The sequence below is a fragment of the Scardinius erythrophthalmus genome, assembly GCF_964197995.2.
Source record: "Scardinius erythrophthalmus genome assembly, chromosome: 6".
Lineage (NCBI taxonomy): Eukaryota > Metazoa > Chordata > Actinopteri > Cypriniformes > Leuciscidae > Scardinius > Scardinius erythrophthalmus.
This window is the reverse complement of record NC_138226.1, coordinates 37,311,166-37,599,523: the sequence shown is the minus strand read 5'-3', so window position 1 is coordinate 37,599,523 and position 288,358 is coordinate 37,311,166. Positions and strand designations below refer to the sequence as shown.

The 288,358-nt window shown below is 40.8% G+C and overlaps 1 protein-coding gene across 1 annotated transcript; it reads left to right on the top strand.

Moving 5' to 3' along the window:
• The first annotated feature begins 113,818 nt into the window (after positions 1-113,818).
• mylka (myosin, light chain kinase a) lies at positions 113,819-280,893 on the top strand. The gene is made up of 32 exons (XM_081367970.1): positions 113,819-113,947; positions 140,651-140,807; positions 173,789-173,996; positions 175,050-175,095; positions 175,578-175,743; positions 175,833-175,998; positions 176,488-176,509; positions 178,256-178,743; positions 179,457-179,660; positions 184,036-184,170; positions 193,817-193,969; positions 214,152-214,289; positions 215,195-215,392; positions 215,522-215,768; positions 216,389-216,472; positions 216,813-217,600; positions 218,554-218,670; positions 223,322-223,384; positions 245,772-245,819; positions 248,049-248,176; positions 248,527-248,680; positions 250,380-250,685; positions 250,805-250,840; positions 254,516-254,603; positions 254,717-254,920; positions 257,405-257,622; positions 257,882-258,005; positions 271,025-271,177; positions 271,441-271,564; positions 271,745-271,835; positions 275,979-276,101; positions 279,392-280,893. The coding sequence occupies exons 2-32, from the start codon at positions 140,652-140,654 to the stop codon at positions 279,640-279,642; spliced, it is 5,427 nt and encodes a 1,808-aa protein (XP_081224096.1). The 5' UTR covers positions 113,819-113,947; position 140,651; the 3' UTR covers positions 279,643-280,893.
• Positions 280,894-288,358: the final 7,465 nt, after the last annotated feature.

Below are 288,358 nucleotides of genomic sequence, written 5' to 3'. Positions count from 1 at the left end.
ACAAGGCTCACCCAGAGACTCATATGCTCGGGTGATAGCATCCACTAACCAGTGGGCTAACCTCTGCTTGGAGACAGCCTTCCCCTTCTGCTGGCCTCCGTAACAGACAAAGAGCTGATCTGAGGTTCTGAAGCTTTGCGTTCTGTCAATATAAACCCGCAGGGCGCGGACGGAACAGAGAAAGCTAGGGCTGGGTCTGCCTCCTCCTGGGGCAGCGCTTGCAGGTTCACTACCTGGTCCACGAAGGGAGTGGTAGGAACCTTGGGCACATATCCAAACCGGGGTCTCAATACAACATGAGAAAGGCCCGGCCCGAACTCCAGGCACGATTCGTCGACCGAAAATGCTTGCAGATTCCCGACCCCCTTGAAAGAGGCCAATGCTAACAGGAGCGCTGTCTTAATGGACAGGATATTAAGCTCTACTGTCAGCAAAGGCTCAAAGGGAGGACTTTGAAGAGCTCTAAGAACCAAAGCTAGGTCCCAAGAGGGTACAGAGTGCAACACACGAGGTGGATTTAACCTCCTAGCACCCTTAAGGAATCTGATGATCAGGTCGTGCTTCCCCAAGGACTTACCTTCTACTGCATCGTGATGTGCTGCTATTGTAGTGACATACACTTTGAAGGTGGAGGGAGAGAGCCTTCGCTCCAACCCATCTTGCAGGAAAGAAGTTTCCCTCGGGACTCTATCGTGAAGCCAGCGCTGAAGCGGTCTCATATGTAACAAGCCGAGCGGCGTTATTGCGGCTGCAGCTGCCATATGCCCCAGGAGCCTCTGAAATTGTTTCAGTGGAACCGCTGTCCTGCCTCGAAAGGACTTGAGGAAGGTGAGCACTGACTGGACGCACTCCTCTGTGAGGCGCGCAGTCTGGGCGACCGAGTCCAGTTCCATACTGAGATAAGAGATCCTCTGCACGGGGCAGAGTTTGTTCTTGTCCCAGTTGACCTGAAGCCCCAACCGACTGAGGTGCCGGAGCACCATGTCCCTGTGATCGCACAACACATCTCGCGAGAATGAGCCAGTCGTCGAGATGGTTGAGAATGCGAACGCCTTGTTCTCTCATGGGAACAATGGCCGCCTCCGCGACTTGCGTGAAGACACGAGGCGACAGGGCCAGCCCAAAGGGTTGGACTTTGTACTGATACGCACGACCCTCGAACGCAAACCATAGAAACGGTCTGTGTCGAGGAAGAATCGAGACGTGAAAGTACGCGTCCTTCAGGTCGATCGCTGCAAACCAATCCTGGGGACGGATGCATTCGAAAATTCGCTTCTGCGTGAGCATTTTGAACGGGAGTTTGTGCAGGGCCCGATTCGAAACTTGCAGGTCCAGGATTGGCCATAACCCACCGTCTTTCTTGGGTACAATGAACCCGGACCTCATCTCGGCAGGAGGGACCGGCTCGATCGCGCCCTTCGCCAGCAGGACATCGATCTCTTTCCGCAAGACAGGGGCACCTACTGACTGCACACGGGTGCAGTGGACGCCCCTGAACTTGGGAGGCCGGTGTGCAAACTGAATTGCATAGCCGAACCGAATGGTGCGGATGAGCCATCGGGACGGACCCGGAAGCGCTAGCCAGGCTTCCAGATACTGTCCCAACAAACCCACCCGAACCACCGGCGTACCCACGGAGGGGCAGCGAGGTGGAAGACAGGGACCCGGCTCTGGTGGCATTGTAGCGACCGAGAGCGGGGTCTGGGCGTTTTAACTTGACACCAACCTGCTTCCACCTGTGGGCAGACGGCAGAGAAGGCCCGTGGGCATTCTGCTGCGGGCTGCCCGGTGGCGAGGGGAGGGGGAGAGACTAGGAACGAGGCCCTGACTCCTCGTGACCTGGTCTCTGCACCTCTGGGCCCAGCTGCAGACAGGAGCGATGCAGCCGAGGCTGTCACTGCTATCCACGAGCTGGAGAGAGGGAAACGAGAGTGGCGCCGATCGTGGGCGGCGCGCACTGCCATTCGCATCTAATCGCACGACTAGAGCGATCCCTCACTGTCACCCATTTGCCTTGCTGCACAGGCACTAATTCAGCCGGAACCGAATCATGTAAAGAGTTCACTATGCTAGGCATATCCAAAACAGTATCTAAAGTATCTAACTCTTACTATCCTCAATTAAAGTATGGATGCGTGTCTCTAGTTCTGAAATCTTCTCCGTCAGCCTGACTGTCTCCTTGAATTTATCACATATAAATCCTGTATTGCCGACAGAGAATGCTATGCTAAACATGTGACATGAAGTGCAGGTGACAATAACAGTAAGACATTACTCACCGTGTTTGTTGACTGATTCTTACTCACCTGAGCTTTTTATGAACTCAAAGGCGCGGGCGTGCAAGAAAAAAATAAATAAATAACTGAGCGCACAGGTGGCACGTTAACAGACTAGCGAATTACTAGCGTGTTGTGCTAATAATAACGGAAGCTAGCGATGTCAGGTTAATCTGAGATGTTGGGTAAGCTGTATTTAGTAGTATAAACAACTAGAAATGATAGTAAATGATGGTTCAAAAGAGAAAGAAAGACGAGGTTAAGACAAAGCTTACAGCACCGAAGCAAACAAACTCACAGCAGGCAGCGAGGCAGACAGAAGCAATCGATCAGCGATCCAGTGACACTGGAGACTCAAGCAGCAGTCAGTTCTCAGCTCCACACACACAAGAACCCAGACCAACCTCTCCCACAACCAATAACCTTCTCTCCTCCTTCTCTCCACTAACTGATGAAGTATCTAAACTTATCCTCTCCAGTCATCCTACCATCTGCCCTCTAGACCCTATCCCCTCATACCTTCTACAAGCCATCTCTCCCACACTTCTACCAGCACTCACACACATCATCAACTCATCCCTCCATACTGGCACTTTCCCTACTGCATTCAAGCAGGCTCTGGTAACTCCACTGCTTAAAAAACAACATTAAACACATCATTTGTAGAGTATTACAGACCTGTCTCTCTCCCACCATTCATTGCGAAAACACTTGAATGAGCTGTTTTCAACCAGGTAACATCCTTCTTGTCTCTGAACAACCAGCTGGATGTCAAACAATCCGGCTTCAAGCAAGGGCATTCAACAGAGACTGCATTACTATCGGTCACAGAAGCCCTATGGTTCACAAAAGCTGCTTCCATATCTTCAGTTCTCATTCTCCTCGATCTGTCTGCTGCCTTCAACACTGTGAATCATCAGATCCTTGTGTCCACCCTCTCATCACTGAGCATCACATGAAATTCCCTCCACTGGTTTGAATCCTATCTCACAGGTAGGTCCTTCAGGGTTGCATGGAGAGGCGAGGTATCCAGAGCACATCAACTGATTCTCAGGGTTCAGTTCTTTGACCCCTCCTCTTCTCCATCTACGCCACATCACTGGGACACATCATACAGACACATGGTTTCTCTTACCATTGCTATGCTGATGACACACAGCTCTTCCACTCATTTCAACCAGATGATCCCACAATAGCTCCACGGATCTCAAGTTGTCTGGCGGACATCTCGGCATGGATGAAGGAACATGCATACACCTGCAGCTCAACCTGGCAAAGACTGAGCTTGCCAATCCGTCTCTACAGCACGACTTCACTATCCAGCTAGATTCATCATCAATCACCCCATCAAGGTCGGTCAGAAATCTTGGAGTAATATTGGATGACCAGCTGAACTTCACAGACCACAGTCTCTATATGATTTCCCAGTTGGGACTGCCAGTGGCGTCAGTACTTATTAGTGATAATAACTGTCCTCAGATCAGTTTTACCCTTCGAAGACTTCACCTGAGAGCACCACGCCGCGACACACTGTTTTTGCTGCGCCCGGTGTGAGGAGCTAGATGACGGCTGGGACTGCTCCTGCCCAGCAGTCCCAGGAACATGAACTCTTAGTGGGAGGTATTTCTGGAACACCGCCGCCTGCTTTTTTTCTTCTGGGAACCTATCGATGACGAAATTTACTGAGTCACCAAATTGGCCTGTAGTGGTAAAATGGGCGTCCAGGAGAAAGGACTTTTCTCTCTCTTTCATGCCAGATAAACGTGCACGTTTCATGCACGTGGCACGGAGAGAAAGATCTGCTGCGAAAGATCTGCTGCCTGACGTAATTTGCGAATTACATCAGAGTTAACCTCCTCACTTTCGCTCATGTCTTTCAGAAGGTCAGCCTGGTATGCCTGCAGGATAGACATCCTGTGCAGGCATGCCGCGGCCTGACCCGCCGCCGAATATGCTTACCCACCAAAGACGAGGTGTTTCTAAGCGGCTTGGTGGGTAACGCCGGTGCCTTGAGGAGCAATACCGATTCAGGAGAGAGATGGCTGGCAAGTGTCTATTCAGCCTTAGGCATCGCCACATACCCATACTGACTAGCCTCAGCTATATTACAATATGTGGAGGTCTGAGGACTAAAAATACGGGAAGATACCGGACTTTTCCGAGACTTCGACACCTCGGGGTGTGGAGGTCTGGAAAGAATGGAAGGCACCGGCGTGGAGGCTGCATTCGAGAAGGCAGAAAGTGTTCATATAGTTTACTTCTTTGTCTAGACTCCTGCCTATCTGCTGGCCAATCAATACTCAATTTTTGTACCGCTCGAGTGAGCACCTCCATTAACTCCTCACTTGCAGGAGACCGAGGTGACGAGTCCTCAGTATCTCCTGTTCCAATACTGACAACATCCAGCTCCTCAGAACTGGATAATTGCAATATTGGGGCCTCAGCCTGGGCGGAAGAAACTGCAGCGCATGCTTCCAGACCCGGGATAGAGGCACTGGATCTGACAGGTGAAGGCTGAGATAAGGCTGGGCCCGTCTCAAACCCCTCTGTCAGATCCATTTGCAAACCCCACGACAGAAGTCGCCGCTGTGCCTCGACAGAAGCGGGACCCGAGCCGCGGGGAGCGCGAACCGAACCACTCTCCTCGAAGAGTGATGGGCGGGAGCGCAGCGTTCTTAGTGGTATATGCTCGCAATGCTCACAGTCAGCCCCCTCGAGAGCTGACTGGGCATGCTGCACTCCCAAACAAACAACACATAGTTGGTGTGTATCCCCACCCGTAATATAACGAGTGCAGGGATGAACACACTTCCTATACTGTTGTTTGCTCGCCATAATATAGTTTTTTATATATATATATGTGATAAAACTCCTGCCTAGTGAAACTAAGGACAGACAAAAACACTTTGAGACAATGATTCACAGAGCGCTTGCTGAAGGCACAGAAGCTAGCGCTGTTGTGATTCAGGGGTGCTTAATAGTTTCCTGGTCAGTAGGCGCGTTTCCATTACAGATTTGCGCAAAACTTTTGCGATTTTTTCTAAATGTCGACAAAAAACTATTGCTTAATGATGGCGTTTCCATTAACCGATGTTATGCGACTAAAGCTTAATTTTGTCCTCTCGCGATAAGTCATTCCAAAAATCATGGCAATGGACGTTGGTAGGTTTATGTACTACATCTCAGCCACTGCACTGGCCATTATTATTAATCAAAGGAGATGTATGTGTGTTTCCAAGCATTAATGGTAAGAAACGACTCTTATTATACTTGAGAGTGGCACATATGAGGAGTTTCTGGGTGTTTCTCCCTCAGATCTGCTTCGAGGTCTTTGATTGTGGCATTTATTTGAGGTTTAGAATCCATGATTCCTGTAATTCTTTCGTCTTATATGAATTTAATAAAGAACTCTGTCTCGTATTCTGTCCAAACACACCGCATCGTCTACGCCAGGTGACCTGTAAATGCGCAAAAACTGTTTCCATTGCAGTTTTGCTAAATATTTCTTTTTCGAATTGCCTGAAAAACCATCTCATGCGAGCGGAAAAACTCTTTTGCGATAAATGAGAGTTTTTGCGAAAATTACATGTTTCCATTAAGCGTATTTTCAATTCGCAATTTCAATTTGCACAATTTGAAGGGTAATGGAAACGCGGCTAATGACGTCACCCGCCTATGACGTTCTGTCTCACCATTGGACTGATTCCATATGTGCCTCATGATGCACTCACGCAGGGGCGTTCCCGCAGCGTTTCGACACAGCTCGAGTTCCCTTGAAAGTGACATTTATTTTACCCCAGAAAAAAAGGAATTGCTAGCCCACCCCAAAACTTACACTCAATAATAATGATAAATGCTGGCCAATACTTAATTATGTTACCTTTGTTTTACTGAAAATTATATAATTTAATAAAACAAGCAAAATGTAATTTGTTTTGTCATATGACAGAGCTATGCATGAATACACTCTAGATGAATGCAGTGAAAACATTTAAATTTTCAGTCAAGCAATGAATTAATGCATTAATTAAATAATTATATTTTATTTACTGGCAACAATAAGAAACATGAATAAATTAGTAAAAGAACAAATAAAAGTAACCATCAATAAACAAATGCATATACAAGTCAACAACACATGAAACTTTATTCAAACTGCAATCATGTATTTACAGGCGGTGAACCTAGGCGGGAAGGAAGTCGACCGGCCGCTTGCCACCATCTTGTAGCAGAACTTCACCTGCAGTTAGCATCCCACTGACTCCCATACATTTTGGCGTCACTTTGATAGCGAATAACTTTACATCTGAGGCGTTTGAAGACTCCATTTGTCCATTATTTATTTCTAAAGAAACACGACAATGTATAAAATGCTCCATTACCTTGTAACTTATGTTATGGCCCCGTAGAAGCAGTTTTTGTAAAAAGTAGGCTAACGACTGCGTCATAACCACGCGACTCTCTGTCGCACAGTAGAGAGATTACCGTATGTACGGGAGGAGAAGCTCGCGGGCAATCGGGGGGACGTGGAGCCAAAATGACAATATAATTAATCAGAATACCTAGCAAAAGTTGCTCCTGCTCCAAGCTCATGGACAGCTCCTACTCACACTCTCCGTCTCTGCAAGATTCGGAAGAGAATGATTCAGATTTCTCTTGGCACAGCTACTAGAAGACAGACGGGTTGCTCACGTGGTCCGTGTAACGCTTTGCTCGGTTTGAGTCTGCGCGTCAGGAAAGGAAGTTCTAAGAAATCGCTAAAAATGGGCTTCACTTGTCTCAATTGAGATCCAATGAGATGGCTCTGTCCACTTCTTATACTGTCTATGGGTGAACCCCACATCCTACTGCCATCTCAACACAGCGGTTCCCATTCTGCGGCTTTATTCTGATCACCAGAGGTGACCCGTGCCTTTGTGCCGGAGGTTGTTGCGTGCTGCGCTGTGCTTCACAATCGGAGGAAATAAGAGCAGGTGGAGGGATGGAGGGTCTCATAAGGGCCAGTGGAGTGATGGAGGGACTCATCCATGGCACCATCTCCAGGATTCAGCTCTAAACTCCTCTTCCTCGGTGCTCACACCAGTCTGCAGAGATTTCAGATCCTACAAAAATACACAAACATAATACAAAAGCAGTTATTTTAAAAGCACAATGTCATTTTATTGTATTAGAAGTAACAAAATGATCTTACTTTATATTTTAGTAAGATACCCAAAAATACCCGTTTCCCCCCCACAAATGCCGCCATCAACTTTCCTTGCAGGTCTTGCTCCACCACAAAAGATCTGCAGCAAATGCACAGAAATCAAGAATCAGAAGTGTCGTAATAGCTCTGTTTGAAATTACTCTGTTACAAATTGTTGTTATTCATTTCTGTAGTATACTCACTCAAAGCCTTAATCAGCCACTCTCCACCAGATATACCAATGCATTCTCATCCTTGGGCGTCATATACTGACGCTTTTGACATTTCGTCTACATCGAATGCACATGACACCCTTTAGCGTCAATATGACACGCACAGAGCTTTGTTCGGTTATGGGTAGGTTTAGGTCTGGGGTAGGGATAGGGTTAGACCGCTAGGAGGCGCCTTCTGGCCCATTTCTATCTGCGCCTCATATTGATGCTAAAGGGTGCCATGTGCGTTCCATGTAGACGAAATGTCAAAAGCGTCAATATATGACGCCCTAGGATGAGAACGGGCTGGATATACACACATCTGTTCATTTGTCCCTGTAACATCCAGACAATATTAACATTAACTGTGACGTATACCCTCTGTGATTTATGAGGTTGTTGCTGATGTGTTAACTCACTTTTTATTAGTGGTGGGCCGTTATCGGCGAGACTCTTATCGCGCGATAAAAAAAATATCGCCGTTAATCTATTCTCCAAGTTGGGTTGGGAGCTGGCTCAAGCTACACAAGCTATGATGACGCAATCTACCCGCGGCCGCGAGGAAGACACGGCTGCAACGCATCATATTCGTCGTCATCTTAAGTAAACACGGCTGAAAGTTAAAGCTGGTGTAAAAGATCGGTGCAACATCCATTATTTGGACTTGGTTCGGATTTAAGCCGTCCGACGTAGACTGTGTGGTGTAACAGTTCGGTAAGTTAACACACGACTAATCCGTTCTACCACCTCAAATTCAAAACGAAACATATCACTGAATACCAGCGCGCGCGTATTATTCCCAATATATCTGAGTGGTGTAGAACATAATCTCTGTCTGCGCCCGATTTAAAGAATCGTTGTTGTGTTTCTTTTTAACTGAAAAGACATCAGTTAGAATATTCTAATTTTAAATTTGGGGTTTCATAAGCTCCAAGCCATAATAAACATTAGACCTACTCAAGTCTCTGCAGCTAGTGTACTTAAATTTTATTTATCTGCAAAATGATGTTGTATACTTACAGTTTTGCACAATATATGTTCTCAAAACTACATGCACCCTTTAAAAAAAAAAAAAAAAAAAAAAAAACATTTTGCAGTTGTTTAGCAGGGTCTGTGTAACCTGTTCTGAAATGGTTTTATTATAATATCGTTATCGCAAGAGGCTGCAATGTATATCACAATATGGATTTTAGGCCATATCGCCCATCCCTAATTGATAGCCTATAGTAGTTGATAATAACATAGGCCTACCTAATGTTGCCTACGGACGGTAACAGTACAGTAGTAACTTTTTACAGTCTATGAGTAGAACAGCTTTCTCAAGCAGTTTGTGATGCATTTTGGAAACAGGAGATGAGCCCCTGGTCTAATGCGCCACCTGGCTTGAGAAACCCGTTCTCAAAGACTTACTTTTATAGTCATTATTTGGGTAGCACACATATTCTGAATGCCTTCGGCAGAATTCAAATGAGCCATTTTAATCTAGATTAATCTAGATTAATTTCAAAATGAATCTAGATTAATCTAGATTAAAAAAATTAATCTATGCCCACCTCTACTTTTTATCCAACATAAATGTTCCTCATTTATCAACAGTACAAATGGACAAATAAAATATATAACTTATGTTTAGTTACTTTATAGATGTGTTTATTTACTATACTTACAGCACTTTTGTCTAATGTAAACAGTGTTGACAACAGTGAATTATCTTACATAATAGCACACGTTCATCACTCAGATATCTATTTCATGTTGTGATGTGCTCATCTGCAATACTTATAGAAGATTTTCCTGTCAGATGTAAATAGACATTTAAAATGAGCGTCTTTAAGATGTATATGGTTTATGTAAATCCACTTTGGAGATGCAAGTGTGCTTACTGGAGCTCCACTGATAGCTATACATAATAAAACATGTTTTTACAGCAAAATCACAGCTATACTACTGTCTAACTCCTTTACACCTTCAACAATTCAATAGTATACTCTACATTAGTTCAACACATGTGATTTTAACACAAGGAACAGTGTTTACTCACATTTGAAAGCACCTGTGTCACTGATCTCCGTGATGTTCGATTATGACGTATCCTCTCATGTGGCCTCATGGGATAGAAAAGTATCCATCGGTTGAGCACTCGAAAATCTGTCCAGAAGTAGTAGATCATCTGGGAACTTCTCGCCTACTCTTTTGTGAATACTGATGTTTCGAACATACTACTCCTTACACGTTTCTCCTACTCCTACTGTTTTAGTAGGTAAGTAGGAATATTCGAACGCACTTTAACCCTCTGAGGTTGAACTGGATTTTCTTCACATTGTAGCACTATAAACTTAAATTACTCCGTCATTTATGTTCATACAGAAAAAAGAAATATAAAAAAAAGAATCTGTGATATTTTTACTTTTGTATGTGTCCACTTACAATCAAATCAAAAAATTGTGCTTTTGTAAAATAAAGAAATAAACAGGGTGTGCGTTCTGCCTCTCCGTCGTGGTGAACTTTTTTTTCTTGAGCACATCTATAAACTGAAGAAAAACTCAGCGAATACTTGTCACACATTTATGAGCCATATACCTTTATAAACATTTAAGTGTGTACTTTTAAATGATCGGATTCAAACTGAAAACAAATATTCTCTGTTTAAGTAATTTGTATAAAACCAACAAGATGTCCAGCTTCTCAAACGCTTCCTAATTATTTTTAATTTGAACACGCCCACTCGTGCAAAAGATATTCACATGCAAATCTCCACATGGAATGCGATCGCGCTCATTAACTCAAAAACCAAACACCAAAACACTTCACAAGTCTCTGCTTTTCGTCGAGTTTGAAAGGCGCACCGTGAGCTTACATTGGATTTAGGCTACCTCAGAAGAAGAAGAACGCGATTTGAAGACAAGAAAGATGTAAGGTAAGAAATTCTTAGTTTGTTATTGTTGCATACATTTCACATTGCAGTTGAACTGTTGCTAGATATATGGTGAATATTATAGTACCCGTGTTTACTGTTACCGTGTTTGTGGATATCTGCTCATATGTATATATGTATATGGTAACCATAATGTTTTATATTTGAGCGCAATCGCGTTTGAATGTATCATATTTTGGAACGCGATCGCGTTTGAATGTATCATATTTTGGATCGCGATCGCGTTTGAAAAGCACCAAACGGCTTCATGTTTTTACAATTATCTCATTTCATATCATCATAACGAATGGAAACATTTGAAGTAACATGATAATCAATATATTTTTCTCTAGCTTAGTTGTTACTAAAATATTTTGGAAGATTTATAGGCTGCTATTGTTATTATTATTTTGTGCAGCACTGCGCATAGCCTATGCCTACAAGGCACAACAAACCTGGTGTTCATTATATTATATATTGTTGGAAACATTTATGTGTGTGTGTGTGTGTATTCTGTGAATTTTAAAAAGCTATTTTAACCAGAAAAATCTCAAATTTATTCCCAAAATCGTGCAGGCCTTTAAGTATGTTCACTTTTTTTTTTTCAGGGCCCAGATGCCACTGAGTCCTGCCGACTTCAACATTCACATTAGTCTCTGTACATGAACATGGTAAAGTGAAAATCAAACACCTTGGAAATGAAAGGTATGTACAATGTTTTTAGGAATGGCACAAAGGTCTCTGTCTTTGGATAATTGTTTTCAATGAGTGTTTTTTTTTGTCATTTGTTGTGTATCTTTGGATTATGTTGTGTTGTAAATAAATCCAAAAAATCTAAAAGCCATTCTGTTTTAAATCTCCTCATTCTTTGTGCAAGGTTGCTCAGAATGATAGGGCCTGATAGCTCCTAATAGGGCCGTTAGAGGAGGGTCATAAAGCTTTTTCACACAAAACACGTCGTAAAAATTACATTTTTATCAATATATTGTCTTATCTGAATGAGCAGTCAGGGTGATTTTCACATAGTTTTAGAGCAAATATTCTAGGCTACGCGATACAATTTTCAAAAGTCTTGTGAATAAATAATCAATTTGGGTTTCATGACCTTATTTCAGTGAGAATTTTTTTTTTTGTATATTCACAAACCATGCATAAATGTCATTATCTCAAAACAACAAACTTTTACACACATGCTGCTGATATATTATTGTAGCAGAGTTTGTGCTGAATACAGTGTAATTAGACTTTAGCCATGAAAATGTCACAAGTAACAGAAATAAGCACAAATGTCAGAGCATGTCAGAGCACCTCCAGGGCCCAGAAAACAGCTCAGACCCCAGAGGGTTAAATATACGTACGTCCGAATCTAACAAGAATTAGTACGTCACCCAGGTAATTCTCGCCTACTCTTTTGTGAATACTAAGGATTTATATATACTTTTTTGCTCGCCTACTGCTTTACCCCTACTATACAGTATGGAAGAATGCGGTTTCGAACGCAGCATCAGTGTTTTTTCCCTCACCGCACCTGCACGAAAACAGAAGTTTAACCATTTCATCTGCAGCAAAAAAAAAAAAAAGAAGAAAAAAAAAAGAAAAAAAGAGGGAGATCTTTAATTTCTGTAGTTCAAACTAGCTACACATTACTGATGCTTACCTCCAGTTCGTGTTGCAAAATGGATTAACCATTACCCACGTCTTCCAAGCCTCCTGCGATGTACACTTTGCCTCTTTTATTAATTTGTTAAACAATGTTTTTGAAATAAAGCTGTTTTTAATTTTCATTAATTATTGTTGCAGTGTTCGAACATATTATAGACTGTTAATAATTAATTATATGCCTATAATTCATTGTAATCAACCTAAATGTTTTTAGACAATTTTCAATTAGAAGGAAGCTTCTATGTAATATTTTATAATCCTCACAGCGCGTTGGTTATTCGGTGATGCACTATGAAATTATTGCGTGGCACTTTAATTATAATAGCCTATCAATTTAATAATAAAAGTAGACTAGGCCTTCCCTAATAATAATAATAATAACAATAATAATAATACAATAATACTAATAATAATTTAATACATAAACTAGAAATGCTAAATCATCTTGATATTGATAGCTGATGCTTATTTTGACAGTATCTCTGGATACATGATATTGTCTATAGGCGCAACCTGGCACAAGGGTTTATCGCGCTGATTCGCGCAAATTTCACACGTATAGTGTGAGGAGTGAAGTCGCAGCCCGACGTTCGGACCGTATAGTGTGAGCACATAAATCCTGAGCTTTGGCTTTACATCGCATATAATCTACTCTTTCAGTGTGAGTAGGTACCTTGCTGAAATCGCACAGACATCGCACAGAGTATGCCCGCCTTAATTTTGTATTTGTTTATTTATTTTACTAAAATCTGTTTGAATGTTCGCCGGTTCCCGCCTCCTTATTCCCATAACATCTAACCTCGTTACAAACATCTGTTTAACTTATAACATGAAAGTAAGGTTAATGATATAACTTGCAGAACACAATTTTCAGTTTTACTCAAATTAGGGTGATGCAAAAATGAGTACATCCCACTGAAAGTGTCTGGAGCAAAGCTACATTTTAGACTACAAATGTCTAATTTAACAAGAATTTAACCACATATGAATCTAATTATTCATTATACAGGTGTCCAGCAGACAATTGACTATAAAAGGGTGTTACTTCCCATTTCATGCTGTCAGCAATGGCATCACATGGAAGAGAAATGTCACAAGACCTGAGAAAGAAAATAATTTCTTTACATCAGAAAGGTGAAGGCTATTAGAAGATCAGCAAAGCTTTACTTATCAGTCAGAATACTTTAGCAAAAGTGGTACAACAATTTTAAAAAGATGGAACTGCAACCATCTCGCGGAGACGTCCAGGTCGTCTCGTCGGAAGTTAACACCTCGACAGGAGCGTCTTCTGATGAGAAGGGTTGAAGAAAATCGGCAAGAAAGACAAACTGGGGTGACTATTTCCCGTGACACAATACAGCTTTCACTGAGGAATGGCATGCATGGCTGCCGTCCACAAAAAAAAAAAAAAAGCCTCTCCTAAAGGCCAGGCACAAAAAAAACAGCCTAGAGTTTAACAGGTCCCATGCTGACAAAGATGAAGCTTACTGGGACTCTATACTCTGGAGTTTTGAGACCAAGATAAATGTTTTTGGAACTGATGGCTTCAAAACTGTATGGCGTCGCAAAGGTGAGGAATACAAAGAAAAATGCATGGTGCCTACAGTGAAACATGGTGGTGGCAGTGTCCTTATGTGGGGCTGCATGAGTGCTGCTGGTGTCGGGGAGCTGCCTTTCATTGATGGCATCATGAATTCACAGATGTACTGCTCTATACTGGAAGAGAAGATGCTACCATCACTCCATGCCCTTGGTCGGCGTGCACTTTTCCAACATGACAATGATCCTAAATGCACATTTAAGGCCACTGTTGGATTTCTGAAGAAGAACAGGGTGAAAGTGATTCAGTGGCCAAGTATGTCTCCTGATCTGAACCCAATCGAACACCTATGGGGAATTCTGAAGAGACAAGATGAGCATCACTCTCCATCCAGCATCCAGATGTTGCAAAATGTCACCAACTTGTTCATTCCATGCCTATAAGACTTGGTGCTGTCATTAAAAATCATGGAGGCCATACAAAGTACTAGGGCTGGGTAAAAAATATTGATTTCTCGATTTTAATCGATTCTCAGTTTTACGAAACAATATCGATTCTTAAATCCCAAGAATCGATTAGTCAGTCTGTTTTCAGTTGATGGATGAATGGAACATTGTTTCGCGCATCCCATCCAATAAATCGCAGTAATCTTTGTGCTTTGTTACTACTGATATGAAACAAAGTCTCAGATTTCAAATTACGTCTATTTTCTTTAAATTCAAAAACATAATTACCGTTTTGGCGCTGTGGCGTGAGATCGCTCTGGCGCAGCTCTGAGCTCAGTAGCAGCAGAGAATGTCTAATATGGCGAGAAGTTTCACTCTCACTACACTTCCGGCTTCTGAACTGGTTGCAGTTTCATTCTGATTCCATATGAGGGCGCTCACAGGACGAGTGCAGAATGAATGGAGGTCAATGGCGGTATACCCCTCAAAATCCACTTTTCTCAGGATATAATTTTTTGTCTAGTAATTTTAATGTTGCGCACGTGACCTTCTCTTCCGCCTTAATAATACCAGTTACAGCGCGAAATAAACATGAATGAGCATCTGAAAGTGTGTTAAAAGGTAGAGTACAACTTATGGAAGTCCGTATCAGGTCACATGTAATCGCTCAATCAGTGTTTCAACCGTGGAAAGACGTTAGTAAACAATGTCATGTAACGTCACATTTACCTCAGAAAAAACATCCAGTGACCATAAACTCGTTAGTCCGCAAGAAAAATTAACTCTAGAGAGAAGCATTTTGTTAAATATATGCACCATATTACATATTCATTATAATTTTTAATGTTCTTCAATATTTAATGCATGTTTGAATAAAAAAACTGGAAATTTTTTTTTATGACAGCCACCATTTACATTTTTATATAATTTCATATAACTTTATTATCATAAAAATAAATAAAAGTGTATTTTAAGTGTTTCTATACAAATCAGTTAATTTTTACCTATAGTAGGCTAATGAAACCAATAGGCTACATCTGACTCCCATAGTTTACAATAATAGTTAAGAGATTTGTTTTCCTTGAGAAAATTTGCAATGTATTGTACCTGATATCCAAAATAATCGATATTGAATCGAATCGAATTGTAATCGAAATCGAATCGAATTGCAAGCTTGTGAATCGAAATCGAATCGAATTGTGAAATTTATGTCAATACCCAGCCCTACAAAGCACTAGATGTAGTCTACTTGTTGTGGGGTGTAATCATTTTTGCATCACCCTAATTTGAGTTAAACTGAAAAATGTGTATTCTAAGTTATATTATTAACCTTACTTTCATGTTATAAGTTAAACAGATGTTATATTAAACGTAGTCTTGTCAACATTTTGGAAATTGTTTTTGTGTTCATTGAGATATTGTTTAAAATGTTACTTTTCAAAGGGGGTGTACTCATGTACGGTGAGCACTGTACATATATATGGGGTGTAATGGTATACAGAAGTTAAGGTTCGATTACTGTATGTTCCTCAGGTTTGGGGTCACAGTTCTATACAAGTTTGGTACATTTACATGTCCAGCCCTCCAGATTATTGGTTGTTTAAAATAAAAAAAAATGAAGAAATTGTTGATTTGTTACTCTTAGTGATATATTTACCAATGCTGTGCAGTAAAATGCAAACGTACTCGGTTACTAATGTAACCTCGGTTCTCTCTAGAAGAGGGAACGAGTATTGCGTAAGGTTAGCTTACGCATCGGGAAAGTCTTCTTTCTTCGAGATCTGAAGCCAAAAAATTATCCTTAATTTTGTATACATTGTCAACGCAGTGCAGCAGCCGACAGACCTAGGCAGGCTGTATAAGCGTGCTCATTGGCTGCTCGGCGGCAACTGCTTAAGCCTATCGGTGAGCGCTCTGAACGCGGCAACCAATGAGGGCGCTTCGCGCCCTCCACACCCTTCTAACCGTCAGAAAGGGTGTGGCCAGCGTGTATATATTCAGCGCTCATAGGCTAAAATTCTGGTTTTCGCAGTCTGAAGCGCAAAAGCTCGTGGCGCGACACGGCAGGTTACGCAATACTCGTTCCCTCTTCTAGAGAGAACCGAGGTTACATTAGTAACCGAGTACGTTCTCTTACGAGAGGTCTCTCGTATTGCGTAAGGTTAGCTTACGCATCGGGAACCCTTTGTCAACGCCGTGTGCGCCGAGCATCCAGCCCATGAATCCCAGGGAAACCGGGGAAAACACTCTGCTGGGAAATGTGGCCGGTCAGAGAGACGGGCCAGCGCAGTACAGGCACTTCATGCAGCATATGAAATAGAGCGGCGCGGCCGGTCTATAAACATATAACAGTACAAATAGTAGGGCCGGCAGAGCGAGCCCATACAGTACATAAGCACTCATAAGGGTAGGAGAAAAACGACATAGTCGGTCTCACATGAAGGGAAAAATTCCCGCGCGACAGAGAATAATACGGGTGGCCAGCAGCGCGGGCCAGCACCGACAACAGCGCGTAACGGGAAATAGGAAACAGAGCGGATCAGCCGGTCTAAGTCAAACACTTCACCCTGAGTATAGTACCAGAATAGCGCCAGCATATGAACGTAGTCTGCACACGAGAAATGGGCAGAGCATACATGTCACTTATGCTGGCAGTATTTTTGCCTGTAGGGCAGGAACTTCCAGGTTATAAAACCTCACGAATGTTGATGGGGAGGCCCAGCCCGCCGCCATACAAATACCGTGATTAGAAATTCCGCTGGACCAGGCCCACGACGAGGCCATGCCTCTAGTGGAGTGGGCTCTGAAGCCCAGAGGGCACTGCAGGTGTCTGGAGGCATAAGCTGCTGCTATCGCGTCCACTATCCACCTGGACAAGCTCTGTTTCGAGGCGGCAAGACCCTTGGTGCGTCCGCCGAAGGAAACAAAGAGCTGCTCTGAACGCCTGAAAGCGGCAGAGCGCGTGATGTAAACTCTCAGCGCCCGGACAGGGCATAGGAGGTTATCACTGTCCCCACTGTCGGATGCTGGCAGAGCCGAGAGGGACATAACTTGTGCCCTAAACGGGGTTCCAATCGCTTTGGGGATGTAACCGTGTCTTGGTCTGAGAATGACTTTCGAGTCATTCGGCCCGAACTCAAGACATGCAGGGCTAACAGATAGCGCGTGCAAATCACCCACTCGTTTGACTTAAGACAGAGCTATCAGAAAAACGGTTTTAAGCGACAGATACTTTAGATCCGCGGATTCAAGCGGTTCAAAGGGAAAAGCCTCTAGGGCCGCTAGGACCAAGGACAGATCCCACGAGGGAACCGAGGGGGGCCGCGGGGGATTCATCCGTCTAGCTCCTCTGAGGAAGCGGATAATGAGCTCATTCCTTCCCATTACCCGGCCGCGCGTCGTCTCAGCGAACGCTGCAATAGCGGCCACATATACTTTGAGCGTGGAAGGGGATCTGCCCTTTTTCCAACAGCTCTTGTAAGAAGGAGAGCACCCGCGGGACCCCGCATGCGCGCGGATCCAAGTTTTTAGTAGCGCACCATTTAGAAAACACCGACCATTTAGACGCGTAGAGCCGTCTCGTGGAGGGGGCTCTCGACTGTGTGATCGTGTTCACGACCCCTTCTGACAGGTCAACGGGTATCCGTTGATCACCCATGCATGCAGCGACCAGCGCTCTGGATGGGGATGCCAGATCGATCCACCGGCTTGGGAGAGGAGATCCTTTCTCACCGGGATCGGCCATGGGGGTGAGTGCGACAGCCTCACTAGCTCTGGGTACCAAGTTTGGTTTTCCCATCGCGGGGCTATAAGCAGCACTGAGTGGTGCGTTTCTCTGATCCTCGAAATGACCTGTGGCAACAGGGAGATCGGAGGAAAAGCATACAGCGGGAGGCTGGGCCATGTCTGGGACAGCGCGTCCTCGCTCTTCGAATAAAACTTCGGGCATTGAGCATTGTCTTTCAACGCAAAGAGGTCGATTTCCGCTCTGCCGAATAGGCGCCAGAGAAACTGGACTGTCTGGGGGTGCAGAGACCATTCTCCCGGGGGAATGTTGTCCCTGGACAGTCTGTCTGGACCGACATTCAGGTGGCCCGGCACGTGCGCGGCTCTCAGCGAGCGCAGCGAGTGGTAAGCCCACACGAGAAGGCGTTCTGTCAGCCTGCACAGATTCCTGGATCTGACACCGCCCTGTCGGTTCACATAGGATACCACGGACGTGTTGTCCGAGCGGACTAGCCCATGGTGATCCCGTATGAATGGGAGGAAGCGCCTGAGCGCGTTCTCGACCGCTATCATCTCCAAACAGTTTATGTGGAGGCATTTTTCCCGTTCTGACCACAGGCCAAAAGCCGGTTTGCCCTCGAACAGAGCGCCCCAGCCTGAGGTGGAAGCGTCCGTCGAGATAACTTTGCGGTGTGAGATAGCTCCCATTGTCACTCCCCGCTGGTACCAGTCGGCCGCTAACCAGGGCTTCAGAGCTGAAACGCAGCTCTGAGTCACTCTGATGCGGATACCGCCGGAAGCCCATGCTCTGTGAGGCACTCGGGCATTCAGCCAGCGTTGTAGCGGGCGCATTCGTAAAAGACCCAGCCGAAGCACTGCTGCGGCTGAGGCCATACAACCTAGTAACCTCTGAAATGTTTTGAGAGGTACGGTGCTGCCCGGCCGAAGGGACGCGGCCAGGCGTCGAATGCAGCGCGCGCGCTGTGTCGACAGGCGGGCCGTGTACTGATATACCTGACCGTCAAAGGCGAATCTCAAGAATGGCCTGTGAAGGGGTATTATCAGGATCTGAAAGCACGCGTCTTTTAGATCGAGAGATATAAACCAGTCCCTCGGGCGAATTTGCGCGAGAATTTGTCTGGTTGTGAGCATTTTGAACGGTCTTCTCATAAGAGCCTCGTTCAAACGTCTCAGATCCAAAATTGGTCTGAGAGCTCCGTCCTTCTTGGGAACGAGGAAATAACGGCTGTAAAAGCCCGACTCGCTCATGGAAAGGGAAACCGGTTCTATAGCCCTTTTGCACAGAAGTGTAGCTATTTCTGCTCGAAGTAGATGTGCTACTTCCCCATTCACTCTGGTCTCGATACGCACTTGAAAGCGCGGAGGGCGGCGAGCGAACTGCAGAGTATAGCCCTGTTTTACTGTGCTTAGCACCCGTTCTGATGCGCCTGGAATAGTTTCCCACGCTTTTGCGTGTGCAGCCAGGGGCAGAATGGCCTCCGGGCTCCGATCGCCGCGCATCGCGGGCTCGAGAGCTCGAAACGGAGGGGCGGGCGCGGCGCGCGCGCTCTTGGTGCTTAGATACGGCGGATCGCACGCAGCAATAGCTGGCCGTTTTACACACAGTGTCCCGGTGGCTTTAGACGGGGAACATAAAGTGTGAGGCGCGACGCGCGATGGCGGCGTCGGGGGCAAAAATGTTCGTTAGTATGTGTGAGCGCTCGAGGGCGGGCACAGGAGTTAGATTCAGGGGCGGGCGCGGCGCGCGCGCTCTTGGTGGTTAGATACGGCGGATCGCACGTAGCGATAGCTGGCCGTTTTACACACAGTGTCCCGGTGGCTTTGGACGGGGAACATATAGTGTGAGGCGCGAAAATGTAGTTAGTATGTGTGAGCGCTCGAGGGCGGGCACAGGACTCACATTTAAAACATGACCGGTCGTGCGAGGCCGTGTGACAGAGCGGGCAGTGAGTAGGTGTGGGCACGGAGAAGTGGACACGTGACCTACTTTTAACACTAAAGCGGCTTTTGCCTGCTTCATGAGAGTGGGCTCTGTGAGACACGGGATGTATAGTGCTTGTGTACAGGGGTGAGCACAGAACGTGGGCACATTCACTGTACTAGAAACACATACGGCGTCAGCCGTGCAACCAGACATTATGCTCTTTTGAAATTTGTCTGGGTTGCCGTGAGAACGGCGGATGCGCGCAGGCGAGCGGGTAGATACCGGCTCGTTGACTGCGGGGTAAACAGCTGCAGTAGCCGTGGCAACGGGGACTGACAGAGCGTTAAGCTTCGACGGTGGTCCAGCCGCAGGGCTGCGGGATTTAACCGTCTTTTCTTCTCTCGTGTTTAGACGCTCAAAAATACTCGAGCACCCTGAGAAGGTGTGGTGCGAGAGGCGGGTTCGCTTTCTGTAAGTAAGAAAGACTGGCCACGAGCTCGGAGAAGCAAGCAGCATAAATTTTATTTTCCCCGAGAGCTGGGATCGAACGCGGATCTCTCGCATGAAAGCGTATGATTCTGCCACTGAGCCACAGGGGAAACATATAGCGCGAGCATATAAAAAGCGACCTCATGTGTCGCGTCGGCGTTTGTTTGCAGGCGAGCGTGTGTTTAAAACAGGCTCGTTTACTGCAATAGTAATATTTCCAGTCGCCTGAACTTAAGAGGGGACTGAGAAATGTGTGAGGATTGGTGGTTGTCCAGCCGTAGCGAGACTAACACACTCTCTTCTCTTTTCGCCGGTGAGTGAGGCGCGCACGCTGAACGTTGCTCGTGACCGTCCGCTTTGTCATCCCTTGAACGGCGCAATCTGCGCGGCCCAACGAGGGAGAGAGCGGGCTTGTTTTCTGTATGTAAGAAAAACTGGCCGCGAGCTCGGAGAAGCGAACAGCATAAACTTTAACTGCCGCGAGAGCGGGGACCGAACCCGGGTCTCTAGCTTGACAGTCTAGGATTCCGCCACTGAGCCACAGTGAGAATACATTAGTATCATGTCTTGTGACGGCGTTTGCTTGCAGGCGAGCGTGTATTTATAACAGGCTCGTGTACTGCAATAGTAACAATTTCAGTCGCCTGAACTTAAGAGGGGACTGAGAAATGTGTGAGAATGGAGGTTATAGTCCAGGCCACGGCGGGACGAAAACACTCTGTTCCCCTTTCACCGGTGACGCGCGAGGACGGAGTAGCTTTCTTGTAACGTAAAGAGAGCTCAGACCGTCCGCTCCTGCCATCCCTTGTGAGCGGCGCAGTTTGCGCGGCTCGAACAGAGGGAGAGGAAACTCGCTCCGAGACCGTCCGCTCCTGCCATCCCTCGTGAGCGGCGTATTGCACGGCTCGAACAGAGGGAGAGGAAACTCGCTCCGAGACCGTCCGCTTCTGCCATCCCTCGTGAGCGGCTCAGTTTGCGCGGCTCGAACAGAGGGAGAGGAAACTCGCTCCGAGACCGTCCGCTTCTGCCATCCCTTGTGAGCGGCGTATTGCACGGCTCGAACAGAGGGAGAGTACGGGTATCTATCACATTCGCCTCATCTCCTGACGCGGCGGCGGCGCGGGCAGAGCCGGCGGTTGAGCGGCTGGGAGGGAGAGGGCGAGAGAGAGCTCGAGGGAGAGGTTAAGGCGAGCTCCTCAGTCACAACAGTCTCCGGTGGTCGCTGCGAGCGGCGCTTCTTATTGCGCGGCCCGGCAGGGACAGGCGGAGCGACAGCTTGGTCGAAAGCTTCAAGTCGAGCCCGCAGGGTCGACATTGAAAGCTCTTCGCACTCGGAGAGTGCGGTGGCGGCGTGCCCGCGGCCCAGGCGGAGAGCGCAGAGAGGTGGCGGTCTCCGTTGCTGAGCGGGGCGCGGCACGAGCCGCAAAAACGAGGTTTTTACAAAAACGCCTCGTGCTCTTTTAGAGTACACACAGAAACAGTAATAATGTAAAGGATATGTCGCCGGATAGCGTAGCAGGCACGGATGGCTGAAGGCGGCGAAGACGGCCGGCTTCCTCAGGCGCTGTCCTAAGCTTGCTGGTCGCTGGTTTCAACGGCGGCGGCTCTCAAGATCCAGCGATGCGAAGAGCGTCGCTGAAGACAAGAAAATCAGAATTTTAGCCTATGAGCGCTGAATATATACACGCTGGCCACACCCATTCTGACGGTTAGAAGGGTGTGGAGGGCGCGAAGCGCCCTCATTGGTTGCCGCGTTCAGAGCGCTCACCGATAGGCTTAAGCAGTTGCCGCCGAGCAGCCAATGAGCACGCTTATACAGCCTGCCTAGGTCTGTCGGCTGCTGCACTGCGTTGACAATGTATACAAAATTAAGGATAATTTTTTGGCTTCAGATCTCGAAGAAAGAAGACTTTCCCGATGCGTAAGCTAACCTTACGCAATACGAGAGACCTCTCGTAAGAGAACTTACTGTTTTCAAAAGTATTAATTTGATTAACCTTCCTATGCTGTAATTTTCTTTGCACGTGAGAGTTCAATAACATGCAATTACAATGGCAGATGCAAAGTCAATATTACGCCTTTTCCAGAAATCAGGGAATGATGAGAGTGGAGAAAAAGTGCCATCTACATCTGAGCCTACTTCACCTTTCCACAAGGAGACAGCGAGTGAAGCGGCACCTGAGGCTTCCCATTAAAAGGACACGCATATTTCTTCACTGGACTGTAGTAGTGAGAATTTCACGAGTCACAAATCAGCACAATGCCAAAGGATTTTGTCTCATAACAGTGGAAACAACTTAAAATACTTCATCATTTATGGTCATACAGAAGACATCATTCATAACTGTAAAGGGTCTGTTTTTATTTGTGTAAACTCATGATCAAAACAAATCATCGTGCTTTTGAAAAATAAAGAAAACAAACAGGATGTAAAACTGACAAATTAACCATTTGATGTCATTTGTGAGCCAAGCTGATTTAAAAGAATTGGCGCTAAATATTTGCTCACCAGATTCAAACTTAAGTACTAATTTTAGCAAAATACCCTTTTAGATTAAATTACTATTAAAACAATCTGAATGTCAAATTATTTTTAAGTGCAATATTTTGTAAAGCATGGATCTCTTCCCACATTAAGAGCACTGGTCCGGTTTCTCTCCAGTAAGATTTATCTCATGAGCTTTCAGGGTTCCTGACTGAGTGAAACTCTTTCCACAGTGTGAGCACTTGTGCAATTTCTCTCCAGTATGAATTATCTGGTGTTGTTTTAAGTTGCTGAAGTGAAGGTCTTTCCATAGACAAAGAACATGAGCACAAAGAAACCATCGCAACCCTTCACAAATCGTATAAAGTATTAATTTTCTGGTATTTTTTAAGGCACTATACATAGTGAAGGTCTATCAGACAGAGTGAACATGAGTTCTCACACCAGTATGAATACTCTCATGCTCTTTTAAATACTTCAGTAGAGAAAAACTCTTTCCACATAAAGAACACAAGTATGGCTTTACACCAGTATGAATTTTAAGGTGCGTTTTTAAGCTTGATGCCAAAACAAATGTTTTATCACACTGATCACAGCTGTATGATCTCACTCCAGAGTGACAGGGCAGATGATCTTTGAGAACTTTTTTGGATGTGAAACTCTTTCCACACTGAGTGCATGTGAACGGTTTTTCTCCAGTGTGAATTATTTTGTGCATATTAAATTGTCCCTTCTGAATGAAACTCTTTCCACACTGAGTGCATTTGAATGGTCTTTCTCCAGTGTGAATTCTCGTATGTCTTATAAGGTTTGATTTGTGTCAATAATAAATAATAAACTCCAAAAAAAATGTAATAAAAAATATATGAAGAAAAAGCCAAGGGGGCTTTATTAGATCGAGAAAGAAGTGGTTAGAGATTTGAGAAAAAAATAGTAAATATTTCTTTAGTCTTGAAAAAAATAATAAAAAATGATGGTGCTGTCTGTGAGGATACAACTCTTATCTCATCCCATATAACAAATGTTTTTAGTAAATTGTATGAAAAGGATTCTAATGCTATAGACCCTTTTCCTATTCTAAATTCTATTACTTCAATAAAAACTGTTAGTACTGATTTTAATTCTATATGTTCAAAAAATATATAATTGGAAGAAGTTAAAGAGGGGATTAATAACTTGAAAAATAACAAGTGATGGGTTGACTTCAGAGCTATATAAAACTTTTTGTGACCCTTTATCTAAATTTTTATTGGCAGTGTATGAAGAACATTTGTCAATGGATGCCTTCCTCCATCAATGAGAGAGGGTGTTATTACTCTAATACCAAAATCCCATAAAGACACTCTTTTGATTGATAACTGGCGCCCAATAACATTATTAAATAACGACTATAAAATGTTGGCATCTGTTCTGGCAAAATGACTAAAACTTGGCCAGGATGATCTGATTGATTATCGTTATTTGGTTTTGGATCCTGCTCTAATTATGTTTTTAGACTTCCAAAAAGCCTTCGATACAGTTAGCCATAATTTCATTTTTAGTGTATTACACTTCTTTGACTTTAATAATTATTTTATCAATGCAGTGAGAACATTATATGTAAGAGGAAGTAGTTGTGTTAAACTTTTTTTTCTGGAACAACACCTAAATTTCCTATTCACAGAGGAATAAGAGAGGGTTGCCCTATCTCACCCTTTCTTTTTTTGATAGTTACTTAGATTTTAAATTTAATGGTCAACCAGAATAATATGATTAAAGGTATTAGAATTCATGATAAAGAAATACAAATTTCCCAATTTGCAGACGACACCACAGTTTTCCTAAAAGATCAAACGAAAGTTCCTAAAGCATTGGAGACCATTCAATCATTTTCTCAGATCTCTGACCTCTCTCTCTCAACATTTCAAAATGTGAAATATTGTCTTTAAAAAATATTGATAAAACAGCGATCTGTGGAATTCAAATTAAAGATATAGTCAATTATTTGGGAGTAAAAGTATCCTTGAATTCAAATATGGTTATAACAGAAATGAATTTAAACCATATTAAAGATGTAATTAAAAAGAAATTCAATTCTTGGTTGGCAAGAGATTTGTCTCATACTGGTCGAGTTTTATTATCAAAGGCAGAGGGTCTATCAAGAGTTTCTTATCTCTTTTCTGTAATGGATTGTCCCAAGTCACTATGTTCCTTATTAGATAAATTATTTCGTAATTTCATATGGAAAAATAAATCACACAAAATTAAAAAGGAGGTTCTAAGAAATAGGATTAGTGATGGAGATCTTGGAGTTGTTGACTTTACCCTATTTAACCATGTGTTAAAAGTAAATGGGTTAAAAAGATTTGTTAAAAACAGACTCTAGATGGAATGTATTTCCTAATTTTGTTTTTAAGAAAATTGGAGGTATTGAATTTGTGTTACAGTGCCCCTTCTCACTTGGTAAACTACCCACTAAACTAGCAAAACTTCACCAACAGGTTTTATTATCATTGTTACTGGTTTACAAACATAATTTTCACCTCACCGTTGTTTTATTTGGAATAATCAGAATATTATTTACAGAAATAAATCATTGTTTTTTGAGAGATGGTATTTAAATAACATATATATTGTTAATCAGCTAATGGATGACAATGGTCAGTTTTATTCATCTCCAGAATTCTCCAGAAAATTTGTTTTTGGCTTTGTTAAAGGAATATAATATTGTATTCAACGCTATTCCTAGTGGTATAAAAACTCTCTTGAAAGTAGAGCAAACTTATAGTCCTATATCTTTGTATAACACTTTTATTTCAATTGAAGGGATTTTGATTACTGATGACAAATTCAATAACCATTTTGTTCGTAATCTTATGAACAGAAAATCTATTCCAGCATCATCTTTCAAGTGGATGGCGTTATACAATATTAATTGGAGAGTGGTCTGGTCTCTTCCACTCAAATATTTGTTAACAAAATAAAAGAAGTTACATTTAAAATATTACATAAATGTTACCCCTGTTATAGTGTACTCAATAAGTATATCCAAAACGCAGAAGATAAATGCACTTTCTGTGATGTTGAAGAGACAATTGTACATCTTTTTTGTGAATGTGTTTGTGTTAAAGTTTTTTGGAATGAGTTATGTACCTATCTCTCAGAAAAAAAACAAATGCCAAAATATGTATTAACACCTTTAGTATTATTTTTCTTTATCATAATCCAAATTCTCATATTCAGTACATTGTTAATTTGTTTATGATTTTTGGTTAAAAAAAATTCATAAATGCAATTTTTTGGGCAAGATCCCGCTGCTGTCTATTTTTCTAGTAGACTATAATTCCTATGTTTTAACTTTGATGGGCATAAAAAACAAAAAGTCAAAGATTGCTTTTAATGTTTAACCTTGTATAATTTTGTTTGTATATTTTTCGTGATCTATGTCTTGTTTTTATTATTATTATTATTATTATTATTATTATTGTTGTTCCTGTTGTTATGTACTTGTTACATTTTCATTTTTGGCATTAAATAAAAAAATCGCCTACCCTGCCTTGAAGTGTTTTGCTCAAACAACTGTTTAGAAACAATTCAATTTCTCTAGCTGATTTTAGCTTTATGTTGCTCTTACATTAAATATGATTTACATGCATTACTGACTCTGTTTACCAGTTTTAATTTGTCCACAACATAAAATTAAAACAACTTATAATCTTAACAAACTTTATTGTGAAACAACACCAGTCGGCACTGAGCTTAAGTTTCACAAGTTTTCACGAGTAATGTACAAGCGGCAACATTCTGATCTGAAAAATGAAGCCTACCCGGAAGTGCGAAAAACTGCAATAAATCGAAAATCCGCTAGGGCGAGGTCCCAAAAGGGAGCAAATGTCCATAGCCCCCATGTTAAAATGTCCGTTTTCACAGCACAAATTCATGTTTTTAAAGGTTGGTCCCATGGACTTTTATTGTATTTTTCGATAGCTTTCGAGTGCCTGACAACTGTGAGGGGGGTGAATTTTTTTCTAGCTCGTTAGTTTAGATCGTATTTAGATATAAAATGTATGACAATAAGGGGTGGTAAACTTTGATTGACAGCTTGATTGACAGCTGACAAGGCAGCGCCACGGAGAATGACAACATAAGAAGCGCCATTTTTTAATACAGTTGACATATAATACTACTGTTTCTGTATCATAAAATGTAGTTTTAAGAGTTTTTCAGGCGAGAATGTAGTTGTTTAAAGCTCAAATCTGTGGTTTATTTAAAGATTTATGAAAATTTTATCCAGTTGATCCAGCGATGACCGGGCGCTCGGCGTTCATGTACCCCGCCTGGAGCAACCTTTCCTCGGCTAGACATTCTGAGGTTTGCCGCCAATGCCGCGGACTCTGGCGTCTCTGTAGTGGTTAAACATGAGATATAATTCGTCTTGTGTATATCTAATGGGCGATTTTTGGTCTCGTGAATCTATAATTTTTTCCCTGGGCAATCGTTTTGGCTGAGGGGAAGTTTCATACTTTTATAAGCTATTTAACTTTACCGATGTATGGTTAGACTAGAGCGCTGACTTTGTATGTTTGACTGAATTGTTTGCTTTATTTGTATAGCTTCTTATACCTTTTACTTATACTTTTATAATGGCTAATACTGATAAAACTGAAATTTAACAAAAAGAGACTGGGTTGAGTTTTGTCATTTTAAATTTTAATACAACGAAGATGATCTGTAATGTTGTTTACTGCAAAATCTGTTGTTTAGTACAAATGCACATATTGCCTGGACCATAAAATGTTTAATATTTTTATATTATATTTAAAATGAAAAGAGGCAGGTTCGTGTTTCATATTTAGTTTTTTCAAATAGGCAAACGTTATGTGCAGTGAATATAATCAATACGCGTTGCCTGAACCACATTTGTGTGGCTATAATGTTTAAGATTTCTTTAAATGAAAACGAAAAGAGTTAGTATGGTGTTTTATAACATATTTCGTTGCCTAAAATATACACAGAGATAACCGGAGTAGCAGAGCGAGCTGAGTGACGCGCGCTGCGTTAGAAGGTGGGCGGAGTTACGGTACGTTCACACGGGGCGTCAGCGTCAACGCTTCCCGTTGACTTTGAATGGGTGACGTCAAGCGTTGCCGAAAAGAATTGTGGATCCGTCGGCATAATGAGAAATGAGAAATGAAAATGAGAATTTTTCAACTTCTGCCGCGAGCAACGCCAGTAAAGCGCCGCAGACGGAAGCGTCAGCCAATCAGGATCACTCTATGCAAATACAGTAGCCAGGCGGCAGCCAATCACGTTCATCCTGTTCAAGAGCAGCAAACTGAGGATGAATTTGAGTTCCTGTCTAATTTCATTGGCTGACGCTGCTATGACCATGGCGTCAGTGCCAAACTTCAGCCACGCCTTCCGTCAAGCGTTGACGCTGACGCCCCGTGTGACCGTACCTAGGATTTCCCAAAATCCTGTTCAGCCATGGCTCTTCAAGATCCGGAGGAGTAGCGATATGTTTCATTAACTTTCCTGGAGATGTTATCACACATCGGACTGATACAGAAGGACATTGGTTGACAGCTGTGGTGAAAATTGAAGGTTCTTTTATAATATTGTTTAACGTATATGGGTATAATAATGATAAACAAAATAAGTCAATGCTAGATGATATAACAAAGGTGATTTCTGAGCTTAAAGGCCGATATCCTACAGATTATATTTTATGTGGAGGGGATTGGAACATGACTCCAAATGAGTGGCTTGATAGGTGGCCAGCTAGAGTTGGAAAACCCCAATATAATATCCTAATTAATAACTTTATGGCTAATAATAATTTTAGTGACATTTGGAGAAAAATATACCCAGGAATAACAGGTTTTTCATGGTTTAGACCAAATGGTAGTTGTAAATCTAGGAACTGAGATATTTTTATTGGAAGTGTTCATGCATCATACTAAGTTGATTCAACAAATTCGTTACTTAAATGATGAAAACGTACAATGTTTTGTTGTTCAAACTAAATCGTTTTAGTTTTCATTGAAGTCCGCGTTTTTTGTTAGCGCGTGCGCAGTTTGAACCCTGAACGCATGCGCAGTGTGAGACTCGGCGGTTAGGTCTCTGTCTGCAGCTGGCGGTGAGAAGCATAGACGGTTGAGAAGTCGGTAGCGAAGTGCTGCCTTCAGTTCAGCGTTTCTGCAGAATCACTGGTATGTATTAATCATTTTTATAATCGACTGTATGTTATTTGTCATATATGATGTTTTGTGCTCTTCCCAAACTGATGGCCTGATGTAATTCACCATCACTGTTACAGGCCGCTATTACATCACTACCAACTCTGACCAACTAACGTTAATACTGGAAGAGGCCATTGCTGATGTTATCCTGCCTATTCAATCCAGCGTTTCCAAAGAGTCACAGGTATGTATTAACGACACACTGACGGGAATATTGCTCTTTGTTTTGTTTACTGTTACCGCCGGCGCTCTCTGGAAGACTACATTACCCATCACTGCCTAGAACTACAGCAAACTACGGCAGCTCAAATAGCTCAAAATACACAGCACGTTTAGTTTTTTTCTCTTGGTGACTCTCCCTGCATTCCAAATGGAATAATGTTATGTATTTTTAAAATAATATTTTTTTATTGTGAATAATTTTTTTATTTTAAACTAATTCATTAATGATTTAACTGAATGTTTTGTCATATCAAATGAGATGTTTGCTCATTATGTATTTACACTAGTTGAGGAGTTCAGAGAGAGATAGCCTGCCACCTGCACTTTTTCTAAAGGATGAGGTAAACCATTTAATAGCAACTGTCAATATTATCATTTTAATTATTATTTCTAAAGATTTTTATTAATTATTATTTCTTTAGAACATTTTAGGAATACTTATAGTAGTAAGTACTATAAGTAAGTACTATTTGTAAGTACTATAGTAGTAGTAAGTACTATAAGTAAGTACTATTTGTGGTGACTCCAACTGACTCGTTTTTTACAGATCTCCATGGAGTTTTCGTGTATCTGTAACGTCGACCATGATAATCTACTTTGAATGAACACATATAGAGAGGAAAATAGTAAGTAAATAACTTTATAATATCAGTTATCAATATCATAAACTTAATTATGACATCAGTCTGTTTTTCATGCAGTTGTCAATTAGGAAATTGTGCATGTTTTATTGACAAATTTTATGATTTTACATCTTTTTTGATTCCACTGTATGTAAAAGAGCAATCTGTACATTCTTTAAAAAAAACTTTGTTATGGACCAAGTCATATGTATTTGGAATTACATGAGGAAGAGAAAAAGATGACAGATTATCATTTTTGGGTGTGCTGTATACATTTAACTCCCAAAGCAGATCCCTATGTTAAATTATTAAGAGTTAAGGTCATAGTGCATCTGCAGATTCAAATATTTTTTTTTTTAATTTTTTTTTAGGTGAGTGACATTACCACACGTCAGAAAACAACAGATCTTGAGGGATTGACACTTTTCCAGCATGAAAACTCTACAAGTTTACCCAGGATGCGTCTGGTAAATTACCATTTTCATTTTCATTTCTTGGTCATTTTTTTTTTATCTATTTATGTTATACATGTATTCAGGTTATATACACAACAACATAAATAATAATAATGTTGTTGTTGTTATTATTTTTAAATTTACACTTCAATTAATACCCCTATCTCATGAATTATTCTCCCAGGATACTGATCCTTTAGACCACGGCACCAAAGATGTAGAGATCGGAATCCTTACTGTGGCCGAAGATGCCGCTGTTACATCACTACCAACTCTGACCAACTAATACTGGAAGAGGCCATTGTTCTTGAGGACATTACAGATCTACCAGCAGTATACGCTTGTTCGGACTCATGAATGCACTGAATATGGATTATCCAAAAGAACTGAAGTATACTTTCAAAGTAATTCAGAAGATTTTCATGGATCTTGGAGGTACCTTCTCTGCAATACAAAGCCATTTTGCAAATGTCATGGGAAAATTTGTGTGACATTTCTCCACTGGACACTGGTTCTTTTATAGTTAATGACAAAAAAAAAATAAACACTGCTCTGGCAATGTATTGATTAATGTTACGTATTAATTGGTTTCAACCTTAGCTTTAAAGGGATAGTTCATCCAAAGATGAAAATTCTGTCATCATTTACTCACCCTCATGTTGTTCGAAACATGAATGAGTTTATTTCTTCTGCTGAACACAAAAGATGATATTGTGAAGAATGTTACTACCAAATATTTGATAGTAGCCATTGACTGCCGCAGTATTTTAAGGCTACTGTCAACTGTTTAGTTACCAGCGTTCTTCAGAATATCTTCATTTTAATTTCAATTTCAATTTAAGGGTGAATCAATGATGACTGACTTTTCATTTTTGGGTGAACTGAACCTACAGGCTAATGTTCTTTAACATGCATTGGTAAGTACCATGCATTGAGTTAACAAATTCAAGACTTGCTACGATAATGTCATTGTTGTGCATCAGACACAAACTGTTTAAATTAAAAAAAAGTTTATCTGACTCATGTTATGGTCTGTCTCTTATTTAATGAAACTATTTAAATAATATATAATTAATCAATATAGGCCTATAAGATAATAGGCCCATTTGTGTTCAGCCAACTAAAAATACTTTGTTCTGTTATTCATTAGCTAAACATGACTATTTATGTTGAAGCAACTTATGATTTTAACGTAATATTTTTAGTTGCGTGGACTTCAGTCCCCGTTTGTGGAGTTTACTCAAAAAAGAGCTTGCGATAAGTTGCCTTATTTTTTTAAGTTGACCCAACTTTTTTTTTTTACAGTGTAACTTCACAACACACAATACACCAATTTGGAATAATAGGTATATATTGGTAAATAGAAAATCTCTTTTTATTTCAGAATGGTTCTCTAAAGGTGTCTGGGCTATTTCCCACTTCATGAATGGGGAAGGAAATGTTTTACAACATGTTGAATTCTGTGACAAATTCCAAATTAGTTGTACCCAAAAGAAGTTTAAACAGATCATGAAAGCTCTCCCAGTATCACTTGTAGCTATGATTAAGCAGGATATAATGTATTCAAAAGTCACTCCTACCTTAAGACAACTTTACATTAATGGTATTAATTTTCAGAATTACAAATGTAACAACAAATTTATAAGAAACAGTTTACTTAACTGCCAAACAAGCTCTCTCAAAAGAGATTATATTCTCAAAGACTTTGGAAAGAAGATAATAAAAAAGATTAGATGTAAATACTTAAAATTCCCAGTTCCACCAAAAACGAAAGAAATGCAGTTTAAAATTATAAACAGGATTTATCCAACTAATGATTTCTTAAAACAGAGATTTAAAATGGATGTAGGAAACTGTAGCTTTTGTGAAGATGAACCCGAAGATTTGGATCACCTTTTTTGTTTGTGTGAAGTTGTACAAAGGTTTTGGCAGGACCTTCAACAATTGTTCATCTCCAAAGGAATTGAGATGATGAATCTAACAATTAATGATATAAAATTTGGTATTTTTCGCAATGATCACAATGATTTTGGTATTAATAATGTCATTTTGTTAAGTAAACATTTCATACATAAATGTCGATTTTTCAAGATAAATCCTAACATTACGCAGTGGAGGAATGAGTTGAAACTTTATTATAATTCTTTATTATTGATTAATAACAAGAATGCAGTGAAACTGGGTTCTTTTATAAACAATCTTATTGAATAATTGCCCTTTTAATTAATTTTCTTTTGAATATGTAAATGCCATTTTTGTCATTTATAATATGCTCCCTGTTCTTTTATGTATTTGTTTTCTAAGATGTGCACAGGTTGTAGTAAGACTTTTACATTGTACCTGATTTGTTTGTATTTGCTTTGTTAAAAAAAAAAAAAAAAAAACGTTAGGATTTCCCAAGATTTTCCAAGATGGCGCCGCCCATACCCCCCATAAAGCTGGTAAGTCCCGCCCCTTCCGCAAAACCCCGCTGGACCTCAAAGTTGAAAAACCGTCAATGCAAGTGAATGGGAGAAAATAATTATTTTCTGGTCCAGTTTGAATTGTGCCATGAATGTGAACATATGTTGTCTGTGAATTTTTTATATAACTTTTCGTGTAAAGAATGATACAATTTAGCGGGTAGAAGTTTGATACGGTTAGACTTTTTGTGAGAGCACTTTGTGGACTACAACTCTCGACGCGTTTGAAACGTCAACACACTAGCACACGGCTCTAGCTCACGGATCCCGCTAAACATGGCTGTGTCTTTGGTGCACTTCACCGCCTTCTTTCAGGGAGAGGACAAAATCGTTGAGGTTGGTGAAAACCACGGGTTAGTCAACTTTATGGGGTGACGTCACATAGGCGACATGTAGTCTTTCTCGTTATGTCTTTTCCACAACTGCTAGCTGAAGAATCATACCATATACTGTCAAACTCGTAACATGGAGAGTTATATAAAAAATTCACAGACAACATATGTTCACATTCATGGCACAATTAAAACGGGATCAGAAAATAATTATTTTCTCCCATTCACTTGCATTGACGGTTTTTCAACTTTGAGGTCCAGCGGGGTTTTACGGAAGGGGCGGGACTTACCAGCTCTATAAAGAGACATATCCAGCTGCAGACCCGCAGCACCATAGATATCATATAAAGGCTAGATGGCTCGTCCGCGCTGCTGGCCAATGGAGCTCGACATCCGCACACGGCGGCCATCTTACGACAGGGTGCTCGCTCACTCATAACATGGTGCATGTACTTTTAAATAACCATAACTTGCTCAATTTTCTACCGATTTTCAAACGGTTTGGTTTGTTATAAACGTCAGAGATGTAGCTATTATACTGCATACATATGAATAATTATGTTCAAAATGTTTAAGCATTCAGAATTATAGCCACGCTAATAACGTTTGTAAGAAACCAAACCGTTTGTAAATCCGTCCAGATTTCAGCGAGATAAGAGGATTTGTGTGCGTGCTGCTCACTCACCTTAATTCACAGAGCCCTGTCCTAAGATGGCCGCTGGTTATGCCGGAAGTGACTCCGCCTTGAGCCATCTAGCCTTTATATGATATCTATGCGCAGCACCACCAGTTTCAGAACCCCAGCGCCAGGACCGGAAGTGAGGGCGGAGTTATATATGAGAGAGAGCGAGAGAGAGCGAGAGAGAGAGAGAGAGAGAGAGAGAGAGAGAGAGAGAGAGAGAGAGAGAGAGAGAGAGAGAGAGAGAGAGAGAGTGAGTGAAGTGAGTGTGAGAGAGAGAGAGAGAGAGAGAGAGAGAGAGAGAGAGAGAGATAGAGTGAGTGAGTGAGTGAGTGTGAGAGAGAGAGAGAGAGAGAGAGAGAGAGTGAGTGAGTGAGTGAGTGAGAGAGAGAGAGAGAGAGAGAGGAAGAGAGAGCGAGAGAGCACGAAAGAGAGCGAGCAACGACGACACAGGCATGGCGGGAAGCACGGTGAGGAGTTGTCTAATGTTTTAGACATAATGTGGTGAAAAAGTATCGCATATTAAGTTCAGCGTTTATCTGCTAAATATTTCATTTGTGCTTGGCTTTATCATCTTATTGAAGCTTGAATATGTTGTAATACTTTATTGTATTAACCATTTTTTTTCTACGGATGGTTCGATTAATTTTTGTGTGTTGTAAATGGGCCTTGCGGTGACGTTTTAACCCTTGTCACGTTATGGTGTTGGGGTCTGTAGGACCCGTTTTCATTTTTCATCAAAAGAAAAATTGTACGATCAATTATTTTTTCATACACAGACTCATAGAGACAGAGCGCAACGCGTCATAATCTGAAGACCACGCCCACCCAGGGGGAAAACAAACCAACCGTCTCCATTGACTTTGCATTGCGAGAGGCTGCCTCCTTGTCATTTCTTGCTTCTAACAAAAGACAGAAAAATGCCTAAAAGCTGATGTGTGACAAGGTGTACAGCAAACAAGCTAAGGAACCCAGAAATAAGTTTTCATAATCTGTCGACCCCAAAAAACGAGCGTTTGAGGACATAAAAGTGGATACAGGCTGGAACAAATGGGTAAATTGTGGGATCCTGACACTCAGTATGCACTAAAAATACACTACGTGTGCAGTAAGTTAAACATTTGGTCACTGGTGAGTCAAATATCCAAATGTCTGTTTTATATATTATATTTCTGTAAGATAAACTATCCTGTGTTGCCGATTACGGTCTCCTCCAGCGGGCATACGTTAGTTCTCTTTCAAACATTCGCTCGGTATCTCACTATGGGAAACGCCTCTGGGCGTGACAGATCTGGAAGTACCAATTACACCACGTCTGTCAGTTGACAGACCAATCACGACAGTGATGCGGGAGTCCCCTACCCACATATAAACCACTGTAGTGGTCCCTACTTCATTCTTCGATCTCTTCCCCGTGAAGATCAAATTGGAAGCTATCTTTTCAGTAGGACCTGTCTCGAAATAGTTGTTTAACGGTTCTGAGACGAGCCGTCAAGGTACGTCGCTGAACGCAGCTATTTTTGTGAGCGGGTTTTTCTTTCCACTGTAACGGTGTTATTAATCTGGTATACTTAAGAGAATTAACGCGTTACGGCGAATTCTTTTAGATATTCCCTTATTCTGAGTTGCACGTGTCGGTGAACTTAGATAATACTATTATGGCTACTTCAAAGTCTGCAAACGGCGGACCGAAAGCAGAAACTTCTCGCCCGTGTGCGTGCGGCTCGATGATATCGGGCAAGGATCCTCATCCTTTATGCATCGCATGCCTGGGGGTGAGACACGCACAGGCAGCCCTCGCTAATCCCGAGGGCTGTCCTCACTGTTCTCTCTTCCCGTCAAGGGTGTTAGAGAGAAGAGTGCGTGTCGCGGCCACTAACAAGGGTGATCCCTGCTTTTCTCCGCCACCCGCGGAGGAGGCTAAACAGCCTCCGGCGTCCTGCAGCTGGGGCGAATACATGGACGAATTCTCCCCGCAACTACCTCCCCTCTTCGGATCCGTAGGGCTTACGGATGTGAGAGAGGAGGATGACGAGGACGACGAGGCCATCGCTCGTTTGTTAGAGGACGATGGTGAGGATGATGACGAAGATGCGATCCTCCCGCCAAATCCACCCCGGCCGGACAGCGCGTTAAGCGAGGGTTCACCCTTCCCGGCTCAGGCGGAGCTCGACCTGCTCGAAATGTGCCGGAGGGCGGCGGCAAAACTCTCCATAGACTGGCCATCACAGCAGTCGGGCCAGGGGGCAGAGAGAGATCTCTATGACGGCAAGAGACTGCCGTCACGTGCCCCACCAGCTAAGCAGCTCATTCCAGCGGTCCCCGCGTGCGTTTCGGAGATGAAACGTTTCTGGGATAAGCCATTTTCTCACAGAGTTCCCGTAAAGGGATTTTCTAGGCTGGATGTGGATAAAATGGAGGAGTTAGGGATGTCCAATTCCCCTCCTGTCGAGCTGTCGGTTGCACACCATCTCCACCCTAACCGCAAGACAGCTTTTTCCTCGGCTTCAGCCTCACTGCCAGGACGCACTGATCGTCTAACGGCCTCAGTGTTTCAGAAAATTTATCGCTCTTCTGCACTGGCAGTGAGAGCTCTTAATGCCACCTCTCTCCTCACTGCTTATCAGGCAGAGCTAATGGAAGAGATGGGGAGGCAAATGGATGCTGGGTCTCCAAACCCAGCCCTCTGGGAAGAGATTTGTGTTATTGCAGATCTCAACCTGAGAACTTCCAGAGGTGCGGTCCAGAGCTGCGGCCGCAGCATGGGCTTGGCAGTGGTCGGCGAGCGAGCTCTCTGGCTGGGGCTGTCAGGGCTGTCAGACAGAGAGAAAGCAGACTTCTTGGATGCTCCAGTTGAGCCCAAAGCCCTTTTCGGGGCATCGGTCACTGCAATGAGAGAACGGTGCGATCAAAAGAAGCAGGAGGGTGAGGCTTTCCAGACCTGCCTCCCTCGCAGATCCACCGTTAGGGTTTCTCATCCACCACGGCCTAGGTTTGAAGCCCCACAAGGGGGTGGTCGGCCAGATTTTAGAAACCCCAGACCTTCTCAGCCTCAGCGTTCTGAGCCACAGTCAAAGCCAGCTCAGCCGAGGGGTAAACCTTCCTTCGCGGCGGCTGCAGCCAGACACCGTCCGGCAAACCCTCAGGGAGGGAAGAAACGGCGGGCAACCTAGTATTTCGTCAGGTTCAGAACGAAGGGATGAGCAACAGCACTCACGGAGTATCTGTTGCTATCCTCCCTCGAAGAGAACGGTCATTTTCTCCCCCTCCAGCCAAGAGAAGGCGTCGGACAGGGAAATTGTTCACAAGTTCTATAATGACCAGTTCAGATGTGAAGTTGGCACCAGTTCCCCCAGTGCCTCACAGAAAAGTTTCCCTCCCTCCACCCACGGGGTTACAACAGAGGGCAGAGGGCTGTTTTCCAAAAGACATGTGTGCTATGGAAATAATAAACACGTTCCCTGTGCATCCAGGCAGTGTGCCGAGGGCACAGCTATGTTTGAAAATAAAAACACACACAAAAACAAAATTGTCAAAATCAGAGCTGCAGTCCCCAGCTCCACCACTAGTGGGCGCCGCCGCGTCACTAGTGGACGAGAGCTGCTGCGGTCCGCTCGCTGCTCAGGCGGAGAGCTGGCGCGCATGCGCAGTACACCCCTGGGTTTTATCCACAATAAGCCGGGGTTATCGTCTGCAATTTGCTGTAAAACCTCCACTTTTCAACAGTGTGTTAATGTCAGCAGCAGAGGGGGAGTCAGCTCAGGTTGTGGAGGAAGAAATAGCCTCTTTATTGAGCAAAAGAGCTATTCGAGTTGTGCCGCCGGAGGACAGCCATCAGGGCTTTTACTCCCGGTACTTCGTTATTCCCAAGAGAGGGGGAGGTCTCCGTCCTATTTTGGATTTACGGAACCTCAACAAACACCTCAGGAAATACAAGTTCAAAATGTTGACCTTAAAAACGTTATCTCAAACTATTCGTCCCAAGGACTGGCTTACGTCAGTCGATCTGAAAGATGCATATTTTCACATAAGCATCTACCCAGCACACAGGAAATTCCTCAGGTTTGCCTATCGAGACACAGCCTACGAGTTTTTGACAGTTCCCTTCGGCTTGTCTCTAGCGCCCAGGGTATTCAGCAAATGTGTGGAAGCAGCGCTCACACCGCTGAGAGTGATGGGTCTCAGAGTGTCAGCATATTTGGACGATCTGCTGCTGTGCGCGCCGTCATGGCAACAGGCAGAGAGAGAGACAACAATGCTCGTGTCTCATTTGCAGAACTTAGGTTTCAAGATAAACAAAACGAAAAGCTGCTTGGTGCCTACACAAGAGATAATTTACCTGGGTCTCAGACTAAACTCAGACCTGTATCGAGCTTCTCTGTCCGAGGAGCGCGTCAGGTCTATTCGCGGCTGTCTATCCCTTTTTCAGAAAGGAAACAGAGTGTCATTCAGACTGTGTTTACGTCTTCTAGGTCTGATGGCCTCGACAGTTTCTGTCATTCCCCTGGGACTGCTGCGAATGAGAGAGTTTCAGAATTGGACGGCGGCGCAGGGCTTGTGTCCAAAACGTCACCTCAACCGCAGAGTGATAGTGACGTCACGCTGCATGCACGCTCTCCGTCAATGGAGAGATCGGTCCTTTCTCGAGTCAGGGACTCCGCTGGGAACAGTTTCTCTGAGAAAGGTGGTTACGACGGATGCGTCGCTCACAGGTTGGGGTGCAGTGTGCGAGGGCAGGATAGCGAAGGGGAAATGGCCCGTCTCGCTACAAAACGCACACATAAACTTCCTGGAACTGTTAACAGTTTTTCTGGCTCTGAATCATTTTGTGCGGTTCTTAAGGAACCACCACATTTTGATCAGGTCGGACAACACAACGACGGTGGCATACATAAACCGCCAGGGAGGCACACGTTCCCACCGGCTTCACAGTCTAGCACAGAAAATAATCTTGTGGGGCGTGAAGCATTTTCATTCACTACGGGCAACCCACGTCCCGGGAATAATGAATGTGGGGGCGGATCTCTTGTCCAGGGGGAATCCTCTGTATGGAGAATGGACTCTCCACCCTCAGGTAGTAAGCCAGTTGTGGGAGAGGTTCGGCCGGGCTGCCGTAGGTCTCTTCGCCTCGCACGAAAACACTCAGTGTCCTATGTTCTTCTCTCTGGCGAGAAGCGGTGCGCCTGTGGGTGTGGATGCTCTGGCGCACCCGTGGCCAAACGCGCTACTGTACGCGTTTCCTCCACTGAGTCTGATCTTTCCAACTTTAAGAAGGGTAAGAGAGTTCGGTCACTCGGTTATAATGATTGCCCCGAACTGGCCAGGGAAGTTGTGGTTGACGGAGATAATACAGCTCCTTTACGCACAGCCCTGGCCCCTCCCGTTGCGCAGGGACCTTCTCTCGCAAGCGCGCGGGGAGATATTTCACCCAGCCCCAGACAAAGTGGCTCTTTGGGCCTGGCCCGTGAGAGGTTAAACTTGAGTGTAACACGTTTGCCTCCTAGGGTGATTGAAACAATTCAGAACGCGCGAGCAGCTTCAACGCGCTCGGCATATGATCGGAAATGGGCTGTGTTTGAGCGATGGTGCGCACACAGACATATTGTTCCTTTTCTCTGTTCTGTCGCGGATACGTTGTGTTTTCTGCAGGAGCTTTTGGATAAAGGCAGAGCCTTTTCAACTGTTAAGGTTTATCTTGCCGCAATTTCGGCGTGTCATGTGGGGGTTGACAGAAACACTGTAGGTCAACACCCGCTTGTATGCAGGTTTATGAGAGGTGCACGGCGTTTGAACAGGGTTTCAAAGCCACTGATTCCGCCGTGGGATCTGTCGGTGGTCCTTAACGCACTATCTCAGCCCCCTTTTGAACCTATAGAGAGTGTTGAATTAAAGCTCCTTTCGCTAAAGGCTGCTTTGTTATTGGCTCTTTCGACCGCTAAGCGGGTGAGTGAACTTCACGCATTTTCGGTGCATAACTCCTGTATGCAGTTCGCTATGGACTACTCGAGAGTAACTCTCAAAAGTAATCCAGCGTTTGTCCCTAAAGTTAGCGAGTCAGCTCTCTCCTATAAACAGGTGGATTTACTGGCTTTTCATCCACAGCCTTTTCTCTCGTCAGAGGATGCGCGGCTTCATTGCTTGTGCCCTGTCCGTGCGTTGCGTCACTATGTGGACAGAACAAGAGCGCTAAGGAAGAGTAATCAGTTGTTTGTTTCATGGGCTGATTCTCATAAGGGGAAACCTATTTCGCGTCAGCGCCTGTCCCACTGGGTAGTGGAAGCTATTATATTAGGTTATAATAGCAGTGGTCTCTGTCCTCCGGAAGGGCTGAGGGCTCATTCTACCAGAGGTCTGTCTACCTCATGGGCACTGTTTAAGGGCGTTTCAGTTCAGGACATATGTGCTGCAGCAAGCTGGGCTTCGCCTCACACATTTGTTCGATTTTATAGAATGGATGTCACTGAGCCATCTCTGGCTCATTCCGTCTTAAGTGTATAAAAAAAAAAAAAAAAAAAACCTCTTCGGGGATTGTTATGTTACATACATCACAGTTGGTTGACAGGCCTGCTTCAGACAGCATATCTGCAATACGGGAGTTGTCTATATCCCATAGTGAGATACCGAGCGAATGTTTGAAAGAGAACTTTAGGTTACTCACGTAACCCCGGTTCTCTGATAACATGAGTGAGGTATCTCACCACACGTCCCTCCTTGCAGTGCACGGAGAAGAGATATGCAGAGAATGAAGTAGGGACCACTACAGTGGTTTATATGTGGGTAGGGGACTCCCGCATCACTGTCGTGATTGGTCTGTCAAATGACAGACGTGGTGTAATTGGTACTTCCAGATCTGTCACGCCCAGAGGCGTTTCCCATAGTGAGATACCTCACTCATGTTATCAGAGAACCGGGGTTACGTGAGTAACCTAAAGTTCTCAGAGTAATGAGACACGTGACGCTCTGTCTCAACTGCCTGTATCCACTTTTATGTCCTAAACACTCGTTTTTTGGGGTCGACAGCTTATGAAAACTTATTTCTGGGTTCCTTAGCTTGTTTGCTGTACACCTTGTCACACAGCAGCTTTTAGGCATTTTTCTGTCTCTTGTTAGAAGCAAGAAATGACAAGGAGGCAGCCTCTCGCAATGCAAAGTCAATGGGGACGGTTGGTTTGTTTTCCCCCTGGGTGTGGGCGTGGCCTAAATGCGCTCTGTCTCTATAGGACTTGGAATTTTCTGTGAAGAATAACCTATCAGAACACATTTTTAATGACCACGCCCTTCACATTTACATTACACACAGGATGTTTTGTGTTTGTGTTCATGTATATGGTTTATGAGGACACAAATGTGCATAATCACATCGCTATTACAACGTAAACATGGTTTATGAGGACATCCGTGTCCTCATAAACCAAACGGCTTGAAAAAAACATAATAAACGGTGTCGTGTGTGTGTGCGCGCGCGTGCGTGCATGTGAGAGAGATTTTGTCTAAGTGTGAGAGAGAGTTTGAGTGCAAGAGTGGGTTTTGTGTTTTTACCCCTGCCGTTCCCACAAAAGGTTGCAACTTGCAATTCTTAAATGTGATCTATCAAAGGTAAAAAGAAAATATTAACCATATATGCTGTTTATATTGCTTGTAATTGGGATGAAGTAAACATTATATAGTATAGTATTTTAAAATACATTTTTTGATTGTGTTGAATTAAAAACACTGGCTGAATGTCAAAAATATGAACACCACACAAGGGTTAAAGTAGTTTATCTTGTGAAGGTGTTAAAGTGTTTGCTCCACGTTCCTCTGTTGTATTGTTTGTGAGTTACTGTTACCTTATAGTTTTTAAATATTAAACCCCATTTGTCAATGTTGAGATAATTGTGTGTTGTTTTCATCTCTTGTAGAAACATATAACGATTCAGAGAGGTGATTCATTACCTGAGCTGCAGCAGTGCAACAAGTGTTGCAGCTATTACCACTGCCCTTTTTGCTCGGCCAGTGTATTTAAGCCAGCCAAACTAGTCAAATTAGGGCCAATCTCATTTCTCTGTCTTACCCCTTCCCCTTCCCCTACCCCTTTGTCTGCGTCTTTCCCTTGCCCTTCGATACCGAGTGAAGGAGGGTAGGGGGAAGAACGTTTCTCTAAGAAATGAGACACCACTCGATTACCGTTTGCGTCATCTTCCCTTTCCGCTAGCTGGCTGCTACGTCAACAGAGGTGATACGCGTTGACATAAACAAACGAAGATGCCGTCGTCTCGGGTTGTGATATCGATTGCCTGGTCTCCCTTTATCTTTGCACGCTTGTGTGCCATCAGTCAAAGACATTGTTTCATTGTATTTAACGGCGGCGCCGGTGACACCATAAGCAAAACATTAGCAAACGGCAAATAGCGCATAGCTGCTAGCTAGCGGTTAACTAGTGATTCAAAACAAAAACATTACAATTAAAACCGCTTGAACGTTTAATTAAAGGTATCATAAAACACGAGTGTCATTAAACTGCTGAAAATACATACATTTGTGCGACTCACTTCTGAGAAATTCCTACCCCTCTCTTTCAAGTGTGGTCCTCCGCAGACTTCGTTTCAAGGGCTATGTAGCCCTACGCCTTGGCCCTAGCCCTTAGTCAAAATGAGAATTGGGACACCACTTCCCCTCACATGAACGCGCAAAACCGAGGGGAAGGGGTAAGAGTAAGGGGTAAGACAGAGAAATGAGACGCAGCCTTAAAAAGTCATGTTCAAATCCACTTCAACAAGGCAGTTGTCTATGGAGGTATGAATATCTTGAGTTATTTATTTAACATAAGTACACCCAATATATTAGCATAACAGTTTACCAGTATACTCATTTTTTTTAGGCTTCACTATAGTCAGATGTGGACTGGGATGTAGAACAGCACTGCATCACCACTGCCCATACTGTGATACCACAGTTTTAAGGAGAAGGGATTTTGAGACGCACGTTCAGGTTTGCAAAAAAAAAAAAACACTTTCAACTTCAGCCACAATTTATCTCCAGCCACTGCAGCGCTGAGCACACCATCTCCAGCCACTGCAGCGCTGAGCACACCATCTCCAGCCACTGCAGCGCTGAGCACACCATCTCCAGCCACTCCTCCAGCCATTGCAGCGCTGAGCACACCATCTCCAGCCACAGCAGCGCTGAGCACACCATCTCCAGCCACTCCTCCAGCCATTACAGCGCTGAGCACACCATCTCCAGCCACTGCAGCGCTGAGCACACCATCTCCAGCCACTCCTCCAGCCATTGCAGCGCTGAGCACACCATCTCCAGCCACAGCAGCGCTGAGCACACCATCTCCAGCCACTCCTCCAGCCATTACAGCGCTGAGCACACCATCTCCAGCCACTGCAGCGCTGAGCCCACCATCTCCAGCCACTCCTCCAGCCACTGCAGCGCTGAGCACACCATCTCCAGACATTCCTCCAGCCACTGCAGCGCTGAGCACACCATCTCCAGCCACTCCTCCAGCCACTGCAGCGCTGAGCACACCATCTCCAGCCACTCCTCCAGCCACTGCAGCGCTGAGCACACCATCTCCAGCCACTGCAGCGCTGAGCCCACCATCTCCAGCCACTCCTCCAGCCACTGCAGCGCTGAGCACACCATCTCCAGCCACTCCTCCAGCCACTGCAGCGCTGAGCACACCATCTCCAGCCACTGCAGCGCTGAGCACACCATCTCCAGTCACTGCAGCGCTGAGCACACCATCTCCAGCCACTGCAGCGCTGAGCACACCATCTCCAGCCACTGCAGCGCTGAGCACACCATCTCCAGCCACTGCAGCGCTGAGCACACCATCTCCAGCCACTGCAGCGCTGAGCACACCATCTCCAGCCACTCCTCCAGCCATTGCAGCGCTGAGCACACCATCTCCAGCCACTGCAGCGCTGAGCACACCATCTCCAGCCACTCCTCCAGCCATTCCAGCGCTGAGCACACCATCTCCAGCCACTGCAGCACTGAGCACACCATCTCCAGCCACAGCAGCGCTGAGCACACCATCTCCAGCCACTCCTCCAGCCACTGCAGCGCTGAGCACACCATCTCCAGCCACTCCTCCAGCCATTCCAGCGCTGAGCACACCATCTCCAGCCACTGCAGCGCTGAGCACACCATCTCCAGCCACTGCAGCGCTGAGCACACCATCTCCAGCCACTCCTCCAGCCACTGCAGCGCTGAGCACACCATCTCCAGCCACTCCTCCAGCCATTCCAGCGCTGAGCACACCATCTCCAGCCACTGCAGCGCTGAGCACACCATCTCCAGCCACTGCAGCGCTGAGCACACCATCTCCAGCCACAGCAGCGCTGAGCACACCATCTCCAGCCACTCCTCCAGCCACTGCAGCGCTGAGCACACCATCTCCAGCCACAGCAGCGCTGAGCACACCATCTCCAGCCACAGCAGCGCTGAGCACACCATCTCCAGCCACTGCAGCGCTGAGCACACCATCTCCAGCCACTGCAGCGCTGAGCACACCATCTCCAGCCACTCCTCCAGCCACTGCAGCGCTGAGCACACCATCTCCAGCCACTGCAGCGCTGAGCACACCATCTCCAGCCACTGCAACGCTGAGCACACCATCTCCAGCCACTGCAGCGCTGAGCACACCATCTCCAGCCACTGCAGCGCTGAGCACACCATCTCCAGCCACTGCAGCGCTGAGCACACCATCTCCAGCCACTCCTCCAGCCACTGCAGCGCTGAGCACACCATCTCCAGCCACTGCAGCGCTGAGCACACCATCTCCAGCCACTGCAGCGCTGAGCACACCATCTCCAGCCACTCCTCCAGCCATTCCAGCGCTGAGCACACCATCTCCAGCCACTGCAGCGCTGAGCACACCATCTCCAGCCACTCCTCCAGCCACTGCAGCGCTGAGCACACCATCTCCAGCCACTGCAGCGCTGAGCACACCATCTCCAGCCACTGCAACGCTGAGCACACCATCTCCAGCCACTGCAGCGCTGAGCACACCATCTCCAGCCACTGCAGCGCTGAGCACACCATCTCCAGCCACTGCAGCGCTGAGCACACCATCTCCAGCCACTCCTCCAGCCACTGCAGCGCTGAGCACACCATCTCCAGCCACTGCAGCGCTGAGCACACCATCTCCAGCCACTGCAGCGCTGAGCACACCATCTCCAGCCACTGCAATGCTGAGCACACCATCTCCAGCCACTACAGCACTGAGCACACCATCTCCAGCCACTGCAGCGCTGAGCACACCATCTCCAGCCACTACAACATTCTCCTCAGGAAGGGTTCGTGTGCAGCCTGTGATAAAAAAAAAAATGCCCAGTTTGCAATATCCTCATTAATAGAAAAAACTTAAACACATTGACCGCAAACACACAGAACAGCCAATACAGGACATTAATGCCACATTCCATCTTGCTAGCCAGTGCATTGACAAGACAAATGGCGTATTTACAGTCCTTAAAGTTACCAAGGGCCACAGTGTTCCTCTTCATATTCAGCTCAAGACTTGGGGAGAACACCATAAGGTCATCTGTGAATCACATGAATGTCAGGTCAACATGGAAGTTGCACAGAGGAGTGGCCTGTCATCATATCAGTGCAAACACATCCGCTCTGTAACTTACTGCACATCTTCTGCAGAATTAGTCTCCCTAAAAGAGGAGATTTTAACCGAGATGGTAGAAGCAAAGTGGTTTAGTAATGAAAAGAAGAAGATATGCCTTACTCGGCAGCAGCTTGCCAACAGCAATTGCATTCCACACTCTGTTCAAACTTCGATTGGCACCCCTGAAACAAAGAAGTTAATTTCAGTATTTGAACCCAGTGTCTCCTATTACAGCCGGTTGGGACGTGTAATGGTTGTGTATGACTCAAAATTAAACACTTGGCATTGTCCCTGTGCCAAATTACGGCGTTCATGTGTGCACAAATGTATTGCAAAATGGCACCTTTTTCAGACACAACGTGAGTTATTTCGAACAGTCTTCAGCAGAGAAGAATCACCACACAAAGAGCCACATGCACAGTCTGAGGAGAAGGATTTCAGAGAAGACAGTCCTGTTTATCCTCCAAAAGATCTGGGGCTAAATAATATGGTATGTTACATTCTTCAGCACAAGAAGATACCTGTTGATCTACCAGACGATGTGCATGTACCATCACCAGAAAAAGACTACCCAAGAAACCTTTGTCCAGATGAAAGCATCTGTTGTCCAGGTGTCGTTCCCCTCAGTGACCCCATCCTGATTACAAAGACGGCTAAAATACTCACAAACTGGTCCATTATTGAAGGTATGATTTGGTGTTATGTAATTTTGTGTGTGATATTCAGCTAGATTGTCCTCTGATGTATTACTTGTTTACATTTTAGACGTTGCCACCTACTGTAAGCAGTGCCCACTTTGTGGAATGTTCTACCGTTACCAGGAGTGGAAAGACTACTTGCATAACTTCAATGACCACATCATCCTTGCCATACCCTTATGACTAACTTTGAGAAGCCTTCTCCAGGTAACTTTTAATTTAACACTATGGTGTAGGTATATATGTATTAGGGGTGTCGCAATATACCAATATATATGTTGACGATAATTGTGATATTCAAAGCATGAAATATCGACATCGTGTTAATTTAGCGTGTGACAATATATACCGGTATTGGCGATAACCACAATGTTTAAAATTAAAAGGACTCTTATGATAACATGACACGTAAATACACCAGCGCCAGTACCTGGTTGACCTCTCAGGTGGCTGTATTGCATCCGCTGACACCTATCAAATAAGAAGATGCAGCGCTTATAATTTTATATTAAATTTATATTATATTTGTCTCAAATCATCGTTAATGACTTCATCCTGTGCTGCAATATACATTAAATTACATTCATTCACAGAAATCAGCTACTTGAATGAGAATTGCTGATGTTATCGGATTTTCGGGTGAGATTCTCAATTCATTTAGTTAACGGATGCTCTGAGGTTAAAGGGATACTCCACCGTATTTTCATATTAAACTATGTTATTCCCTTAACTAAGACAAGTTGATACATACCTCTCTCGTCTCAGTGCGTGCACTAAATCGCTTTGTCTTGCGGCGAAACTTTGTTAGCACTTAGCTTAGCCCAGTTCATTCAATAGGTGCCAAGCAGAGAAGCAACAAAACACCTTGACGTTTTCCCCATTTAAATACAGTTACTCGAGTAGTGTAACTCGACCTAGGACGGTGACACAAAACAAAACGTTGCGCTTTTCTAAGCGTGTAAAATGGATAACTATATTGTATGGCGGAATACCATAGCAAGTGCTTGTAAGCACTTCGACTTGGCGCAGTAATATCTTCACTCGTGAAAAATCCTCTCACCGGCCCCCGCTCCCTCTTGTGAAGAGATTACTCCGCCAAGTCGAAGTGCTTACAAGCACTTGCTATGGTATTCCGCCATACAATATAGTTATCCATTTTACACGCTTAGAAAAGTGCAACGTTTTGTTTTGTGTCACCGTCCTAGGTCGAGTTACACTACTCGAGTAACTGTATTTAAATGGGGAAAACGTCAAGGTGTTTTGTTGCTTCTCTGCTTGGCACCTATTGAATGAACTGGGCTAAGCTAAGTGCTAACAAAGTTTCGCGCAAGACAGAGCGATTTAGTGCACGCACTGGCCCTCATTTATCCTTCTTGCGTAGAAACGGGCGTATATATTGGCGTAAGATTATGCTTACACTCCTCTCATCGCCTGATTTATGAAGCTGTGCGTACCTTTGAAATCCAGGTGTACGCAATACCTGACCTTGATAAATGCCGCGGCTGAAAACGATCGTCATTAGAATAACACGCCCCTATATATTCAAGTCTCCGCTCCCCCCACACCCTCATTTTACGCCATGGACACACGGAAGACGGCAAAGAAGAGAAACTTCTTTGAGAAAGAGAAAGCGAAACCAGGGAAGTGGAAAGAAACAAATTTGATTTCTAGATTTTTATTATTAATGAGGCTTATTGTTATTTAGAAGAAGAATGTCGTTATTATTATTATTTGTATTATTATTATTATTATTATTTAAAAGAAGAAGAATGCCATTTTTATTATTTTGTCAGTCTGAATTATTTTTTTGGTCATTGAAAGCCTTTCATTACTAAACCCAGTCCGTGCACATCTGCCGGGCCTAACCCTGGCCTAACCATCGTTTCAAAGAATAGTACAACGGCGAGCGCGTCGAGTATAAATGCCTCGTCCGTTTGGGGAGGTGCGCGGGCAGTCCGCGGAGACTCGCGCTGTGGAGCGAGGTGGAAGTATAAACAAGGCTTGAAACGTCAGGTAAAGCGCACAGGCTCGCAACTTAAGGAATACATATGCCTACAAATCAAATGCTTTGGTAAAATCACACAAATTAAACATTGAAGTCTATGTTGCACAAAAATAAACTGAAGTTTATGTTTACTATGTTGTTGTTTTTTTACAGTGGGTCATAATATATAATATCTTTTAGTTTGTCCGTGCGTTTTGTGGTGTTAGGAATTGTTTTTCTGCGCATTCCTGCACTCAAAACGTCCGTACACCACCTCCTGAGCTGGCGTAGGATTTGAGCGTGCCGTACGCCAACGTCCATATTGATAAATCTCAAAGTCACCGTGGTTTTGGGTGTACGCCAGGTGTACGCTGGAAATTTGGTGTACGCACTTTTGATAAATGAGGGCCACTGAGACGAGAGAGGTATGTATCAACTCGTCTTAGTTAAGGGAATAACATAGTTTAATATGAAAATACGGTGGAGTATCCCTTTAAGTGTTCAGATCGCAGACTCAGCAACTATTGTATTTATTTGTACAGTACAGTCATAACATAGTACAGACAGACATTATCGACATATATCTTGCGTGTCCGGTGTGCGATACCTCGAGTTGTCCAAGATGCGTCGTAGCCACCAACCTTTTTAACCCATCTCCGTGTCCATCACTCTGGGGATTACGCCATTTTACAGAGAGTAAATTGTGATTTATTTTACTAGTCATGGAATGGGAAAGGTGACATTAACCTGTTAACAGTGGTTTGCTGGGGATATTTAATTTAATCAATCAATAATACTATTGATCAGCCTTACCAAACGTGGACGTTTTTTCCACTAGAAACAAACCTTGTTGTGTTATTTTGATTTAATACTTTGAAGCTGCTTTGATACAATCTGTATTGTGAAAAGCGCTATACAAATATACTTGACTTGACGCCAGCGCAACAGGTTTAAGAGCTTTTCAGTTCTTCAGGAAACATTCAGAGAGTGTTTCGCTTCAGTTTGAAACCAGATAAACTTTATAAGCTTGTCTTCCTTCATAAAAAATTGCCATAGACGGAGTATACAAGAAGTAATGCATGTGCCTTGTGTTTATCAGTTTCGCGATATGTCAATATCGTGAAATCTTTTGGCCAAAATAACCGTGGTGTGAAAAATCTAACATCGTGACAGCCCTAATATGCATGTTACTTAAAACAGATTTTGTTAATTCCAGGTGCATACTTCTGTGAGCAGAGCCGTTGATTTTTTGCAAGATTTGACCGGTTTAAAGTTTCCGTCAGCAGACACCGTGCTGCATGCCTATTTACACTTTGAGGCACTTACAAAACATGAGTACAATTATTCATGCGTTACCTGTGGTGATTATCCCCCTGTTGTAATAATGGATCTACACAGAAAGGGTGTTTTCCAGTTTTCTGGTATGTTTATTGTAATAATATTCATTTCCAAGTTTGTTTTATTTATTTTCTATTTATTTTTTTCTTCATGTTATTGTCATATAGTGACTTTTTGTACACTTTTGTTTTCTTCCAGTAAGTGACATAGAGGAACCTCCAGAAAACTTTCAAGGGGAAGTCAATCTGGAAACATTCTGGGAGGCATTGTCCAAAGAGATGATATGTCGTGGATTTGTTACAAGTATGTGCAAACATAGTTTTTTTTCACTATATTGCAAAGAAATTAAAAGAATCACACAGCTTAAGTTTTAAATGCTGCTTTTGTAGGTGGTGCACAAAATCCATTTGTTGTTAAACCAATGTATCACTTCTGGGCTCCGTGGATTGGCAAGAACACACGCCGTTCAGATAGTGTGCTAAATACAGAGTATGAAAAACTTCATTCTTCAAAGTCTACCTCAGAGACTGCAGAAATTACGGTGACAGAGGAGAGGCTGAAGGAAGAACTTCAAAAGCAAAAGGTTTGTTTGTAAAAGTACTACTGTTTTTTCCAATATACTACACTATATTCAAATATATATATTTTTTGTAGGTTAATGTTATTCGTAAACTATGCAAAGAATGTGGTCTGGACTCCACTGGATCTCGGAGTGACCTCCTCCTCAGATTGTCTAATGAAATGAAATCAAGGCAAACATATGACAAAATCTTTGAAAAAATCTGGGGTGCCTCTGGTGAGCTTAATTTCTAATAATGTTTTGTCTGGTGTAACAAATAGGGCTTGACATTAACTTTTTTGCTCACTAGCCAATGTAAAACCATGTATTATGTATTATATGTCGCCACATAGTTCCACCGGCATACGACGTAACTCCAGCAGGGCATCTAACTTAGCTGTCTCTCAGTTTCTGTGTTGTCGGTCACTAGCGCGCAAGCGCAAGACAACACTGTGTGCATAAATAATACTTATTAGGGCTGTCAAAATTGTTCAAAAATGACGTTCGAATATTCCCTCTAAAAAAACATATAGCCTATACAGTATTTGAACTATTCGAACATATACTGTATGGTTGCACATTTTGTCAATGACACGCATTACGTCAATAACAGGACATATTTGACAACGTATTACCTACACAAAAACAAGTTTTTTTTTTTTTCGTTTTTTTTCCTGTCGAGGGACAATATTACTTCACATCTTAACAATTTCAGAATTGTCAATCATTAGTTCTTATGCTTCACTGCCTTTGTATTTTCTAAGTAAATTTTTTTATACATTTTATTGAATTGAACAATCGTGTTACATAATTTTCGCACAATGTCCAAAGAGTTCCATAAATTGATCCCAATTACAAGAAACCCTTTTTGTTTTTGTGATGTGCGTGAATATGGTACACAAAAATTGCCTTTTCTATTATTACTTTCTGTGATTAGCATGAATTTGTTTTGAATATGTATTGGCAACAAATTATTTTTCACTCTCCATTTTGTGGTCTCGTAAACCTTTGTAAGTCACAATTCTTATCACTTTCTTCTGAAGTAAGAACAGCCTTTCTGTATAACTGGTGCATGCATTACTCCACACTTCGATACAGTATGTTAAATATGGAACAATTAAGGTTAAGTATAGAAGCTGTAATGAAGCTTCATCCAATGTGTGTTTTTAACGTTATAAAGAAAACCAATATTTTTACTAACTTTACCTTTAATATGCTCGATATGAGGCTTCCAGCTAAGTTTGCTGTCTAGGATAAGCATTATTAACATCCTTTACAAAAACTTTACTCCAATCTTGGTTAATCAGATCCTTCCTAAATGAGCTTATTTCCTTATCTGTCCGAATTCGAGTGTATTTAACTTTATCAACATCACTAATAATGTTAAGTCAGTGTAAAGACACGTTTAAACGCGTCTGGAGGTCTTGCGGCGCGAATGGGGTGTCACGTTCTCTGCGCATAACGGTTTAAATGAACAACAACAAAGCAAATGTTGAGTGCTGATCAAGAGTTTTGTGCAAGCAATTTAAGGACGCGACTCTTATAGCAGGCTTCATTCAGTGATTGAAACAAATATTATTAACATTAATTTAAGTTTTACTAAATATAGAACCGATAATGAACGCTCAGAGCGAGCTGTGCTGTGGTAAACGTATGGAACCTTTCTTTGACATGAAACGGATAAATAATCAAACCAGTGAAAGCCTGCAATGCATGAAACTGCCTTATCTAACCTACCTTATTCATGCAATATATTCAGTCAGTACAGTAGCCTACACTTTAGTAATGTTTCTGTTTAGCGTTAATGTTTCTTCCTGTTACCTGTCCCTGATCCCTCAGGCAGCGCGCCCACTTGCAAAGCAGACAGCCACGCCTCTGCGGGCATTTTTCCACATTCGAATATTAATTTTCGCCTTAGAAATTCTGTTTTTTATAACTATTCGAATATATATTCGAATTTAGAATATTTGTTGACAGCCCTAATACTCAAGGGAGTTGTAGTGTCACACTTATTTCAGATGCCTTTTGAAAAGACTACAATTATTCAACCCGCCAAAGTGGCTAGTTGGATTGACTGTTACCCGCCACGAGCAAAATCCACCCGCATTTGGCGGGTTGGCGGGTTTTAATGTCAAGCCCTGGTTACAAATATAACCTTTGATTATCACAGTCGATATAGTGGCAATACATTCATGTTTAAAAAAAAAAAAAAAAAAGAAGAATTTTTTTGAAGAATGTCTTTTTTGTGTTATACTAGGAGGCTGGGGAGTCATCATGTGCCCATGTGGCATAGTTTACAGTCTAAAATGCAATCTTCGAGCAGAAAGCCCTCGCGATTTTGCTGATCTTCTGTTCTCATGGAAGCATCTGCCGAACATCATTATTTATGACTTTGCACATGGTTTAGCAACACATGCCAATCTAAGGGCACCAGAAAGCATACCTATTCGTCCATATGAAGGACGCTTAGCAGAACCCAATGAAAAAAACATTAAACTTGCCAAATCTGGAAATCTGAAAGTGTCCCTCCCTTGGCTGGAAGAAAAAATGAGTGTGAGCAATCCTCAAGGACACCCAGTGACAGGGTCTTCGGATCATTACATATTGTCTGACCGTTTTCACGAGAGCAATACCAAAGACAGTAGAGATGTTCTGAGGAAGATCAATATTGTGCCTCAACTAGCTGGCAAAATAAATAGCCAGGTTGCGGAGCAACTGTTCGCAAAGATGAGAAAAAATAACTATTTTTTGAACATGTCTCAGCCATCAACACATCTGTTTCAAATGAGGACCATCATTCACCACTACAACGAAAACAAGAACAACAAAGTGAGAACTAAATTAATGAAGACTTTTGGATCAAAGTTGGTGAAGAATATGCATGGACAGGCTGTGCTGGGTAAATTAAAATATCTTTATCTTTATCTATATATGTATGTATGTATGAATGAATTAATTAGTGGAAATGCTAGGCCACCATTCAGTGTGTGTGTGTTTAAAGGAAATAGCTCTTGTTGGCTGTTTTAATTGTTATAGAAAATTCTGACATCACTGCGGAGCCAGTCCCCATAGATACTGAGATGGAGGACATAGACACTGAGATGGAGGACATAGACACTGAGATGGAGGACATAGACATTGAGTTGGAGGACATAGACATTGAGATGGAAGACATAGACAGTGAGATGGAGGACATAGACTTTGAGATGGCGGACACAATCTCGACCTCAATGATGGTCCCAACCAGTAGTAAGTGTTAATATATCTTGTATTAAGTCTTAATATATCCTGATGCAAGTTGTATGTAATTATACACTTTTACTATTACAGCAGAAAATGAAATTGTGTGTAACATCAAACACCTCTCTGCCAGTAGAGTGTGTTGGGATTGTCTGCCAAGTCATAGGCAATCAGCAATGGTATGTGAATGACAGTTTTCAGTGCAGAAATGCAGAATGCAAAATCTTTTAATATATACTATGCAATTTCTTCTCTCATTTGTGTTTAAGCTTGAATGGGCTTTGGGGACAGACAACCCAGATGAGACAATTGCCAAAGTTGGAAACTTGGTTCTGAAAAGGAAAGATTTCTGTACTCTAGGTCTCAATGAGCTGTTGGAGGCAACAGTGAGTTGACTTACAAGAACATACAATAACAATAAGAAATGTTTGTGACCGTTAACAGTTCTCTTTTTAAAATTGCAGATTGCAAACAGTTGTCTTGAGGTAATCACATTGGTGGCTAAGGAACGAGTACGTTTTTGTAAAGCTGCAAATCTCAAATAGTCAGAGACATAGCTTGTGTCAGTCTTTAATTGGTATGTTATGTTGTAGGGGATGGATGTGTGGACAGCCAACGCATATGTTGTGGTGACCTGGTTGCCTCCAAATAATTTGGACCCATCCTTGTCATTTCCAGTGAGGCCACAAAGTTACATAACATTCACAGCAGTGACCAATTTTATTTTAAATATTTTATATGAATTTCTTTTGAATTTCATTTAATGATTTTTTTTTTTTTTGATCATCTATAGGATTGCATTGCACTGAAAGATTGCATTGTCTTCCCTGCTTGGAAGCCAGCACACTGGATGTTGTGTGTAAGTTATTTGTAATCTGGCTATTTAATGTAACTTTGCAGTGTTGTCTGAAAATTGCCTGCTTTTGTCTCATAATTCAGAAATACCATTTCATGATTCAAGTCAAGTCAAGTCATCTTCATTTAGATAGCGCTTTTAACAACGTAGATTGTTTCAAAGCAGCTTCACAGAGATAAGCGTATAATTTAAGGTAACAGATATTGTTTTGGCTTTATAGCAGAGTTAAGTTATTTTCCATCTAAAGTTAGTATTGATTGATTTGCTTCCGTCGCAACGATAATTTGTTATTAAATTAGGGGCCGCTAAGACGACACCATTCCCTCTACACAGACTTTAAATGCGAACCTGTGAGAAACGCTGATGGCGTTCACATGCGCATTTAGAATTGGTTCTATAGTTATGTGCATTTGAAAATACGCAGGTTTGGAATTCTCTACAAGCCAAGCCTAAACAAGTACTTGTCTTTCCTTATAAATTTTGATAGAGAATTTTATTTTATTTTGTTGATTTGGGGTAGGAACGCGAAACGAAATTTTCCCAACAACGCCTTATCTGTATAGTGGTAGTGGGATCCTCCATAGGGAGAGACTAGTTGGCACTTCAGCACTGCGTTGTCATCGGTCCAGGCGAAGGTCCTTCGTCAGATCTGGATACGGCCTGGATCCGGCAGGCTGCAGGAAAACCACGGGATAAACACAGACACTAAAATTAGCGTAGATGCCATTCTTCTCATGATGTAACGAGTACATCAGGATTTATGGGAAGTGTTCCTGGTTCTGGCTGACCTAATCTATGCAGCCTAACACTGAATTATAGAAGTCTATAATGTATTATGTGAATGCTAGGTCAAAGAGATGTGTCTTTAATCTGGCTTTGAACTGACAGAGTGTGTCTGCTTCCCGGACAATGGTAGGAAGACTGTTCCAGAGTTTTGGTGCTAAATAGGAAAAGGATCTACCGCCAGCAGTCGATTTTGATATTCTAGGTATTAGTAACTGGCCGGAATTTTGAGATCGCAATAGACGTGACGGACTATAATGCGTTAAGAGCTCGCTCAAGTACTGCGGAGCTAAACCATTTAGTACTTTGTAAGTAATCAGCAATATTTTGAAATTTATGCGATGTTTAATAGGGAGCCAGTGCAGTTTTGACAGAACTGGGCTAATATGGTCATACTTCCTGGTTCTGGTAAGAACTCGAGCTGCTGCGTTTTGGACCAGCTGTAGTTTGTTTATTAAGCGTGCAGTGCAACCACCCAGTAGAGCATTACAATAATCTAGCCTTGAGGTCATGAACGCATGAACTAATTGTTCCGCATTTGTCAATGAGAGCATATGGCGTAATTTAGATATATTTTTAAGATGGAAAAATGCAGTTTTACAGATACTAGACACGTGACTTTCAAATGAAAGATTGGTATCAAAGAGCACACCCAGGTTCCTAACCGACGACGAAGACTTAACAGAGCAGCCATCGAGTGTTAGACAGTGTTCTAGGTTATTACGTGAGGAAGTTTTTTGTCCAATAATTAGAAACTCTGTTTTTTCAGAATTTAGAAGTAGGAAATTACGAGTCATCCAATTTTTTTATATCCGCTATGCATTCCGTTAATTTAGTGAATTGATAAGTTTCGTTAGGTTTTGAAGAAATATAGAGCTGAGTATCGTCGGCATAACAGTGAAAGCTAATTCCATGTTTCCTAATGATATCTCCTCAGTGTTTCCCCTAGGTTTACAGCTTTGGGGGGGGGAGCGGGGGGGGGGGAGCGGGGGGTGGGTTGGAAATCAAACACTTAAAGGAATCATGGTGTTCATTTGTTTCTTTTAATGGCAGCAGTGAATATATTAACTGAACAATTATTTGAATTACATTAAACTAAAAATTGGAAGATTTATTTTTATGTAATTTATCCACAAAGTGTGCAGCTTTTGTCACTGCAGTGTATCTTTCTGGGCTTCTGGAAGAACATTTCCAGAGCCTCTTGATATGGGAAGTCAGAAATGTCTGGCCCATTTATTGAGATCCGCATGCATGCTGCAAGATGGTCTCCTTGCAGCCTATTGCGGATGTTTGTCTTGACCTGCAAATGCATTAACTGTTAAATGTGATAGCTTAACATATAGCTAAAAGCAGCAAATCCTATTGTGAAAAGTTTGTATTACCCTGTTCATGGTTGAAAGTCCCTTTCACAGTTTACACTACTGACTGGGACCGTCAGAGCAATAGAAGCCAGCAGGCTCATTGTTGGGTACAGGGCACCAAACTCCTCATATTTTGAAGACAGTTCAGACAATATTGCCAGCTGTGTCTTGTTCTAAAAAAAGGTTCAAAATGACATCAGTAACACAGTGTAGTGTTCAAGATAATGTCATGTAAAAATGTCACATTTGTAAGTTACCTTAAGTGGACCTGAGACCACTTGCTCCTTGAAAGAAGCCCATTCTTCAAGGACTGTTCCAAAATCGACACAGGAACAAAACTTCTCTACCAGTATCCTCAGTTTTGTGTGTGCAGTGTCATCAGGGAGTGTAGCTGCTTGTGGACCGAGTATTCCAAATGCAGCCACAACTCCAACCTCACAGAAACGTCTCTCGAGATGGGCAATGAGGCCATCAAAATATGGATCCATCACCTAATCAAACACATGAAACATGTTAGAAAACTATTAGGATAAATAAAACTGTGCAGCAGCTATATTTAATTTAGATCAATAAAGTCAGACAAAAGCCACATAATCATAACCTGTGATTGAAATCGTTGCCAGTACTGCTGTCTGTCTCCTGCATTACCCCCTCTTCTCCCTCTTTCCTGTTCAGCAGAGATGCAGAATGCACCCAGTCCTGAAGGGTCTTCCAAATTTTGGGTCAACTTACTCAGGTGTGAGCCAGGTTGATGACCACCAGAATCTTTTATGCCCTTTATTAAGGCCAGGGTGACTGGTACCTGGAAAAAATAAGCATATTGACTTAAGCATAAAGAATAATTGTGGTACCCTATAAATAAAAATAAATAAATAAGATAAAACATTGAGCTGAGTTATTTAAATTACCTGCTCTTTGATTGCCAGGAACATGACATCCTCCTTTTGAAAGAGTTTAGAGAGGCGTGCCAGGTGAGGGAGCACATCAGCTTGCAGATGAAGGGCGGCAATGAAGCGATAGGTGGCAAGGAATGAATAAAGTCCCTTAGCAGTAGGACATTTGCGGGTCTCTACTTCGTCTGCCAAGGCACCCAGTACAGCAGTTATGTTCCTTAGGAGGTTTTTTACTGCTTCATGTTGGGAGAGCCACCGTGTGTCCTTTACTTGCTAGTCAATGACAGAAAAAAAAAAAACAGTTTAAAAAATGAATATAAATGCAAGTAAAGTATTCATATGTCATTTTCTTTTAGGCATAACTTATTTACCTTCACTTTCAGCTCACACACACCGAGAATCTCTGCAGCGGCTTTCAGAGAAGCAGAGCGGTTTGCACTGTTTCTGAAGTACAGGTGTAACTGTTCCAAATGGTCTCTAAATGTAGCCATGTAAGGCACCTCTTCAGATGCATCCTTACAGGCTAGAGCTAGCCTATGTGCAGCACAGTGGACACTTAGGAGCTGTGGCCATTCCTCTGATAACTGTTTTGCTACTCCATTTTGTCTTCCTATTAAATACATTTGTTTATTAATTTAACAAGGAACAAAATATTGAAAACAGTTTAATTATTTATAAAAAGAAGGTGACACCTGTCATTACAGCAGCACCATCGGTTCCAAGGCCAAAGATTAGGTGTGTCGGTATGCCCTTCGTGTGAACAATATTTTTTAGTGCTGCCACTATTGAATCTGCTTTCCCGTCAGTAAGGCAAATCAGATCCAGGAATTGGCAGAAGACCTTACCCGCATTGTCCAAGTATCTATATGTAAAAAATTATACATTTTTTACTTTTCAATGATCTGTTATTTAAATTTTATTGGTCAATGAAATGTTGTTACACTTTGAGTAGATCTACCTCACATGAATGTCAAGCTGTCTGCACACAGATGCATCTGTGGTCTCATCAATCTCCAAGCCTATGGCTCGTGACTGAGAAATATCTCTCAATATTGGCTTTTCAATGACATTTGCCAGAATTTCAAGCATTTCATCAATTATTCTGTGTGATCTATAGTTGGTGCTTTTGCCAATCTAAAAAAGTGAAAAGATGTTTGACAAGTAAATGCAGTATGAATTCTTTAACTAATTTTATGTAAGAAACGTCCAATTACTTGTCCATAGGGATCACATAAGACAAATAAGAAATATGGTAAACATTTACAAAAGAAACTTACATTGAGCTTGTCAAAATAGGTGCAGCCCAACAGATTAGCTAGTTGCAGCAAGGCTGGATAGTTGGTGTGGTGGGCTATTTCATGCTTTATTAGCCAGTACAAGCACTTGAATGCCCCCACCACAGCTTCATGTTCCAGGACAACTGTGGGCTCAAATGATGCAAGGACAGTGTTGCCTGAAATTATATGCATCATTTGTAATAAAGAATCAAACATATTATTGATCGAATCATAATAAAATAAAATTACCTGCTATCAAACTTGACTGGCGCTGACAGGCTGTTCTGTGATGCTCAGATGCCATATGTTTGTCAAGTTTGTCCTTTCTGTAGGACTGGCAGGGAGACTCTATAAATGGCCGGGTCTGGTTTCCTCTCACAACCGCTTGTTTATGCTGTCTACATATTCGACAGAACATTCCTAAAACCAAAAAGAAATAATTTCATTTTCATTCTTTATGTGCTATCTATCTATCTATCTATCTATCTATCTATCTATCTATCTATCTATCTATCTATCTATCTATCTATCTATCTATCTATCTATCTATCTATCTATCTATCTATCTATCTATCTATCTATCTATCTATCTCATAAATTGGTTGTCTGGGAGCGTAGCTTCGTAAACGTTAAAAATGGTAACATAAGATATCTCTTTAAAAAAAATAAATTAAACGTATTTAAATATTTTTTAAAATTGACTTTTGCAAATAACCTTTGTTAAATTTATAGAAGTATTTGTAAATATTAATGGACCAGAGCTTAAATAGTTTTATTTTTTAACTAACAACTAAAAAAAGATTTATAAATACTCATTCATTGTTCGTTAAGTAAGGGATATGTATAGCAACGCAGCTGTTATAGCAAATAACAACCCCGACATCTCTATAACAACCGCCTCGCTATACAGTACATTATCCCCCTTATTACATGGCCACCTACAAAATAAAAAAATAATTTGACACAAATGATTGATTTAAAAAGGAGTTTATTGATTTAAAAATGATTGTATTGCTTCCGCTAAAGAAAATAGTCCGTTCCGTGTCCATAGCGCTCTGTTTTTCATGGCAACGGTGTGTTCTCTTACGAGAGGTTCTCTCGTATTGCGTAAGTAGCTTACGCATCGGGAAAGTCTTCTTTCTTCGAGATCTGAAGCCAAAAAATTATCCTTAATTTTGTATTCATTGTCAACGCAGTGCAGCAGCCGACAGACCTAGGCAGGCTGTATAAGCGTGCTCATTGGCTGCTCGGCTGCAACTGCTTAAGCCTATCGGTGAGCGCTATGAACGCGGCAACCAATGAGGGCGCTTCGCGCCCTCCGCGCCCTTCTAACCGTCAGAATGGGCGTGGCCAGCGTGTATATATTCAGCGCTCACAGGCTAAAATTCTGATTTTCTTGTCTTCAGCGACGCTCTTCGCATCGCTGGATCTTGAGAGCCGCCGCCGTTGAAACCAGCGACCAGCAAGCTTAGGACAGCGCCTGAGGAAGCCGGCCGTCTTCGCCGCCTTCAGCCATCCGTGCCTGCTACGCTATCCGGCGACATATCCTTTACATTATTACTGTTTCTGTGTGTACTCTAAAAGAGCACGAGGCGTTTTTGTAAAAACGCCTCGTTTTTGCGGCTCGTGCCGCGCCCCGCTCAGCAACAGAGACCGCCACCTCTCTGCGCTCTCCGACTGGGCCGCGGGCACGCCGCCACCGCACTCTCCGAGTGCGAAGAGCTTTCAATGTCGACCCTGCGGGCTCGACTTGAAGCTTTCGACCAAGCTGTCGCTCCGCCTGTCCCTGCCGGGCCGCGCAATAAGAAGCGCCGCTCGCAGCGACCACCGGAGACTGTTGTGACTGAGGAGCTCGCCGGAACCTCTCCCTCGAGCTCTCTCTCGCCCTCTCCCTCCCGGCCGCTCAACCGCCGGCTCTGCCCGCGCCGCCGCCGCGTCAGGAGATGAGGTGAATGTGATAGATACCCGTACTCTCCCTCTGTTCGAGCCGTGCAATACGCCGCTCACAAGGGATGGCAGAAGCGGACGGTCTCGGAGCGAGTTTCCTCTCCCTCTGTTCGAGCCGCGCAAACTGAGCCGCTCACGAGGGATGGCAGAAGCGGACGGTCTCGGAGCGAGTTTCCTCTCCCTCTGTTCGAGCCGTGCAATACGCCGCTCACAAGGGATGGCAGAAGCGGACGGTCTCGGAGCGAGTTTCCTCTCCCTCTGTTCGAGCCGTGCAATACGCCGCTCACGAGGGATGGCAGGAGCGGACGGTCTCGGAGCGAGTTTCCTCTCCCTCTGTTCGAGCCGCGCAAACTGCGCCGCTCACAAGGGATGGCAGGAGCGGACGGTCTGAGCTTTCTTTACGTTACAAGAAAGCTATCCGTCCTCGCGCGTCACTGGTGAAAGGGGAACAGAGTGTTTTCGTCCCGCCGTGGCCTGGACTATAACCTCCATCCTCACACATTTCTCAGTCCCCTCTTAAGTTCAGGCGACTGGAATTGTTACTATTGCAGTATACGAGCCTGTTATAAATACACGCTCGCCTGCAGGCAAACGCTGTCACAAGACATGATGACGCTAACCGCGTACTAATGTATTCTCCCCTGTGGCTCAGTGGCGGAATCCTAGACTGTCAAGCTAGAGACCCGGGTTCGATCCCCGCTCTCGCGGCAGTTAAAGTTTATGCTGTTCGCTTCTCCGAGCTCGCGGCCAGTTTTTCTTACATACAGAAAACAAGCCCGCTCTCTCCCTCGTTGGGCCGTGCAGATTGCGCCGTTCAAGGGATGACAAAGCGGACGGTCACGAGCAGCGTTCAGCGTGCGCGCCTCACTCACCGGCGAAAAGAGAAGAGAGTGTGTTAGTCTCGCTACGGCTGGACAACCGCCAATCCTCACACATTTCTCAGTCCCCTCTTAAGTTCAGGCGACTGGAAATATTACTATTGCAGTAAACGAGCCTGTTTTAAACACACGCTCGCCTGCAAACGAACGCCGACGCGACACAAGAGGTCGCTTTTTATATGCTCGCGCTAACTGAAAGCCTATGTGATTCCCCTGTGGCTCAGTGGCAGAATCATACGCTTTCATGCGAGAGACCCGCGTTCGATCCCAGCTCTCGGGGAAAATAAAATTTTATGCTGCTTGCTTCTCCGAGCTCGCGGCCAGTCTTTCTTTCTTACAGAAAGCGAACCCGCCCCTCGCACCACACCTTCTCAGGGTGCTCGAGTATTTTTTGAGCGTCTAAACACGAGAGAAGAAAAGACGGTTAAATCCCGCAGCCCTGCGGCTGGACCACCGTCGAAGCTTAACGCTCTGTCAGTCCCCGTTGCCACGGCTACTGCAGCTGTTTACCCCGCAGTCAACGAGCCGGTATCTACTCGCTCGCCTGCGCGCATCCGCCGTTCTCACGGCAACCCAGAAAATGTCAAAAGAGCATAATGTCTGGTTGCACGGCTGACGCCGTATGTGTTTCTAGTACAGTGAATGTGCCCACGTTCTGTGCTCACCCCTGTACACAAGCACTATACATCCCGTGTCTCTCACAGAGCCCACTCTCATGAAGCAGGCAAAAGCCGCTTTAGTGTTAGAAGTAGGTCACGTGTCCACTTCTCCGTGCCCACACCTACTCACTGCCCGCTCTGTCACACGGCCTTGCACGACCGGTCATGTTTTAAATGTGAGTCCTGTGCCCGCCCTCGAGCGCTCACACATACATTTTCGCGCCTCACACTATATGTTCCCCGTCCAAAGCCACCGGGACACTGTGTGTAAAACGGCCAGCTATCGCTACGTGCGATCCGCCGTATCTAACCACCAAGAGCGCGCGCGCCGCGCCCGCCCCTGAATGTAACTCCTGTGCCCGCCCTCGAGCGCTCACACATACTAACGAACATTTTCGCCCCGACGCCGCCATCGCGCGTCGCGCCTCACACTTTATGTTCCCCGTCTAAAGCCACCGGGACACTGTGTGTAAAACGGCCAGCTATCGCTGCGTGCGATCTGCCGTATCTAAGCACCAAGAGCGCGCGCGCCGCGCGCGCCCCTCCGTTTCGAGCTCTCGAGCCCGCGATGCGCGGCGATCGGAGCCCGGAGGCCATTCTGCCCCTGGCTGCACACGCAAAAGCGTGGGAAACTATTCCAGGCGCATCAGAACGGGTGCTAAGCACAGTAAAACAGGGCTATACTCTGCAGTTCGCTCGCCGCCCTCCGCGCTTTCAAGCGCGTATCGAGACCAGAGTGAATGGGGAAGTAGCACATCTACTTCGAGCAGAAATACACTTCTGTGCAAAAGGGCTATGGAACCGGTTTCCCCTTCCATGAGCGAGTCGGGCTTTTACAGCCGTTATTTCCTCGTTCCCAAGAAGGACGGAGCACTCAGACCAATTTTGGATCTGAGACGTTTGAATGAGGCTCTTATGAGAAGACCGTTCAAAATGCTCACAACCAGACAAATTCTCGCGCAAATTCGCCCGAGGGACTGGTTTATATCTCTCGATCTGAAAGACGCGTGCTTTTCAGATCCTGATAATACCCCGTCACAGGCCATTCTTGAGATTCGCCTTCGACGGTCAGGTATATCAGTACACGGCCCGCCTGTCGACACAGCGCGCGCGCTGCATTCGACGCCTGGCCGCGTCTCTCCGGCCGGGCAGCACCGTACCTCTCAAAACATTTCAGAGGCTACTGGGTTGCATGGCCTTAGCCGCAGCAGTGCTTCGGCTGGGTCTTTTACGAATGCGCCCGCTACAACGTTGGCTGAATGCCCGAGTGCCTCACAGAGCATGGGCTTCCGGCGGTATTCGCATCAGAGTGACTCAGAGCTGCGTTTCAGCTCTGAAGCCCTGGTTAGCGGCCGACTGGTACCAGCGGGGAGTGACAATGGGAGCTATCTCACACCGCATAGTTATCTCGACGGACGCTTCCACCTCAGGCTGGGGCGCTCTGTTCGAGGGCAAACCGGCTTTTGGCCTATGGTCAGACCGGGAAAGATGCCTCCACATAAACTGTTTGGAGATGATAGCGGTCGAGAACGCGCTCAGGCGCTTCCTCCCATTCATACGGGATCACCATGTGCTAGTCCGCTCGGACAACATGTCCGTGGTATCCTATGTGAACCGACAGGGCGGTGTCAGATCCAGGAACCTGTGCAGGCTGACAGAACGCCTCCTCGTGTGGGCTTACCGCTCGCTGCGCTCGCTGAGAGCCGCGCACGTGCCGGGCCACCTGAATGTCGGTCCAGACAGACTGTCCAGGGACAACATTCCCCCGGGAGAATGGTCTCTGCACCCCCAGACAGTCCAGTTTCTCTGGCGCCTATTCGGCAGAGCGGAAATCGACCTCTTTGCGTCGAAAGACTATGCTCAATGCCCGAAGTTTTACTCGAAGAGCGAGGACGCGCTGTCCCAGACATGGCCCAGCCTCCCGCTGTATGCTTTTCCTCCAATCTCCCTGTTGCCACAGGTCATTTCGAGGATCAGAGAAACGCACCACTCAGTGCTGCTTATAGCCCCGCGATGGGAAAACCAAACTTGGTACCCAGAGCTAGTGAGGCTGTCGCACTCACCCCCATGGCCGATCCCGGTGAGAAAGGATCTCCTCTCCCAAGCCGCTGGATCGATCTGGCATCCCCATCCAGAGCGCTGGTCGCTGCATGCATGGGTGATCAACGGATACCCGTTGACCTGTCAGAAGGGGTCGTGAACACGATCACGCAGTCTAGAGCCCCCTCCACGAGACGGCTCTACGCGTCTAAATGGTCGGTGTTTTCTAAATGGTGCGCTACTCAAAACCTGGATCCGCGCGCATGCGGGGTTCCGCGGGTGCTCTCCTTCTTGCAAGAGCTGTCGGAAAAGGGCAGATCCCCTTCCACGCTCAAAGTATATGTGGCCGCTATTACAGCGTTCGCTGAGACGACGCTCGGCCGGGCAATGGGAAGGAATGAGCTCATTATCCGCTTCCTCAGAGGAGCTAAACGGATGAACCCCCCGCGGCCCCCCTCGGTTCCCTCGTGGGATCTGTCCTTGGTCCTGGCGGCCCTAAAGGCTTTTCCCTTTGAACCGCTTGAATCCGCGGATCTAAGGTATCTGTCGCTTAAAACCGTTTTTCTGATAGCTTTGTCTTCAGTCAAACGAGTGGGTGATTTGCACGCGCTATCTGTTAGCCCTGCATGTCTCGAGTTCGGGCCGAATGACTCGAAAGTCATTCTCAGACCGAGGCACGGTTACATCCCCAAAGCGATTGGAACCCCGTTTAGGGCACAAGTTATTTCCCTCTCGGCTCTGCCAGCATCCGATGGTGGGGACAGTGATAACCTCCTATGCCCTGTCCGGGCGCTGAGAGTTTACATCACGCGCTCCGCCGCTTTCAGGCGTTCAGAGCAGCTCTTTGTTTCCTTCGGCGGACGCACCAAGGGTCTTGCCGCCTCGAAGCAGAGCTTGTCCAGGTGGATAGTGGACGCGATAGCAGCAGCTTATGCCTCCAAACACCTGCAGTGCCCTCTGGGCATCAGAGCCCATTCCACTAGAGGCATGGCCTCGTCGTGGGCCTGGTCCAGCGGAATTTCTATCCACGACATTTGTATGGCGGCGGGCTGGGCCTCCCCGTCTACATTCGTGAGGTTTTATAACCTGGAAGTTCCTGCCCTACAGGCAAAAATATTGTCAGTATAAGTGACATGTATGCTCTGCCCAGCTCCCGTGTGCAGACTACGTTCATATGCTGGCGCTATTCTGGTAACTACTCAGGGTGAAGTGTTTGACTCAGACCGGCTGATCCGTTCTGTTTCCTATTTCCCGTTACGCGCTGTTATCGGTGCTGGCCCGCGCTGCTGGCCGCCCCCATTATTCTCTGCTGCGTGGGAATTTTTCTCTTCATGTGAGACCGACTATGTCGTTTTCTCCTACCCTTATGAGTGCTTATGTACTGTTTGGGCTCGCTCCGCCAGCCCTACTGTTGTACTGCTATGTTTATAGACCGGCCGCGCCGCTCTATTTCATATGCTGCATGAAGTGCATGTACTACGCTGGCCCGTCTCTCGACCGGCCACATTTTCCAGCAGAGTGTTTTCCCCGGTTCCCCTGGGATTCATGGGCTGGATGCTCGGCGCACACGGCGTTGACAAAGGGTTCCCGATGCGTAAGCTACTTACGCAATACGAGAGAACCTCTCGTAAGAGAACGTACTCGGTTACTAACGTAACCTCGGTTCTCTCTAGAAGAGGGAACGAGTATTGCGTAACCTGCCGTGTCGCGCCACGAGCTTTTGCGCTTCAGACTGCGAAAACCAGAATTTTAGCCTGTGAGCGCTGAATATATACACGCTGGCCACGCCCATTCTGACGGTTAGAAGGGCGCGGAGGGCGCGAAGCGCCCTCATTGGTTGCCGCGTTCATAGCGCTCACCGATAGGCTTAAGCAGTTGCAGCCGAGCAGCCAATGAGCACGCTTATACAGCCTGCCTAGGTCTGTCGGCTGCTGCACTGCGTTGACAATGAATACAAAATTAAGGATAATTTTTTGGCTTCAGATCTCGAAGAAAGAAGACTTTCCCGATGCGTAAGCTACTTACGCAATACTCGTTCCCTCTTCTAGAGAGAACCGAGGTTACGTTAGTAACCGAGTACGTTATACTTCGCAGCGGTCTGTTATCAAGAAATAACAGACCGCATTCTATATTGGAATTCAACCAAGCCATGTAATAATGTTAGTTAATACATTTATATGATAAACAGATTTTAACTGGGCTTTTTTTTTAGAAGTTTTCTTTTCTATGATGCAGCATATTGGAGAGAATAATCCTGTCAGACGCAGCACTGCTGTGAACGCGCGCTGTTCTGAACGTCATCACGTGCGCAGGACATTCCCATACATTACAACACAGAGCGGCCTGCAAAGCGTATTAAATATCTCTTGTCTTATTTAATCAGCAGATTTACAATGTCCTGACTAAAAACATTTTAAACACACAAATGTAAATAGCAAGCGGCATGTAATTCATTAATATAAATTTTATTGTTAATGAAATTACAGGTTTCAGTTACCCATCATGTATTACCACAATATATTATGAATAAGTTAATTGGCAAGTCATGTGTTAGATGAGAACCCTGCTGTCACATTTATATGTATGTATGTATTTAGTTAGTTACTTACCAAGATCAGTCTTGTACAGCCAAGGGGAGTATTTCCCCTCTGACAGCCAAGCTGGGTCAAAACCTGTCATCCGGTGATGATGACTGGACTTTTGATGATTGTCAGGGGCAGCAGGATGCGCAGCACTTAGACTTGGACTGCTACTCGCAGTAGAGCGAGTGTTGCCATCTTTAAAAAACGCAAATATTTTTGTCTGGTGGTTTAAATCTGGCTGACGCGACATATTTCCCGCCGCGCTGTCCGCTAGTGCTCATCTGTATGTGACGCAAGTGTTTGTTTGTTTGTTTGTGTGTGAGTGAGCGCGCGTGTGTGAGTGAGCGCGCGTGCGAACTAACTCGGATAACTGTAAACGCGCAAAAACAGACAGAAAAGACATAGGCCTACCATCGTGGAAATAAGATAAATAACATATTACTTAAGGGCTATTTAGTTTGTTTAATAAAATAAATTGTAATCTGGCGCTATAAAGAAAATCAAATCAAATTTACTTGACCTTCAAGGGGGGCGGGGCGCCCCCCCTATATAATGGTAGGGGAAACCCTGCTCCTAATGGTAGCATGTACAGAGTGAACAGCAGCGGTCCTAGTACTGAGCCTTGTGGTACGCCATACTGAACTTGTGATCGATGAGACATCTCATCATTTACTGCTACAAACTGATAACGGTCAGATAAGTATGATTTAAACCATGCTAGTGCATTTCCCGTAATGCCAACATAATGTTCTAATCTATTTAAAAGAACGTTGTGGTCAATGGTGTCAAATGCAGCACTAAGATCGAGTAACACTAATAGCGAGATACTACCACGATCGGATGATAAGAGCAAATCATTTGTGACTCTAACGAGAGCTGTCTCGGTACTATGGTACGGTCTAAATCCGGACTGGAAATCCTCACAGATATCATTTCTTTCCAGAAAGGAACACAGTTGTGAAGATACTGCCTTTTCTAATATCTTTGACATAAAAGGTAGATTCGAGATCGTCCTGTAATTGACTAATTCTGAAGGATCAAGTTGCGTTTTTTAACAAGCGGTTTAATCATAGCCAGCTTAAAGTTTTTTGGTACGTATCCTAGAGACAAAGACGAATTAATGATATTAAGAAGAGGATCTATGACCTCTGGAAGCATCTCTTTCAGTAGCTTAGTCGGTATAGGGTCTAACATACATGTTGTAGATTTAGATGATTTAACAAGTTTAGTAAATTCTTCCTCTCCTATAGCAACGAATGAATCAAATTGTTCCTCAGGGAGACTACAATGCACTGCCTGATGCAATACTGTAGTAGACGGTTGCATAGTTATAATTTTGTCCCTGATATTATCAATCTTATAAGTGAAGAAGTTCATAAAATCATTACTGCTGTGTTGCTTGGAAAATTCTGGGCTTGAAGCTTTATTTTTCGTTAGTTTAGCCACTGTTTCAAATAAATACCTAGGATTATGTTTATTTTCTTCTAATAGGGTTGAAAAATAAGCAGATCTAGCAGCTTTTAAGGCCTCTCTGTAAGCAATCGAGCTCTCTTTCCATGAAATGCGAAATACCTCTAGTTTTGTTTTCTTCCAGTTGCGCTCCATTTTTCTGGCTGTGTGCTCGTTGTACCACGGCGTTGGACTATTTTCTTTAATCTTCTTTAAGCGCAAAGGAGCAACTGTGTCTAAAGTGCTGGAAAAGAGAGAGTTAAAAGTTTCTGTTGTAATATCGAGTTCTTCTAAGCTATCCGGGATGCTGAGATGATGAAACTGATCAGGAAGATTATTAATAAAGCAATCTTTAGTAGCAGAAGTGATAGGTCTCACATATTTGTAACACGGAGTCGGCTTTGCAGCCTTGGCTAAATGCAAATTACACAAGACTAGATAATGATCTGAGATGTCATCGCTCTGCTGCAGAATTTCAACGGCATCAACATTTATTCCGTGTGATAATATTAGATCTAGAGTATGATTACGACGATGAGTAGGTCCTGACACGTGTTGTCTAACTCCAATTGAATTTACAATGTCTTTAAATGCCAATCCCAATGCATCTTTTTCATTATCGATGTGTATATTAAAATCACCAACAATTAGTACTTTATCTGCAGTCAATATTATTTCTGATAGAAAGTCCGCAAATTCTTTGATAAAGTCTGTATGGTGCCCTGGTGGCCTGTATACAGTAGCCAGCACAAATCTCAAACGTGATTTATCGTTTACACTATATTTTACATTAAGCACCAATGCTTCAAAAGAATTATATTAAAAACTTGATTTCTTAGTGGTTTTGAAACTATTACTATAAATTACAGCAACACCACCCCCTTTGCGTATAAGACGAGGCTCATGTTTATAACAGTAATCTTGCGGGGTGGACTCATTTAAAGTAATGTAATCGTTTGGTTTTAGCCAGGTTTCTGTCAAACACAGCACATCTAGGTTATTATCTGAAATCATATCATTAACAACGAGTGCTTTTGAAGTAAGCGATCGAATATTCAGCAACCCAAGCTTTAGTATTTGCTCATCTGTATTATAGCTGTTTTTTATTTGTTGAACATCAATTAAATTTTTAACCTTAGATGGGTTAAAACGTTTTTTTGGATTTCCAAATTCGGGGAACAGACACAGTCTCTATATGATGATAGCTAGGTGAAAGAGGCTCTATGTGATGGGATTTATCTGACCTGGGTGACGCGAGGCCGCTAGCAGACGGTCGGTTAAGCCAGTCTGTCTGCTTCCTGACCTGAGCCCCAGATTGTCATGTTTGAGCTCTAAGACTATGAGCCATATTACTTCAGAAGTACTAACACTATTTTTTTGCAGGTCATGAAGCCAAAAGATAGGCACATGTACTTCCTAGATTCAACCAATCCATATGGGTTGGGTGATGAGAGATATGTGAAAGTTTTCAGGTTGCAAAAATAAATATAGAAAATGTTCATGGTTCTCAGTTCAGATTTGCTTTTCAAGGTTCACTGTTCAATATGTGTGTTCCAAGTTCAATGTGTGTGTTCCAAGTTCAATGTGTGTGTTCCAAGTTCAATGTGTGTGTTCCAAGTTTTGCCATTCAGAGTGTCCCGTTCAAGAGTTTATTAAGTTAGGGATAATGTAGAGCGAGGCGGTTGTTATAGCGAATACAACCCCGACAGGCTGATCAGCATCTTGAATCAGCCTAATGGGGTTGTTTTCGTTATAACAACCGCCTCAGTCTACATTATCATGCTTATTACGTGGCTACCTACCAAATAAATCAGTAATTTGACACAAAATATTAATTTAAAAAGAAGTTTATTGATTTAAAAACGGTTGTATTGCTTCCGCTAAACAAAACAGTCTGTTCCGTTTCTACGGTTAGAATCCTGCGTTCATAGCAACTCTCTGCTTTGCATGGCAACGGTGTGTTATACTTAGTAGCGGTCTGTTATCAAGAAATAACAGACCGCATTCTACATTAGAATTCAACCAAGCCATGTAATAAACTTGCTTAATGGTTACTTGCATGATGTTCTGATTCTGTATGCTGTGACAGTTTCTACAAAAAAATATATTCAGAGCTTTAAACTGTATGTGCTGCATATTGACAAATCTGTTTTATTATTTGTGTTTATTTTTTGTTGCAGTAAACTGACAGCCAAAATTTCACCTGGCAAATGGGTGCTACTGAAAAACAAGGTTGGTTATAAAGAAGTCGGCTAAAGTTGGGACTGAAGTTTCAAACCGTTAATAACCTCATGCTTCTCCTTTTTTTTTTTTAGGATATCCCACAACAGATTGGTGGTGTAGACTGTGGAGTCTTCATGTTGATGGTGAGATAATTATGTTTTGATATAAATCTTTTTGTTTTGTTTTTTAAGTTGTTAAATAAGGAACATGAATTTTTTTTTTTCATTTGACGATAATGTTCCTTAACTTTTCCTGTTTTCCAGTACGCTCTACATCTTGTCACAGGAGCACCCTTTGATTTTACATCTGTAAGTAATTACCAGGTCAAGTAATTGACCTTTACGATGTAGTAGCAGTTGAAATACCAAGATTTATCTATTTTTGTCTTCCAGTGCGACTTTCCAAACATACGGAGATGGTGGGCTCTTATTCTTCTGGAAAACTTTGGAGTTTTTTCTGAAAGGTAGATACTGGACATTTACTCCAGCCCACTGTTACATTTTTACCCGCTTCTGATCAGTGTTAAATTAACCAAGATATGTATATTCCAGTGCAGAAACCTCTACAAGAGTCAAAAGAGAACAAGCTATGCTTAGCAGCAGCAGTGAGGCAGTGTGTATACATATTTATATAATTATAATTAATATTTATAATTATAATATATCTTAACATACATTTATAAGAAATATTAAAGTCACATTTTCCTTTAATATTCTGTAATGAAGGAGCTCCCAATAATCTGGCACATGAAAGAAGCTGTGCAATGGCTCCATTCCAACAGCCATCTGCTTAAGGGTCCAGTGGAGGAGCCTCTTTTCATTCGAATGGATGAAGAAGATAGGAAAAAGGCCGTCAACAATCTCCGGGGACAGTCAGAAGCTTCCAGAGAGCCCTTTGTATTTCGTTTTGTGCTCAGGGATGACATGGAGGTTTTTTTGCAAGAATGTAAGGACAAAATGGGCCTGAGAGTGAATTCCTCATTTGAAAGATTTTGAAGTTTATTTACATTTTTGTTTCTTTTAAAACTATGCTTCTTTTTTTTTCAATTTCTTTTTTTAGATTTTTGACATGTTTTAGTTTACGTAAAGAGAAGTGTAAAAGTGTTACAGAGCCACCTCTTCATCACCGGAGGGAATATTAACTTTACCCATTGAACTCCACTTCCCATAATAGTACCGATAACCTGGGACTGATTGTGTTACACACCTGCACTTCATTTACACACACTCACATAAACCACTTCCACACACACATCCAACACACATTCCCTTGTTTGATTTTTGTTATTGACCTTGGATTGTTTATCGTTTCTGATTCTCTGCTGCCTGCCCTGACCTGGATTGTTTATTGATTCCTGATTCTTGCTGCCTGCCTCGACCCTTGCCTGTTCACCTGGTTTGTCTCTGCATAGCCTGCTTTGCCCTGTCTGCTGTGTTTGACCCTGCCTGTCTTGACTACTCTATAATAAAGCTGCAAATGGATCCCACTGTCTTTTCCTCATCACAACAAAAAGTCACATGTTCTTGTGAAATAAAAGATATTTTATATAAATTACCCATAAGTTTCAAGCATTATTTTTTCAACATAGTGATCAGGAAGCAACTCATAATACAATGAAACGGTTATAATACCGTTTATTATAGTTATAATACTATAACTATAGAATTATATTACACAAGATTAATGTTTTAAAATGCTTATTGTACTGTAAATGTATCATTATAAAACGTATAAAGAATGACGTTTCGTGTGTGTAATAAAAGCTAATTAGGCTCCAAAACCTTAAGTGGCGCTACTCGCTACTCGGCGGTAAACTCCGCCCTCACTTCCGGTTCTGGCGCTGGGGTTCTGAAACTGGTGGTGATGCGGGTCTGCAGCTGGATACTTCAACCCATAGGCTTCAACCCCGTTCTTCAGAAAGTCTATGGGTGACGTCACAGACGCTTTGTCCATATTTTTCACAGTCTATGGTAATGTACAACATCAGTCGATTCATTTCGATTCATTTCTGAGTGAATCACTCAATGAACTGTCTCGTTTATAGCTTGAATTTAGATTTCTCCTAATAAATAATAAAATGAATGTACTAATAGTCTGAAAAACATTAGATTTAGAGCAGAATGAACGGCTGTGTTAAACTTTACGTTCCCTTCCCTCGCTCACTTCCCAGACAGCAAGCCAACATTGAATAAACATTGTTTTTCCATCTGAATCATCATTATGGTTGATATTGAAATTTCAATGTAAAATAAATGTTGAATCACCATTACCATATCGATGAAAACCTGATGTTATTAATGTTGATGGCAACAATATTGGAACAACATTGATCTATAGTTATCTTTATGATTGATTAAGCATTGATATTTGGTTTACCGGGCGATCGCTGAATGTGTTGAAAAGTCATTGATTTATAGTTGACCGGGAAACGACGCATTGTTGAAAAGTCATCGACATATAGTTGACCGGGAAATATGATTGAAAATGCATCGATATATAGTTGACCGGGAAATGTGATCGAAAATCTATCGATTTTTGGTTGACCGAGAGATCAACACCAACGTACAGCACTGGACACCTCATTTCTGGACCCTTGGCACAAGCGCACAGGTAAGCTTGCTTAATGTTCGATATGAATGAATTGTACCTAATCAAATACTGTTAAAGGGTAACTAAACCCTAAACCAACTTTTTTTAGTTAATGATCTGTAAGAATGGGGCTTTATTAGTGCTGTTCATTGATTTGAGTAACTTTTTTGACATTTGGGTATAAAGTGTTTTAATTCTAAAATATATGGTGTAAAAACGTCTGAGTGCTGCCCTCTTCAGGTTGAACGGTGGCTACTGCAGTTGAATTTTCCTATTGGATGTTGCGGAACTGCGTGACGTAAGCGGTACTGCGTGACGTAAGCAGGTTCCAGCTCACCACGCCCTCCCTTGGTACGAGCTCACCACGCCCTTGGATGAGCTAGCATAGATTTATCTGTATTTAGTACAGTGGTAGGTGTAGTGTTGCTAGTGGCAACAGCACTGCTGGACTGCATAGCTTTCCAGCAGACTTGGAAATTAGGCGCCAGTGGTTGCATGCACTTGGCCTGGAAGACCGTGAGTGTGAAACCTGCATTTAATGCGGGAATGCTTCTCCAACGCAATAGAGGTGGAAATGGGCTTCTCCACACAGCTCGCGCTGAAAAGCGACACAGTGCCAAACGCTGCTCCTCCTGCATGGACTCCACCACTGCAGCGGCGTCTTGATGTGAGTGATCATATATATTTTAATCACAATTTATGGTTAGGCTAAAGTTAATCCTCTGGGGTCGACAAACGCGTCAGCGCATTTTACTGGATTTTTTCACATAGCGGCAAAATATGAATATGCCTACAGAGAGCGCGCGCTATTGACATCAACTCGATAAAACTCATCAGATGCATGTACTTTACGTCGTCTTGCGACCCTGTGAGTCACTCTCCATTTTAGAGAGTCTGACAGCGGGTCTCAGGTGCACGCCCCCCCCCCGCTCACGGTTCGTCCCCTCTATCTCCGCTGGGGTCTGCCCACTTTTCTAGCATTTTTCAAATATTGCCAGTGGGTGGAGTCAGGCTCTGACCAGGGGTTTAGTTACCCTTTAAGGCTGATCGTTAACATGATGGTGTAGTAACCGACGCAGTGCTGCTCACTGAAATAGATTTTTGTTTCACCATGTGTCAAAATCTGCCAAACGTAGGCTACTTTGTGGTTCTCTTCTAGGTTATAAAGTTAGCAAAACCTCCGAGTCCAGTCTAATTTTGTGATAGCTCAAAATACATGTCTGTACCCATTGCTAGTGTCGTGAAATCTATTAACACAGCACCGCCACGAAATGCCGATTAGACCATCTCGTTGTAATACAAATACAAAATATTAATAATCCTCGAGCAGGGCTGCGATATGCGTGCGATACAGTTCTCTTACGAGAGGTCTCTCGTATTGCGTAAGGTTAGCTTACGCATCGGGAAAGTCTTCTTTCTTCGAGATCTGAAGCCAAAAAATTATCCTTAATTTTGTATACATTGTCAACGCAGTGCAGCAGCCGACAGACCTAGGCAGGCTGTATAAGCGTGCTCATTGGCTGCTCGGCGGCAACTGCTTAAGCCTATCGGTGAGCGCTCTGAACGCGGCAACCAATGAGGGCGCTTCGCGCCCTCCACACCCTTCTAACCGTCAGAATGGGTGTGGCCAGCGTGTATATATTCAGCGCTCATAGGCTAAAATTCTGATTTTCTTGTCTTCAGCGACGCTCTTCGCATCGCTGGATCTTGAGAGCCGCCGCCGTTGAAACCAGCGACCAGCAAGCTTAGGACAGCGCCTGAGGAAGCCGGCCGTCTTCGCCGCCTTCAGCCATCCGTGCCTGCTACGCTATCCGGCGACATATCCTTTACATTATTACTGTTTCTGTGTGTACTCTAAAAGAGCACGAGGCGTTTTTGTAAAAACCTCGTTTTTGCGGCTCGTGCCGCGCCCCGCTCAGCAACGGAGACCGCCACCTCTCTGCGCTCTCCGCCTGGGCCGCGGGCACGCCGCCACCGCACTATCCGAGTGCGAAGAGCTTTCAATGTCGACCCTGCGGGCTCGACTTGAAGCTTTCGACCAAGCTGTCGCTCCGCCTGTCCCTGCCGGGCCGCGCAATAAGAAGCGCCGCTCGCAGCGACCACCGGAGACTGTTGTGACTGAGGAGCTCGCCGGAACCTCTCCCTCGAGCTCTCTCTCGCCCTCTCCCTCCCGGCCGCTCAACCGCCGGCTCTGCCCGCGCCGCCGCCGCGTCAGGAGATGAGGCGAATGTGATAGATACCCGTACACTCCCTCTGTTCGAGCCGTGCAATACGCCGCTCACAAGGGATGGCAGAAGCGGACGGTCTCGGAGCGAGTTTCCTCTCCCTCTGTTCGAGCCGCGCAAACTGAGCCGCTCACGAGGGATGGCAGAAGCGGACGGTCTCGGAGCGAGTTTCCTCTCCCTCTGTTCGAGCCGTGCAATACGCCGCTCACGAGGGATGGCAGGAGCGGACGGTCTCGGAGCGAGTTTCCTCTCCCTCTGTTTGAGCCGCGCAAACTGCGCCGCTCACAAGGGATGGCAGGAGCGGACGGTCTGAGCTCTCTTTACGTTACAAGAAAGCTACTCCGTCCTCGCGCGTCACCGGTGAAAGGGGAACAGAGTGTTTTCGTCCCGCCGTGGCCTGGACTATAACCTCCATTCTCACACATTTCTCAGTCCCCTCTTAAGTTCAGGCGACTGGAATTGTTACTATTGCAGTATACGAGCCTGTTATAAATACACGCTCGCCTGCAAGCATACGCCGTCACAAGACATGATACTAATGTATTCTCCCCTGTGGCTCAGTGGCGGAATCCTAGACTGTCAAGCTAGAGACCGGGGTTCGGTCCCCGCTCTCGCGGCAGTTAAAGTTTATGCTGTTCGCTTCTCCGAGCTCGCGGCCAGTTTTTCTTACATACAGAAAACAAGCCCGCTCTCTCCCTCGTTGGGCCGCGCAGATTGCGCCGTTCAAGGGATGACAAAGCGGACGGTCACGAGCAGCGTTCAGCGTGCGCGCCTCACTCACCGACGAAAAGAGAAGAGAGTGTGTTAGTCTCGCTACGGCTGGACAACCGCCAATCCTCACACATTTCTCAGTCCCCTCTTAAGTTCAGGCGACTGGAAATATTACTATTGCAGTAAACGAGCCTGTTTTAAACACACGCTCGCCTGCAAACAAACGCCGACGCGACACATGAGGTCGCTTTTTATATGCTCGCGCTAACTGAAAGCTTATGTGTTTCCCCTGTGGCTCAGTGGCAGAATCATACGCTTTCATGCGAGAGATCCGCGTTCGATCCCAGCTCTCGGGGAAAATAAAATTTATGCTGCTTGCTTCTCCGAGCTCGCGGCCAGTCTTTCTTACTTACAGAAAGCGAACCCGCCTCTCGCACCACACCTTCTCAGGGTGCTCGAGTATTTTTGAGCGTCTAAACACGAGAGAAGAAAAGACGGTTAAATCCCGCAGCCCTGCGGCTGGACCACCGTCGAAGCTTAACGCTCTGTCAGTCCCCGTTGCCACGGCTACTGCAGCTGTTTACCCCGCAGTCAACGAGCCGGTATCTACCCGCTCGCCTGCGCGCATCCGCCGTTCTCACGGCAACCCAGACAAATTTCAAAAGAGCATAATGTCTGGTTGCACGGCTGACGCCGTATGTGTTTCTAGTACAGTGAATGTGCCCACGTTCTGTGCTCACCCCTGTACACAAGCACTATACATCCCGTGTCTCACAGAGCCCACTCTCATGAAGCAGGCAAAAGCCGCTTTAGTGTTAAAAGTAGGTCACGTGTCCACTTCTCCGTGCCCACACCTACTCACTGCCCGCTCTGTCACACGGCCTCGCACGACCGGTCATGTTTTAAATGTGAGTCCTGTGCCCGCCCTCGAGCGCTCACACATACTAACTACATTTTCGCGCCTCACACTATATGTTCCCCGTCCAAAGCCACCGGGACACTGTGTGTAAAACGGCCAGCTATCGCTACGTGCGATCCGCCGTATCTAACCACCAAGAGCGCGCGCGCCGCGCCCGCCCCTGAATGTAACTCCTGTGCCCGCCCTCGAGCGCTCACACATACTAACGAACATTTTCGCCCCCGACGCCGCCATCGCGCGTCGCGCCTCACACTTTATGTTCCCCGTCTAAAGCCACCGGGACACTGTGTGTAAAACGGCCAGCTATCGCTGCGTGCGATCCGCCGTATCTAAGCACCAAGAGCGCGCGCGCCGCGCCCGCCCCTCCGTTTCGAGCTCTCGAGCCCGCGATGCGCGGCGATCGGAGCCCGGAGGCCATTCTGCCCCTGGCTGCACACGCAAAAGCGTGGGAAACTATTCCAGGCGCATCAGAACGGGTGCTAAGCACAGTAAAACAGGGCTATACTCTGCAGTTCGCTCGCCACCCTCCGCGCTTTCAAGCGCGTATCGAGACCAGAGTGAATGGGGAAGTAGCACATCTACTTCGAGCAGAAATAGCTACACTTCTGTGCAAAAGGGCTATAGAACCAGTTTCCCCTTCCATGAGCGAGTCGGGCTTTTACAGCCGTTATTTCCTCGTTCCCAAGAAGGACGGAGCTCTCAGACCAATTTTGGATCTGAGACGTTTGAACGAGGCTCTTATGAGAAGACCGTTCAAAATGCTCACAACCAGACAAATTCTCGCGCAAATTCGCCCGAGGGACTGGTTTATATCTCTCGATCTAAAAGACGCGTGCTTTTCAGATCCTGATAATACCCCGTCACAGGCCATTCTTGAGATTCGCCTTCGACGGTCAGGTATATCAGTACACGGCCCGCCTGTCGACACAGCGCGCGCGCTGCATTCGACGCCTGGCCGCGTCCCTTCGGCCGGGCAGCACCGTACCTCTCAAAACATTTCAGAGGTTACTAGGTTGTATGGCCTCAGCCGCAGCAGTGCTTCGGCTGGGTCTTTTACGAATGCGCCCGCTACAATGCTGGCTGAATGCCCGAGTGCCTCACAGAGCATGGGCTTCCGGCGGTATCCGCATCAGAGTGACTCAGAGCTGCGTTTCAGCTCTGAAGCCCTGGTTAGCGGCTGACTGGTACCAGCGGGGAGTGACAATGGGAGCTATCTCACACCGCAAAGTTATCTCGACAGACGCTTCCACCTCAGGCTGGGGCGCTCTGTTCGAGGGCAAACCGGCTTTTGGCCTGTGGTCAGACCGGGAAAAATGCCTCCACATAAACTGTTTGGAGATGATAGCGGTCGAGAACGCGCTCAGGCGCTTCCTCCCATTCATACGGGATCACCAAGTCAAGTCAAGTCAAGTCATCTTCATTTATATAGCGCTTTTAACAATGTAGATTGTCTCAAAGCAGCTTTACAGAGATAAGCGTATAATTTAAGGTAACAGAGATTGTTTCGGCTTTACAGCAGAGTTAAGTTATTTCCATCTAAAGTTAGTTTTAATTGATTTGGTTCCGTCGCAATGATCATTTGTTATTAAATTAGGGGCCGCTAAGACGACACCATTCTCTCTACACAGACTTTAAACGCGAACCTGTGAGAAACGCTGATGGCGGTCACATGCGCATTTAGAATGGGTTCTATAGTTATGTGCGTTAGAATATACGCAGGTTTGGAATTCCCTACAAGCCAAGCCTAAACAAAATACTTGTCTTTCCTTATAAATTTTGATAAGGAATTTTATTTTATTTGTTGCTTTGGGGTAGGACCGCAAGACGAATTTTCCCGACAACGCCTTATCTGTAGAGTGGTAGTGGGATCCTCCATAGGGAGAGACTAGTTGGCACTTCAGCACTGCGTTGTCATCGGTCCAGGTGAAGGTCCTTCGTCAGATCTGGATACGGCCTGGATCCGGCAGGCTGCAGGAAAAACCTTGGGATAAACACAGACACTAAAATTAGCGTAGATGCCATTCTTCTCGTGATGTAACGAGTACATCAGGATTTTTGGAAAGTGTTCCCGGTTCCGGCTGACCTAATCTATGCAGCATAACATTAAATTATAGAAGTCTATAATGTATTATGTGAAAGCTAGGTCAAAGAGATGTGTCTTTAATCTGGCTTTGAACTGACAGAGTGTGTCTGCTCCCCGGACAATGGTAGGAAGACTGTTCCAGAGTTTTGGTGCTAAATAGGAAAAGGATCTACCGCCAGCAGTCGATTTTGATATTCTAGGTATAATCAACTGGCCGGAATTTTGAGATCGTAATAGACGTGACGGACTATAATGAGTTAAGAGCTCGCTCAAGTACTGCGGAGCTAAACCATTCAGTGCTTTGTAAGTAATCAGCAATATTTTAAAATTTATGCGATGTTTAATAGGGAGCCAGTGCAGTTTTGACAGAACCGGGCTAATATGGTCATACTTCCTGGTTCTGGTAAGAACTCGAGCTGCTGCGTTTTGGACCAGCTGTAGTTTGTTTATTAAGCGTGCAGGGCAACCACCCAGTAGAGCATTACAATAATCTAGCCTTGAGGTCATGAACGCATGAACTAATTGTTCCGCATTTGTCAATGAGAGCATATGACGTAATTTAGATATATTTTTAAGATGGAAAAATGCAGTTTTACAGATACTAGACACGTGACTTTCAAATGAAAGATTGGTATCAAAGAGCACACCCAGGTTCCTAACCGACGACGAAGACTTAACAGAGCAGCCATCAAGTGTTAGACAGTATTCTAGATTTTTACGTGAGGAAGTTTTTTGTCCAATAATTAGAAACTCTGTTTTTTCAGAATTTAGAAGTAGGAAATTACAAGTCATCCAATTTTTTATATCCGCTATGCATTCCGTTAATTTTGTGAATTGATAAGTTTCGTTAGGTTTTGAAGAAATATAGAGCTGAGTATCGTCAGCATAACAGTGAAAGCTAATTCCATGTTTCCTAATGATATCTCCTAAGGGTAGCATGTACAGAGTGAACAGCAGCGGTCCTAATACTGAGCCTTGTGGTACGCCATACTTAACCTGTGATCGATGAGACATCTCATCATTTACTGCTACAAACTGATAACGGTCAGATAAGTATGATTTAAACCATGCTAGTGCATTTCCTGTAATGCCAACATAATGTTCTAATCTATTTAAAAGAACGTTGTGGTCGATGGTGTCAAATGCAGCGCTAAGATCGAGTAACACTAATAGAGAGATACAACCACGATCGGATGATAAGAGCAAATCATTTGTGACTCTAACGAGAGCTGTTTCGGTACTATGGTACGGTCTAAATCCGGACTGGAAATCCTCGCAGATATCATTTCTTTCAAGAAAGGAACACAGTTGTGAGGATACTGCCTTTTCTAATATCTTTGACAGAAAAGGTAGATTCGAGATCGGCCTGTAATTGACTAATTCTGAAGGATCAAGTTGCGTTTTTTTAACAAGCGGTTTAATCAAAGCCAGCTTAAAGTTTTTTGGTACGTATCCTAGAGACAAAGACGAATTAATGATATTAAGAAGAGGATCTATGACCTCTGGAAGTATTTCTTTCAGTAGCTTAGTCGGTATAGGGTCTAACATACATGTTGTAGATTTAGATGATTTAATGAGTTTAGTAAATTCTTCCTCTCCTATAGCAACGAATGAATCAAATTTTTCCTCAGGGAGACTACAATGCACTGCCTGATGCGATACTGTAGTAGACGGTTGCATAGTTATAATTTTGTCCCTGATATTATCAATCTTATAAGTGAAGAAGTTCATAAAGTCATTACTGCTGTGTTGCTTGGAAACTTCGGTGCTTGAAGCTTTATTTTTCGTTAGTTTAGCCACCGTTTCAAATAAATACCTAGGATTATGTTTATTTTCTTCTAATAGGGTTGAAAAATAAGCAGATCTAGCAGCTTTTAAAGCACCTAGCACCATGTGCTAGTCCGCTCAGACAACACGTCCGTGGTATCCTATGTGAACCGACAGGGCGGTGTCAGATCCAGGAATCTGTGCAGGCTGACAGAACGCCTTCTCGTGTGGGCTTACCGCTCGCTGCGCTCGCTGAGAGCCGCGCACGTGCCGGGCCACCTGAATGTCGGTCCAGACAGACTGTCCAGGGACAACATTCCCCCGGGAGAATGGTCTCTGCACCCCCAGACAGTCCAGTTTCTCTGGCGCCTATTCGGCAGAGCGGAAATCGACCTCTTTGCGTCGAAAGACAATGCTCAATGCCCGAAGTTTTATTCGAAGAGCGAGGACGCGCTGTCCCAGACATGGCCCAGCCTCCCGCTGTATGCTTTTCCTCCGATCTCCCTGTTGCCACAGGTCATTTCGAGGATCAGAGAAACGCACCACTCAATGCTGCTTATAGCCCCGCGATGGGAAAACCAAACTTGGTACCCAGAGCTAGTGAGGCCGTCGCACTCACCCCCATGGCCGATCCCGGTGAGAAAGGATCTCCTCTCCCAAGCCGGTGGATCGATCTGGCATCCCCATCCAGAGCGCTGGTCGCTGCATGCATGGGTGATCAACGGATACCCGTTGACCTGTCAGAAGGGGTCGTGAACACGATCACACAGTCGAGAGCCCCCTCCACGAGACGGCTCTAAATGGCTCTTAATATTAAAAACTTGGATCCGCGCGCATGCGGGGTCCCGCGGGTGCTCTCCTTCTTACAAGAGCTGTTGGAAAAGGGCAGATCCCCTTCCACGCTCAAAGTATATGTGGCCGCTATTGCAGCGTTCGCTGAGACGACGCGCGGCCGGGCAATGGGAAGGAATGAGCTCATTATCCGCTTCCTCAGAGGAGCTAGACGGATGAATCCCCCGCGGCCCCCCTCGGTTCCCTCGTGGGATCTGTCCTTGGTCCTAGCGGCCCTAGAGGCTTTTCCCTTTGAACCGCTTGAATCCGCGGATCTAAAGTATCTGTCGCTTAAAACCGTTTTTCTGATAGCTCTGTCTTCAGTCAAACGAGTGGGTGATTTGCACGCGCTATCTGTTAGCCCTGCATGTCTTGAGTTCGGGCCGAATGACTCGAAAGTCATTCTCAGACCGAGACATGGTTACATCCCCAAAGCGATTGGAACCCCGTTTAGGGCACAAGTTATGTCCCTCTCGGCTCTGCCAGCATCCGACAGTGGGGACAGTGATAGCCTCCTATGCCCTGTCCGGGCGCTGAGAGTTTACATCACGCGCTCCGCCGCTTTCAGGCGTTCATAGCAGCTCTTTGTTTCCTTCGGCGGACGCACCGAGGGTCTTGCCGCCTCGAAACAGAGCTTGTCCAGGTGGATAGTGGACGCGATAGCAGCAGCTTATGCCTCCAGACACCTGCAGTGCCCTCTGGGCTTCAGAGCCCACTCCACTAGAGGCATGGCCTCGTCGTGGGCCTGGTCCAGCGGAATTTCTAATCACGGTATTTGTATGGCGGCGGGCTGGGCCTCCCCATCAACATTCGTGAGGTTTTATAACCTGGAAGTTCCTGCCCTACAGGCAAAAATACTGTCAGCATAAGTGACATGTATGCTCTGCCCATTTCTCGTGTGCAGACTACGTTCATATGCTGGCGCTATTCTGGTACTATACTCAGGGTGAAGTGTTTGACTCAGACCGGCTGATCCGCTCTGTTTCCTATTTCCCGTTACGCGCTGTTGTCGGTGCTGGCCCGCGCTGCTGGCCGCCCGTATTATTCTCTGTCGCGCGGGAATTTTTCCCTTCATGTGAGACCGACTATGTCGTTTTTCTCCTACCCTTATGAGTGCTTATGTACTGTATGGGCTCGCTCTGCCGGCCCTACTATTTGTACTGTTATATGTTTATAGACCGGCCGCGCCGCTCTATTTCATATGCTGCATGAAGTGCCTGTACTGCGCTGGCCCGTCTCTCCGACCGGCCACATTTCCCAGCAGAGTGTTTTCCCCGGTTTCACTGGGATTCATGGTCTGGATGCTCGGCGCACACGGCGTTGACAAAGGGTTCCCGATGCGTAAGCTAACCTTACGCAATACGAGAGACCTCTCGTAAGAGAACGTACTCGGTTACTAATGTAACCTCGGTTCTCTCTAGAAAAGGGAACGAGTATTGCGTAACCTGCCGTGTCGCGCCACGAGCTTTTGCGCTTCAGACTGCGAAAACCAGAATTTTAGCCTATGAGCGCTGAATATATACACGCTGGCCACACCCATTCTGACGGTTAGAAGGTTGCCGCGTTCAGAGCGCTCACCGATAGGCTTAAGCAGTTGCCGCCGAGCAGCCAATGAGCAAGCTTATACAGCCTGCCTAGGTCTGTCGGCTGCTGCACTGCGTTGACAATGTATACAAAATTAAGGATAATTTTTTGGCTTCAGATCTCGAAGAAAGAAGACTTTCCCGATGCGTAAGCTAACCTTACGCAATACTCGTTCCCTCTTCTAGAGAGAACCGAGGTTACATTAGTAACCGAGTACGTTTTGTAACTCCATTGTGTTTGTTTTCAGAAATGATAACAGTCGTTTTATACTAGTGCTTATGCGATATCACGATTTTTGATGATCTTCTCCAAGATCTGCTTTTGAGGAAAACATTTCATTGGCGTTCTGTTCTGACATGCACCTTTTCTGAGTGCCGGGAAGCGCGCGCGCACTGTCAGCGCCTGACAACCAGACCTGGCATCAAGGGGGGACTTAGCCCCACATAGCCTACTTCATATAGAAACAATTAAAATGCCTCGTTAATTTTAAAGACATAGCCTATTTATTATTATTAGCCTGTTTTTGCCTGAGATTTGCGGTGAGATTTACGCATGTGCTCGGGCGTATGCTATATTCCTAAAAACGATTGAAATTCCATTGAAATCACGTTGATCCTTAGTTTAGTTGAAATTTCAACATTCCCAGTGGGCATTTGATGTCAATTTAACATCAATATGACATCAAATTGATGTCAAAATTAGGTCACGAAATAGATCAAAAATGAAAGTCATATTGACGTCAAAGTGTTGATGTCAATTTGACGTCAAGAGTTTGACCTCTATCAAGAGTTTGATAAGTAATTTTGCCAAACAAAAAGGTGAAACGCATGGCCGTACACTTATTACCAGCTTCACTTACTCTAACCAGATTTACTTTATTTAATTTCCGGTTTAATGAAATCATATTTTGCATTTTAAAGTCACCATGATGGTGGTTAGCGTTTGCTTTAGTTGTACTCTTGACCCTTGACTTCTTAATATTAAATTTTCTCTGGCTGCTATAATTTTGTGTGTATAACGCTCTGTTGTTATAGCTAAAAAAGCCATGAGAAAATGAGATCAGGTGATGTTTGCTGTTTATTGATGATGATGATATCATCATGTAAATGCCTGAAGCCCTGATCTTATTTAGTGTCTTATGTTCTGATTATATAGGACTTGCGGTTTCAAAACTGTTTTATTCATAACAGAAGTCATTTGATTCTACAGCATGTCTAGCAGTTTTGTTTCTCAAATAAGGTACTTGGTTTTAAAAAACTATTTAGTGCACAAAACCCTGTCATCTATGGCATTACTTAGACACACACAGACATCAAGAAACAGCGTATGAATCTCAACAATGGTGACAATCGAACAAAATATCCAGATAATCAGATCAACTCCAGCTGCATAATTTATTAATGCTGCAATGCATGCTGGGAGATTTTGGTGAGTTTTGATTGGTGGTACCCAGCATGCACTGCGGCATGAAGCATTTCATTGATTGTCACCATTGTTGAGAGTCATACACTGATTCTTGATGGCTAAGTAATAATGTAGAGGAAAATGTTTAATGCACTAATTGTTTTTAAAATCCATTATAGTCTTCGATAAACAAAATTGCTCTAATGCTGTAAAATTAAATAGATTCTATTGTAATACATCATAAAAACCATAAATGCTATATAATCAAAACATTTGACACTGAACACGATTAGGTAATCAGGCATTTACATGATGGTATTGTCATCATCATCTAAAACTGCCAACATCACCTGACCTTATCTTCTCATGACTATTTTACCTATAACAAGTATAGCAGCCAAAGAACTTTTATATTAAAGAGTGAAGGGTCAAGAACACAATAAAGCAAACGCTAACCACCATCATGGTGACTTTAAAATACAAAATTTTAATGATTTCATAAAAATGTAAATTATATAAAGTAAATCTGGTTAGTTTTTAGTGAAGCTGGTAATAAGTGTACGGCCATGCGTTTCACCTTTTTGTTTGGCAAAATGACATCAGCAGAGGTCAAACTCTTGACGTCAAATTGACATCAACACTTTGACGTCAATATGACTTTCATTTTTGACCTATTTCTTGACCTAATTTTGACATCAAGGTGCCCGCTGGGAAGTTATCAATGAACTCATCTTATTATAACCGGGTGATGACGCTAAACGCACATGATCATTGTCTTAAAACTACTACTATTACTTATAAATAGGCTTGTTTGAGATGCGCCTTGCCTCGCCTGAAATGTATCCAAAAGTAGACGGCTGTGGTGAGAGGAGGAGTGAAAAAAGCGCAGGCAAGCCGGACAGATCTCTCTTCTCGTAGTGGATCTGACACCTGCGAGATCAAAGATGGATATCGCGGGATTCACGCTCGTGCACAGTGTTGCTAATAAACTGGATGTAATTCAAGCTCTGTTGCTTTTATATGAAAATAAATCCAATGAACAAGACACCCAAAGTACTTGTTATTTAATTCCATTCCAAATACATGTTTATCAATAATTTTTTCTTTAATACAGACATTTGTGTTTTTATTTTTTATTTTTTTTTTTATAAAAATTTAATTGCATAACCCAAAGGGATCGCACTGTCAGATAGTTTGGGAATATTCACACATAACATATACACATAAAACATGATATTAGAGTTTTAAATTCAAACATTTGTAGCGTTTACGACTCTATGAATTAGCTCAAGAATATGGGGAATTTTGGGAATATTAATATTTATGACTCATGGTCATAATTCATAAGTCGCATGTACATTTATTTTATCAATTATCGAGATTACCTTGTTCTGTAACTGGTCTGACCAACATTTAATTCGTCCAGCGAAACAAATGTAAAATCATTACAGTTAAGAAGAGATATTCACAAACTTCGAGAGAGTTTATGTTCTGGCCACGGACATCAAACTTTCTCAGTTTATTAATTTAAACTACTGAATGTAGTCTAATATCGAGCTTGTAGCTTAGATCTTTTAGATTCATTGACTTATAAGGTGGATTTTTCAAACACATTTTATTTAATAAATGCAAAAACTAGAGGTTATATGAGCTACGAATATAAACGTACGTAAAAATGCAAACAATAAACAAACAAACATATAACCAAACAATAACATAAGTGATCAGAATGAAATGAAATGAAATAAAGAAATAAAAGAGAAGAGGAAGAAGGGTAACTTAATTCACAGACCTAAGAGATAGACACCAGGAAATCAGCTTTTAGGTTGAGAGATAGTACTTGCGAGCTGTTGTACTCTTTCAGGGCGATGCTGGAAAAGGGGACGCGCGCGTGCGCGTGTCCGGCTGGTTCGCGTCTAGCTTCGTCTTCTGGGTCGTTTCGCAAGACGATGTAAAGGCTTACTTGAATTTAAGTTACCGAGAAAGTTAGATCATTTCCCTTTTTGAGGGGAAAGGCACGGATGAGCTTAGTTGCAAAGGCAAGGCAGCTACTCGAACATGTGTTGGTCCGAGGAGAAGGCCCAAAGCTTTCCCAGAGGTTCCTGGAGAAGCGTTGCCGGGGAGGAGAGGAGGAGGTCAGAGCGATCGAAGAGAGAAGAGAGAGAAGAGTGGGGGTCTCGTCCTTTTAACAGACATCTGTTTTACGCCCTGTTTTGTGACAGAGCGAATCAAAACTTCTGATCTGTAGCGGGAAGATGTCTTCTTTGTGTGAAGAAAAACACGCCCCCCTTGACCATATGTCTTCTGAGCGAAATAATTAATATTTCCTCTTAAGATTATACATACAGAATAATACATCTTACGGTAATACTATGTGCAGGACTGGTTGAATTAACACAGGACGGTCAGACAGATACCAAGAATTACAGGTAGATATTGGACACACATAACATTACGTTCATATGCATCATTACACACAAATAAAGCTTGATTAAACACACAATAAAATTGACAGTGTTTCCGTTATGGCAAACGACGACACTTTGAGAAACATAGGAATACATATCAACATTTAGTGACTTGTTATGTGGGGGAAATATCTGTTTCAAAGTCCAGAGTGTGTGTTCTGGAATGTCTTACGAACGTAAAGTTTTATGGTCTGAGGTAGGGTTACCACAAGACACTATTGAGGAACTTCTTTCAGTGAACATTTAGAATTAAAGATTTTACTCTTAGCAACCCACATCTCTATTATAAAGCAAAGCTAATCACACACATACATATCGGAAGGTATACACTCAAGAGCCATATTTCTACATGTAATTGTACTCAAAGGAGGTTTTGTGTGTGGGGGTGTGTGTGTGTGTGTGTGTGTGTGTGTGGGTCATGAGGTTGTAAAGTCACAGGGAGTCCATGCTGAACTGGGAGGTTTTACAAGGGATTCTTAAAACAGGGTCCTCTTTTATGGCTCAAATGTCAAATGTCTCAAAAATCATACGTCAGCATGACATCAGAGCAAGATCGGACACATTTCTAACTGGCATGCATCTCGCGCTGATCACTGGTGATCGGTTCTGCACAGATTTTGCTCATCTCAAACAAGCCTAATGGCAGAATCTGCAACTGCAATATGGTGGAATAGCCCCGCCTTCTAAAGTAAAAGAGCCAATCACTGATTGGTAAAGTAACTATGTAACTGAAGCTCCGGTGCCCATAGAAACCTGAGAATCGCACTTAGGACTGCACATGTACATAGGCTCATCTAGCCTGAAAAAATAAGATTTTTAACGCTATTTGAGCATAAGAAACAACATTTATGGGACAGTTCATGTCAGATTTTGTTGCTGATTTGAAAAAAGCTATTTAATTGTGAGTTCGGCAAGCAGTTTTTGAGATGCCCGAAATTGCTGCCCGGAGACATTCCAAATATGGTGGCCGAGTGAACAGACTTACCTTGGTCTTTGATACAGCTCAACATATAGCAAGAGTTTGGGGCGTGGCTACTGTAGCAGACGGAGCCATAGGAAAATAAATTCAGCTTTAGTTACAGAAGTGAAAGCCGAAATTCACTGCATTTACACCTTCAAAGATTAAACAGGTCATGAACATGTCATAGTGAACAGAGCATTGTTGCTATGCGCTACAAAGCATGCTTCAATACCATATAGAATCATCATGGACAGGGCTCTCAAGTTTTACCAAAAGCTTGGAGTGAGATCACATGCGGTTAGGGGAGGAGCCCTAATGAAGCCCCGCCCCCACTTGTCCCCGCCCCCCCAATTTTACCCATTGTTCATAATTAACCAGCCCAAATTGAAATTATAACAATTGGTAAATCTGATAAATGACAGAGCAATTCATCACATCAAATATACTCTTTAATGTTATATTTCAAAATTACAAATAAGTTATACAAAAATTACAAAAATTACAAAAATATAACAAATTGCTCCAAACAGTTTGGAAAAACAAATCTTTTTGCATTTCGAATGTGTCTAGTCAAAATGGTATAATTATTTATTGTGTGGTGCATGGGACATTGTGAACAAATGACATATTAGAGTATTATTAAGGTGTGTGTGTGTGTGTGTGTGTGTGTGTGTGTGTGTGTGTGTGTGTGTGTGTGTACACAAGAGTACACACTCCAGCTTATGAAATGTGTTTTGTGTTTGAAAAATAAAAATGCAATGACAATGATTAATGTATGTTTTGACAGGATATAAAATATTACCCAGAGCACTCTGCTTTAATACATGTAGGCCTTAATGTAACTAGAAAGACTATTAATACAGTATAATATATAATTTAAAATAAAATAAAATAAACAAATTTAAATGTATTTAAAATAAAATGAAGAAATACATCTTCATTCCTTCCCATATACCCACTAACATTCCCTTAGTTTAAGAAAACATAAGCTAGCCAAACTGAGCCAAAGCTTCTGGCCTGGTTGCAGAGTAGTTGTAGAGTTTTTGACTGCATCAATAATAATGTAAACGATGGGCTATATATTAAAATTTCTAGCCTAAAAATGTTAGACGAGCTTTCTTCCAACTTACCTTCTCCATCACGAGTCACGACGCGATGTTGTTGGTTACCTAGTAACGAACGTACGGTGGCCGAGAATGTTCCCTCAACTTCCGTGTGTTCGCGCATCTATGTTGCCCATTAATGAACGCAATCTGGCCGAGATACGTGCTGGCGGCAGGAAACTTCACTTTGTGTGCCCGCGCCTCGTATACAACGTTATATATAAAGCTTGCAGGACAACTTGGTTGGCATTGCCTTTTCAGCGTGAGAAATACACGGTGTGGCGTGTGAGCGTGTGAACTGGTTGAATTGCGTGTGTCTCACGCCCAATGCGTGAGACTTGAGAGCCCTGATCATGGACATTTTCATAAAGACAAATGCAACTGCTAAAAGTATTCCTAATATGTTGGACCTGAAAGATGCCTTCACAAGAACCAGTAAGAGCTGCGTTTGTGATGTTTGAGTTGGTGAAAAAAGATGTGATGAACGAAAGGGGTATTTGCAAGGTTTTTTGAAAATATGCTTTATTTTGTCATTCCGCTTGGTGCCACTAGTGGCGCAGAAACTACATACTTCACTTTAAAAGTAAAGATAAGGAAAATTATATATTAAATTAATCATGTTTTAGATTATGTTTTCATAGATGCAGAGTTACATGGTCATTGTAACGAGTAGATCTATTATGTGATGAGTACTGAGTTATTCCAGCAGGTGGCAGTAATGTGTTGTATAAGATGAATTGCATTTGCTAAGGAAGAGAGTTGTTGTAATGTATGCTGAGTGTTCCACGTGGAATAAAGACGCCAATATCAGTCATTCCTTTTCTCTTTATTTGATGTCTCTTGAACAATACATGGTACCAGGAGTGGGGTCAGAAAAGCGCAATGGATGCCATTAAACCACCGGGGTCATTGAAGTTGTGTGGAAATGTTGATGCAAATTGGAGGACTTTCAAACAGCAGTTCGAGTTGTTGCTGTTGGACAAGGAGCTTCTGTGAATGAAAGAAAGATTGCCTTGTTACTTACCATTGCTGGAGCTGAGGCCGTGGAGGTCTATAACACCTTTAATTTTGAGGAAGAGGTAGACAAGAAGAAACTGGATAAGGTATTGGAAAAATGTGATTCTCATTGTTTGTCAAGGAAGAACGAGACATATGAACGATATGTATTCAGAACGTGAATGCAGCATGAAGGAGAGGCTTTTGATTACTTTCTTACAGATCTCAAGACAAAGGCAAATGTCACCGCTAGGGCCAAGGACAACCACCACTCCGGAGGAGCTACACCAAGAACACCAAGAGACATACAACGACGTGATATAAAAGCTTGATTCTTTTTATTAGGTATAAAAACACTTGGAAGAAATGTCTCTGCCACAAATCTCTTCGTACAGGCCACTCGTCTAACAGGGCTTCTGCGGGGAAAGGCTCCAATCGGCCACCAGCTATTCTCCTACTTGCTCGGAGTAATACAGAAGGGAGGGGAGGGATGCGAAGCAGAGGCCTCCCTTTAAGCAGCAGTGAGGACTGGGCAGCTCTTCTCCAGAACCACGATAGAAGGAGGGGAGAGTGAGGGGAAGGGCAGGAGGCAGATGTGGTCCAGAGGCCAGGACCGATAGATGGTAGGCAGCAAACCAACCGGAGTGTTAGGCAGGGCCCTGGAGGAACACAGGTAAGAGCCAGCGGACGGGGGGGGGGGGGTTTCTCTTCTCACAGGACAGCATCAGATACTGAGTGTCACCTCTCTTGCACAGGACAACGGGGATGGGACGGGAGACCAGGACCCTCTTCGGTGGAACCCAGGAAGTGGTAGATAACGGGCAGGGCACAGGAGGCCACAGGTAAGGATCAGCAAGCGGTAAGGTTTCTCTTCTCACAGGACACGGGGATGGGGCGGGAGACCAGGACCTCCTTTCGGTAGGGAGCAGCGAATAGTGGGTAACGAGCAGAGCACGGGAGGGCAGCAGGTGGGTGGCGGCAGACGATGGGCTTTCCCTTTCCACAGTACAGCAATGGCTGTATGCACACAGAACAGTGATGGCAGGCAGCAGTGGCAGTTAGCAATTTCTCTTTGTTCACAGAACAGCAATGGTGAGTTCAGAATCCGGCAGTTACAACTGTGTTTTCTTCCCACAGGACAGCAATGGCAGCATGCAATGGCGGGTAGCAGTTTCTCTATGTTCACAGAACAACAGTAGTGAGTACAGAATCCAGCAGTTACAACTGAGTCTTCTTACCACAGTACGGTGGTGGCAGGCGGCAGTGGCAGTTAGCAGTTTCTCTTTGTTCACAGAACAGCAATGATGAGTTCAGAATCCAGCAGTTACAACTGTGTCTTCTTCCCACAGGACAGCAATGGCAGCATGCAATGGCGGATAGCAGTTTCTCTATGTTCACAGAACAACAGTAGTGAGTACAGAATACAACAGTTACAACTGAGTCTTCTTACCACAGTACAGTGATGGCAGGCGGCGGTGGCAGTTAGCAGTTTCTCTTTGTTCACAGAACAGCAATGGTGAGTTTAGAATCCAGCAGTTACAACTGTGTTTTCTTCCCACAGGACAGCAATGGCAGCATGCAATGGCGGATAGCAGTTTCTCTATGTTTACAGAACAACAGTAGTGAGTACAGAATCCAACAGTTACAACTGAGTCTTCTTACCACAGTACAGTGATGGCAGGCGGCGGTGGCAGTTAGCAGTTTCTCTTTGCGATAATTCGTAGCTCTCCACCGGGCTGGACAGTCTCCCACCGAGCTTTAGAGTGTTGGCAACATCAGGCTTCCAAATATTCGTGCATGTATCAAACCACTTAAAATCTTCACACGTGCTCACTTTAATCGTCAGACACTGCAATACACACCACTTAAAATGTGAGAAGGATGCCTTCACCTCAACTCGTCAGGCCGGCAGATCCACTATGATAACAAGTTTGAAGGAATCATCGGGTTCGATCAACAATCCATAATTCACAGGACACTTGTGCCTTCAAACTGCCGTTTCTCTCCTCTCAATCCGCCACAATACTGCACTTTTAGACCGCCGCACACACTTAGCTCAACCGCCCCACACACTGAACACTGAATGCTGCACGCCGAGCATTGAAATAGCCACTTGATGACTCTCTGCAGCTGCTGCTCATCAACAAGGGCGGCCATGACGGGCCACCGGAACCGGCCTGGTGTCCCGCCGGAACCGCTTCCCCAAGGGAACTCGTTCCGGTTCAAAGTTCAAAGTTCCGGTTTGTCACTCCGTGACACAAAGACTTGTAATTTTAATGAATTGAGAGATTCAATGATTCGTGATCAGATTGTTTTGGTATCTATGATAAGAAACTGAGAGAAAGATTGTTACAAGAATCAGAACTCACCTTGGATTGTGCTGTCAAATTGTGCCAGTCCAGTGAAATAGCGAGACAGCAAGTGAAGCAGTTTGATGGGGCTAATTCGTCAGCAATGTCATTTCAGAGCGCAGCTGTAGACGCCATTTCATTCAGAGACAAGAAAAGAGGTAACTCAAGAAGTTTCAGAGATAATGACAATGAAACATTCTCTTGCAAGCGTTCTGGGACCAAACACAAGTTCAGACAGTGCCCAGCTATCAGTAAAAGGTGTTCGAAGTGTAATGGCCCGAACCACTTTGCAAAAATGTGCTTTTCAAAAGACATAGAGAGGGAAAATAAAGTGCATGTAGTGGAGGAGGCAGATGACAGTGACTCCTTGAGTGATTCATTTTATGTGAACATGGTTTCCGAAGAGAATACAAATCAGGATGCTGTAACGTGTATCCAGTGAGGATTCAGTGAAGTCTTCGAAGTGGATTGTTCCTCTTGTGGCTAATGGGACCATAGCGCCTTTTAAATTAGACATGGGTGCAAAAGTTTATTTAATTAACATCAGAGATGTGAAAGCATTGAAATAAAAACCTCTAATTAAAATACGTACAGTTCCCCTTAAAGCCTACAATGGACAAAATGAGTATGTAGATTAAAACTACAAGTAAAAGGAAAGATGGAAAGTTTGATGTTTGTTGTAGTTCCCAATGGCCATGAATCTCTAAGAGATAAAGCTTGTGAAGACCTTAATTTGGTTAAAAGAGTGTATCGAGTCAACAGGGAAACTGCAGTCTTACAGATTGTCTGTGACAATGTAACTGACATTGTCAAACAATTTCCAGTTGTTTTTGAAGGTAAGGGCACATTGCCATTTACCTATAAAATACAACTGAAAGATGATGCTACACCAGTTATGCATGCTCCTCGGCGGGTCGCTGCACCTCTGCGAGGTCCCTTGAAGCAGGAATTGGATCGCATTACCCAATCAGGAGTCATACAACGGATTGAACAACCTACAGATTGGGTGAACTCCATAACTGAAGAAGCCTAATGGTGACTTAAGTGTGTGCTTAGACCCTAAAGACCTCAATGATAGCATCAAAAGAGAACATTACCAGATGCCCACCCGTGAAGAGATCATTAGTGAAATGTCGGGTGCTAAGTTTTTTAGTAAATTAGAGCATCTCAATAGTTCTGGCAGATCCGATTGGATTCTGAGATTAGCAAGTATTGTACATTTAATACTCCCTTTGGAAGATTTTGTTTTCTTCGACTTCCATTTGGGATCAAGTCCCAAAGATTTTTCATCGAGCCATGTCTCAGATGAGATGTCAAGACTCATTGCGGACGCTGAACTACAGAGGGTTATTGCACATCTTCGTCATGGATGGATCAAAGGCAAGTGTCCACAGTATTTTCCATTAAGGGCAGAACTGAGTGAGGTTGAGGGCATGCTGTTGAGAAAAAACAGAATTATCATTCCAGTGTCAATACGCCAAGATATGCTTTGTCGAATTCATGAGGGGCATCTTGGCATTGAAAAATGCAAGAGAAGAACTAGACAAGCTGTTTTTGTTTTTTTTGGCCAGGAATTAATGTGCACATTGAGAAATTCAGTATAAGTAAAATCAGTATAATAGTCGTGAATTCAGGCTGTTTGCAGAAAAGTATGGCTTTAAGCATACTACTTCAAGCCCCCTTTATCCAAAGGCAAATGGTAAAGCAGAAAAAGGGGTACAAATTGTAAAAAGAGTTTTGAAAAAAGCGGCAGCAAGCAATTCTGATGAAAATCTGTCTCTGTTGAGTTACCGTTCCTCTCCACTCAGTTGTGGATTATCTCCTGCTGAGTTATTGATGAATCGTAAACTGCATGACACACTGCCAAAATCATCCCTGAAAAAAGAAAACAACAGTTTGTCATTGAAAGAGATTCAACATCTTAAAGAGAAGCAGAAAGAATACTATGACAAGGGAGCTCGGCAACTGAAACCTCTTTCTGAATGAGATGTAGTTAGAGTTGAGGAGCCTAGGCTACTGGATGGAGAAAGAAAGCTACAGTCCTAAAAGAGGTAAACCCAAGATCATATCTTGTTCAAACAGAAGATGGGCAGACCTTATGGAGAAATTGACAGAGTTTGCTTAAGACTTCAGAGAAATGTCCTTTGAATGAGCCAACCTTGGAGCTGCTGTCTCCAGAAATGCAGTCTCCAGAAATGCCCTCTGTTGATCTGCAATGTCCTGAAATGCTATCTTCGGATACGCTTTACTCTGCAGGCCAAATTCCTGAACTTGATTTATCTGTGCCAAAGACTGACATTCCCGTCTTACGGAGATCTAATTGAGTTCAAAAACCACCTGTTCGAATGGACTTATAGTTTGAATGAAAAAATTTGTTTGCTGATTTTGTTTACGGTTGGGCTGGTGTGAATTGTTGGTAATTATGTGATACTAATATGTAGAATTGTGTGAAAAAAAAAAAAAAAAAAAGACAAGACAAGGAAAAGAGACGTAATGAGTAGATCTATTATGTGATGAGCACTGAGTTACTCCAGCAGGTGGCAGTAATGTATTGTATAAGATGATTTGTGCATTTGCTAAGGAAGAGAGTTGTTGTAATGTATGCTGAGTGTTCCACGTGGAATAAAGACGCCAGTATCAGTCATTCCTTTTCTCTTTATTTGATGTCTCTTGAACAATACAGTCATGACTAACCAGCTCTCTCTTATTAAAATTTAAGTTCAGAATGCAGTGATCTGATTAGCCAGTGTCTAGCCTGGGATTCAACGAAACGGCGGACATTAGAGCAGATGTTACAACATAAATGGATTAGAAATTATCTACTGTAGATTGGAGAAGTTCAGTAGATTCACTTGATCAGTGATTTCAGGTGTGATGAAGTGTAACAGACAGAGTAGGATTATTATAATTTGTCTTCAATTCTGGATTATTTGTAGTGAGATTTAAAAAAAAAATTTTGTTCATTGTAATGTTCTTGTTTGGAATGTTCTTGTTGTCAATTAACTGTGTTAATGCACATAAAAAATGTGTTTGTCATGGTAATCTTTAATCAAATTCTGAAAATGTACTTCCACTCTGGAATGGCGTTCTTTCTCTGATGACGTCAGTTTGATGGCTTGGTTTGAATATCCACTCACCTCCAGCCATCATCAGTCTGCTATGAGCGAGGGCTAAAATAAAACCCTATTCAATATTAGGGAAATACGTCACAACTGTAGCGTATGTGTAGGAAACTCAGAAGCGAAGACCAGGAGACTTGGTTGTATCTTCAGCAGGATTCTTTATTGAGAACACAAGCTGTCGGTAGCTGTCATCAAGTCTAACTAAGGCAGTGTACATTGTAGTTTATATACATTTAGAGGGTAGTGCTTAGATATGGAGACAAAGTATCTGGGTGACGACCTTAAACAAAGCATGCAAATGAAGTATACAGGTTTAGGAACCCGCCCTAGACTCTAGAGTGTTACCAATCCTAATTAAATCAGCATAACTATTCAAAGACTGGGACAGGGGCTCCAAGAGCTATTAAAGACAAAGGGTGAGAGTCTCAGTAATCTGACTCATTTAACTTACAATAGAGAGAACAGGACTGGCAGGAATCTCTTGCTGGAAAATTGGAATAACAGCTGATATTATCATCATAACCTTAAATGCTAAATTCAATGTGCTCTATAGTTTTTCATGTTATGTTATGTAAGGACATAAGATCAGCAGATCTTACACAGATAAATTTGTAACTCCACAGTCCCCCCTTTGAGAGTTTTAATAACTCTCACATAATACAAATTTAAACCTTCATAAATTCATTCTGTAGCTTATGTTTGTTAGCATCATGATCTTCCAATCATTTAACTTGAAAAAAAGTTACAGGCACAAATCACTTATTCTGTGTTGTGTCCTAGTTTTACATAAGTGTAGTTCTTTTACTAAGTAAACTCCTGACACATGTATACGACGCAGGGTGTTAAAGGGTTAGTTCACCCAAAAATGAAAATTATGTCATTAATGACTCAACCTCATGTCGTTCCAAGCCCGTAAGACCTCCGTTCATCTTCTGAACACAGTTTAAGATATTTTAGATTTTGTTCGAGAGCTTTCTGTTCCTCAATTGAAAGTCAATGGACGGCATACTGTTCACGTCCAGAAAGGCAATCATCAAAGTAGTCCGTGTGACATCAGTGGCTCAATCTTAAGTTTATCAAGCACAGAGAGAAGGAAATTAATAGTGGCATAAAGTCGTTATTTTTGTTTACTTTTTGCGCACAAAAAGTATTTTCATCGCTTGATAAATTTAAGATTGAGCCACTGATGTCACATGGACTACTTTGATGATGTCTGTATTGCCTTTCTGGACATGGACAGTATGCCATCCATTGACTTTCAATGGAGGAACAGAAAGCTCTCGAACAAAATCTAAAATATCTTAAACTGTGTTCCGAAAATGAACGGAGGTCTTACGGGCTTGGAACGACATGAGGGTGAGTCATTAATGACATAATTTTCATTTTTGGGTGAACTAACCCTTTAACATGTCGTATGAACTACATGAGAACACAGAAATCCATGTAGTGGAAGTCTTGAAAATCCATGTCGCCTGAATAGCTGTGAAGTCTGTTTCCTGTAGAGTCCATTTCCCACGTAGAGTCGCTCCGATGACTCGTCCCTCATGAGGCTTGTTCATGGATATCTGAGGTGATGCTTTATGCCAGGTTGCCTCTTGTGAAGACATCACGGCATATACATATACCTGAAACACAAGAAAACAAAGAAACGGCAGACCAGAAGTATTCATGCATGGACTTCATTCTTCCATATGTCTGTTGATCGAATTGTGGTTTTAAGTCTAACTCTTATCAAAGTAAGCTTCTGGTGATCGTATAGTTTTCACATATAACCGTATTACATTAAAAATTGTGATCGTATAGTGTTTTTCCTTAACCTAGTCTTAATTGAGTTGACATCTATGGAACAGTAAGGTGGGAATAAACTACTGAGAGGGGGAAACCTATGAGGAAGTCTTTACCACAGGGTTGCCCCCCGAGGCCTGTTGCACTTCGGTTCTTCCCTGGGCTCCTCTGTCCCTGTAGGTGATTTGCAAACTTTACTGTGCAACATCTCCATCTCCCAATGAAAACATCAGTCATAGCAGACATCATAACCCATAGAGGATGGATAAGTGAATGGCCTGTGCTGTAGCATAAGATTTAAGGCTGTGAGTGTACTTAACCAGTGTCCCCCAAAGGGCGGCTGAGACAGTCACTTTCCTTTTGTTCTATTTAAAAAAAAAATAAGTCTTTCATCTTTGTTTTAATTGGGGAAATTAAGTACTCACAGCCCAAATGGTTAACAATGTTACGTGTTGAGGTGTTAACTTCATTGTTAACAACTGCCCTCTCTCTTTGGATATTTGCGTTTCTATTGATTCTCTGTGTTGACCTTAAAGGATGCCGCTGCAATTTTTACTCTTGCCTTGACATCAGAGTCGCTTTCCCAAGTAGCTAACCTGTCCAAGTTGTTTTGCAGGGTTCTAGTGGACCATGTGAAGTCTAAGAAAGGGAATGCCTTTCTATGTTTTGACAAAAGACCATCAAACCATGTGCGAACTAGGGGACCATTATCATCAAGTACCTTGGTTGTCGGCTATCCCACTGTATGCTGCAGCTGACTGACAAAATCTGTCAGTGTACTCACACACATTTTCATCCTTTTTCTGTACACAATTGTTTTTTTTGTTTTTTTTTTTTACACAACTGATCTTTGACCAGTCCATGTTTGGTCCAACAGTGTTCTTTAACACTCTCAGAACTCCCTCCCTCAATTAATCTTTTCTGGCATGTTGTAAATCAGAATTGTTTACAGCACTTTCTGAATTCTGACTCAGTCAAGATATGTGATATGACTTCAGCTAGAGACATATCATAGAGCCACATTTTTCTGGACAACTCTCTCCTAAACTCAGAAAAATGTATATGCACTGATGGCAAACTCTCAGCAAGTCTCTCTATGGCTTCAGGACCTAAAGTTGTATTGACTGCAGTATGGGGGTTGTAACTGCAGTATGGGGGTTGCAGATGGAACTGTATCAACCCCTTTTCCCCTACTCTTGGCGCTTTTCCACTGCATGGTATGGCTCGGTTCAGCTCGGTACGGTTCGACTCGGCGCGGAACGGTTTGGCTCGCTTCGCTTTTCCACTGCGTGGTACGACTCGACTCGTTACGGCACGGTTCGGCTCGCTTTAGCTCGTTTGCTTTTCCACTGCAGTTAGTACCGCTTCAAAGTGAGTGGGACTGATCGTTATATAGTTGCCGTCTCTACTACCATGACATCATATTAAATGCAAATTTTTCATTCTGTGTTTCCCCATCCACTCCTCGGCAACTTACGAGAGGAACGTCTGCACCCTGTCCACTGACCACGATTCAGCCATTTCTTTTTTTGAAGTTTATACTTTTTTTTTCGAAGCAAATACTTTTAAAACAGGTTGGATGTTGTCTACTGGCTATTTAAATCTAGCGGGTCTAGTGTCTCGTGTTGTAAATACAATGACGCTGGTAGAGATGATTCTGTCTGACCAATGACAATCCCTGAAAACACTGCAATGATCTGCAGTGTTTTCACGTCACATTTTAGTATCGGTACGGTACGCTTGGAACCTCAACAGAGGTGGTACCATTTAAAGCAAGCCGAAGCGAGCCGTACCGTATCGTACCATGCAATGGAAATGCGCCATAAGTGAGCCGTACTGAACCGAGCCGTACCATACCATGCAGGGGAAATGCGCCAAAGCGTGCCGTAACAAACCGAGCCGTACCGTACCATGCAGTGGAAAAACGCCATCTGAGCCTTTTGTCTTGCTCCACACACTTCAACTGCATTTACATCTTTATTCATCAATCCAGCATTGACATTGTTCTGTATTCTATAGAAATGTTGTAAGTCAACTTATATCTGACTGTTGGTCTTCTGAGTCACATTTGGTTGAGGCCTTGTTATGGCCCACCTTTTTTTTATGAGACAAGACACTTGAGTGTGCAATTGTTTGTTCTGTTCTTTTAACTTACCAATACACAGAGCTTGTTCTTGTGCAATGGATAAGCTAAATTCTCTGTGGCAGCAGATAATGCCTTTTATGTTTTTTCTTCCTGATACATGCACCCAACAACTTCTTGCAATCTTCAATAGACCATACTTTTTCTGGGTGAATATCAAATTTCTTTGTCAAATCCAATCTGACTGACTCAGTCACTATGGAGTCCATGTGCTCTCCTAACAATGACTTGAACTTACTGTCTGTCCATAAAGGGGTCACCAGTCCACCTTTCTCAGTTGTTGGAACCAGCCTAGCATTCCTTCTAACCATTTTGTGATGTTTTCCTGACACGGTACTTCCCTGACAAAACAGAGGATAAACCAATAACTTCTCTGACAAAGCAAAGGATAGCTAGTTATGAATACTCATCATAATGTATTCAACCTTCCCTGGCAAGCAGAGGAGAACTAATTTGCTAACACACTTTTAACAGTTGTTAAACTTTCCTGATTAAACAGAGGATGAACATTCTTCTCAAGCAAAGTAGAGGACAAACTACTGTTAACACATTTTAACTGTTGTTAAACTTCCCTGGATGAACAGAGGATTAATCTTCTATGACTGTACAGAGGATATATCACCTTCCCTGGTAAAGCAGAGGATAACTATTCCATTAAACAACCTTGCCTGGTTAGACAGAGGATAAAACAACTTCCCTGACTATACAGAGGATGAAACACTTCTCTGGCAAAGCAGAGGCTCAACCACCTTCCCTGGCAAAGCAGAGGATAAACTACTGTTAACACACTGTAGCTGTTGTTAACCTTCCCTGGTTGAACAGAGGATGAATCTTCTCTGACTACACAGAGGATAAATCACCTTCCCTGGTAAAGCAAAGGATAAATCTTCCCTAACTTTACAGTCTGTTAACCAACCTTCCTAGATTAGACAGAGGATAACCAATATTAGCACGTAATGCTAATCTTCCCTGCCAGAAAAGAGGATAACTTTCATCTCTAAAAGAAAACTTTAGAGGATAACTTAGTTAACCAAATCCTACAGCTGTCTGTTAACTCTTCTCTGACGGCGCAGATGATAACAAATTTGTACTGGTTTTAAAGGTTATTTTGGATAGAGTGGCACTCACCAACCCTTGGTTGTACAGAAAGATTCAGTCTGGAACGCAGTCAGATCTTTGTTGAGCTTGAAGTTTCAATCTGGATTCAGGTGAGGAGCTCTATCCTGGTCATGGCACCAAAACTGTAGGAAACTCAGAAGCGAAGACCAGCAGACTTGGTTGTATATTCAGCAGGATTCTTTATTGAGAACACGAGCTGTCAGTAGCTGTCATCAAGGCAGTGTACATTGTAGTTTATATACATTTAGGGGGTAGTGCTTACATATGGAGACAAAGCACCTGGGTGACGACCTTAAACAAAGCATGCAAATGAAGTATACAGGTTTAGGAACCTGCCCTAGACTCTAGAGTGTTACCAATCCTAATCCAATCAGCATAACTATTCAAAGACTGGGACAGGGGCTCCAAGAGCTATTAAAGACAAAGGGTGAGAGTCTCAGTAATTTGACTCATTTAACTTACAATAGAGAGAACAGGACTGGCAGGAATCTCTCTCTGGAAACATTGATTAACAGCTGATGTTATCATCATAACCTTAAATGCTAAATTCAGTGTGCTCTACCTTAGTTTTCCATGTTATGTTGTGCAAGGACATAGGATCAGGAGATCTTATACAGATTCTTAAATTTGTAACTCCACATGGACGAAATCACAATGACTTATTCATTCTAAGCTTCAGAAAGCTTTTAACCCACTGGACTCATTCATGTAAATCACACTCCTAGTGCCAATGAGTCTGGATCAAATTCCCCCATAGACACTTTAGTGACATGGTAGAGGTTAAACAGAAACACCTCCAAACTCCTTGGTGAGCTTCAAAAAGATCTTAATCAACTCAACATTAGGCTGTCAGAAGGGGACAAAGAAACTCTACCGCTAAAAAAGTTCTCTGAGTGTTATTGGTCAATTCACCCAAAGTAGTTGTGGACTAAGTTTGCTTTAAAGGATGAGGTTCTTAGTTTTTCTCTGAGTTTTTGTTTTATGTCTTATCTCTGTTTCTTAGCTTTTTGTCTTAGTCTTATATCCGGCTTCTTGCCTTGTTTTAGTTTTGTGCTCATTCATTTCTATCTCCGAGTGAAATGGACTTAGCCTGAATTTCCAGGAACTTTGCTTTCAAGTAGCTGAAACTTTAAAACTTCCCGCGAACGACGCGCTCTCCGGAAGAACAGAAAGAACGCTTCAAACTCACAGACACAGCGAGGATCATCACACAAACACACATTCTTGCTCAGCACCAAGGATCCATGCAAGTATTATTATGACCGCCGCTAGCGTAGCTAGCGAAAGCGCTCATATAGGGATTGTCAAATTTTTTTTTTATTTTTTTTTTCGTCACCTACTGAATTTTCCGTCAACGATACCAGGGACACCGAAGCACCGGGGAACATGAAATTTGGTGGGCATGTAGCCCCACTAGACTTTTACGGAAAAATTTTGTTTGGTCCCCGGGGGCCACTCCCCCCCCCCGAGCTGGGGCCCCCCAAACCCCAAAAATGCAGTTTTTCCTACATAACTACCTGAACCGTGGCACCGAGGATGACGAATTTTTTATGGTATGTTGGTCTTAAGGGCCCACATCAATCTAGCCCATAATCGATTGTCAAAGTTTTTTTTTTTTTTTTTTCCCGTCATCTACTGAATTTTTCGTCAACGATACCAGGGACACCGAAACACCGGGGAACATGAAATTTTGTGGGCATGTAGCCCCACTAGACTTTTACGGAAAAATTTCGTTTGGTCCCCGGGGGCCACTCCCCCCCCGAGCTGGGCCCCCCCAAACCCCAAAAATGCAGTTTTTCCTACATAACTACCTGAACCGTGGCACCGAGGATGAAGAAATTTTTATGGTATGTTGGTCTAAAGGGCCCACATCAACCTAGCCCATAATCACTCATTTGTGATTTACGCCCCTCCCATAAAAAATGAAAATGTAATATTATTATACTTTAATCGCCCCTATCTTCAGTTGAGATGTTCAGAACTGCACCATATTTCATGTGTATGATTAACTTGACATCCTCTGGGGGTATGCTAAGTTTCGTAGAATTTCATCCATGGGGGGGTATAAAATAAATTCATTTATGTGCACATTTAGTGACTGTACACTCATCGGCCTGTAGATGGTGGTGTTGAGCGAAGGGTTGCTGGTTTAGGATGATACTGTCACACACACTGACATCCACACGCACAGACACACACCCATACACACACATACAAATCCACATGCACAGACACACACAAACACACACGCGCACACACATGTACGCACGCACACATACACGCACAGACACAAACATACACAAACACACACACAGACATGCACATACTACTACTTTTTTTAGGTATATACATAAACACGCAATACAGCCAAATTGCTCCACGTCATTTATTTTTGTGGAAAGCCAGTGCAGGCCTGAGCAGCGGTCATATTTTGTACCGCCCTGCGGTACATCTAGTTTCTAGTGAGATTTAGATGCATTTAAGATTGTTTGCCCCTGCTTTAAGGTGATTTGATTCTTTGCTGGCTCTAAAAGGTTAACTGTTTGTGACATTTTCCATTCTGTGATTTGCTTTCTCTTTCTTTCTTTACTTTTCGTCATTCTGTTTATATGTATTCTTTTTTTAAGTATAGTCGTATGAACAGGAAAGTTAGTCTTCATGACCAAAAGAATAACCTTTCTTGAGAGTTGATAAGAAGATCGTACTGTCGGTTCGGAGGACGAACAGATTATTCGATGTGAAATTAATTCTGTTAAAGGTTATTCTGAAAATTGATCTATTCTAGCCTATCTGTATATTCATAATTGATTATAATTCATTGTAATTAATTATCCATATATATAGATACAAATACATGGGCTATGTATCCCCTTTTTTGGTGATTTAAAATATGTAGGTAATAACTGATCATAACCAGTATGATTAATTATTAATTATATATTCCCCTTTTTGAACTAATTCGCTACACAACACTGAAGTAAATTCGGTTGGAACTTCCAGTTCACTGGGACTTTAAACTGAAATAGGCATTCAGTTTTGTATTTGCATATTTCAACCGAGCTTACAGCAATTCTTAGTACTTATGTTCAGCAACAGAACCATGTAGCAAAATCTAACTGCAATGTTAGCGAATATTATCAACTGCAACAGGACGATATAGTAGACGTTGTGGTGAAGTATAAACACTGTTGTGTCTTTCAAAAGCAGTGTTGTTCTAGTTACTAAGAAATAGTAACTAGTTATAGTTACTAGTTAATTCATTCAAAAAGTAACTCAATTACTTTGTTGATTACTTACACCAAAAAGTAATGTATTACTGTTAAAAGTAACTTTTTAGTTATTTTTTTAAAGAACGTTCTTTAATGTTCCCATTAATGGCCTTTTATGCGTTATGGTCTATATACAAACACAAAACTGACTTAAACCGAAAGTGATTTTTAAACACTATTTTATTTAAGTCAGACCAGAACAAACTGAATATATCTCAAGGATTTCTGAAATAAATAACAAAACAAGCTGAATAATATATTCAGAATCAAAAACAAAAGTGGCTTCTGCATCATAAAAGCTGTTGTGTTGAGCCCTTAAAAATGTTCCATTTACAGCTTAAGTATGAAAGTGTGTGTGTGTGTGTGTGTGTGTGTGTGTGCGTGTGTGTGTGTGTGTGTGTGTGTGTGTGTGTGTGTGCGAGTGTAAGTGTGTGTAAGTGTGTCAAGTCAAGTCAAGTCATCTTCATTTATATAGCGCTTTTAACAATGTAGATTGTTTCAAATCAGCTTTACAGAGATAAACGTATAATTTATGGTAACAGAGATTGTTTTGGCTTTATACTGGTTCTTTAGTAAAGTTATTTTCCAGCTAAGGTTAGTTATGATTGATTTGCTTCCGTCGCAACAATCATTTGTTATTAAATTAGGGGCCACTAAGACGACACCATTCTCTCTACACAGACTTTAAACGCGAACCTGTGAGAAACGCTGATGGCGTTCACATGCGCATTAAGAATTGGTTCTATAGTTATGTGCGTTTGAATATATGTACGCAGGTTTGTAATTCCCTACAAACCAAGCCTAAACAAAGTACTGGTGTTTCCTTATAATTTTTGATACAGAATTTTATTTTATTTTATCAATTCGGGGTAGATACGCGAATTGAGTTTCCCGACAACGCTTTATCTGTAGAGTGGTAAAGGGATCCTCCACAGGGAGAGACTAGTTGGCACTTCAGCACTGTGTTGTCATCGGGTCCAGGCGAAGGTCCTTCATCAGATCTGGATACGGCCTGGATCCGGCAGGCTGCGGGAAAACCTCGGGATAAACAAAGACACTAAAATTAGCGTAGATGCCATTCTTCTTATGATGTAACGAGTACATCAGGATTTATGGGAAGTGTTCCCGGTTCCAGCTGACCTAATCTATGCAGCCTAACATTGAATTATAGAAGTCTATAATGTATTATGTGAAATCTAGGTCAAAGAGATGTGTTTTTAGTCTAGCTTTGAACTGACAGAGTGTGTCTGCTTCCCAGACAATGGTAGGAAGGCTGTTCCAAAGTTTTGGTGCAAAATAGGAAAAGGATCTACCGCCAGCAGTCGATTTTGATATTCTAGGTATTATCAACAGGCCGGAATTTTGAGATCTCAATAGACGTTAGGGATGCAACGGTACACGGTAAAATCCCGGACCGTTCGGTCAGCCCTGCACGGGACAATCTACCCTCGTGTCCCGCGGGACTTCGGTTTTGCCATTGAGTTCGCGCTGATCCTTTTAGTTTTTGCTTTAGGCGCCGTTCACATATCGCGCCTAAAAACGCGTAGAAAACGCTAGGCGCGCCGCGTTCTCCTTTTCCAAAGCGCTAGGGCGGTTGCGCTCCGGAGGCGTCTGTCGTTGCTAAAGCAACCATCAGCTGCGCTCTGGTTGGTTCTTGTCACGTGACCTACGGTGCGCTTGCGGCATTCTGAAAAGTTGAGAATTTTCTCCACTGCTGGGGACATCGTTATTGCCAACCGGTCTCGCCTTGCACCAGACAGTGTTGATAGACTCATCTTTTTGCACAAGAATCTCTCAATAGTGGATGAGTAAATAACATTGCACTTTGTATTCTGAATGCAGTATTTTTTTTATTATATTATTTTGCTCAGCTTTTTTTTATTCAAAGCACAAGCTAATTTATGTTTGTTAAAGGTAAAAGTGCACTTTTTCTTTCACACTGATCACTTCATATACCAGTTATCAAGGTTTGGAATTGGGATCCACTTGAATATTTTGAAGTGTGTTTGTTTACATTTTGTATTTCATATAAGTGATAGTTGAAGAGGTTGTATTACTTAATGTTGTTCAGTACAGACTAGAGTGTTAATTTATTCCATACATTGATGTTCTTCCTACTGTGACATTCTGTTTATGCTCATAAGAAAAATAAAACATATTTTTGGGATGAAATAGCAGTCTCTTTCTGCACAAAACATGTACCGAAACCGAACCGAGACCGTGGCCCAAAAACCGAGGTACGGACCGTACCGTGGGCTATCTGTACCGTTGCACCCCTAATAGACGTGAAGGACTATAATGCGTTAAGAGCTTGCTCAAGTACTGCGGAGCTAAACCATTTAGTGCTTTGTACGTGATCAGCAATATTTTAAAATTGATGCGATGTTTAATAGGGAGCCAGTGCAGTTTTGACAGAACCGGGCTAATATGGTCATACTTCCTGGTTCTGGTAAGAACTCGAGCTGCTGCGTTTTGAACCAGCTGTAGTTTGTTTATTAAGCGTGCAGGGCAACCACCTAGTAGAACATTCCAGTAATCTAGCCTTGAGGTCATGAACGCATGAACTAATTGTTCCGCATTTGTCAATGAGAGCATATGACGTAATTTAGATATATTTTTAAGATGGAAAAATGCAGTTTTATAGATACTGGACACGTGACTTTCAAATGAAAGATTGGTATCAAAGAGCACACCCAGGTTCCTAACCGACGACGAAGACTTAACAGAGCAGCCATCAAGTGTTAGACAGTATTCTAGGTTATTACGTGAGGAAGTTTTTTGTCCAATAATTAGAAACTCTGTTTTTTTCAGAATTTAGAAGTAGGAAATTACGAGTCATCCAATTTTTTATATCCGCTATGCATTCCGTTAATTTAGTGAATTGATAAGTTTCGTTAGGTTTTGAAGAAATATAGAGCTGAGTATCGTCGGCATAACAGTGAAAGCTAATGCCATGTTTCCTAATGATATCTCCTAATGGTAGCATGTACAGAGTGAACAGCAGCGGTCCTAGTACTGAGCCTTGTGGTACGCCATACTGAACTTGTGATCGATGAGACATCTCTTCATTTATTGCTACAAACTGATAACGGTCAGATAAGTATGATTTAAACCATGCTAGTGCAATTCCACTAATGCCAACATAATTTTCGAGTCTATTTAAAAGAATGTTGTGGTCAATGGTGTCAAATGCAGCACTAAGATCAAGTAACACTAATAGAGAGACACAACCACGATCGGATGATAAGAGCAAATCATTTGTGACTCTAATGAGAGCTGTCTTGGTACTATGGTACGGTCTAAATCCTGACTGAAAATCCTTGCAGATATCATTTCTTTCAAGAAAGGAACACAGTTGTGAAGATAATGCTTTTTCTAAAATCTTTGACAGAAAAGGTAGATTCGAGATCGGCCTGTAATTGACTAATTCTGTAGGATCAAGTTGCGGTTTTTTAACAAGCGGTTTAATCATAGCCAGCTTAAAGGTTTTTGGTACGTATCCTAGAGACAAAGATGATTTAATGATATTAAGAAGAGGATCTATGACCTCTGGAAGTATTTCTTTCAGTAGCTTAGTCGGTATAGGGTCTAACATACATGTTGTAGATTTAGATGATTTAACGAGTTTAGTAAATTCTTCCTCTTCTATAGCAACGAACAAATCAAATTTTTCCTCCGGGAGACTACAATGCACTGCCTGATGCGATACTGTAGTAGACGGTTGCATAGTTATAATTTTCTCCCTGATATTATCAATCTTATAAGTGAAGAAGTTCATAAAGTCATTACTGCTGTGTTGCTTGGAAACTTCTGTGCTTGAAGCTTTCTTTTTTGTTAGTTTAGCCACCATTTCAAATAAATACCTAGGATTATGTTTATTTTCTTCTAATAGGTTTGAAAAATAAGCAGATCTAGCAGCTTTTAAGGCCTCTCTGTAAGCAATCGAGCTCTCTTTCCATGAAATGCGAAATACCTCTAGTTTTGTTTTCTTCCAGTTGCGCTCCATTCCTCTGGCTGCTCTCTTAAGGGCCTGAGTGTGCTCGTTGTACCACGGCGTTGGACTATTTTCTTTAGTCTTCTTTAAGCGCAACGGAGCAACTGTGTCTAAAGTGCTGGAAAAGAGAGTGTTAAAAGTTTCTGTTGCAATATCGAGTTCTTCTAAGCTATCTGGGATGCTGAGATGATGAAACTGATTAGGAAGATTATTAATAAAGCAATCTTTAGTGGCAGAAGTGATAGGTCTAACATATTTGAAACACGTGTGTTTGTGTTTGTGAGTGTGCGTGCGTGCGCGTGCATGTGTGTAAGAGTGTGTGTGTGTGCATGTGTGTGTGCGAGTGTGCATGTGTGTAAGAGTGTGTAAGAGTGTGTGTGTGTGTGTGTGTGTGTGTGTGTGTGTGTGTGCGAGTATGCATGTGTGTAAGAGTGTGTGTGTGTGTGTGTGTGTGTGTGTGTGTGTGTGTGTGTGTGTGTGTGTGTGTGTGTGTGTGTGTGTGTGTGTGTGTGTGTGTGTGTGAATAGAATCAAAAATTATGTTGTGCACTTTACATTCTTTCCATTTATTAGGCTATATTGGTACTTGCTCAGCTAAAAATATTAATGTTTACATCTATAAACTTCTTTTGAATATTGATGAATGTTTCTTACCTGAACTATGGCATCAGGTAGGCCAGTTGCAATAACCAGGCCTTCTTTTATCTCCAGTAGCTTCGACATCAAAACTTCTATTGTGGGCAGGAGGGTGCCATAGTAGCAGTTTTGTTCTCCTTGCAGGATATCGAGAGCAACTGTGAGAGGCTTCATGATGGCACAGTATTCCCTCAGAAATTGAAACTCCCTCTCACCAATACATTTTAGCTCTAAACGATTAGAGATAGTTCTCAAGTCAGTCATGGGTATTTCAACTATTCTTGCCACCGCATCATAAAATGAATTCCACCTTGTGGAGCATGGCACAAGCAGTTTTTTGCCAACCAAATCGCCCACTAACTCTGAAGCCAAAGTCGACCGGCTAGCCTTACTCCACAGTGCTGTGCACTTGGCGGTAGCACTTCTGTAAATTCCTTTAGTCCCAGGATTTGAAAGCAGCATGAAATTAAATTAAGTGTGTGAGAGGCACACCTCAGGTGTGGTGGTAAAACAATCCCCTCCTCTGTGGAGGTGTCAAGCACGTCTGCAACATTTGTGAAGGTAACCTCTTCATCCTCTTCATCATCATCGTCAGAGACCGATTCTGGCTGATACATTTGGAAGGCTTTTACAAAGTTAGAGTAACCGTAGCTGTAACTTTCATTGACAGTCCATATAATGAATGAATGTGATCGATCTCAGCAGCAATGACATCATACGTGTGTCTACCTTTAATCCTTTTACAGGCCAGCGCAGCTTTCTGGCGTTGAAGAGTAGCGGTGTTTATCCAGTGGGCTGTCATGCCTAGGAAGCTTTTGTTGTGGACAGACCAAATGTCTGCAGTGGTCGTGATGTCTAGCCCCTCAAATGTTGTCTTCAGCTCACTTTCCATTTTTGAATATTCTTTATCCAAGTAGTTGGAAAAAGTTTTTCGTCCCATTTGCTGTGTGCCGCCTGAACATGTTATCATGCTAACAGCCTGAACGCCGGCGACTCCACAGTAGAGACAGGCTGCATGTTTTCAACAGCATACCGTGCAATAGCTTTGTTGATCTGTCCCTGGCTAACAGTCCGGTTAAAATCTAGTCGCTGTTGTTTGGCTGGAGGGGCTTGACTCACTTTGAGTGTGTCCACCGACACCGGGTTAGCTTCTAGCTTCGTCGAGGCATGTAGTTTCTGGAGGTGCTTCGACAGATTGGAGTTGCTGTTTATCGCAGTAGATAGGACTTTCGAACCAGAAAGACACAGCTTACATTAAATGCTCAACTAAAGTCAAATAATGAGCATATTTCCACTTTGAGAAACTCGTCTTGCTCTCGCCTTGACTCGCCTTGACTCGCCATGAATGCCGCGCATACTTGAATAAACGGAAACACGCCCACAGTGCGTCTGCGTGTTTACAGAGGTTGGCATCCACCAATCCTACTGTACAATGCGTCGCTGCTGTAAACAGGTTAGGCTGTAGGCTACACTTCAGCCAAAATTAATTAATTTTAAAAAGTAACGGACAACGCACCATATGGTAACGGTAACGGAGTTAATTTATTTAAAAAGTAATGCGTTACAGTATTAGTTACTGTCAAAAGTAATGCGTTACAGTATTAGTTATGCCCAACACTGTTCAAAAGATTTGTAAAGGTTTTGAATCTTCATGAAGCAGTGTTTCGAAAGCGCCCATCACTAGAAGCAGTGTGCAGTGTAGCACTGCAATTTTATTGTTTGTTAATTACAGTTTTATACTTTTTACTGTATATTTTACAGAATTATTCTGGCAACCAACATCATGGGTCGATTTTTTACATGTAACATGAGCAAATTACCATGGCTGTTATCAGTAGAGTCTGGCAGCACTGCTGACTCAGGCTGGAAATCCCTCTGTGGGCACTGCAGTGATAACTAGGCCTAGATGAATGAGAATCAAACCACTAACTACACTGAGAGCCAACAGGAAGACAATCAGATATGAACTGTGGAGCCTAAAGTTACAAGAAAGGAGTCCCAGTGCGCCAAAGTCCCATCAGGGACCCTGCTCCTTTTTATAGCAGCATTATGATACTGTTATTTAATATTCTGTTTTTCAGTATCTACTGTATCTATTCTGGTGTAACACTTTCACTCTAATAGAGATTATTAAAGGGTCATTTCACCCATTTGAACATTGTTTTTTATTTAAAGTGGGTCATATATGTAGTCGAAATGTAAAATAATTTTTGAATTTGGTGCCTTCGTGACCGAGAAAAGACAAAAAATAACTTCAGAACGCATTTGTATGAAAGACAACAACTCCCACAATGCACCACATTGCACAGCTCCGCAAGCCCCTCCCACTAATCCAGAAAGCGCATATCTGCCTATAAGAGAAATCACTCTTCTGTCTACAAGGCTAGCTACTACCAGAGCTTGAAATTCATTTCACATTCACACAAAATGTCTAGTTAGTTGGCGAACTCATATAGTGCATTACTCCTCGTTTGTATTTCTTTCGAAAAGGTGAATTATTGCATGGTACCTGGATGTTCAGTCAGAACATATGCGGTGCGAAACTAGGATAGTTCTCAACACAAACGTCCGTGTCCTCGTCTGATTCAGAGATTTCGTCCAGGAGAAATTGTCATCGTTGAAATTCTTTGCCGCAGACGGACTCTATCTCTGTGTTCGTAGCGGTTCGTAGTTGCATAGTGAGATCACCGGCGCCACCAGTCCGCCCTAACTCGAGCCAGTCCGGGCTCCTCGTCCGCGGCAGGCAGGTCTTCTCTGCCTCGGCTGCTCTTCGCTATAATGCGGCTTGTAAAGGTAGCCACAAACACCTGATTCAAGCATCAGACTTCCGAAATCCTCTTCTTCTATATCATATTGAGCACTCTCCTCCGCTATTGTCATAACTGTACATCTGTCTCCACAGCGCCTGTTAGCTTAGCTTCAAACAAGATGGAGGATATTGCTTTCAGTTTCAGAGAGTAAAGTCCCACCCACTGATCTGTAATAGGTCTGTAGCGTGAGCGCGCCCCACCCTGGGAAAGATGAGAAACTAGTGTCTGTAGTCTTAACAGAAATCCCCCCCTCTAACACTTCCTCCTACAATGACGCAAAATGACGATTTTTGCGTCATTGTAGGAGGAAGTGTAAGAGGTAAATAACAGATTTCTCCCGTCTCAGGGGAAAATGAGAGAGTGTTGCACGACCATTCAATAGTATGACTGGGTTTCTAACAATGCAAAGCTTAATGCAAATGGGTGAAGTGTCCCTTTAAATAAAAAACCTGTATTGCTGTTAAGACAGAGCATATTCAATATATTGCTCCCTCATGTATCTTCAGTGTATTTGTCTACTTTTCATTACTAACTTGTAATGTAGACTGCTTTTTCAAAAGAAGTTTAACTGTAGGCATTTAGCCATTCTACTCTATATCATAAGCTTGACAAAGTTGCTCCATACTGATGTCTTGAAAAAAACTACACTTTTAAAAAAGTGTAAGTCTTATGAAAATCATTTACTTTAAAGAATAAACTTGCGCGTGAATGTAACATAACTGAATGTAATGTTTTTGAACGCTTAAGTGCACGCTAATTGCAATGAGATGAAAATGTATAGGTTAAAGTTTATGTTAAATGCAATTAGCTGAAGAGTGCTTTTTTTGTCCCACTTAAGTAGAACTTAAATGTAATTTCATAATTTCTTCTATCTTCATAGAAATATGGTTAAAATGTACTGAAAATGTACTGACGCCAAGTAATCCTCTATCAGTCCATCTCTTTCTCTCTCTTTCAGGCAGATGTTTTGTCTAGGGTTCAGGGCAGTGCTTCCAGAGAGTGTTTACTTCATGTTTCCTGTGGGCGCTTTGTGTCCCTCGAAGTGCAGCCGATGCACCGGGAACCTCCTCTTACTGGAACAAATTGACAGATAAGACCCACACATCTGATGTTTACAATAAACGCCCAAGTAACATATACTACACACTTTTAAAAGAAAACATTTGGTGAAATCACATTTTTTAGGGTCCATTTTACAGGTTCTTTATTGCTCTGCTCTTTCTTACAACTACAAATATTTCTTCAGATCCTCTAGATGGCGCAACAGTTTTCTCAGTAAAGAGCCTCAAGCATTCCATAGTTTAACTTTAGATCATATGATCAGTAGATTTGTGAATGTCTCCATTGTACTTGCCAATGGACATGCAATCTCATAATTTTTGAATGAACTATTTCTTTAATTGTCATTTATTCATTATCAATGGCTGACCGGTCCTTCACAACAACACAGATCTGTTTTATCAATTTGTATATACCGATTTTTTGAAGATGTTTTTCAGAGTGTTATGTTAAATGACACACAGACACTGTTTTTTGCACTAGTTCTGTGTTGACAGGAAGGACTAAGTCAAGATCCATACACAAACCCAAACATACACAAGATGGCCATTCCATGTGTTTGAGGCGATCTATAGCCCAGCGCTTTCTCTACTGCTAAGTGCTGGGTCCAAGAACATGTATACAGTAATATTTCTTTCAAAGTCTTTTCAAATGCAGCAGGACTTGGTTTATGCTTTGTTGAAAGTCTGATAGCCAATCAGTGTCACTGGTGCAGAGCCAGATGTTGGGTTAGGTTTTGTTAAATACTTGCCATACATCCATCTTCATGAGCTGTTTCTGCTTTGCCACAACACTGGAACATGTGCAATACTCTTGTATATTTGGTAATGTGTCCAGCAGCTTTGCTTTAATATGTGCCAACGTACTGCTGACAGGGGATTATACATTTTCTATGGATTTCACAGATTTTTCAAGGATGGGGTCTAATAACATCTCAAGAGTTTGAAAAAGTGGTACACTTGTACAAACTTCAAAAATCATTGCATTTATGCATTTATTTGATCAAAATACAGTAAAATCAGTAATATTGTGAAAAAAATCTATTGTAATATGATTTCAATATGATTTATTCCTGTGATCAAAGCTAAATTTTCAGCATCATTACTCCAGTCTTCAGTTTCACATGATCCTTCAGAAATCATTCTAATATGATGATCTGCTGCTCAAGAAACATTTCTGATTATTGTCAATGTTAAAAACAATTGTGTCGCTTATTTTTTTTAGGAAAACTGTGATACATTTTTATGATTATTATTTGATCAATAGAAAGTTCAAAAGAACAACATTTATTTGAAATAGAAATTTAAATGTGAAAGTCCTTACTTTTGATTAAAGTATCCACGTTTGATTAATTAAATGCACCCATGCTGAATAAAAGTGTTAATTTCTTAAAAAGTCTTCCTTATGGATAGATAGTGCTATACACACATATCCAAAAGAGGATAAGGTAAAAGGTAAAAATATTACATAAGCAATGAAAAACTGTATTTGCAATCCTCTGGCTTTAAAGGAAAACAGAAATCAGTGAGGCACACATTTCATTTTTAGTCTGTGCAGTGTTCAGTCCTCCCCCTTCAACTCCTATAACCCTGCGACCAATGAGGAACTCTCAGCCTGTGATGTTAGGATCCATGCCAGCAAGTTCGGTGCCGACAGGGAAAACACTTTAAGAGCAGAGTCAGAACAGCGGGTCTGAACTCCTGTGAATGACAGACGTGCAGCAGACGGACACTAATCTCTCCAGAGTTCAACTCGACTGTCTGGGTGAGTTTGCTCTGCTTCTGTATGTCCTCAGGTTCATATGGGAAGATGTTTAAGCAGTTTGAGTTCATCTGTAAGAAATTCTAATCTCACACTCAGTCAGCTATTCGTTCAAATGGTACATCTGATGCACTTTTTGAATGAAGAGTGAGAACTTTCTCTAATCAAGTTTAGCATTAAAACAGAAAGCAAACGTTATTTTTTGTTTTAGATATGTTCTTCTGTATTACAAAGTCAAATGTATATTATGCTAGACCAGTTTTATGATATATATATATATATATATATATATATATATATATATATATATATATATATATATATATATATATATATATATATATATATATTATGCATTTTAAAATAACTGTCCCCAAATACAGTGTCGTTACTTTTAAAAGTAATGCGATACAATATTGCTTTACTCCCTAAAAACAGTAACTAATTGCATTACTTAGTTGTGTTATGTTACTTTTTCTTACCTGGGCTGGGATTGCTTGTTTGTTTCTTAATAGCAAAGCCCAAAGTGAAATGAATAAGCCTGATTAAATACATAAAGTATATTTGTGTTATGTAACATATTTAATTATTGCAGGTTTTTATCTCCCGATTTCTCAGGAGAGCTGCCATTCAATACATGGGAAAACAAAGTAACTTGTGTTACTTATTTGAAAAAGTAACTCAGATATTTTCTTGTAAATTTAAAAGTATTGCATTACTTTACTAGTGACTTAGTGACTTTACTAGTGAAAAGTAATTACGAAACTCATAAAGCGTTACCCCCAGCACTGCCCAAAAGTCACACCTTACAAAAAATGTCAAATGCATGATAGTTACTGATCAAAATGAACACACTTCCAATGTTAGTGGATCATGATCATAGTTAATGTGAATCTCTACACCTTTGGTTACACTGTAAAAAAAAAAAAAGATGATTTTTTTTTTGTAAATAAACTAAAGGTACGTTTTACAAGAAAATAGTATTATATGTCTTTCTACTTCAAAATCTCACATTTAATTCAATGTTACTTGCAGTTTCTTTGTGATTTATTTGTGAAATTTACTTGTAATATCTGAGTGAAAATTGTTTCAAAGTAAATCCACTTCATACATCCACTAAAATCACCAGCTGATTAAAAGACATAGAGAAAATGCGATGAAGAATAGCTCCTGCAGCGCACGCACACACACACACATGCACACATGCACAATGGCTTTGATATTTGGTATTTCATGCAATGACAATCATACATGTTTGACTCAAGCATTTGAGGACAAAACAATTCATACTTATTTTGATGAACACATGAAATATGAGGATGTCCATAAACATACAGTACACTGTAAGTGTTTCATGTGGGAACATTTCCAGTTATTCCAGTCGCATGCATATAATTACTCTTAATCATCATAAATGTGACGTTTATTCGGTTTGATCTCTTTGATCAAAGGTTTGAGGTTAAATTCCCAGAACAGGAAAAGTCCTAGTGAATACATGATGTACAGCAAACAATGCCCATAAGAATGAATGAAACCTGGGTTTTGTGAGGTTAATGAATCGATCATTGCCCTTTATTAAGTTTATTATGTTTAAAGGGTGAGGTGTATTAGAGGGCGTTACGTTCCATAAAGCCCCTTCATGCTGATTCACATGTTTTTTTCCTGAACTATTACTGTTAAGATCAGTTTTTATAATAGGTTCCCCTCCCTCCCTCCATCTCCACCCTACAGATGTGTTATATTCACTGCTTTAATGGTCATATTCAGGTTAGGTGCTCTTTTTTACTGGCTATATTGTGTTTTAGAGCTGGTGTGATCAGAGGACAGTGACAGGCTCTTCTGTGTCTTATCTGTGTTTGTTCAGAATCCTGTGAGTGAATCAATGGACACATTTGTTTCCTCTTGTTTTGTGTAGACAAATCTATACAAAGTGTTTGTGCTGCTGGCTGGAATTACGTTTAACAAGATGCCTCATCACTAGTGTGCGTTTACTGACAGGATAAAGCTTTTTTTTTTTTAGCCTGATTACATTGTTTTACCTGAGGCAGAACCACACACTATACATGACATGTTTAACCGTCATCTTCAACTAGGCTATTTGTTGTCTCTAGAGGTAAAGTCATGTGAAACACCTTTTTTTTTTCTCTCTTAAAGGGATAGTTAACCCAATAATTTTAATTCTGTCATCATTTACTCACACTCATGTTGTTCCAAACCTGTGTGACTTTTGTCTTCTTCGGAACACAAATGAAGATCTGTTTGATGAAATCTGAGAGATTTCTGTCCCTCCATTGGCAGCTATGCAACTACCACTTGACGCTTCAAAAAGTTCATAAAGAGAAACGAAGGTAAAGGTAAAATGAATCCATAGAAATTGAACAGTCCGAATTTTCTGAATAGACTTGAATGCTTTATATGATGAACAGATTTAATTTGGGTTTTAATTCACAAACGTGTTGCTTGACATGAGAATGAACCTCATTGGTTCTTGCTGAAGCTCAAACGTGCTGCGTAACACGAGAAGGAACCTCTTTGGTTCTTGCTGAAGCTCAAACGTGCTGCGTAACACGAGAAGGAACCTCATTGGTTCTTGCTGAAGCTCAAACGTGCTGCGTAACACGAGAAGGAACCTCATTGGTTCTTGCTGAAGCTCAAACGTGCGGCGTAACACAAGAAGAAACCTCATTGGTTATTGCTGAAGCTCAAACGTGCTGCGTAACACGAAAATGAACCTCATTGGTTATTGCTGAAGCTCAATCGTGCTGCGTAAACACGAAGGAACCTCATTGGTTCTCGCAAGTCAAGCAAACATGCTTGAGCTTCCTTTTATCATAACTGATGTTATGGATGTTTATATGTGAATAAAAGCCTAAATTCAATCTGTTCATCATATAAAGCGATCGTGTCTCTTCAGAAATTTTTGACTAAACCGCTCGATTCATGTGGATTAGTTTTACAATTTCTTTATGAACTAGTCAAAGTGGTAGTTGCGTTGCTGTCATTAGAGGGACAGAAATCTCTTAGATTTCATTAAAAAGATGAAGATGATGAACGAAAGTCTTACGGGTTTTTGAATGACATGCGGGTCAGTAATTAATGAAATCATTTTTATTTGTGGGTGAATTAACCCTCAAACACAGCATAAACAACAATCATCTGTCTTCACCAGATATATAATTATAAAGCGCTATATTCTCAGATAACACATAACGGATGCGCTTAAAAAACATGTGCGCTCAATTGAGGTGGAATTTTTTTTTTCTCTGATAAGAAGACATGCGCATAAACTACAATGGAAACACATTTACTGAAAAAATCCCTTGTGCAACTAAAAAAACTCATGTTTGCCTCAACAGTGGATGTGATTGGATAAACTGGTCTAACTAGTGGATCAGTTTCCTTGCACAACATCTCAAAATTTGGTTTGGTCCTTCTGAAATGCCTGAGCCAAAGTCTGTCATCAGTATGAATTGGTTTAATTCCCTCCCAGAAATGTCTCACATGATTTTGTTACCAAACATCAAGCATCCAAATGCAAGGTAACATGACAGCGTTTATTGTGTTTCGTTTGCGCTCTCATTTATGATGTAGGAAAATAGAGCCACAGCTTTGCCGATTAGCAACTTCCCTTTTATTACAGATATTTTGCATCAATTTCCAAGGAAGTGATATTTTTCTCTTGAACATATAGGATAAAAACGCTTCTTGCTAAAAATGTTTTATGCGATATTCCAATTTTGCACATTGGCCTACGTTAAATTCACAACTTTGTATAGAAGCATAGCTACTGAAGACTCCAATAACAATGCTGTAAATTTAGCGTTGCCGTCACAGGCATACATTATATTGTAAAATATATTTAAATAGAAACCAGTTGAAATAATATTTTACAATAGTACTGTTTTTGATCAAATAAATGCAGCCTTGGTCAATCATAAAAGACAAATGCTAAGCTAAATTTAAACAAGCTACAATATTTGTAGAATAATGTCATTAGAACAGACTGAAGTAGTTATAATACTCACAAAATGTCTCTCCAAAAACACCTATAACCTACTGTCAAACACTCTGCTGCATGGAGGAGTGATGATTTAGCCTTGTTTTGCTGCCAAAGGACCAGAAGACCTTGCTGTCATCAAGTCACACATGAACTCCCTCTTTATCGTAAAGTACCCAAGAGACAAATATGATGTCATCTGTTTGATTGCCAAAACTGATGATCCCAAGGACACTAGAGTAGACAATACACTATTTGAGAGATAAAATAGTTACGAATTTGCCATAAGAAAGTAATCGCAGCAAAATATGATAATTTTTTTGTTTTTTATTAGAGTTGTTGCTACTAAAGCTACAGTAGTTCTACAAGCTACTGAAGTATTTAGTTTTTGAGATGGCTTCTGCATGATGCAAGACTTTTTGCGTAACACTGATTTAAGATATTATGAATTTTTTCATGCTTTTGGGATTGATTTGAACTTAATTAACATAAGGCCATCTTCCTGTCATTTGTTTTGAGAAATGTCACACTCAAAAAAATGATTTTAGCTCTTTGTTCAATTTCATTAATTAAAATGAGCATATACAACACAACCCTTCACAGAAATGATTCCAGCTTAATTTCATTAAATGTAATCAATGTAATTTTTAAAAAATTTGGTTTACCAAATTTTTTTTAATTGAGTCAACATGAATATTTTTCGTTCGTCTTAACCAGATGTCACTCAAAAAAAGAATTTTGTCCTCTTGTTAAAATAATTAATTACAATAAGCAAAAGTAACATGATTGTTTAATATTGTCACAACTTAATTTAATTGTGTTCAATCAACCTAATTCATTTGTGTGAAAACTACATGAATCATTGTTGTTGACATCTAACTGGGCAGTGGATCTGTAGTTCCCAGCATGCTTTGCAAGGGACTGCATTAAGAGGGTCAATTTAGGGAAAAAGTGTTATTTTATGTGTTTTTCAGTAAATGGAAAGATGTTGTTAGTTAATGTTAGTGTTTAATGTTCAGTTATGTTAGAAACTTAGAGGACTTTCTGTAATGTTTTTGAATTTTGTGGTTACCATTATGCAGAAGAGTGGCGACTGTGTTTAGGCTGTGGGCTCAGTATTACGCTATATGTGCATTAAATCTCATGTTCAGACTGTGGGCACTCAGTATACACTGTGTAAACCTCACTCGCAGTCCTGCACAAGTAATAAATCAATTGAACACTAGTAGTGTATATCATTAGAAGTGACCGTAGAGTCAAATTAACTAAAATTATATTGTTGGTTATTTAAGGCAGGACAAAAACTGAATGTAGTTAACCTGACAAAACTTTATCTAGCAGGAATGACTAAATTAATTTAAATTCATACAACAAGATTACAACAAATTATTTCAAACTAATTCGATTTTGTTGGAAAAATGTAATTCAATTTCGTGGAAAACCTTTCCTTAATTTAATTAAGTTCGTTCAACAGATTATTTTTTTGAGTGCATGCTATAATTGAATTTTACTTTAATTTTGAGTTAAAAGTTAATGAACCAAGAGTCATCTGAGTGTCTGTTTGTGTCACAGACATTCAGTTATTTTGATCTTAGTTTCATTTTAATGGACTTTTAGTTTGTTTGCATTCGTTTCCTGATTTCCTTTGTCTAGTTTTCACGCCACTTATGAGTTGTCATAGTGATTCATTTGATCTGCACAGGTGTTTGTCCCTCATTTTACCCTCATTTACCATGTATTTAAGTAGCAGTCATTTCAGTTCTCATTTGTCTGGTCTCGTTTGTGTTTTCTTTGATGACCTGTTCTTGGATTTAACGTTGGAGATTATTAAAGACTGTTTGCCTGAATCTTTGCTTTACAACAACCCTTGCTGACAGTATGTGGCATTCAGAACGATATGTTACAGAGAGCAGCAGGAGAGTGGTACAGTATGTGTGTTCTCTCATTCTTTCACAGTGATCTCACTCAGTTCAGGTATTTAACCTGTGGTGTGGATGAGTAGACACCTCTGTGTAAATAGTTTACCTTATATGAACACAGCTATGGGAGGTAAATGACCAGCCGATCATGGAAAACCTCACTGAAAATACATTTAGAATAGATTTGACAAGCTTTTGGAGGAATCGATCAGCCTAGAGTACATGTCAGAAGACCACATTTTTAGAAAACTGTCTGTGTGAAATTGTTCTGTTGATGTCACATTACAACTCTAATCTAGGGTCAGGCTGGCCCTACACAAAGAAGTGTTTAATTGTATTGGATGTGCACTTATGGTGTCCTTCGAAAGCACAGGTATCCACTCTGAGAATAAAAGGTACAAAAGCTGTCACTGTGGCGGTACCTTTTCAAAAGGTACACCTTTGTACCTAAAGAGTGCATTTTAGTCCCTCAAAAGTACATATTGGTACCAAAAGTGTACATATTAGTACCTAAATGGTACATATTAGAGCCCTTTTGAAGGGTACTGTCCCAGTGACAGCTTTTGTACCTTTATTTCTGAGAGCATGTGATTATGATATTGATTATGATACGTTGAAAGTTAAAATATTTTAAATTGACTAAATTGCAACTTCTTTATTACAGATGTATAATCACAAATATATTTAAATGCATGATAGACAAGTTTAAATAGACATGACATTAAAGTATATTTTAGTTTACCATAAATACTTGTCAGTACTTTCAGCAGCACACGTTACATATTTCAAATACAACAAAAGTAATTATGCAATTACTATAAAGATGTATTTAAAGGAGCAGTAAGCATTTTTTGAAAAACACTGTTTAAAATTGGATTGGACCTAGCACCAAAACACACTTGTCGCCAATTAGCAGTAAGGGGTGTGTCCACTCATGATGGGGGAGGGGAGAGCTCAATGCACAAAACAGACATTAGCAGAACGACTGTAGAAACTGGGAGATGGCAGAAAAAATGCGAAAGAGAGAAAGACCCAGGTAATGCAACTATAAAAAGATGGTTACGATCAGGCGAGAATTAGGATCAGCGATAATATCGGAGAAGCTTTTCAGCGCTGGAGAGCTCTTGAGGAGCGGGAAGGCCTGAAAACGGACGCGGAGGTTGCTTTATTTATTCTTGATACATGTGTAACATTGGTTCTCTTACGAGAGGTTCTCTCGTATTGCGTAAGTAGCTTACGCATCGGGAAAGTCTTCTTTCTTCGAGATCTGAAGCCAAAAAATTATCCTTAATTTTGTATTCATTGTCAACGCAGTGCAGCAGCCGACAGACCTAGGCAGGCTGTATAAGCGTGCTCATTGGCTGCTCGGCTGCAACTGCTTAAGCCTATCGGTGAGCGCTATGAACGCGGCAACCAATGAGGGCGCTTCGCGCCCTCCGCGCCCTTCTAACCGTCAGAATGGGCGTGGCCAGCGTGTATATATTCAGCGCTCACAGGCTAAAATTCTGATTTTCTTGTCTTCAGCGACGCTCTTCGCATCGCTGGATCTTGAGAGCCGCCGCCGTTGAAACCAGCGACCAGCAAGCTTAGGACAGCGCCTGAGGAAGCCGGCCGTCTTCGCCGCCTTCAGCCATCCGTGCCTGCTACGCTATCCGGCGACATATCCTTTACATTATTACTGTTTCTGTGTGTACTCTAAAAGAGCACGAGGCGTTTTTGTAAAAACGCCTCGTTTTTGCGGCTCGTGCCGCGCCCCGCTCAGCAACAGAGACCGCCACCTCTCTGCGCTCTCCGACTGGGCCGCGGGCACGCCGCCACCGCACTCTCCGAGTGCGAAGAGCTTTCAATGTCGACCCTGCGGGCTCGACTTGAAGCTTTCGACCAAGCTGTCGCTCCGCCTGTCCCTGCCGGGCCGCGCAATAAGAAGCGCCGCTCGCAGCGACCACCGGAGACTGTTGTGACTGAGGAGCTCGCCGGAACCTCTCCCTCGAGCTCTCTCTCGCCCTCTCCCTCCCGGCCGCTCAACCGCCGGCTCTGCCCGCGCCGCCGCCGCGTCAGGAGATGAGGTGAATGTGATAGATACCCGTACTCTCCCTCTGTTCGAGCCGTGCAATACGCCGCTCACAAGGGATGGCAGAAGCGGACGGTCTCGGAGCGAGTTTCCTCTCCCTCTGTTCGAGCCGCGCAAACTGAGCCGCTCACGAGGGATGGCAGAAGCGGACGGTCTCGGAGCGAGTTTCCTCTCCCTCTGTTCGAGCCGTGCAATACGCCGCTCACAAGGGATGGCAGAAGCGGACGGTCTCGGAGCGAGTTTCCTCTCCCTCTGTTCGAGCCGTGCAATACGCCGCTCACGAGGGATGGCAGGAGCGGACGGTCTCGGAGCGAGTTTCCTCTCCCTCTGTTCGAGCCGCGCAAACTGCGCCGCTCACAAGGGATGGCAGGAGCGGACGGTCTGAGCTTTCTTTACGTTACAAGAAAGCTATCCGTCCTCGCGCGTCACTGGTGAAAGGGGAACAGAGTGTTTTCGTCCCGCCGTGGCCTGGACTATAACCTCCATCCTCACACATTTCTCAGTCCCCTCTTAAGTTCAGGCGACTGGAATTGTTACTATTGCAGTATACGAGCCTGTTATAAATACACGCTCGCCTGCAGGCAAACGCTGTCACAAGACATGATGACGCTAACCGCGTACTAATGTATTCTCCCCTGTGGCTCAGTGGCGGAATCCTAGACTGTCAAGCTAGAGACCCGGGTTCGATCCCCGCTCTCGCGGCAGTTAAAGTTTATGCTGTTCGCTTCTCCGAGCTCGCGGCCAGTTTTTCTTACATACAGAAAACAAGCCCGCTCTCTCCCTCGTTGGGCCGTGCAGATTGCGCCGTTCAAGGGATGACAAAGCGGACGGTCACGAGCAGCGTTCAGCGTGCGCGCCTCACTCACCGGCGAAAAGAGAAGAGAGTGTGTTAGTCTCGCTACGGCTGGACAACCGCCAATCCTCACACATTTCTCAGTCCCCTCTTAAGTTCAGGCGACTGGAAATATTACTATTGCAGTAAACGAGCCTGTTTTAAACACACGCTCGCCTGCAAACGAACGCCGACGCGACACAAGAGGTCGCTTTTTATATGCTCGCGCTAACTGAAAGCCTATGTGATTCCCCTGTGGCTCAGTGGCAGAATCATACGCTTTCATGCGAGAGACCCGCGTTCGATCCCAGCTCTCGGGGAAAATAAAATTTTATGCTGCTTGCTTCTCCGAGCTCGCGGCCAGTCTTTCTTTCTTACAGAAAGCGAACCCGCCCCTCGCACCACACCTTCTCAGGGTGCTCGAGTATTTTTTGAGCGTCTAAACACGAGAGAAGAAAAGACGGTTAAATCCCGCAGCCCTGCGGCTGGACCACCGTCGAAGCTTAACGCTCTGTCAGTCCCCGTTGCCACGGCTACTGCAGCTGTTTACCCCGCAGTCAACGAGCCGGTATCTACTCGCTCGCCTGCGCGCATCCGCCGTTCTCACGGCAACCCAGAAAATGTCAAAAGAGCATAATGTCTGGTTGCACGGCTGACGCCGTATGTGTTTCTAGTACAGTGAATGTGCCCACGTTCTGTGCTCACCCCTGTACACAAGCACTATACATCCCGTGTCTCTCACAGAGCCCACTCTCATGAAGCAGGCAAAAGCCGCTTTAGTGTTAGAAGTAGGTCACGTGTCCACTTCTCCGTGCCCACACCTACTCACTGCCCGCTCTGTCACACGGCCTTGCACGACCGGTCATGTTTTAAATGTGAGTCCTGTGCCCGCCCTCGAGCGCTCACACATACATTTTCGCGCCTCACACTATATGTTCCCCGTCCAAAGCCACCGGGACACTGTGTGTAAAACGGCCAGCTATCGCTACGTGCGATCCGCCGTATCTAACCACCAAGAGCGCGCGCGCCGCGCCCGCCCCTGAATGTAACTCCTGTGCCCGCCCTCGAGCGCTCACACATACTAACGAACATTTTCGCCCCGACGCCGCCATCGCGCGTCGCGCCTCACACTTTATGTTCCCCGTCTAAAGCCACCGGGACACTGTGTGTAAAACGGCCAGCTATCGCTGCGTGCGATCTGCCGTATCTAAGCACCAAGAGCGCGCGCGCCGCGCCCGCCCCTCCGTTTCGAGCTCTCGAGCCCGCGATGCGCGGCGATCGGAGCCCGGAGGCCATTCTGCCCCTGGCTGCACACGCAAAAGCGTGGGAAACTATTCCAGGCGCATCAGAACGGGTGCTAAGCACAGTAAAACAGGGCTATACTCTGCAGTTCGCTCGCCGCCCTCCGCGCTTTCAAGCGCGTATCGAGACCAGAGTGAATGGGGAAGTAGCACATCTACTTCGAGCAGAAATACACTTCTGTGCAAAAGGGCTATGGAACCGGTTTCCCCTTCCATGAGCGAGTCGGGCTTTTACAGCCGTTATTTCCTCGTTCCCAAGAAGGACGGAGCACTCAGACCAATTTTGGATCTGAGACGTTTGAATGAGGCTCTTATGAGAAGACCGTTCAAAATGCTCACAACCAGACAAATTCTCGCGCAAATTCGCCCGAGGGACTGGTTTATATCTCTCGATCTGAAAGACGCGTGCTTTTCAGATCCTGATAATACCCCGTCACAGGCCATTCTTGAGATTCGCCTTCGACGGTCAGGTATATCAGTACACGGCCCGCCTGTCGACACAGCGCGCGCGCTGCATTCGACGCCTGGCCGCGTCTCTCCGGCCGGGCAGCACCGTACCTCTCAAAACATTTCAGAGGCTACTGGGTTGCATGGCCTTAGCCGCAGCAGTGCTTCGGCTGGGTCTTTTACGAATGCGCCCGCTACAACGTTGGCTGAATGCCCGAGTGCCTCACAGAGCATGGGCTTCCGGCGGTATTCGCATCAGAGTGACTCAGAGCTGCGTTTCAGCTCTGAAGCCCTGGTTAGCGGCCGACTGGTACCAGCGGGGAGTGACAATGGGAGCTATCTCACACCGCATAGTTATCTCGACGGACGCTTCCACCTCAGGCTGGGGCGCTCTGTTCGAGGGCAAACCGGCTTTTGGCCTATGGTCAGACCGGGAAAGATGCCTCCACATAAACTGTTTGGAGATGATAGCGGTCGAGAACGCGCTCAGGCGCTTCCTCCCATTCATACGGGATCACCATGTGCTAGTCCGCTCGGACAACATGTCCGTGGTATCCTATGTGAACCGACAGGGCGGTGTCAGATCCAGGAACCTGTGCAGGCTGACAGAACGCCTCCTCGTGTGGGCTTACCGCTCGCTGCGCTCGCTGAGAGCCGCGCACGTGCCGGGCCACCTGAATGTCGGTCCAGACAGACTGTCCAGGGACAACATTCCCCCGGGAGAATGGTCTCTGCACCCCCAGACAGTCCAGTTTCTCTGGCGCCTATTCGGCAGAGCGGAAATCGACCTCTTTGCGTCGAAAGACTATGCTCAATGCCCGAAGTTTTACTCGAAGAGCGAGGACGCGCTGTCCCAGACATGGCCCAGCCTCCCGCTGTATGCTTTTCCTCCAATCTCCCTGTTGCCACAGGTCATTTCGAGGATCAGAGAAACGCACCACTCAGTGCTGCTTATAGCCCCGCGATGGGAAAACCAAACTTGGTACCCAGAGCTAGTGAGGCTGTCGCACTCACCCCCATGGCCGATCCCGGTGAGAAAGGATCTCCTCTCCCAAGCCGCTGGATCGATCTGGCATCCCCATCCAGAGCGCTGGTCGCTGCATGCATGGGTGATCAACGGATACCCGTTGACCTGTCAGAAGGGGTCGTGAACACGATCACGCAGTCTAGAGCCCCCTCCACGAGACGGCTCTACGCGTCTAAATGGTCGGTGTTTTCTAAATGGTGCGCTACTCAAAACCTGGATCCGCGCGCATGCGGGGTTCCGCGGGTGCTCTCCTTCTTGCAAGAGCTGTCGGAAAAGGGCAGATCCCCTTCCACGCTCAAAGTATATGTGGCCGCTATTACAGCGTTCGCTGAGACGACGCTCGGCCGGGCAATGGGAAGGAATGAGCTCATTATCCGCTTCCTCAGAGGAGCTAAACGGATGAACCCCCCGCGGCCCCCCTCGGTTCCCTCGTGGGATCTGTCCTTGGTCCTGGCGGCCCTAAAGGCTTTTCCCTTTGAACCGCTTGAATCCGCGGATCTAAGGTATCTGTCGCTTAAAACCGTTTTTCTGATAGCTTTGTCTTCAGTCAAACGAGTGGGTGATTTGCACGCGCTATCTGTTAGCCCTGCATGTCTCGAGTTCGGGCCGAATGACTCGAAAGTCATTCTCAGACCGAGGCACGGTTACATCCCCAAAGCGATTGGAACCCCGTTTAGGGCACAAGTTATTTCCCTCTCGGCTCTGCCAGCATCCGATGGTGGGGACAGTGATAACCTCCTATGCCCTGTCCGGGCGCTGAGAGTTTACATCACGCGCTCCGCCGCTTTCAGGCGTTCAGAGCAGCTCTTTGTTTCCTTCGGCGGACGCACCAAGGGTCTTGCCGCCTCGAAGCAGAGCTTGTCCAGGTGGATAGTGGACGCGATAGCAGCAGCTTATGCCTCCAAACACCTGCAGTGCCCTCTGGGCATCAGAGCCCATTCCACTAGAGGCATGGCCTCGTCGTGGGCCTGGTCCAGCGGAATTTCTATCCACGACATTTGTATGGCGGCGGGCTGGGCCTCCCCGTCTACATTCGTGAGGTTTTATAACCTGGAAGTTCCTGCCCTACAGGCAAAAATATTGTCAGTATAAGTGACATGTATGCTCTGCCCAGCTCCCGTGTGCAGACTACGTTCATATGCTGGCGCTATTCTGGTAACTACTCAGGGTGAAGTGTTTGACTCAGACCGGCTGATCCGTTCTGTTTCCTATTTCCCGTTACGCGCTGTTATCGGTGCTGGCCCGCGCTGCTGGCCGCCCCCATTATTCTCTGCTGCGTGGGAATTTTTCTCTTCATGTGAGACCGACTATGTCGTTTTCTCCTACCCTTATGAGTGCTTATGTACTGTTTGGGCTCGCTCCGCCAGCCCTACTGTTGTACTGCTATGTTTATAGACCGGCCGCGCCGCTCTATTTCATATGCTGCATGAAGTGCATGTACTACGCTGGCCCGTCTCTCGACCGGCCACATTTTCCAGCAGAGTGTTTTCCCCGGTTCCCCTGGGATTCATGGGCTGGATGCTCGGCGCACACGGCGTTGACAAAGGGTTCCCGATGCGTAAGCTACTTACGCAATACGAGAGAACCTCTCGTAAGAGAACGTACTCGGTTACTAACGTAACCTCGGTTCTCTCTAGAAGAGGGAACGAGTATTGCGTAACCTGCCGTGTCGCGCCACGAGCTTTTGCGCTTCAGACTGCGAAAACCAGAATTTTAGCCTGTGAGCGCTGAATATATACACGCTGGCCACGCCCATTCTGACGGTTAGAAGGGCGCGGAGGGCGCGAAGCGCCCTCATTGGTTGCCGCGTTCATAGCGCTCACCGATAGGCTTAAGCAGTTGCAGCCGAGCAGCCAATGAGCACGCTTATACAGCCTGCCTAGGTCTGTCGGCTGCTGCACTGCGTTGACAATGAATACAAAATTAAGGATAATTTTTTGGCTTCAGATCTCGAAGAAAGAAGACTTTCCCGATGCGTAAGCTACTTACGCAATACTCGTTCCCTCTTCTAGAGAGAACCGAGGTTACGTTAGTAACCGAGTACGTTTTGCTGTGGTTACGCTGTCTTTTCCTTGAATATACTCGTGTGTCATCTTTGCTTGTTCATTTGCTTTATTATTATAAGCCTGGAATGTCTAAACCTTTATCAGCCGCCTGTTTCAAGCATCTGCTGCCAAAGTGTGTCCAAAAAGTGAGATAACATACTCCTAATTTAGTTTTTTTTCTTTTGGTTCCCCTTTTAGTGATCGCTATATCCCCTTAATCTTGTCACATTTGTAATATATTGGTGATTTGGACTATCGTGTTATGTGGGGAGTTGTTCATGAAAGCGGTTGGGTTTTTTTTGGATGAAAGGGATGACTTTGCCATCGAAGGAGTAGAGGAGTTAAATAACAATTCGACATTTGACATGAATTATCATAGCCTTCACAGGGTGATCAGATGGTTCTCATGGTTGAATACGAGACGGGATGGATAGGTGATGAAAGGAGATTCTAGTTGGCCAGTCAGCTTTAACCATACCTATACGTCATTCCTTAGACCGGAAGATGGCACTGACTCTAATAGTGTTATATCTTTCAAATAATAATTGTAATTTGTTTTTGAATATTTTTATTATTTTTGGATTATTTTTTCCAAATGTAAAGACCTTTCACCTCGCCTACTTGAACATTAAAGGCACAGACGGGTATAGGCTGCTGTCACTTTAAGCCTGAATGTGAGTGCGTGACTGTGGGAACGGAGGCATCAAGATAGGGGTGTGATCCTTTTAGGTAGGGGCATGTTTGTTTTGGTGATTTCAATTATCAACAGTGTTTACCAGAAATCGCTTACTGCAGATTCAAGTCTTTTTTTAAGTGGGTCAAAAAAATAAATTCAACTATCTGCAAGGAGGTGACCAGGTCTGGCCAGTCTGGGAAAGTTAGCTTTGGTAGCTAGTCCTGCTATGCAACATCATTCAGTAATGACAATAAAATCACAATTAGTTTAATATACTATAGTACATGTGTTCCTGGAGCCTAACTGGTTTTGGAAGGCTCTTAAAAGTGTGAACTAGAATTATATTTTCCCTGTCCTGCTGCATTTGAAATACATGAGACAGTGCATGTTCTTGGCAGCATTAGTCAATCCCTGCTGTCTTGATTTCTTGAGAGTGATTATTCACATGGCATTTGCATTACGGTTTAACTACAGTCCGGATTAAACCTTTGTAACCAAGTGAAGAGTGAATTCAGTAAATATATCACCAGTAGGTAGACAACACTGTTATCTAAAAAACAAAAAAACTCAATCATAAAGTTTTGTGAAACACTATCCTGTCCTGAAAGTCCTGGCCTCACAGACTTTACAAGCTACTTCACACATTAATGTGTGTTTATTGAATCAGGTCATTATTGACTGGGAGCCATTTCAAACAGCATCTGCTCAACACACACACTCATTGAGAGTCACTGGAATATGTACTGTGTAGTGGTAATGTGATAAAGCTTTAGCTCCTTTCATGTTATCAGTGCTTTAACAGACACCAAGAAACAAAAACATACGCCTGACTGCAGCTGTGCTGATAATACACCATTATTTCTAAAGAATGGCATGTTTACAGTCACATATAAATACACCTCACCATATATGGTGCTATACTTTACCAGTGTGTTGATTGCATGATGATAAATTCACAATTTGTAGATGCACCATCCATGAAAGCATCAAGTCTTTTGTGGTTCCTGATAAGTATGCATGAGCTAGTATGCAGTGGCTCTACATTGATGGGTGACCAGATAGGATCATCATGAACAGTAGCTAAATACAATTATTAATGTAAATAAAAGGCAACAAAACATATAATATAAACATATTTTAGAACACTGGGCATCATATATTTGTTGACTTTGTGAATGGTTAGGCTACAGATAAAAACATGCTAAGGTGGGACATATTGAATGGCTTCTCTCGCTTTTCAAATAGCCAATAGCATTTAGTTTACCTCAGACTGCAAGTCGTACTTGACTAGCCTGGGAAAACCCAGACTACTTCCGGCGAATTTTAATTCTCTCTTCAGGATAGTCTGGAGAAGCGCCCATTCAAACTCATTATTGTGCCGCTGAAATCGCGGCACCAATCAGAAACATTTGGGGAGGGATTTACATGCAACGCATTCTCATCCTAGGGCGTCATAATACTGACGCTTTTGAAATTTCTTTAATATCCGACGCAAAGGGCACCCTTTAGCGTCAACATGTGACGCCGGTTGACGCCGTGAAACATCACTCGTTTGAATCATAGACAGTATATAAACGAATCACTTATCGCGTCTGTTTTGAGCGATTTAAACTTACCGTTTTCGTTAAAACCGGAGCAAAGAACAACACTCGAAGCATACGTCATCCCCTTCATCGATCTGATTGGTTTTAAGATTATACAACTGCGCCCAGATGAATTTAAGCTACATCAGTTGGTGACGCCCCTTTGGAAATGATTTGTATACATAGCTTCCCCAGACCCTATACTCAGTTTCAACTGAGAAGGGTCTGGTTTTAACCAGGCTAGTACTTGACAGCACCATGGAAGCGAATCCGAGTGCTGATGATGCGTTGGATTCAGTAGTAGAATTGTGAATAAATACTAGACATTTCATACTCAACCAACATACAGTTGGAAAACAATAAAATTAGAGTGTTTGAGCAACAACGTGTCAACGGTCGCTTTAGCCAGGTGGTATTTATAGCATAGGGGGCGGGGCGCTTTAGATTCTCGAGAGCATTTGATTGGACAGATGATGCCATGAGAAGCTGAAGTCTGCGGTGATGTCATAAAAATCCATGATCCATTCTAGCAGAAGTGAGAGACTAAGTTTTGAATGCTTATATCTCCTAAATGCAAATTTTGTCATTGTTTTGAAACACACCAGCTTATTCATAACCTTAAGGCAAGCATATTCATACTAAAAGCTTAAAAACTTAAATTTTGATTTCAGGGGGCCCTTATAATATGTCAGTGCCATCGGTTTGTCTAAAGATTCACACCTGTAATGTATTTTTCTAAGGTACATTTATTAAAGCTAATTAAACGTCCTAATTGAACTCATCCTTAATCTATGCACTGTCTGTGAAACCAGGCATTAGTTTCTTAACTTTTAAAAAGTACACTTTGTAATAATGGCAAATCAAAATTTTTACTTTAATGTATTCTCTTCTGATTCTGATTGATATGTATCATATTAAGAAGTATGTGGATACTTCTGGAGTTAAGGTTGACATAATCTTATACCTGTGCAATGACAATTAAAAGTATAACTTGATTTCCATAGAGCATCCTTCTTTTTTCAGCTTTGTTTTGAGCTGATATGATTTGACTGGCTTTATTAGGTAGCCAAGACACTGGGCATCCATATCATCCTGTAGCTCAAGGCTGGTGGCCCACAGAAGCTAAGCAAGCTAGAGCATGCAATACTTTCTTTTAATATATTTTTTAAAACTCTCAGTTTGGTTGACTGGTGGCACTTCTTGGTAACTTACCTTCATTGGTCATTTCTTGTAACTCACTCCTTGATTATTAAACTAGATGTGCCCACTGGGACACCCATAAATGTGAAGGTTGTTTGGAACCATTCCCTAATTTAAGGTTGTGTGTGTTTCCTTTATTGCTAATGTATTTTGGAGCTGCCAGAAATAATTAAATATTTCCCTGCCTACGGACAGAGATGCTGGGATGGACTCCAGCATCCCCGTGACCCTACAGGACAAGTGGTTTAAAAAAATTGTAAAAAAAAAAAATGGATTCCTTCTGGCACAGGAATCACACATTACTCATCGCATCAAATGAGAAAACTGGTTTTGTAAAAGTCATTGTATAACCGTTTAAGAGTGACTATCTAATAACTCCACTCCTGGAGGGCCACTTTCCTGCAGATTTTAGCTAAAATCCTAATTAAACTCACCTGTATCAGCTAATAAAAGTCTTCAGAATTAACTAGAAACTTCCAGGCAAATGTGTTTGTGGCAGTTTGGACCTAAACTATGAAGTACATTTGCCCTCCAGGAGCAGGATTGGACATCCCTGACCTAATACAACCATTAGATCGAAAGATCTAAAAAAAATCCATACATTTACCTGCCCATAATTATAAATAATAATAATAATAATAATTTGTTACATTTATATAGCGCTTTTCTGGGTACTCAAAGAAAGGAAGGACATGGAAGAGGGAATCTCCTCAACCACCACCAATGTGTAGCATCCACCTGGATGATGCGACGGCAGCCATATTGTGCCAGAACACCCACCACACACCAGCTTACTGGTGGAGAGGAGACAGTGATGACGCCAGTCAGTATATGGGGATGATAAGGAGGCCATGATGGACAGAGGCCAAGGGGCAAATTTGGCCAGGATGTTGGGGTTACACCCCTACTTTTTTTCCGAAGGACATCCTGGGATTTTTAATGACCACAGAGAGTCAGGACCTCGGTTTAACATCTCATCCGAAGAACGGTGCTCTTTGACAGTATAGTGTCCCGATCACTACACTGGGGCCACTACACAGACCACAGGGTGAGCACCCCCTACTGGCCTCACTAACTACCTTTCCAGCAGCAACCTGGTTTTCTCAGGAGGTCTCCCATCCAGGTACTAACCAGGCTCAGCCCTGCTTAGCTTCAGTGGGCAACCAGTCTTGGGCTACAGGGGGATATGGCTGCTGGCTATGCCATAGTCCCTCCCCTCAAAGAAATCAGGACAGAAGTGGTTGAAAGTGGACAAAAGAGACGGATTAAAACACCAGGTGTAAACGGGAATGTGTCTCCCTCGTCTACTTGTGATCTAATCAACCAAAACGCATCTTAATACCAGATGTAAACAGGTCCAAGAGCTCACACTTTATCTTGACACAACACTTGAGTGTTCGCTTTGCAACTACTGTACAGAAAGTCTTGAAAACATGGCTTAAAATGAACAGAATTGAATGTTTGAGTTGGACTCAAATGGGGTCTGAGAAGTCAAATTAAAATACTAATAGATGAACAGTCACGGCTTGAATGGACATGAAATCATCTATGTTATCTTTTGTTTTGCTGTAAATTAATCAGTAACACTAAACTGACAATAATGTAAACCACTAGGAGACCGCAGACGGCTGTCATTCACTGTATAGCATTGATAAAAAGACTCTTACTATAAACATTTGTAATACAAGTATTTGTCCAAAATTAAGTTTTAATAGTATTTTCGTGAGACGTAGCCATGCGCTCTTACTAGACCGTCTCATTCTAGCGTTTAATTGCTGAGGAGGACACTAGACTACAAGCCTCAGAAGGACTGGACTAGGAAGGACGCCGTCTCGGTAGGATGCAGCCTTCCGTTTGAGAAACACCCAATAAATGACCATAGCAACGGAAGTGAACAGAAGACAAACACAGGAAATGATGATAAACAGACTTAAAGTCCTTAAAAAATGAAACAGTAAACACAACAGGTGACATGAACCATGTTTTTTTTATTTATTCTATCCAGCACCAGTCAGTAAGAAGGATTTATATATAGACATGTATGCAAAATGTGCATTGATCTGCAAATAAGCAAACATTTTATTATAAACTATCAAAAACTTAAACTGTATAACTCAATATACTAAAATATCTAATTTATTTACTAATAATTCAAGTGTCCAAACAAGTAAACAAGTACAGGCTCCCATATAGTATTCTAAAAATGAGTAAAAACTACATTTGTGTAAATATGTGGTGACAAATAGTATAAAAATACAATGTGCAGATGTCTTGTGGGGCAAAATGAGTAAACATTTTAAGAGGAATGCTGTGCAAGCATACTAGATTTATATTCTTTGAAACTGCTTGTGCAGCAGGGAAGATGCACGGAAAATAATTTGTGCTATTTTACCTAAAATGGCCTGTCTAGTACAGATTAATTCACATAAATGCAGCTATGTCCACATTCAAGCATTTCAAAGGGCTTAAACAGCTCGCACTGATTTGCAAGATTTACTTAAAATAGCCAAAATTAAAATGTAATATTAGTAACTTTTCGTGTCATCAGTTGTGTGCATCCTGAAGGTATCCTGGTTCTTGGCTCATTTTGGCCCTGTCCCAAATGGCACACTTCATATAAACTTGCGGTCATGTGGGCTTACAATGTCCGCCGTGTGCACATGTACGTTAAGTGCACAAGACCGTAGGGCAGGGTTCCTCAAATCCAGCCCTGGAGGGCCACTGTCCTACAGAGTTTAGTTCAAACCATGATCAAACTTACTTACCTGCAATTTTCTAGTAACTCTGAAGACTTTGACTAGCTTTTTCAGGTGCATTTAAATAGGGTTGGAGCTAAACTCCGCAGGGCATTGGCCCTCCAGGACGGGATTTGAGGAACCCTGCCATGAGGTGTCCCAACTGTCATTTTAGGTTTCAGAAGGGTGCTCGCAAACGCCACCTTTGCGGCCAACATGCGCCCTCAATGCGCACTTTTGCCGAGCCCGCAAGCCCGCTGTTTCCACAGCAGACTTTTACCCGACAGTCAAAGTGGCATTACGTCACAAATGTGTGGACTTGGAGGAAGATTGCGAGGGCTTAGGGCTTTGGGACAGGGCCTTTGAGACATGAAAAATCACTCGGACTAGATCATTGAATCAGTGAGTTGTTGACTCGAGAAAAGCTGCAAGTGGATCAGTCTGATTTGCAAATGAATCACTCAATGTGAATAGCGAAATAATTCAACAGTTTCACTGAGAAGAATCAGCTCTTTACGAATCAGACATCGCTCTTGTGTCTCAGAGGGTGATATGTCCAATTGCAGAGCCATATGCGACAACAGTGCCTGGAAGTTAGGGCAAAGCTGACAACTGCCTAACCTGCCCCCACCACTAAACCTAACTTCACTCTAACTCTAAGCTCCACCCTAGCGACCCATCTGAAACTGCTGACCTGGCGCTGCTGTCCTGAAACTACTGTGATGTATAGCGCTGCGGCTCTGCAGTTGGATTGCTCAGAGGGGGTGGAGATTTCTTCAGTTTGAAATAATGAGGAATAAACTATATGTTTTCATAATATGTAAAGAAGTGAAAAGTACAAAATTATGCTTTGGAATTTATGATGTAAAAAGTTTCACAAAATAAAAATATTCTGATAAAGTACAGATACTTAATTAAAAAATGACTTTTTAACTGTCCACCACTGGAATTGGGGAATGCAGGGCATTGTCTGTTCCATAAGGAGACACTGGTTAATGTAAATTATTAATATAACTACCACAAATTACATTGAAAAGGCTTTAAGTACAGTAGCTGAGAATATACTGAAGGTGCCGACCGTTACATATCAAGAGTTCAGTATAACACTGGTCTGTATGTGAGAGTGATACAAAAGAATCCATTACTCAAAACAACCATGTTAAAGCCTGTCTAGAGTCTGCAAACAAGCATAATGGTAAAAAGTCTGGACAGAGAAAGAAAAAGAGGAGGGCCCATCAAACATTCAGCTGTATTTACCTATCTGGTGAGGTTGCATGCCTTGCATGCATGCTGCACTCTGTCACATTTGAACCATTTAATTGGAGATATAAAGCATCCTCTTGGCAGATACAGATGAAATAATAACTAATGCATAGTGACAGATTCAGGGTGCGTTCCCAAGACTAGAGCTTTTGGTGTGAACCTGAGCCTGTTTGTCATTGTTAGTGTTAATTTCGTTAACAAAATATTTGATATTAAATATTAAATATTTGTTGACAACCTTTTTTTCCATGACTACAATATGATGAAAAGACAACACCAACGTCATTAAACAATAACTGTCTATATTAAAGGAGAACTCCAGTCAATTTTAACATTGAGCTCATTTTTTGTACATTTGGAGTGCTGTCAATACAGAGAACCAGTGTTGGGCAAGTTACTTTTAAAAAGTAATTAGTTACAGTTACTACACTAGTTACTTCTTCCAAAGAGTAACTAAATTAGTTACTCAGTTACAAATTTTAAAAGTAACTAGTTACTTAAGAAAGTAACTATTGCGTTACTTTCAAGTAAAATTAAATTTTAAATGCTCAAATGTTACCCCTAAAATACATGTGCATGTTCAATTATTTATGCTAAATCTGAATAATAATGAAATGGACACTTAATACAATACATTATTAACAGAAACATGAAACATTGTACACACGTCTAAAAAAAAAATGTTGCTGTGGGACAAAGTGAGACTAGCCTCCAATCAAATGCCATGTATGTAGATGTGAAAGATATGTATAAAAATGATGTTATTTAAGCCAGCGCAAATACCTTTGTTTACATCCTGTTTTCGGTTGAAGTCCAAAGTAGTCGATTGCCGAGTTCACGCGCATAGGTTTAGTTACCTATAATCACGCGCGTGAACTCGGCAATCGATTACTTTGGACTTCAACCGAAAACAGGATGTAAACACAGGTATTTGCGCTGGCTTAAATAACATCATTTTTATACATATCTTTCACATCTACTGCAGTCAGATTCAGTCGTGTTCACTCAGAAGGAATCACTCACATTTTCTGTGCACTTGTAATGACACATCAAGGATGTTAAGAGGCTAAAAGCAGGTTTATTACTTGCCCCATTGAAGTCAACAGGGTGCAAATTTTAAAAATAGAATAACTCGGTGTAGGCAACACCGATTTTTGTCGTTGTTCTCTGTATTGACAGCACTCCAAATGTACAAAAAATGAGCTCAATGTTAAAATTGACCGGAGTTCTCCTTTAACATACAATGTTGTTGACGAAAAAAGACGAGACTAAATACCTGACAAAAAATAACTCTTTTCTTGAATAAAAGTGACAAAATATTACAGACTGTTTTCAAGAATTTAAATCCCCCCAATCAGAGCTTTTCTGTTAAAAGAATATGTTTCCTACCCGGTGTTTTACTTAATATTTGCAATTTGGCAACCATCTGCACATGCTCTCTATACACTGAGGAAGAAGCGGATGATTAGTGAAAACACAGACAAAGTAAGCTGGAGTTCAGTGATCTCCATTTGAGAATTTTCTGCTTAATGTGTCATTCAGTCTGTCTGTGTTTCTTCATGAGCAGTTTCAATGATGAACTGTAATAAATCCAAACATGGATCTTTTGACTATTTTTGTGATTATAGTTGTTTAATAAATGCACTTACTGTGTAAGTAAGTACTGTGTGTCACTCTGTGACAATATAAAGTTGTTTTTGCTTTTATTTTAATAGAAAAACATAAATGTAATTTGGAATTATTGGATAACTAGAAATGTCACTGTTTTAATTTTTGAAAATGTCTTGTTTTACATGTAGCCTGCCACCTATATGATAAATAGCAATAAATAAACCCTTCTTATGGGTTGAATTCTCTTTATTTGTTCTTACAGGTGAAACTGCAATAAATCTAATGAAATGTAAAAATAAATGTCTATTTATTATAATTGATTATAATTTGAGCCATATAACCTGGATTATCTCTTTAACTATTATGCAGCATGACGAAAATGTGACTAAAAAGTTTTCATTGACTAAAACTAGAATGAATAAAAACAGGACAAGTTTGACTACATATGAGAAAAAAAAACAAAAAAGTACATTTGTCACAGGACTAAGACTAAAAAGAAAATAGCTGACAATAAAATAGCTGGTTGGTATAAAAGTAGACTCGTCTTCAGAACTCATTCTAGTTACTCAGTGTGGTCATTTAAAGTTGCTGTAGGACATCTGGGAAAATGCTAACTCTAGCCTGCATAGCAGAAAAAGCATTATGCCCCACCCTCCCTGCGAATCAGCGTCCAAAGCCACGCCTCCTGAAAGCATGAACACGCACAGCCAAAGAAGACCAGAGACAGCGTTACTGCAATACCAATACCAATACCAACGCACTGATGACTTATTATGTCTGTGTGAACAGCCTGCTCAGTGGGATGCAAACATGTGTTGACTAACAGGGAACACATGCTATAGGACCGTTCGGACCAAACTTAACGATTGAACGAACATTTTATGGTCCTACACCTTTCACAGACGACATTTTTATTTATAAAAATACATTTAGACCGCTTAACAGAGTGATTGCTATCAGGATATGAGGAGACTTTCAACCAGCATAACAACAACAACAACAACAACAAAAAAGCAGAGAATCGCCTACGGCACCTTTAAGTCACACTGATTCTGCAAATGAATCAAGTGTAAAAACATCCTCTGTGTAAGTCAGGAGTGCATAGCCTCTGCTGACCACTTACTGCAACAGGCTAATGTGTTCAGCCATGAAAGTTGTCAGTCTGAGGACCTAAAAGGAAATGGCTGTGTTTTCACTTGCTGTTTGTGTGTGTTCCTGTATTTGTGTCTGTGCGACTGCGCGTATGTGTAAAATGTGCAAGTATATGTGTCATAGTAATGCCTGTCCACAGAATTTAGGATATCATATGGTTACACTTTAACTCAAAGGTCAAAATGTGATGCGTTTCAGAAAATATATTTTTGTCTATGCTCATGAATCAGTTTAAATGCTCACGTGTGACTGAATTTTTTTTTTTTTTTTTTTTTTTTACCTTTTAGGGCATATGCAGATTTATGAACATCATTTAAAAAATAAAATAACTGTATCACTTTGGTCAATTAGAGGGTATTTTTGGATAATGAAGTGAAGTTCATGTTTATACTTGAATTCTGGATTGTGCTTGGTAATATTATTTTAATGATAAATAATTCTAAGTGGCTGATTTAGAATTAGTTGCAAAAATAACTGTTTTCAAATGGGTTTATCCCATCTACTCATCAATGCATCACTTATAATTACATTTTCTCCTTTTCTCCAAGGAGAAAGTATTGCATTTTTTTTATTTAAAAGAAACAATTGTTGTGTGTGATTACAAATGCATGCACTGATAAAATCCCATATATCCCCTATTAGGACATTATGGAACATATATCACTCTTGAGGCCTGATCAAAAACATAGACCTATATGGTGCTAAATTCTGTGTGAACAAGAATTTAGTGTAGGTCATATGAAAATCCTGAAACTCACTGGAGGGAGCATAACCCTTTTTTAAAGGGATACTTCAGGATTTAGCATTAAGCTTTGTATTAGTAGAAAACCTGTAGTATTTTCGAATTACCGTGCTTTTCACCCTCATATCCCCCTGAGATGAGAGATTTATGTATTTTTTGTCTGGAAAAAAAACTCAGATGACGCAAAAATCGTCATTTTGCGTCATCTGAGGATTTTTTGGACAGAGGCTACAGCCAGTAGTAGGGGCTGTCCTGCATGTTTTCAATCCGCCCATAGAGGGTGGGATCTCACTCACAGAATGTACACATAGTGTCAGCCATCTTTTTTTGGAAGCTAAGCTAGCAGGCTCTTGTTCTGTGGAGAAAGCTGATTAGTAGGGGTTACCATGTCCGACCGTCGAGATCGTCCAAAATGTCCGGGATTCGGCTTTTTTCTGCAGTCGCCATTAATTGTTTACATGCACACCTTTTGTTTCTAACTGAATTCATTCCGATTGGTGAATCTGAATGTAGTGTTTACATGAACGCTAAACAAGTGATCGGTTGATGTGCGTTTTAACATTACTAAGAAAATTCCTGCTTCTCCGTGAGAGATACGAGACCGGTGCGTCTCACAGGTGCCGCTCATCAGTAATCACGCCACCGGCCTCGCGCCGTTCTCCCGCGGCCCTCAGTCTCGTCCTGCTCGCCACAGTAAACATAATGAATGGCGACTGTAGAGCGCTAAAGCCAAATCCTGGACATTTTGGGCAATCTCGAAATCCCGGGCAGACTCTAGCCTAGCCTTTTTGTTTAACTGCGCTCTCTTACCGGTAGGCGTGGCTTGGGAATGGCCTCCTAGGCTGCGAAGCAAGTGCATTCTGGGAGTTGTTGTCTTTCATCCACATAAGCCAAAAATACATTTTCTGGCTTTTCTTAGTCTAGAAAGCTCCAAATTCAAAAATAATTTCACATTTCTTCTACATAAATGGCCCATTTTAAATACACATTCATCTTTCCAGAGGTGAAGTATCCCTTTAAATGCATGCTTAAAAATCGATTGAACCTGATTATAGACATTCATAGGCCACTTAGGTACATTAGGTACATCTTGCTAGTATTTGGTTGGACCCCTTCGGAATTGCCTTAATTGTTCATGGCATTGATTCAATAAGGTGCTGGAAACATTCCTCAGATATTTTGGTCCATATTGACATGATAGCATCACACATTTGTTGCAGATTTGTCGGCTGCACATCCATGATGTGAATCTCCCATTACAACACATCCCAAAGCTGCTCTATGACTGTGGACTGTAACTGTGGAGGCCATTTAAGTTTAGTGAACTCATTGTCATGTTCAATAAATTGAGATGATTTGAGATTTGTGACATGGCATGTTATCCTACTGGAAGTATCCATCAGAAGATAGGTAACACTCATGGGTCATAAAGAAATGGACATGGTCAGCAACAATACTCAGGTAGGCTGTGGCGTTTAAATGATGCTCAATTACTAAGGGGCCCAAAGTGGCAAGAAAAATATCCCTCACACCATTACACCAACAGCAGACTGAACCACTGATACAAGGCAGGATGGATCCATGCTTTCATTTTGTTTCCGCCAAATTCTGACCCAACCATCCACTCATCCGTGAAAACCCTGTAGATCAGCAGTTTCTGAAATACTAAGACCAGCCTGTCTGGCACCAACAACCATGCCACAGCAAAGTCACTTAAATCACCCTTTTTTCCTACTCTGATGCCCAGCTTGAACTTCAGATCATCTTGACCATGTCTACATGCCTAAATGCAATGAGAGACTGCCATGTGATTGGCTGATTAGATATTTGCGTTAACAAGCAGTTGAACTGGTATACCTTAAAAAGTGGCTTATAAATGGTATCATGGTATTTTCAATTAAAAATGTTGCATTTTTGTGCCTGCTCAAAAAAATTCAAGGGCCAGATTATTATTAATTTTAAAACCAAATTAATATATATATATATATATATATTTTACTTTTTTCCCCTTTCTAGCTCAAAGCTATTGCATCGGCCACAATTTCAAAAAGCTAAATGAACTTGACATGGAACTCAAAACTTTTCTGTTTTTCTTGTATTTACAGAATGATGGGTGACGTTCAGTTTGTTACAGGATCTCATGTCTCCAAGACGACTATGACTCTGGGACGAGCTTCCCCCAGCAAAGAGCCCCCCGTTTTTACCCTCCCGCCACGTAATACCCGCATCTGCCAAGGGGGTACCGCACGCCTTGAAGGGAAGGTGAGTGAGAATCTTCAGAACTATCCTGATCCAGACCCTCAACTGATCCTCATAGTGTAATGAAGCAGACACTGTGTCTGCCAATGAATTTCATTTAAGACTCCCAAAAATAATCTATTTTAGACACTAGCTCTATTCCAAATCCGAGTGTGCTGCCTTGCTGTCTGCTGCACGCATAGGCAGCTGACAGTTGTGAATGGATGGCCCTGTTTTTCTAAGAATTTACAGAAATATGTGCTTCTTTTGATTTGTCAAGCCTTCATCCTATGTCCTAAGCAGATAGCAAAGAAATATAAAATGTTATGTAAGATTATATGATGAGTTTTTCTTTTGAAGATTTTTATCAGGCAAACATCTGTGTTTTATTATGTTCTCAGAGTGTGTTGAGGACAGTGCATTTGGACACTTACTTGCAGTCTCAGACTGACACAGCAGGCAGATACTCCAATAATGTGTCTGTTAAAGCTGTGTGTGCTGTCTGAGGCCAGATAAACATTTTAAGAAGGTCTGAGAGAGTAAACTTCAGAATTAAAGCACTTTTTGTGCTTTAGACATGAAAATGAGTTCATGTCTGTTCATGTCATGTTCATGTTCAGCTCTCTGCTTCGATTAATTTTATTCTGTTTTCCACAAATATTCCTGTCATAGGTGCCACAAATTATGTTTCATTAAACAAAGTTCAGGAGGAGCACGTATCTCGTATATTTAAGTTCAGTAATTTCACTTAAATGGCAATGAAAATTACCTATTAATTGCCATTTAAGTGAAATTACTGAACTTAAATATACGAGCTTGATAAAAATGAACATTCTAGAAGAAAATTTCAGATGGCACTTAGAGGTATTTGCATCTGAACTCTACATATATATATATATATGTATATTCACTCAGTCGACTCACATACATTCCTTGACAGTTTTTCAGCATCCCTCCACCACCCCGAGGCTTGTTCCTTCCACAGCCAGGAATATGGGGGGAGTACTCTGGGTTCGGGCCGAATACCGAGCCCGGAGCCCTCTCCTCGGACAGCACGCCAAATATGCATACCATTTATTCTATCCGACTTATTTGTAAGTGTGAACTCGTGAAACACAGATAGGCAAATTGGTAACGGTATGCAGAGAACCATTTGCGCTTTAAACTCCCAACCCAGCACTGATGAGTTATTTATTTTAAATGATTATCAATCCAAATTGGGCCGAACCCAGCTTCCTTACCAAATAGTTTAAACTCAGCATTTTGGTTGGCATGTGATTTGGTGTCTGTTGTTAATCATCTAGCTATTATATTCTAACACCACATTTTTTCGCTTTGTACAAGTTGAAAAATACAGCCTTGCTGATCACCAGCATAAAGTATGTTTTGCATGCTGAGACCGGAATGGGGTGCTGGTTTCTGATTTGCTGGTCACCAGCATGGATAGCGGGAGTGCTGGTGGACCAGCTACACCAGCTCAGTTTTGCTTGACAACAGTATGACATGCTGGTCCACCAGTTTGACCAGCATTATACCAGCTCTAAAAAGCAGAAACTAGCCTGGACCAACAGGGAATTTATGGATTTATGGATATTTTTTAGCAGAGCAATGTGGGGTTAACATGGCAAAATGCTCCTGAGCAGGGTTTCAGAACCCGTGGGAAAAAAAGTTGCACTACCCTAAATTCTAAAAATAAATTGTAATAAATAAAAAAGCTACAATTTGAGACCAGAAACGCATCATGTTAACTGTAAGAGTAAAAAAAAAAAACTGATTACGCACTTGTTTGTAAGGAAATCTGGGAATCATTAACTAATTTATGTATACAGCTGTCATGTCACGTAACAAAAGAACAAATGGACCAGACCTGGTCAGACCTGAAGACCTCGGGAGGTGAACTAATCATTTCTCTTTCCAGTACAGACAGCATAGCCTCTATGGGGCTGTCATGGGATGAACGAATGACTCGGACCCGAACCCGAACCCGAAGACTCGAGAGGTGAACTAATTTCTGTTTCCTGTACAGAACCTATAGGATGTTGCGCATGTGTGGTCCACACAAAATGAACAAATCACTCTCTGAGACAGCTCGTTGTTCCCGAGTCATATTAAAGATTCGTTCAAAATGAACGAATCATTCATGACCAACCCCACACTACGGCATACTGGCAACAACAAAACAGTACAATCTCACGCACTGAAAATGTTAGAAACTGTCAGTAGTAGTGGTCTGCCTTATATGTTCGAACCGAAGTCGGACAGTGATGGAAAGTCTCAAGAAGAAGTGAAGTGACAACATATACAGTAGAATGCAACAGGACATTTCTGAATGGTTAATAGTTGAATTTATGTAGTTGATTTAACTATCTTCAGGTCATTGATTAGCATGCATAAATAAGTAAATACAAATTGGCAATATTTGTGTGTTTGAGATATTAAATGCACCCAGGTATATGTGAAAAATATGATAGAAATTCAAAATGTCTGCTTTTTCTACACGTCCATTCCACCTGTGTGCACGTCTGGGGCGCTGGAGAAATGCCCCAGGGAGGCGGGTCTGTGGAAGTCTCGGCCAATTGCTGATTAAATAAATAAATGTTTGACATAAACTGTAGCCAATCAGCGAGCTCAAATGTAGTCTATGGGTGATTCTTTTAGCGCCCCAAGCGCTCGCCCATGCCTCTATGCGCCAATCTCTATAGCCTGGAACACACCAAGCCGACGCCGACGAACTAGCGCTGATGAAAGCCGACTGTGTTGTTGCCTGGCATCGGGGTAAAAAGCTGCACTTGAACACACCAAGAGAACTATTGCCGACTGTTAGCTAGAATGCACGTTCTGCGCCTGCGTGTAAATGAGACAACTGTCTATTTCTGCAGATATATTCGTCTACATTTGTCATTCAAAAAGGGAAACTGTAAACCCAAACCATAAACAAAGCAGTGCATGCTTACCGTTTTGAATATCAATCCTGCTAAACTCTTTCTTTATTCCACTCATGTTAATATTTAAATATTCGCCAAGGAACACTAAGGTAAGATGACGTAACATTAGAACAGCCTTCTATCTGTACCGTTTTGACTTCTTTGCTCGCTGTTTTGCTGTTATTCTCGTGCACTGACTCGTTCACTAAGCTAAACTAACAGCCAATCAGAGTTCCATCTTTCACCGACGGCCCGACGCCGATTCAACATGTCGAATCGGCTGGAAAAAAGCCGTCGAAGACCAATTTCTGCCGATGGTGCGGAACACACTGAGAAAACTTAGCCGGCCGACGCACAAAAACTGCCCGACGGCTGACCGTTGGCTTGGTGTGTGTTCAGGCTAGCGATAAAGGGAAGCAGTGCGTGCAAGGTTTCTCTAGGAGCTGGTACACTAGAAAGGCCTGTCTAGCTGGATGTGGCCATACTAATGCCTTATTTTGCTTTCCATTCTTACTTTTTAAAACAACGGGGACAGATCCAGCATGGACAGTTACCGGATTGAGGGATATGAAGCGCCTGTCTGAGAAAGTAACTAACGTTAAAGTCTGCGTGAACTGGAAGTTACAAACGACTTTTCTTCAGTGTTGTGATGTATTTCCCAGTGAAACGGAATATTGAACAGAGGGCAGGGCAGAGTGGTTAAGCGTTTCCCAACCCAAGCCGTCAAACCTATATCATCATTTAAGTATTTTAACCATGAACTTTCAACTATTTTAACAACAGTTAATGAAATGTCTCCCCACATCATTCTGATGGGGGATTTTAATATCCACTTCGACCACACTGAAAATTCACCTACAAAGGATTTTAAAGCAACACTGGACTATTTTGTGATGACCCAATATGTTGGATTCCCAACTCATTCAAAGGGACATACACTTGACTTAGTTTGTTGTGCAGGCATTACTCCATCTAATATTCACTCGTCTGAATTGCCGGTTTCTGACCACAAGGTTGTCTTGTTCAACGCTACTTTGACACTCAGAAAATTAAAAGTGAATAGGATAATGTCATACCGTAACATCAGACATATAAAGAATGAAGATTTCATGGAATTAATTACCTCATTCCCAAGCCCTGCTGCCACTTCTATGCCCTCAGGCTACTACAATGACTGCTTATCTACAGCACTTGATGCACTAGCCCGTATAAAAACTAGGTCTGTTTCCTTTGCCCATACTGCTCCATGGTACACACCTGAGCTACGTCAGCTCAAGGTTAAAGGGTGACGTCTTGAGAGGCTCAGCAACAAGACAGTACTTACAGTTCACAAACAAATGTACACTGAACATGTTCTCCACTATAAAAACATGCTGAATACAGCTAAGAATATCTACTATGCGAATAGCATCAGTGCGGGTGAAGGGAACACAAGGAAACTTTTCTCCACAGTGAAAAGGCTACTGAAACCTCCAGATTCAAACACCAACAACATCTCTGATGATTACTGCTCTGCTTTCCTTAAGTTTTTTAATTCAAAAATCTCCAAAATCCACCAACAACTGGCCGTGGCGAACATCACACAGGCTGCACTGCCAGCAGCATTTGTGATAAATTTATCCCCACCTGCTGTTTTCAGTAACTTCAGTCTTCCAACTGAGGAGTCTATCTTTGAGCTCATCACCAAATCTAACTCTTCTACATGCCACCTGGACTCCATCCCCACCTCCCTTATTAAGACCTGTCTACCTGCCTTAACACCACTGATATCCTCCATTATCAAATCATCTTTGTTAACTGGCATAGTCCCTGCATCACTAAAAGCTGCGATAGTCAGACCCACATTGAAAAAAACAGGACTGGACTGTAACAACCTTAATAATTATCGTCCCATATCAAACCTGCCCTTCATTTCCAAAATACTAGAGAGAGTGGTTGCAATCCAACTCCAGACTTACCTTCATGATAATAATCTTCTTGAACAATTTCAATCTGGGTTCCGTTCAAGCCACAGTACCGAGACAGCCCTTGTCAAGATCACTAATGATCTTCTCCGTGCAGCTGATGCTGGCCTACTATCCATTCTCATAGACCTCAGTGCCGCCTTCGACACAATATCCCACCAACTGTTGCTTGAGCGGCTTGAAAGTATAGGAGTTTGTGGAACTGCCCTTAAGTGGTTTGCGCACTACCTGACAGCCCGGACATAATTTTTGTCAAAATTGAAGACCACCAGTCAGAGAGCTCAGCACTCCAACATGAAGTTCCACAGGGGTCAGTATTGGGGCCACTTTTATTTATCATCTACCTTCTTCCATTAGGCAATATTTTCAGACATCATGGCATTCACTTGCACTCATATGCAGATGACACACAGCTCTATGTATCTACCAAGCCCACTGCCACACTTCCCCCAAACACCCTCACCACCTGTATCCACGACATCCAGGCATGGATGACCACCAATTATCTCCAACTTAACAGTAACAAAACAGAGCTACTGCTCATTGGCACTCCATCCACACTCTCAAAATCCAACCTTTCATCAGTCTCCATTGGGGAGGATGTCATACCAGTCTCTAAACAGGTAAAGAGCCTTGGAGTTATTTTGGACAGTACCCTTTCATTTTCCAACCACATCAGTAATGTCTGTCAGACGGCTTATTTTCATCTCAGAAACATCTACAGACTGCGTCCCTCACTTTCGCAACACTCCACTGAAGTTCTTGTCAACACCCTGGTGACCTCTCGGATCGACTATTGCAATGCGATCCTGCAAGGAATCCCCAATAAATTACTCCACCGGCTCCAACTTCTCCAAAACTCAGCTGCACGCATCACCACCCGTACCAAGTCTACCGACCATGTTACACCCCTGCTGATTCAACTGCACTGGCTCCCCATATCACAACAAATCAACTTCAAAGTCTTGTTAATGACATTCAAAGCCCTGCACAACCTCGCCCCCCTCATATATCACAGAACTACTACAGACCTGCATACCCCCACGCTCACTCCGTTCATCATCAGCAGGATTACTGGCAACCCCAGACATCAGACTCTCCACAATGGGAGCAAGGGCCTTCTCCCATGTTGCACCAAAACTCTGGAACTCTCTTCCTCCTCATATTCGTGCCATAGACTCCATTTCACAGTTCAAAACCACTCTCAAAACTCATCTTTTCAAGTCAGCCTATAAACTTTAAGCAAACCCCCCCCCCCTCATCAGCATTAGCAGGCTAGTTGCTTTTAATGACTTTTAATTAAACTTTTACTTTTAGATTTTAAATAGCTAATACTAGTTTTACTTCTATTTTGTTGTTGTTGTTGTTGTTGTTGTTGTTGTAAGGTGACCTTGGGTGGTCTGAAAGGTGCCAAAAAAAAAAAAAAAAAGTATAATATACACAGTTCATTTTATACACAGTATTGTCCGTATTTTTTGCAACAAAACAATAGCTCCAACGAGAGCCACAGCAGTGTTTGTGAACCGATCTGCGGCTTTGAACAAATAGTGAGAGTCAATGATTCATTCATAATTACAGCCACTTGCTTTGTTACTGATGAATGAATGACTCGATGACTCGCTCATAAAGACCGTGACTTGCCGCCACCTACTGGCGGATTGAATTTAATATTTAAAAGCATCACTTCGTTTTTACAATCATTGCATATTTCTCTATTTATTTTTTTATTTATTTTTTATTTAAAGCATTATTTATTTTATAAAGGTAAAATATGCACTGGAAATATCGATTTAAGGGGGCAAATATTGTCCCTTACTGAAAAAGGAGTGACTGCAGAGAGGGGGTACGCAGAAGGATGTTAAAAGCCTCAGGGGGTACAACACTCTAAGAGTACCACTGGGTTAAGGAATAGAACAAAATCAACATTAAAGCACAATACACATATCAAGGGCAGAAAGTAATACACAGAGGTCACTTACAAAGCTAGGTTAAAGATACAAACAAATAGGGATTCAAACAAACAACATATAATAAGGTAGAATTTACAGACTGTGAGCTGAAGAGATCTGAATCAGCTCTGAATCAGAAAGAGGCTGTTTTTGATTTATGGGAATTATTTAAAAAAATAAGTGAGTGGATTTTTACCATTATAGCCTGGTTGTTCTCACTCACTGCGGACACACATCAGTGTCCAAGCACCTTATAAAAGTGAAATTTACATAATGGGTCCCCTTTAAAGGCAGCACAATACATGGAAGTCTCTTTTACTAATCAGACGTATTCAAAGAAGCATTATTACAAATCCGTCTGTGGTGAGTCAGATTGGTGTGGAAGTGCTGTCTGTGTATCCATAGTCCTGGTTCATCTGGTTACCATTTTTTAATGACAAATTCAGCCTCCTGCTGTTATGGAGAGTTATTTCCAAAATACCTGCTAACTGGCCATTAGCCATAGTTTATAAGTGAAGTGAAGTGACGTGTAACTCTCTGTAGCCAAATATGGTGTCTCATTCTCGGATTTTGTGCTCCGCATATCACCCATCCAAGGCGCCCGGGAGCGATTGGGTGTTCGGTGCCTTGCTCAAGGGAACCGCAGTTGTGGGTAATGAGAGTGGAAGATAGCGCTGTTCATTCACTTCCCCACCGACATTTCCTGCCGATACTGAGAACAAGTCAGACTCTCTAACCTTAGGCTACAACTTCCCCCTAAAGGTTTTTTTTTTTTTTTTTGCAGTGTGTTCAAGTTCAACCTTTTCTCACAGTTGCTGGTAATGTGAGGCAACACCATTTTCTTTGCCGCTAGTTCTTTGATGCCAGCTAAGTGACACAGCATTTAAACCTTTTAGAATATCTAAGCAAGCACCCTAGTATTGTGCCAGCGAGTTTTGGAAGGGCAAACACCACTCACATTTTTTTTTTCAGATTATATAAATAAAATATTGAATTGTCTTTTGTAATTTAGAGTAATTTATTGACGCAGAATAACAGACATTCCATTTCAGGTCACACAGACCTGAGTCTTAAAACTGTGTGCTACCTACAGTGTTTCCTTGTGGCATGTTTTATGCAAGTATAATTCAGAATTTCTCCTAAAGCATAAAGTGTTCTAGCAGACACAGGAAAGCCCTGAGCGCAGGTACAGCTGCTGGATTGGAGTGAATTTGCTATGGCTGTCAGTGGAAAGTCTGACAGGATCTCCTCTATCTTCATGAATTAGCACTAGCAGAATTCACATACATTTTTACATACACAGACAGTAACTGTTTTTGCTTTTAGCTGACATTCCTAGGCTGAGAACAACACCTGAAAACAACACACATGACCCAGCTTCATTTTTAACATGCCTTTTCATGCACTGAACTTGCTTTTAACTTGCTTTTAGCTGTTGACTGAAGTAAACTTTGCATTTAAAATAGCAGCATCTTAGAGTTAACAAGTAACTCTTTGTTTTAAAAGGGCTTTCTGTAGAATTCAGAAACACTTGTTATTAGTACAACTTTTAAAAGTGTACAAATGTACGTCTATTTGTGGGTTGACATGCATGATTTCTGCTCAGTGTAGTATCTTGTCTAATATCTTGTTTAGTTTCACATGAGATGGTTATCTTACTTGGAATTAAGGTACAGCTGTATTTGCATAAGGTCTAGAACTGATTGAAATACTTATTTGGCCATTTCTGCTTCTTAGGGCTGGTTCACACAGAAAGCGGTTCTCGAGACGCGTCTTTTAAAAGTTGAACTTATTTTAACTTGAGTGCCATGTTTTTAGAACATTGTGTCATGCGCGAGATGCTGCAAAAGATGCAAAGTTTAAAGTTTAAAACATTAAATCTTAGCATGTATTTCTAGCAGGTAAAATGCCGTAAATAGGCTACTTGACATTCGATCAAATTACCTCATCTTTTGCGGTCAAAACTGAATGCATTCACACAGGCAGCGAGCATATGATATGTTTCGTACAGGATATGCAGTCTTGGCAAATCGCGCTATACTGCCATTCTCGACGTACCTTTGTAAAAGTGGGGATTTAGCACTTACTAGCACGAAGAACAAATATAGACACATACACATATCTATAGAGATCAATTAAAGATTCAAACTCTCTTCGATACAAAAACTTTTAAAAGTTTACACATGTACGTCTATTTGTGGGTTGACATGCTAGGCTATTTGTTTTTTTCCGTTTTCTGCTCAGTGTGGTATCTTGTCTAATATGTGTGGTATCTTGTTTAGTTTCACATGAGATAGTTATCTTACTTGGAATTAAGGTACAGCTGTATTTGCATAAGGTCTAGAACTGATGGAAATACAGTACTTATTTGGCCATTTCTGCTGCTTAGGGCTGGTTCACACAGAAAGCGGTTTTGCTTTGAAAAATGGGGGGGGGGGGGGGAACGAGGGCAGTGGAATGGGGAAAATGCGCAAGGTCTCGTGATGCGTCTTTTAAAAGTTGAACTTATTTTAACTTGAGTGCTGCGTTTTTAGAACATTGTGTCGTGCGCGAGATGCTGCAAAAGACGCGAGACTCGAGTGCAACGGTCATACATTGAAAAATAAAGTAGCGCAGTGGAATGGAAAAGAGAGATTTTCCGGTACAGGATGAGAGCTTATTAATTAGGAAAATAATTTTTTGTTTTGTTAATTATTATTTTATTTCGGTTAGTTTTTCAGTAACTGTTGTCAGTTTAGTTTAGTTTTAATTTCTAATTTATTTCAGTTTACAGAAATGTTATTTGACCAATAGTTTTAGTTTCAGTTTTTGTTTACGAAAATGACCTTGCATATGAAAGGCTTTCGGAAGCGTGCGTTAATGTCACATCCTTTTGATTTTCCTTGCAAAAACGTCCCGAGTCCTTCACATTAAACTCAGTTTGCAGGTTATCATAGACAACCTGTCTATAAACCCATTTTTAAAGTTTTGTTACAAGTTGTTCACACATTGGCAATAAAAAGTGATTAATACATGAAAATTGTTACATATAGCCTAGATATAGCCCCTTTAACAGATGAAGGAAATATTTGTCATAGTAAAAGGTTGACTGACTCTGAAGTTGTGAGTTTTCAGTATGTTGTGGTCTGTTCTTTTCGTTCTGTGAGACAGCACAAACAGGGATTAAAATACCTTTGTCTTGTGACTCCTAGTTTCCTGTTGTACTGCTGTTTTCTTTCAGGGCACTGAGAGGTGAAGTCAAGCATCAACAGTTAGGCAATGGTGGAGGTTTCACTGCAGAATTTTAGAAAAAGGTTACCAAACCCCAAACCCTCTTGTGTAGATAATGTCCAATCAAAACTATTTGTGCACCCTTGTGAAAATTTTCAGAATTACTTGTATTGTCTTTGAAATAAAGTTGTCTTTGGTTAAAGTGCACTGCCAGATATACTGGCACATTATGGTAAACTAAAATACAATTTAATGTTAATTTCTATTGACACTTATATTTAATGTTTTGGAATATATTTGTAATTACACATTTGTAATGAAGTTACAATTAAGTACATGTATAACTGTATATAAACTTTAATAAATATTAATTTTAAATGTAACATTTAAAAAAAACATCAAATACAATGATATTCAAGTACTCTGCATGTGCTTTATGTTAGTCAGCACATCAAAAGTGTACTTTAAAGCATGACAAAATATTTTCAGATCAATCATTTAAAATGTAAAACTTTGACATTATTACTAAGGGCACTTTTTAAAAGTAGTCATGAAAGTCATAGTCTTAGTCAAAGTGTGCTTCATTTAAGAACATGTAAATGGCCTTTTATTTAATTAATATTATATTTTAATATTTTATAAATTTATACTTGTTAGTGCAGGTTTTTAAAAATAAACTTTAAAGATTTGAAGTACACTACAAGTGCACATTCAATACAATTAAGCACACTTCTTTTTCACAAGGGCAGTGATTCATGTTTTAAAATGAGGTTTGGACCATTTATATACACTTTGGATTTGTCACGGTTTGAGTTTGTGGGCCCTATCTTGCACCCAGCGCAATTGACTTTGTACAGCGACGCATGTATCATTCCTATTTTGCACCCGCGCAAAGTGGACTTTTCCCTCCACATAGACGGTTAACTAAGAAATACACTTGCGCTCCCCAGGGCGGTTCAGCGCAAAGAGGAGGTGTGTTCCGGCGCAAACGTTCCTTCATGCTATTTTACAGGTTTAGAAAACAATTGCGCCACTGACCGAAAAAAAAAAACAGTTTAAAGTCAGTGGCGCGTTGCGCATATGTTATTCATATGCTATTTTAAGGGCGCATGCTTGGCCATAATCAATGTAGCGTGTGCACAACACGCATACACTTTGATTCTCTCATCTACACAGAAGCAGCAGTTTTCATTTTTGCAAATCATACATTATTACGATGCGCGCGCCTGGCAAATCCGCCGTTAAAATAGGAATCCGCTTTAGAACAAGCGTGCCTGCTCTTAAAGGGAATGTGAGATGACGCTCTGATTGGTTTATTTCACGTTACGCCCAAACCACACCTATGAATAATGAAGCTACTTCAGACCAACCCCTTTTAGATTTGCGTCGGGCGCAAGAGTCATTTATCCCGCCGGGAAAATAGCAACAGCGCCAAGACCCGCCCACAAAGTTACTTGCGCTTTGCGCTTTGACACTTGAGATCGTTAAAATAGGGCCCATTGTGTTCATGTTTGTGTTCATGTTTAGTCACCCTCTGTCCCATACCTGTTTGTCACCATGGTTTCTGATTGCTTTAGTATTCTGTTGAGGTGTGTCTTGTTAATTTAGTCTCATTAGCTCCCTTTGTTTTCTGTGTATATAAGCCCTTAGTTTCAGTTAGCTCCTTGTCTGATATTAGTCATATTTAGTTGAGTGGGTGAATTTAAATAAAGTTTTCTTTGGATTTCTCCCTTCGTCTTGCGCTTTGGATCTACACTACTGCGTGACAGGATTACACTATGTTGTAAATGTTTTTGGAGTACTTTGGGAACTCTTGGTTTAAGGAGTAGGCATATTTACTTGCATATAATAAAATATATTTAAACAGACATGCATGCACATGCTTGGACCTCTATTTGCTAGATTTATCGTGAAGTGTGAAGGTTCAGGGGCACCATGTGCAGAGAAGTTTCTCTGGTTCTCATGAGACAAAAGTGTCAGAGAACAAGTTATGGTGTGATCTAACACAGTGACCTATAGTCTCACAGAGAAAGACTTTTAGACTGCAGTGTATTCTGTTGAAGAACCACCCAATTAGACAGGAAATGACTGTCTGAGTGACATGCAAAGTGATCAACCACAGTGTGTGTATTTTACAAAAGGGGTTAGTTTATCTGAAATGAATTATATAACCGTAATCAAGATAAAAATCTAACTGTAGCATGTGTTTTTGGCAAGTTCCTCATATTTTACAATATGCATCAGCAGTACATAAACAGACTGGGGGCAACCTGTGGATATGTTGTTTCAGATCACTGACCACACACAGACACAGGGACAATGACCATTACAAACTGAAGTACAACATTTGGAGTGTAAAGGAAGACATGCTCTAAAACGCTTTATAGGACCTCAGCACAATCCAGTTCAGCAGGAATCTAATCAGGAAAGAGAATCCTCAATAAAAATGTCAGACACCTCTCTCACAGGGACACAGAAGCACATATCTCATTTCTAATGGCTGGAAAGAGCTACAGTGGCATCGGTATATCATGAGTTAGCCTTGTTTTAGTTTTGGAAGATTGAAGTGTCTGCAGTTGTTCCACTCATATTGTATAGAAGCAACTTCTGACATACAATATCAATCATTATGCTGGAAGTTTTTTGGAGTGGCGTCTATTATAAAAAAACGGGTTTGGTTTTGTTGATTTTGTTACATTAGTTGCTTAGGGGCTGACCCAAGTCAAAAGAGCATACCCCCAAGTGTCTATAATATGCTTGTCTTTACTGTAGATATGGGGGTTAGATATTGGGTTTCATTTATAATCCAGCATGCATTAATTGTAGATGTGATTGCTTAAAACAGCACACCTATCCTGAAAATGGTAGATGATGTGAGGATCATTCATGTCTTTAGAGTAACGTACAAGAATAATTACTTGTTAAAGTTAAATACTTAAAGTTATTGGTTTATCTCTAACCTACATGAGCAATAGGAAAAGTAATGATGACTCTCTCTCTCTCTCTCTCTCTCTCTCTCTCTCTCTCTCTCTCTCTCTCTCTCTCTCTCTTTTCTCTCAAAATCATACAGAACAGGAGCTTATTGAAAGCAGACGTGGTAAACTTTCACTTCCATAAAATTACTGCTTTTCCTCTTACTTTTTTCTCTCTCTCGATTCATCCTTATGCTTTCCACTTCCAGCAGTCCTAATAAATCTGTTGTCCCTAATCTTTCATTATATATATATATATATATATATATATATATATATATATATATATATATATATATATATATATACTGTATATATGTGTATGTGTATGTGTGTGTGTGTGTGTGTGTGTGTGTGTGTGTGTGTGTGTGTGTGTGTGTACCAAAATATGTTGATAAATGAATTGATAAGGATAGATCTCTTAAATAGATCTCTTAAATCTCTTAAACAGAGATAAATGTTATTTCTGTGGAATAAGTCAGCTGGCTACCTAGACACCATTTTAAGGCCAGAAACATTCAAACAAGTATTCAAACGCTGGGTGCGTGTCGATCTTCTCCTAGTCTCAATTGCAAATTCCTTCCAGTGCACTGAAAAGTTTGCTCCCTAAAAAGTCTCACAATGCACTGTGAAAACAAGGGAGCATTAATGCTCACCATGTTCCCTTACCGGAAATTCGGAAGCACAAAACATAAATCGGGTGAGCCAACTCAATAATGCAGTCAAAAATATATATTTTTTAAAAAATACGTATGGATACTGAAATATCTGAAACGGTTCCAATACTCATTTTCTGCATTATCTATACACTGATATATCCCACCTCTCCCAGGTACTTATTTTGAAAAAGTAATTACTTCATGACCGCTAAAGTACGTTCTGTATAGCATGAGTGTGTGTATGAATGTAATCCGGACACACTAAATTTTGCCATGCTGTCATTATCATGTGACCTACCAGCGTCAGTTACATCGCTTCAATTTTAAGACAATTTTAAGTTTTGGCAGGAGAGCAGAACTTGCGCTGAACTAAAGTGATCTTCTTTGATCACTTTGTGTAAATAATTTTAATAACTATTGGGATAACAGCTGCTACTAAAAGAAACAATGTTAAATTGACTGTTCAGTCGATGGATTTTGTGGCATCGCTACCCCTGAAACCTTGCATATCAAAGCAATCATTTATCACAGATCAGGCTTTAGAATGAACATGGTTGAGGTATGTTCACATCCATCTTTCACCAAATGTGTTTGTGAAGCTTGCGTCCAATTGTGACATTAATAATTACACCCTACTGACATGATCAGGCACTTTTGAAAATAAACAGCCACTTCCTAAATCTTAGATTCCTTCAAAAGTTATGCAGAGACAATGTTCTTCCACAACTAAAAACTGCACAACATTTGGAAAACTCAGCAGGCATCTAAATATCTTTTTAGTCTTTTTTTATGTTGCAGTATCTCTCTCTTCAGTATTTATTTATACCCTTCAATTTTTAGAAAACAATAAAAACAAAAAACAAAGGAAGGACATGAAAAATGTGGATGCATGTCAGCATGTAAATAACTTGTCCTTGGATTCCTTTTTAAACAGTATTGAAGAAGTTCCCATGTATTCTGCCACATGTGTTGCCCGCTGTTCTTTACTGTCTGCTCCAATTCTCCCATTTAAACATTAAAATGCTAGTTTAATAAAGAACTTTGAATGCAGTTTGTAAAGAGGTTTGTTGATAAGGGGAGAAAGAGGCGGAAATGTTTTACACGATAATTATAAAATAAACAAATTCTTTCATCGTTTACTCACCCTGAACCTGTATGAATTTGCTTAACACAAAAGAAGATATTTTGAAGAATATGGGTAACCAAAGAGTTGACTTCCATAGTATGGAAAATAAAATACTTCATAATTCATATTGGAACAACTAATATGGGGTAAATGATGACAGAATTTAATTTTTCTATCCCTATTCCTTTCTATCCCTTTAAGCATAAGATCAAAAGGACTAAGATCATCAACATTTGTATGTTCAAACATACAGTATACATGATAATGCATTCATCTAAAAATCCTTGTGTCCAGGTATATTAAACAGGCTTTTTTAATGAAACTTTGGTAATATTTCTACTGAAATGGACACTGTGGATAAGAATATAGTGAAGCAGAATGAGTTGTGTGTAACAGAGAAGCTGAGCATATGTTAATGATATCAGAGTGTTTGAGGGCTCTGGGAGCCTCTAGACTGATTGTACGCAGTATTTCAGGTGCGTGACCTCGCCAGGTTTTAACAGTGAAGGTGAAGCCAGGAAAAAGTGATAACAGGAAAGAGGGGGGGGGGGGCATGAGGTTGAGTTCACTGTCAAACAACAGCCTGATTTTTCGGCCCACTACCCAGTGGAATGTGAGCGGTGTGTATCAGTTTACTATATAAACCTTCATGACCTGAGGGCCGCTCAGAGTGACGGTATGCCACCCGTTTGAGCTATGAGAGTTATTTAAAGTGCTTGAAAGGGAGCACTGCATTATAATTCATCTCAATTCTGGTTCTATTTCCTCACAATTATTTCAACTTAAACCGTTTAATGAAGTGTTTTCTTTTTGTTGTTGTTGTTGTTGTTGTTGTTGTTGTTCTCATCAAAGCTCACCACTCATGCTCAATACCACTTAACCCCTACCAAACCAGACATGTATTTGTTTTTACTATCATTTAACACTATTAATAATATTAAATGGCTATTATATAATGATTTACCTTGAAACATTTATAGTCAACTTTGTAGAAGAAACAAACAGACTCACTTAGTAGCTTCTTGCTCAATAAGAAACCTGTATATACTGTATGTACATGCTCTATAAAAACCTTTTTTTTTTTTTATTAAAATGAAAGAATCTCCTCAAGACTTATGTTGCATTTATGCATAAGTTGGAACTACTGTGCATGATTATGTATTGACAACAGATTGTACTCAGAGCTGTTCACGTTGTTGGACTTTTTTGAATTGTATATAATTTACTGTGTCTAAATGATAAAAACAGAAACATAACATAATTTTAATGCGGTATTACATTGTTAAATGTAACCAGCTGCGAGGACATATTGTGTGCTTTGCATACATATTGTAATGTGTTGGTGATTCAGCATTTCATCTATATAAAACTAAAGGCTAATACCAACACAGGCTCATTGAAAAGTGTGCTTCTACTGTACCTTCTTTAAAAAACAAAAAACAAAAAAAAATGTACCTTTAAAATTCACTGCAGATATCGGCTGAAATGAACACTGTAGTGGCAGCAAAAAACACTTTTATTCCTGATGATGCAAATTATGATGGTATTTTCATGCGGGTATACTACTAAAACTACGGAGACCTTCGGAGGCTTACCATAATAATCGACAGAGTTGCGACGGTTCCCTGCTACTTGAAAACAAAGAAGAGATGCTGCTTCTGGCGAACAGTCTTTCAAATCGGCTTTGGCCACGACTCTGGAGGACTTGGAGTTAAGTTTTTCTTTGAGAAAAGAGCAAAGAACGACACTTAAGTCATTCTTAAAAGAGGAAAATGTGTTCGTAGTTTTGCCGGCCAGATTTAAAAGTTGAATCTATCAACTAACGTTAGCTCCGCTGTTGGGAAAACGCTCTGGTTGGTTGAAGCGCTGTCCTATTGCGTGCAGAGGGAATTTGAAAGACAGCCGTTTATCCCGCCCCTCGGATTGAGCCGTCTCTATGGTGAGTAGCCAGACCTAACATCTTGATGTAGGCTATACCCAGACAGCAACATAGAAAAATTTCCCAATGAAGATATTTCTGCAAAATAATATTATGCTGCTTGTTGTATGTTTTGTGATTTTCAAAGTGATATGTCTACCACCCAGACAGCAACATAGTGTCGTCCCAGACCCGGGCCATATCTGGTACATGTGGATTCAAGGCGTACCAGATGTGGGCCAGTGAAAATGGCAGAATTGTTTCACTGAAGCTGGATTACCTAAAACTCGCAAAGACTCCCTGGTGAAAAAAATAAATAAATGCTAACTTGCTATAATAATAATAATATGTACTATATAGTATTTATATAATAATAATAATAATAATAATAATAATAATAAATACTATACTTGCAGCCAGACTAATTTAGTATACTTCAAGTGTGTTAATGATTAGTTAACTTGAAGTGTGCTATTTTAAAAACAACTAATTTTGTACTAAGTATATTTTAGTTGTAATTAAATTGTATAAAGCATAACTTTAATTGTATTTAGTGTACTTTTTTGTACTAAACTGGAACAACTTCAAGTATACTAAGTATATGCCTGTGTAGGGACTAATTACATACTTGATTAGTGATATTACGAGTGTCTTCGAAACATACAAGCAATATACCATAAGTGTATATTTTTATATAAAATATTTAGGATAGGACAGTAGCTAGACTGGAAGTGAGGTGGGAGAGAGAGAGGGGGGATGGAATCAGGAAAGCTCCGCGAGCCGGGACTTGAACTTGGGTCGCCCGAAGCACAGCGGCACTACAAATTGCACACTTTGTCTTCTATAACAAATGCACATTAATAGACAAATAATACTTAGCTATACTTTGTACAAAATACTATTGTATACTATAATGTATTTTGAAAGTATATATTTCCAGCACACAGTTAAAATATACCTAAAATATATGTTTAATAAAGTGCACATAAATACACTTTTAAAAAATAAACAAAATTTTCACTTCAAGTATATTTTTCTAAAATATATTTTTAGAAATTATACTAAAGTACAATTATTTTAAAGTGTGTTAAAAGTTGTATTGTGAAAATAGATAAAAGCATGATGCTAATACACTTTTATTATATTAAAGATAGTACAATGTGTTAGTATATTTGCAATGTACTATTGAAAAAGGAAATATATTTTAAATACTATAAAGTATACTTTTTTCTCACTAGGGCTAGTTCAAGCCAGCAAAATGCATTTCAGTACATGCAAGTCTAGTTTATTCTCATAATAGTCAGATTTCACTTCATTAATGAAGTCTGTGAGTGTATTGTTTTTCAGAGTGTGTGGCATGTGTACATTACTGAATGGATAACTCAGAATACACTAAATTGAGCATATAGTATATAACTTGTTTTATAGAATGTGGTTAGTAGCTATGTAAGTATGTGCTATGTAAAGTTTTGGCTGTATATCATCAACAGCAGGTCATTAGTGAATATTTGTCTGAGGCCCCATAATGAGAGCCAGGTGGAACATCCCCAGTGCTGATTCAAGATCAGCCAGAGAACCTCCTAACTCTGCATGTACCATCAGTCTGCACTCTTATTTAGGAAATCAACATCTCAGACTATTTGTCAACATTGTTTCAGTTGAGCCGCTGTCATCATGTTTAGATTACAAAAACAAGCCATCATTGAAAAACAAATTATATCACATAAAAAACATTAAAAAAAAAAACAAAAAAAAAACTCTACATTGTGTCTCAGTTTGGCCTCTAGATGAGGAATCTTGTGAGACGACTCAGAGCATGTCTGTGGAGTCTGATGTTCCCTGGAATGAGTTCTGGGCAGCAGTCTAAAGGAATCATTAAAAGAAGAGTGCATTTTGATGCTAGTGATCTTGTAGCAAAACAAACAATATTGATGTATTAGAACAAGCTGGGTATGTGGTTTTGTCTCATGTTGTTGCTGTTCTTTGTGTATGTACACATGCAGTGCCCCAAAGCCAAAATGAAGAGTACTCCTGTCATTTCACTAGCCACTGTAGATCTACTCATATGTTCCAAGGGTGTATTTAGTACAGTTTGCAGTCAAGCAAATAAAAGGCCACTCTAAAATGTGCAGCTGTACTGTATTGGGGGGGGTCCGGGGGTCCAGGGGGAGGTTGTTGATTGTGGCCTGTAGAATGTTGGTCCACTCCTCTTCAATGGCTGTGCGAAGTTGCTGGATATTGGCAGGACCTGGAACACGCTGTCGTGAATTTGCCGCGAAGCTCTCGGCACCTGGAACACGTTGTCGTGTGTTTGTCGCGAAGCTCTCAGCATCTCGAAAACACCACGCCGATATTGATCCTCGTTTTAGTTCTCCTTTTGTCCCAAAGTCTGCTTGCCATGATCCATAATGTTTGAACAAAACAACAACAGCGTGCCACTAAACATTACGCAGTTGTCCACATCTGTCGCCAAGGTTACCATGGCAGTACAAGTGGAAACCAGGGATAAGGCGGATATTACGTCATTGACAGGCGACGGGCACTATTTAAAATTGTGAATTTCTCCGAATTTAAGATTCTTGGAAACATTTAGGATAATGTAAGTACACAATTGAAAGAAATATATAACACTGTGCAAGTGGTTTTTGGATATTTTGATACAAAATTCTTACATGTTGTACCTTTAAACAAACAAACAAAAAAGCTGTTTTATTCTAGCTTTATGCATTCTTTTTTTTTTTATCAACACTTGAAAATGGGTAAGTTTCTTAAAGGGGTGGTTGAATGTGATTTCACTTTTTTAACTTTAGCTAGTATGTAATGTTGCTGTTTGAGCATAAACAACATCTGCAAAGTTACAACGCTCAAAGTTCAATACAAAGGGAGATATTTGCTTTTAAAGAAATCGATTTCTAAGGACTACAGCAAACGGCCGGTAGGGACTACAAGACATTCCTCCAGGGTTAGTGACATCACTAACCCCAACATTTACATAAACCCCTCCTCTGGGAACACAATAAATAAAAGGGGTGAGGCCATTTTATGTTGCTTTGGAGAAGAGTTGTTGTGGTAGTAGAGTGTCGTTGCCGCTATGCCGCCGAAACGCTGTTATTTTCACCCAGATTGCAGGTCCACTTTGTTTAGTCTTCTTAAGGACGGTTACAATTTATTTTTAACTCTGCCCCTCATAATTATAATCCAAATGTCGCTCTCTGTGCTGCACATTTTCCAGAGGAAAGCTTCCTCAATCTACGCGAGTTCAATGCAGGATTCGCACAACAGCTTGTCCTGAAAGATCGAGCAGTTCCAACTTTAAAAACAGAAGCTGTTGTTTACGAGCCACAACCTGTAAGTACGATTTTTTCGTTGATGTGTTTTCCTGTAATAGTTTGTATTGTTAATTGTACGTTGTAGCAAGAAAGTAAACGAAGGACAGCGCTGTTTGGCTCCACAAACCAGTTTGTTAAATGCTAATTCATACTTATCCGACAAACACATATAAACTTCTGTTTAATATCACCAGCGCAGCGAACTTGGAATGTTTGTGGTTGTTGTCGTTTATGTGATCAGTGTAAATTATTCTTTGATTAGCTATAGCTTTTATGTATTGTTTATCTACATGCTTGTTTAGTATGGAAGTAAAATAATGTCAGATGTTTTTGAAATAAAAAAGCCTGTTGAATTGCACTTTATGCTTGCATTTTAATGCATTGTATTTTTAGGGCTTGCATTTTTATGGGCTGATTTTCAACATGGTTGAATATTTAAGCTGTGAATATTTCAATTAAAAATATTTCAAACACATTTTCATTATTAAAAATTCAATAATCCATATTCACCTTTCATATTTCCCTTCCAAAATATTCAAACTGTTTAAAAATACAACCTATAATATTCAACAGGCAATTTTCGGTCCATTTTATTTCGCTTTGCAAATTCGCTTCCACAAATTCGCTTCCACAAATTCAGTGGTTCAAATTCGACAGTAAATTCAACATTGACATCCAGGAACTGCAGGAAAAGCAGTAGATTACCGAGCATACTCTCCATCTGCTGTTAGTCGACCTCACCAGCGGATGGTGCAAAAGCGCGTGTTGTTGACGAAGACCGAGCAACAGTTAGAACAAGGCATTCATTCATGAAACTCATTTACAGCAATGTAATTGTATTTGTGATTATTATGACGCGGTTTTATGTTAAATTCAGTGTCTTCACGGTTACTTTTCCTGTGTAGCCTACATGCATCTTTCTCTACCGTGAACGAGATTAATGTTATTCCCCGATGCGGATGTACAGATCCAATGTTACATTTTTGAGGTTGACATACATTTCTCTTGGTTGTTTAGTTGCCTTAACTTTATATTGTGGCGATGTGCTGCATGCAGTAGGCTATAGGGTTTCCCTCAATACTTCAGGATTCCCCTGCTGGACATATAAAACGCTTAGCGTAGCTTAATGGACTAATTACAGTGGTATAAAAGACCAAACTCGCAGGTATGCCGATGGACTCAGAATAACGCGCAAAGCTTAATGCTGAGCGTTTCCCAGTGACTGGAATAGTTGGCTTGACGTTGGACATTCGGACATTCGCACATTTAGGGACCGGCTCTAAAGTGTATGACTTTGGTATACACGTTTCTAACTTTGATAGCATTTGAATAGAACGACTTACAGTCATAAAACCAACTGTAAAGTGTTCATGTAGGTGTCAGACATAATGCGCACCCTTTGGATTTTTGATATTTATTCAAATAAATTGAAGTTAGAAACGTGTATGCCAATGTTGTATGCAACTTTAGAGACGATCCCTAAATGTGCGAATGTCCAATGTCAAGCCAATTTTACATTTAGTCATTTAGCAGACGCTTTTATCCAAAGCGATTTACAGTTAAAATAACAATAGGAGGACAACAATATGCAAGTGCTATGACTCTTCCCAGTTCAAGCTAATGCAATACACGTAGGCATACTATAGGCCCTATATATATATATATATATATATATATATAGAGAGAGAGAGAGAGAGAGAGAGAGAGAATAGAATAGAAGAGAAGAGAAAGTGTTAGTATTAATTGATCAAGTGTTGATTTTATGCCAGTATCACGAAACGCTCACCATGAAACTTTGCGCGTTAAGTTCATATTCTGAGTCCATCTGCTTGCCTGTAGCCTATGTAGTAGCCTACAGCCTACATCCCCAATAAGGTGCGAGTTTGGTCTTTTATATCACTGTATTAGTCCATTAAGCTACGTTAAGCGTTTTGTCCCAACGGAAGGGGAATTTTAAGGTATTGAGGGAAACCGATTATAATCCTGTTCATAGAGAAAGCTGATAACATGTAGGCTACACAGGGAAAGTAACAATGAAGTTATTGAATGAAACATAAACACAGCTTTTGTGTATTTATCATCTTTTCGGCATATATACTGACACAGATAATCATTTTCATTTTATGAATGAATTACTTGTTTGAATATTTTGGAAGTGAAATATGAAAGGTGAATATGGATTATTGAATTTTTAATTATGAAAATGTGCTTGAAATGTTTTTAATTGAAATATTCACAGATTAAATATTCAACCATGTTGAACTTCAGCCCATAAAAATGCAAGCCCTAAAAATAAAATGCCTTAAAATGCAAGCATGGTTAATGCAATGCCTATGTTTTTCGAGTAGTGCACTTCAACAGGCTTTTTTATTTCAAAAACATTTGACATTATTTTACTTCCATAGTTTATCTACAGGCATGCTAAACTGTTGTAAAGCCAATGTTTAGTGTTCATATTGGGTTAATAGTTCTGGCGACAGATATTTAGCTACAATCGTTCTAAATATACAAAAGTAACAGTGCCATATAGTCAGTAGCGATCACAATAGATCTGCAGTCTTAAAAAAAATACCATTCTAAAACGTCCTTTAATAGCCGTTCTTGAACAGGTTCTGCTCGATCCTCTCCACTAAAATTCTCTGGGTCTGATTAGGGCTCAAATTGGTATGGCAATATTGACGCTGTTGTTTATAATACACCGAAGCTACATAGAACCCGGACATCACCCAACCGTTTTTATAAGGAGGGACAGAGCAGTGTAGAATAATGCTTAAATATGTGAAAAATAATCGGATTCAGAATGATGATTAAAACACAGATGGAGTAGATCGAGTCCATCAACACCCCCAAAGCTTCACAGTCCTGTAGCTCGTCCTGGGTCGACATTTCATGCATTCAAATTAGGCAGTTTTGATTTATATCCTGTTTAATTTTGATGATTGCGTTATTTTACATGTGCATCTGCTTACATATGATATATGCTTCTTTTTCGCATGTGTTTTGATCAGGAGATTCAGTGCTCTTTCAGAAAATGCCTAGTAGCGCGCCCAACCGTATAACAGTGAAAACACGGAACAACGGAAATTTCAATGGCAGTGAAAGAGTTAATGACAGTTCTGTATAGTTAAACCAACAAGGTTCAAACTACAGGTGTGCAAAGTTACTATGGTTTCAGGAAACTTGTGACTAGCTAGTTCATTTCTCCATAGATGCATTGCAATATGGTAGTTAAGCAGAGAGTTACGAGGAATGCGCCCCAGAACAGTTGGTGGGGAGTTTAGCATGTACAAAAATGTATCAATTTATCATTGTTTGGCTGATTCTCTTTATAGGGCAATAGACTGTGAATCCAATAGTCCTCTCTTTGTCTGGTCTTGCTTAAGACTTGTGCCCTACTAGTGCTGTCAGTATGAATTGTGTGAGAGAAAACACGAAAAAAAAGCAGATGTTTTGTGCAAACAACCCTGTGTTTTTCCTCCCCTCAGCATCGGAAGTGAGTCCTGCTGGATTTTTGAGGTAGAGCTCTTGACCACATGTCTCAGAGTAAAGGCTTCAAACTGAGAGCGTGTACACAAGAAAAACAGCAGCCGACATAGAGGAAATACCAGCACTGCACTGATTTAATAAAGAATTCTGAGCTAATATTGCTATTTTTGGGCAAATCTGCAGTGAAGTGGACCTGTCACTGTGAGGTCCGTTTGCCTGAAAGGAAGAGAGGCCAGTCTTGACACGCTCCTAGAAACCTTTGCTGTATGGTAAAGTTTTTGCTTTCATTTTAGCTTTGGAATTTTGGAAGGGCATCTGGAATCAATCTATTGTCTACTAGCCATCGAGCTGTATAAATTTGTGTATTCGATCTGAAATCTGTTGCAGCTTGTAGTAGTTAGCAGTTTCCTCTGATTTTAGTTTCATGTGAAGTGGATGTGTGGCGCTGCTGGTTTGCAGACAGAGAGGTAGATTGTGTTTCATGATTTGATTGGTCCACTTCCAATGTACAATGTTAAACAATCTCACTGAGATCTGCAGAAACAGGACATGCCAACATTAGTAAAAGACAGGGTGAATGGGGGAGATTATCCATATGGTGTCCTTATTAGACATGGTCAGCACACAGATTTGGAATGGTTGATAGAACCGAGAGGAAACAAGTAGAAAGAGATCAATGAGTGAGTATGAGCTCTTCACAAGAACCACAGTAGTACCGCTCCCATCAAAATGACTCAGACATTTGTGTTTGTTGTATTATAGACGGATCAGGTGCTCCTTTCTTTGTGCTGATCTATAACTGATAAACATTTCACTACTACAAAAGAATTCTCAGGGCGAATGAAAATAATGCATGGTGTTTGCTGAGGCAAGACAAGTTTAATCATGATGTTAATAAGCTGATCTGGAAGACTAGTTTGCTGGTTTTGTGTGTGTGTGTGTGTGTGTGGGGGGGGGGGGATGTTGAATGGGGGAATAAAAAAAACACCTTAGTAAGTGTATAACAAACTGGCAACTACCTTAACAATGTGTTGGTGAGTTTTACATGGGCAAACATTTCTTATGAAAATGGGTACCATGGAACTTTGATGACATATGATGTATACAATGGAACCAAATGATTACCATTTTTTTACCATGGTATTTAAACAGTATTACAACGTAATTCAATGAAAATATTTTTAGTACTACTGTGCCATGACCAAAACCATAGTATTATCATAGTAGTAGCATAGTCTTAAAAGAGGTGCCCAATCCTGCTCCTGGAGGACCAACATACTGCAAAGTTTAAGCTTAGCCCCTGAACCAGCTAATCAAGGGCTGTGTCCGAAAACCTAGGCAGCTGACTATCAGGCAATGACTTTGCAGGCAGCATTTGCGCACAAAAGTATCTTACAAAACTTTTCGGACAGACCTGTGTGAGGCAGCATAACGGTTTAATGATCTACAGCAAAATAAAGAGCTTTAGTGAAAACAAAGCAAATATTTAATTACTAATATAGTAATTTCTCGCTAGAAATGATACACAAAATGGAAAATGTTGGTCAAAAATTTACATTTACACACAGACTGACCACCAACCACAACTTTTAGACACTCTCTTCTCTTTTTAGCTCAGCTGTCACAAAATGGAAAGCACAGGATTGTGCGATATCAAAGGCAGCGATGGATACACCTATGCTGCCTTTAATAATCGATCAGTTGAAGGAATCTCAGGAGAGAACAAATGTAATGTAACTGTATCCATTCAGTTATAATAGTCCATGGGCCAGACCAGATATTGGTACCATCTGGGTGGGCAAAACCTTACCTGTACTGAATTGTTTATGGGGTTAATATAAGTTCATTTTAATGTGATAACCTTTCCACAGTCCCAGCTTTTTATACTTTTTTTTAGAATTGGTAATTTTCCTACTTTTATGTATTAGAATTATTTTTGAAAAATACACAAACGTCCAATACCACAATAACAGTGATCTAATATTAATACCAAGCAAACTAAAATATTTGTAAATATTAACAGGCATAATAAAGTCGATATCTTTGAATTCACACTGATATTTTGTTGTTTTGAGTTGTAAAAAATATAAAAGAAAAATAACACATGTATTGTCAACTCTACTGTCTACCATTGCATAAAATGTACATACGATTTGTTCTTAATTTTTGTATAATATATTTCAATAAGTTTTGTTTTCAGGTTCATGTGGAATGTATTAGGTAAACAGCTTTGTAACACAAGAAAATAAGAAACGTTGAATTTCAGGTAGATATTAACACATACAGTGGGTACGGAAAGTATTCATACCCCCGGTAAATATGATCAAAAATGGCTGTAAAAAATAAATCTTTCATTAAAAAAAAGGTATCTTTCGTCAAAAAATTGGCAAAATTCTAGAATTCAAATTGGGGGGGGGGGGGGGAATCACATTATGAAATAAATGTTTTTCTTCAAAACACGTTGGCCACAATTATTCATACCCTTTTAGTAAATACCTTTTTGCAACCTCCTTTTGCCAAGATAACAGCTCTGAGTCTTCTCCTATAATGCCTGATGAGTTTGGAGAACACCTGACAAGAGATCAGCGATCATTCCTTCATACAGAATCTCTCCAGATCCTTCAGATTCCCAGATCCATGTTGGTGCTTCTTCTCTTCAGTTCACTCCATTCATCAGGCCAGGGAACTGGGATGCTCATGGCAGATGATTTTTGTGATCCCTAACACATTTTTGTGTTGATTTTGATGTTTGTTTTGGATCGTTGTCCTAATGGAAGATCCAACCACGGCCCATTATAAGATTTCTAGCAGAGGTAGACAGGTTTTGATTTTTTATCTGTTGATATTTGATAGAATCCACAATGCCATGTATCTGAATAAGATGTCCAGGACCTCCAGCAGAAAAATATGCCCACAACATTAAAGATCCAAAGGTATATTAAATTGTACACATGGGGTACTTTTTATCCTTGTGTGCACCAAACCCATCTAGGTTGTTTGCTGCCAAAAAGCTCTTTTTTTAGTTTCATCTGACCACAGAATCCTGTGTTGTTTGAAGTTCCAGTCGTGTCTGACCACTGAATATGCTGGAGTTTGTTTTTAGATGAGAGAGGAGCATTTTTCTTGAAACCCTCCCAAACAACGTGGGGATGTAGGGGTTGATTTTTTTTATAGGCTTTCTGACCCCAAGACTCAACTAATCTCTGCAATTCTCCATCTTTGATCATTGAAGAGTCTTTGGCCACTCAAACCATCCTCCTCACTGTGCATTAAGATAATCTAGACACACGTCCTCTTCCTGGCAGATTCGTAACATCTTTAGTTGATTATGACTTCTTAATTATTGCCCTGATGGTCAAAATGGGGATTTTCAATTATTTAGCTATTTTCTTACAGCCACTTTCTATTTTGTGACGCTCAACAATCTTCTGCTGCAAATCAGAACTGTATTATTTGGTTTTACACATTGTGATGGATGATTAAGGGAATTTGGCCTTTGTGTTTCCTCATATTTAAAATCCTGTGAAACAAGAAGTCATAGCTGGACAATTTCATGTTCCTAGTCCCCCTGGTGTGCTAAAAAAGGTAAATATTAATGGGAATATACTTCAGAGATATTTTATTCATAAAACATTCTAGGGGTATGAATAATTGTGGCCAACGTGTTTTGGAGAAAAACATTTATTTCATAATGTGATTTCCCCCCCAATTTGAATTCTTTTACTTCAGTGAAAGGTTAGATTTTTTGCCAATTTTTTGAATGAAAGATCAAATTTTTTGAATGAAAGATTTATTTTTTACAGCCATTTTTGATCATAATTACTGGGGGTATGAATACTTTCCGTACCCACTGTATGCCCAGAAACCCCATTTTATTCCAAAATCGGTGTTTATCTTGGTCACAACCTTCATTGCTATTATATTATGCCGTTTTCTAACCACAAAATAAACAGCTCCGATGTCAATCTAAAAGATTAACTACCGGACAGCTCGCGGTCATTCGGCAAACAGTCACGGACATTGGATCCATTGTGATATTTTAGCTTTGTGCACAAACTTGCACACCGACAGGCCTTCACCTACACTTGCATATTTCGTGATGCTACGTTAAGTTGTTTCTTCCAGTGGATGCAGTCAACCAGACCATTGAGGAGACCATCAACAAGGACACACAGACAGCAGGAGGAACAAAGGGCTTCCCGAAGTACTACCTGACAGCAGAGTACCGCAGCGCATACCTAAGAAAGCTGAGAGAGATGGTCGGTTGGGGTGATTCTTAGCTGAATCATCCAGAACTACAGCCGCCCAGGTTCAGAAGAGATGAGGCAGATTGTCCAGTCCATCTTTGATCTCCTGGAAAATTGCTGGCAGAATCCGTTCAGTCCAGAACAAGAAGAGTTTGTCAGTCTGTCAATTGTAACTGTAGCCCCACCTGATGTGGCAAATGAACTACTTGAGGCCAAGAATATTGAGAAGAGGGTTTACCAAAATTTCAAGACAGAATATCTGGAAACAAGAGTGATACTTTTCTACAACAAGAAAAAAAATTAAAAACATTCTCAGAGATCAAGAAGAAGCAACACAGCCAGGAGCAAGCCAAGCAGGTAGTATTGTAGGCCGAAAGAAACCTCTTTGGTCACATGATCTTGGTGGCACAGAGCCGACAACTACACATGAGTGACGTCTTGGCTCATCCTCTGGGACCTCTGTCTTGGGCCCTAGCTAACAAGGATGGGTCTCTACGCAAGACCAACAAGGCAGCTTTGGCCAGAGAGTTGGAGAAGAGCGTGTCCCCAGCTGAGGAAATCCCAGAGCCATCAACAACCGCCATTGATGGAATGAGCCTGTTACAGAAACTGAAGGACCAAGACAATTCCTTTGCGCAGTTGGCTGTCTCAGCTCTGGACAAAGAGCTGCACGAAGGGGGGAAGAGCCAGCGTATAGATGTTGTCTTTGATGTGTACAAGGACATCTATTACACGGAACGTGAAAATAGAGACACCAGCCACCATAGTCACATGTTTGCCTGGAGCCAGAGCGCCTGACATCAAAGCAAATTTAAAAGTGCTGCTTATGCTAATCGTAAATTTTCTAAAATTATTATTCACGTCAGCACTAATGATGTTCGACTCCGCCAGTCGAAGATCACCAAAATTAACGTTAAAGAGGTGTGTGAACTCGCAAGTACGATATCAGGTACTGTAATTTGCTCTGGCCCCCTTCCTGTTCGCAGGAGTGATGAGATAGTTAGCAGATTGTGTTCACTCAATGGCTGGCTGTCTAAGTGGTGTCCGCAAAATAATATAGAATTCATAGACAATTGGAAAAGTTTTAGGGGCAAGTCTGACCTGTTGAAAAGAGATGGTATTCATCGCTCCTGGGATGGTGCTGCTCTTCTCTCTAGTAATATGGCACATAGTCTTAGAGCTCAAACATGACATTCTGGGGCTCAGGTCAGGAAGCAGACAGACTGGCTAAACCGACTGTCTGCTAGCTGTCTCACGTCACCAAGGTCAGATAAATCCCATCACATAGAGGCTCTTTCACCTAGAAATCATAATATAGAGACTGTGTCTGTTCCCCGAATTAGGAAATACAAAAAACTCCCAAACCCATCTAAGGGTAAATTTTTTATTGATGTTCAACAAATAAAAAAAACACAGATATAATAAAATTGAGCAAATGATAAAGCTTGGTTGAATATTCAATCCCTTACTTCAAAAGCACTTATTGTTAATGATATGATTACAGACTATAACCTAGATATGCTGTGTTTGACAGAAACCTGGCTAAAACCAAACAATGACATTACTTTAAATGAGTCCACCCCCCAAGATTACTGTTATAAACATGAGCCTCATCTGAAAGGCAAAGGGGGAGGTGTTGCTGTAATTTATAGTAATACTTTCAAAATTACTAAGAAGTCTAGTTTCAAATATAATTCTTTTGAAGTGTTGGTGCTTAATGTAACAACATCGAGTGTAAATTATAAATCACGTTTGAATTTGTGCTGGCTAATGTGTACAGGCCACCAGGGCACCATACAGACTTTATCAAAGAATTTGCGGACTTTCTATCAGAGTTAGTACTGGCTGCAGATAAAATCCTAATTGTTGGTGATTTTAATATACATGTAGATAACGAAAAAAATGAATTGGGATTGGCATTTAAAGACATTCTGAACTCTATTGGAGTTAGACAACACGTGTCAGGACCTACTCATTGTCGTAATCATACTTTAGATCTAATATTATCACATGGAATAGATGTTGATGCCGTTGAAATTCTGCAGCAGAGCGATGACATCTCAGATCATAATCTAGTCTTGTGTAAACTTCATTTAGCCAAGGTTGCAAAGCCGACTCCTTGTTACAAATATGTTAGACCTATCACTTCTGCCACTAAAGATTGTTTTATTAATAATCTTCCTAATCAGTTTCATCATCTCAGCATCCCAGATAGCTTAGAAGAACTTGATATTGTGACAGAAACTTTTAACTCACTTTAATTAATAATATATATAAAAAATCTAAATTCAAAACCTTTTGTCAAATTACTTATTTATTTAAAATTCAAATTTTGGTAAAATGCAGCAAAGGCAATGATGGTATATGCTGCAACATACTTACACAACACCAAGAACACAAAGAGAGGGATGAAGGGTCTGGAGAAGATGATGACAGAACAGACGAACAGTGAATATGATGAGGCTGCCGTTTGTTCATTAATTGTGAGGCATAGCAGTTTGCCTGAAGGTGGTAGCCAGTGTGTGCTTTGTGTGGTGTGGAGGTGAGGCCCTCTTGGTTAGCCTTGCATCTGGCGGGCTGACCCGGGTTGCCCAGACTCAGTTTTAACTCTTGCGTCCTACAGAGTTTTAACTTGGTCCTCGTTGGATCTTGCGACTTGTGGACCAACCTGGGCAGCCCTTCTGCCATTCGGGCGTTGCCCTAGCGACTTGCGGGGCCTGTCTTGTATGGCATAGTGTATATTTGTACATAGTTCGTTGATCACACATGGTGATGGGTTTAGGTGATGTCATCTCAATGGGTGTCTTAAAGACCTACCCCATTAATATGTATTGTACAGTGGCAGGATCCAAGTTATGTTAAATACCCGCATTGATTTTTCCCCCAGAAATGCATAACATTCAGCCTAACAAAGATTCATCGTTTATCCAAAAAGCAATTTTGAATTTTTAAAAGTGTCAGGATGTGATTCAGCCTCACTACACCCTGAAAACAATGCATCAACATTCACAAGAGCACTCATGATTGTGAAATGTAAAATTATTTTGTTTACCATAAAAATAACCTAAAATTATGCATGAAAGTAATCATAATTTACCTAAATAAATCAAAATATGTCATAAAATTTGCTCTTTGAAATCTGAAAATGCCAGAAATGAAATCAGCATCCTCTAAAACCACTCACATATTGTAGAAATTGACCATACAGTGCAAAATATCTGGTGAAAATGAACGATTCAGCTAATAATGCTAATTATGCTAATTGCTCAACATAATTATGCAAATTAGCATCCGGCAGTTTCTGTATGCTGGGGACCCATACTTCACATTTCTGCAATAAAACTTTGGTGTACTCAACATTTCCGGGTTCACCTAGTTGGCTACTAGACTATTTCATGACATTGGGGTATTACGGTTTGACATGCTAAAACTCCCAAATTTACCAATTTTTAGCAATTTATTTTGGAATTATTTCCTTTATCTCATTATTTCACTAATTTGGAACCTACTTTATTTGTGATGAATGAACCACTTGATGAATTATCAACTGGATGAACCAGATGAGATATTTCCATGGAAGGTACTTTTGCCATTTTTTCCACTTACAGGGGTCAGTCACTTCAAGCGGTCATAACCACTACTAAGCTGCCAGTTGGCAAGGGTTATCATGTCAAAACATTATCTAGGGATGCATATGATGTAAAAAATCGCAACTAGAATTTGCCCACCCAGATGGTACCAATACGTGAAATTTTGGGTCTTGGCCCAAGGACTATAACCAACTATTTTGCTGTAGTCATGAAAGAGTAATGACAGAAAGAGAGGTACTGCGGCTGGTATGAAGTTTCTCTTGTTCATCACACACCACACACATGCAGAAATCTCAGGAAATAAGTAGGAGAGCTTTTTCCCTCTTGGGGCCCTATTTTAACGATCTGAAACGCAAGTGTCAAAGCGCAAAGCGCAAGTAACTTTGTGGGCGGGTCTTGGCGCTGTTGCTATTTTCCCGGCGGGATAAATGACTCTTGCGCCCGACGCAAATCTAAAAGGGGTTGGTCTGAAGTAGCTTCATTATTCATAGGTGTGGTTTGGGCGTAACGTGAAATAAACCAATCAGAGCGACATCTCACATTCCCTTTAAGAGCAGGCGCGCTTTTTCTAAGCGGATTCCTATTATAACGGCGGATTTGCCAGGCGCGCACCAGGAGCGGTTCACAGCCAAGGAGACCGACGTCCTCGTCACGGCCGTAAAACACAGAGAAGTGACACTGGGGATGGAGAAACAAACACACCCAAATTAGCTTCGGTGAAACAGGCGTATGATAATTTGGGCGTATGATTAAATGTGTAAGCTAGATTTATGCCTATTTTATTTTCACATCTTCATGGACACAACAATGATTTCCCTCGTGTATTAATATGAATAAATGAATGAAATCTTTATTTCGAACAATTAAAAAATAAATTAAACCAAAGACAGCAACACATTAAATATCCATCAATAAAAATAAAACAAAATCAAGAAAAACAAAACCTTTTTTTTTTTTTTTTTTGCATAATAATCACACTGTTCGAAAAGGGATACGTAGAAGCCCTAGGCTTATCAAGACCTACAAGACCTAATATTTTTCTTAGTAATAATGTATGATTTGCAAAAATGAAAACGGCTGCTTCTGTGTAGATGAGAGCATCAAATTGTAATGCGCGTTGTGCACACGCTACATTGATTATGGCCAAGCATGCGCCCTTAAAATAGCATGAATAACATGCGCAACGCGCCACTGACTTTAGACTAGGTTTTTCCTGGTCACTGGCGGAATTGGTTTCTAAACCTGCAAAATAGCATGAGGGAACGTTTGCGCCGGAACACGCCTCCTCTTTGCGCTGAACCGCCCCGGGGAGCGCAAGTGTATTTGCTAGTTAACCGACGTGCGTCTTTGGAGGGAAAAGTCCGCTTTGCGCGGGTGCAAAATAGGAATGATACATGCGTCAGTGTACAAAGTCAATTGCGCTGGGTGCAAGATAGGGCCCTCGGTCTATAAGCAGGGCAACACTGATAATCAGTTACTGAGTAACTAATAATGAAGGCTGTTCCCGATTCTGTTCACTGGCTTTCAAGCATGTCCAGAATGCCGTTCATTTCTCTTTATGTATGTTTAACTAATCTTACATTTGTTGGAGTGTTTATCTCTTAGCTTCCTGTGTATGTTATCTTTTTCAGGTACGTGGATTTCCAGAGCCCCAGGTCTGCTGGTTTAGGAATGGGAAGCTGCTGATAGCAGGGGATCATTATTCTATGGAACAAAGTGCTCGTGGAACCTTTAGTCTGGTGGTCCAGGAAGTCCAGGATGACGATAGAGGACGTTACACCTGTGAAGCTGTCAATGATGCTGGGAGCTGCCAGGTTACCGTGGAGATCGTTGTGGAAGGTAAATAATCATCTTAATGGGCTTGAGGCTTCTTGAGACGGTGATCTAGAAAGATCAGGGTCAGTGATCGATGTTAGGGTTATGGGATAATCTATGCTGTAGATTAAGAAAAATAAGAAAGTTGAAGAATATATGGCCAGGATATCTAGAATATATAACAGGCCCTATGTTACACATCTGCATATATCTCGTCTACTGGCAAGTCTACTATCAGTCAAGTCAAAAAAGTCACAAAAAAGTAAACAAGTTATTTCTATAGCACATTTAAAGCAATAGAGTTGCGCCAAAGTGCTGTACAATAAAACTTTGAGCATATAAAAAGAAAGCATTTAAGGAAAACATGCAGCGTAAAAAATATAAACACATTAAATAAAATACAATCAGAAGACAACAACATAAAACCCTTTAACTAATCTTAGACATTTTTACTGACAAAAATGGTGAATAAGAAAATAATCTTTCAAAAACCGGAGCAGTTGGTTCTGATGGTGTGTTTTAGAGATTGAAGATGTTAGGCAAAATGTCAAAGCTGCTCTTTTCCATTACACACGGTGAGGCTGTCAATTTCACAGAAGGAACCATAAAAAAAGTTGTCAACATGACTTTGGTGGTATATTAAAGTTTATGCAATTATTTAAGTCTGTAAATTCTGCCAATAAACTTGATTTGCAATGGGGATTGAATAATTTTGATTACAACTGTACTTAAAAGTTTACATTACGGTGTAATGCATTTCTCATTTTCCACTTTTTACCTGCAGTAAAAGTCTTCACAGTCAGAGATGCAGCACTACATCTGTACTGATTTATAGACTAATAAATGCTTAATAAACTTCCTCCAGCATGCTTCACAAAAACACAAACATATGGAGCCATTCAAATATTTTACAACTAGCAGCAGATAATAGCAGCTGTTGCATGTTTATGAAGGGAGGAGAGAAAGAGGAAAGGGGAAATATGTGCTTTTTATGTTTCTAATGAATTCTGTGTGTTTATGGATGAGTGTATACATTGTATTTGGAGCTTCATGAATAACCTTTTCCATCCCACACAGGAAATGCTGTGAAAAAATACAGTCTTCCTTCCTCCAACAGAGCAGGGTGAGATACACACTGTCCGAAAAGCACCACACAAGGACATTTCATGCATGAATATGAAATACACAACATGCCATATCATTTTGGTAGTTAGTTATACATTGTTTACTGTTACTGTTTTTGTTCATTCATTTTTTTAAATTATCATCATGTGAAGAATATGATTCACAAAAGTGTCATAGTCAAATTTTTCTTAGCTTAAAATCAAATGTATTGTTGCGCTTTATCTTGGAGCTGGTTGGTAATGAAAAAACACCTGACAAAAATGTATAAGCTATGACATTTCTGTCAAATAATATTTGAAACGCATATTATGCATTCTCGATTAACATTTAGCCAACATTTTGGCCATTGCTGCCTGCCACCTGAGGACATAATTGAGCTAATTTGAAAAGAAACTGCATGTGCATGCAATAAATGTATGTTCCTGGGTTTAGTCGTGGGAATCAGAAGCATTACATACATTTTCTCTCTTTTGTCACTAGCGGATCTATGGGTGTTCCTGCAGTTGAGAATAGACCCAGTATCTGGGGTGAAAGCCCCCCAAAGTTTGTGACTAAACCTTCTCGCCTGTATCTCAAAGTTGGACAGAATGGCAAATTCTCTGCCAAGATCACAGGGCGACCCCAGCCACTGGTGCAGTGGTGTAAGGTGAGACATGATTAACCAATATTTGAAATCACAGTTTGGTCAAGTGCAGGTAGTGTGGGAATATTCATTCCCCGTGTTTCCTCTGTCAGGGAGAAGATAAGATCCAGCCATCGGATCACTATAACATGTTTGAGAGATCAGGAATGCATTTCCTGGAGATTCGCCATGTGTGCTCAGAGGACGCTGGCGTGTACACCTGTCTGGTGGCCAACAATGCTGGGAAAGCCTCTGCAACTGCTGAACTCATTGTACAAGGTAAGAGAAGGGTGTATTGATGGAGAAACAGATTACGAATGGATTCTAGACCAGGCCATTGTAGGCCACTTCCCCATGGGCTCTAACTACCACCATCTATCTAAATTTTTTCTCATGTAAAATTTGAAAACGTATACTTTGGCAAAGTGTTTTGTAAATGCAGAATTCATTGACATTATTGCAGATTTATAGCTCACAATTGCAACTTTATTTCTCATATTTTTAAAATAACTCTCATTGTATGAATATTACATTTCACAATTGTGACAAATGAGGGCCACCAATGGGCTGGTGCCCTGGATCCTTGTTGGATCATATTTATATCATACAGTCTTTGGTAACAGAATTTTCCACAGATGTCAGGGCAGTAACTATAGCAATATGTGTTTCATTAATGTCTTAATATTATCCAGCTAAAATAAATAAATAGATAAAAATCACAGTTTAAAGTCTGAAATTCTTATGGTTTATTCTGTTGATTTGTTGCAGATGGAGACACTGAGACAGCCATGTAAGTAAAGACTTCTTCTTCTTTTTTTTTTTTCTTTCTTTTTTTTACTTTTTCTTTTAAGATGTAAAAAGAAATTAATAGTACTTTTAATAAATCTTTCTACAATAATGTCCATGCACATGAGTTGAAGACTTGTCATGTCTTTGGCCTAGAAAAATCTGTTTCAATCTACATGTTGAATCATATAACTGGCTGAATGCAGTATTTGTATAGTATCAAGATCTTTTGTGTATCTTTTGTGTGATGCTACATCTAGAGCAATAGGTGTCTGTATAAAGTCCAAGATTACAGTCATATCAGCCAAGATACCCCCCCCCCCATATATATATATATATATATAGATATAGATATATAAATATATATATATATATATATATATATATATATATATATATATAGATAGATATGTATATATATATATATATATATATAGATATATATATATATATATATATATATATATATATATATATATATATATATATATATATATATATATATATATATATATACTGTATATATATGGGGGGGGTATCTTGGCTGATATGACTGTAATCTTGGACTTTATACAGACACCTATTGCTCTAGATGTAGCATCACACAAAAGATACACAAAAGATCTTGATACTATACAAATACTGCATTCAGCCAGTTATATGATTCAACATGTAGATTGAAACATGTATGTTTCAATCTACATGTATGATTCAACATGTAGATTGAAAAATAATTAAATAAACAAAACAAAACACAGCGATGCAAATTACTAGAAATTAAATATATTATATATATATATATATATATATATATATATATATATATATATATATATATATATATATATATATATATATATAAAAAAAACACTTGTTCTATTTCCCCCGATAGTCGACTAAACGTTAGTTGATGAGAAGAGACTTGATTGTCTAAATTTTGACTACCCAGCTAGAAAGTGTTTTGTTCTTCAGTGGCAAGTTTTATTTTTGTTCCCAGAACGTTTTCCTAAATGGTAGGATAAGATTATCTAAAAACATTCTAAAAATGTTTAGCGAAAAACATTTCATAAAGTTTTTAGCGGAAAGTTTCCAAGCAGGCACTGGGCGTGGACTATTGAACTCTACAAACCGCATTGCCAGCTTCACTTATTACTAACCAGTTTGACTTAAGAATTAACAGATGTTTAGATGTTGACGTTTTATTGAAAATATTTTATTTGATGTCACCATTATGTGACTTATTTAGTGTTTCCTTTAGGTGGGCTCCTGACCCTTGACTTTTAAACATTCGTTTTTCTCTGGCTAATAATAATAATCGGGGGCGGATCCCTGCTGTTTGGGAACACAGTCGTGTAAGACTGTTCTGGAAAGTAATTATACAGAACCGCTTTGACAACAGATTTTGCTCAGGCATTTCAGAACAACCATAACAGCATTTCAGATGCTGTGCAAAAAAATAGGTTCCCTGATTTGTCCAGTTCCATCGCAAAGTCACATGTTTTTTCTTTTTTTTTTATGTACATTTATTTAATTTTATATGGTAAATGTGTTTCCATCATAGTTTATGCACATGTTTTCCTAATCTAATAAAAATCCAACTCAAACGATCGCATTTTTAGAATTAATGCGCATCTTGGCGTTTCCATCCAGTTGTTTCTTTATGCAATATCCCAAAAAGCACATAAAAATGGGTGGGTGGAAACACAGCAACAAGACTGTTCACTTGACTTTAGGATCTTTCTTTCCTTAGCGTTCCCAAACGATTTCAGGATCCGGTCAAGCACAGCACCAATGGTCTTGACATTGAACAGAAAACTTCTAGCACATCTGTCCAAACCGTAACTACAGAAACACGCACATCACTGTCCACTACCATTGTAGCCAGTGTTCCCCCCATGACCAGAACTGACACACCAAAAATAACATCAACCCTATCCTCACAACCCATCAGCAAATCCACAGATCGAAGATCACCAGCTAGTGACAAGACATCAAACTTTGTCAATGTAAGAAGTCAAAACATTGTAAAGATTGAGTCACATGGCACAAAGAGAGTTTCGGATAGGTTCAGAGCTCCAGGACAGATGCCTGAACCGTCACGGGTGGAGTCCAGCAGAGACGAAAGCCAACAAACCAGAGAGAGCAACATGGATGTCCTAGAAACTCTGCCCAGTTTTGACTATCAGCCTCAGAGCCAAGAGGTCATGCAGGGAGAAAAGGTCACTTTCAGATGCCAAGGTGAGTCTAGTGAACTGAAGTGACTGGGATCAAATTTAGAGTTTAGTCAGTATTAGTATTTAGTTCCGGTCTTGAATGCTGATTGGTCAGTGCTGCTATGATCTAACCAGCTGCTGTCTATACCACTGTTCACATGTCTCGACTTTATCTTCTGGAAGAAAAATGACACTTAATGAATTCCCTTTTAAAAATAAAGTGTGCCTAATTGTATTGAATATGCAGTTGTAGTAATCTTCAAATAAATATGAAGTATATTTGGAAAAATAAACTGCACTTGCAGATAATATATTATTCATTAAATAAAATTGTACTCATATATACTATATGATATTTTCAAATTAAAAGTTTTAAAGTAAAAATTAAAATATTTTTTTTTTATGATTTAAATTACACTAATTTGTACTGTATGTGTTGACTAATGTATTAATGCACATGTAAAGTACTTGAATACAACTTGAACTCTAGTGGGTTATTTAATAAATATATATACTTCAACTTCATCATTACTTTTGTGTATTAAAAAAACATAACATACACGTTTCAATAGAAATTACATTAAAGTATATTTTAGTTTACCATAAATGTTTGTCAGTACATTCGGCAGTTACCCTTAACCTCTTAAAATATGTAAGAGGAACTGTAGATGTTGCACAAAGTTGTGTAAAGTTATGTACATGATGTTAAATGAGTGATCTCATTCTTTGCTCTCTCAGTGTCTGGGTCTCCAGTGCCAACAGTGAGCTGGGTGAAAGATGGTGCTCCTCTCAGACAGAGATCAGGCGTCAGTACACGCCAGGAGGGCAGTCTGCATGTCCTGTGTATGGAGAATGCTCACATTACTGACACTGGACAGTATGGCTGCACTGCTACCAACAAAAAAGGAAATACTGCAGTCCACTGGAGTCTGACTGTCAAGCGTAAGAATTGAGTTCTCATTTTCTACATCTACATTTTCTGGATTGCCATTTAACCTGTTAGCCCTCCTCCACACACACATACACACCTTTTGAAACAAACAAGAAATAGCATAGGCATAAGGGCTTAAACGTAAAGTTACTAGAAATGAGTTTGCATTAAATATCTTTATGGGAGAAAAAACAAAACAAATTGGCCTTGTTGCAGTCTAGAAATGCAGTGCAGCTAAAGTCACAGGCCTGATCACCTTCTGATCACCATTATTTTCCTTTTGTCTTTATTATATTTACCGACGACTTTCTATTCACACTGTTTTAATCCCTCGTTTCTTTGACCAAACTTCTCATTTCACCTTCTTTGGCTTTGTATCAAATGACCTTCTTTAAAAAAGAACATTGATTCAGACATTTCAATATTCTTTACTTTTCAAAATTAGACATAAAACATAATTGCTCCTGTTAAGAGGTGCATAAGTGCTAGCTAGCATGTTAGCTTAGCACAGCATCAAAACACAACAGTTTATGAGATTAAAACAGGGTTTTTGCTCTAAACTTTATAACAACAGCTGAGTGAAATGACATTCTGTGACGCCATGTGCTTCACAGAATGAGGCAGAAAATATGGTATTTTATAGTTGTAACGGTCACCAGCTGGAGTGCCCTTGAGAGCCATCAGAGGACACTCCACATCAGATTATTGTCATTCCCTCATAAACTACATTTCCCATAATTCACTGCCCGGGCTCATCCTCCCTGATTGCACCCACCTGTATCCCATTACCTTGTCAGTCTCAGCCTATTTAAACCATATACACTCATTCATTCCCCCGTGAAGTCTTGTTTAGTGTTACACTGCAATTCCGAGCATTCTCCTTGATTTCATGTCTCTTGGTTTTTGGATTTCTTGCCTGTTCTGTGGATTACTCTTTTGCCCATGTTCCCTGCCTTGTTGTGTTTGTTTGTATGGACGGACTGCCTGTTTGTATGGACGGACTGCCTGCCTGCCTGCCTGCCTGCCTGCCTGTGTTTGACCTTGCCTGTAATTTGGATTACGTCTTTGGATTATCCTGTTCAATAAATACTGCATTTGGATCCTCAACCTTCTTGTCTCGGAGCAGTTTGTGACAGAAGACTTCGCCACTATGGCTCCAGCAGTTCAGATCATCCGCCTACATCAAGGTAATCGACCACTCGAGGACCATATCCAGGACTTCTTGAACATTGCCAATTTCACTAACCTCCCAGACTATGCTCTGATTGACTTCTTTTTTTATGGACTTAAAACTTTACAATCCACACTAATCCGTGATGGTCCTCGAGGGTCACTCATTCAGTTTCTAGATTATGCCCTTCATTTGACTGGTTCCTCCTTGACTGTTGGGGAGGTTGAGGAGGAGTCTTCCTCTAAAATTTATTGGGGGTGGGCACCATGCATCAAGCTCCGATAGCCACCGAGTTTGGCCCACCACAGTCACCAGCATGCCCAGGTCTGCCTCTTCACGTCATGCCTGGTGAGCCTGAGTCAGTTCTGGAAAAGACAGCACTCATCATAGTCGCCACGGTAATTGAGTGTGTGGGCAGTACCCACATCGGCTCTAGCCCGTGAATCCTTGGCCAAGATGGCCACCGACCTTTCAGAGTCTCGTCCCGTTCTTCATCCCGCCCCCGTTCTGCCTCCGCTCCACCTCCCTCCTGGACAATTTTAGGAGCATCTGGAAGCTGCTTCTTTGAGGGGGGGCTATGTAACTGTCACCAGCTGGAGTGCCCTTGAGAGCCACCAGAGGGCACTCCACATCAGACTATTGTCAGTCCCTCATAACACTATATTTCCCATAACTCACTGCCCGGTCTCATCCATGATTGCATCCACCTGTGTCTCCCTTGGTTTCATGTCTCTTGGTTTTTGGATTTCTTGCCTGTTCCGTGGATTACTCTTTTGCCCGTGTTCCCTGCCGCCTTGTGTTTGTTTGTATGGACGGACTGCCTGCCTGTGTTTGATCTTGCCTGTACTTTGGATTACGTCTTTAGATTACCAAGTTCAATAAATACTGCATTTGGATCCTCAACCTTGTCTCGGACCAGTTCGTGACAACAGTATACTGTACTGTGATAATGGCTATGTTGTTTAGCACTGCTTTATAAATATACATACTTCTTGAAGGCTTGAAGAACACAGATAAACCACATCATCACAATCATGTTTATTGTCTTCATGTTCCATCAGCCAAGGCGTCTTTATCTGCAGGTTATTCAGCTGCAGTGATCTCTGGATGCCTTTGTCCAAATAAGGGATTTCTTGGAACGTCATAAGATTTATGACTCTCTCACTTGTGGACTTTCTTATGGCTTCCAGTATGAATGAAACATTACATGAGAGGGTTTAGCATTCCATAATGCTCACATCGCCTCATTTTGGGGAAAAAAAATATATAAATATTTCTCCTTTCTATATTAATTTGAAGTAAACATGATAATTAATCAATATTTCTCTAAATATGCACACTTTTGAACTAAAAGCTCAGAGGGATATTGTTTAGTGCTTTCATGGAGAACTTACAGGAGTTTATTTTTTTTTTATGGATGTGGCTGAGGCTCATATTTCATAAAAAAGGTATTGAGACAAATTAAGAAATTACTGTTACCATGAAATTTAATATAGTAAAACAAAGGACAAAAATTGAAGCTTGAGTATTTAGACCTTTTTGATAATCTATATTTTGTCAAGTTAATTGCATTCTTTTACATTAAAATTAACAGTAACTTTGAACTAATGTTAACATGTTTTGAGTTCTGCTGAACTCCTCAGTTCGGGTTAACAGGTATAATAACAAAAACAACAATTTATTGATCTTTATAAGATCATTACATGCTAAGTTGTGTCATCACTGTCCTGTATTGTGCCATGATTTTAGATTTTTCTAATTTAGATCATTTTCATTTTTATGAGCTCATTAATTCATACATAGCCTGGGAAAACCCAGACAACTTCCGGCAAATTTAGATTTGCTCTGCAAGTAGTCTGGCAAAGAGCTCATTCAAGCCCATTTCTAATCCGTCGAAATCGCGGCACCAATCAGAAACGTTGGTGCGGGCTTTACACAATGATGATTGCTCTGATTGGTTTTAGGTCTATCCAATTGCGCCCAGAGGCATTTGAGCGACGTCCGTTGGTGAAGCCACCAACTTTTAAATGCATTATTATATACAAATTGCAAACACATGAGGACAGTCTCCATGAAAGACCCACTGGCAGATGAACGTGCAACTACATTTCTCTCAGAAACGGTAGGAAATTAAATTAGATTTCATAGAGGATTTTAACTGTGACAAGATGATTGACAGGGCAGTTTACGTGACAGGATGCACGCGACAGATCCGTCCGATAAAGATGACGAAGTAGTATGTCCCAAAGCTTGCCTACTTTTTTGTTACACATTCTAAAGTAAATACCTTTTCTTCACAAAAAGAGTACATACTTTTATGGCGTAGTGTAACTTAGGCGAATTGGGACGCAGCATTATGGCTTTACACGATGGCGATCGCTCTGATTGGTTTTAGGTCTATCCAATTGCGCCCAGAGGCATTTGAGCGACGTCCGTTGGTGACGCCCCTTTGGAAATAAGTTATTAATGAAGCTTTGCCAGACCATAACTCAGTTACTACTGAGAATGGTCTGGTTTTAACCAGGCTAATTCATACATGGATTATACATTAACATGGTTCTTCAGAAATCATTATAATATGCTGATTTGGTGCTCAATAAACATTTTGTATTATTTAATGTTGAAAACAGTTACTACTTAATGTTTTTGTGAAAACCGCAATACATTTTTTTCAGGATTATTTGATGGTTAGAAAGTTCACAAGAACAGCATTTATTTGAAAATCAATCTTTTGTTAGAAACATTATACAGTTATACAAGCAGTAAGAGTCTTTACTGTCTCTTTTGATCAATTTAATGTGTCCTTTCTGAATAAAAGTATGTTACACTTTATTTTAAGGTGCCCTTGTTGCAGTGTAATTATACAAATAAAGTAAAAGTAAAATTAATAAAAGCATGCACTTAATATATAATTAGAGTTATGGTTTGGTTTAGAGTTAGTTGCTTGTAGCTATGCATAATTTACTGTTATTGGGTTAGGTATTCATTTCTTAAACTAAAATGTTTTATATTTTAACCTAATTGAAAGTCTTGATGGAAAAGTTTATGGACATGTTATTTGTCAACAGTCATTTACAAATAATAATCATGATGATAATGTTATTATTATTAGTCTGGCAGTGCCACCTATTGGTGAAACCAATTGCTTTCAGATGCTTTGTGGTTTTAAATGCCCAGTTATACTTTATGTGTGTGTTCGTGTATGTGTGTTGTAGGTGCGAGGGTGGAGGCTAAAGCCCCAGTGTTCAGCTCTTCTCTGAAAGACTGTTCGCTATCAGAGGGACAGGACTTAATCCTGCAGTGCTCAGTAGAGGGCAGACCACTGCCTGAGCTCTCCTGGATGCACAATGGTAAGATGACGCACTATTTGAGCGAGACATCCAATTATCATCGATCCAGTAATTCTCATTTGCGAGTCACTTTAGCTATCTGCTAAATGAATACATGTAAATGTATTCGCCCCTAAATTTCACATAAAACCAGGGTTAATATAGTTAAATAAGAGTACAACTGAGAGCAAATGATCTCTTTTACAGGAGACACCTTGCCAAGGTAGCAGCCATGCACTCTCACAATTGAAATACGCACAATTTTATATATATATATATATATATATATGTATATAATATATATTTATATAATATATATATGTGTATATGTATATATGTGTGTGTTTGTGTGTATATATATACATATACATACATACATACATATTTATATATATATATATATATATATATATATATATATATATATATATATATATATATATATATATATATATATATATATATATATATATATATATATATATACACATACACACACACATTACAAAAAACACAACAAAATTGAAGTGAACTCGGATGCATATTAGTGTGTATTTTTGGTTTATTAAATGAGTGGAATAACACGAGTAAAAAGCTTTCTCTGGGGATGAAGTTAAAGGGATAGTTAACCCAAAAATGTTGTCATCATTTACTCATCCTCAAGTTGTTCCGAATCTGTATGAATTTCTGGTAACACTTTATTTTGATGGTGTCTTTTGAACGTGCTGTTAAAGGGATACTTCACCTCTGGAAAGATGAATGTGTATTTAAAATGGGTCATTTATGTAGAAGAAATGTGAAATTCTTTTTGAATTTGGAGCCTTCTAGACTAAGAAAAGCCAGAAAATGTATTTTTGGCTTATGTGGATGAAAGACAACAACTCCCAGAATGCACTTGCTTCGCTGCTCTACGAGGCCACTCCCAAACCACGCCTAACCATAAGAGCGCGCAGTTAAACAACAAGACTAGGCTACTAGTGAGTCTCCGTGATGAGTCTGCCCAGGATTTCGAGATCGCCCAAAATGTCCGGGATTTGGCTTTTGCGTTCTAGTCGCCATTCATTATGTTTACTGTGGCGAGCAGGACGAGACTGAGGGCCGTGGGAGAACAGCGCGAGGCCGGTGGCGTGATTACTGATGAGCGACACATGTGAGACGCATCGGTCTCGTATCTCTCACGGAGGAGCGGGAATTTTCTTAGCAATGTTAAAACGCACATCAACCGATCACTTGTTTAGCGTTCATGTAAACACTACATTCAGATTCACCAATCGGAATGAATTCAGTTAGATTGAAACAAAAGGTGTGCATGTAAACAATGAATGGCGACTGCAGAGAGCAAAAGCCAAATCCCGGGCATTTTGGACGATCTCGACGGCCGGACATGTCCGGGAAAAAGAGGATGGTAACCCCTACTACTCAGCTTTCTACTACTACTCAGCTTTCTCCACAGAACAAGAGCCTGCTAGCTTAGCTTCCAAAAAAGATGGCTGACACTATGTGTACATTCTGAGTGAGATCCCACCCTCTATGGGTGGGTTGAAAACATGCGGGACAGCCCCTACTACTGGCTGTGGTCTTTAGCCTCTGGCCAAAAAATCCTAAATGACGATTTTTTGCGTCATCTGAGGTTTTTTCCAGACAAAAAAATACATAAATCTCTCATCTCAGGGGGATATGAGGGTGGAAAGCATGGTAATTCGAAAATACTACAGGTTTTCTACTAATACAAAGCTTACTGCTAAATCCTGAAGTATCCCTTTAACTGTAAGTAACTTTGCAACTACAGTGCTATGCATAAGTTTAGACACCCATGCTAAAGTTGACTAAAAAGAGGAATAAAAAATCATCTTTTGGAAATTGAACTTAATGCCTTAATTAAAAAAAAAATAGGAAAAATCCAACCTTTAAGGACACCAATTTTCTTTGTGACTGAATAATGTATCGTAGATAAATAAATGTTCTTCCTTAAAATACAGGGTGCATAAGTCTAGACACCCCTATGTTAAATTCCCATAGAGGCAGGCAGATTTTTATTTTTAAAGGCCAGTTACTTCGTGGATCCAGGATACTATGCATCCTGATAAAGTTCCCATGGCCTTTGGAATTAAAATAGCCCCATATCATCACATAACCTTCACCATACCTAGAGATTGGCATGGTTTTATTTCAGTTAGCCTAATAGCTGGTTTGATTTGCATTGAGAGATGATCTTATGGAAAGTATCCATGCCAATCTCTAGGTATGGTGAAGGCTATGTGATGATGTGGGGCTATTTTAATTTTAATAAAATATTTTAACTGGGTTCAATTTCCAAAATATGATTTTTTTATTCCTCTTTTTAGTCAACTTTAGCATGGGTGTTTAAACTTATGCATAGCACTGTATATGACAACTAACTCTCATTAGAGTATAAGTAGACTGTCTGCTTAATATCTGCAAACACTACCAAACACCAAACTCCAACAAACACTCTACTGACTATAAGTAATTTTGCAACTACATGTCAACTTAATCTAACCCTAATCCTACCAGTCTACTAATACTCAACTAACACTTTAATGAGAGTTAGTAGACATGTAGGTACAACGTTACTTATACTGAATTTCTTTCTTCTGCTGAACACAAAAGGAGATATTTTAAAGAATATGGGTAATTAAACAGTTAATGGGACCTTTGACTTCCATAGTATAATTCATACAGGTCTGGAACAACTTGAGGGTGAGTAAATGATGACAGAATTTTCACTTTTGGGTGAACTATCCCTTTATGCAGCTTCTGTAGTACCAGTAGAGGGCAATAGTGTTGCTGTTTTAGTGCTGTTTTCAAAAAGAGAGAAAGTAGCCTTCTGGGCAAAAAAGCATGAAAATTACTCTCCTTTTCCCCTTTTATTACTCTCTTTACTCTCTTTTTATGGCATGCCATGAGTGATAAATTGCTAGATATCTGTCTTTACTCATGTCTGAAACAGAAGGGTTATAAAGGTTAGTTAGTGAGTGTTTGTTTGTATCACTCTGTTCTCTGTAAAGCTAAAATAGGCTGTATTTATTGTTAGCCTATAACTGTTGTCCATGTGAAATTGTAAATACAACTACATCTTACATCTACATTTTAAGTCTTACCGCTGTGTTTCATAGCAACAATTGCATTGTATTGATATTTTAATTGTTGGATTCTTAAAGAGCCTGAATAATGATATCCAACCACCTTCAAAACAACACAGCAATAATCCAAAATATAACATTTATCCCAGCGTCTGAAAACCATGTAAAACAATCCTAAAAGTTCTGTCCATCAATTCTTTGTCCAAACTGCTAGACCTATGCCTATCCCAGCATCTCGGGCTGGAGGCAGAGAAACATCTTAGATGGATGACAAGTGTGGAAATGTTGTGGAATATATCTTTACTGATATATCTCAAACACAATGCTTCTGTTTACTTGTTACATGTTATGAAGAAAATATCAGTGAAAAACTCACCCCATAAATGCTAGTGTTTTCTGGGGGATTAGCAGGGTGTTTCTATGTGGTTGCTAAGTGTTCTGAATGGTTGTTAGGACATTGCAAGGTCATTGCTGGATCTGTGTTCTGGGTCGTTACTAGAGCATTGCTAGAGAGTTGCTAAGGAGTTTGGAGTGATTTTCAGCATGTTGCTATGCAGTTGCTACAGTGTTATTTACTGGTGAATAGAAAACGTCTCGGTCACATATGGTAACCCTTGTTCCCTGAAGGAGGGAACGGAGACGTACGTCGTGACCGACGAATAGGAATCTCGCTAGTGAGGCGAATCTACTTCGAGTGAAACTAAACGAGCCAATGCACATTGGCGTGCAATCATTTGCATCAGCTGTTCAGCCACGCAGCGTGGGTATATAATGAGCAGAAGGTGCGATTGCCCTTCAGTTTTGTGTTGAGGAGCCGAGCCGATGAGCTGGTTGCCACGGTCATGGGTGCCATAGGGTGCTCTGTCTCTGAGTCAGAAGGTCCTTCTTCAGAAGGTCTTTCCTCAGAGGAATGTGCCAGGGAGGGACTGTCAAGAGGAGCATGAGTTCTGGGAACCAGGTCCGGGTGGGCCAATAGGGAGCCTCCAGAAGGACCTGCTCCTTGTCCTCCCTGACTTTGTACAGAGTCTGTGCAAGCAGGCTCACTGGGGGAAACGCATATTTGCAGAGGCCCCAGGGCCAGCTGTGTGCTAGTGCGTCCGTGCCGAGTGTTCCCTCGGTCAGGGATTAAAATAGCTGGCAGTGGGAGGTCTCTGAGGAGGCAAACAGGTCTACCTGAGCCTCCCTGAACTCTCTCCAGATCAGCTGAACCACTTGGGGGTGGAGTCGCCATTCTCCCGGGAGCACAGCTTGAGATAGCTCGTCGGCTACACGGTTGAGCACACCGGGGACATACATGGCGCAAAGCGACCTCAGATGCTTCTGACTCCAGAAGAGGAGATGGCGGACAAGTTGCGACATGCGATGGGAGCCTAGACCACCTTGACGGTTGATGTATGCAACAGTCGCACTGTTGTCCGTACGGACCAGCACGTCCCTGCCCTGTAGCGGCCTTTTTAATCGGCTCAGAGCGAGACGTACTGCTAGCAACTCGAGGCAGTTGATGTGCAAATGCAGTTGGGGGCCCGTCCACAACCCTGACACTGCATGCCCGTTGTACGTGGCACCCTAGAGGCATCTGTGAACATCACACATTGGGGGAGAGTTTGCTCTTTTCCCAGTTGACCTGAAGACCCAACTGGCTGAGGTGCTTGAGCATGAGGTCCCTGTGTTTGCATAACTGATCTCAAGAGTGTGCTAGTATGAGCCAGTCGCTGAGATAGTTGAGGATGCGAACGCCCTATTCTCTCTCATGGGAACAAGGGCCCCCTCCGTGACTTTCGTGAAGACACGGGGAGACTGGATCCTTGTACTGATATGCTCGACCCTCGAACGCAAAGTGCAGAAATGGCCTGTGTCGAGGAAGAATCGAGACATGAAAGTACGCGTCCTTCAGGTCGATCGCAGCAAACCAATCTTGGGGACGGTTGCATTCGAAAATGTGTTTCTGTGTGAGAATTTTGAACAGTAGCTTGTGGAGACTCCAATTCAAAACTCGCAGGTCCAAGATCGGTCATAACCCACCGCCTTTCTTGGGTACAATGAAGTAGGGACTGTAGTACCCTGACCCCATATCGGCTGGAGGGACCAGCTCTATCGCGTCCTTCGCCAGTAGGACTGCGATCTCTGCCCGCAAGACATGGGCATCGGCTGCTCTCACTGTAGTGGAGTATATGGCCCGAAACTTGAGGGGATGCCGGGCGAACTGAATCGCATAGCCAAGCCTGATGGTCCGAATGAGCAGTGACGTGGAATGCAGGGACATGGCTTGGGAGGCTCTCTCTGGGAGGCGGTCCGTATCGGTGTCTGAATGTGCTGTGCAACACTTACCTGGTTCCATGGGGCAGGAGGCTTGGATGCGTTCTCGAACTGCACGCTGCTCCCCGCTGGCGATAGAACAGATGGATGAGAGTGGTGAGGATTCTCTCCTCCCACTGCTCTCCGGGCCTTCTTCAGACCCAGAGATGGAAGAAACTGCTCTTTTTATTGAAAATTTGGCGGAACACTAATAAAAGGGAACTGTAAAAAGATTTTACACCCGGACCTCTTCCGCGGGAGGGAGGGAGCGGTGCAGTCACCATCTCCTGGAGAGCAGTCCTATCTCCGGGTCACCCGTCCTAGGGCCGCTTACCCCTGGCTTTGCCGCCCCTCTTGGCCGGGGCCTAGACGGGCGGGGCGGCCTGTCTGCGACTGGCTCCTCAGCGCCACTTAGGTAGAGGCGTAGCAATGGCCCGCTCCACTTGTGGGATACGCGTGTAACCCTTAGGTAGGGTTGGGTATCAAAACCGGGCACCGATTTGGAACCGGTACCTAAGTAACTGGTATGTAACCGGACCGAATCAAAACACAGATTTCGGTGCCTCATTTCGGTGCCACTTAAATGCCTCAGCTGTCGGTTGAAATATTTGCCCTCTGGTTCAGAGTTCTGCCCTCTGGTAGAATAGAATATTCTATTCTAAAAATAGAATATTTACTCTATTTAATAGAGTAAATAGAGAAATTTACTCTATTCTTCTCACATTTCACCAGCCACTTACTTTAATGTATTTTGGGAGAAGTGGATGAATTGACGTGCTGTAAACCTAAATCTGACAGATACAATTCTCTGAACTGTGGTGCGTACTAACATGGTGCCCATTGTGCGTTATAGATCAACTAACATGAATCATGATCATTATAAAGGTTTCTTAAATGACAAAACACATTTACTTACATGTATTTAAGAATAAAAATATCAGCCAAGGACTGACTGACATGTAACACAACCAATCACTGTTCGTTTTGTTCCGCGTCACTAGTGTGAAAATGTAAAGTTGATATCCATACAATAACAGACCAGCGTACATCTAATAAATTATTCATTCAAGAACATTGTGCAAGTTTGCTGCAACAAAAGAGCCGCAAACCTCACATACTTTTGAAAATACAGCCTTCAGTTGATCCTGATGAGCCATGCGCTCATTGTTGCAGTTATAAACACGACGGCGTTCTTCTTCCATGATGGGTTTCGCGTCACAGCATTTAACCCTCAGGGGTCTAAGGTGTTTTTGGGGTCCTTGAGATGTTTTGACATACCCTGACATTTGTGCTTTTTTCAGTTGCTTCTAAACATATTAATGGCAAAGCTATCATTACACTCTATTCAGCACAAACAGGGCTACCATAATATGTGTGCAACAGTACATGTTTGTATTTTTGAGAGAATAATGTTTATGCATGTTTATTGAAAAAAATAAAAATGAAAGTTTCTGAAATAAGGCCACAAAACACATACTAAATATGTGTCCACGCGACTTTTGACTAATGGATGTTGTCACTAAGAATTTTTGCTTCAAAATGATCTGAAAATCATCCTGCTTAATCATTCACATAAAACAATACATTGTTTTAAATTTTGTAAGACACTTTTTGTTTGGAAAGGCAATATGCGTGGGGGCGTGAATGATCATGAAGACAATGACCTGCATAATAAGCTGCATAATGAGCCTTTCAGTCAGGTATGTCACTGAGAGGGTACCACAAGCGAGAGAGAAAAATAAAAAAAAATAAATATATATATATATATATATATATAATATTATATCCAAATATAAATGAAAGTCAAAAGCACATTTTTAGTACGTAGTCATACCTGGAAACAAATCCTGTTCAAATAGGCTATAAGGGCCATTCTACAGAACTGGTTCAAAGTTAGAGTTGGAAGCATCTTGAAATTTTTCTGCCCCTTTGCAGGAACGAGAGTCTCGACCGTAGCTCCGAGATGGTCATCTTACTCTTTATTTAATACTAATAATGATATAAATTGCACTGCACTGGAAGATTAATGTTATTTATGATTCCCTTCAATGAGACAAAATTGTTCAAAATGTAGTGTATTTCCATAATCTGTTTTTATACAGTGACTCTTCTGTCATTGCTAAAGGACCTTTTGGTGTAACTGTTTTAATTATATATAAACTGTAGTGATAAACTGATTCTGTGTGTTGTCCTATAAGAATCGGACTGTAAGACTGATGGTGGTGTTCTTACAGACTAGCTGAAAGTCTCTTGAGTTTGACTCTGGGTTTCCCCGAGAAACTGTGAGCCGCAGCAGGAGCCTTTGAGCAAATATGAGACCTTACAACCATATAAAGGCAAAACATGCATCACTCACCCTGAAATATTCACACAGATGGACATGGTAAGTCAGATATCAGAGAGAGAGAGAGAGAGAGGGAGGGGTTACTGCATCTGTACAGGCTGATTTTACAATCCCTGGAAAAGTAGGGGGTTGTACAAAAAGAAAGGAAAGTCGGAAAAAGAAGAAGATGATGCTTTTCCTCATGATTTTGAGAGAAGTGCTCTTTGAATCCTGTTGATCTCGGCCCTCTGGGACATTTTGCAAGGAACATTTAGCCGAGAACATTTAGCCATTTACAAGCAAAAACATTTAACAATGCATAACAAAGTGCTATTCTATACATTTCCCATTTGACAGATACATTCACACAGCAATCTTTCCAGTGCCATTGTGAGATTTTTTTTTTTAAAGCTATTGCTAAATGGGACTACATACAGAGTTTGTCAGGGACGTTAAACGTCATCACACTTAACAAGAAACTTACTAGTCCGCTTTTAAAGCCTCATTATGTTTATAATTGCACTCTTGCAAACAATTCTAAATCAAACTTTCAGTGAAAATTGTTTTAAATAAAGTCTGAAAAAGTTTTCTCAAGCATAATGGTTGTAATCTTGAAGTCATGCAACCGTGGTGTAGTTCGTTTATAGGCTACGTATAGCTTTTTACTTCTTGTGATTGTATTTAGGCTTCAAAATCCATAAAAGCTGGTTCATTTGTAAAGATTATCACGATGAATTAAATGTGTAAGAATCACACCCCCAGTTTCACTGACGAGGCTTAAGCCTAGTCCTAGACTAAAATGAATGTTTGAACTAGGAAAACTTAGGGCTTATGGACACAGTAAATGATAATTAACAAAACAAGCAACAGGTGTGAAACTAATCAGAAACCATAATAAACTGGGACAAGAACTACAGCCGGGTGCACACTGTACAATTTATTATAGTCCTTTAAGACTGCTGCTTGTCAGGAATATGATCCTCGCTGTAAGGCATGTCACACTGTGGGATCTCAGTTGTCATTAATGCCAGACTTTGTGGCAAACTGTACGCAAGAAGACTCGTCCAGAATTTCACATCATCAATTCGTGACACGTTCAATGAGAACAATCTCTAGGGTTCATTTTGATCATGGCTTCTCATGAAAGAAACCTGGAGACGATGTGTGTGGAGCAAGTGGTGGTTTGTCTCACTAATTGCATCATCAGGTTCGGTGTTGTGCCGAATTTCGACCCCCGCCAAATTATTACCCCCTTAGTATTGGTAGGTTTAGGATTAGTTGTGGGGGAGGGGTTAGGAGTAGGGGTGGGGTTAGGATTAGGCAATCAGGTACTGACTTCAACCAGGGGGGTAATAATTTGGCAGGGGGTTGAAATTCAGCACAACATCGGCACTCCTATTGGTTTTTGATTTAATGGTTGTCGTAGAAGTCACGCTACAGGACTACAGGAATTTTGTCTGAGGTAAAATTTGTCAATTTCCGCAATGGTCATTAATCCGCTATCAGTGAACATGTCAAACTAACAATCAAAGACTTCAGATTTTGGTCTAGGATCTGAGGAATCTTTTAGGATACACCAAACATGACCGTTAAACACAAACTTTTGTTAGTCAGAGATCTTATTTTTTGCAATAATCGAAAAGCCAAAAGAACAAGCCTATATAGGGTTTATGTTGAGGGACAACACTTCTGGGTTGGCCTACAAAAATATCATCACTGTCATCAGTGCACCACTCTATTTTCTTATCATGATCACTCCAAGATAACTTTGTCGTATTTCAGCTGAAATTGTATCTGTATGTCTTGACAACCCCACCTTGTCCATCTCAACTTTTAAATAATGGATTAAGAATCATTTAGATTCCTTTCTCAGTGAAGTTCTCAGCAATTAAAATTATGATAAATTACAGATACAGTCTTTTTTTTTCCGTCTCTGTCTTTTCAGATAAACCCATTCCATATTCCCACACCATGTTTGAGAATAGTAAGGCTCAGCTGAAAGTTAAGGCAGCTGTTTTGGAGGATGCAGGAGTGTATTCATGTGTAGCAGTGAATGATCATGGCAGAGCTGTGTGTACAGCTCGTGTGCTGGTTAAAGGTAAGACACACATCTCTTTCTTCTATTCTTATTTGCCAGTACAGTTCAGGTTTTATGTTTTATGTATTAGATGCTGAAGTCACACTTAAAAAATGTCTGAATGTCACTGCATTAGATTGTAAAATATCTAACCAGAGTGATTTTTTTTTTTTCAAAGAAGCTCAAACTCACTTTTCAACCTAACCGTTTCACAAAAAAAGTTGTTTTTGAGATTTTCAATGATAAAAGAATATTAAATTCAAACAGTACTGTGACATTTTGTGGTTGTCAAATGTTAATGAATCACGTTGCTAGTTAATCTGATTCTCTACATCTGTGGTTACTCTGCTAGGACCTTAAGGACCTCTGCTAGGATTTTAAGGAGAACTGATTTCATACATCCACTAAAAGTCATTAAAAAGCCAACTGATTAAAAGTCATTGAGCAAAATCTTAGCTCTGGGAAAAGCTCTAGCAGCATTTGAGCACAAATGACATTTGATTAGGTATTGGCAGTGATTAATACAATTTAAAAAATGTTCAAAATTAGTAGGCCTGATCCCACTTTTATTCCCAAATTCAATTTCATAATCTTTTCGTATGAATAGACTTTTAGACTTTTCAGTGTGAGAGTCTAAATGAAAGTGAATTGGTGTTTTCATATTATTCTGTCAAAAGTCTCCTACATTTCTTGCCCCTCGACTCTGCTTGTCAACTCTGAGGGCATTTAAGTCACAAAACCGTAAAGACTCTTGTAAATTTTAACTTCTCTCATATACACTGTAGGAGGCATTTGCTATGTGCTACGTTGATATATTTTTTTTGTTTTTTTGAAGAGTTATTTTAAGGTCCTCGGGATTAGAGAAACATCTGCTCTTTTGCAGTCTGTGAGGCTAGCTAATGGCGGAGGTTCCATGTTCAAGTGGGTTAAAAATGTAAAATACCAGTCTTTTCCCACACACACACACACACACACACACACACACACACACACACACACACAGACATATACACATGCTGCAGTGGCTGGATCTCATTTGAGTCTCAGAGGACAACTTGAAGAGAATTACCCTCTGAAATCTTTTCCATGACTTTTTGGTTGTATTTTCAGAAAAAATACACTCAATATACATTATTTTATATGATAAATATATACAGTACCTAACAGTGAAGTAAATAAATTCCCGGTAGCACTTAATTTTTACAGTTCTCATGTACATGCTATTTAGTCAAGTCAATTTTATTTTTATTGTGCTCTTCACAATATGATACAAGCAATCACAAAGTTGCTATTTGCTATGGAGTATATATCGCCCTACATGAGTATATACTGTGTGCATTTGGATAAAGTTGGATATAATATAAATCCAACATTATATAAAGAGGTGGGCGATAATTAGGGTTGGGTATCATTTGAATTTTAACGATTCCGATTCTGCTTATCGATTTCGATTCTTGTCGATTCCTAATTTCGATACTACGGAGCCCCTGAGGGGACCTTTGCAAAAAAATAAAAAAATAGGACTTTCGCGTGCGCACGAGAAACTATCGCGAGAAACTATCTTGTGCGCACGAGAAACTTTCGGTTTGCGTTATAGCGTCATTAATACAAATGTGGAAATATGGATGATGTATATATCATTTATGTTGTTGTTTGACATATTTTGATGTGTCTATTTTAGCAAAAATCCCAAGCAAGGTGTTACTAAAGACAAGACTTAGAGACATATTTTAGTCACAATTCAAATAATTTTATTAACTTTGAATAGACTTTTAATAAACTTTGTATTTGTATGTTTATTGATAAAAAAAATAAACAAGTAATAATCTTCTGCTACTGAGATGAAGGAAACATTGTTTAAAAAGTTCACAAGATTGCTATTTATCTTGATCAAACTGTTCCGTTGCTCTTCGTCAGTTCTGCAGAATAAAATAGTCATCCTCTGCTGCAGTTGTACGATTCTTAACGCGTTTATTGCAAATACATTTCATCTTTTTCTCATCAAACAACCAGACTAACGAATGGTTCGACACAACCCGTACACTGTAAACCCAGATTTTGTTTCTAATTAAACTTACGAGTAATCATTACTTATTCTTTTATGTTTAGTAAAAATCTGCTATCATTACTAAACAACATTAGTTGTTTGTACTATTTAGCTGAAAGATTCATTGCACTAATCATGTTAAGCTGAGATAACTCGCTATGTTAAGCTTCTGTAAGGGAGGGGCGTGGCCTATTTAAACAGGTGACAGTGCGCAGAGTGCGCCATTTAAAGTTTGAACCGAAGAGTCGAACATTACCAGCTTAACTTATTACTAAACAGACTGACTTTATTTCTGTCAGACGTCTACAAAAGATCTTGTTGAGAATCAACAGAGATTTAGATATTGATTATTTATTGGTTCATTTGTAGTCACCATGATGGTGAAAGGTGTTGGCTTTAGTTGGGCTCTTGCCTTTGATATTTAAACATTATATTTTCTCTGGCTGCTTTAACTGTGATTTTAATTGGCACAATAGTTATAGCAAAAAGCCTGCTTTTAAAGGTGAACTAAGTAACTTTTTTACCTTAACTGAACAGCTTCGGAGTCATTGGAATGGTTATATAACTTATTTCGGGTTGAATGGTGGTCGTTTCGCACCCCCCTGGTGCCCGTGAGCGGAAAATCCGCACTTGCAACTTTGAGCCGGCGGGCCGCCGGCCGCCGCGTCAGGAAGTATCGCGTGATATCAGGTCTCGCGATGTAAACAATTGCTTTACGGCCAAAATAAATCTGATAAAATGCTGTCATTATTGCGCTCCCTCACGCTGTCCGAACCCGAATGAAGAAGACGTTTTAAAGAATGTCCCATCTGCTTTGATGTCGTTGATCTACTAGCCTCTGGTGTCTGAGAATCGCCAACGAGTTTTTACAACAGTGTTGTCAAATATCTATTCCGAAGCTGTGGGGGGAGCTCTAGAGAGAAACCTGCGAGCAAAAAGCGAGAATACAGCGAAGAAATCCCGAAACTACTGAGCCCCGCTTTAACCCCCTGAGGTCGGCTGTCGCGCCGGCGCGACAGGCTCGTTTTTTTCCGTATGAGTGCAAAAAAAAAAAATATATATAAATTTTTATGTTATATGCTTGTGTTATACATCAATCGATCCTGTTTAGTGTGTATTTTTTTGTGTATGCTCATAATAAAAACAAAGTGTTGTGCTTTTTGCCAAATAAAGAAAAATAAACATGATGCGAGTTCTGCCTACTCTCCGTCAGTGAAGTCAATTCTGAAACGCGTCCGAAAATGAACTGTAACTCAACGAATACTCAGTCAAACAGGCATACAGTCACACAGGCATGAAGCTTGAATTTTCTTCTTTTAAATGAAGTAATTTTTATAAAAAACAAATATTCACAGTTTATGTAATATGTATGCAAAGAGAGAGATGTCAGTCGTTCTCATCTCAGCTAATTAAGTTTTAATGTGCTCCGCCCACGGAGAGCGCGCGCTATTCAAACGCAAATGTTAGGCGGTCCAAACAAACCTGTGAAACGCCCACATCAGCTGGATAACACACACCGCGAGTTCACTTTCAGACTTATGTACTTTACGATGCTGTGAGGAATACTATCTTGATAATAATCCTGCAATAATTTACCTCAGAAGTTCTGGAAGTATCATTTCGAGGAGCAAACGGATCCCGCTGAGGAATTAGGTCAGTTCTGTTTGCTTTGTTCTAATCTGAATGAATGAACGCACAGATGCGTGCTGTTGTGGAGCTACTACAGCTGGCAAAAATACTGTTTAAATCTGAATTGCGTTTCTGTGTATGAATGAATGAACGAACGAACGAACGCACAGATGCGTGCTGTTGTGGAGCTACTACAGCTGGCAAAAATACTGTTTAAGTAATATGAATCGCGTTTGAATGAATGAACGCACAGATGCGTGTAATTGTATAACCTTAATTGTATAAAAAAAAAAATATATAAATATAAGGATAGATGTAAACAAAATCTTAAAAGGTCATTATAAGCCTTCTCTTTAAATAATTTTATTATGCTTTATTAGTGACACATTTGGGAAGAGAATATATTCCAAATCTGAAAATACAGTATGAGAACAATTAACTGCACAATTACTAGAAACCTTGGATTTACCTTGGATATTGTACAATTTGCAAGCAAAATTTGTGGAAAAAAACAACAAACCAGTTATATATTGTCCTTGCATTTTTGTGGCTCATTCACACACCTGAATGAAAGGCTCATTACGTATGCAGCCTCATTATGCGGGCCCCATTGACTCCACAGGTGTGAATCACGCCCACCCGCATATGGCCTTTCCAAACAAAAAGTGTTTTACAAGATTTAAATCAATGTATTGTGTTATGTGAATGATTAGGCAGGATGATTTTCACATAATTTTGAAGAAAAAATTCTAGGCAACATCATCCATTAGTCAAAAGTCTTATTTACATATATTTAGAATGTGTTTTATGGCCTTATTTCAGAAACTTTAGTTTTTTGTTTTTGAAAAAACCATGCATAAACATTATTCTATCAAAAATACAAACATGTACATGCAAGTTGTTCACATATTATGGTAGCCCTGTTTGTGCTAAATAGAGTGAATTTACACCTTTGCCATTAATATGTTTATAAGCAACTGAAAAAAGCACAAATGTCAGGGCATGTCAGAACATCTCAAGGACCCCAAAAACCCCTCAGACCCCAGAGGGTTAACTGCCTATTGATGTTGTCATCAATAGAGTTTGTAAATCATTAAAGTCAGTAGCACTTGACTTTTTCTGTGATTTTAGAGCAAGAAATCCAACAGAATTGTATATGAATTTCAACAATGGTAATGCTTGCAATGCATGCTGGGTACCGAATAGTAAACCTATTATCCTAAACCATGTAAATACAACATAACATGTTTAGTTTCAGCTTGTGTAAAAGGTTAGGGTTATATGCTAATACAACTCAACATGTTTAGTTTCAGCTATGTAAAAGGTTAAGGTTCCATGTTAATACAACTCAACATGTTTAGTTTCTGCTTGTGTAAAAACTAAAGTGGTATAAGGCAACGGGTTTCCTCGCGATTTGCGAGTAAAGTCAACTAATTCGGGTTAAGAGTGTACCGAAGAGCCTAGACAGGGCTTTCTTCTGTATAGATATACTGTAAATACAGGGTAAATGACGACTGTTGGCCTACCATGGTCGCCCTCGTCCAATAAGTTTAAAATAATAATAATAATAATAATAATAAATTTAGATATAAATCAATATAATTCGTTGTAAATTAAATATTTTAAACACTAATACAAAAAGGTAATAATTGACTGTATAGTCCTAACGTTCATGCATGAACTGTCATTCAGACTGACTATCTAACAACCAGAGAACAGAGAACATCAGAGATATTAAAATACATACTCTTCTGAGTTATATGATGTAGGCCTTTTTTGTTAAAATGTATTATAATTTATATCTCAAGGATGCGCGCTTGTGCGTGGCGCACTCGGTCATGTTGAGAGGGAAACACGCATTATATTATTAAGCTATTCAGAAATAGTGTAAAAGACCTGTAAATAAAAATACAACATTAACATTATAAACACTATTAATAACATATAGGCTATGCGTATTTTACTTCCCCTTACTAGCCAAATCCTTAAATGAATGGTATCAGAAAACAACAAGAAATGATAAATAAGTAACCACTTATAATAATAAATAAAAAAATACATAGTAGCCTATACAAATAGCCCATTGTGCCCTTTATTACAAACAACCTTTAGCCTATTTTAAACGCCAAGCCTAAACGAATTTATTTGAATCGAAACTGAAACTATACCGCAAAGTTGGGTTCGCGCATCTTTCGTTCGGTCCAAAGTTTAATACTAAACAGGAATTAATAATAATTTAATAATGAACCGGCTGTGCTGTCAAGTTAATGCCAGAAGTGAACCGATGTTGTTAATAGCGCGATTCGCCGGCGCCATCACTTGGATTTGTTCCTCAGTTGGGGGAAATAACTTAATACTTTATCTACGTTTCATACTCTGTCATTCGAAACAGTAAAATGTACTTTCAAAATAACTACAAAATGTCATGCCTTTGAAAAAGAAAGAAAACAACATGATGCGGACGTGTAACTTTATCCATGAGCTGTTGTAAAGCCTATAAACAATCTGTTACAGTAATTTCTTATTATCTATGCAAAAGCTGCTCTGCAACCATATTGTTAAAAGCGCTATAAATGAAGGCGACTTGACTTGAGTAGAAATCGAATATTCAAGCTGTTTATTCAATTTTCTACCAAAGAAATATTGTTTATACTGTAAAACGAAAAAGGAACTCTTTTCTAATTTTCTACTTTATTAAATAAAAAAACTACTGAACGAAAGATACACCGATTCAATTACACTACCACACTGCAGTTTGAATAAAAAAAAATCAAACCTTTATCTAAAATTTATATTTTTATATTTTTATATTTTATATAAATTTAAAACATTCTGTCTTTTTCATACTTTCTTCTGTGAACACAAAAATGTTTTGCAGAATGTTCATTGAACAGTCATCAGCTTTCTTTGTCATCATTTGCTTTCATATTTTTCATGCAATGGTTGTAAATGGATACTGTGGCTGCCAATGCCTAATATTCTGCGTAACATCTTTTGTGTTCCTCACAAGAAGGTCCTCTGGTTTGGAACAAGTGTGAATATTTTCACTTTCTTGTTAACTATCCCTTTAATATTTTGTTCTTTTTTATGTTAATATTTTGTTTCCCCCATGTTGGCAATGTAATACATACATAAATTATATATACATCATCCATATTTCCACATTTGTATTAATGATGCTATAACGCAAACCAAAAGTTTCTCGTGCGCACGCGAAAGTTTCTCGTGCAAGTCCTATTTTTTATTTTTTTGCAAAGGTCCCCTCAGGGGCTCCGTACTACTCCAATTAGATAAAAAAAAAAAAAAACTTGGATATTTCACATTTAGTCTTATTGCAAAACATTTCATATTAGCTGAATATCATGAACAAAAATTAACCGGCTAAAGAACACTTACACAAATAATGTTTGCCTGTGGTTAAAAAAGACCATAGAATAACAACTAGCCTAACTAATATAAATTACAAGCATTATTAAAGACAAGTAAACACTCACTAATAATAAAAAAATAATAATAATAATTTAAAATTAGCAATCGCAACATTTACATTTATGCATTTGGCAGACGCTTTTATCCAAAGCGACTTACATTGCATTTCAAGGTACACATTTACATTCTTATCAGTAACAAACCTAACCCTAAACTGTCACAGCTTACATACTGTATGTAACCTGGTTCCCTGAGAGGGAACGAGACGCTTAGTCATGACGTTAAGGCTATTGAAACGTTTTTGCGTGAGCCGGTGTCTGAAGCACATGTGAAGACCTGCTAATTTTTATTGGCCAACAGCGCGGTCGGGTGATGCTAAGATGATGCCACACTGCTATTAGATTGGGCTCTGATGCCCCTGCAAAATCTCCAGCACTGAACCAACTGGGCAGTGGACTGGATATATATGGGGCTACAAACACTATGGGCCCTATTTTAACGATCTGAAACGCAAGTATCAAAGGAAAATGCAAGTAACTTTGTGGGCGGGTCTTGGGCGCTGTTGCTATTATACCGGCGGGATAAATGACTCTTGCGCCTGACGCAAATCTAAAATGGGTTGGTCTGAAGTAGCTTCATTATTCATAGGTGTGGTTTGGGCGTAACGTGAAATAAACCAATCAGAGCGACATCTCACATTCCCTTTAAGAGAAGCAGTTCCATGGCGGATTGCTATTATAAAGGCGGATTTGCCAAGCGCGCGCCAGGAGCGGTTCACAGCCGAGGAGACCGACGTTCTCATCAGGGCCGTAAAAGACAGAGAAGTGACATTGTATGGGGATGGGAGAAACCCACCCAAATTAGCTTCAGTTAAACAGGCGTATAAAAATTTGGGTAAATGTGTAAGCTAGATTTATACCTATTTTTTTCACATCTTCATAGACACAACAATGATTTCCCTCGTGTGTTAATATTTTTCCTTGTAATAATGTATGGTTTTCTAAAAATGAGAACTACTGTGTCTGTGTGTAGATGAGATAAGCAAAGTGCATGCGCGTTGTGCACACGCTACATTGATTATGGCTAAGCATGTGCCCTTAAAATAGCATATGAATAACAGAATCGGCGGAATTGTTTTCTAAACCTGCAAAATAGCACCAGGGAACGTTTGCGCCGGAATAGGCCTCCTCTTTGCACTGAACCCGCCCCCGGGAGCGCAAGTTAATTTCCTAATTTACCGACGTGTGTCTGTGGAGGGAAAAGTCCGCTGTGCATGGGTGCAAAATAGGAATGATACATGCGTCGGTGTACAAAGTCAATTGCGCTGGGTGCAAGATAGGGCCCTATGACTCTCAAGAGATGTAACTTTAGGGTATAAAGTTTCCTAGTTGAGGGAGCTCTAGCCTTTAGGATGGTCTCAACAACCTCAGTTGAGAAATCAGAATCTATGAGCTGGTACCCCTCAGGGGCAAGACCCACATGTCCCACATCTCAGGCCTGGGGTGAAATATTGTGCACCAAGTCTGGGAGAGAAGATCCCTCCTGGTCAGAATCTCCCAAGAGATCCAATAACTTGTGCTTGCCAGATCAGAGCAACTAGGGACAGATGAACTCCGTCCTAATGAACTCTGGCTAGAACTCCCGGGAGCAGAGTGATCGGGGGAAAATCGTACAGATGTAGCCTTGGCCACATCTGCAGCATGGCATCCAGCCCTAACGGAGCTTGGGTTGACTCCTCTGCCAAATTAACTCCACCACCTCAGGATGGAGTATCCATTCCCCAGGCCTCAGCCTCTGCTTCAACAGGTAAACTTCACCCTATGAAAGCAAACCTGAGATACTTCCTGTGTTGTAGTAGAATTTCTATATGAAAGTATGTATCCATCAGATCTATTGTGACAAGCCAATTCTCAGATTGAATTTGAGACACAATAATCTTGGGACCCTTCATTTTCTATGGACCCTTTTGTTAAAAGAGAGTGTACTGTAACTCCTCTCTCAATAATGGAACCTGCTCTTGCTTCACCATAGTGGGGAGCACACCATCGGGTGCCGCACTCCGTTAAACATGCTGAGTGGAGATTGGGCGGAAATTCTACAAGGGACTGTCCTCTCCCGTAACACCAAATGTGGCGGGGTAAGCAGAGCAGTTCCTGAAGGGCTTAGAGGAAGAGACAAGGCATAACATAGTGATGCCACAATGACTTCCCCAAGGGGGCATGTCCTGGACGCCCTATGACCACCACCTTCAGGGCTTTTGTTTTTTAGCCATCCTAGAAGCAATGGCAGTCCTCAAATCTGTTCTCGCCTGGGCTTTGTGCAACTCCTGGTTCCCCAAGCCTAAGCCACACTGGCCCTTTGCACCTCACTTCTTATTGTAGAAGAGCTAGGGCCTGGCCGGGGCTGGCTTGCAGATTCCACTGGCCACTGGCTCTGGTGTGGGAGGAACTGCCAAAATGCTGCCTAATTGCTTTTTGGCTGCTTGAAACCAGAATTGACTGCATCAATGAATAGGCCAGATGGCGAGACTGGGGCATCCATCAGAAAGTCCTTATCTTTTTTTTAATGCAGAGAGGTTGAGCCACAGATGTCTCTCCATGGCAACCATAGCAGCTATCACACAGCCGATGAAGTGGGCTGTCTGTTTTGTGGCACCGAGAGCTAGATCTGTGACCTGGTGGAGTTCCCTCACTAACTCTTGGTTTACTCCCTCGCAAGATTCCAGGTCTTTTAATAGGTCATCCTGGTACGCCTTCAAGAGAACCATTGTAAGCCTTACCCACAAGGCCAGATGTAATTTTACAGAGTTTTGAGGGTAGTGTGGGTCTCTTTAAGTATGGCAACGAACCTGGGGATAAATAGCTGGCTAGCATCTCTTCAACCCCTGGCATAAGCACATACGTGAGATAAGTATGGGCTGGTTAATTACCATTCTAAACTAATGCTATGTGATATTGTAACACACACACATACAGACAGCGCACAAGCTCAGAAGCGCGTTCTATTTAGGCTCCTCTCACACTTGAATGGATAAATACACCTTACTAGTTTAAACATTCAAGTGATTTTAGACCATTCAAGCACAACAGCATAACACAGTAATAGAAACAAAAGACTTGAGTAGAGCTGAAGACCACCACAGTGGAGCAAATAAAGTTGAGGACCACCAGGGTGGATTTGAAGGTGCAGAATATCACCAGGGCAGAGCAGGAGACCACTACTGCAGAGCAGGCAGAGTAGAAGACCACCGTGGTGGCACAGGCGAAGCAAAAGACCCCCAAGGTGGAGCTGAAGACCACCACAGCAGAGCAGATGGGACTGAAGATCTCCTTGGTGGAGCAGAAGATCACCACAGCGGTGTAGAAGACACAAGATTGAAGCACGACAGAGCAGAAGGCCACGTTGGAGCCTGGAATCATGACGGGACTGTCTGAGCTGGATACCACGGCAAAACTGAAACATAGAGCACAGAGAGATTATTGACGGCCTCAATGGCCGTAACAGAGAATTCAAAGAGTTCAAAATCGGCTTCTGTGGCCATTACAGGAAGTTTAGAGAGTTCATAATGGGCTTCTGTGGCTGTAACAGAATCAACAGATAGCATAGAATGGTCATAATCAGTCTTCATGGTTGTGACTGGGCAAACAATGGGTTCATAGATGGCCTCTTTGATTATGACAGGGTAGGCTGAGCATTCATACAGATCTGGCCTTCAAAAACGCGCGTTTTCTCCCGCGGCATTCGGCAATTCGTCTCGTAGAGTCTCGCAGAATTCTGCAAGTGCTTTCGGGGGGCCTACTTAAAAAATCCCTCAATGTGTTTCGCTTCACAGAATATCCACCAGGTGGCGCATAAAAAACAACTTTACATTAGATTTTTTCTTTTACTTCACATTACGTCATGATTGTGAGAAAACATCCACAATAAAATATAAATTATAAATAGTAATAGACACAAATATTTACAGTAGGCTACTGTATTATACAGACATTTGAAAATATTTGTAAATGCAAAAGGTTAAATGCAAAAGGTTCATTAAGACAAGAAGGGGTATTGGACAACGTTTACGAATTTTTATATGCTTTGTCATTGCTGTGGTTTCCAGGAGATGAGTGCATGCAGAATATGTAACATTGCTTTTATTAAAACAGCAAAGTGACGTTCTTGCCAGCGCATAACTTTTTTGTACAACTATTAAGATGATTGTGCATGCAATGCGCATTTATATAAGTGCAACAGAGAATTTAGTGTGAGCATAATACACGTGACTCTGCCTGTAAAAACCCAGCAGTATTTTATATATAGATATATATATATATATACACAAAATCATCCTAACATAATGCAATTAAATAATGCGACTTACCCAGATTCTTAATTCGTGCAGATATTTCTTGTGTGATTGTTCTTGTGCAGATATTTCTTGTGAGGTAATGTTGCAGCACAACGCGTAGCATTTATATTTTGGGCGCATCTGATGTGCCATTACATTATTAATAAATATTTTAATTGAACTGTCTTAATGCATTAAGCATAAAGATTTTTCCACGTTAGTCTCAGAATGTCCGGGGTTGGTTTGAGGTCTTGCCGACAGTTTGTAAATCTTCTAAATATTCATATTCACAAATTCCATACAAAGGGTGATCAACAGTTATGACTTCTAAAATAAAATAAAAATGACCAGATAAGAGGTGTCTGATTGACAGTTTGACAGATGTTGTTTTAAAAAAATAATTACAACATTATGGGGAAGTGGTATTAAATATTCGGTAACACATAGCCTAATACAATTATTTTAACCCTCTATTGCAAGCATTATTAATTAGACATTGTAAAAAATGTTTTGCATGTTTTTATTACTTAACATGAGCTAAATAACAGATATATATAAAAAAAATCTAAAAAAAAGTTTAAAGGGGGGTCGTTGGTAAATTGTTGCCATATGGCAACAATATGCAATCGTGGAAAGTACCATAAAATCAAAAAAAAATTAAAAAAACTAATTTTATTTAAAACAAGACTCAACAAATCCATCTCATACTTAGTGAAATGTTTAAACAAACATTTATACAGTAAAAACATTATATAATTTCAACAGTTATCTGAAATGTCTGGTAATAATAACCAGGAACCTGGAACCTGTCTCACTGAAATACACTATTCATTCGTTTCATTTCATTTAGTCATTTTTTTTGCTGTTTCATTTCATTTAATTCTCTTCATGACTTGTGAAAGTCAGTGAAGCAGAGGAAAACTAAACACTTGGAGCACTTGCTTCTTACAATGCCCTTGCATCCTGGCATTTTGCATCTGCCCTTCTCAGATGCATGCAAGGGCCAGTGGTCTGTGCGGTCTCTGCGGACAGGATCTGGCGGGACAAAGCTTTGGGGCCCTCTTTTATTTTTCCCCACCACAACAGCTTGTGGAGGTCTAATGTTTTTACCTTTAAAATATAAGCAAAAGTTGTAAACATAGTCTCAGAGTAGTTTCATGCTATGTAAGTCAATGGGACTCCATTAGGTTGAATGCACCAGGACGTTTCCATAGTTGCATATAGTTGCCATATGGCAACAAATGTATTTTAGCATATTACAAAAAACTTATAAAATCAAAACTGAATTTAATGTTAAAAAATTAAAGTTTACTTACCCCAGATACTGATTTAATTTTTTTATTTGATGAAATTTTTTTCCAAAATTCTGAATAAAAGGCTGTCTTCAGGAACCCCAGACAGTGATGTTTGCATGTCAATGTCCATGAGCAAAAAGGACTGGCAAACAGGATATCCTGGTCATGTGACCTCATAAATTGTATTTTCTTAAAAGTTAAAGCCCCCTTTTCACAACTAACTGTAAAAACATAGATTTTATATCACAGCTTTAAAAAAAAATTAAGATAAAGTAATTGTTGCCATATGGCAACGCTATGCAATAGAGGGTTAAGTATGCATTTTGTTCAGTTTTGCTTTTACAAAATGTTCCCTGTTTTTTATATAATTAATTTAACCTGAGATGTGCGTTATATCGCTTTTTGATCATTATTTGTGTTGTCGAATTTTGACACAGTTTCATACTTGTTCATAATAATTTTATTCATAATTATGTTGTTTTTTTCTAAAAGTAAAAGTAAAAAAACTAAAAGTTTTTCTAAAAGCAATATTCTAAAGAGATACAAAGACAGTGTATGTGTAACCACCAGATTTCGTCATGAGTCATTTTGTACCCACCACTTTTAACTTCCGTTGACCGTTTTCAGTGGTTATGAGGAGCAATATGAGAGAATTTTTGTAATCATTGTCTGACACAACAAAAAAAAATTATAATATTCATTTTATTTTAATTTTCGTGTTCGCATTTATGAGGGAAAAAACAACGTGTCAGTTTACGGTTATGGACGTGAGCGCTCTAAAAGCGGCAATAAAAGTCTGCTTTAAAACTTTCACAGAGACCTCAAACAGAACAGCTGCCTTTCTTTAAATCGAATTTCGTTTTGTATTAATTATGTCTTAATTTTAATCAATGTTTCGTGAACCAATTGCCTGGATTTAAGAAGTAAACATAGCAGACAATCACGACATTGGAGGCGCCGGCGATATCTCATAAATGAACCGAAACTCAGCGTGTAATGCACATTCACATTTACAGTGTATTTAGACCCATTTATACGCATTCATAATCATTACTTTTACCGGTTCTTTGTGGCAAGCTTTATGCGTGCGGTCGTGCGCTTGAGTGCGGCTATATTATCGTAAATGCTCATTATTTAAAACAAAGCATAAGCCTCTTCCTGGCATGCAATGGAATCTACAATGTCAGTTGGTTATATCAACATATGTCAAATTAAGTTACGCGATATCAACAAATTAAGCTATAAACATTAATTTGAAATAACTTAAAGCGTATGTATAGTATATTTGCTTAAATAGTATTTAAACAAAGGAACTGCAAGGGATTAAAACTCTGCCCACACGCTGGTGAAAACTGGAAAAACCGGTTTTCTTTTGATTCCCTGAGAGGAGATCGATTAGCATTGGGGGTTGAATCGGCAGACCTGGGGGGTGGGTGGTTGTAATTTCTTGACTGTGCAATTGGTAGCAGCTAAAACAAGCAGCTAAAACAAAGACTGTGCAATTAATTAGCCAACATTTTGGAAATAACTTTCTTCATGTCGTTTTATTAATACACTGTAAAACATTATTATTATTATTTTGAATTTGTAAATATTAAATAGGCTATGTTTTACAAACAATTGGTTTACAAACTCTTGGAGGTTTGTGGTTACCATCATTCAGAAGAGTGGTGCTTGTGTTTAGACTTGTGTTTTACGTGATTAAATCAGGAAGATTACATTGGTTTCTGTCCACACGGAGACGCATTTAAGACGATTTAATCAGGAAATGGAGGCACCGGCGCGATATAACTTGCATTGCTCGTGAACTGAGCTCGTCTCATAAATGAACCGAAACTCAGAAATGTATCTAGAAAGCTTGAAATGTCCACTTTTAAACAAAACAATTCAAAACGAAAAGAAACAGATAACTCTCTTATGTAAGTGTGCATTTCTCTCCAGGCACGTTCACAATATCTGCGAAGATGACAAGTCAGCATTTTCAACATCTTTGACTGACACTGACACATAAAACACTAGTTGATTAGTAAACAATTAAAATGTCTCCTTGCTATATTTGACACATGATTACTTTTGCCAGTTCTTTGTGGCAAGCTTTATGCATCCGTTAACTATCGAATATCGTGACTCATATTTTGTACCAGACCATTTATGGTTGTTCATATTGTTCAACAAAGTTCTTGATAAAAAAAGAAAAGAAAAAAAAGAAGCTACTGTGCCTAATATTATTGTTGTATAGCGCGCAAGGTTTATGCGCATGCTTTAAGTCTTCTCCGTTTTTAGTGTATGTCTGTGGCAGAATTACAGTGCCTGGTCTGGTATGTATACTAGGCTACATCGTTTTGAGTCGGTTTCAGTGGTTTAGTGTGTAGCAGATATTTCTTGAGACGACGCCATGTTTTTATGTTTTACTCTTTTAGTTTTGTTGCAATTTCACCAAAAGCTTATAATTAGGAAATACACACGACACGCTAAACTTATATTCTCTATATGTTAAAAATGTTGTAAAAAATACGTATTATTCTTATATATTAAGAATAACAATATGATACATTTATATTGCACTCGAAATGATTTAGATATGGAAAGAGGAATTCTTCTCAACTACCACCAATAAAGTTTTAAAATTCTTCTTTAGAAAATATTATATTTTGATGATTCTGCAAGGTTCGGGTTTGTTCCGATCAGAGCTCGTGAGTGGAGAGCGCATTTCTGAATATTCCGCTCCGCTCGTTCATTCCGCTCAGGGTCCTCGGCCTCGCTCAACACAGATGTCCTGTTGCCTGGTTCGAAAATATGTGGAATACGGGCTGCTTTCGACTAAAAGTTTTTTTTTCTAGTCGACTAGTATACTAGGCTAGTTGTTCATTTAAGTAATTCGTGGACAAATCGCCCCTTTATATTTATTTAATTAGCCTACTTATATCATGATCATGAGCGTTTACGTAATATAGCCGCACTCAAGCGCACGACCGCACGCATAAAGCTTGCCACAAAGAACCGGTAAAAGTAATGATTATGAATGCGTCTAAATGTGTCTAAATACACTGTAAATGTGAATGTGCATTAGACGCTGAGTTTCGGTTCATTTATGAGATATCGCCGGCGCCTCCAATGTCGTGATTGTCTGCTATACAGATGTGGCCTTTAAAAATGCGCGTCTCAGAGAAAAGAATGCCACGAGCACTTCCGACATTCTGCGGGATCGTGCAGAAGGGGGATTAGGTGTTGGACGCAGGAAATACTAAAACCTGTAGATGGCAGTCGTGTTTCATGTGGCCATACTGAGTAGACGAAGTATGACGAATACAATGTTTTCTTTTGCCAGTTACATAAACAGTCACATATTCTTCATAAAAATCCGACTCAAACGCGCATCATTTGTCTTATTTTTTTTTCTGTGTTTACAGTAGGCTAGAAGAGACGTGATGTAGGCTATGATAACTGAGTCTTATAACACAATAATTTGCGAAGACCTTTAAAGAGACCGAGATCATTTGCGCAATATCATTATCTAATTTTACATTTAGTTCATTTTTGCATCTTAACGTTTTAAATAGTTTTAACATGGTTGTAATGCGCTTTTCTGCATTACACACAGTACTTTTTATACTATCATGTTTCCCTTATAGGCGTCGATTTCGGTGGGGACGGTGGGTACGCACCCACCAGATTTCGTCATGAGTCATTTTGTACCCACCACTTTTAATTTCAGTCCATATTAATTTGACTTTTGGTTCGATTTTTTTTTTTTACCGTTTTCAGTGGTTATGAGGAGCTTAATTAATTTAACCTGAGATGTGCGTTATATCGCTTTTTGATCATTCTTTGTGTTGTCGAATTTTGACACAGTTTCATTATTTGTTCATAATAATTTGATTCATAATTATGTCATTTTTTTCTAAAAGTAAAAAAAAAACTGTTTTTTCTAAAAGCAATATTCTAAAGAGATACAAAGACATTGTACGAGTAACCACCAGATTTCGTCATGAGTCATTTTGTACCCACCACTTTTAACTTCCGTTGACCGTTTTCAGTGGTTATGAGGAGCAATATGAGAGAAAAATTTTGTAATCATTGTCTGACACAAAAAAAAAAAAAATAATATTCATTTTATTTTAATTTTCGTGTTCGCATTTATGAGGGAAAAAACAACGTGTCAGTTTACGGTTATGGACGTGAGCGCTCTAAAAGCGGCAATAAAAGTCTGCTTTAAAACTTTAACAGAGACCTCAAACAGAACAGCTGCCTTTCTTTAAATCGAATTTCGTTTTGTATTAATTATATCTTAATTTTAATCAATGTTTCGTGAACCAATGAATTGCCTGGATTTAAAGGTCCCATGACATGAAATTTTCACTTTCTGAGGTTTTTTAACATTAATATGAGTTCCCCTAGCCTGTATATGGTCCCCAAGTTTCTAGAAATTTCAATCGGTGTAAATGAGCTTTTGCTATCTTTCTCTGCCTTTGAGAAAATGGAAGCTCAATCGCGCTGATCTTGAATCTCCTCCTTGTGACGTTATAAGGAGGAATGTTACCTCCCCTGTCTCTGCTTTGCCCGCCCAGAGAATATTTTCCGCCCATGAGAAAATGAGCTAGGAAGGAATTAACGTAGGAACGCGCACGCGCGATTTTAGTTTATCCACGAGAGATATCATGGCTTTTGAGCGAGCGAAGCATAACAATTGCTCAATAATTGGATGTACAAATGAACACCGAAGGGTTAATACAGAGCTGGGCTTGCTGAACGTCTGAAACTAAAGTCTGGATCACTCTCTTTGGCTCAGCTACACACCTCGGAACAGTAAGTCAACTAATGATATATAAGTGTGTTGCTTTACTGTTTATGTTTGCCTAGACTGTTACACGTAGAATGTGGCTGTCACATTAGCTATGCAGCCATGCAGTTTATGTGTGTGAATACACACACTGTAACGCGAGTGTTGTACACTTCTTTGTTATTTGGATAACCGTTTTCCTGTTGGTTATACGGCGCACGCGATATCCGCATTTCAAGATCGCAGAGCTTGATGATGTAATTGTAATAAGATAAATTACAGATGTTACAGATCTCTCATGAAAAGGCAACAGTAGGTTAGCGTTAGCTACATGATAATAACTGTAAACCATCCGAATAAAGTACCCTATCCAGACATAATATTTTAAACTAACCATTCGGAAATGTCCTGCTGGAACCGCTGAGTTGTTGCTTCTCCATCCGGATCAGATTCTGGGTCAAACTGAAATGCTTGAAAGACTGCGTGTCTTCGTGCCATTGCTATATCCAACGTTAACATGCACTGACCGGTACCGTTGCGCAAGATGGTCAAGGCCACACCCACCCTCCACCTTGCGCCGCCTTTCTCCTCCTCATTAACATTTAAAGCTACAGACACCGAAACGGCCTGTCTGAAGGAAGCTCATTCTGGGACTGGCTTGTAGTGGCTATAATTCTGCACCGAGGCTGGATTTTTGAGAAGAGATTTCAGATACAGTACTAGGGACCACTAAGGCCTATATTAAAGCCTACAAAAAATAGCATGTCATGGGACCTTTAAGAAGTAAATACTGTAGATTGGCTCCTTGGCCATAACAGGGCAGTCAGAGAGTTCATAGATGGCCTCCTTGGCCATAACAGGGCAGTCAGAGAGTTCATAGATGGCCTCCTTGGCCATAACAGGGCAGTCAGAGAGTTCATAGATGGCCTCCTTGGCTATAACAGGGCAGTCAGAGAGTTCATAGATGGCCTCCTTGGCTATAACAGGGCAGGCAGAGAGTTCATATTTGGTGTTCTTGGCCATGACAGAGATAACAGGGAGCGCAGCCAGAATAAGTCCTCCCAGAACACAAATGTAAGTAAAAAAAAATAGATTTTTACATGTTCAGAATAAGAATCTGATTGGCGTTTGCTGTCACACTTATAAGTGTTCTAGAGAGAGACTGAAGAAAGAGACAACTAATATACTGGGGCGCATGGCCTGCTAGTGTAACAAAATGGATCATTATGAAATAAATCCTAAATTTCACAGGAAGCCAATGTAAAGGTGCTATTATAGGAGTAAAAGGCTCCCTTTTTCTCATCTCAGTTAAAAGCCATGCTGCTGCATTATGCACCAATTGCGGGTGAGCTATAAACTGTCATTTACTTTTTGGTTTTTGTGAGAGACAGAAAAAGTGAACGTGAAATAAGTGAATACACAGCAACACACACAAACACTCCACACACACTGCTGCCTTGATACGAAAATGCACACAATTGATTATTTATCAAATCAATCAGCAAGTACACATAAACACACCCACAAGCACACACAGACATACAAATATACTTAGATTCATCCACTGCAAGCAACAAAAATACTCCAATAAGACTTCACTTGTCTTACCTTTTTTCTACATTCTTGCTGCATTGCTCATTAAGTATGCGCATTAATGCATATTATTTTCAAAATCTTCAAAACGAATTCACATACTGTATATGTTTTAACTGTAGTTCATAGCTACTGTATTGTTAAAATATGAGCACTTTTACATTAATTTGTGGCGTTCATTGTAGTGTAAATGGAAAAAAGTACATACTGTAGAAATGATGTGGAAGGGTCCACAATCAGAACCTCTGCTTAACTCTCATTTAATTTAAGTAAATTATTAGACAGCTGAAGTTTAATGCCATTATGGCAGTCTAAAGAACATTTCTTATCTAAACTCGCTGGAAAATTAAACAGAAAATCTTCAGTGTAACAGTGAGATACTGTACTTCCAAAAAATAGAACTCAAAGGAAGCATATACAGGGAAAATAACAGGTCTCAAAATTAGCCCCTGAGGGACACCACATACTTAGAATTATGAATACCCAGAATTATGTCTCTTCACTTTCACAGTAATATTCAGGAGCAGATTAAGGGGTGCACCAGAGGACAAGTAGCTACACACATATATATATATATATATATATATATAAAATATTTCCAATTGACCTAATGACACAGCATCTCCATAGGCACCTACGGTCTGCAACATCCATTAACTTACAGATGCTTCATCTAATAGTTCTAACATGTTTGACACACAATGTCGCACAACTTTTCTCTGTAAAATAATCATGTGTGACTGATTCTGATGCAGTACTGAAGAGCAGTGCAGGACACTGTTAGCACAGATGCTCCTGTGTGTGACTACTGAAGATACAGTATATATGGTTGTGTCTCTTAAATACACCCGGTTTATTGATTGCTGAATACTTCACATTAGTGTTTGTATACAGTTTATGAAGGGATAGATCACCAATGAAAAAAATAACTTCTACCTTCTTTTAGTCACCTTCATATTGTTTAAAACCTGTATTGTATGATATTTGTTCTTCCGTGAAACACAATAGGGAATGCAGCTCTCTTCCATATAGTGTTTGTCTGTATGTTTTTGAAGTAAATTTAGCATCATTCATGTAATCTGTGTGTGGTTCGCCAGCTAAGCAAAGTGTTAAGAGGTCTGCTGCTCATTCTGTGACTGATGTGAGGAGACCGTCTGCCCCGGTGTTCCTCAAAGGTCTGCAGGATCTCAGAGTCATGGACGGCAGTCAGGTGACCATGACCGTGGAGGTGACAGGTATGAAACAACCTTCAGTTTTTCAATCTAGGAGAAAAGCAGAGTAAGATTAAGTGTAGTTTATTGTCCTTTCGGAAATTCACACATTACAAATACGACCAACATCAAACAACAACAGCCCTCTCACAACAACAAAAATCACTGCCATAGATGTAAAATGACAACTTTGATTTATTTATATATATATATATATATATATGTATATGTATATATATATATATATATATATGTATATATATATATATATATATATATATATATATGTATGTATATATATATATATATATATATATATATATATATATATATATATATATATATATATATATATATATATATATATATATATATATATATATATATATATATATATATATATATATATATTCTCTGCAAGCTTTATATTTAAAAACAGTGGTCACTAAGATTGTAATGCCACTGTTGTCCTGAGCGATTAGTTTAAGCATACCATGTTCTAATGCAGGTTTGTAAAATTTAAATTGAGCCAAAATTTCCTAAATCCTTATTTTTCAATAGATTGTGTGTTTTGCTGTGTTTAGTTGTAATGAATGGAATTTCCTTTGTACTCCCTCAAGAGTATGTTTGTGCAGATGATTTAGTTCTAGTGATTATATAATGGTGAGCACTTCCTGTGTAACGACCGCATCTGAGGAGTCTCCTGACTGTGTATTTGCATGAACATGTGACCTCAACAACACATGAACTTGCTGAAGTCACAACAAAGTGTGTGCAGTGTGGCTTGTAAGACACTGTTCTTAACTCTCTGTGATGCACTTGTACGCTCCGCTGTTCATTATTCTTTGTTTTGTCCCACTGTCCTCCATACATTTTCTCTAACCCAAACTTGCTTAATCATTTGCAAGTGTGATGTGTTTTGTATGTAGGTAATCCTGCCCCAGAGGTGGTCTGGCTGCATAATGGAAAAGAGATCCAAGAGTCAGAGGATTTCCACTTTGAGAAGAAGGGCTGTCAGTATACTCTCTTCATACAGGAAGTGTTTCCTGAAGACACGGGCACATACACCTGTGAGGTGTGGAATGAAGCTGGAGACGCTCGGACTGAAGCCTCACTGACTGTACAAGGTACAAATCATACTAAGTACTAACAGCATAACAAAATAGTGTGATCTGCAAATAGATACTGCCAGCGCTTTTTATAATAATATAATAGTTAAATATTGTAAAATAATATTTTGGTTTATTTGGTCACAGAGCCTCAAGATGGAGTTCAGCCCTGGTTCATCACTAAAACCAAGTCTTCTACCGCCTCCCTGGGTCAACACGCTCTGCTCTCTTGTGCCATCGCTGGTGACCCCTTCCCAGAATTCCTCTGGATGAAGGAAGGGCAGGTAATATCTGGAGGCAGTGACTTTGAGATCCTACAGAAGGAGGATGTAGTCTCACTGCTCATCAGGAAAGTGAAGACACATCACGCTGGAAACTATGAGATTCTTCTGAAGTAAGAGTTTTTACACTTGTTTCAAAAAAGATTTACTAATATACTAATACAAAAAACATTCTTTACAGTTTACAATACATTCTCTATATTTTTGGTAAGTTATTTGGTAATGTTTACTCACTTTGAGAACATTACAAAATAAAAATGTACATACTTAAAACATAGTACTCAAGAGGCTTTATTTCACTTGGTGAAAAAAAAAAAAAAATGATAGAGTTCCTTTTTTCAAGGTGAACAATATGGATTTGTTGATTCTTTATTTTTTTTTGCATTGTCATTATTTTTATGAAATGATCAAAAATTACATATCGAGTAATATTGTATGTAACAAAAAATAATGAAATAATATAACTATGAAAATATGAATATTATTTTAAATATAAATAGTTAAATTAAGTATTGATACACCATGGTAGTATTGTAATTATGTTGTAATTAATTGTTTGTTTATTGTTTATGAAAAAAAAATATATATCATGAGATCCACACATTTAAGTACATGTAAGGCGACATTCTGTCATATCAGAAAGGGTTGTTTTTTTAGTTCTTTATTTACTTTTTCAATTCTGCAGTTTACCATAAATGAACTTCAGTGTTCATAAATCTTCTGTTGCTCTCAGGAATAAAGTAGGAGAGTGCAGGTCAGTGGCCACTCTGCACGTCAGCGAGGACCCCATGTTGTCTGGTGACGATTCTCATAAGCAGTACGTTTTCCTTCTATTCTTGCTCTCCTCTGCCCCAAAGCTATATTTACAGCCTTTGCCCCTTAATCCCTGCACTAAATCTACATAATATATCTACATAACCAAATGCTCTGTTTATGCTTCCTCACTCAGCTGTGCTGTTGTCTAAAGAGGAGTGTGGGTTAGTCTAGGGGCCCCATTCTGGTCTCATTTCCCTATAAGGCTTCTGAAGTCATCTCTGATGCAACTCTGTCGTGTTGAACTAACTATCCTTTTGATTAAGCTGCTCTCCAGTGTGGGCTGAGCTAGCTGGGGCTTTAAACGTCTCTGTGTGTTTTTTTCTCCACTCTTCCTGTGGCAGCCGAGGGGTGGAGAGGACTGCACCAGGCAGGGGAGGACATCCAGAGACTCCCAGCCCTGCAACGTCGTGCTCTGAGCCACTCTGGGACCTCAACATTCGGACAGATCAGGAAGAAGAGGAGGGGTGTGCCACCCTTGGGCTTCTCAAACGGCGTGTAGAGACAAAGGAACACAGAGAAGACCAAATCCGACAACAGGAGGCTGAACAGGTTGACTTCCGAACTGTGCTCGGCCGCAAGGTCAACACTAAGAGTGTCTCTGAGGAAGACCTGAAGGAGATCACGGCCGAGCAGATGGACTTCAGGGGGAACCTTCAACGGCAGATCAAGCCTAAGACGCTGACGGAAGAGGAACGTAAAGTCAACTCTCCACAACAGGTGGACTTCAGAGCGGTACTGGGAAAGAAAGGAACCCCAGGCCCCAAACCTGGTCCTGGATCCTTAGTGAAAACACAGCCCAACAAAAATGAAGCTGTTGACTTTAGATCAGTGTTAGGCAACAAGAAAAAACAGCCGAGCCAGGACAGGAATGGAGAAAGCCACGGTGATAAAGACACCAGAGAAAAGGAAAATGACGTGAATTGTGTGGATGGAGGGATAAAAGTGAAAACAAATTCCTTTGGGAAAAAAGAGCCCGTTTTTACAGAGAAACTGATTGACGTGACAGTATTGGATGGGGAACGTTTGCATCTACAGTGCCAACTTTCATCTGAGTCTCCCGCTAAAGTGACATGGACGCTTGATGGAAAACTCATCAAACCATCCAAATTCATCATTATTGCTAATGAGGGTCAGTGTTGCATTTACAATTTAAAATTACCCAAGTAAGAGGACTAATTTGTTGAAATCTCTCATGGATAAAGTTTGGCATCGTGGTGTTTATCAGGGGCTCTATTATGTTATATGCATGTGTACAAGTTTCAAGCATCAGCAGACCAGAGGTAATCACAGTTTGACATTAATTTTATACAAACAATAAGTTTATATTGAGTACCTGACATTACAGACAGTTGACTTTTGGTCCACTAACCAAAATAGCTCCAAATGAAGCCAAATGCTGGACCAACTTTGTGTTCTCCTGAGAAACACAGTGGTTGGCTGAAACGCCACAAACAAAGATGAGCACTTTTAGAATGCCACTTATCCAATCAGACAAGAGGACCAGAAACAACTGTTACATAATTGTCATTGAACAGTGGTCACATGACACTCAGCCGGCAGGATTGTGATTGGATGAAGGTTTATTCAAGATGTTTCATGATGTATTAGGGCTATCAGTAATAATATTAATAAGTAGTGTGAAGCTGTACAGCGAGGGATCTATCTCTGTGGCTTGGCCTCCTGTGTTCTTGATAGCATGCTAATTTTTTCACAAACTCTAGTGAAAAAGAGTTTCACAAACTCTTAATCTGACTCTCGTAATCAATGTAGTGACAAATACAAGTTAACCTGTGTACTTGAAGAATATCTGATTTAATATGCATGTGTGGTTTGCAGGAATATTCCAGGTTAAATTCATGTTTAGAAGTACCAAACTCATCTGTCATTGCACATTTGCCCCATAGACATGCCCCACAACTGCTTTTATGATTAAGGGACCAGTCCAAATGATTTCTGTGGTAATTTCCAGCATGCAGCAGATACTGTCAGTATACTGTAGATTAACTTTCCTGTAAAAGTAGGGGATTCTTCAACCCTCTGAGCATAACTGTTTAATGTGTGTTTATATGTGTGTGTAAGCAGGTGGTCAGTGCTCTCTATCCATTGATAAAGCTCTACCTGAGGATGAAGGACAATATGTCTGCAGGGCAGAGACCAACGAGGGAAAGGCAGAATGTTCCTGTATGGTCCTAGTGGACGGTGAGTTTATATTATAACACTCCAGTACAATAAATGTGTTTGCAGCATGTTTTTCCTGTATCTACTCTATGAAACTCAATAGGATCTCTGAGATATGAGACATACTCTAACCCTATGTGTCAAGAGTGTCTGTATTTTTTGTGTTTAGTAATTTATTTTTTACAACTCAAAGTTTTGAATTGTACAACACAACATAATTATTTCTCTCTCTACTTGAGAACTATGTCAAAACGCTTGGTTTCTTTGAGAATATTATGGTCTGAGTCTGTCTGTTTTGGGCTGGGCAGTATGTCTCCCTCCCTAGAGTCTCTGCCTGGGTTCTGCAGCTTCCGGTAATTACTGACCAGATCAGGCTGCATTGCATCCCTTACATGCCATGTCCTGAGATCTCCTCGTTTCGCTTTGTAGGATATGTCTTTACAGCTGTCTCTAAATCTCTATGACCTGCATAACATGTTTTGACAATCATCTCTTGATCTCTGTTTGACTTTACAGGTCATGTCCCAATGACCATCTCTAGATTTCTGTGTCCTGCTTTGCTGGACATGTCCCTGCAGTCGGCTCTAGATCCCTCCGTCCTGATTAAATGACATGTCTCTTTCTTCTGGTTTCCAGGACATGTCTTTACAACCATTTATGGATCTCTCTTTTCCACTTTAGAGGATGTGTTTAGCTGTCTTTGGATGCATTTATGCTATTTAACAAGACATGTCAATAAAGCCATTTCTAGATCTCCCTGTCAGGTTCCAAAATATCTCAAGATCTCTCTGTCTTACTTGACAGGACATCTTCCCACAACCATCTCTAGGTCCATTTGGACAGGATAGCATATTCAAACAGTGATCTCTTGTTTCTGTTCTGCTTTACAGGACATGTCTTACCAGTCATATCTAGATTAATCTGTCCTAATGAACATGTCCCTACAGCTCTTTCTATGTCACTGTTTTGCTTTCCATGTTATGTCCTCACAGCTGTTCATAATAATTTTGTCCCACTTTACAAGACTTGATTCTACAGTCATCTCTGTTCTGCTTAACAGGGTCATGTCCAATTTCAATATTATTTCCATTTTATCCACTGTAGATCCCTGTGTACTGTTTCTGTCATCCATCTCTAGATCTTAGTGTCTTGCTTTCCAATACATACCCCTGCAGTCAACAAGTCCCTACAGCTATCTCTTTATCTTTGTTGTGGTTTCCAGGACACGTCTTTACAGCTGTTCATGTCATCTTCATTTATATAGCGCTTTTAACAATGTAGATTGTCTCAAAGCAGCTTTACAGAGATAAGCGTATAATTTAAGGTAACAGAGATTGTTTCGGCTTTACAGCAGAGTTAAGTTATTTCCATCTAAAGTTAGTTTTAATTGATTTGGTTCCGTCGCAATGATCATTTGTTATTAAATTAGGGGCCGCTAAGACGACACCATTCTCTCTACACAGACTTTAAACGCGAACCTGTGAGAAACGCTGATGGCGTTCACATGCGCATTTAGAATGGGTTCTATAGTTATGTGCGTTAGAATATACGCAGGTTTGGAATTCCCTACAAGCCAAGCCTAAACAAAATACTTGTCTTTCCTTATAAATTTTGATAAGGAATTTTATTTTATTTGTTGCTTTGGGGTAGGACCGCAAGACGAATTTTCCCGACAACGCCTTATCTGTAGAGTGGTAGTGGGATCCTCCATAGGGAGAGACTAGTTGGCACTTCAGCACTGCGTTGTCATCGGTCCAGGTGAAGGTCCTTCGTCAGATCTGGATACGGCCTGGATCCGGCAGGCTGCAGGAAAAACCTTGGGATAAACACAGACACTAAAATTAGCGTAGATGCCATTCTTCTCATGATGTAACGAGTACATCAGGATTTTTGGGAAGTGTTCCCGGTTCCGGCTGACCTAATCTATGCAGCATAACATTAAATTATAGAAGTCTATAATGTATTATGTGAAAGCTAGGTCAAAGAGATGTGTCTTTAATCTGGCTTTGAACTGACAGAGTGTGTCTGCTTCCCGGACAATGGTAGGAAGACTGTTCCAGAGTTTTGGTGCTAAATAGGAAAAGGATCTACCGCCAGCAGTGGATTTTGATATTCTAGGTATAATCAACTGGCCGGAATTTTGAGATCGTAATAGACGTGACGGACTATAATGCGTTAAGAGCTCGCTCAAGTACTGCGGAGCTAAACCATTCAGTGCTTTGTAAGTAATCAGCAATATTTTAAAATTTATGCGATGTTTAATAGGGAGCCAGTGCAGTTTTGACAGAACTGGGCTAATATGGTCATACTTCCTGGTTCTGGTAAGAACTCGAGCTGCTGCGTTTTGGACCAGCTGTAGTTTGTTTATTAAGCGTGCAGGGCAACCACCCAGTAGAGCATTACAATAATCTAGCCTTGAGGTCATGAACGCATGAACTAATTGTTCCGCATTTGTCAATGAGAGCATATGACGTAATTTAGATATATTTTTAAGATGGAAAAATGCAGTTTTACAGATACTAGACACGTGACTTTCAAATGAAAGATTGGTATCAAAGAGCACACCCAGGTTCCTAACCGACGACGAAGACTTAACAGAGCAGCCATCAAGTGTTAGACAGTATTCTAGGTTATTACGTGAGGAAGTTTTTTGTCCAATAATTAGAAACTCTGTTTTTTCAGAATTTAGAAGTAGGAAATTACAAGTCATCCAATTTTTTATATCCGCTATGCATTCCGTTAGTTTTGTGAATTGATAAGTTTCGTTAGGTTTTGAAGAAATATAGAGCTGAGTATCGTCAGCATAACAGTGAAAGCTAATTCCATGTTTCCTAATGATATCTCCTAAGGGTAGCATGTACAGAGTGAACAGCAGCAGTCCTAATACTGAGCCTTGTGGTACGCCATACTTAACCTGTGATCGATGAGACATCTCATCATTTACTGCTACAAACTGATAACGGTCAGATAAGTATGATTTAAACCATGCTAGTGCATTTCCTGTAATGCCAACATAATGTTCTAATCTATTTAAAAGAACGTTGTGGTCAATGGTGTCAAATGCAGCGCTAAGATCGAGTAACACTAATAGAGAGATACAACCACGATCGGATGATAAGAGCAAATCATTTGTGACTCTAACGAGAGCTGTTTCGGTACTATGGTACGGTCTAAATCCGGACTGGAAATCCTCGCAGATATCATTTCTTTCAAGAAAGGAACACAGTTGTGAGGATACTGCCTTTTCTAATATATTTCATAGAACTCTGTGTCCCACTTTAAAGGATGTGTTCCTTAAGCAGTGTCCAGATTTCACAATCCTGCTTTACTGGGCATGTCCCTACTGTTGTATCTAGATATCTCGGTTATGCTTAACAGGACATCTCCCTATAGCTTCCCTAGATCTCTGCGTCCAGCTTTACAGGACACATCTTTGCTACAGAAATCTTTAGATATGTCTTTCTCTTATGTTATAGAATATGTCATTAAAATTGGCTCTAGGCATCTCTTTCCTGCTTAACAGTGACAAAAGGTGGCATGTTAGTTTTATTTAAAGGGATAGTTCACCCAAAAATGAAAATGCTGTCATAATTTACTCACCCTCATGTCGTTCCAAATCTTTGGAACACAACTAGAGATCTTTTTGGAGAAATGTGCAAGATTTCTGTCCCTCCATTGACAGTTACGCAACTACCACTTTGACGCTTCAAAAAGTTCATAAAGAGATTGTAAAACTAATCCATATGAATCAAATGGTTTATTCCAAATTTTCTGAATATACATGATCACGTTATATGATAAAAAGATTGAATGTAGGCTTTTATTCAAATATAAACATTGATCAGTGAACATAAACTGAAGCTCAACCGAACCTGCTTGACACGCGATAACAAACCTCTTGTGGAAGCTTAAGCATACTGTGAAACACGAGAATGAACCTCATTGGTTCTTGGAGCACTAGAATGAACCTCACTGGTTCTCGCGGAAGCTTAAACGTGCTGCTTAACACGAGAATGAACTTCATTGGTTCTTGCACGTCAGGCGAACATGCTTGAGCTTCCATTTACCACAACTGATGTATGAGTTGATGAATGTTTATATGTGAATAAAAGCCTAAATTCAATCTGTTCATCGAGCAATCAAGCAATCTGAAGCAATCCTCAGAAAATTTTGGACTGAACCGCTCAATCTCTTTATGAACTTTTTGAAGCATCAAAATGGATGTTATATAGGGACATAAAGCTCTCATATTTCATCAAAAAGATCTTCATTTGTGTTTTACCGGTTTGGAACGACATGCGGGTGAGTATTTGATAACATAATTACAATTTTTGGCTGAACTATCCCTTTAAATAATTTAATGTAATAATTTTCTTGCATAAACATCTCATATAGCTTGTGCTTAAGTGGCTTCTGCTATATTAACTGTCAAATTCCACTTTTAAAATCAGGTTTGTCATTTTGACCTTTGTCTTGGTCTTAGCAATAAGTGGCAATGAAAGAATGACAATAAACTCTCGAAATAGTTCATTAGCTTAGATATTATTTTTGGAACTTTTTTAGTGTGCAGAAGTTGAAGAGGAGGCATAATATGCTGCTTTCATGAGGGTCACATGAATTTGATTCTAATTTTGCTCTCTGTATTTCTTTCTCTCTGACTGTCTGTGTTCAGATCCCAGTGTCTCCACACCAGCTGATAAGCGGAGCAGGAAGCCCTCTACCCCGACCACAGAGAGTGAGTTTCCAAAATATGTACTTCCTTTTTTATATCCCAATATGGAGTGGCGTGGGAGATGTGAACCTTTCCCACTGCTGTACACACACACACACACACACACACACACACACACACACACACACACACACACACACACACACACACACACACACACACACACACACACACACACACACACACACACACACACACACACACACACACACACACACACACACACAAACTTTTAAGTTGCTTGTAGCTTTTGTAGACAATTTCACTCGGTATATATTTTACTAAGAATAATTACTTATTAAATTACTTTGTTCTAGCAGAAAAAGAAAGAAAGAAAGAAAGAAAGAAAGAAAGAAAGAAAGAAAGAAAGAAAGAAAGAAAGAAAGAAAGAAAGAAAGAAAGAAAGAAAGAAAGAAAGAAAGAAAGAAAGAAAGAAAGAAAGGTCACTGGTCAAAAGCCTAGCAGGAAGCTCTCAATTTGATTTCTGATAAGGTTAATTAGAGTGAATTTTGCAATTTTCTGCAAAGTTGTTCAATTGTTAGAGATTATGTTTAGTTGGTTGCTACTTTTTGCTGTAAATATATCTTGCTTAAAATCAGATTAAAAATACACACAAACAAAGACATCCATCTGCATGTAACCTAGTTCATACATATCTGTAGATTCAGGGAAAGATGAAAACTAGTGAATAGTTTTCCACTCTCTATCTGGACACTTTTGTAAAATAACGTTTTAAGCTGGACTATTATTGTTAAAGATTTAGCCTTTGCACTATTTTCTATTGCTGCCATATGGTCTTTATTTTGTGCATCCTCCAAAAGTTGTAGTATGGTATGAGACTTTATAGATGAACTATGGCCCGTGTTCACTGGTGAACCAGTCATTCACTTCTCACACTCTTCGTCAGTTGAGTTGTTTGACAAAGGCTGCTGGATAGCTGACTTTGACTGATTTTTAATGTTAAACAAACTCAGTGAGCAAAAAGGAGAATGAGGGGTGAACAAAAGTGTGTTTTAGAGATATAAAGAGAGAATATAAGGAGATTTCTGACAGTAGAGCAAGAGAGATCATGACTTTTACTGCATGACTGCTTGGCAAAACCCACTTAGATTTCCATGTATGGGCTCAGTCAAGACTCTCTCTCTCACTCTCCGGACCACGAGGAGTGTTGTATGAGTTTTCTAACATCAATGTTTTTAACATGCCTGACATTCTCGAGAATGTTTTGTGAAGCTTTTGTACTAGTGGGTCTACTTTTCGCCTACTCTTTTAGCAGACTCTTTCGAAATGGCTGAAACTGAGACTGTTGAAACTGTTGATATGTGCACATGAGAACTGTCGCATATGTTTTTCTTTATTCTTAAAAGAAAGGAGAAGTGAGAAAGGTATATTTACAAAGGTTTGCTCAAAGGTTACAAGCAAATTCTGCTAAGAAAAAAGGAAATCACCCTTCCATGACATTATTTGTTTGTGATTTAACGTGTTGCATGATGCATGCTGTACGTACTTGCAAACCATTTGAAAGGTACTTTAGAGTATTTTAGTTTTGTGTTGTAACATGCGATATAAAGTCAGTGTATCAGAATTATTTTTGAGGATGTTTGGCTGGCAAACTTGAGTTGGTCTTAATGCACCTGCTGTCAAGTATCAGTATTGACCTGATATCAAATCAGTTACTTACAATGTTTCCAAAATGGTAAAAATGGGGTAAAATGTGTTGACAGTAGACATTGAGGTATCTCACTAGATTTGGAACACAGCGATGATGAGCCCTAATTTTACAACTTTAATAGTTAAACACCATTAGTCAGTGAGTCAAGTTTGATGCTTTGTTTTAGAGGGGCAGTGGATTTTACTCATTTATTAGGAAACTATATTCAAAACTGTGTCCAAGTTATCTGGGTATTTTGTGCTGATTAGCTTCTGTCATGAAAAGATAATACACAAGTGAGCTGCCAATGGGTGAAATTAATAGTTTTCCAGAAACCATCTGTTTAAACAATAACAGAATGTTTACATAATATTCCGGCATGCATTTATGTTGTAATGCACATGCAGTTGTTGTGGATGGACCTGCAGAACCAGATTCCTCAAAGGAGAGATGCAGCAGTACATTTGTAACAGCACTGAACGGATGCAGATATGCTTTTAATGTTGTACATTTCCTCTTGTCCACACGTGAACATCAACAAGGCTGCAATAAAAGATTGATAGTGATTTTGGTTTCAACTGAAGGTTTAGGTAGGTCCTACATTATAAGGGGTTACATTGAGTCATTGAGTTGTTTGCAGTCATGGAAAATCTGTGATTAAAAATCATGAAGCTATAAAAATAAGCAGTGGTGTCTTGGATGATGGAAAATTCTAACCTCCAAAGCACCTCTGAATCGCTGGTGGAAATTGAAAACCCAATTGGTGTCCTTAAGGACTCTGTGCTTTCATGACCAGTTCAGAAACAACCACTGCAACTTACGTCATGCTTGTTACATTCCTCTGTTCTAATGGCTTATATTTGTATCTCTATGCTATTAGTTGTGCTTGTTAGGAAAGCATCACTGTTAGCATTGAATCCTTAACCTAACTAAATATTAAACTTTGCCTTGTAACTCACCTCACCCCGTATGTTTATGGTACCAACATGTACAAATACTTGAGTCATCAAAGATAGAAAAAAATAATAATAGTTTGTCATTGTTTGCTGTAAGCTAGTCCTGCAGCGCACAATCAGAGTTCCTTTGAAACCTTCATCCTCCCCCAGCTCCACATGCCTAGATCTACTATAGGATTTATGTATGTATGATCTGTATATTTATGTATTTTTTCTTTTGTTTCTGGGTTTATTGTGTTGCTACATTTATTTTTCCCTGTTTATCCTGTCGCAACACTCTGCTTTGTGTTAGTATTTTTTTGTTTAAGTCATAAAAAACAAACATTAGATACAGTTGACATTGTATCTATATTGGGGGTGTAGTTTAGCATTAAGAAAAAAAAAACCATCATGGTTTCCACAGTTACTAATTTAGTTCTAGTCAAGTCAAGTCATCTTCATTTATATAGCACTTTTAACAATGTAGATTGTTTTAAAGCAGCTTTACAGAGATAAACGTTTAATTTAAGGTAACAGAGATTGTTTTGGCTTTATAGTGGTTCTTTAATAAAGTTATTTTCCAGCTAAAGTTAGTTTTGATTGATTCGCTTCCGTCGAATGATTGATCCTCCATAGGGAGAGACTAGTTGGCACTTCAGCACTGCGTTGTCATCGGGTCCAGGCGAAGGTCCTTCGTCAGATCTGGATACGGCCTGGATCCGGCAGGCTGTGGGAAAACCTCGGGATAAACAAAGACACTAAAATTAGCGTAGATGCCATTATTCTTATGATGTAACGAGTACATCAGGATTTATGGGAAGTGTTCCCGGTTCCAGCTGACCTAATCTATGCAGCCTAACATTGAATTATAGAAGTCTATAATGTATTATGTGAATGCTAGGTCAAAGAGATGTGTCTTTAATCTAGCTTTGAACTGACAGAGTGTGTCTGCTTCCCGGACAATGGTAGGAAGACTGTTCCAAAGTTTTGAACTAGCTGTAGTTTGTTTATTAAGCGTGCAGGGCAACCAACCAGTAGAGCATTACAATAATCTAGCATGAACTAATTGTTGCGCATTTGTCAATGAGAGCATATGGCGTAATTTAGATATATTTTTAAGATGGAAAAAATGCAGTTTTACAGATATTAGACACGTGACTTTCAAATGAAAGATTGGTATCAAAGAGCACACCCAGGTTCCTAACCGACGACGAAGACTTAACAGAGCAGCCATCAAGTGTTAGACAGTATTCTAGGTTATTACGTGAGGAAGTTTTTTGTCCAATAATTAGAATCTCTGTTTTTTCAGAATTAAGTAGTAGGAAATTACGAGTCATCCAATTTTTTATATCCGCTATGCATTCCGTTAGTTTTGTGAATTGGTAAGTTTCGTTAGGTTTTGAAGAAATATACAGCTGAGTATCGTCGGCATAACAGTGAAAGCTAATTCCATGTTTCCTAATGATATCTCCTAATGGTAGCATGTACAGAGTGAACAGCAACGGTCCTAGTACTGAGCCTTGTGGTACGCCATACTGAACTTGTGATTAGAGATGCACCGATTACAATTTTCTGGGCCGATTCCGATTTCCGATTTTTCATTAAGTTTGACCTGCCGATACCGATTTTAGCCGATTCCGATTTCATTTTTTCTAACCACTTTACAGCACACACAAATATTTATTTTATATCTTTTCTGTAATAGAACATTTTACAATTTGCATAGTTCACACACATCTAAAGTGCAGTGTTGTGGAAGAACCATTTCCTTTTCACATTCAATATCCAATAATTATATTATATATAGCAAACGAAACGTCTGTATGAAAACAGGGAATGGCAATAAAATAATAGGCTATATAAATAAAAAATAAAATAAATATAGCCTTGCAGTATAAAGATATTTCTCAAAGCACACACACACAGGCCTATTGCAATCACTTGTACAAACTGAATAATAAAACAAGTTTAAAGGGTACATTTTCTATAAATATTAGTCTTTGTTTTCTTTTCTGACATAGCCTGCTCCAGTTCTTGTTAAAACACACAAATTCTGTGCATTTTGGGCACTTTTTTAGTGAAACCCTATTTAGGCTATTTTCCATCAAAAGTGTGCTTTCCCTTTAATTGAGCGCGAGCAGTGCAGCAAATAGACTCGGCGCCGAAACACGCGCTTCACTGCTCGCGACGCTCCTGCTTGACGCTCACGCGCTGCTCCTGCTTCCGTTGTGAATGCACTCATTGATAAACATGCACGCCGAAAAAAAATACGCGCTTGCGGTCTGAACGGACGTAATTCACGAGGTTTTCTACATGTGCTCCGTGTGCACGTGTGATGCTGATGTTGCGCGATGTTAATTATGCGGCGCCCGAGTGCATTAGACCGGCATAAAATCGGCATTTGTCAGACTGACCGGCCGGTCGCCGGTTACGGCCGATCACGTGAAAATCGGCCAATTCCGGTCACCAGCCGATCAATCGGTGCATCTCTACTTGTGATCGATGAGACATCTCTTCATTTACTGCTACAAACTGATAACGGTCAGATAAGTATGATTTAAACCATGCTAGTGCAATTCCACTAATGCCAACATGGTTTTCTAGTCTATTTAAAAGAATGTTGTGGTCAATAGTATCAAATGCAGCACTAAGATCGAGTAACACTAATAGCGAGATACAACCACGATCGGATGATAAGAGCAAATCATTTGTGACTCTAATGAGAGCTGTCTCAGTACTATGGTACGGTCTAAATCCGGACTGAAAATCCTCACAGATATAATTTCTTTCTAAAAAGGAACATAGTTGTGAGGATACTGCCTTTTCTAGTAACTTTGACAGAAAAGGTAGATTCGAGATCGGCCTGTAATTGACTAATTCTGTAGGATCAAGTTGCGTTTTTTTAACAAGCGGTTTAATCATAGCCAGCTTGAAGGTTTTTGGTACGTATCCTAGAGACAAAGACGAATTAATGATATTAAGAAGAGGATCTATGACCTCTGGAAGCATCTCTTTCAGTAGCTTAGTCGGAATAGGGTCTAACATACATGTTGTCGATTTAGATGAATTAACGAGTTTGCAAAATTATTCCTCTCTTATAGCAATAAATGAATCAAATTTTTCCTTAGGGAGACTAAAATGCACTGCCTGATGCGATACTGTAGTAGACGGTTGCATAGTTATAATTTTCTCCCTGATATTATGAAGAAGTGAAGTGAAGAAGTTCATAAAATCATTACTGCTGTGTTGCTTGGAAACGTCTGGGCTTGAAGCTTTCTTTTTCGTTAGATAAAGATAAAGGCGAAAAATGTAAAAAAAAATTCCACAAACCTGTCAACTCAAAGAAAGTAAAAGACAACTGTTAAATACTCCCTTGTGAAAAAAGAAATGTGCTCAATTGTTTTGAATGTGCACTTTGTCTACAATTACTAATTTAGTTATAAAGGCGAAAAATGTAAAAAAAAAAAAAAAAAAAAAAAAACACAAACCTGTCAATTCAAAGAAAGTAAAAGACTGCAAAAAACTCCCTTGTGAAAAAGAAATGTCGTCAATTGTTTGACTTTTAGTCTACAAATCTTAAAATTATATTTAAAAAAAAAACTGTACTTGCAGATAATTTAATATAAATAAAATAATAAGGCCACGTTTGTGTGCATAAATTATGTAATTGCGATTAAATTATTCTTTCTTTTGATGTCATTAGTTTTTCAATGTGGTCTCTTTAATATTCATAGGTTTCTGTAGCCTACACGTAAAGAAGTGTGCTTAATTGTAAGAGTTCTTCAAGAGTACCTTTCGCTTTAAGCCTGATGCTCTTCCATGCATCTGGACTAACAACAGATTGTCGTCCTTGTCCAGACAATTGCCTGCCGGTAACATGCATACTCGCACCGGAAGGATAAAAGTATCTGTCCTGACCTTGGCTGCACGGCAGAGGTGGACAGTAACAAAGTACATTTAGTTGAGTACTGTACTTAAGTACACTTTTTTGTTTTTTTTCTGGAAACTTTTTACTTTAACTTCACTACATTTGAAAGACAAATATCATACTTTTTACTCCACTACAATTCTGTCAAGGTCCTTGAGTAGAATGTAGAACGTCAGTCAGGGGATGACATTGGTTGCAGGGGTTGCATTTTGGTTGGAAATGAAAGTTGGGTTGACGTCAGAACACGACTGATGTTGGTTTCTGACGTCAACCCACTTTTCAATTTCAACCTCAATACAACGTCAAGTCAAGTCAAGTCAAGTTTATTTATATAGCGCTTTTCACAAGTTGTATCAAAGCAGCTTCACAGTAATAAATTAGAACAATACATCAATGTTTGTTTCTAGTGGAACGTCTACGTTCGGTAATGCTGATCAATAGTATCGTTGATTGATTAATTTAATTAAATATCCCCAAATATCCCCAACTGAGCAAGCCAAAGGCAACAGTGGCAAGGAACCGAAAAACTCCATCAGGTGACCTAATGGAGAAAAAAAAAACCTTGGGAGAACCCGGGCTCAGTCGGGGGCCAGTTCTCCTCTGGCGTTTATGAACTAGAGGTCGGATTTAACTGTAGGATTAAAAGTATTATATGAATGCCTGGCTGAAGAGATGCGTCTTTAATCTAGTTTTAAACTGGGAGAGCGAGTCTGAGCAACGAACAGTATCCGGAAGACTATTCCAGAGTTTTGGTGCTAAATGTGAAAATGCTCTCCCTCCTTTGGTGGACCTAGATATCCTAGGTATGACCAAAAGTCTCGAATTTAGTGACCTTAAAGAGCGCGATGGATTATAGGGCGATAGAAGATCGGTTAAATAGACTGGAGCTAAGCCGTTTAGGGCTTTATAAGTCAGTAGCAATACCTTGTAATTAATACGGGACTTTATAGGTAACCAATGTAGGGATGATAAAATCGGTGTTATATGATCATATTTTCTTGATCTAGTTAGAACTCTAGCGGCGGCATTTTGGACTAACTGTAGCTTGTTTATTGAGGATGCAGGACAACCGGCTAATAACGCATTACAGTAATCTAGTCTCGAGGTCATGAATGCATGAACTAACTTTTCTGCGTCAGAAACTGATAGCATATTACGTAGCTTAGCAATGTTTCTAAGGTGGAAAAAGGCTGTTCTTGTAACATATGAAATATGATTTTCAAAAGACAGGTTGCAGTCTAATATAACACCCAGGTCTTTTACTGTAGAGGATGAAGTAACAGGACATCCTACTATGTTAAAGTTGTATTGTGAGAGGTTTTGTGGGTGGTTTTTTGAACCGATAAGTAGTACCTCTGTCTTGTCTGGATTTAATAAAAGAAAATTATGCGTCATCCAATCTTTTATATCTTTAACACACTCTGTCAATTTGGATAATTTAGCGTTTTCATCTGGCCGTGATGAAATATAGATTTGAGTGTCATCAGCATAACAATGGAAACTAATTCCATGTTTCCTTATAATATTTCCAAGTGGTAGCATATATATTGAGAATAATAGAGGGCCTAACACAGATCCCTGCGGCACTCCATAGTTTACTGGAGTTATGATAGATTTTTCTCCATTTAAATAAACAAAATGGTAGCGGTCAGATAAATACGATCTAAACCAGCTTAATGCTTGTCCTTGAACACCAGTATAATTTTGTAGTCGATCTAAGAGTATTGTATGATCTATAGTATCGAACGCAGCACTAAGATCAAGTAAAACTAATATTGAGATACAGCCTTGGTCAGAAGCTAAAAGTAAATCATTTGTGATTTTAACGAGCGCAGTTTCAGTGCTATGATGCGGCCTGAATCCAGACTGAAACTTTTCATAGGTGTCATTTTCTTGTAAGAAAGAGCCCAGTTGAGCGGACACAACTTTTTCTAGTATTTTAGACATAAAAGGTAGATTTGAAATGGGTCTATAATTTACTAGATTATTCGGATCTAATTGTGGTTTCTTAATGAGAGGTTTTATAACTGCCAGTTTAAATGTTTTTGGAACATAACCTAAAGATAAAGACGAGTTAATAATATTGAGGAGAGGCTCTTCCACTACAGGTAACACTTCTTTCAATAGTTTTGTTGGAATGGGATCTAATAAACATGTTGTTGTTTTAGAGGAAATGATAAATTTATTTAACTCTTTTTGTTCTATAGTTGTAAAGCACTGTAATTGTTCTTGCGGCGTGATAATTGAGGCTGAATTATAAGGCGCGATTGAGGATTGAACGTTTACAATTGTGGTTCTGATGTTTTCTATTTTCTCAGTGAAGAACTTCATGAAATCATTACTACTAAACTGTAATGGAATACTTTGTTCAGGAGACATCTGTTTATTTGTTAGTCTCGCCACGGTGTTAAATAAGAACTTAGGATTGTTATGGTTGTTTTCTATTAGTTTGCGTAGATGCTCAGCCCTGGCCGCTTTTAGGGCCTTTTTATAACGTGACATACTGTCTTTCCATGCGATTCTAAAGACCTCTAAGTTGGTTTGTTTCCATTTACGCTCTAAATTACGGGTTTCTCTCTTTAGAACACGCGTAGTATTGTTGTACCATGGTGCTTTACTTTTCTCTCTGACCTTTTTTAATCTAATAGGCGCAACAATATCCAATGATCCAGAGAGAATGGTGCTCATAGTGCTAGTTAATTCCTCAAGTTCATCTGTTTGTTTGGGTTCACTGAGCAGCTGAGACAGATCCGATAAGCTGTTTGAAAAATTATCTATGGTGGATGGAAGGATTGTTCTGCCTAATCGATAACGCGGCGCAGCATGATATATTACAGGAGTACGTAATATGCAAGTTACCATGTAATGGTCAGTGACATCGTCACTTTGTGGAATGATATCTATATCGGTTGGATCGGTTCCATGTGATATAATTAAATCGAGTGTATGATTAAATCGATGAGTCGGTCCGGTAATGTTTTGCTTGACCCCAAAGGAGTTTAATAAATCTGTAAATGCAGCCCCTAACGCATCATTTTGATTATCTACATGGATATTAAAGTCTCCAACAATTAATGCTTTATCGAAGTTAACTAATAGGTCTGAGAGAAAATCTGCAAACTCTTTTAGGAAATCAGCGTAAGGCCCAGGCGGTCTATATACGGTAGCCAAGGCTAGAGATAATAGGGATGTTTTTCGAACATCTAAGAGCGTAACATTTAGTACAAGTACTTCAAATGAAATAAACTTATAACCCGTTTTCTGAGTAACATTGAGAAAATCTCTATAGATTGTTGCAACACCGCCGCCACGACCATTCAGACGGGGCTCGTGCTTATAGGAGTATCCTGCTGGAGTAGACTCATTTAAACCAAAATAATCATTTGGTTTAAGCCATGTTTCAGTAAGGCAAAGTACATCGAAGCTATTATCTGTGACTATTTCATTTACAATAACTGCCTTAGGTGTGAGTGATCTAATGTTTAGAAGACCTAGCTTTAAAAATTGTTTTTGATTACCAATAGCAACATTTTCTGGTTTAATAACAATTAGATTTTTTCTAGATCCTGCAGTAGATTTATGATTTGATCTCACTAAACGAGGAATAGACACAGTTTCTATGCAATGTTCTACACTATTTATATCAGTTAAATTGGTGCAGCAGAGACTATGATTTGGACTTTTGTTTACTAGTCAAAAGGTATTTAACATTTTGGAGATGTTATCTGACAGAAGATCCGATCCGAATCTGCTTGGGTGTAAGCCATCAGCACGGTAAAGCCTAGGACGCTCCCAAAACAGATTCCAATTATTTACAAAGAGAAGTTTCTGCTCATTGCACCATGACATTAACCATTCATTAAGCGCAAATAATCTACTAAACTTTTCATGACCTAGTCGATACGTGGGAAGCGGTCCTGACACAATAATCGTTATATCAGGCGATGTGCTGCGTACCGTATCGATCAGATTCCTGAAGTCTTTCTTCAAAACCTCCGTTTGGCGCAGTCTGATGTCGGCCCCTCCCGCGTGCAGGACAACGGTTCCGACGCGCTCGTTCAGAATCTCGGGAACGTGAGCAGCGATTTCAGAAACACGAGCACCAGGAAAGCAGTGACTATGCACCTTACTTTTATTTAACGTAACGTGTACGTGTCGAACGATGGAATCGCCGATGATCACAGCATCGCGTTCTGTTTCGCGAAGAGGGGAGAAGCGGTTTTGTGTGGATATCTCGAAAACCGGGAGGGTCGGAGAGAGTTTTCTTGGTCTAGACCTGACTCGCGACTTCCGCTGCGGAAAAATCCAGGCTTCGTGATGGCATGTTGGAGCCGGAGTGAACGAGACCATGGCTGATCGCGACCTCGACGTTCGGGACCGATGTTGAGGAACGCACGGAGTAGACGAGGTCGGAGTCAGCGGGTTAGTAACATTAATCTCTGATTTGTGTGCCTCGGCACGTAATGTTTCGAGAGCCAAACGCCGGTCTATCAGCTCGGCTTTTCTTACTAAAAGGTCGTGGATCTGTTTCTCAACAGCTTCCAGCTCAGACTGCACCGCGTGCAGCTCAAATGTGTCCTCACCTGCACCAAAAGGTAGACTACTTACATTTGATATATTCGCCATTTTAACAGATGGACAGTAAGTTAAGTTAGAAACGACGCTACCAGTGGTGCTATCAATATTAATACTAATTTATGGCTTAAGTCTTGGATATAATCCGTCTTTTCAGTGGTACGGGTGTAGAGTAGACGCACGATAGGCGAAAAAATGTTTGTTTGTAACTTAAATGAGTGCGGAGAAGACGCGTTCAGCCGTGATCCACGGACGTAACCTATAAGAGTATCCAGCGTTGGATCACAAGGCTTGAGACGCGTCTGCTCAACAATCCGCGTTATAACTATGAGGTGAGGAAAAGTAGAAAATGTTCGTTGTAAGTGAGTTTAAAGAGAAATCAAGATTTATAAATCAATCGATGGAGCTCCAAAGACAACAACGCGCTCAGACGCGACGCATGCGCATACTTTAGCACTGCTGCGCTCTGTCCAACGTTGGAGATTAATGTCAATCTGGCGTTGAATTCTGACATCAACCTGATTTTCATTTTCAAAGTTGAGTTTGGTCTTCTAAATGTGAATTTTGTCATTGTTTTGGGCCACACTAGCTACAGTAAGACAGTAAGGCAAACATATTCATACTGAAAGCCAAAAAACTTTAAATACGGCACTATTTGAGGGAACAGCCATTTGTGTGTCCGAAACCATTGTGGACGTTATTGAGTGCACTTATTCAATCTCACATTCAATCCCACTATACTGGAACTGTGTTCTAGAAATAAATTTGATATTGATATGAGGATAGGTAGGCAGGCATAGATTCAGAGGCATATAAAGTACTTTAAGTATTACATACAACAATGCAACAACATTAAAACAATGCATTAACATTTCCTTTTAACTTTTGATACTTAAGTACTTTTAAAAACAAGTACTTCTGTACTTTTACTTAAGTAAAAATCGATCTTTACAACTTTTACTTGTAACAGAGTTATATTTGACCAGTAGCATCTGTACTTTCACTCAAGTAAGGAAGTTGTGTACTTTGTCCACCTCTGAACAGTAGTGGCCTTGCTGTCATATATCGAGATAACCTTCGACTCACACAATTAGATTTTCACGACACTAATACATTTGAATATATGGTAGTGAAGGCTGACTCTCTCATAATTATCTTGGTCTATCATCCTACTAAGGCTTTGTCTAACTTTTTTTTCTGAACCCAGGGAACTTTTGACCCTTGCCTGTTCATTTTCCTTTCCCTTTCTCCTTTTCGGTGACTTCAATATTCATGTTGATGCTGTTTGCTTTAACACTTATCAATTACTGTCTAATTTTGAATGTTTTAATCAAATCCGTGTATCATTCGTTCAGTCGTTTTTTTTATTTAATATTGAAAGTAGAAAAATGAGAAAACGGTTCCTATTTCGTTTTTTCATCTTTTTCAAAAAAACGAAAAAGAATTCAGCTTTAGTTTCCGTTTTTCGTTTTAAGATAGAAAAATGAATAAACAGCTTGAATATTCGATTTCTACACGTGGGCGGGAATGAAACGCCCCTTTCCTCTGATTTGTCAGCCGAAGATCAAACTGTCCCGTCATCAGTTTTTCCTCAGTTCTGCACTGCAGAATAAGAGTCCTCCGTGGTGTGGATTCTTAACGCGTTTATTGCAACTACATTTCAACTTTTTTTTCATCAAACAACCAGACTAACGAATGGCTCGACAGGGATAGACTAGATAGGGCTTTCTTCTTTGTAGACCAGAGTTCTCAAGTGCCAGGGGTCTGCTATTTTCCTATTTTCCGAACTGTAAAGTCACTTTTATTTATTTTTTATTTTTTTTTATCATGAACCACGCTGTGTTTTATTCCTAAGTGACTATATAATGTAGCCTAGAAATCTAGACGCACCCCTAGCGGCAGCAAAATTTATTTTGCAGCCAGGGTAGTCTAGCAACTCTCTGTTGACTTTTGGAGCTGTAAAAACCTAAATTGGGTCGGGCCAATCACATCGTGTATAGAGTAGGCGGGGCGGGCTTAACATAATGATGACAGAGTTGCGACGGTTCCCTGCTACTTGAAAACAAAGAAAAGTAGGCGCGTCAGAAGGCTATTCACTCTATTTTGGTTCATTTTTGGTGTGCGCCAGAAAGATGTTCAAGGAGACTGAGACGCAGTAAAGCAGCGCATCATGTTGTTTTCTTTATTTTTCAAAGGCATGACATTTTGTAGTCATTTTAAATGTACACAAATACAAATATAAATTTTACTGTTTCGAATGACAGAGTATTAAACGACAGAATATTAAGTTATTTCCCTTGCTGAGCAACAAATCCAAGTGATGGCGCCGGCGCATCGCTCGCTCACACAACATCTAGGCTATTATCAGTTCACTTCTGGTATTGCTAACTTGACATCGCAGCCTGTTCATTATTAAAATAAAACACAGTCAGACAAATTTATAAAAAGTTATTCTGCTTAATTTAATTGGTATTTTGTACAATATAAAGGCTGTGCCGCACAGTCCTACTTGCTGTTATTCCAAACTCATTTCCCTTGCTGTGAAGATGATGATTTAGCCTATACGTGTATATTTGGACTCGACTGAAGTATGAAGCCTTCTTTACATTACTAGTTAGCATCCAAATGTTACATTGCAAATATGGAAACTTTGGACCGAATGAGAGATGCGCGAAACCAATGTCCGTACAGTTTCAGTTTCGATTAAAATAAAGTTTAGGCTTGCCGTTTAAAATAGGCTAAATGTTGTTTATAATAAAGGACACAATAGGCTATTATTATAAGCTATTAGGTAGGTTATATTTTTATTATACGTGGCTATACTTATTTTTCATTCTTGTTGTTTTCTGAATACCATTCATTTAAGGATTTGACATAGGCTACAGTAAGGGGAAGTAAAATACGCATAGACATAGCCTATATGTTATTAATAGTGTTTATAATGTTAATGTCAAGTATTTTATTTACCAGTCTTTTACACTATTTCTGAATAGGCTAATAATAAAATGCGTTTGTTTCCCTCTCAACATGACCGGTGCGCTGCGCACAAGCGTCTTTGAGATATAAATGCTGTGCACAAGCGTCTTTGAGATATAAATTAATACATTTTAATAAAACACAAGGCCTACATCATAAAACTCAGAAGAGTAGGCCTATGTATTTTAATATCTCTGTTGTTCTCTGTTCTCCGGTTGTTAGATAGTCAGTCTTAATGACAGTTCATGCGTTTAATATAGGCCTATTATATAGTGAATGCATTGTTCTTTTCTTTTTGTGTTAGTGTTACAAATATTTAATTTACAACCAATTATAATGATTTTTATCTTCATTTATTATTTAAAAAAAAAATTACGGGGCGAGGGCGACCATGGTAGGCTAACAGCCGTCATTTACCCTGCATAACCAGCTGATGCAAAGCGTAGGTGAATTTATATCTACAAAGAAGAAAGCCCTGTCTAGTCTATTCCCCAGTATGGGTTGTGTCAAACCATTTGTTAGTCTGGTTGTTTGATGAAAAAAAAGATGAAATGTAGTTGCAATAAACGCGTTAAGAATCCACACAATGGAGGACTCTTATTCTGCAGTGCAGAACTGAGGAAGAACTGATGACGGGACAGTTTGATCTTCGGCTGACAAATCAGAGGAAAGGGGCGTTTCATTCCCGCCCGTGTAGAAATCGAATATTCAAGCTGTTTATTCATTTTTCTAGCCTGGTAATACCAAACTCTGCTACTTCGTTTTGCTTCGTAGACAGAGTCTGGCATGGCATAATTGAAAAGCGTTTTCTTTCTCGCGGGGGGCGCTTGTCTGAAGTTTAAAATCATTGGTTACCTGTAAGCCAATCACATAACGTTTGGTTATGGCGTGTTATGCGCATGCTCAGCCGCATCTAACTTCCACTGTAAACACATGTATGATGCGAAAACAAAACCATCGAGCGAAATACCGGAGTGAACATGTCTGTGAACGACTTTTGCAGATTATGTGAAGTAAATCTACGCATCCACGGTACAATCAGCGTCTACGCCACGGCTCTCAGCCCGCCCTCTGTTCGTTGATTGGCCGGCTGTTTTCAGGCCGGAGGAAAACGGAAAGCTATTGCGCTGTCTCAGACTGAGCACAGAAGCGAAATGAAATTGAGCGGAAGTAAGAAAACGAAAAATTAAGCTGAATTCTTGTTTTTTTTTTTTTTTTTTTTTATGGAAAAAATGAAAAATCTAAAATGGAACTATTTTCTCATTTTTCTACTTTCAATATTAAATAAAAAACGACTGAACAAATGATACACGGATTTAATCAGACTCAGAATGTTAATTTTCCTACTCATACGCATTGTTATATCCTTGATTTGATCTGTACATCAGGGGTTGATATCTCTTCCATCTCTTCTTCTGACACTGGTATCTCTGATCATAAATTTATTGGTTTTAGCCTAAGCTTGCCTAAGCATAAAAAATGTCCTATGACTGTTATATCCAATCGCAATCTCAAAATGAGGTTTTATTTAACAAAGTTCGGGAGGAGCAGGTTCAGATAATTAACCAAATCATGCACAGCTGTTGATTAATCAGTAATCAACTCAATGACAGAGTATAAATTCACAGCAGACCTGTCTCTGTTAATTGAAAGTTTGTCAGCATCCCTCCTCCACCCCATCTCCTCACTTCCAGTTCCATCTACACTTCCAGTTCCATCTACACTTCCATTTCCATCTGCTCTTACCAACTGGGGGGAGTACTTTGGGTTCGGGCCTAACTCCGAGCTCGGAGCCCTCCCCCCGGACAGCACGCCAAATACGCATAAACTTATTGTATTAATTATATGTAGATGTGAACTCGTGAAACTGTTGATACTGCATCATTTTGCACCGCCATTGTTTCTTTGAATCTTTCTGATGTCTTTGATTTTTCTTCTCCCTCCCTGATATTATCTAACTATCACTCCATCATTTTTTAATTTTGCAGGAGCATGCTCCTGTTAAGACCAGAAAGTGTCCCTTTCACCCACCCTTCTCCTTGGTACACCCCTGAGCTTCGTATCCTAAAGGCTACTGGTAGACGGCTTGAGCGTCTTTACAGGAAAACTGGCCTCACTGTTCAATATTTAGCTTTAATTGAGCATCTCATAAAATACAAATCTGCTTTGAACTGGGCTCGTTCTAGTTTTGTCTCTGCCAACATTAACAAATCAAGCAACAGGCCAAAAGCATTATTTAACACAATAGACAAGCTCATCAAGCCTCCATCCCATGATGCTCTAGCTTCAGATGAGCTTTTCTGTTCCTTCCTTATTCACTTGCTAGAAAAGACAGATGCCTTCTACCGGTGATTCTCTAATGATGTTACAAAGCTATTCGTCAAATCTATCTGGTCAGTCCCTGACTTTCTTTTCTCTGACTCCATCTTCTGTTTCTGAGTTAATTTTGAGATCCAATTCATCATCCGGTCGACTTGACCCTGCTCCTACTTCTCTCCTGAAACTTTGTCATTCTGTCATCTCTGCACCTATTTCTCATTTTATCAATGCATCTCTTACCTTTGCTTTATTCCCTCTGCCACTCAAAACTGCTGCAGTTACCCCTGTTCTCAAGAAACCTAACCTTGATCCATCAGTTCTATATAATTATTTCAAATGTACTTTTCTAGTTGAAAATAATCTCTTTGATCCTGGTTTTCGCCCACTTCATAGTACTGAAACTGCACTTGTTAAGGTAGTGAATGTTCTATTACTTTCTGGTGACTGGTTCTCTGTCTATACTTCTGCTACTTGACCTTAGCTCTGCCTTCGAAACCGTCTCCCATGAATTACTTATTTCTTGCCTCTCGGATGTGGGTATTTCTGCTACTGCTCTTTCTTGGTTTTCTTCCTATCTCTCTGACAGACAATTCTTCATTTCAGTTCAGGATTTTCGATCACCTACTGTCCCGCTGAAGCAAGGTGTCCCCCAGGGATCCGTTCTCGGGCCATTATTATTCATAATTGACATACTACCTCTGGGTCAGATCTTACACGTCATTGTTTTAATACTTTTAGAATGCATTTTAGAATAGATTTGTATCAATTTTGGATTATCACATCCAAATATACACTATCTGTACACCTTCTCTACCAGCTCTATCTGCCCAAACTGACAAAATCTCTGCTTGCGTGCATGAAAAAGATTGGCTCAATTAAAATTTTCTGAAACTAAACATGGACAAAACGTACTCGGTTACTAACGTAACCTCGGTTCTCTCTAGAGAAAGGAACGAGTACTGCGTAGAATACGCTAGGGGGAAAATCATTTTCCACGAGAATACTGAAGCCAAAAAATTATCCTTTAATTTTGTATTAATGTAAAATGCGTTGCTGCAGCATACAGGCATAGGAGAGACAGCTCGCGCGCCTATTGGCTGGTCTGCTGGCAACTGCTTGAGCCTATCGAGCGAGACCTAGAGTGACGACATACCCAATGTATGGACGCTCCGCGCCCTCTGTGTCACATCCTGCCGAAACGGGCGTGGATAGTGGCGCAATTGTTTTCTAAACCTGCAAAATAGCATGAAGGAACGTTTGCGCCGGAACACGCCTCCTTTTTTGCGCTGAACCGCCCAGGGAGCGCAAGTTCATTCCGTAGTTTAGCGACGTGCTTCTGTGGAGGGAAAAGCGCGCTTTGCGCGGGTGCAAAATAGGAAACACCGACGCATGCGGGTGCATGCGTCGGTGTACAAAGTCAATTGCGCTGGGTGCAAGATAAGGCCCAATAAGTAAGTACATTGTATTAAACTATTTTCTTTTTATCACGTAAGTACATAGCAGTTAAAGTCATCTAATATAAAGTATGACCATATATTTAAAAACACGATTTACAAGTTTCAAGAGAAATTACATTAAAATGACATTTTAGTCAGTATTGTACATTTGACAATGAATAAAAAAATAAATAAAAAACGAAACTAAAACAATAAACAACTTAATTATGAAATGACTTACTGTATAAATATACTTAAGTCTTAACTAAGTGGGTCAAAAAAAACACTTTAAAGTTCAGCTAATTGCATTCAATGTAAATTTAAACAATACAAATGTTTCTTTTTTTTGTAGACCTGTAGTTATTTTTCACAAGTGCAAGCAATTAAGCAGCAGGATGATAAGGGAAGCCAATAAAATCAATCATGTAACCGTTTTGCGGCAGACCTTTCCATGTTAGTAATAAGTATAACAGGACACTTCATTTACCGTGAAGAAATTCTGGTCATTAAACGCTCTCCTCTTTTCATATCTTCTACTATGTCATATTGTATACAGAACTTTTAAATACAAGCTCTAATTTCTATTATGTCTCTCTATACAGTACATCACCATTCAGTACATCACCATGCAGATGTTTCAGTGATTACATTAATTCACCTGCTTTTTTTGATCATTTATAACATGATGAAGCAATGTTAAAGATAGCAACAGTGATCTGTTTCCTGCTTTCTCTGTCTGTCTTTTTGTCTGGTTATTTTCTGCAGTGGTTGACAGTGTGAAGTGGTGTGATTTGTTGAAGCAGTGGAGGGCAGAGATTATCTGTGTTCTAAGTGTCTTCAGGTTGTCAGGCTTTTAAACAGATACGTTTGATCCTGTGGCCTAAAGCCTAAACATTATGAAATATGGAAGTGGGATGGCCTATGTGTGTGTCTGTGTGATGTTTCAGCATTTCCAGCATTATCCTAAAGCATTTGCTCTACCTTTGTCTTTACTCACTTGTTCCATATTTGTCTAATAATCCTGTGATTTAAATTTATGTCCAAAGAATATGCTTTCATACCAAGGCAAGCTCAAAAAAGTCTGGTTCACAGTCACACAGTAAACAAACGCCTAACCACAAAGGTTATTTTATTTAATTTTTTGGATCTGTATGTTTATTGTTTGTTTGGGCATTGTGAACATAATCCCAACATTTTAAATTAAACAGCCAATGTCATACTGTTGGAAATGTTGCATTGTTGGGCAAGTAAGAACTTGCTTTAATACTATGGGCTAGATTTACTGACAGCTTGCGACAGCGTAAACCCTCTTTTGCCGTTAAAAACCTATTGTCAGGAATTACTAAAGACACACAGTGAAAAATTTGCGCTGAAAAGGCGTGGACTTTTGCGGCTGAACTTGTTGCATATGCATTTGGAGGTGTTTCCCTTTCAGATGCAAAATTTACCACCTAAAAAAAGCACGTCTTAAACCAGACGCTAACTGGTAAATTGCATTGGTCGTTATGGAAATGATCTGACTGCATCTGTGTTCTTTGATTTGTGTGTCGTCAGTAGATCACATGCAGAACTTTCCACTCCCATTGTCACTTTTTGGAATTGCGCTCTCACGCTAATTTGCACTGTTTAGTAAATCTGGTCCTAAGACGGATAGCTCAGCATGCAGAATAAATGAGAAACACCTTAATTTGAGCTCAGGATTACCCTCTACTACCATGTGTAGTTACTTATACTGAGTTCATTTGTTTATTATGCTACTAACATAACATTACCATAAACTCAGGCATGCATAATATGTAAGAAAATCTTCTTTTGCACATTTACAGTGAGTAGACTGTTGTTTTTTTTTATTATTATTATTTTTCCAATTTATTGGAAAGTATTTTGATGATTTGTTGGCTGAACAGTCAAACCCAGGAGCACAACAGTACAACTGGACTATACTTCCAACTCTTGAAGCCTTATTGTCATTCATCATACATCTAAGTTTTTGTTTTTTAGTTTGGTAACTTTATATGATTGTCCACTTTTTAGATATTCTACTAACAGCTCTATTCTACTTCTACTACAGTTGTAGAATTGCTACTACATGTCAACTACAAGTCATTAAAGTATTAGTAGTCTGTCTGCTCCATATCTGCTAATATAATACTTTATTTTTATAATACTTAATTTGGAACCCTTCTGTAGGTCTGGTGTCGGGTTTGGTAGTAAGTGCGCTCTTTTGTGCTCTTATGGTCATAGGCCTCCATTTTGTGAATGTCGTTTAGGCCATCGCTCTATGGGCAGCAGGTTGAGCTCTGTAGGCCTCCTCCCTTTACGAGAGTTTAGTAAGGTTGAATAATAGACCACTGTTCCCTATTAGAAGTTTTAAGGGGGTGTTAAATAGGATTTTCATAGGATGGTGAAATTAGGGCCCTGAAGTTCCCATAAAGGTAGGTAGATTACAATAAAATTAACCTATTAAATCCAGTTATTCCAATATTCAATGTACCTAAACATCTCTAAAAAAAAATGTTTATGTAAAATGCTTACATTTTAGATGCTGTCAACTAAGGTTTATATTTTAGCTGTCTATACAAACTTACAAAAATATATTATGGCCCCAAAACACATTTGGACTCTTAAGCCAGAATGCAATTATACAAATCAATTTACATTGTATAACAAAATATCAAAACAAGTGGCATTTCTTTTAAAGAAATATAGAAGTGCAGATGTCAACCAATCAATTTTACAAAAAAGTTTTAAAATATGATACATGAAATATATTGTTCAAAGTAAAGACAAAAAGTCCTGGACACTTTTTGGGTGTCAAACTTTGTGGAACATGTTTATTGGTAATACAATGAACTTCACCAGTAGTGTGAACTGACTTCATAAAATTACCTTGAGACTAATTAGAGATCTTGAGTTAAACAGTGGCTAAAAGTTTTGGGGAAAAAAAATGAAAAAATGAACATTGGCTTGACTTTGACAGATGCCACTTGGCTTGATATTTTATATATAATTCAAAAACAACTTTTAAGTGTGACTTTAGTGTCCAACATGTGCTAAAACTACACTTTACATAAAATCCATAAGGATACTCATGATCATGTTGCCTCAACAGCCCTAAAATGTCACAGCCTGCTAGTCTTCCTAAATAGCAGGTTATACTGTGTCTTGTGTGAGTCTCAGTTGGGGGTTGAAGGTTCTATATATGTGTTGCTACTACAATTGATTTATAATGAAAGGACAGATAGGAAGATCTGATCAGCTTCGTTATAATCTCTGTTCATAAACTCAGTTTGAGATGTGTTTTGTCCAAATTTTATGGATTCAGGTGAATGCTCAATGAAACAAAAATAGTTTTGTGTTGGAAAGAGGATGTTTTCATTTCCACGGCTACAGAGAAAAAGAGAGAGGAATGAGAGAATGGCCTCTCAGAGAGGGATGAGATTGGAATGTCTTACAACTGACAGAAAAACTCCTCAGAAGTTTGACATTGCTTCAGATCAGAATAGCTTCATTGCCAGTGATGCAGCTCTAGGCTTGTGTTTGTTGGCCTTGCCATCACATTGTTTCATGACAGCGATCAGATGTAAAATAAATAGTGGCAAAAGCTATTTCCTGGATTCTTGTTGGGGATATTTTTAGTATGACCAAAAAAGGCAAAGAGCAAAGAACCTTAGCAGCTGATCTCTCCTAGTACATCCAAAGAAAAACATCTCTCCTTTCCTCTCATTCCACCCTCCCTTTTACCATTTTGTAAACGTGAGAGTGCATGTTCTCTCAAATACACTAGATTCTGTGAGTAGATCTGGTGGCTGATGTTAACATTTATGTGTGTGTGTGTGTGTGTGTGTGTGTGTGTGTGTGTGTGTGTGTGTGTGTGTGTGTGTGTGTGTGTGTGTGTGTGTGTGTGTGTGTGTGTGTGTGTGTGTGTGTGGTCCTGGTAAACCCTACGTTATGGGAACAAAACGACCCCACCACAATGGCAATATATTAAATCCTTGTCCTTGTGGGGAAATTTTTGGTCCCCATGAAGAAAACAGCTTATAAATCATACTAAATGATGTTTTTTGAAAGTGTAAAAATACAGAAGGTTTTCTGTGATGGGTAGGTTTAGGGTAAGAAGATAGAATATACAGTTTGTACAGTATAAAAATCATTATTTCTATAGATTGTTGATTGTTCCCATACATAACATGTAAACCCAACGCGTGTGTGTGTGTGTGTGACTTGAAAGCTGATGTGAAGTATTAACAAAACCATTTTGGTATAAAATAAGTAAGGGATAATGTACAGCCAGCCAGTCCCCCAATTAGAAATGGACATGCAATTGAAGTTGATTTTGAAATATTTTATTGTGTAAGAATAAAGAGAGTGTGGAATGATACGAGAGACTTGAAAATAGCACAACTGTAGAATGTATGAAATTGCTTACATAGGGAAATTCCAACATTTTAGGCTGATGTTTTATGATCAGTTCTCTGGACTGAGATTGTATGTTGAGCCCATTTTCTCTGTGTTAATTGAAAGTCATGTGGTATCTCATCTGTGTTTATTTCTGTGTCTTTCACTTCAGGTGAGGCTAAAATAAAGAAACCCCCACCCAAAACACTGGCTAAACAAGGTAGGATCAAATCAGTCATCATCTGCGTAGTTTAAAGATACATGTTGGGTTAAATAAACAGTACACAACTTAAGCTATTTTTGTGACATGTTGTTGATTTCAACAGATAATTATTGTGTCCCTCAGTTTGTACAACCAAAGAAAATATTGTGAAAAAAAAAAAAAAAAAAAAAATATATATATATATATATATATATATATATATATATATATATATATATATATATATATTTTGAAAAAAGAATATATTATATGGTGCCCAATCCAAAGTTCAGCTCCAACCCTGACCAAGTACAACTGAACCGACTAATTAAGATCTTTACAAACACTTGATAATTACAGACAGGTGTGTTAGATCAGGGCTGGATCTGAACTCTGCAGGGGTGTGTTTCCCAAAGCCAACTATGGTCGCAAGTTCCGTCGTTACCAAAAGAGTTCAATGGTAATTGCAATCATAGTTGGCCAACGATGCTTTTGGGAAACGCACCCCAGATAGGTAGATCTCCAGGAACAGGAATGAGCACCCCAGTGGTATAGTAATACACATACAATGGAAGTCTAGCAGGCAAGTACAGCACCATGATTAAACATTTAAATTCTGCAACTAATATACTGTTTTGAAAGTATAACTATAACCATGGTTTATGTTTTATATTCATTTATTTTACTTTTTTTTTTTTTTTTTACGTTTTGTCAATTGAGGGGCAAGGAAAAGTGAAGAACTAATCACATGGTAAACAATATATATAATAAAAATAATGTAAAGATATTTCATGGCTGTTAAGAAATGTTGGTAACTCTTTACAATAAAGTTTAATTTGTTAACAATAGCTAACTACTTTACACTTTCCATGGGGAAAAGTAGCAAAAAGTTTATCTTGGACTTTGCATGCGACTGGGAGAGATAGAATACAAAGTTATATCCAGTCTTTTAACTCATGTCATCAGTACCTATGTTTCCATCCAAGGTGCAGATTTAAAAATTGGAATATCGCATAAAATGTTTGCGAATAAAGAAGTGATTCCATCCCATGTGTTCAAGAGAACAAAATCGTCACTTCCTGGAAAATTGCCGCAAAATATCTGTAATAAAAATGGAAGCCACAGTGGCTCTTTTTTACTCCATCATAAATTACTTGCGTCTCAGAGTGTGCGAATTAAACTTTTTTTAAAACCACAATATTCTAATAACAGACTTTGGTTTAGGCATTTCAGGATGATCAAACCAACGTTTGAGATGCTGTGTAATGAAACTGATCCATTGGTTAGCCAAGTTATCCAATCACAACCACTGTTGATGGAAAGTCATGTGACTGTCTCTTCCAGCAAAATCAAAATTAAAAGTAATTTTGTTCATTTCAGCAGTATATAATTAAAATGTTACATGTTAATAGCCAGATTCCACAACACATCAACTTACGCAAACTTTGATCACATGTAGAAATAACAAAAAACTATACTGCATCCGAGGTCAAAGTATGACAAACAGAAATGATTAATTCATTGCTTAGCTGGATCTTCAGGATATTCAGTCTGTTAGTTTACCTCACCTTCTGATCCGAGTCATTCGTTCTTTTGTCATGTCACATGCCCATAGGCTGAAGGTATGCAGTCTGTACCGGAAACAGAATATATTAGTTTACCTCTCGAGTCTTGGGGTCTGAGTCGTTCTTTCATCAAAGAACCATCATAACAGAAATTCACAAATGTATAAATTGTAAGAAATTTGAGACCAGAAACGCATCACATAACTGTAAGAAAAAAGCTAATTATGTCACTCTCTGAGACAACTCTTTGTTGCCGAGTCATAAAGATTTGTTTAAAATGAACAAATTGTTCATGATCGACCCATCACTAATTTATTCAATTAATGTGTTTACACCGTAGTTTATGCACGTCTTCATATTGGATAAATTTATCCACCTCAGTTGAGTGCAAAAGTTTTTTTTTTTTTTTTTTTATGTGCATTTTTTAAATTTCCATAGAGCGTTTTTATGCAATCTCTCAAAATGCACGTAAAATTGCTGGATGGAAACATAGCTAATGTCATAACAAGCTAATAAAAAAAAATATTCCCCTAATTTTTTTCACCTTGGAAACAAACCGGGAAGTGACATGAAAGTCTGTTGTGCACTTTCAATACATTTTTAACCCCTGTAAGAGCACATGGATCTTGTGGCGAACATACTGTAAATTTAGCCTAAATTCTACAAGTGGATTGTGTGTTAGGTGCTCCTCCTCAGATCCTGCAGTTTCCTGATGATATGAAGATCTTGGCGGGCCAAGAGGTCAGTCTGCTGTGTAAGTTCACTGGAGCACTGCCCATCAGCTGCACCTGGCTCAAGTTCCGCAAACCAGTAAGAGTCTTTTCACTCGCCAGTCCCTTTTAAATGCTTTAAACATTCATTTGTTTTTACTATTTAATATGGTCTTTGGATTGGGAGTTGCTATGATGCCCAAAAATGCTTTCTAGGTTGGCAGCTCGCAGCTTTTCCAAAACAGACATCATCCTAAATGACTAAATATTGCAAGCACTGGCATACCCCTCTGTACACATGGCTCAAACACAAAAACTTTTTATTACTGCCATTTATTTCAGTTAGTTGACTTTCCACTCTAAATTGTTTTAACTGAACACTTGAAGTAGCCTACGCCTGAAACAAGCACTTGTGTTCATGTTGGTTACCCGCATCCTCTACTTCTTCAGATCCAGGAAGGTCAGGGCATCTCAGTATTAAGCACAGACAGTAGCAGTCAGCTGACCATCACAGAAGGACAGCAGGAGCACTGCGGATGCTACACCATCGAGATCAGGAACAGCTACGGCGTGAGACAGGACGCCCTCAACCTCACTATAGTCGGTAAGTGTGAACACTAGTGAAAACTTGAACATCTGGCCATATGCATATGGAAGTCATTACATGAAAGGAGTTTCACAACATCTGATGAAGCCCAAAATGTACTTTAAAATCAGGGTTTCTGCGTAGTTTCGAAAATTATGGAATTGGATTTGATTCATTTCCAGGTCTTGATAAGAATGTAAAAATTAAAACAGAGTATGGAGAAATGCAGGTTAATATGCGTTTTAGGCTTCTACCCATCAAATAAACGCATGTTATCACTTCGAGAAAACCACTGAAAAACAAAAACCCAGATGACTTAAATGTACAGATGACTGTACTATACCAAATTTAAAGCTTAAAAATAATGCTGTATGAACCAATTAGTTTAAATGGTCTGAAAAATCTACAGACAGAATTGGAAATCTGAGTCTGGATAAGAATTGAATTTTGAAATGGAAACTGTGTTGGAACCCTATAAAATGGAAACTAAAATAAGGATCCATTCACACAGGACACGTTCTTGTCTGTCCAGCCCGTTTACATATAAAAACTATTTAAATCTATTTAGAAACAGAGCAGTTGGGCACAAGGAATGTGTTCAACACCGAGTGAGAAAAGACATTTGAACTAGAATGTCAATCAAATATTAATGTAGAACTATACAGAAATTATTTGTTTTACCTGAAACTAATTTACATGACTTTTATTTGTCTTATTGACTAAGTTTATTTAAATAATGTACAGGCCCCATGAGCCACTGAGGCCATCTGCACACTTAAAAATGTCAGGAGTGACAACCACATTTAGAGTTTTCACACTTGGCTCGTTCGGAGCATTTGTTTCGGAACCTGGTGCATTTTCTCCCATAGTTTGGTTCATTTAGGCATATTTGAACATGGCAATCGCGCTCAGATCTGCACCAAAACAATCACTCCGAGATCACCTAAACGGGGTGGTCTCGGTCCAATTGAAAAACTCTGGGGTGGTTCGGTTTAGGTGAGAAAGCAATCCGACCCAACGGATCAAACAGTATCAAAATTCGTAACAGGAAATGTTATATAAAAAGTAGCAGTGTCTGATTCTGTGAGTGAACATATTAGTTAGCAAAAAGTGTGCTTGTTCATCTTAAAATGTTGTGTAATTGCTCTTCTCCGTGCATTGCTGGAATTCTGTCCCGTCGAAGCCTTCATTCCCATTATATATATAAATAAACAAAATGTTCTCTTTTCCATCATGTTCAAAACGTATGGTTCATTTTCTATCAAAAATGATCTCTCACTCTAAAAAATGCTGGGTTGCTTCAACCCATGTTTGGGTCAAATATGGACAAACCCAACTATTAGGTACAAAAATTTAATAAAAAAATGTAACGCAATGGTTGGGTTTGTCCATATTTGTCCCAAACATGGGTTGTAACAACCCAGCATTTTCCACCCAGTGCTGAGTTTCCCATGCGTGATTGCGATTGCGAATCAGGTTTTGCCCCCTGAAGTCATATTTACTGCAATTCCATTTGAAGACAGAATTAGGTGCATCTTTAAAGACTAAAAAGACAATATAATCATTGAACATTGCCTGTTTTCTCGGTTACAAAAACACATAGATGGGCTGAAATGCTGGCTGTCATTTTGCTAGTTAAGTAGTGTACTTGTAGTGAATCTGAACTCTTTGATGAATTTTAGGACGTCGATGTCAATCTTGGTCTGTTTCTTCACAGATAAGCCTGACCCACCTGCCCGCGTCCCAGCAACCTCAGACATCCGTAAGTCCAGCCTCACACTGTCCTGGTATGGGCCGACATACGACGGGGGCTGCGCTGTCCATTCCTACAACGTGGAGCTGTGGAACTCTGTGGACATGAAGTGGACAGATCTAGCGTCCTGTAACAGCACCTCTTATAACGTACAGAACCTGCTTCCAGACAGACAGTACAAGTTTCGAGTGAGAGCTGTAAATATCTATGGTGTCGGGGAGCCTAGTGCTGAGTCTGTGCCGGTGCAGGTGGGACTGGAGGCCGAAGAGGGTGAGCGCCACCTGGTGGACATCAATAGTATTGTATTAGGAACAAAGCATGGATTATGCTGTTAACTTTAGTTATTTCAGTTTAAAATGTGTTATAAAAACAGTCTGTTGATTTTTCAGGAAATAAAGAAGATGAAGTTGAGCCCTCAGATGATGGTATGTGTCATATTTGTGGTATCTGATGTATATTCGAAAATATGATTCTCTCATGCTAGTAATCAGAGACGTAGAGGCCGTAAAATGCACATGCTTCTAAGTTTTGTGCGGTTAGAATATGCATAGATGATATTTTCTGATAGTATCAGGTAAAGTGTCACTGAATTATTACAGTTTTTCTCAATTGCTTTGACTTGTGTTACACGTAAACTGAAAATTCACAGTTGCATGCCATGAAAGAGCAATAGCAAAATATATAAGTGTGGTGGTGTTAGGAAAAGACATATGAACAAACAACTGTGAATTTTCAGTACATTTCTACAAAAATGTACTGTATACAAATGTTTATTTTCTTTTTGTGTACTACAGTATTGACTTTTCCCAGTAAATTTTTGGCATTGGCCAATTTACTGACACAATAACTAGGTTTTTGTCACGGTTGGGATGATTGCAAAAAGGTGCGAGGACTCAAGTGCAGAGATATGATGGTTTATTTACAGACGGGAAAACAAATACAAAACAAAACCCACGAGGGGGAAAAACATAACTGGAAAATACAAAACCAAAAACAGAAGCAGAACTTACTAGGGATTTACAGGGAACAGAAAACATCAGACAACGAACCGACACAGACTGCAAACAAGAGGGGACTAATAAAGGGAAACTAATCAAGGGGGAACAGGTGGGAGAACTCAAACAATAATCAGATAACAAGGGGGAGGGACCAGACAATGACATGAGCACATGGCCCAAAATAACAAAACACCCATGTGCAGCACAAGACAGGACAGGCATGTGACATTACCCCCTCCCTACGGAGCGGCTACCAGACGCTCCATCAGACCAGGGCGGGACGGGAGGGACAGACCAGGGCGGGACGGGAGGGACGGGAGGGACAGACCAGGGCGGGATGGGAGGGACAGACCAGGGCAGAGACAGTCCATCGGGCGGTCAGGGCGGAGCAGACAGTCCATCGGGCGGCCAGGGCAGAGCAGACAGTCCCTCGGGCGGCCAGGGCGGAGACGACCCCTCGGGCGGCCAGGGCGGAGACGACCCCTCGGGCGGCCAGGGCGGAGACGACCCCTCGGGCGGCCAGGGCACCTCGGGCGGCCATGGCGGATACGACCCCTCGGGCGGCCACGGCACCTCGGGCGGCCATGGCGGATACGACCCCTCGGGCGGCCACGGCACCTCGGGCGGCCACGGCGGATACGGTACCTCGGGCGGCCACGGCATAGACGACCCCTCGGGCGGCCACGGCGGAGACGACCCCTCGGGCGGCCACGGCGGAGACGACCCCTCGGGCGGCCACGGCGGAGACGACCCCTCGGGCGGCCACGGCGGAGACGACCCCTCGGGCGGCCACGGCGGAGACGACCCCTCGGGCGGCCACGGCGGAGACGACCCCTCGGGCGGCCACGGCGGAGACGACACCTGGGCGGCCACGGCGGAGACGACACCTCGGGCGGCCACGGCGGAGACGACACCTCGGGCGGCGGCTCAGGAACTGGAACAGACAACACCGGCTCAGGAACTGGAACAGACACCACCGACTCAGGAACTGGAACAGACACCACCGGCTCAGGAACTGGAACAGACAACACCGGCTCAGGAACTGGAACAGACAACACCGGCTCAGGAACTGGAACAGACAACACCGGCTCAGGAACTGGAACAGACACCACCGGCTCAGGAACTGGAACAGACACCACCGGCTCAGGAACAGGAACAGACACCACCGGCTCAGGAACAGACACCACCGGCTCAGGAACAGACACCACCGGCTCAGGAACCGACACCACCGGCTCAGGAACAGGCACCGGCTCAGGAACAGACACCACCGGTTCAGGCACTGGAACTGGCACCACCAACTCAGGCACTGGAACTGGCACCACCGGCTCAGGCACTGGAACTGGCACCACCGGCTCAGGCACTGGAACTGGCGGCACTGGAACTGGCACCACCGGCTCAGGCACTGGCACCACCGGCTCAGGCACTGGAACTGGCACCACCGGCTCAGGCACTGGAACTGGCACCACCGGCTCAGGCACTGGAACTGGCACCACCGGCTCAGGCACTGGAACTGGCACCACCGGCTCAGGCACTGGAACTGGCACCACCGGCTCAGGCACTGGAACTGGCACCACCGGCTCAGGCACTGGAACTGGCACCACCGGCTCAGGCACTGGAACTGGCGCCACCGGCTCAGGCTCAGGAACAGACGCCACCGGCTCAGGCTCAGGAACAGACGCCACCGGCTCAGGCTCAGGAACAGACGCCACCGGCTCAGGCTCAGGAACAGACACAGGCTCGACGGCGGCCATCTTGTCAGGGGACACAGGCTCGGCAGGCGTGACGTGAACAGGCTCGGCGGCGGCCATCTTGTCCGGAGATACAGGCTCGGCAGGCGTGACGTGAACAGGCTCGGCGGCGGCCATCTTGTCCGGAGATACAGGCTCGGTGGTGGCCATCTTGTCCGGGGACACAGGCTCGGCGGACGTGCCGTGGACAGTCTTGGCACTCTCCAGGATCTGATGTAGTCTTTCGAAGTAATCCAACAGAGTTTCAGCTGCTCTGTCTATCTCAGACTGCACGGGGACCTCCGAGACTGGGACCACCAGAACTGGGACCACCAGACTCGGGATCACCGGAACTGGGACCACCGGACTCGGGACCACCGGAATGGCCACAGAGGGGTTCTTCCTTCTCCATTTCGGAACCACCGGAACGGGCTCTGTGCTGGACGGAACCAGTGGCGAATGGGACCCTGGGTTGGTGATGTCCAGCCCAGGGTCGAAGAGGGGCCAGAGTGGAGAGTGGTGTCGGGACTCCTCTCGACCACCTCCTCCCCTGCGGCCTCCACGGGTCCCGCGAAATATGACCAACCGGGTTCCCAAAAACGACTGTCCTCTCTCCCGCTCGGTGACTGGGGAAGAAACACTGCCGGACATGCTGCTGGATAGTGAGTTCTTCTGCTGAGTCCTCAATTGGTCGGTTCGTTCTGTCACGGTTGGGATGATTGCAAAAAGGTGCGAGGACTCAAGTGCAGAGATATGATGGTTTATTTACAGACGGGAAAACAAATACAAAACAAAACCCACGAGGGGGAAAAACATAACTGGAAAATACAAAACCAAAAACAGAAGCAGAACTTACTAGGGATTTACAGGGAACAGAAAACATCAGACAACGAACCGACACAGACTGCAAACAAGAGGGGACTAATAAAGGGAAACTAATCAAGGGGGAACAGGTGGGAGAACTCAAACAATAATCAGATAACAAGGGGGAGGGACCAGACAATGACATGAGCACATGGCCCAAAATAACAAAACACCCATGTGCAGCACAAGACAGGACAGGCATGTGACAGTTTTGAAGCATTAATTAAATGTTTTTTGAGCTACTACATTTTGGAGACATGCTATAGAGTTCTGATGTTGCAGCAAACAGTTGTGACAATTGCACTTACAATTTAGATCATTTTAAGATAAAAAAATGTGCCAAAGTGACTGAGAACAACAAAAGGAATATCTTTTCAAAAAGAATATCTATCAGGGTTTTTCCCATTTTCATTTTCAGTTTTTTAAAAAGTGTTAGCTATTGCAATATGACTGAATTATGAATTATAGACAATTCAGAATAATATGGATCTATTTCCTCTTTTCACAACAGAAGAGAAGGCATTGAACTACAGAAACGTGATGATCAAGACCGATGTAAAAGTGAAGGACCTTTATGATGTGGAAGAACGACTGGGCACGTGAGTATGACAGCAGATCAATAAAATGGTGTAAAAAAATTATATTATTGTACAATAAAGGAACCTGCAACAACATTTTATATAAAACAATATATATATATTTTCATTTTCAGAGGGAAATTCGGGACTGTTTTCAAACTGATAGAAAAGACCACTAAGAAGGTTTGGGCTGGGAAATTCATAAAGGCATATTCTGCCAAAGAAAAAGAAAATGTCAGACAGGAAATTGCGATCATGAATGACCTGCATCACTCAAAGCTTGTGCAGTGTGTCGACGCTTTTGAGGGAAAGACAGACATCGTAATGGTGCTGGAAATGTAAGTAGATATGTGTTTTATGAGCTTTAATCTTCTAATTGCAGTTCTCAGATTAGAGAATGAGACTGTTTTCTAAGCCTGTAATCAACTCACAACAGAATGTTAACCCAAGTATTAGTGATTTGAAAAGCAGTTTTATAATTTTTCAAGTATACCAATTTTTATAACATAATTGTTTTGACAGAAATTACTTGGCACTGTCATTGTCAAGGTACAGTGGCAAGAATAAGTTATGAACCTTTTGAAAATGTCATACACAATCTGACTAAACTAATAAGGCACAAATAATCAATGTTTTTTTCACATTTTTATTTAATTATTCCCAGTGCAGGGTGGAGAAAGTAAACTCTTGAATTTAGTAACTTGTACAGTATATTCTCTGGCCAATTTTGGACCATCACAAATCTCTTCTAATGTATCAATATGTCTTCAATAAGTTTCAATAAGTTTTCTTCATAACACAGCCCTGTTTAAGGAAAATACACATGTTTTTAAGGTACTGTGTAAGCTTTTGGGATCAAGGCATGATGCACACTAACCAATCTTTCTCAAGAAGACCAGATTTGTTAGGCTTTGTGTGTCTTTATGTAAAGGGCAGTGCACCTGTGCAACACACACTTCCAATCTCATCTCCTTAACTGATTCCAATTTGAAAAGTCATAACACAGAGGTTTGCTTATTTTATCCACCCTTCACTGAATGATTACTCACTGTCTTCATTTTTTAGAAAGTTTTTGTCTTAGGGTACGTTTACACGACAACGATATGCTTAAAACAGAGATGTTTTTAAAACAGAGTTTTCCGTGTAAAGGCGACGATTGTCAAAACGATCCCCATTCACACGGATCCGCGAAAAAGACTAAAACCCCTGTATTCTGCTGCCAGGCCATTAGATGGCGATGAAACACTGTAGACTGAACACGTTGTTTACACGGAGACCGTTTTCAAAAACGTGCACTTTGAAACCCGTTCTCAAAAGTTTGCATTTTTAGGCACCCAAAAACGCCTTTGTCATGTAAATGAGCGCCCTAACGCATTAAAAAAGTTTTACGTTTTTAGTTGAAAACGGTGTTGTATAAACAGCCCCTCAATTGACCGTTCGAGGGTGGGGTTTTGCGAACGGTCAATAGTCAAGTCCTCTTATTTATTGAATTCAGGTGTTTCAATCAAACCCATTGCCACAGATGTATAAAATCAAGCACCTAGCCATGCAGTCCGCATGTACAAACATTTGTGGGGAAAAGGGTCGTTCTGTAGAGCTCAGTGAATTCAAGCATGGTACTATGATAGGATGCCAGCTTTGCAATAAGTCAGTTCGATATTATTCCTCGATCAACTGTAAGTGGTATTTAAAAGTGGAAGCATTTAGGAACTGCAGAATCTCAGCCATGAAGCAGAAGACCATATAAAGCATTAATATCAGCACAAAAGCTGTGCGGCGGGAGTTTCATGGAATGGGTTTTCATGGCCGAGCCACTTTATGCAATCCTCACACCACCAAGTACAATGCCAAGAGGTCCAACATCAGTATGTTTCCATACAAAGTTGCGAATTTAACTTGGGCGCAAAATTGGAAAATGGCATAAAACTTAGAATATTTGAGAATAAAGCAATGTTTTCATCCAGTGAGCCGAAGATAACAAAATCATCACTTCCTGATAAACTGGCGCTAAATATCAGTAAATGGAAGTTTCTACAGTAGGCAGAGTAAGCCACTGTATTTCATAATGTTGTATATAATAAATTACTTGCGCCTCAGAGCGCGTAGACGAAACTCCAATAAAGTTATCTTGCTTTCGTAGGCGGATACCTGCTGTTTGGGAACACAGTCATGTAAGACAGTTCTGGGAGGTAATTATACCGAACCACATTTCAGAACAACCAAAGCAGCATTTCAGATGTTGTGCAATGAGATCGGTCCACTGGTTAGTCCAGTTATGCCGTCCCATCGCATTGTCACATGTCTTTTTTGATGCGCAATGAGGAATTTATTCAGTAAATGTGTTTCCATTGTAGTTTATGCACGTTTTGCACAAAACATTTATCTGACTCAATTGACCGCATGGTTGTTGTTTTTTTGTGTATTTTTTATTTTATTAATGCGCATATTGCCAATTCTGTCCAGCGTTTTTATGCGCTATCCCAAAATGTGCATAAAAGTAGGTGGATGGAAACATAGTGTTAGACCTCACAAATGCTCTACTGGATGAATGGGTAACAATTCCCCTCAGAAACACTTCAAAATCTTGTGGAAAGCCTTCCCAGTAGAGTGGAAGCTGTTGTAACTCATTCTTTCCACTTTATGTCAGACTGTGATGTAATACATTTTAGGCGTTATTCCATATGTCTCCTTTGTTTTAACTCGCTTTTAGTAGAAGTTAAAAAGAGGTTAAGTAAAGGACAGTTCAAAGATAAACTCTTACAGGGTTTGAAGCTTTTAATATAATGTGTCTGGTGTATTGGCTGAACTTTGATGTTCTTCAGGATCTCTGGAGGGGAACTGTTTGAGCGGATAATAGATGAGGACTTTGAGCTGACAGAGAGAGAGGTGATCAAATACATGCTCCAGATTGTGGATGGAGTAAATTTCATCCATAAGAAAGGCATCGTCCACCTGGACCTCAAACCTGAGAACATCATGTGTGTCAATAAGACTGGCAGCAAAATCAAACTAATTGACTTTGGACTGGCGCGCAGATTGGGTAATTTCATTTTTTTAATTATTAATTAATAATTTAATTCAGGAATAATAATTAGAAAAATATTATATTTAGACTTTAATTTATTTAAGACTTACTGATGATAATTCACGGTCAGTGTATCATTTTGACATTTTCCAGTGCTTTTCAATTATAATTTCAACTGAGAAGCCATTTAAGTCATTGTTTTTTTTTTTTCAAATATCACATATTGTTTTAAAATGAAATCATGAATTGGTTTGTGTCTTATGTATGACTGTAGAGAATGCTGGATCTCTGAAAGTCCTTTTTGGCACCCCCGAGTTTGTGGCTCCAGAGGTGATTAATTATGAGGCCATCAGTTACACTACAGACATGTGGAGTATAGGAGTTATCTGCTACATCCTGTGAGTACACAAGTCAAGTCACCCTTGTTTATGTACTTTATACAATTGTTTCAGATTGTTTAAAGAAAGCTTTATAGTAATAAACAGGAAAATAATGATCAATGATGCAAACTCCATCAAATTCTGCTGTAAAGCAGCGCTACAGAATGCAATAGTGTCATTATTTAGCTCAATACATATCACATCCATTCTGAAGAGGAATTAACTTTATGGCCAATGGATTTTTTTCCCATTTTCTGTGCTGATCTTGGTGTAAAATCTGCAAAATAATATGGAATAAATGCAAACGTGCTACACTCTTATTGGTTGATGGAAGCCTAAATTATCCAAACAATTAAGTAATTAAAGTCAAACTAAAATATATTCAGACACCTTCAACATTTCTCACATTATCACAGTTTAGTTGCTATAGTTTAGAAAATGGTAACAAAATATGACAAGAACTCAAAGTTATCAAATCAGTTGATATTTCACTGGTTTGGCCATCCTTCTGTTAGACTGTCTCACAAATGAATTAGGTTGAATAGCTGTCAGCTGTTAAATTTCACTACACAATTAGATTACACAAGTTTAGGTCAACCAATTACCAAGCAATGCTTAATGTTGTTCAGTCTGTGGTGTAAAAAGGTCACATTAGTAATTAAAGAAAAAACACTTAAAGGAACACTCCACCCATTTGCATTAAAGGGTTAGTTCACCCAAAAATGAAAATTCTGTCAGTAATTACTCACCCTCATCTTGTTCCAACCGCGTAAGACCTTCGTTCATCTTCTCCATAGGCTGCTAGGTGACCGAAACTTGCTGGCCCAGAAAAGTTATTTAAGATGTAACTTACAAAAAGTATTCTTGTCGCTTGATATACTTAAGATTAAGCCACTGTAGTCACTTCGACTATATTAACGATCTCTTTAATAACTTTTCTGGGCCAGCAAGTTTCGGTCACCTAGCAGCCTATGGAGAAGTGATCCAGCTCTCAGATTTAATCAAAAATATCTTAATTTGTGTTCCGAAGATGAACGAAGGTCTTACGCGGTTGGAACAACATGAGGGTGAGTAATTACTGACAGAATTTTCATTTTTGGGTGAACTAACCCTTTAAGCTTTGCATTGTTAGAAACCCAGTCATACTATTGAATGGTCTTGCAACACTCTCTCATTTTCCCCTGAGACGGGAGAAATCCGTATTTACCTCTTACACTTCCTCCCACAATGACGCAAAAATCATCATTTTGCGTCATTGTCTGAGGAAGTGTAAGAGGGGCGGATTTCGGTTGAGACTACAAGCACTAGTTCCCTTACGAAAAAGAAGTTTATTCAAGTGTTCTATTAGTATACTTCTTTTAAACTAAAAATAAGAAAGTATACTTTCAGTCTACAGTTTATATACTTCTCAGAAATATACTTTATGTACTTCTCAGAAATATACTTCAAATTGCACTTAAGTATACTTGACTTATACTGACAAAAACGTCTAAGTATATTTGGCCTATACTTGTTGATCGAGATATACTTAAAAGTATAATTAAGTATTCTAAGTATTCTTGGCTTGTACTTGTGTTTACTATTTTGATTGAGTAGCTTATTAAATATTTTTTTAAAAACATAATATTACATACCATCTTATAAACTAACATGTTCAGCTTTATATAGTAACAAACTTTTCCGGGTAGAATAGCTAATAGAGTAAATAAAATAAGCATGGAAAATAAGTTTATTCAAGTGTTCTATTAGTATACTTCTTTTCATCTAAAAAGAAGAAAGCATACTTTCAGTCTACATTTTATATACTTCTCAAAAATATACTTAATTACACTTAAGTGTACTTGACTTATACTGAGAGAAAAGTCCAAGTATATTCGACCTATACTTGTACTCAATCTTTTGATCGAGATATACTTAAAATTTTAATTATTCAAAGTATACTTGGCTTGTAGTTGTGTACACTCTTTTGATCGAGTAGCCTATTAAATATACTTTTTTTACATTGTTTTTCATATGCAGTCTTATGAAACTTTGTTTGAAAATATTGATTAAAATGTTGATATAAAACAGATATGTTTCTAATTCTGCGTATCTTAATTTTTGTGTAGGCTAGTTCACTGGTAGTGTACATATTTACTTTAATTAAACTTTTCCCCACCATTGACTGAATTTTCCAGCTATCCATGTTTTCACTGGTATACGGTAGGGGGCGCTATGACACATCTTCTACAGAATCTCTGGATCAAAACACAGGAGAAGAAGCTGAACCATGTGATAGAAGATTGCTCACTCAAATGTAAAATAATGTGAACATCAAACATTAAACAGCTTGTAAATCAAAACTGCTTAATGTTTCCAAATGAAATGAAGCGTAGACCTAACCCATGAAAAGAAAACGACTGTGAAGCTTTGGGGGTGTTGGATTCCACCTACTCCACCTGTGTTTTGATCATCGTTCTGGATCTGATCAAGGCGTAGTCTTTGACAAAAATGTGATTTTCTCAACTATTTTCTCAACATTTTAACAAAATGTTGCCTTTCTTTATGAAACTTACTGACATTCGAGTGTTGATAAAAAAGTATGCATGAAGCTAATAAAATGTTTTTTTTTTAAATTAAAGTAGAGTTAAAGGTATTTTTCAAGTATAAAAAATAACATTTGAACATAGTAGTATACTGTAGGCCTACTGCAACTGCAAAAATTGTATATAAATAGTAAACTATAAGTATAATGTTAAGTTCACTTAAAGAAAACTTGTAGAATAAAACTACTAAACTAGTAGTTTACTGAGAGTACACTAAAAGAGTAAAAATAATATATAAATGGTAAACTATAAGTATGATGTTAAGTTCACTTAAAGAAAACTACTAGTTTAGTAGTTTTATACTACAAGTTTTCTTTAAGTGAACTTAACATCATGCTTATAGTTTACCATTTATATACTATTTTTACTCTTTTAATGTACTCTCAGTAAACTACTAGTTTAGTAGTTTTATACTACAAGTTTTCTTTAAGTGAACTTAACATCATACTTATAGTTTACCATTTATATATTATTTTTACTCTTTTAGTGTACTCAGTAAACTACTAGTTTAGTAGTTTTATACTACAAGTTTACTGAGAGTACACTAAAAGAGTAAAAATAATATATAAATGGTAAACTATAAGCATGATGTTAAGTTCACTTAAAGAAAACTTGTAGTATAAAACTACTAAACTAGTAGTTTACTGAGAGTACATTAAAAGAAAACTTGTAGTATAAAACTACTAAACTAGTAGTTTAATGAGAGTACATTAAAAGAAAACTTGTAGTATAAAACTACTAAACTAGCAGTTTACTGAGAGTATTCTTCAAAGTTGCTACAAGTTTTAAAATAGTAAACTACTAGTATACTCATAAGTTCACTTGCAGTACAAATGAGAAACATAATTTTGAACTAGTTGTGCACTTAAAGTGTACTACTGTTACACTTATAGTACACTTATAGTACACTTAAACATATACTTTTATATACTTCAAGTGGGCCAATTTAGTCCCAAGCGGTATTAAAATAGTACACTTACAAGTTCACTACTAGTACATATTGACATTAGTATACTTACTACATAAAGTATACTTAAAAATATACTTGAACATTACTCAAGTATACTTCATAAAATGAACTTGAAGTATACTTTTTTTTCGTAAGGGTTCCCACCCTTTCAAACCCGCCCTTAGGGGATTGGACCTAATGCGCTAACAGACCTATCACAGATCAGTGCCAGTGCGTTTGATTTCCAATGCCATCCTCTTTTTCCCGGACATGTCCAGCCGTCGAGATCGTCCAAAATGTCCGGGATTCGGCTTTTGCTTTCTGCGGTCGCCATTCATTGTTTACATGCACACCTTTTGTTTCAATCTAGCTGAATTCATTCCGATTGGTGAATCTGAATGTAGTGTTTACATGAACGCTAAACAAGTGATCGATTGATGTGCGTTTTAACATTGCTAAGAAAATTTTCGCTCCTCCGTGAGAGATGCGAGATCGGTGCGTCTCAGTAATGACGCCACCGGCCTCGCGCCGTTCTCCCGCGCCCCTCTGCCTCGTCCTGCTCGCCACAGTAGACATCATGAATGGCGACTGTAGAACGCAAAAGCCAAATCCCGGACATTTTGGCCGATTTCGAAATCCAGGGCAAACTTATCACAGAGACTCGCTAGTAGCTTAGCTTTGTTGTTTTCAACTGCCCTCTCTTACCGGTAGGCGTGGCTTGGGAGTGGCCTCCTAGGGCAGCGAAGTAAGTGCATTCTGGGAGTTGTTGTCTTTCATCCACATAAGCCAAAAATAAATTTTCTGGCTTTTCTTAGTCTAGAAAGCTCCAAATTCAAAATAGTTTCACATTTCTTCTACATAAATGACCTATTTTAAATACACATTCATCTTTCCAGAGGTAAAGTATCCCTTTAAGCAAAACATGGTCAGGTCAAAATGTCTGAATAATTTTTGGTCCCAAATTTGTATAAATTGTACTGGTAGCCACTGTATGAAGAATTGTTTGGTATTATATGTCACAGTTTATTTTATTTTTGCTATCCTTACTTACATAAATTAACTAAAGTGTCCTGCACCCACTAGTAAAACAAAAAATATCAAAAATTATACCTGGTGTCTGAATAATTTTTGGTTTGACTGTATATATGGTGGCCCTTTGTCCAGGGTGTGTCCTTGCCTGTACGAAAGCCTGTCCTAGGGACTAAAGTTGTTGGCCGCACGGACTGATTATAGTGTGACGCGCAGGAAGACGGTTTGGTGAATGTTCATCTCTGCACACTTGTCTTTGCTCTGTATAATGCGTTTATGCCTTGATGTAAGTACATTTGCATATGTATGTTTATTGCGTGTATGTTATTGATGTCCCGCGATCTTTCTGCGGTTACCATCGGCGAGTTTTGAGCGCCGTAGCGGCCGTAATTTGCCGTGAGAGAAACACGCTAATCAGTATTAGCCTCGGCAGTATTCTAAACTGCGTCACCAATGTTGTTTACATTAATAATGTATCATTGCACAATTTATCATGACTATTTTCATTGATAGGGTTGTTATTAATGTTAAGAAGGCAGACTTGAGTGTTTAATCATTGTTTATTGCATTTGTTCGACTATGCCAGTGTGTAAATGATTCTCAGAATATGATTGTAATTATATTTCTTTATTGTTCTTTTAGACCATTAATACAGACATCATTGACAAAGAATAACTGATCTAGATGACAACACAAAGACTGTTCAATAAATCCATCTTTGTGAAGATCTGTTCTCCGACCCTTGATTCTCTAACCGGAATCTCGTCCATATTTGGCCGCCTCAATCAGCATATTATAAAGTTGTAGCACGCCTCTGCTACAAAAGTGGTCCTTCGAGCCGGATTGAGAGCAAGATCGAACCAATATGGACAAAGCAGAAAGTGACCTATCTGAGACAACGTCCAGACCTCGACGCAAGATTAATCTGCCTACACATCTGGATGATTACGATGTTGGCTACCATCCTGCTGGTGACCTTCCTCCAAAAGCTTCCTCTCACTGTCCTAGTCAGCCCCGAAGCAGCTCGAGGAAAACGTCTCACAGTGGTGTCAGCTCTCAATCCAGGAAAAGTAGGCGTTCCATTACGTCCGCTGGCGTTTACGTCCCACCAGAGCTCTCTAGCGTCCAGACTGCTATGTTGGAGGAAAAGATTAAACAGAGACAGTATGACAGTCTAAAGCGGCAAGTAGAAGAGGACTCACTGATTGATCTGGAATACCAAAGACTGCAGACACAAGCTAAAGAAGCCCAGCGCATGCAAGAGGAAGCGCTAGCCGCAAAGGAGGCCCTGTTGAAACAACTAGAACGACAGCGCAAGCTTCAAGAAGCAGAGACTGAACTCGAAGTAGCTAAGCTTGTATCTTCCATGCTCTCTGTAGACTCTAGAGCGACCACTCCAGTCCCTACAGACTCTGGTTCTCTGAACGCTCAACAGCTTGCATCACGGCGCAGCCAGGCTTGCTCACCGCAGCTCATGTCTTCCGAAACTCAGCAGCCCCTCTTCCAGTCGCCTGCTGTGACGTCAACGCTGCTGCCCTGTCTTACAGCACTGCCTGATCCTGATGTCTCTGCAACGTCTCCTAGGCCGCCACATTGGGCCTCACCTGCTCCTCACTCTGTGGATGCACCCATGCCCGCTGCACTTGACCCAGGGCCACAAGCATTCTCAGCGCCAGTCCCTGACTTTGCACCATCGGCTCCTACTGCCGTTCCAGTACACTGTGTGTCATTACCGTCGAATGTGGCCTCTCAGCCTTCAGCAGTGTTCACCATCCCGACCTCCGCTGCGTTCCCCATGAGCAGCAGCATGCAGCGTGTGACACAGCAACCTGTTACTGCCACACTACCTACCCTTCGCTACAGGCTACAACAGACAGCAACGTCAGTGACAACACTTCCAGGTCCGTCACAGCTCCCTGTCTTCAGCCACCAAGCACCGGTGACGACACTTCATGCTCCTGGTTACGTTAAGGCAGCTGTGCCTCTCCCTCCAAATGCCTACTCACCTCAACCGAGTCCAGAGCTCCTGCTCGCATCAGCTTATGGCATTCCACGACCCACGTTACCAGTTTTCGAGAGTGGTGCTGAGAGTGACTTTGCTTTGTTTAAGTTAGCATTGGACAATCTGTTGAGTAATCACCATCATATCAGTGAACAGTATAAATATCATGTTCTCTTAAGTCATTTGGAACTTCCTAGTGCCCATCAGCTCGCTAAATCCTTCATGTATCATCCTCAGCCTTACACTGCTGCTCTGCAGGCACTTCAAGACAAGTATGGACAACCGAGACAGCTTGTTCAGTCTGAGTTGGGTGCCATCCTAAGCACTCCACCTCTTAAGTTGGGTGACGCTAATGCCTTCGACTCATTTGCATTGTCAGTGCAGTCTTTAGTGGGTATGCTGAGAACTCTCGAGGGCCAGAATGGTTATGAGCTTTTGTGTGGCTCACATGTGGACCGTCTCTTGAGTAAACTGCCACCAGCCTATCGCGACAGTTTTGTTGAATACTGCCTAAGTCGGGGTATTCTCCAGACCGGCACCGACAAGACCTACACACTACCTGATTTCGCAGACTGGCTCCAGATCAAGTCCCAAGCGAAACGTATCTCTAGCAGAGCTGCGGCTATGTTCCAGAGTGAAACTTTGAAGCCCCCTGGTAGAGCTAGAGGAGCACCTCATCCAAGAGGGCAGCCAAGGCCAGTTCTCCTGACATGTGAGAGTGTAGCTAAGACTCCTGAGTCGACAGCCCCTAAGTCCAGCTCCAAGCCCAAGCCATACTGTCCCCATTGTGACAACAGGGATCACTATCTCAACTCTTGTGAGGCATTCAAGAAGTTGACTACCTCCCAGATTGTATCTTGGATTAAAGATGGTAAACGATGCTGGAGATGTGGACGGTCCCATGCTGTAGAGTCTTGCAACCTCAAACGTCCATGTAGAATCTGTAAAGAGCTACATCTTACAGTTCTTCACGATTCCATTAAAGATACCACCAGTGCTGTCCTCACCGTCAGCCTCCCATCGACCCGGGTTTACTTGGACAGACCGAACCGTACACCCAGAGTCATGCTGAAGGTCGTCAAGGTCCTCCTTCACAATGGACACAACACAATGGAGGCACATGCCGTTCTTGATGATGGGTCAGAGAGAACACTCGTGCTTTCCCCAGTTGTGGAGCAGCTCAAGCTTACCTGTACCCCAGAAATACTTCATTTACAGACTGTTCAGCAATCTCACACAGAACTTGATGGTTCGTCCGTTTCTTTCGAGGTCTCAGCAGTCACCAAACCCATGCAGAGGTTCACTATCCCCAATGCCTTTACTGCAACCGGTTTGAGTCTTGCAGAACATAACTACCCAGTGGCTGCGCTCCAGCGAGCTTATCGTCATCTGAGAGATCTTCCTCTTCCCCCTGTTGACGGAGTCAAACCACTACTCCTCATTGGTTCTGACATGCCACACCTCTTAATGCCGATACAGCCTGTATGCAGAGGACCAGACGGAGGTCCAATAGCCATCAGAACACAGCTGGGATGGTCTCTTCAGGGTCCCATGAGCCCCAAGCAGCCCTCACGGTGTTATCAGCAGTGCCTTCATATCACCACCATTCCGCTTCATGATGATCTGATTCGGCACGTCGAACGTCTATGGCAGGTCGACACCTTCCCATACAATGAGAAGATGGTCATTAGGTCCAAGCAAGACAAAGATGCTCTCGCTATGCTCCAGAATGCCACCACCACTGTGAACGTAGACGGTGTTCAACGTTATGCCACACCATTGCTCCGACGCATGCCCATGACCATGTTCCATACCGATAAGGATGCTGTCCTTCCTAGTCTTCGAAGTACAGAGCGCAGATTGGCAAAAGATCCTGAACTAGCAAAAGCCTACTGTACTGAAATCCGCAAGTTGGAATCTGCTGGATATGTAGCCAAGATAACCACAGAAGAAGCGCACAATACCTCTGAATCCTGGTTCATTCCGCACCATATAGTACAACACAATGGCAAGAACAGGATCGTCTTTAACTGTTCATTTCAACATCAGGGTCAGTCCTTGAACAGTCAGCTGCTTCCTGGTCCGATGCTGGGACCCTCCTTGTTAGGTGTGCTCCTGAGGTTCCGACAACACACGGTGGCTGTGAGTGGGGACATAAAAGCTATGTTCCATCAGGTACGCTTATTGCCCGGGGACAAGCCAGTGTTGCGGTTTCTTTGGAGGAACATGTGCAGAGACCAGGAGCCTGAGATATATGAATGGCAGGTGCTTCCGTTCGGAACTACCTGCAGCCCGTGTTGCGCCATCTACGCCCTCCAGCGCAGTGCCCAGAACCACAAGAACGACCAGGTCAGTCTGGTTAACATAGTTGAGAATTCCTTCTATGTTGATAACTGCCTGCACAGCACTTCGAACTCTGATGAAGCTAAGGAGGTAGTTGATGGGCTTCGTCAACTACTGTCTGAGGGAGGCTTCGACCTAAGACAGTGGGCCTGCAACATACCTTCTGTCATCGAACATCTTCCCGCTGAAGCCCGGTCTGCTAACAGTGAACTGTGGTTGACCAAAGCCAGTACAGACCTACAAGAACCCACTCTGGGCCTACGGTGGGACTGTCTCAGTGACACCCTTGGTTATAATTTGCGATCAACCGAGCCTCTAGAACCTACCATGAGAAACGTGTACAAGACCTTGGCCAGCCAGTATGACCCGCTGGGTTATATCATCCCGTTTACCACCAGGGCCAAGGTTCTCATCCAAGATCTCTGGAAGCAGAATTTGGGCTGGGATGATCCAATAACACCTTTACAGCTAAGAGAGAAGTGGCTAACATGGATACAAGAGATTCCTATTCTGCTTCAGCTGCAATTTCCTCGAGCTTATGCCCCAGCCTGTGCTGATTACCCTAGTGCCATCCGAGAACTCCACGTATTTTGCGACGCCTCAGAAAGAGCATACGGCTCAGTGGCCTATTTGCGTACTACTGATGATCAAGGACACATCCATGTCGCCTTTGTTCTGGCCAGATCCAGAGTGGCCCCAAAAAAATGCCTCTCCATGCCTCGTTTGGAACTGAGTGCAGCCCTGACTGGCGCCCAGTTAGCCAAAGTGATCCAGACTGAGTTGTCTCTTAATCTCCATACAGTCACCCTCTGGTCTGACTCAACAACCGTGCTGAACTGGCTCACCTCTGAGTCCTGTCGCTACAAGGTATTTGTAGGGACACGCATAGCAGAAATCCAGACCCTCACAGACACGGCTGAATGGCGGTACATAGATTCAGCTCACAACCCTGCTGACCACATCACAAGAGGCTTGACACTGACCCAGATAGCAAGACCCCATCAGTGGAGTTCAGGACCAGACTTCCTCCTTCAACCTTTTGACCAGTGGCCATCCACACCCGTCACTAAGGTAGAATCAGAGATCAGTGAGTTGAGGAAAACTGCATTCATCGGCACTGTCAAAGTCTCCAATAATTTACTTGTGGACCCCAATCAATTCCACACTTGGCTAGAGCTTGTGGAGGCCACTGTCAGGTCCCTACACGGGGCGGCTGTTGCAGACAGCGACTCTTCACTGCAAGCTGATGACTATGTTGAAGCAGAGAAACTTATCCTGGCCCAAGTTCAGCAGGACTCATTCCCACTTGAAGTCCAAGCTTTGAAGACTGGACAGCCGATTCCAGCTACCAGCCGTTTGGCATCCCTTGCACCAGAGTATGATAAGGACACAGGTCTCATCAGAGTAGGGGGACGGTTACGCAGAGCGAGTGACCTCGACCTTGATGCCATCCACCCGATACTGTTGGATCCTGGTCATTCTACAATGAAGCTGCTAATTAAAGAGACGGACCGCCGACTTCTGCATCCTGGTTCTGAAAGGGTGCTAGCGGAATTACGTCGCCAGTATTGGATACTCCGGGGCAGGGAAGCCGTCCGTAAGCATCAACGCAAATGCCAAGATTGTCAGTTCTGGCGAGCCAAGCCTGAAGTTCCCCAAATGGCCGATCTTCCATCCTGCAGGCTGCAACTTCACCAACCGCCGTTCTATTCTACTGGGGTAGATTGTTTCGGCCCCCTTTCAGTCAAAGTTGGTCGTCGCCACGAAAAAAGATGGGGCATCCTTTATAAGTGCATGACAACCCGATGTGTGCATCTTGATCTGTTGGAGCACCTTGACACTGATGCATTCCTGCTCTCTCTGCGTCGCTTTATAGCAAGACGAGGTAAGCCCATGGAATTGCTCTGTGACAACGGTACCAACTTTGTAGGAGGAGACCGAGAACTACGTGACACTTTTGATGTCATGGCACCCAAGCTTCAAGAGCTGCTTGCTCCACAGAAGATCAGATTCCGCTACATTCCACCTAATGCTCCTCACTTCGGAGGAACCTGGGAGCGTGAAGTCAAGTCTGTAAAGACTGCACTACGGGTCATTCTGCGAGAGCAAACGGTGCCAGAGCCAGTGCTGCAGACGTTGTTAACGGAGGTTGAGGGTATTCTAAATGCCAAGCCCCTCGGCTACGTATCTTCCGATGTTACAGACGTCGACCCAGTGACTCCGAACCTACTCCTTATGGGCCGTCGTGATGCCTCCTTACCTCAAGTCTTTTTCGACTCTACCAACCTGCTTGGAAGACGCAGATGGAGACACAGCCAGGTGTTGGCGGATCATTTCTGGACTGCCTTTATCCGAGATTATCTCCCAAGTTTACAGGATCGGCATAAGTGGAGAAGGGATGGCAAAGAGCTAACTGTGGGCCAAGTGGTTCTCATTGTTGATCCCCAACTTCCTCGTGCCCTCTGGCCTGTGGGCACAGTGACTGAGACGTTGGCTGGACCTGACGGGAAAGTTCGCACTGCTCGTGTCAGAGTTAATGAGAAATCCTACACTCGTCCAGTTATTAGGTTGATTCCACTTCCTCACTTCGAGGAAGAGCCTTAGACACTGTAGACAGACTTTCTTGGTGTTTACAATTATCCTGTCAGATAATTGGGGGCGGCTGTGTACGAAAGCCTGTCCTAGGGACTAAAGTTGTTGGCCGCACGGACTGATTATAGTGTGACGCGCAGGAAGACGGTTTGGTGAATGTTCATCTCTGCACACTTGTCTTTGCTCTGTATAATGCGTTTATGCCTTGATGTAAGTACATTTGCATATGTATGTTTATTGCGTGTATGTTATTGATGTCCCGCGATCTTTCTGCGGTTACCATCGGCGAGTTTTGAGCGCCGTAGCGGCCGTAATTTGCCGTGAGAGAAACACGCTAATCAGTATTAGCCTCGGCAGTATTCTAAACTGCGTCACCAATGTTGTTTACATTAATAATGTATCATTGCACAATTTATCATGACTATTTTCATTGATAGGGTTGTTATTAATGTTAAGAAGGCAGACTTGAGTGTTTAATCATTGTTTATTGCATTTGTTCGACTATGCCAGTGTGTAAATGATTCTCAGAATATGATTGTAATTATATTTCTTTATTGTTCTTTTAGACCATTAATACAGACATCATTGACAAAGAATAACTGATCTAGATGACAACACAAAGACTGTTCAATAAATCCATCTTTGTGAAGATCTGTTCTCCGACCCTTGATTCTCTAACCGGAATCTCGTCCATATTTGGCCGCCTCAATCAGCATATTATAAAGTTGTAGCACGCCTCTGCTACATTGCCTATGGTCCAAATTTTTTCGAGCCTCATAATTGACATTTGTTCCAATTTTGTGGAAATCAGGTATACTTTATCATTCTTTAAAAAGACTATTACAGAAACAATATGCCCTAGTACTGACTCAATGTAATGTTTTCAAACACTTAATTACATGGTAATACTTTTAAGATTTGAACTACAGTACAAGTGCATATTCAGCACACTTAAGCACACTTCTTTTCCACAGGGGTGATCGTCCCGCACACTATTGTTGTTGGGAAGAATGTGTGAGATTTTGTTGCTCAACAGTCTTTCCTGTTTTAAATGGAAAACACTTCGGGGTGGTGTTTGCATTTTTATTTTTGGAAACTAGAGGAATACTACAGTCCCTCATGTATTTTTTGTTGTCTGTTTTATCAGCTATCTGTCAGAGTTGTATGAGATTATACAGTATGTATGTGATAAGAGTGTACAGTATCTTTGGTAACAGAAAGATGGAGCTGTTGATATTGTGTGTTTCTCTGTGATCTCCTCAGTTCTCCAGTGTTAATCTGGGCATCAAGAATCAAGTAAAGGGCCTTTTAGTATAATTGTAAAAATGTCCACCTTCAGGTCATGGTACACATCTTTTTGCTGTGAAATATTTTCTAATTTTTATAAAGTACGCGTAAGAATAACTTATATTATTGTTAGTAATATTTCATGATGAACACTTAACAACTTAGATTTTTTTCTGTCACATTAGTGTGACAATTTTTATAACTCTACTTATTTTTTATTTTTTTTTATTTTTTTTCTTGTTGTGTTTAGTGTCAGTGGTTTGTCTCCCTTCATGGGGGACAATGATAATGAGACGCTGTCTAATGTGACCTCAGCAACGTGGGACTTTGAAGACGATGCATTTGATGAGATCTCAGACGAGGCCAAAGACTTTATCAGTAGCCTGCTGAAGAAAGACAAGAAGTGAGTGCACATCTCTGCTTCACTTTCACAAAGCCAAATCCTTATTCAGAAAAATACTTAAAATTGTATTTGTTGCCTTATACGGTGAGTGATTTTAAATGTCTGATTTACTTGATTTCCCCCGTCTTGCATCATGCATCAGTACTCTCTGAGGTACAATTCTTTGTCTGAGACTATACATTTTCTTTTTCACACTTTTTTCCCCTCAAAGCTCTCTCTCTCTAAGCAGTTAAAGATCAGTGTCTGTGTTTTTTTGTCTGCAGAGCTCGTCTGACCTGCGATCAGTGTTTCCAGCACCCATGGCTCAAACAGGACACCTCCATCATGGAGGCCAAGAAGCTTTCTAAAGAGAGGATGAAGAAGTATATTCTGAGAAGAAAGTGGCAGGTTAGGATCTAGAATAATACTAATGTGACATAAAATGTTGGTTTTCTCCTTGTTTCTTCTATTATTGAAAGTCTGATTAAAACGAGCTAAAGATTGTCTTGCGGTGTGTTTATCACAGTTCTGTTACTGATGTGTTGGTGAATAAAGTGATAACTGATAGTTTTGCACTCTCTTCTCCAGAAAACAGGACATGCGGTACGAGCTATTGGTCGACTGTCTAACATGGCATTGATGGCAGGCGTTCATGCCAAAAAGGGTTCCCCCACTGAAGGTACAACATTTCTGAATGACCAACCCTTAAATAAAAGACGTGTAGTGATTCAGCTAATGAATTTTAAAGAGGACATGATATGCTTTTTTTACATTTTACTTTCTTTAGTGTGTAATGTTGCTGTTTGAGCATTGAAATGGTCTGCAAAGGTCCAAAGCACCAAGTCACTCCAAAGAGAGTCACAGTATTTTCTGTATCACTGTTTCTGAACTCCCTTGAGGACCTCGACTGTAGTCTTGAGTTTTACGTGATCATTTAAATACTTCCCAGCTAAGGCATAAGCAAATTAAAGGGGCGGAGCTGCATTAGTAGTGTGTTGTCGCCATGTCCAAGAGACTGTTTTTTTTTCCACCCTGGATCTAATGCAGTTATGGTAAGGGCCATGACATTTCTGACACGCTCGAAGCGCTTGACCAATCTCAACACACTGGTCCAGCCAACCAATCAAAGGACATTGTGCTTTTCAGGAGGAGGGGCTTCATAGACACACACTCAAAAAAATAAGCTGTTGAACAAACTTAATTTAAATTAAGGAAAACTTTTCCACGAAAATGAATTACATTTTTCCAACAAAATCTAATTAGTTTGAAATGATTTGATGTAATCTTGTTGTATGGACTTAAATTTATTTAGTCATTCCTGCTAAATGAAGTTTTGTCAGTTTGACTACATTTAAAGTGTAAGTTGCAGGTTAACCACCACAGCCAATTAATGTGTAAATTAAAGTGCTCTATATGTATATATTTAATTATTTCTGTCTTAAAATGTGTTAAAATAACATTTATTGGGGTTTCTTCAAAGGTAGCGTGTTTTTTCAGTAACTGGTGAAGTATCCTTTTATTATTTTCCCACATCCTCAGTCGTTCTGATGACGCCATAAGAGGAACTCGCAACCCATACTCTGCTAGATTCCTACTGTATTATAGCTATTTGGAGAACGACTGAGGATGTGGGAAACCATCAAATTCTTTATGGACCACAGCCCTAGAATTTTTAACCGGTCAGACGTGAGAGAGGGGAGGAAATTGCCAGGACCCATGGCACTCAAAGAGTTATTAATGCTTGGTGTGAGTAGAATGAGTGGAGGGTTGGCCAGGTGTTGGCGAGTAAAGTTAGCTACGTTAGAGCTAGTCTAGGCTAGCCTGGTGCAAACTTAACCCGGATAATATAAGGGAACAACCACCAGTCTTTTCAAAAGTTTGGCGTCATGTAGAATAGCAAGGAGGGACAACGACTGAAGACATTATTTACTTACATGGTGTCAGTCCAAATCAGAGAGATGCACACACTGCACAGGCACCAATCGCTAGTCTCTTCGACGCCTCAAACGTCATGTAATACACTTCCTCAATCCACGCTATTTCTCACGATTTAATTAGCAATGTTTATTGTCAGAAAAGAAAAAGAGAGATCAATGTCCCCATCACTGTGTTTGTGTGGGCTATCAGCAGTGGAGAGTATGTGCTGCCGTGAGGTGAACGCGTTTTGTTTAGTGGAACAGCTCGACCTGCGACCGGCTGATCTGACGTGCCTGAACCCGTTTGTTTTGCAAATAGCTTATTCTCATTTCAGGCAGGATCACGGTCCCTTTGAAGTCAGCACACACGAGTATGTTTACAGCTGTGTTATTTTATCCATAATTTTTTAATCAAATAAAACATATGTTGTAAAGTTTTCTTTCATCCACGCAAGACCAGGAGACGTTGGGATAAGCAGAAGTGATTTATTGGGATCTTCGCTGTGTGTCATCTGTAGTGTTCTTCCAAGTCTAACTAACGTAACTTTAAATGGTTTCTTTATAGGCATTTCAGTGGGCTGTCCTTAAAAGTGCTGAACTTACACACAGCCTTTAGGGATGACAATAGAGGCAATTACCCCCAACTGAGATAATGGTTCAAACAACAAATGGTCACGAGAACTAAGACTTTGTAACATTCACACATAGTTCAACTCTTAGTTGGAAGATCAAAGACTAACAAAAGCCCTGACTATTACAATGTTTAGACAGCTGACTTACAGCTGACTTCTAATCAGTAAATTGATGCCATCATGTTCACCTTGAATGCCCAATACAGTGTAGTTCGTGTTTCATGTGATGATATAAAGCAAGTAGGATCAGCAGATCTTAAACATATTCTTAAATTTGTAATCCCACACATACAACCAACTTTTCTGTAGTTATGTAAGGCATCTATAGCTATGACTATGCCGGTAACTCTACTAGTGAGTTCCTCTTATGACGTCACGCCCCATCTAGTGGAATGGAGCGGGAGCGGTTAAAACCACTGTTAAAAGTGCCAACTTTTCATATTATATTCAGCATTTTGGTATAAAAAACAATGGTGGGCGGTTCATATTTTTATGTTTAATAAACACATTGCATTATCTTCGTGAAAAATTGAACCTGCAATTTACACTTTAATTTTTACCCTGCTTAAAATCGCCAACATTATAATTTTAGCTAATTTGACTCTGCAGTTATTTCCAATAATAGAAGCTACTAGTGTTCAATTTAATTAAAACCACTTTTTACAGAGTAATATTGAATATTACTTATGCAGGACTGCGAATGAGGTTTAATGCAAGTATAGTGTATACTGAGTGCCCACAGCCGTAAACTAAACACAGTCGCCACTCTTCTGCATAATGGTAACCATAATGGTAACCACAAAATTCAAAAACATTACAGAAAGTCCTCTAAGTTTCTAACATAACTGAATATTAAACACTAACATTATCTTTCCATTTACAGAAAAACACATAAAATAACACTTTAATCCCTAAATTTACCCTCCTAATGCAGTCCCTTGCAAAGCATGCTGAGAACTACAGATCCACTGCCCAGTTAGTTGTCAACAAAAATTATTCATGTAGTTTTCACACAAATTAAGTAAGTAAACTTCAGATTTAAATATATTAGGTTGATTGGACACAATTAAATTAAGTTGTGACAAAATATTAAACAATTGTGTTACTTTTGCTTATTTTAATTAATTAAATTTAACAAGAGGCAAAAATTCATTTTTTGAGTGCAGGAACTAAAAAGTTGTGCGTTTTCCATACAATGCAATAATGATGCAACTCGCTGATTGACTACCATAGTACGATGCATCGTTGGAGAAACTAACCAACTAGTCTTAAATGTTTCCTGAAATTGTAGTAACATAGTCGCTCCTCTTTTCGTTTGAACCATATTGGTTCAACAATATATAGTATGACTGTCGTGAATGACATCATGCACAGGTGGAGGAGTACCAGTAATTTCTACTAATTAATCTATTTGAGATATCTGAGATGTTGCTGTAATGAACATGACAGTGCTATTTCACTGTTTTTGTTCCATGTTATTTTGATATGATGTTTGATTCCTTGCAGGTTCCCTTAAACATCATTGTTCTCTTGCGCATTTTACACGCATGCGTACTCTAAATAGAATAAAAGATATCGAATGTACTGAATGTTAGCTTGCTTATTGTGCCTAAAAGCATGATCTATTTAAATTCACATGTCATTTAACAAGAAACTGCTTCTAACCACAGGTCGAGAGCTGTATTTACAACCATGTAAGTTTGCGCTGCTGTTTGCGAATGTTCATTGGAACTATGGTTTTCGAGAAACGGCAAATCGTTGAACTATGTTGATAATGACGGAACTTGCGACCATAGTTGGCTAACGATGCTTTCTGGAAACACACCCCAGAGCGTTACTGACAGATAGGGAAGAGAGGCGCTGCAAGAATGTAAAATATGTGGGGAATTTTGTTTTTTTTCTGAACATTCAAGTATGAAAACATTCTAGTAGACCCCAAAGACAAAATTAAGCCTTGTTTAAAAGTGCATATAGGCTAGGTCCTCTTTAACACAGTCAGACCTTGTGCTAAAGAAGTGTGCTTATTGAAAATGTGTATTTTAATTTTTTTTAAATTGAGGCTGTCTTTGATGAGAAAAAATAAAAAAACATTGTGTAATCGTACCTGTACTGTCTTGTCTTAAAGGTGATATACTGCACTACTCCTTGTGTGTAAAAATCTTTCTTATTTCAAACCTCTGTCTTTATTACTAAATTCATATAAATCAGTTAGAAAATGTTAAAGTCGTTAACATTGTTATTAATGTCCAAAATCTTCCTATTTATCTGTCATAGAGGACAAACAGTTTTCTGCTGAATTGGAGCAGAAGACGCTAATGAAACCCACGTTCAGCACTGTTATTAAAGACGTCGAGGTGGTGGAGGGCAGCGCTGCTCGATTCGACTGCAAAATTGAAGGTAAAATTATATGGTTACATAATGCTGAAACATCTATGGATAAAATATGGTGCATTGATTAAATACGGTGTAAAATAAAATTACAGTTTTAAAGATGACTTTAATTGTGTGCCCAATGTGTTGAAATGTTTACCACAGCCACTTTTCCTGTTCCATCAATATCATGCATAGCATTTACTTATGAATATGGCTCCAGGGGGTTTCTAGAGGTCTTCTGAAGCAAAGTTATGCGTTTTTGTAAGAAAAATCCATATTTATAACTTTATAAACTATAATCACTGGCAACAGCCGTATGCGAGTCGAGTTCTGGCAGAAGAGTGACCTCTGACCCAACTCATGAGGACAGAGCAAAAGAAAACACGGGTCACGAATTAGAAGAATGAGAATTTTTAAAGGGGTCATATGATGCGATTTCTTGTTTTTCTTTTTCTTTAGTGTGTTATGTAGCTGTCTGTGCATGTATAAGATCTGCAGAGTTACAAAGCTCAAAGTCTCACACCCAAAGAGATATTCTTTGTAAAAGTTAAGGCTCAGCCACGCCTTCCTAAAACGCTTCGTACAAATCTACAAATCTACGTCAGTGTGTGGGGACAGAGTTTCATAACTATGTCGACTATGCAAAGAAAGAAGGCGTAACTTTTATTCTCGCTGTATTGTTGCCGCCAGCGCTGCCATGTCGTGGGTTTTTCTTTGCGAAAGCCAAACTACTTTGTTTGGCCTTCCAAAAGAGGACACAATTAGAAAACAGTGGTTAAGCTTTATTTACAACACTGTTCCAGAACAGTACAACCGAAATATTCGACTGTGTACTGCACATTTTTTGGAGGACTGTTTCCAGAATCTGCAAGAGTACAAGGCCAGCTGTGCACAAAGGCTGATTCTAAAAAGTGGGACAATTCCATCTTTGCAAGTACAGTCTGGCTTTTCTGACTCACAGACACAGCCTGTAAGTATGTTTTCATATTTTAAGAATTTGCTACTGACTATTCAAACGCGAGTTGTGAGCAGTATAGAGTAGCGCTTGTTTGTCGTTTCTACGATCACAAATGCAGACATGGTTTTATGTTTACATAGTGTTCTCCCTCCCGTAGCGCGCCGCGATGCATAAAAATCAGTAATTATGTCCCCAATGGGACAAATGGGGCATTTTATGCGACCAATCTGATACGTTCTGGTCCAGTGGCGCTGGCAAAGTTGGTCATCTGCATTTTCCGGATCAGATTCAGGCTCGAATTGATAAGGTAAAACCATAATTTTCACCTGTCATTATTGCTTTGGGAGCTGATGTTCCAAATATGATAAGGGGCGTGACATTTCCGTCACACGCTTAAAGGAGAACTCCGGTCAATTTTAACATTGAGCTCATTTTATTGTACATTTGGAGTGCTGTCAATACAGAGAACAACTACAAAAATTGGTGTTGCCTACACCGAGTTATTCTATTTTTAAAATTTGCACCCTGTTGACTTCAATGGGGCAAGTACTAAACCTGCTTTTAGGCTCTTAATATCCTTGATGTGTCATTACAAGTGCACAGAAAATGTGAGTGATTCCTTCTGAGTGAACACGAGTGGATCTGACTGCAGTAGATGTGAAAGATATGTATAAAAATGATGTTATTTAAGCCAGCGCAAATACCTGTTTACATCCTGTTTTTCGGTTGAAGTCCAAAGTAGTCGATTGCCGAGTTCACGCGCGTGATCATAGGTAACTAAACCTATGTGCGTGAACTCGGCAATCGACTACTTTGGACTTCAACCGAAAAACAGGATGTAAACAGGTATTTGCGCTGGCTTAAATAACATCATTTTTATACATTTCTTTCACATCTACTGCAGTCAAATCCACTCGTGTTCACTCAGAAGGAATCACTCACATTTTCTGTGCACTTGTAATGACACATCAAGGATGTTAAGAGGCTAAAAGCAGGTTTAGTACTTGCCCTATTGAAGTCAACAGGGTGCAAATTTTAAAAATAGAATAACTCGGTGTAGGCAACACCGATTTTTGTCGTTGTTCTCTGTATTGACAGCACTCCAAATGTACAAAAAAATGAGCTCAATGTTAAAATTGACCGGAGTTCTCCTTTAAGGTATTCGGGCCAATCCCAATTCACAGGATCGCTGGCCAATCAGAGCACACCGCACATTTCAGAAAGGCAGGGCATAGAGGAGCAACAATAATGTACGGTATGTGTAATGACTTTTTTTTAACCTAAAACTGTGTAAACACATTGCATTAAACCAAATACACAAAATAATGTTATTTTTAGAACCATCATATGACCCCTTTAAAGAGAAATGTGGGAGGAGCTTGAGTTTGTTGCCCAGCTCTATTTGTCTGAACCATGTGTCGGGTCAGAGGTCACTCGTCATGCGTCAGGTCAGAGGTCGTCGACTCTCACCTGAGCTTACTTAGGTGCTTACTCAGAACTGAACTGAGCTGGACGATGACATCACGGTTTTCTCCAGAATGGCTATATATAAATTAACTAAATTAATAACTTTTTTACAAAAAAATTAAGCATCACTGAACTTACTTAAGCTGGACTGTGACTCTATTTTCTTCTGGAAACAAACTTTGTTGCATTATTTTACTGTTATCTCTGCAAAGCTGCTTTGATACAATCTATATTGTAAAAAGCGCTATATAAATACATTTGACTTGACTTACGCTACTCCTACATCCTAAGTCATGCGTCGGGTCAGAGGTCACTCGTCATGCGTCGGGTCAGATGTCAGTCTTCTGCCGGAACTAGACTTGTGGACGACCGTTACCGGAAGCCAGTGTTTATTGTTTATAAAGTTATAAATATGAATGTTTTTTTTGTATAAAAAATGCATGGTTACATTTCAGAATGCCTTTATTAACCCCCTGGAGTCGTATGGATTACTTTTATGATGGATGGGTGGATGGATGCACAAAAAAGGTACCATTCACTCCCATTATAAAGCTTGAAAGAGCCAGGATATTTTTTTAGTATCACAGTCATATACACCCAGGATGGCTTGAGGTTGAGTAAATTATGGGATAATTTGAATTTTTGGGTGAACAAACCCTTTAAGATGATATTCAGGTAATGGCAAAGTTAAATGTTCAGCATCATTACACCAGTCTTCAGTGTTATCTGATCCTTCAGAAATGTACTGTCACTTAAATGCATCCTTTGACCCCAAACGTTTAACAGTAAAGGCAGTAATTAGGATTTTTTTAATATTCATGCTTTTTGTGTCAAGTTATTCATATATTTTATTTAATAGTTATGTATATTTTTTATGGTGTACAAACAGGTTATCCTGACCCAGAGGTGGTGTGGTATAAGGATGACCAGCCGATAAAAGAGACGCGCCATTTTCAGATTGATTATGATGAAGATGGAAACTGCAGTCTGGTCATTTCTGAGGTCAACGGTGATGATGACGCAAAGTACACCTGCAAGGCCATGAACAGCATCGGGGAGGCCATCTGCACCGCCGAACTCATCGTAGAGGTGATGGGTGGAGAGGAGGAGGAGGAGGAGGAGGAGGAGGAGGAAGAATAGAAGACAATCTCTTTTGCCATGTTTCTTTCTTTTTCACGTGGTGCTTTTATTCCCACTGTCTTTTGGACTTCCAGATGATGACAATGATGATGAGGATAATGAAGACCTCTGATCACTTTTTGCTGCATTTCCTTTATTGCACTTCCAATTTGTTCTTTTTGTATTTATGCAACAGCCAGAGTCAGATATCAGATTTATTTATCACATGACTTTAAAGGGATAGTTCACCCAAAAATGAAAATTAGCCTAAGTGTACATTACATTCTTCTTTCAGACGAATACAATCGGAGTTATATTAAAAAAAAAAAATGTTCTGGCTCTTCCAAGCTTCATAATGGCATTGAATGGCTGTTTTGAAGTCCATAAAAGTGCATCTATCCATCATAAAAGTGTCTCACACAGCTGTGGGGGTTAATAAAGGTCTTCTGAAGTGAAGCGATGCGTTCGTGTAAGAAAAATATCCATATTTAAAACTTTATCAAGTAAAATAACTAGCTTCTGACCAAACGAACATGTGGATTGCACTTAAGTCTATGTGCAACTTGTGCGAGTAATGCGACGTACAGCTGATATTTACGCTACGCCATGATGCACTACGTTACTTCTGACATCATAAGTTGTGTAAGTTGCGCTTTAGGCGTAAGTAGACTGCATATGGCCGTTTGGCCGGAAGCCAGAATTTTACTTTGTAATGTGTTAAATATGAATATATTTAAGCCTGGACATTTTTTTATATATAATTCCGATTGTATTCATCTGAAAGAAGAATGTCATATACACCTAGGATGGCTTGAGGGTGAGTAAATCATGGGCTAATTTTTATTTTTGGGTGAACTATCACTTTAATGTTACTCACATTCCATTGGTTGCTTGTTCTTCATCATCACATTTTACTCTACAAGTAGATTTTTTTTTCATCCTAAACTCACATGTGTGTTTGTGCGAGACTGTTTGAATTGAGCAGCACTTCCTGTCTGTTATGACAGCTTTATTTAAGCACTGTAAACTCAAGTAAGGTTGTGTGTTTTCATTTGGAGACATTTTCCTCTTTTTCACCAACTGTCACAGTAGCAGAACTCATCAGATATTTGGAGACACATTTTAAATGTATTTTTATTGTATTAGGAATGGCTGTAGATTATATTTCTTTAATGTGTTTAAATATATATGCTTTGATAAAGTGCAGATTGCATTGTAATGAGAACACTACAAATGTAGTTATTCACTATTAAAGAATAAATTTTGATCACAAACAAATTGTATATTTGTGCTCACTCAAAAAACAACTTGATTAGTCATTGAAAGTTATTAAAGTCATTGATAGTTAGTTAACATGTAACTTTTGCCCCTCTTGCGGTTAAAAAACAAAACTGCATGCATTTTGCGGAAGAATAGTTTCGTTTGAGCTTCGGCTCTGAGTGACTGCGGATAAATACAGTTATCCTGCTGCTCATCAAACATTCACTACCAGGCTTAGGAGACATAACCAGTTTATATGGAATAGATTTCATGCTGACTAGCTAAAGACGTTGTTGTAGCTATACCCATAGACAGGGTACTTTCTTGAAAATAAATTCCAGCACACACACAGCGCTACAGCAACCATAATGAAATGACCCTTCACAATAGATAATGCTTTACTGAACTCTGTTAGAGAGCTACATATTGTCATCTTCCTAAAATAATTGGCTAAGTCATCTCCTCATGATGCTGGCCACCTCTGGTAAAATCGCCCACATCGTGGTTGTATCTCGCTATTAGTGTTACTCGATCTAAGTGCTGCATTTGACACTATCGACCATAACATTCTTTTAAATAGACTCGAAAATTATGTTGGCATTAGTGGAATTGCACTAGCATGGTTTAAATCATACTTATCTGACCGTTATCAGTTTGTAGCAGTAAATGAAGAGATTGTCTCATCGATCACAAGTTCAGTATGGCGTACCACAAGGCTCAGTACTAGGACCGCTGCTGTTCACTCTGTACATGCTACCATTAGGAAATATCATTAGGAAACATGGCATTAGTTTTCACTGTTATGCTGATGATACTCAGCTCTATATTTCTTCACGCCCCGACGAAACTTACCAATGTCTAGTATCTGTAAAACCGCATTCTTCCATCTTAAAAATATATCTAAATTACGCCATATGCTCTCAATGACAAATGCAGAACAATTAGTTCATGCGTTCATGACCTCAAGGCTAGATTATTGTAATGCTCTACTGGGTGGTTGCCCTGCACGCTTAATAAACAAACTACAGCTAGTTCAAAACGCAGCAGCTCGAGTTCTTACCAGAACCAGGAAGTATGACCATATTAGCCCAGTTGTGTCAACACTGCATTGGCTGCCTATTAAACATCGCATAAATTTTTAAATATTGCTGATTACTTACAAAGCACTAAATGGTTTAGCTCCGCAGTACTTGAGCAAGCTCTTAACGCATTATAGTCCTTCACGTCTATTGCGATCTCAAAATTCCGGCCAGTTAATAATACCTAGAATATCAAAATCGACTGCTGGCGGTAGATCCTTTTCCTATTTAGCACCAAAACTTTGGAACAGTCTTCCTAACATTGTCTGGGAAGCAGACACACTCTGTCAGTTCAAAGCTAGATTAAAGACATCTCTTTGACCTAGCATTCACATAATACATTCTAGACTTCTATAATTCAATGTTAGGCTGCATAGATTAGGTCAGCTGGAACCGGGAACACTTCCCATAAATCCTGATGTAGATGTACTCGTTACATCATAAGAAGAATGGCATCTACGCTAATTTTAGTGTCTTTGTTTATCCCGAGGTTTTCCCGCAGCCAGCCGGATCCAGGCCGTATACAGATCTGATGAAGGACCTGCGCCTGGACCCGATCCAACGCAGTGCTGAAGTGCCAACTAGTCTCTCCCTATGGAGGATCCCTTTACCACTCTACAGATAAAGCGTTGTCGGGAAACTCAATTCGCGTATCTACCCCGAAGTGACAAAATAAAATAAAAGTCTGTATCAAATTTATAAGGAAAGACCAGTACTTTGTTTAGGCTTGGTTTGTAGGGAATTACAAACCTGCGTACATATATTCAAACTCACATAACTATAGAACCAATTCTTAATGCTCATGTGAGCGCCATCAGCGTTTCTCACAGGTTCGCGTTTAAAGTCTGTGTAGAGAGAATGGTGTCGTCTTAGCGGCCCCTAATTTAATAACAAATGATCGTTGCGACGGAAGCGAATCAATCAAAACTAACTTTAGCTGGAAAATAACTTTATTAAAGAACCACTATAAAGCCAAAACAATCTCTGTTACCCTAAATTATACGTTTGTCTCTGTAAAGCTGCTTTGAAACAATCTACATTGTTAAAAGCGCTATATAAATGAAGATGACTTGACATCCTCAGTTGAACAGATCACGCAATTCTACCCCAGTAGTATAATGGCCTATGTCAAGAGTGTGACTTAGGCCGTTTTATTTTGCCTAAGTCGAAAGACAATGAGACTTAGGCAATTTTACAAGCTTTTCAAGATCGCAGTTGCATCAAGAAGAACAAAGATCTACTCAACCTCTGAAGTTAGGTTCAGTTTTTTGTGTTTTCTGAGAAACCTGAAAAAATGACTTGGGCAATTATTTTAGGAAGGTGACGATATGGCAATTTATCTGTTTAATAAAATACCTTAATCACCTGTTCAGTAATAAAAACGGCATCTCCACGTCGCTTTTACATGTCAAATCCCTCAGTTCTCACCACCTCCGAAAAGCCATGTCGATGTTAATTCTTGTTTTATTACAATCTCTGTCACATTCACTTTTTGACAGGAGACACTCTTCTGTTCTGCGTTATTTTTAAACGGGTGATTCCCAGAGTTTCTAGACTTAGCTGCTCCATGTCAACAGTTTCACTAGTTTTGACTAAAGATGTTCGATTCTTGAACAAATCATTCTTTTGAGCCAGTTCTCTAATCGAACTGAATCGAACTTTAATTTTGGGTTGATGACGCAAGACGCACAGCTGAAGTAGCACATCCGACTCAAAAGGAACTAGGGCTGCACGATTAATCGCAACTAACATGGAAATCGTGCTTAAACCGAATTGGATTATTGCGATTATGAGATCACAAAGGCTGTGATTATTATGCACAGGTTGTCAGTGAAGCACGGCTCAGCACGGCATGGATCAGTAGTAAATGCTGCTCCATCTGAAAACACTGAGTTTGAGTCGCTTATAACGTGCATTTGAAAAAGCAATACGCGTCAAACATCTTTCCAAACATAAGCATTTATGAACCTCTTGTCTAACAAAAGACAACATTTAATAAATCAATCAAAGCGTTACAATATTCTGTTTATTCAGCTACAGTGTTCATAGTATGATGCCCATAAGGATTTCCTGGAATGACGTGTGTTATCTACTTCTGTGGCAGGACATATTTGGCGTGTCTATGTGAAAGCGCCCTCTGTTGTTCAGATGGGTGTGTGTGTGTGTGTGTGTGTGTGTGAGACGCCCTCTGGTGTTCAGATGGAGCAGCATTTACTACCGATCAGCGGTGCTGCACTGACAAGCTGTGCATAAAATAATTGCAGCATTTGCCAAATCGCGTGTGGTTTCATTTTGATGAATCGTGCAGCCCTAAAAAGAACCGACTGAGCCAGTTCAACTGATTGTTGAAGTTGGCAGAGGATTACCGATGATTCTAATGAGGGAGTTGAAGATACTATGCAAACCTGAGGCATAGTTTATTTATTTTCCATGCAGATTATATTTTAAATTGTTAAAGGAGAACTCCGGTCAATTTTAACATTGAGCTCATTTTTTTGTACATATGGAGTGCTGTCAATACAGAGAACAACGACAAAAATTGGTGTTGCCTACACCGAGTTATTCTATTTTTAAAATTTGCACCCTGTTGACTTCAATAGGGCAAGTACTAAACCTGCTTTTAGCCTCATAACATCCTTGATGTGTCATTACAAGTGCACAGAAAATGTGAGTGATTCCTTCTGAGTGAACACGAGTGGATCTGACTGTAGTAGATGTGAAAGAAATGTATAAAAATGATGTTATTTAAGCCAGCGCAAATACCTTTGTTTACATCCTGTTTTCGGGTGAAGTCCAAAGTAGTCGATTGCCGAGTTCACGCGCGTGATCATAGGTACTAAACCTATGCGCGTGAACTCGGCAATCGACTACTTTGGACTTCACCCGAAAACAGGATGTAAACAAAGGTATTTGCGCTGGCTTAAATAACATCATTTTTATACATTTCTTTCACATCTACTACAGTCAGATCCACTCGTGTTCACTCAGAAGGAATCACTCACATTTTCTGTGCACTTGTAATGACACATCAAGGATGTTAAGAAGCTAAAAGGTTTAGTACTTGCCCTATTGAAGTCAACAGGGTGCAAATTTTAAAAATAGAATAACTTGGTGTAGGCAACACCGATTTTTGTCGTTGTTCTCTGTATTGACAGCACTCCAAATGTACAAAAAAATGAGCTCAATGTTAAAATTGACCGGAGTTCTCCTTTAAGTGAAATCAAGCATCAATATATCTGTAATGTGTGCTTTAATTGTGAAACTTTTAGGAAATTTATCCAAGATGTCGGTGAATACTGTTCATCCATATCCAAAATCCGAACTGAAGAAACTGAACCGAAGAAACTGACCACAAACACCCTTAAAATGATAGTTCACCCAAAAATGAAAATTAGCCCATGATTTACTTACCCTCAAGTCATCCTAGGTGCATATGACATTCTTCTTTCAGACATTAATTATACACAATCAGAGTTATATTAAAAACAAAAAATGTCAGTGCTTTATAATGGCAGTGAATGGCTGTTTCTGTTTTGAAGTCCATCTATCCATCATGAAAGTGCATCTATCCATCATTAATGAACTCCACACGGCTCTGGGGGTTTAATAAAGGTCTTCTGAAGCGAAGTGGTGCGTTTGTGTAAGAAAAATATTCATATTTAAAACTTTATAAAGTTAAATAACTAGCTTCCAGCCAAACAAACATGGATTGCATTTAAGTCTAAGCGCAACTTGTGCGAGTAATGCGACGTACTGCTGTGCTGATATTTACGCTACGCCATGATGTACACTACTTCTGACGTCATAAGTTGCGTAAGTTGCCCTATAGGCGTAAGTAGACTGCGTATGGCAGTTTGGCCGGAAGCTAGAATTTTACTTCGTAAGATGTTAAATATGAATATTTTTCTTACACAAACTCATTGCTTTGCTTCAGAAGGCCTTTATTAACCCCCCAGAGCTGTGTGGAGCACTTTTATGATGGATAGATACACTTTTATGGTTTTCAAAACAGAAACGGCCATCCACTGGCTGCCATTATACTGTAAAGCTCGGAAGCGTCAGGGTGTTTATTAATATAACTCGTATTGTATTCGTCTGAAAGAAGAATGACTGTAGGCTATTTCTGCGTCTAACCTACGGCGTATCCTCTACTATGCTGTAGGCAATGCGTTGGTTTTCATTTATACTTCTGTGTCGTTGTCCGCGTTGACGTGCAATTGGGTGATTCTTAGACTATGGGCACATGTACTTTGGTCATATTTTTAAAAATACATATAATTTTGGACAAATTCCTCTTTCTTTTTCAAACTAACAATAAAACCTCCTTAAAAACTTTTTACTACCTTTCTATTATGATTTTTTCATACTTTTCAACCTCTTTATAGGTGTCAAAATCACTGTTTTCTCCTTGTCGCACACCCAGGATTTTTAACTTCAACAATGAAAATACAGTTTAAAAATATGACTTATCTGGTAACTATTAATATACTAAATTAAGCACTAATAAAATAATTAAAATACATTATAGTATTTAATGTGAGACCACCATCAATATTACTTTTATACAAAATATAGCTGTCGCACAGTATTGGTGTCATTTCCACCACAACACTGTAATGTCCCTTTAAAATGTTTGTGTGAAAGATTGTTTAGGTGGTTTCTATGGAAATGTTAAGAGACATCAGAGCACATGTTGGACATGGAGGCAATTTTAAAATTTCATCAAGAACAAAAGAAGAAAAATCAAGGTAAATATTGCTTGATCAGTTAATATAATTATTCGACGTCATTTCCAAAGATGCTGTACCTTAAGGGTGTTTTTAAAAAGTTAACATTTTTAAGTTAAATAAGAGTATTTTGCATACATGAAATGCTAAGTATTAATTCAAAGCTGATCAGTGAAGCTATCTTCCATTTTTTCACACAAAACTACAGAAATGTCATTTCCACCACAGTCATTTCCACCACACTGCCCTCTGTGGTGGAAATGACAGCATGTGGTGGAAACATGCTGTACCTTCAAGGGTGTTTTTAAAAAGTTAATTTTTTTTTAAGTTAAATAAGATTATTTTGCATACATGAAATGCTAAGTATTAATTCAAAGCTAATCAGTGAAGCCATCTTCCATTTTTTCACACAAAACTACAGAAATGTAATTTCCACCACAGTCATTTCCACCACACTGCCCTCTGTGGTGGAAATGACAGCATGTGGTGGAAACATGCTGTACCTTCAAGGGTGTTTTTAAAAAGTTATTTTTTTTTAAGTTAAATAAGATTATTTTGCATACATGAAATGCTAAGTATTAATTCAAAGCTAATCAGTGAAGCCATCTTCCATTTTTTCACAAAAAACTACAGAAATGTCTTTTCCACCACACTGCCCTCTGTGGTGGAGATGACAGCATGTGGTGGAAATGACATTTATGGTTACAAAGTACAATTGATATGGATTGCAAGAGTAGATTTGTGTAATACTTTTTATATTATAAAATTATAATAAATTACAATACTTTTTATATTTATATTTGTGACATTGCCTTGCCATCAGTTGTGTCAGTTATTTACTGTATGCACTGTAACCGTTCATTTGTGAGACAAATCAGTTGTATACATCAAACTCAGCACTGCACTAAAAACAGTTGTGGTTATATTTAATGACTTTGTGAATTGAGTTTACTGAGTGTGATGAGTTTAAGAGTTTTTCTAATAAATATCACTGTTTATCTACATTCACGTTAATTCATTGTCATTTCCACCACCACCCTGTCATTTCCATCACCACACACATTTTTAAAAAATATTTCAAAAGTTCTCATCACACATTAAAAATGTATCCACAATTTAAGAGATCATGCTCCACTTAATATAAAAAATCAAGTTATTAATTTTCTAATAAGCTCTTGCCAATATTAAATTTCAGAATGTTACATGTGTACATTTCACCATTTGGTCTTTAGGGCAGTTAATTTATCTCATTGACAAATGTATAATTATTGTACATTGTGGAAAAACTGATAAAACTAGTTACAAAAATGATCTTAGACAATTCTTGAGTGGCATAAGTTATTCTGTGTTTAAATTACAGCTGTATATTGAGATGTGGTGGAAATGACATTTGTTCATTGCAGGTCGGAGAAAATGTAAAATATTAACAATTTCTCTTGTAATCTAAGTTTATCCTCTTACAGACCTTAAAACTATATAGACAAATTATTTAAACTTATGAGACTGTGTTACGTGACTTTTGAACAAGTTTTTTTTAATTCAACTTCACATGCCTAAAAGCCCCTAGTTGAAGAAACGCCCAATTACACATACAGAGGGAGCATGTGAAACCCGAGGGAGGGGTTCTAGCCAAAAGCACTTGCGGTCCGCGTAGAATTGACACATTGTTAC

Excerpts from the sequence above, each read along its gene's own strand:
- mylka (XM_081367970.1), top strand. The coding sequence starts at position 140,652 with ATGATGGGTGACGTTCAGTTTGTTACAGGATCTCATGTCTCCAAGACG. Across the intron at positions 176,510-178,255 it reads GGAGACACTGAGACAGCCAT|CGTTCCCAAACGATTTCAGG; the intron begins GTAAGTAAAGAC and ends TTCTTTCCTTAG. Across the intron at positions 271,836-275,978 it reads AAAGGGTTCCCCCACTGAAG|AGGACAAACAGTTTTCTGCT; the intron begins GTACAACATTTC and ends TATCTGTCATAG.